Source organism: Ovis aries, chromosome 7 (assembly GCF_016772045.2).
Source record: "Ovis aries strain OAR_USU_Benz2616 breed Rambouillet chromosome 7, ARS-UI_Ramb_v3.0, whole genome shotgun sequence".
Lineage (NCBI taxonomy): Eukaryota > Metazoa > Chordata > Mammalia > Artiodactyla > Bovidae > Ovis > Ovis aries.
The window spans coordinates 6,473,711-6,717,503 of record NC_056060.1 but is presented as its reverse complement, the minus strand read 5'-3'; the positions used below and the strand labels follow the sequence as shown (position 1 = coordinate 6,717,503).

General features: G+C 41.2%; 3 protein-coding genes, 1 long non-coding RNA gene and 1 other non-coding gene across 19 annotated transcripts; 2 read left to right on the top strand and 3 right to left on the bottom strand.

The window, feature by feature from the left end:
- Positions 1-5,842: 5,842 nt before the first annotated feature.
- On the bottom strand, positions 5,843-37,355 carry LOC121819931 (uncharacterized). Its single transcript, XR_006060282.2, has 4 exons — positions 36,829-37,355; positions 36,135-36,318; positions 7,825-12,666; positions 5,843-7,435 (listed from the first exon to the last, which is right to left on the bottom strand). It is a non-coding gene; the product is annotated as an uncharacterized LOC121819931 (long non-coding RNA).
- A 239-nt stretch (positions 37,356-37,594) lies between these two features.
- On the top strand, positions 37,595-170,427 carry ANKRD31 (ankyrin repeat domain 31). The gene is made up of 27 exons (XM_060418743.1): positions 37,595-37,907; positions 51,282-51,340; positions 52,936-52,971; positions 53,154-53,263; positions 60,917-60,957; positions 64,157-64,227; positions 66,386-66,429; positions 69,308-69,934; positions 72,427-72,695; positions 75,165-75,265; positions 91,454-91,609; positions 95,516-95,658; positions 103,395-103,539; positions 107,018-107,070; positions 108,046-109,552; positions 110,070-110,231; positions 112,373-112,510; positions 121,386-121,522; positions 128,407-128,569; positions 130,932-131,047; positions 134,905-134,992; positions 141,028-141,124; positions 142,138-143,137; positions 145,907-146,047; positions 154,220-154,322; positions 168,330-168,392; positions 170,067-170,427. The coding sequence occupies exons 1-27, from the start codon at positions 37,753-37,755 to the stop codon at positions 170,210-170,212; spliced, it is 5,871 nt and encodes a 1,956-aa protein (XP_060274726.1). The 5' UTR covers positions 37,595-37,752; the 3' UTR covers positions 170,213-170,427.
- On the bottom strand, positions 67,108-67,200 carry LOC114115936 (small nucleolar RNA SNORA31). Its single transcript, XR_003590041.1, has one exon. It is a non-coding gene; the product is annotated as a small nucleolar RNA SNORA31 (small nucleolar RNA).
- LOC105615606 (collagen alpha-1(I) chain-like) lies at positions 79,894-182,039 on the bottom strand. 11 transcript variants are annotated; one of them, XM_060418754.1, is made up of 6 exons: positions 180,872-182,039; positions 177,669-177,821; positions 174,399-174,518; positions 134,898-134,925; positions 132,130-132,216; positions 99,636-100,097 (listed from the first exon to the last, which is right to left on the bottom strand). In XM_060418754.1, the coding sequence occupies exon 1, from the start codon at positions 182,022-182,024 to the stop codon at positions 180,987-180,989; it is 1,038 nt and encodes a 345-aa protein (XP_060274737.1). In that variant the 5' UTR covers positions 182,025-182,039; the 3' UTR covers positions 99,636-100,097; positions 132,130-132,216; positions 134,898-134,925; positions 174,399-174,518; positions 177,669-177,821; positions 180,872-180,986. The 11 variants fall into 11 exon arrangements, with proteins under 11 accessions (XP_060274739.1, XP_060274737.1, XP_060274738.1 ...); XM_060418755.1 differs by lacking the exon at positions 134,898-134,925; XM_060418756.1 differs by lacking the exons at positions 99,636-100,097; positions 132,130-132,216; positions 134,898-134,925 and adding an exon at positions 79,894-80,214.
- On the top strand, positions 180,364-210,151 carry GCNT4 (glucosaminyl (N-acetyl) transferase 4). 5 transcript variants are annotated; one of them, XM_042251984.2, is made up of 2 exons: positions 180,364-180,556; positions 205,853-210,151. In XM_042251984.2, the coding sequence occupies exon 2, from the start codon at positions 205,854-205,856 to the stop codon at positions 207,216-207,218; it is 1,365 nt and encodes a 454-aa protein (XP_042107918.1). In that variant the 5' UTR covers positions 180,364-180,556; position 205,853; the 3' UTR covers positions 207,219-210,151. The 5 variants fall into 5 exon arrangements, with proteins under 5 accessions (XP_042107918.1, XP_042107917.1, XP_060274727.1 ...); XM_042251983.2 differs by lacking the exon at positions 180,364-180,556 and adding an exon at positions 180,620-180,770; XM_060418744.1 differs by lacking the exon at positions 180,364-180,556 and adding an exon at positions 180,869-180,981.
- The last annotated feature ends 33,642 nt before the right edge of the window (positions 210,152-243,793 follow it).

Here is a 243,793-nt window from a genome sequence, read left to right as displayed (position 1 = left end):
GGTCTCTTCAAGAAAATTAGAGATACCAAGGGAACATTTCATGCAAAGATGGGCTCAATAAAGGACAGAAATGGTATGGACCTAATAGAAGCAGAAGATATTAAGAAGAGGTGGCAAGAATACACAGAAGAAGTATACAAAAAAGATCTTCATGACCCAGATAACCATGATGGTGTGATCACTCACCTAGAGCCAGACATCTGGAATGCAAAGTCAAGTAGGCTTTAGGAAGCATCACTACGAACAAAGATAGTGGAGGTGGTGGAATTCCAGTTGAGCTCTTTCAAATCCCGGAAGATGATGCTGTGAAAGTGCTGCACTCCATATGCCAGCAAATTTGGAAAACTCAGCAGTGGCCACAGGACTGGAAAAGGTCAGTTTTCATTCCAATCCTAATGAAGGGCAATGCCAAAGAATGTTCAAACTATTGCACAATTGCACTCATATCACATCCTAGCAAAGTAATGCTGAAAATTCTCCAAACCAGGCTTCAACAGTACATGAACTGTGAACTCCCTGATGCTCAAGCTGAATTTAGAAAAGGCAGAGGAACCAGAGATCAAATTACCAACATCTGTTGGATCATAGAAAAAGAAAGAGAGTTTCAGAATAACATCTACTGCTGCTTCACTGACTACGCCAAAGCCTTTGACTGTATGGATCATAAAAACTGTGGAAAGTTCTTCAAGAGGTGGGAATACCAGACCATCTGACCTGCCTCCTGAGATATCTGTATATAGGTCAAGAACCGACAGTTAGAATTGGACATGGAACAACGGACTGGTTCCAATTTGGGAAAGGAGTATGTCATGTCTGTATATTGTCACCCTGCTTCTTTAACTTATATGCAGAGTACATCATGCGAAATGTCAGGCTGGATAAAGCACAAGCTGGAATCAAGATTGCTGGCTGAAATATCAATAACTTCAGATACGTAGATGACACCACCCTTATGGTAGAAAGCGAAGAAGAACTAAAGAACCTCTTGTTGAAAGTGAAAGGGAGTCAAAAAATTGGCTTAAAACTCAACATTCAGAAAAGTAAGATCATGGAATCCAGTCCCATCATTTAATGGGAAATAGATTAGGGAACAATGGAAACAGTGACAGACTTTCTTTTCTTGGGCTCCAAATTCACAGTGAAATTAAACGATGCTTGCTCTTTGGAAGAAAAGCTATGACCAACCTAGACAGTATATTCAAAAGCAGAGACATTACTGTGCCAACAAAGGTCTGTCTAGTCAAAGCTATGGTTTTTCCAGTAGCCATGTATGGATGTGATAGTTGGACTATAAAGAAAGCTGAGCGCTGAAGAATTGATGCTTTTGAACTGTGGTGTTGGAGAAGACTCTTGAGAGTCCCTTGGACTGCAAGGATATCCAACCAGTCCATCCTAAAGGAAATCAGTCCTGAATATTCATTGGAGGGACTGATGCTGAAGCTGAAACTCCAATACTTTGGCCACCTGATGCGAAGAACTGATTCATTGGAAAAGACCCTGATGCTGGGAAAGATTGAAGGTGGGAGAAGGGGACGACAGAGGGTGAGATAGTTGGATGACATCACTGACTTGATGGACATGAGCCGGCTGCCTGGCGTGCTGCAGTCCATGGGGTTGCAAAGAGTCGGACACAAATGAGCGACTGAACTGAACTGAGGCCAGGGCGGGTGGCATTTATGAATAGAGCTTCAGAGAGGAGCATGCACAGGGAGGGTGCCCAGAGATCTGCAGACACGTAGGAATCCACGGAACTGGGGAAAGAACCTCTGGATACCTCTGGGCCACTTTGAGAAAATGACTCTCCTGATACAGACATCCTGGGGCGTGCGATATGGTCGTACAAGTTGTTACTGCTTGAATGCCTTTGGCCAAAGGGCTGAAATTCAGTCTATTTTCTTTTCTAGTTGTGCATGCTGGCCCTGGAGCAGGGATGAGAAAAGCCTAGAGAAAGAAGTCTTTTTCAAATTAACACAGAGATGCTATCTACTCACCAAGCAAGGAGAGTGCAGAATTGGCTCTGCTTAGATAGAGCGCCTTTTTCTTCTGAATTTCACAAAGGCAAATATAACTGGTGTTTCTATAATCCCACAAACATACCTCAGCCAGCTTGCTGTGGACAGTTTTATGGTTTCTCAGACTCATCTCAGCTGACAGTAAGTAACCTTTAGTGAGCTTCTTGTAGGGGAAATAAGGCTTGGCCCTGAGGGAGAACTAACGAAAGCTTTGTCTAGTAGGCCATGGGAGGCTGCGGATAAATGCTCCAGCCTTTTGTCTCCATGTAAACAATTCTGGGATGCTCTGTACATGTCTCGGGGGTCCTGGCAACTTCTAAGACACACTTTAATATTGGCATTTCCTTCACTTTCTTTCTTTCCTCCCCCTCACCTCCCTCTCCCTATTCCCTTTCTGCCATTTCCTGGAATTACATTTCAATAAACTAACTGCACCGGAGCCCTTTTCTCAGCCTCTGTGGAGTGGAGAGTGAGGTGGGGATTGACTGAGAAAGCAGTCGTGGAGAGCAGGGGCTGTGTTCTCATGGGCAAAACGATATGCTGTAGCATCATTCACGGTAGTGAAAGATGTCTATCACCTTCTGATTAATTAAATAAATTTGGTGCATCTGTACAATGGAATGCCATGCAACTTGAAAAAAAATGCATAGGCTATGTATGTGCTAGTAGAAAAAAAAATCCAAGATATACGTGAAAAAAGAAAATTGCAGGAAGCTCTGTATAGTCCACTATATTTTGTGTGAAAAGAACCCAACAGGCACCCGGCCCCCTTCGGCAGCACTGGAGCCCGTCGTCCGTCTCCACCGTCAGCCTCATCTTTCATCGCCTGAACACTGTCAACAGTGTGGCGCAGTCCCACTAGTTTGTTCCTTCTTCCGCTCTTCCTGATCTTCAAATAGTCGACTATTTTCACCTAAAACAGTGTTCCCACACCTCCTAGCCCCACCATCTCTTTATCATATGGCAAAGTCTAACATCCTTCAGTTCAGATCAGTTCAGTCGCTCAGTCGTGTCCAACTCTTTGCGACCCCATGAACTACAGCACGCCAGGCCTCCCTGTCCATCACCAACTCCCAGAGTCTACCTAAACTCATGTCCAGTGAGTCGGTGATGCCATCCAACCGTCTCATCCTCTGTCGTCCCCTTCTCCTCCTACCCTCAATCTTTCCCAGCATCCGGGTTTTTTCAAAGAAGTCACTTCTTTGAATCAGGTGGCCAAAGTACTGGAGTTTCAGCTTCAACATCAATCCTTCCAATGAACACCCAGGACTGATCTCCTTCAGAATGGACTGGTTGGATATCCTTGCAGTCCAAGGGACTCTCAAGAGTCTTCTCCAACACCACAGTTCAAAAGCATCAATTCTTCAGCGCTCGGCTTTCTTCACAGTCCAACTCTCACATCCATGCACGACTACTGGAAAAACCACAGCTTTGACTAGACGGACCTTTGTTGACAAAGTAACGTCTCTGCTTTTTAATATGCTGTCTAGGTTGGCCATAACTTTCCTTCCAAGGAATGTCTTTTAATTTCATGGCTGCAATCACCATCTGTAGTGATTTTGGAACCCACCAAAATAAAGGAAGCCACTGTTTCCACTGTTCCCCCATCTATTTGCCGTGAAGTGATGGGATTGGATGCTATGATCTTAGTTCTCTGAATGTTGAGCTTTAAGCCAACTTTTTCACTCTCCTCTTTCACTTTCATCAAGAGTCTCTTTAGTTCCTCTTCACTTTCTGCCATAAGGGTGGTGTCACCTGCATATCTGAGGTTATTGATATTTTTCCCGGCAATCTTGATTCCAGCTTGTGCTTCCTCCAGCCCAGTGTTTCTCATGATGTACTCTGCATAGAAGTTAAATAAGCAGGGTGACAATAGACAGGCTTGACGTACTCCTTTTCCTATTTGGAACCAGTCTGTTGTTCCATGCCCAGTTCTAACTGTTGCTTCCTGACCTGCAAACATCCTTCAGATGTCTATTTTTTTAATAGACATTTTTAAAAAATTAACCATTTTATTTGTTTACTTATTTATTTTTGACTGCATCACATGGCTCCTGGGATCTTAGTTCCCTGACCAGGGATTGAACCTGGGCCTTTGGCAATAAGAGTGTGGAGTCCTCACCACAGGGAATTCCCCAGATGTCCATTTAGATGTCCCCTCTTCTGGGTTTCCTTCCTTCCCCTGAATTAACTCCTGTATCCTTGGACCTCCTTTGTTATAGCTTTTCACACAGTAGCACAATTGCTTGTCTGATTTCCTGCTACTAAAGTCCACATTCCTTGAGGAAAGAGACCTCATCTGCTCTGTCTACCATTCACATTCCTCTTCACTCCAGAAGACTTAGTAGTTTTCCCCACAGTCTAAGATTTCCAAAACCGTGTGTTGGATGAATGAGTGAGCCAAGCATATCTCACTCTAGAATTTCCCAAAGATTTTGGTAAAGTCAGATAGGTGATACAGAGTATTGAACAGCTCATAAAGTGGTACCTCCACAGAGGCCCAGAGACAGTCTTATGGCCTTGAGACATGTCCTCTCATTCTTATGATTTCTCATTTAAGAAGCATTTCACTAGACATAAAATCCCATGGTATAGCTGACAAATGTGGTGGAAGACCCTGTGATGTCTAAGATCTCCTGATGTCAATTTGTCCTTTTACTGTCTCCTGAGGAGGAAATGGATCAACACTATCTGTTGTTCTTTAGCAAAACATGTCAAAGCCCATGTTGATTTTCACGAGTAATAATGCCCGCAAATCCCCTGCTCTAACCTGCTTTATTGAAAAGTCATACCTTGCGCTTTCTTTCTTGCTACAGAGATTAGGGAGGTTGACTCTCAGTGTCCTGAATAATGTAAAAGAGAATGGCATTTGGGTGTCACCTGGGCCCACAGTTTAGGCCCAGAGTGAAATTTTGTAAATGGGTATTTGTTGCATGGGGTTACCTGATTATGCTCACAAAATGGCATCACCACTAGCTTTGAGGCCTAGGGTCAAAAGTAAAGGAATTATGCCTTCAGTCAAACGCAAGAACAATTTAATATCTGGATATTGCTTATCACTGTACTTGGTTGGGCTAGAAGAATGAAACCCTATTACAGATGTCTGTTTTTTGGTTGTATAATTTCTGTTTCATTGTGATCAAAGGACTCGGAATATGACTTTGCCCACAGACGAGAGGCATGCTCTGTTTGGGTGGGTTCTAAAGCAGATGCCATGAGAAAGCACTGAGCAAGAGAGGATCACAGGCATGGGCACACAGATGCTCTGATTCTAATGTGACTTAGGAGACTCCCTGGCATTGGGTTTGGCAGGGGAAAGCTACTATGATACTCGTGCTCATTTGCTCAGTCATGTCCAACTGTTTGTGACCCCATGGACTGTAGCCTGCCAGGCTCCTCTGTCTCTGGCTTTATCCAGGCAAGAATACTGAAATGGGGGTACTGTTTCCTTCTTCAGAGGATCTTCCTGACCCAGGGATCGAACTCACATCTCTGGCATTCTTACATTGGCAGGCAGATTTTTACCACGGAATCACCCAAGAAGCCCTGCTATGATACTCACTGATTGCCAAGTCAGCACATCGCAGGCTGCCGGGGTCCAGCCCTGGTGGATCCAGGGTGATTCAAAGGTGGGGACGGAGTCGGCGTCTTTGGAAAAATACATATTTAATCACAGATATAGAGAGATTAGAAACGGATAGTGTAGTAGGAAGATTAGTGGAGAAAAAGAGGCTGAATAACTTGGATTACGTGGAATAGCATCCATGCTCCAGATGGGAATTCAGCCAGAAAAATGGGAGCAAGAAAGAAGCGACATGGGGGAATCGGTCTTTCCGGAAACTGATCTGATTTCTTTATTTTTGGGTTTGCTTATATACCTTTTGTTACACATAGGGATGAATACAGTGTCACGTGGGGGTCAGCAGTCCTGACCTTTATCAAAATCAGGTGCTTCACATAAATGTATAAAAAGGTACATCATCTTCTGGCCATGAGTGAGACCTGCTGACGTTTTATGATCCTTTCTTTCTGATAACCAAAAAACTTATTTCTTCCAAGGGTGTTTTTTCTTAAACCAGGCACCACCCTCCAAATAAAGTTACATTCCTATAGGGTGAGGGTGTAGTGAGTTACAATCAAGAAAGGAATTTATTTAACCCAAGGTTAACATGATTAGTCTTAAAGGTTAATACTTATTTCTCCTATATGCTTACACAGTGATTTATAACAAAGTACAGTGATCTATTATGAAAGAGAAAATCCATTAACTCAAAAAGTCTAGTATTGCTAACATCAAAAACTACTGTATTTATTAATATATTCCCAGGTGCCTAGGATATGGAGGCCTGGCGGCAATCATTGACTCAACAAGAAGAAAAAGCCCTATGCTAATTAAGACTCTCAAAATACTCCAAAACTCTCTGTGCTGTTTATGGTTGAGAGGTAGTAAACAATCATGTGGCAGGAGTATGGATAATCCTGTCACACAAGCTAGTCTGTCAGCAGAGAGGTTTGACCTGAGACACCCTTGTCCCACCCAGAGCAGGGAATTAGCAGCAATTATTGACACAACAAATGAAAAACCCTTCACCAATATAATTCCTAACCAACCCACTATACTAATAATTTCTAACTCCCCAAAAGAATTTGCCTTTAGTAAGTCTAAAACATCTCGTGCCTCTCAGATTTGGAGGCCGTAAACAATCACATGTGGCCGGACGAACCTATACAGGTGGGCTAGATAACCTTCAGAGGAGTCCGTAAGCTGAAACACTCTTGTCACGCCCAAGAATTTTTATTGCCTTGGAGCTGCACGTTTACTCCTTCTCCGAGAGAATTGGTTATGGGGGAGAGCCCCCCGTAAAGTTAGAGGTGTACGTGAGAGCATAAAACAGACTGGTTTTGGGGTTAGATGCTTGGGAACAGGGGGTTTCCTGAGGCTTGATCACGCCTTTGTGTATGCCAAGCCTCTTTCCTCATGACCTTTGCCATGGGCGGAGTTCCTCATGCTGGCTCCCAGCAGTAGGTAAGTGTTATACCTCAAGGGTGGGGATGTAGCTATCAAATCCTACAGACATTTAACGCAGTATCCATTCTGTGTGAGGCATTCTGCAGGGTGGTGTGGGGATATCAAGAAACAGTGACTTCATGTTAGTTAATTTACCATTTAGTGGGAAGACTAGGCATAGATTAGATCAAGATAAGTCCCATAATTGAAGTTATTGTTCTTTAGTCAATCAGTTGTGTCTGACTCTTTTGCAACCCCATGGACTGTAGCCTCCCAGGCCCCTCTGTCTATGGGATTTTCCAGACAAAATTCCTGTACTGGGTTGCCATTTCCTCCTCCAGGGGATCTTCCCGACCCAGGAATCAAGCTCATGTCATTGCAGGCAGATTCTTGATCGCTGAGCTCCTGGGGGACCCTGCAATAATAACAACAACCAGTGCTATAATTGAAGTCTTGTGTGTTTATTACTGAAGCCAATAGAGTGTGTTGGCTAATTCAAATGACATGGGTTCGTGTTGGCTCTACCGCCTCCCACCTGTCCGTCTTTAGACAAGTTACTTAACTTCAGATTAATATTGTTTGAAAAAGAGATGATAATAAATTGCTTCCAAATCTTAAAGGTATCTGCTCTAAATTGCCTATTGGTGCTTACAGAAGTCTCTAGATAGACGTGCACCAGACCTGTGGTTCCCAACCTTTTTGCCACCAGAGACCTATTTTGTGAAAGACAGATTTTCCATGGATGGGGAGACGGGATGTTTCAGGGGGTAATGCAAGTGACGGGGAGACTCAGAGGAAGCTCACCTCCTGCCATGCACTGGGTTCCTACTGCTCCTGGCATGGGGCAGTACTGGTCCACGGCCTGGGGGTTGGGAGCCCCTGCCCTAGACCCTTTGAGTATTATTGGTCATTGGTATTTCGGTCATAGGGCTTCAGAGCAGCTTGTACTGCAGCCTGAACTTTCTATCCACTCAGAATTGTAAGCTAAAGTTAGAAACAAAAAAAGAAAAACTAGATGAGCTTGGGAACACAAGAGTAGAGGCTACACATGCCTTGCTTTTCATGTCTGTTTCTACAAGAGATTGCATCCAGTTGAAACTAGGAAAGCTTGAGTTAGGAAGATTTATGTTTTCTACTTTCAGTGGAACTAGGGGCTTGAGAGTGAAGTCAATCTAAGTTCCAGAGAAATAAAGAAAAAAAAAGTCTGGAAATCTGTCCAGTTACTCAGTGACTAGCTCTGTATAATGACTCCAGTGTGGTGCACGTTCCCCCCAGGCATTCTGCCTTTTTTAAAGGTAGGCCATCTAGGGGCAGTAACTTGCACTTCACCTTTGAGGAAATACCTTGGCATGGTCCAGACCATCGGATGCCCAGAAGCTTTACTGAGGTGACAGGCCCCTAAATATTCATGGGGTTCAAATAGCCCTTATTCCCAGGAAGTGCTAGTGGTAAAGAACCTGCCTGCCAAAGCAGAAGACAAGAGATGCGGGCTCGATCCCTGGATCAGGAAGATCCCCTGGAGTAGGAAATGGCAACCCACTCCAGTATTCTTGCGTGGAGAATCCCATGGACAGAGGAGCCTGGCGGGCTACAGTCCATGGGGTCACAAAGAGTCAGATACGACTGAAGCGACTTAGCATAGCACAGCAGGAGGAATCTAAAAAACCTGCAAATTTCTTGCTCATTAGGCCAATAGGCGTAATTAGTAACGGACCAGTGTGATGCTTAATAGAATCGAAGACAGTCAAGATCTCTGCTAATTTTGGCAGACAGCAGGTAAATTGACATATCCCTCGGGCAAGACTGTGACAGTGGGCGGCAGGCCCTGCTGGATAAAAACAAAGGTGCGCCACTGCTAACTCGTTAAATCCAGAATCACCGGCAAGTACACCCACAGCAATAACGTTCGATCCATCAAGAGTTACATGTCGTCCTCCTTGGCCAAACCCGTGCATTCACATATTCACCAGCTTTCTGCCAATAGAAAGTAGCACAAGTTTGCCATTATTTTAGAGAGTAAGCTATTTCCTTCCGTGTCAGACTTTGTACTTATCTCCCCGAAGCAATGTGCAATCTCACCCTGGTTATGGATCTTGTGACAGGATAGAGTGCAGGGGCAAATCTCAAGGAGCATGAAAGTGAAGTGAAAGTTGCTCAGTCGTGTCCAGCTCTTGGCAACCCCATGGACTGAATTCTCCAGGCCAGAATACTGGAGTGGGCAGCCTTTCCATTCTCCAGGGGATCTTCCCAACCCAGAGGTCGAACCCAGGTCTCCCGCATTCTTTACCAGCTGAGCCACAAAGTCATCCTCTTATGGGCACCCACTTCAGGTACAATCATTACAGGGTTTTCCAGCAAGTTAAGGCTTGCCGACTCAAACCAAAAGAGTGTAAGCTCCCCACACTGAAAGCAAGGGGTGTCTCGAGAATCAAGAATCTCAGCTTCACTTAATCCAAACAGAGGGACTCATTCTAAGTTTCAGGCTCCCACTTCTTCCCAATCAATGCCCTAACTTTCATAGGAGAAATTTAATGGCCACAAAACATTGAAAACCTTAGGGCTGCCATAGAAACCCTCGGGTTCTATGATGATGACTTAAGCTGAGAGTTTGAAAGCCTGAGTTCCTTTTCTTCTGTAACTGCTACAATGTACTCAGGAAAATCTGTTCATCACCACATCCTTACAGTCATCATTATTGTGGTAACAGTACCAACCATAGTGATAATGCATGAACTGTCTGTAGTGTCATTGCACACCACGTGTGGTAGACACACTGTAAGGCAATCCCTGCCTCCCATGGGTTACACCATTGTATCATCTCTTGCCCCGTGTAAGAGTGACACCTGCTGTTTGCTTTTAACCAGCAGAATGTGCCAAAAATGAGGCGATGTTATCGCCGTGATTATGTTACATTAAACTGCTGTAGCAAACTAGAGAAAGGGATTCTCTCACTAGCTTTTGTGTGTGTGGTTTCATTTTCATTTTTTCCAAAATAATTTTTATTGGCGTACAGTTGATTTACAACGTTGTTAGCTAACTAACATTGTTAGTTTCAGGAAAGTGATTCAATTCTTCTCCATCTGATTTATCACAGGACATTGAATATAGTTCCCTGTGGTATAGAGTAGGGCCTTGTTGTTTACCTGTTATGTGTAACAGTTTGCATCTACTACTCCCAGACTCCCAATTCATCCCTACCCCCCACCCTTCTCCTTAGAAACCAATCTGCTCTCTGTGAGTCTGTTTCTGTTTTGAACGGAAGTTCCGTTGTGCCATATTTTAGATTCTACGTATAAGTGATACCATATGATATTTGTCTTTCTCTTGCTGACTTACTTCGCTTAGCGTGATAATCTCCAGGTCCATCCATGGTGCTGCGAATGGCATGATTCCATTCTTTTTATGGCTGAGTGATATTCAGTTGTATATATATACCACGTCTTTATCCATTAGTGTGTCAGTGAACATTTAGATTGTTTCCATGTCTTGGCTATTGTGGATAATGCTGCTCTGGACATAAGGGTGCATATATCTTTTTGAGTTACAGTTTGTCTGGATTTATGCCCAGAAGTGGGATTGCTAGATCATATGGCAACTCTCCTTTTAGTTTTTAAAGGAACCTTCATAATTTTTTCCACAGTGGTTGCATCAACTTCTATTTCCTACCAACAGTGTAGGAGGGTTCACTTTGTCCCAGCATTTGCTATAGACATGAAGTACTACATTTAAAGTGCAGCTTTTGAATACAAGTGTAAAGCGTGTTTGTGGTGTGACAAGATCTGTTTCTTGGGGAAGTGAAGGCAATTTTTTTTCATATTTCTGAAATGCCCTTCCATATGGAGATGGCTTTACTTGTATGATGTCCCTCATTCTCTCTGTCCTTTTTCTTTTTTTTTTTGCATTTCCCCAGAAAAGAAGAGATGACATAATAGATTGGTAGGGTTGGAAGTGTAAACTAGCCATGTTCAGCTCAGTAACACTGTCTTCCTCTTGGAAGCAAGCTACCCAGCAGAATCATAAATTCTCCCCTTTCCCTACATTCCAGGTGTTTACTGGGAAGGGAGGAAGGAGGTGGTGAGGGGCACTTGAGTATTCCCATGCTGGGTGGGTAAGTCCTTTTAATTCTTCAGTTCTATATTTGGAATTCTATGTCCTTACAGATATAAGCCATTTTTCAAATTAGCTTTATCACTAAGAAAAGTGGTATTATAGTTCTCCATCTGAGATATCCTTTTGTCTTACTCCTCAATTATTCAGAACACGACTATGGAAAACAGGAATGCCTTTAATTGGACCTTCTCAATGCCAACATTGAGTTTATCTCTTTTCAAGTCTCACAATCATTTTGTGAGGTAGTTAGAGATGCATTTAATGCTCAGTTTATAGATGAAGAAACTGAGACCCAAAGATGTAAAGCCTGTGGTCTAGTGGAATACTTTTCCCCTTAGAACCAGTGAGAGCAGGTAGTCAGGCAGGCAAGTATAGGCCTAAATAGCAGAGAACCTCACTCTGGAGACCGAGGACAGGAAGTGTCCTATTTGACAGCACAATGAGTTGTGCTACACTTTCTCTGTTCATCTCGTGTATTGCTTACTCTCCCGATTAAAACAGTGGAAAGAAGGCAACAGGAAAACACCAGGATTGAATAGATTCCTGAAGCGACTTTTGGTCCTACCAAATCAGTCCATCTTGCAGGCTTTGATGCCATGCTATACCACTCAGTATCTCTCAGGTCTGAAAACAAGGTCATGATTGGGGAAAATTAAGGGGAGGCTCGGGAATGAAGTATCAGAGCTTTATTTACCGCAAAAACAGCCTTACCAAGGGGAGCTTTCAAAATAATAGGTGGGCTGAGCTGAAGTAAACAGTGAGTTGTGCTCTCACCCGCTGCCAGATGCCATTTCCAGCAGGGACAAAGGCTCAGGCGGCCCTACATTCTTCTAAGCGTTTGCCTCTGGGTCTTCTCAGGGTCCCCTCTGGTTTCAGGTGGGAGATAATTGACCTCAAAAACTCTGTTAGCCCTTTGTGTCTCATAATCGTGTTGATCTGAGTTTGGGGCAAAGGAGTGGCTAATTGACTTTTAGCAATTTCAACTGCGTGCTTTTTTGGGTTATGACTTTCTTTTGCTTCTTGTTGTTTTTCTTTAATTAGAACAAAAAGATTCAAGCCCAGGTCTTGACATATTCTCCTCTTTTCTGAGACACTTCAGCCAAATGCATGATTTTTCCTCCCAAGACTGTGCCGTTGCTGAGGTTTCCTGCCTCCTTGCTAACCCTGTTGCCTTGTGTTGGTCAATCTGGAGGAAATAGGATGGCCTAGACCTTTGCCTCCTTCCCTTGATTGTACTGTCAGCCACAAGCACCCAGACCCCTGCGTCCGCTCCGCTGACATTTATCCTAATCATTTAAACTCCATTAGCCATATTATTATGGTTTCAGTGTGTCCGCCCTCTGATGTCCTTTTGGAACACCTACCGTCTTACTTGGGTTTCTCTTACCTTGGACGTGGGGTATCTCTTCACGGCTGCTCCAGCAAAGCGCAGCCGCTGCTCCTTACCTTGGATGAGGGGTATCTCCTCACCGCCGCCCCTCCTGACCTTGAATGTGGAATAGCTCCTCTAGGCCCTCCTGACCATTCAGGTATGACCTAAATCAAATCCATGATTATACAGTGGAAGTGAGAAATAGATTTAAGGGACTAGATCTGATAGATAGAGTGCCTGATGAATTATGGATGGAGGTTCGTGATATTGTCAAGGAGACAGGGAGCAGCACCATTGCCATGGAAAACAAATGCAAGAAAGCAAAATGGCTCTCTGAGGAGGTCTTACAAATAGATGTGAAAAGAAGACAAGTGAAAAGCAAAGGAGAAAAGGAAAGATATAAGCATCTGAATGCAGAGTTCCAAAGAATAAGCAAGGAGAGACAAGAAAACCTTCCTCAGCGATCAATGCAAAGAAATAGAAGCAAACAACAGAATGAGAAAGACTAGAGATCTCTTCAAGAAAATTAGAGATACCATGGGAACATTTCATGCAAAGATGGGCTCGATAAAGGACAGAAATGGTATGGACCTAACAGAAGCAGAAGAGATTAAGAAGAGGTGGCAGGAATACACAAAAGAAATGTAGAAAAAAGATCTTCATGACCAAGATGATCACGATGCTGTGATCACTCACCTAGAGCCAGACATCTTGGAATGTGAAGTCAAGTGGGCCTTAGAAAGAATCACTACGAACAAAGCTAGTGGAGGTGATGGAATTCCAGTTGAGCTGTTTCAAATCCTGAAAGATGATGCTGTGAAAGTGCTGCACTCAATATGCCAGCAAATTTGGAAAACTCAGCAGTGGCCACAGGACTGGAAAATGTCAGTTTTCATTCCAGTCCCAAAGAAAGGCAATGCCAAAGAATGCTTAAACTACCGCACAACTGCACTCATCTCACATGCTAGTAAAGTAATGTTCAAAATTCTCCAAGCCAGGCTTTAGCAATATGTGAACTGTGAACTTCCAGATGATCAAGCTGGTTTTAGAAAAGGCAGAGGAACCAGAGATCAAGTTGCCAACATCCGCTGGATCATGGAAAAAGCAAGAGAGTTCCAGAAAAACATATACTTCTGCTTTATTGCCTATGCCAAAGCCTTTGACTGTGTGGATCACAATAAACTGTGGAAAATTCTGAAAGAGATGGGCATACCAGACCACCTGACCTGCCTCTTGAGAAACCTACATGCAGGTCAGGAAGCAACAGTTAGAACTGAACATAGAACAATAGACTGGTTCCAAATAGGAAAAGAAGTATGTATATTGTCACCCTGCTTATTTAACTTCTATGCAGAGTACATCATGAGAAACACTGGACTGAAAGAAGCACAAGCTGGAATCACGATTGCCAGGAGAAATATCAATAACCTCAGATATGCAGATGACACCACCCTTATGGCAGAAAGTGAAGAGGAACTAAAAAGCCTCTTGATGAAAGTGAAAGAGGAGAGTGAAAAAGTTGGCTTAAAGCTCAACATTCAGAAAACAAAGATCATGGCATCTGGTCCCATCACTTCATGGGAAATAGATGGGAAACATTGGAAACAGTGTCAGACTTTATTTTGGGGGCTCCAAAATCACTGCAGATGGTGACTGCAGCCATGAAATTAAAAGACGCTTACTCCTTGGAAGAAAACTTATAACCAACCTAGATAGTATATTCAAAAGCAGAGATATTACTTTGCTGACTAAGGTCCATCTAGTCACGGCTATGGTTTTTCCTGTGGTCATGTATGGATGTGAGAGTTGGACTGTGAAGAAGGCTGAGTGCTGAAGAATTGATGCTTTTGAACTGTGGTGTTGGAGAAGACTCTTGAGAGTCCCTTGGACTGCAAGGAGATCCAACCAGTCCATTCTGAAGGAGATCAGCTCTGGGATTTCTTTGGAAGGCCTGATGCTAAAGCTGAAACTCCAGTACTTTGGCCACCTCATGTGAAGAGTTGACTCATTGGAAAAGACTCTGATGCTGGGAGAGATTGTGGGCAGGAGGAGAAGGGGACGACGGAGGATGAGATGGCTGGATGGCATCACTGACTCGATGGACGTGAGTCTGAGTGAACTCCGGGAGTTGGTGATGGACAGGGAGGCCTGGAGTGCTGCGATTTATGGGGTCGCAAAGAGTCGGACACGACTGAGCAACTGATCTAAACTGAACTGTGTACACATGGAAGGAGAGGGAAGGAAAGAATATTTTTTATCTCTTTTTGTCCCAGGATGGGATTGTTCACTGTTGTCCACATCTTTTCTTGGCCAACATATTGAAAAAGTAGTTGGCATTTCTGCATCGGTCCCATAAACCGCTATTCATCCCAGTTCTGGGGCTCTCGATTGTCATAGGTGTTGGTGGTGGTGTTTAGTCGCTCAGTCGTGTCCGACTCTTTTGCCACCTCATGGACTGTAGCCCACCAGGCTCCTCTGTCTTTGGGATTTCCAGGCAAGAATACTGGAGTGGGTTGCCATTTCCCCCTCTGAGGGATCTTCCTGACCCCAGGGATCAAACTCTAGTCTCCTGCATTGACAAGTGGGTTCTTCACTGATCCACCAGGGAAGGCCTTCTGACAGAGACCAGTAGTAAAAAGTACCCTTTCCATCATAGTATGCATACATACAAAAATGGAAACAGTACACTTTCCAAAACAGTATTTTTTCATTAGGAGACACATATTCCATCTCTACTCTTTTCAAACCTATTTTCAGCACTTGCTCCTCAGTATGGGATTTTTAACTTGAAAGGCAGCTTTGTCTGGTTGTCTTCACAAGTTTGTGCATTCCAGTCTGCTTGTGGCCTTTTAGACTTTACTCTGAAAGTGGAGGACCGTTGTACTCACCCTCTGTTGCACTGGACAAATACCCTTGTCAGTTTCAGCAGCTGTTCTGAAATGAGTGAATCGTGCTTTCCAGAGACTGTCTCCTGGCTATTTGGGGCTTTCTTGTTCTCAGGCTGTCAGACACGGCCCTGTTCCCCTCTGGTTCCCCCTGCACAGCCCCCGGTACCATAGACCTCTTGGGGCCATGCGTGGTTAAACCCATTTGTATTTTCAGGTTCATGGAGAGACTTTGGCAAATGGTTGTGTTAAAAATGTTGCCCGCAAATTTTTGGTTTTACCATCTAGTTTCTCTGTGTGTATCTGGGAATTTGAGGAGATTCAAAAATTGTACTACAGAAAACCACAAAATTCTGTAAAGCAACCATCCTTCAATTAAAAAAAAATAAGTCAATAGCTAAACTGGAAAAAAGAAAAACAGAAAACCTGTGCTATTCTCACTGCCTTGTTCAGCTTGAGTTTCTTTATAATGTTACACAATCTGTGTATGTTTAAGCAGTATATTTTGAACAGTTTTGCTTTTTCCTTTGAAAATTATGTGAATATGTATGCTTTTTCATACCTTCCTTTTGGCCAGACTATATGTTTTTGAGTCATTCATGTTGACGCTTATAACTATATTCATTCAGATTTGCTGCTGTATTTATCATATTACGTGGATATATGTCTCACTCTTTTATGACCCCATGAACTGTAGGCTGCCAGGCTCCTTCTGTCCACAGGATTTCTCTAGAATACTAGAGTAGATTGCCATTTCCTTCTCCATGGGATCTTCCCAACCCAGGGACTGAACCTGTGTTTCCTACATTGGCAGGCAGACTCTTTACCACTGAGCCACCAGGGAAGCCCATGAATATATATCACAGTTTATTAATCCATTTGCCTTAATATTTTTTCCAGATTTTGCTAATAATTAACAAGGCGTTAGTGAAGATTCTGTGCTTGTATTCTAATGCACATTTGTAAGACCTTCTAAGAAAATATATCTAGGTAAATGTGAAATGGTACTACTTTTAATTTCAGTTTGCATTTCCCTGATTTTACAAACAGAGTTGAGCATCTTATCATGTGTTCAAGTTTCCTCTTGAATGAAATGCTTGTTCATGACTTTTGAACATTTTTCTATGGGATTGTTTGATATTTTTCTTATTGATTTAGAAAAGTTTTTTTTAATATACTCTGGATACTAATAATCTCCTGGTTATATGTTCTACAAATATGTTCCTATGGTTTCTGTTTTGCGACCCCATGGACTGAAGCGCACCAGGCTTCCCTGTCCATCACCAACCCCTGGAGCTTGTTCAAACTCATGTCCATGGAGTCAGTGATGCCATCCAACCATCTCATCCTCTGTCGTCTCCTTCTCCTCCTGCCCTCAATCTTTCCCAGCATCAGGGTCTTTTCCAATGAATCAATTCTTCTTCTTGGGTGGCCAAAGTATCGGAGCTTTAGCTTCAGCATCAGTCCTTCCAATGAATATTCAGGACCGATTTCCTTTTCATTCATAGAGCTTTTAAAATACATTTTACTATCTGATAGGGCAAGGCTTCCATTTCCCCAACATTGTACTTTTTGCCTCCCCACCATACTACTTCAAGAATTCCTCACAATGCTTTTCTATTTCCCTTTCCAATAAGCCAAATTAGGGGGAAAAGTGGTCCCAGTTTGCAGGAGATTTCCTAACTCATGTGGAACTTGGCCCAGCCCCACATGTTGACATCCAGGAGTAGTTGTGTACAGGAGTGCTAACATTACCATCTAAACTTTATGGATTTTTCCTAACAGTAAAAGCATTTTCAGAAAGAATAGTTGATGATCATGGAGAAATGTCTATGAAAAGAAACAGGGACCAAATTAATCTCTAATTTGCAGCTAGAGCAGATAAGGCACAGAAAGATCAAAGAGTTTCTAAGGTAACTTTTCCCCCCTGCCTTATCAGCTACCCCCTATCACCTACCAAGGTCCTCAGCTTTTAGTGAAAGGATGATGGGAGAGGCAATGCATCAAGTCAGAGGGAAATATGGCAAAGATCTTCAGGGGACTGTGTACCTCACACAGGCTCAGGGCTAAGAGACACCGACCTTTTGGTTGACAACAGTGACGGGACTGCAGTTTTGTTAGGGTAAATGTGAATTCTGTAAACTTGCCAGTTACTGTGATTCTGCTTCAGTTTGCTCTTCTTCCTTGGCTTCCTCCCTATGCCTTCCCTCCTGCTGTCTTCTCTCTTACTCTGTGCTTTTATTCCTTGGCACTTCTGTTCCTTATACGTGCATTCTATGCAAGCTCTTCCTTTTCGCTTCTGAAGGATTTTACATTGCTCTGGTGCTCTTGCTTAGGGACCTCTCATATGGTTCTACATGGTAATGCCCATTATATAATATAGTAACAAATGTTGTTTAAATTCCAGCAGGTTAGATGAGGAAACGTCAGCTACATTTTATCTTAAATGTTTACCTACACACCCATATGTGTAAAGTTATTTAATCACAGGAGAGATTCCATTTGTCTTGAGGATTTAAGACTTTTTTTTTTTTTTTTTTTGCTAAGTCACATTTGCTATCAAAACAGTTGCTCTTTAAATTATATGGGAAACTGTCTTGTCCTGTTTTTAAATACCCACTAGATGTTGCTAAAGGGCTGTGGGAAAAGCAGTCTTCAGGTTTATCCAAAGCTTCTGAATTATTGAAGGAAATAGCTATGGGAAATAGAAAGGATAAAAGCCTAAACATAGAACCAGGAAGCATATCTTCAAAAGACAGGAAGAAAGTAAAACTAAGGGCTGAATATTTAAAGACAGTGTTGGCGTAGTTGAAACGTGTTCATTAGCATTTTGACATCTGTCAGCTAAACACAATGTTAAATCTTTAGAGATTATCCCTCCTAGGGCATGTGAAAAGAAATTTGACTGAAGTTTCTAATCTGGTTTCAAAAAACAGTACAAATGTTCTGGACATTCTAAAAATTATATTGTAAAAATTGCCATTTTCTGATTATGAAAGTTTTACACTACTATTTAAGCAATTGAGAAAATAATAGAAAACTATAGTGGAGAAAATAAATACCCAGAACTCAGAGATAATCACTCAGGGTGATAATCACTTTAGCACATTTCTTCCCTTCCGGGTTTTTTTCCTGTACTTTTTAAACTATAAAATATTGTATAGATATTGTATATGTGTACACATATGCTTTTTGTTTAATTATATATGTTGTATATGTAGACTTTACCGACTAAGGTCCGTCTAGTCAAGGCTATGGTTTTTCCTGTGGTCATGTATGGATGTGAGAGTTGGACTGTGAAGAAGGCTGAGTGCCGAAGAATTGATGCTTTTGAACTGTGGTGTTGGAGAAGACTCTTGAGAGTCCCTTGGACTGCAAGGAGATCCAATCAGTCCATCCTAAAGGAGATCAGTCCTGGGTGTTCATTGTAAGGACTGATGCTGAAGCTGAAACTCCACTACTCTGGCCACCTGAGGCAGAGAGCTGACTCATTTGAAAAGACCCTGACGCTGGGAAAGATTGAGGGAAGGAAGAGAAGGGGACGACAGAGGATGAGATGGCAGGATGGCATCACCGACTCAATGGACATGAGTTTAGGTAGACTCCGGGAGTTGGTGATGGACAGGGAGGCCTGGCGTGCTGCGATTCATGGGGTCGCAAAGAATTGGACACGACTGAGCAACTGAACTGAACTGAACTGAATATGTAGACATACATATAAACTTTTTTATTTGATGATAAAGTATTCACATATATGGTACATGATGTGTGTATACACACATACAATATACACACATACATGTGTGTATGTATTCATGTGGAAGCTATGACACATAATAACAAAATAGATACTGTGATGAAATGCGCACGTCAAGACATAGGATGTTGCCAGTTGTTTTCAGTTATGAACTCTTTCCCGTGCTGCCCATCTCCCTCTCCCAGAGAGGTGGTCATTACCCTGAATTTTTTTTGGAACTATCCCTTTATTTTGAGTTTCACCGCATATGAATGGACCCTAACATACTGTTTAGTTTTGCTTGTTTCTAAACTTTGTAAGAATGGTTTCTAAAGGTCATCCACGCTGCTAAGGTCATTCCTTGTCTCAACCATAAGATAGCCCATCTTACGGTATACCGTGATTTGTCCATTCTCCTCCTCGTGAGCATTTAGCTCTGTTCTCCTGAGAAGGGTAAGTGGGCTGGTTATATTTTGAGGCTGTTATGAGTAACGTCGTATGTGTGTCGGATGGGTGAAGATTTCTCCAGGGATAGGATTACTGGATCACAGGATGCTTGTCCCATGATTGACCTCAAATTATTTCCTGTGTATGTATTGAGACAAAGGACAAGGTTTACTTTTTTTCCATATGGTTGTCCAGTTGTGCCAGCAGCACCTTGTGTTAAAGGTTAACCTTTCTTCATTTTATGACTCGGCACCTCCACTTACTTTTATCACAACCATGATATGTTCCCTGATATCTGATGACTGCCAGAGTTAAATATTGATAAAGTATGCATGCGTAGTCGCTCAGTCGTGTCCAGTTCTTTGTGACCCCATGGACTATGGCCTGCCAGGGTCTTCTGTCCATGGAATTTTCCAGGCAAGAATACTGGAGTGGGTTGCCATTTCCTACTCCAGGGGATTTTGCTGACCCAAGAATCAAACCCAGGTCTCCTGTGTCTCCTGCATTGCAGGCTGATTCTTTACCCACTGAGCCACCAGGAAAGCCCTGATAAAGTATAATGAGACTATAAGGTAGGTGTTGGTCTCTTCTCCCATCATATATAGTATGAAAAAAAGTAAATATGTTTGCTTTAGTTTAAAATATCACACTGAGAACTTCCCTGGAAGTCCAGTGGTTGACTCCACGCTTCCAATGCAGGGAGCGCGGGTTCGATCCCCTGTTGGGGAAATGAAATCCTGCATGTTACGTGGTGCAGCCAAAAATAATAAAATAAAACAAAATATCACACTGTGGACAATGATTATGAAAGAGGTGGCTCAGCAGAGGAAAGCATTTACTGAGATGAAGAAGGGTTGAAAGAAGAACAGTTCTCCAGAGAAAGACTGGTATCTGATTCACACCCGGGGAAACTAATGAGTAGGAATCTCTTTGGCTCTGATGGTAGAGCAAAGGGGGTGATCAACGTGCACAACCAGAATCTGTTTCTCTGAGCTAGATAGGGGACATGCTCATTATATCCTGCCCAAAGGGTAGTCTAGAGGGAGAACCGTTCTCTGCAGAAAAGATGGAGATGGACTTCTGTATTCCATATCCAAGGCTGGAATAAGGGATCATTAAAACAGGGAAATACTCCCAGATCAAGATAACTGAAGTGGCGGGTCAGGTCTCCAAAAATATTACAAAGTCCCTTAGGACAGAGTTGTGCTTTACCAAGTCTCACGACTGTACTTCAGTTGTGTCTGACTCTTGGCGACTCTGCACTCTGCCAGGCTCCTCTGTCCTTGGGATTCGCTAGGCAAGAACACTAGAGTGGGTTGCCATGCCTTCCTCCAGGGGATCTTCCTGACCCAGTCATCAAACCCATGTCTTGCATTGGCAGGTGGGTTCTTTACCACTAGAGCTACCTGGAAGCCCAAGAGTTGGCCTGATACAAATCTCAGACCCAGAGAGTACAAAACTACCTTAGAAAAATATCACTAGCACTGTGCTGGCAAATGTTTAATAGCTAGCCCTATGATATGTGGGAGCAGGGTAGGTAGAGGGGAGAAGGGGATTCTGTAGAATTTACAGATTTCTGTGGTATAAATACTGCAAAACTTATTCTATACATTATTAGTTCTTCTTTCTTGGTTCTCTTCCTCTGCTCAGCAAAGCGCAAAATTTGTCCCCATAGTAAAATATAACAGAAGAATTGGGAAGTGATGAGTTTGGGGGATTTACTGCCTTTATTTTTAATATAATTTGTTCAATCATGCTCATATACTTTAATTTTTAACAGTGACTGTATTTCCCATGTTTCCTGTGTAGCTCAGTCAGGAAAGCATCTGCCGACAATGCAGGAGACCTGGGTTCAATTCCTGGGTTGGGAAGTTCCCTGGAGAAGGAAATGGCAACCCACTTATTCTTGCCTGGAGAACTCCATGGACAGAGGAGCCTGGAAGGCTACAGTTCATGGGATTGCAAGAGTCAGACATGACTTAGTGCTATGTTTCCTTTTCCTTAGAGACTATATTTAATAACTGACTTGCAAATTCCTGAAAATTTAACAATCAGATCTCACAAACTAGTTGAAGCTGGATCCAACTCACCTTTGACACCACTCTAGAAAGGACTTCCCTTCCTCCCTCCCCTATCGCTCTGTCTTCCCCATAGTCCAGTCCTGAAAGGATCAGCTTTTGAATTTAGTTAAGGGGAGGAAGAGAAACAAAAAAGAAAAAGCAATAATAGTGTAGAATAAGTTTGGGAAGTCTCAATTCTCTGAATCCTACTTGGCGGGGAAAGTGAGTTAATTCTTCAACAGTATAGACATTATAGTAGGAAAACCAAGTACGAGGTGGAAGACTAGAGGCGGACAGTAAAGAGGAAAATCAGTGAACCAGTGAAGTTGCTCAGTCGTGTCCGACTCTGCGATCCCATGGACTGTAGCCTACCAGTCTCCTCCATCCATGGAATTTTCCAGGCAAGAGTAGTGGGGTGGGTTGCCATTTCCTTCCCCAGGGAATCTTCCCGACTCTTTGTGACCCTGTGGACTACACAGTCCATGGAATTCTCCAGGACACAATACTGGAGTGGGTAGCCTTTCCCTTCTCTAAGGGATCTTTCCAACCCAGGGATTGAACCCAGGTCTCCCGCATTGCAGGTGGATTCTTTACCAGCTGAGCCACCAAGGAAGCCCAAAGAAAGAAAAGCAAAAGGTAAAATGATTGTTGAAGGAGAATGGTGACAGAAAGAAATAACGACCGCTCGCCTGGGGCTGGTTAGCTGTGGTCCCTTTGCCTGTATATAATCTTCCTCAACTGAGGCTCACCAACAGCGACTATTTCTTTCAGTATATGGCTTGTAAAATGATTAACTGGAACTCAACTTTGAACTGCCACAAAGAAATCATGTTATAAAGAGCCAGTTCTAGATGTAGGGCCTTCTGCCCCTGAGTCATGAGGTTTGGTCTTTCTACCTGGAATGTCCTTTCTTCCTTCTGTGTCTGGAAAACAGTTCAACCTCCCATCATCTCATTTAATGCTTTCCTCTACCGAACCTCTCCTTTCATAATCATTGCCCACAATGTGAAAATTTAAGCTAAAGGACACACAATCATATTTTTTTTTCACTATACGGATGATGCAAGAAGAAACCAATATTCACCTATGGTCTAATTATGCTTAATCAATATTTAACTCTGGTAATTATCGTATAGGAAAGATGTCATAACTGTAATAAAAATAAGTGGAAGTGCCAAGCCATAAAATGAAAAAAGGCTAACCTTATAACACAAGGTGCTGGAACAACAGGACATGCATATGGAAAAAAAAAAAAAAAAAAGAATCTTGTCCCCAACCTCAATACATACACAAAAAGTAATCTGAGATAAAACACAGAATGAAATGTAGGGTTAGAACCATACTGTTTCCAGAAGAAAACAAGGGAAAATATCTTTTTGACTTTGGCTTACGCCAAGATTTTTAGCATAAGACAAAAAGAGCACTGTATTGGGCTGTTTAGTATCCTCTCCCACAAACTCATATCCTTCTAGGAACCTCAGAATGTGACCTTATCAGGAAATAGGGTTGTTTTGTTGTAATTATATAACTTAAGCTGAGGTCCAGTGGAATAGGGTAGGCTCTACTCTGACTACTGTTCTTACAAGAAGAGGAGAAGAAACACAGAGAATTTCCAACCCAGGGATTGGGAGAACACCAATGGATAATGGAGTAGAGATTGTACAGGGAGAACACCAATGGATGATGGAGTAGAGATTGGAATCAAGGCAATGAATGACCAGAACTGTCAGGAAAAGCAGAAGCTAAGAGAAAGGCATGGAACAGATTCTCACCTGGAAGCTTTGGAGAGAACCTGTCCTGGCCAACACCTTGATTTTAGACTTCTGGCTTCAGAATTGTGAGATAATGAATTTCTGTTATTTTAAGCCATACTGTATGTGGTAATTTATTATGGCAGCCTTAGGAAACTAATGCAAGCATTAACCATATCAAAAAAAATGTATACACCAGACATCATCCAAATTCAAACCTCTTGCCTGATAAAAAGACATTAGTAATAAAATGAATAGGCAAGCCAAAGACACATTAAAAAATATTTATTATACATGTATCTGACAAAGGCCTCACATTCAGAATGAGTGAAGGACTCCTACAAACAAACAATTAAAATACGCATAGCCCAACTGGCAAGTGGGCAAAAAGTTTGAACAGACACTTCAAAAAAATTACAGCCAAAAAGCATACAGAAGGTGCTTAGTATCCTTAGCCATGAGGGAAATGCAAATTAAAACCACAGTGAGGACTTCCCTCGTGGTGCAGCAGGTTAAGTATTCGTCTGCCAATACAGGGGACACATGAGTTTGATCCCTGGTCTGGGAAGATCCCACATGCTGCAGAGCAACTAAGTCTGTGCACCACAGCTACTGAGCCCATTTCTGGAGCCCATGGCTGCAACTGCCAAGTCCATGAAGTAGTCCACGAGCAATCACTTCAGCCTGTGCATCAGCAGCCCGTGCTCTGCAACAAGCAAAACCATACCACGAGAAGACTGCGTATTGCAACATAGAGTAGCCACCACCTTCCATAACAGACAAAGCCTGCACAAAGCACTGAAGACCCAGCGCGGCCAAAAATAAATACATAAATACAATTGTTTTTTAAAAAGCACAATAAGATACTGTTTCATGCCCACCAGAATGGGTAATACATAGAAGACTGACAATATCAACTGTTGGTGAAGAAACGGAGCAAACGGAGCTTTCATACATGGCTGGTAGGAGTACAGAAAGGCAAATGCTTATAAACATATATTTACCATATGCCTCAGCAGTTGTACTCTAGGTATTTACCTAAGAGAAATGAAAACATACATCCACAAAAAGACTTCAATGAGAGTATGACTAGCAGTCTATTTATAATAGCCTCCAAAGTGGAAATAAATATTTGTTCACAATGAAAGGACTAAATAAATTTGGTATATTCATACAATGTAATAGTACTCAGCAAAAAAAGGAATATAAACCACATCAGTGAATCTTAAAAGCATCAAACTTACTAAAAGAAGCCAATTTTAAAAAGATACATATTATATGATTCCATTTGTATGAAAGACTACTCTGTGGTGATAGAGAAACTACTTTACATGATGGAAATCAGAAAATCTTTGTCTGGGGATAGGTATCAAGGAAAGGACAGAAGCAATGGAAATATTCTTTATCCTGTTTTAAGCAGTGATTTCCTGAGTGTAAATATATTGTCAAAATTATTGAATTGCATCATTAACTACATCAAAATTCTGGTTAACCTTTTGTGGCTAGGATTTTTGTCTTTCAAAAAAGCTGCCTTAAAACTCAACTTTCAAAAAACTAAGATCATGGCACCCGGTCCCATTACTTCATGGCAAATAGATGGGGAAACAAAACTTTATTTTCTTGGTTTCCAAAATCACTGCAGATGGTGACTGCAGCCATGAAATTAAAAGACACTTGCTCCTTGGAAGAAAAGCTATGACAAACCTAGACAGCATATCAAAAAAGCAGAGACATTACTTTGCCAACAAAGGTCCATCTAGTCAAAGCTATGGTTTTTCCAGTGATCATGTATAGGTGTGAGAGTTGGACTATAAAGAAAGTTGAGTGCTGAAGAATTGATGCTTTTGAACTGTGGTGTTGGAGAAGACTCTTGAGAGTCCCTTGACCTGCAAGGAGATCAAGCTAGTCAATCCTAGAGGAAATCAGTCCTGAATATTCAACAGAAGGACTGATGCTGAAGCTGAAGCTCCAATACTTTGGCCACCTGATGTGAAGAACTGACTCACTGGAAAAGACCCTGATGCTGGGAGGGATTGGGGGCAGGAGGAGAAGGGGACGACAGAGGATGAGATGGTTGGATGGCATCACCGGCTCGATGGACATGAATTTGAGCAAGCTCTGGGAGATGGTGATGGACAGAGAAGCCTGCTGTGCTGCAGTCCATGGGGTCAAAAATAGGCAGACACAACTGAGCAACTGAACTGAAACTTGTTTACATGACTGTTTCAATTATACACAAAAAAGACCCATTACCATGTGTAAATTTGCAATTTCATGAGTCCAAAAATCAATTAAAATCTATATTTTTATTATGTATCAACTATGTAAATTATACTTTTAGGATTTGCATTATTACCATTTTTATACCTACCACTCCCATTTTCCTCCTATAGGTTGTGTATGCTTTTTAAGAAATATATAAATTTACGATAGTTCCACCACATACTGAGCTGAACTCTAAGTTATGTAATGTCATTATATGTAAATTATCCCTTCATGAAGGAAAGATATTAAAAAAATTATACAGTTCTTCAGTAGCAAGGTCAGGCGGTGGCTTGATATAATTGATACCCTCTTATTTCCTCAGTCCCCCTCAGTTCCGTTCAGTACCTCAGCCATGTCCAACTCTTTGTGACCCCATGAACCACAGCATGCCAGGCTTCCCTGTCTATCAACAACTCCCGGAGCTTGCTCAAACTCATGTCCATCGAGTCGGTGATGCCATCCAACCATCTCATCCTCTGTCATTCCCTTCTCCTCCTGCCCTCAATCTTTCCCAGCATCAGGGTCTTTCCTAATGAGCCAGTTCTTCACATCAGGTGGCTAAAGTATTGCAGCTTCAGCTTCAGCATCAGTCATCCCGTTGAATATTCAGGACTGATTTCCTTTAGGATTGACTGGTTTGATCTCCTTGCAGGTCAAGGGACTCTCAAGAGTCTTCTCCAACACCACAGTTCAAAAGCATCAATTCTTTGGCGCTCAGCTTTCTTTATGGTCCCACTCTCAGATCTGTACATGATTACTGGAAAACCATAGCTTTGACTAGACAAACCTTTGTTGGCAAAGTAATGTCTCTACTTTTAATATGCTGTCTAAGTTTGTCTGGGTTTGTAAGCTAGGGCTGCCCAGGTAACACTAGTGGTAAAGAACCTTCCTGCAAATGCATGAGATGTAAGAGATGTGGGTTTGATACCTGGGTTGGGACAATCCCCTGGAGGAGGAAATGGCAACCCACTCCAGTATTCTTGCCTGGAAAATCCTATGGACAGAGGAGCCTGGCAGGCTGCAGTCCGTGGGATCAAAAAGAATGAGCGACTAACACTACTACTATGAGGAGGTTTGTTATAGCTTTTCTTCCAAGGAGCAAGCATCTTTTAATTTCATGGCTGCAATCACCATCTGCAGTGATTTTAGAGCCTAAGAAAATAAAGTCTGTCACTGTTTCCATTGTTCCCCCATCTATTTGCCATGAAGTGGTGGGACCAGATGCCATGATCTTCGTTTTTTGAAAGCTAAGTTTTAAGCCAGGTTTTCATTCTCCTCTTTCACTTTCATCAAAAGGCTCTTTAGTTCCTCTTTGCTTTCTGTCATAAGGATGGTGTCATCTGCATATCTGAGGTTACTGATATTTCTCCTGGCAATCTTGATTCTAGCTTGTGCTTCTTCCAGCCCAGCGTTTCTCATGATGTACTCTGCATAGAAGTTAAATAAGCAGGGTGACAATATACAGCCTTGACGTACTCCTTTTCCTATTTGGAACCAGTCTGTTGTTCCATGTCCAGTTCTAACTGTTGCTTCCTGACCTGCATACAGATTTCTCAGGAAGCAGGTAAGGTGGTCTGGTATTCCCATCTGCCAAGAGACAGCACGGGAGATCCCACCGATGGCAAAGGTCATGAGGAAGAGACCTGATGGGCAAAGGTGAGATCAGGCCTCAAGGGACCCCCATGAACCCTCTTGAGCATCTACCCCCAAACCAGAATCTGTCTGTTTTACTATATCATGCTTCTCACCAACACCTCTGATGTTAACGGGGGGCTATCCCTGACCACCTTTCTCTAAAGCTTGTGAACAATGTCCTTTGATTTAACCACATTAGACCTTGAAATAATAAATTTCTCCCATGCTATAGCCCACTTCACCTTTACCCTATAGGAATGCAACCTTATCTAGTGCTTTCGGAGGGTGGTGCCTGACTTTAGAAAAATCACCTTTGGAGAAAATGAGTTTTCTGGCTGACTAATCATTATCAGAAAGGGTCATAAGATGTTAGCAGGCCCTCTGGCCAGAAGATGATGTAAATCACCCAAGATCTTTGTATATCAGAAGGAATGCAGGGAGAACGCCTGGTCCTGATAAGGGTCAGGACTGCTGACCCTGCATGACGATGCGTCTTCCATTATTTTCAATGTACAACTCAAGGTATATAAGCTTCCCTGGAAAATAAAGTTTGGGCCTCACTTACTGAAGCTTGGTCGCCCCGTGTCTTTCTTTGTTTCTTTCTTTATCTTCTTTTCAGGCTGACTCCTTGGGGCGTAGAGGCCCTCTGAGTTCACTTTCCTGCCCGGGCTTCTAAGACCCATGCAAGAGGGAGCCCAAGTTGGGGCACCCTCTGCTATTCAAGTGGGCACCTGTGGCCTACGTGAACAGAGCAAGTCTCTTGTCTGAGACTTTATTGGCTTTCTGTGTAAACCAAGGAGTATCAGTCTCTTTCTGTCCTATATTTTCCTAACTGCTATATTCCTTCTTTATCTCTTTCTATATCTCTAAATAATGCATCTAGGTCGCTGATGCCGTCCCCCTGAGGATCCTCTGAATCCAACCAGGGCTGGACCCCGGTACCCATCTCTTGAAGAATTATCCACAGTTTGTTGTGATCCATAGTCAAAGACTTTGGTGTAGTCAATGAAGCAGAAGTAGATGTTTTTCTGGAACTCTCTCACTTTTTTGATGATCCAATGTATGTTGGCGATTTGACTTATGGTTCCTCTGTCTTTTCTAAAACCAGCTCGAACACCTGGAAGTTCTTGTTTCATGTATTCTTGAAGCGTGGCTTGGAGAATTTTGAGCATTACTTTGCTAGTGTGTGTGATGAGTGCAATTGTGCAGTAGTTTGAGCATTCTTTGGCATTGTCTTTCTTTGAGATTGGAATGAAAACTGACCTTTCTCGGTCCTCTGGAAAAGGAGTTTTCCAAATTCACTGGCATACTGAGTGCAGCACTTTCACAGCATCATGTTTTAGGATTTGAAGTAGCTCAACTGGAATTCCATCACCTCTGTAGTGATGCTTCCTAAGGCCCACTTGACTTCACACTTCAGGATGTCTGGCTCTAGGTGAGTGGTCACACCATTGTGATTATCTGGGTCATGAAACTCTTTTTTGTACAGCTCTTCTGTGTACTCTTGCCACCTCTTCTTAATATCTTCTGCTTCTGTTAGGTCCATACCATTTCTGTCCTTTATCAAGCCCATCTTTGCATGAAATGTTCCCTTGGTATCTCTAATTTTCTTGAAGAGATCTCTAGTCTTTCCCATTCTGTTGTTTTCCTCTATTTCTTTGCATTGATCACTGAGGAAGGCTTTCTTATCTCTCCTTGCTCTTCTTTTGGAACTCTGCATTCAGATGCTTATATCGTTCCTTTTCTCCTTTGCTTTTCACTTCTATTCTTTTCCCAGCTATTTGTAAGGCCTCCCCAGACAGCCATTTTGCTTTTTTGCATTTCTTTTCCACGGGGATGGTCTTGATCCCTGTCTTCTGTACAATGTCATGAACTTCTGTCCATAGTCCATCAGGCACTCTATCAGATCTAGTCCCTTAAATCTATTTCTCACTTCCACTGTATAATCATAAGGGATTTGATTTAGGTCATACATGAATGGTCTAGTGGTTTTACCTACTTTCTTCAATTTAAGTCTGAATTTGGCAATAAGGAGTTCATGATGTGAGCCACAGGCAGCTCCCAGTCTTGCTTTTGCTGACTGTATAGAGCTTCTCCATCTTTGGCTGCAAAGAATATAATCAATCTGATTTTGGTATTGACCATATGATGATTATATTATAGGGGAAAAATAATCTTAAGAATCCTTACAAAACCTTCATAATCATGTTACAGTATTGTTGCTTTTTCATGTCATCATAAATGATAAAATGTTGTAGTTCTCTTTCTGAGACAGATGATCAGTGTATCACTGTTGCCCCTAACTGGGACATTTTGCATTTTCCCTTCTAAAAAAAATGTATTATTCATGGTCCAGTACAGCTAAACAATGAATAACTATAATGGTAAAGATCACACACAATAGCAACACCTTGCAGGCATCCTGGGGCAGTGGGTCACGGAGGGTTGTTATAATTTACTACTAGGCATGTCTAACCCTCTGTTTCTCATTTTTGAAATGCTGGATGTTTTTGCAGTCATCTTTTGCTGATTTTATGGACTTCCTTCTATTTTTTTTGTCTGTTATCAGAATAACGGATTCTATTAGTTATTTTTCAGATTTTTAAAAAATGAAATATTAATTGCATCTTAGCCTACTATCTTAATGACTTCCCAGGTGGCGCTAGTGGTAAAGAGCCTGCTTGCCAATGCAGGAGATGTAAGAAATGCAGGTTCGATCCCTGGGTTGGGAAGATCTCCTGGGGAAGGAAACGGCAACTCACTCCAGTATTCTTGCCTAGAACATCCCATGGATGGAGGAGCATGGCAGGCTACAATCTGTATGGTGGCAAAGAGTCAGAAAGGATTGATTTACTTAGCATGCACACGTGCAGGCTACTATCTTAAATTTCATAGTGCTTTTAACTTTCTGAAGTATTTCCATATCTATTCTATGCATGCTATTTTAAAGTAAAGTTGAACTTCTGTATTAAATTCTGTGCTAAGAAGGACATAGCCTGTAGGAGTTGTGCTTGGCAAAGTTCTGCAGTGAATCAACTATAATGTGACTGCAGAACAAATTTAGGTACTGAACCAACATCTAATCCTGTGCAAACTAGTCTCTTTGTTTTCCCACATTTTGCAGTTTTTGAGAAAGGGTTTCACGTATCCCAATTTTTCTGATTGCATAGTATTCTCATTCAATTTTCAGTTCACAAAACAGTTCTGATTTGTGCTAAACACCATATGAATTGTTTGGGTTGATGAACAACAACATTCTTTTTTTTAATCCAAATCATTGAGAAAATGAATGTTCTTTTAGGAAAGTGTATTTTAAAATATTTACCGTGAAGTAGTCAGTGAAATACTTTATCTATCTTTATTGTGGGAGGTGGTAAATAAAGTAATAAAGTGAAATGTGGGTTTACTCTCTTAGATATTCAAGTTGTATTCTATTTATTATTAATCAAACCTTCCATAAAAGACTCAAATCTTATAGTTCTGGGATCCAAAGTAACCAGGATAGTTAGGGAGTTTGGGATGGACATGTGCACCCTGCCATATTTAAAATGGATGACTAACGTGACCTACTGTATAACTTACAGAACTCTGATCAATATTATGTGGCAGCCTGGATGGGGGAGGAGTTTTGGGGGAGAATGGATACATGTAAATATATGGTTGGGTCTCTTCACTGTTCACCTGAAACTATCACAACATTGTTAATCAGCTATACCTCAGTACAAAATAAAAGGTTAAAAAAATGAAAAGTACCCTGGATAGAATGGAGACGATATGAAGCTATAGGCAGGAAAGAATTTTCATTATAAATCACGCATATTGTGTAGCTATAAATCCTGAGACTTCTTTTTCAAAATCCATACTTCCAAGCAATTCTCGTTACATTACAGATTACATACTGCACTTCCTGCTTAGTGCCTGAGCATTGTTCCACATTGCTCTCCCCTGACTCCGCAGCTCCAGGCGCAGAAGCCTCCTGGGATGTCTCAGTCTTTGCACTTTTGTTCATTTTGTAGGTCTTAGGTCAAATGTCACCTCCTCAGAGAGGTGGTCTCTGATCACGGTGTCTAATCAGCACCCTCTTTCAGGCACAGATCACTCTCTGAGTTATCTGATTTATTCATGTACTTGTTTATCGTCTGCCTCATCCATTAAGACGAGAGCGCAGTAAAGGAAGGGCCCTAATTCCCAATCCTCCTCCAGGGCATTGATCCTCATGAACATTTGTGGCATAGCATATATGCTATTAGTCAGCTGCTGGTGGCTCAGACAGTAAAGCATCTGCCTGCAATGCAGGAGACCGGGGTTTGATCCCTGGGTCAGGAAGATCCCTTGGAGAAGGAAATGGCAACTTGCCTGGAAAATTCCATGGATGGAGGAGCCTGGTGGGCTACAGTCCATGGGGTCGCAAAGAGTCGGATATGACTGAGCGACTTCACTTTCACTTTCATATATGCTATTGGATATTCAAAACAAATTTAGGTCCTGAAATTTGAAATTATCAGTGCCTAATGGAAATCTGAGGTGGCCAAGCTGGCACTCTACTTTTAATTCACTTTAGAGGTCAAGGCGATGGCAGAGAGGTGCCCACGTCTGAGGTCAAGGGAGGCGGCCGAGACTAGCTACCCCACGTGTAAGGAGCGGTGGCTGCTCAGGTGCAGGAGGGACGAGAGGGGCTACTCCACATTCAAGGTCAGGAGGGGCGGTGAAGAGGAGATACTCCTCCTCCAAGGTAAGGAGCAGCAGCTGTGTTTTGCCGGAGCAGCCGTGAAGAGATACCCCATGACCAAGGTAAGAGAAACCCAAATAAGACAGTGGGTGTTGTGAGAGAGCATCAGAGGGCAGACACACTGAAACCATAATCACAGAAAACTAGCCAATCTGATCACACGGACCACAGCCTTGTCTAACTCAATGAAACTAAGCCATGCCCTGAGGGGCCACCCAAGATGGACAGGTCATGGTGGAGAGGTCTGACAGAATGTGGTCCACTGGAGAAGGGAATGGCAAACCACTTCAGTATTCTTGCCTTGAGAACCCCATGAACAGTATGGAAAGGCAAAATGATAGGATACTGAAAGAGGAACTCCCCAGGTTGGTAGGTGCCCAATATGCTATTGGAGATCAGTGGAGAGATAGCTCCAGGAAGAATGAAGGGATGGAGCCAAAGCAAAAACAATACCTAGTTTTGGATGTGACTGGTGATAGAAGCAAGGTCTGATGCTGTAAAGAGCAATATTGTATAGGAACCTGGAATGTTATGTCCATGAATCAAGGCAAATTGGAAGTGGTCAAACAGGAGATGGCAAGAGTGAATGTTGACATTCTAGGAATCAGCAAACTAAAATGGACAGGAATGGGTGAATTTAACTCAGATGACCATTATATCTACTACTGTGGGCAGGAATCCCATAGAAGAAATGGAGTAGCCATCGTGGTCAACAAAAGAGTCTGAAATGCAGTACTTGGGTGCAATCTCAAAAACGACAGAATGATCTCTGTTCGTTTCCAAGGCAAACAATTCAATATCATGGTGATCCAAGCCTATGCCCCAACCAGTAACACTGAAGAAGCTGAAATAGAATGGTTCTATGAAGACCTACAAGACCTTTTAGAACTAACACCCAAAAAAGATGTCCTTCTTATTATAGTGGACTGGAATGCAAAAGTAAGAAGTCAAGAAACACCTGGAGTAACAGGCAAATTTGGCCTTGGAGTATGGAATGAAGCAGGGCAAAGGCTAATAGAGTTTTGCCAAGAGAACGCACTGGTCATAGCAAACACCCTCTTCCAACAACACAAGAGAAGACTCTATACATGAACATCACCAGATGGTCAACACTGAAATCAGATTGATTATATTCTTTGCAGCCAAAGATGGAGAAGCTCTATACAGTCAGCAAAGGCAAGACTGGGAGCTGCCTGTGGCTCACATCATGAACTCCTTATTGCCAAATTCAGACTTAAAGAAAGTAGGTAAAACCACTAGACCATTCAGGTATGACCTAAATCAAATCCCTTATGATTATACAGTGGAAGTGAGAAATAGATTTAAGGGACTAGATCTGATAGACAGAGTGCCTGATGAACTATGGACAGAGGTTCATGACATTGTACAGAAGATAGGGATCAAGACCATCCCTGTGGAAAAGAAATGCAAAAAGCAAAATGGCTGTCTGGGGAGGCCTTACAAATAGCTGGGAAAAGAATAGAAGTGAAAAGCAAAGGAGAAAAGGAAAGATATAAGCATCTGAATGCAGAGTTCCAAAGAAGAGCAAGGAGAGATGAGAAAGCCTTCCTCAGTGATCAATGCGAAGAAATAGAGGAAAACAACAGAATGGGAAAGACTAGAGATCTCTTCAAGAAAATTAGAGATACCAAGGGAACATCTCATGCCAAGATGGGCTTGATAAAGGACAGAAATGGTCTGGACCTAACAGAAGCAGAAGATATTAAGAAGAGGTGGCAAGAATACACAGAAGAACTGTACAGAAAAGAGCTTCATGACCCAGATAATCACAATGGTGTGACCACTCACCTAGAGCCAGACATCCTGGAATGTGAAGTCAAGTGGGCCTTAGGAAGCATCACTTCGAACAAAGCTAGTGGAGGTGATGGAATTCCAGTTGAGCTATTTCAAATCCTAAAAGATGATGCTGTGAAAGTGCTGTACTCAATATGCCAGCAAACTTGGAAAACTCAGCAGTGGCCACAGGACTGGAAAAGGTCAGTTTTCATTCCAATCCCAAAGAAAGGCAATGCCAAAGAATGGTCAAACTACCGCACAATCGCACTCATCTCACATGCTAGTAAAGTAATGCTTAAAATTCTCCAAGCCAGGCTTCAGCAATATGCGAACCATGTACTTCCAGATGTTCAAGTTGGTTTTAGAAAAGGCAGAGGAACCAGAGATCAAATACCAACATCCGCTGGATCATTGAAAAAGCAAGAGAGTTCCAGAAAAATATCTATTTCTGCTTTATTGCCTATGCCAAAGCCTTTGACTGTGTGGATCACAGTAAACTGTGGAAAATTCTGAAAGAGATAGGAATACCAGACCACCTTACCTGCCTCGTAGGAAGCAACAGTTAGAACTGGAAATGTAACAACAGACTGGAAAAGGAGTACGTCAAGGCTGTACATTGTCACCCTGCTTATTTAACTTCTATGCAGAGTACATCATGAGGAACGCTGGACTGGAAGAAACACAAGTTGGAATCAAGATTGCTGGGAGAAACATCAATAACCTCAGATATGCAGATGACACCACCGTTATGGCAGAAAGTGAAGAGGAACTGAAAAGCCTCTTGATGAAAGTGAAAGAGGAGAGTGAAAAAGTTGGCTTAAAGCTCAACATTCAGAAAACGAAGATCATGGTATTTGGTCCCATATCTTCATGTGAAATAGATGGGGAAACAGAGGAAACAGTGTCAGACCTTATTTTCTGGGGCTCTAAAATCACTGCAGATGGTGACTGCAGCCATGAAATTAAAAAACGCTGACTCCTTGGAAGGAAAGTTATGACCAACCTAGATAGCATATTCAAAAGCAGAGATATTACTTCGCCAACAAAGGTCTATCTAGTCAAGACTATGGTTTTTCCAGTGGTCGTGTATGGATGTGAGTTGGACTGTGAAGAAAGCTGAGTGCCAAAGAATTGATGCGTTTGAACTGTGGTGTTGGAAAAGACTCTTGAGAGTCCTTTGGACTGCAAGGAGATGCAACCAGTCCATTCTAAAGGAGATCAGTCCTGGGTGTTTATTGGAAGGACTGATGCTGAGGCTGAAACTCGAATCCTTTGGCCACCTCATGCGAAGGGTTGACTCATTGGAAAAGTCTCTGATGCTGGGAGGGATTGGGGGCAGGAGGAGAAGGGGACGACAGAGGATGAGATGGCTGGATGGCATCACTGACTCAATGCACATGAGTTTGGCTGAAGTCTGGGAGTTGGTGATGAACAGGGAGGCCTGGCGTGCTGCGATTCATGGGGTCGCAAAGAGTTGAACACAACTGAGCGACTGAACTGAACTGAACTGAACAATGGAGGATGTAGGTGAAGAGGTGTTAAAAACACAAAGAAGTCTAGTTCTTTGCATATTTATTACTATTCTGCCTGGCTTATGGGGTTGAGGAGAGGAATATTCAAGTAAGTTTTTTTTTGTATATTAACTGTAGGTAATTTTGTTTTTATTGAAGTACAGTTGATGTTGATTTACAATATTGTATTTCAGGTGTACAGCAAAGTAATTCAGATCTTAGATTCCTTTCCACTATAGGTTTTTGTAAGATATTGAATATAGTTCCTTGTGCTATACAATAAATCTTTGTTGTTTTTTATATATCAGTATCTGTTAATCTCATACTCTTAACTTATCCCTCCCCACCTCCCACTTTCCCCTCTAGTAACCATAAGTTTGTTTGTATGTCTATGAGTCTGTCTCTGCTTTGTAAATAAATTAATTTGCATTATTTCCCCACATATAAGTGATATCATATATTTCTCTTTCTCTGCTTTACTTCACTTAGTATTTTTTTATGCCCTTCCATGTTGCTGCAAATGACAATATTTCATTCTTTAAGACTGAGTAATGTTCCAGTGTGTGTGTGTTTGTGCGTGTGTGTGTATGTCTTTCTTATCCATTCATCTCTCTGTGCACATCTGGGTTGCTTCCATGTCTTGGCTACTGTAAATAGTGCTGCTTTTAACATTGGGGTCAATGTATCTTTTTGAATTAGAGTTTTTGTCTTTTCCAGATATATGCCTACAAGCCTGATTACTAGCTTTAGTTTTTTAAGGAATCTCTATACTGTGTAGGCAGAGAAGGCAATGGCAACCCACGCCAGTACTCTTACCTGGAAAATCCCATGGACGAAGGAGCCTGGAGGGCTGCAGTCCATGGGGTTGCTAAGAGTCGGCCACGACTGAGCGACTTCACTTTCACTTTTCACTTTCATGCATTGGAGAAGGAAATGGCAACCCAGTCCAGTGTTCTTGCCTGGAGAATCCCAGGGACAGAGGAGCCTAGTGGGCTGCTGTCTATGGGGTCTCAGAGAGTTGGACACGACTGAAGTGACTTAGCAGCGGCAGCAGACTGCGTATGATTCCCCTTTCTCCACACTTTCTCCAGCATCAAATAAGTTTAAAAGACAACCACTGTTTTAGATAGCAGTGGCTGAAATAAGATCTAAACAGTAAAATAACGGTATGACAAAGCCACTCTATCTACTGAAAAGTGAAGTACATTGAGGAGTCAGAAAATCCTATTTCCTGACATTTACATGATAAACCTTTCAAGACCCAATATGTGCCTAGACTCCGAAGATTCCAGGGTGGGTACTAAAGGCTTGCTGTGCAGAAGCAGCCTGTCATATTGGAGTCTTCCTCTCACTTGGCAGGTGGAGCTCACTTGGCCTTGTTTTAAATGAGTTTGAAATCAAATTATAAAAATCTAGCCACTTCATTTAAAAATAATAATTGGTAATTTTTGGATGTTGCTAGGCACCCATATTTGGAGAAGGAAATGGCAACCCACTCTAGTATTCTTACCTGAAGAATTCCATGGACAGAGGAGCCTGGTGGGCTGCAGTCAGTCCACAGGGTCGCAGTCGGATACGGCTAAGCAATTATCACTGACTCACTCACTCAGGCACCCATATTATTACAAAAATTAATAAAGGGAAAAAAAAAATAAAGCATTTAGCCTGCTTTTCCTACACAAACTGTATTCCAGGGTAACCAAAGAGTTGATGAGGGGGTAAAAAAGAAATACAAGATACATCAGTTATTAATAAATCAGCTGATGATTTAAAAACTCTTGATTAATATTTTTGTTTTTGCCTACTTAAGGCGACTTTGGGGGAAAGGGGGTGTGAAAAAGGCAGCAGTTGGTGGACTCAAAAGCACTCTTCGGGGCTAAGATCACATTCTGGGACCTGACCCAGCTCTCGCTCTCTGCCGGCAGCGTTGGGCGGGCTCGGCCTGCGGTCTGTCTGCGGCAACGCTTCCTGTCTGATACCGGAGGCCGCAGCTCCAGTCCCTTGACCGCCGGGCCCCAAAGCAAAGGTGCGGAAAGCGGGTGCGGTAGCAAGCCACGCCCTAGCTCATCGAGAAACCCCGGGCCCTCTCGCGCTAGCTCGGCTCCTTCCGCCACTGCCGGGGCGAGGCGGGGCCGGAGGGGCGGGGCCGGAGGGGCGGGGCCGACGGGCGGCGCGCGGCTCCCCCTGCAGGCGGCGCGCGGCTCCCCCTGCCGGCCGCGTGAGGCTCCCCCTGCCGGCCGCGTGCGATCACAGCGCGGCGCTGGCCCGCTTCCCTCACAACGCACTCGCGGCCTAGGGCGCTGCACGCGCAGAAGAGGCCGGTCTCGCGCCAAGAATGTTCTCATTAACTCATAATTTCTCCTGGCCCTCAGAGCAATCTTTGTTTTGTGATTTTTACTTTTTTTAATTAACATTTTTGTTTTGTTTTGCGGAAATGGAGGAGTTGGAGAAGGAGCATAAGAAAGACTCCGAGTGCGACGTGGAGATGGAAGAAGGCTCCCAGGCCGCAGACTGGGACAGCGATGAAACGGTGGTAGAGGGGTCCGTGACGGAGAGCGACCCCGAGGAAGAGGCGCTGCCCTGGAGAAGGTGACCGCCCTTGGGCTGGGGCCCTGGCGGCGGGTGGCCCTCGGAGATCTGAGGGGGAGGTGTGCCCAGCCAGACTGCGTGCAGGCGGGAGTAGGGCCTGTGGGGCGCCCAGGCCTGAGCTAAGAACTTTGTAGGTAAAGACCCCAAAACCCTCCCCATACCCCCTCACCTAGGACCGAATGAGCTTTATAGTTAAGTGGCACTGGAAGAAAAGAAAAGAAAGTGAAGTCGCTCAGTCGTGTCTCTTTGCGACCCCGTGGACTGTAGCCTACCAGGTACCTTTGTCCATGGGATTCTCCAGGCAAGAGTACTGGAGTGGGTTACCATTTCCTTCTCCAGGGGATCTTCCCAACCCAGGGATCGAACCCGGATCTCCTGCTTTGGAGGCAGACGCTTTAACCTCTGAGCCACCATTATAACATTTTTAAAAAGCCTGCTTTCTTAGCCTGGGGCTTTTTTGCACAGGTACAAAAGTATTAGGTCTAAACCCTTCATGCCTTACGCTTCAAGCGACTCCTAACTCAGGTGTAAGGGGCAGTTCCTATACTTTCCAGAAACGATCGTGTGATGGGGGAACTGGTTACTGCCAAACTGGAGACGGATAGCTTTACAAGAATCAAGAGAAGATGGTAGTTCTTTCAACAAAACATAGCTAGTTCTCTGTGCTGGGCACGGGGAGAAGATAAGAGAGAAGAGGCCACTGCCTTTGAGAAACCTACAGGCCAGGAAAGCCATAAACAGATCATTTCAATATTGTGTGGCAAGTTCAGGGTTGGAGGTAGGTGCAGGCTGGTTGAGGAGCTCAGAGAGGGTTGACTTCTGTAATTTATTTATTTATGTTTGGTTCCCTTGAGTTGCTGCACATATGCTTTCTCCAGTTGCAGTCACTGGGGAGCTACTCTTTGTTGGGGTGCACGGGCTTCCTCATCGTGGTGGCTTCTCTTGTTGAGCATAGGCAGTTGGCACACTGGCACCGGCTCAGTAGTTGTGGCAGGGGGCTAGCTGGCCCTTGGCATGTGAAATCTTCTTAGACCAGGGATCAAACCCGTGTCTCCTGCATTGACAGGGGGATTCCCATCTGCTATACAGGGTTGGCTTCTGAATAGAGGCGTGAAGGTGGATAGGAGTTAAGTCAGATGGAGAGGTTTTCAGGCCAAGGGAACTGCCTGGCTAAAGGTGTCGTGGTGGGACATAGCAATGTGTTATGTGTGCTGGAACGTGCAAACAGTTAAGTATTACTGACGTGTTAAATGTTGTGATAGGTGTGGTGAAAGATGAGGTTGGAGAGAAAGGTAGGATAAGGTCATGTAAGGCTTCTTACAGCTTGTATGCGTCTGTGAGATCTTAAGTGGAGGAGTAGCATAATCAGATTTTCATTCACTCATGCATGCCCTGGATTGGGGCTTTGTAAATTCCAATGAAAAGTCTTTTATTTCTTTAAATCACTTCAGAATCCTGTTAAAAGGTGGATTCCAATTTCAGGAGTTCTATGGGGTTTGAGATTCTGCATTTCTCACAAGTGTCTGGGTTAAAGTTGGTACTGTTAGAGCATGGGTTACCTTTTGCAAAGCGCGGCTATTCAGGTTAGCTTTTAGGATCAAAGTGGTAACAGACTGGGATGATGAGAACTCGGCTAGGCAGAAACAGTGGGAACAGAGGGGAAAGGACAAATCTGAGAAATCTTTAGAAAGTAAATTTGGTAGGAAATGGTGATTGACGTGATATGGAGGATGAGAGCTGGGCAGCAGTATAGGAGGGTATTCAGATTTCTGGTTCTTTTATATATACAGACAGTAACATTTGCTCTTAATGGTATGTGGGGACCATTTTGACTAGTACATGACGTCATAATAATTACTACACTCAAGATCCAGAACAGTTCTGTTACTTAAAAAAAAACCAAATCCTCCTTTGTGCTCCCTGTCCCTTGTAGTCAAGCACCTCCTTCCCCATTTAAATCACATTTTCCATCTGTGTAATATATCATCTTTTAAAATCTGTCTGCTTCCATTCCTTCCATCTTTGGTTTTTAGCAGTTTGATTATGACATGTCTGGTAATGATTTTCTCTGTGTTCTTCCTGTTTGGGGTTCACTGAGTTTCTTGAATCTGTAAACTTATATCTTTCACCAAACTTGGGAAGTTTTCTGTCATGATTTCTTCATATATTTTTTATGTACCAGTCTTTTTCTTCTCTCTTTCTGGGATTTAAATGATGTGGATGCTAGACCTTCTGATAGTTTCCCAGATCCTTGAGGCTGTATTAACTTTCTTCATTTTTTTCTCTCAGTTTTTCAGACTATATAATTTCTATTGCTTTGTGTTCAGATTCACTTAGCCTTTCCTATGTCATATCCATTCTGTTGTTGAGACCGTCCAGTGAATTTTTAATTTCAGGTATTATGTAATCAGTTCAGTTCAGTCGCTCAGTTGTGTCTGACTCTGCGACCCCATGGACCACAGCAAGCTGGGCTTCCCTGTCTGTCACCAACTCCTGGAGCCTGCTCAAACTCATGTCGATTGAGTTGGTGATGCCATCCAACCATCTCATCCTCTGTTGACCCCTTTTCCTCCTGCCTTCAGTCTTTCTCAGCATCAGGGTCTTTTCCAATGAGTCAGTTCTTTGCATCAGGTGGCCAAAGTATTGGAACTTCAGCTTCAGCATTGGTCCTTCCAGTGAATATTTAGGATTGACTGATTGGATCTCCTTGCAGTCCAAGGGACTGTCAAGAGTCTTCCCCAACACTGCAGTTCAAAAGCATCAATTCTTTGGCACTCAGCTTTCTTTATCATCCAGCTCTCACTTTCATACATGACTACTGGGAAAACCATAGCTTTGATTAGACGGACCTTTGTCAGCAATTATATCTCCTAAAATTTCCATTGGATTCTCTTTCATAGTTTTTATTTCTATGCTGAGAACTTTATTGTCATCCATTGGATAAATGTTTACCTTTATCTCTTAGAGAATTATTTAAATAGCTGTTTTAAAATCTTTGTCTTATAATTCCAGCATCTGGACTGGACAGGCTGGGACATTCAAATCTGTTATCTTTTCTTTTTTTTAATTACAAAAGGAAATTTATTTCAAAAGCATAGGGGAACATTCACATTTGAACAAAGTGATGAACAGGTGTCTTGCAAAAGAAAAAAATCCATGGCATGAAGTTTTTCGTTCAAATTTTTTAAGCAAAAATAATCTAAGTTGTGCACTATTGCTTTAAGAAAGGGAAGGGGAACAATGAGGCGGTAAGGGAAGGAACACAGTCAACTTAATATCAAACTTTAGAAAGTGAAGTCACTGTTCTTTCAAGAATTAGTCAGATTTTCCTTTTCTTTGCAAGTTGAGTAATTCTGCATAATATTCTGTAGATTTTGAATGTTATATTTTGTACTCTTGTTCCTGTTAAAATCTGCTAGAGGGTGTTGATTTTTGTTTGTTGTAAGAGACAGTTAGTCTGATTAGATCTGACTGCCCATTCTGTTGCCTTCTGTGGGTGGTGGTTACATCAGTTCAATTTTCAAAGCCTTTATTATGCTGTTTGAGTCTGTCTGACTCATGTACCATTCAGGGGTTAATCTGGAATTTGGGAAGTAGTTAATATCATAGTTCAATTCTCTAAGCCTTTATTATGCTTTTTTGAATCTGTTCTGCATGTGGACAGCTCAGAGTTGAGCCTAAGACTTGTTCAGTCGCTAAGTCATGTCTTGACTCTTTGAAGCCCTATGGACTGTAGCATACCAGGCTCCAAACTATCTTCCAGAGTTTGCTCAACTTCATGTCCATTAAGTCAGTGATGCCATCTAGCCATCTCATCCTCTTTTGTCCCCTTCTCCTCCTTCCCTCAATCTTTCCCAGCATCAGGGTCTTTTCCAGTGAGTCGGCTCTTCGCATCAGGTAGCCAAACTGTTTGAGCTTCAGTTTCAGCATCAGTCCTTCTGATGGATATTCATAGTTGATTTCCTTTAGGACTGACTGGTTTGATCTCCTTGCAGTCTAAGGGAATCTTCTCCAGCACCACAATTCAAAAGCATTAATTCTTCAGCATTCAGCCATCTTTAGGGTCCAACTCTCACATCTGTGCATGACTATTGGAAAAATCATAGCTTTGAATATATGGACCTTTGTTGGCAAAGTGATATTTCTGCTTTTTAATATACTGTCTAGGTGTGTCATAGCTTTCCTTCCAGGAGCAAGTATCTTTTAGTTTCATGGTTGCAGTTACCATCTGCAATGATTTTAGAGCCCAAGAAAATAAAATCTGTCACTGCTTCCACTTTTCCCCTTCTATTTGCCATAAAATGATAGGCCTGGATGCCATGATCTTCATTTTCTTAATGTTGAGTTTCAAGCCAGCTTTTTCATGCTCCTTTTTCACCCTCTTCAAGAGGCTGTTTAGTCCCTCTTCGCTTTCTGCCATTAGAGTGGAATCTTTTGCCTATCTAGGGCTGTTGGTATTTCTCCTGGCCATCTTGATTCCAGCTTGTGCTTCATCCAGCCTGGCATTTCTTATGATGTACTCTGCATATAAGATAAATAAGCAGGGTGGCAATATACAGCCTTGTTGTACTCCTTTCCCAATTTTGAACCAGCCCACTGTTCCATGTAAACTTTAACTTTTGCTGCTTGATCCTCATACAGATTTCTCTTGAGAAAAGTAAGGTACGATGGTCTGGTACTCCCATCTCTTTATGGATTTTCCACAGTTTATTGAGATCCACAGAGTCAAAGCCTTAGCGTAGTCAATGAAGCAGAAGTAGATAGATATTTTTCTTGACTTCCCTTGCTTTCTCTGTGATCCAGTGAATGATGACGATTTGATCTCTGGTTCCTCTGCCTTTTCTAAACCCAGCTTGTACATGTGGAAGTTCTTGGTTCATGTATTGTTGAAGCCTGCCTTGAAGGATTTTGAGAATTATCTTGCTAGCATGTGAAATGAGCGCAGTTGTTTGGTAGTTTGAACATTCTTTGGCGTTGCCCATCTTTGGGATAGGAATGAAAACTGACCCTTTCCAGTCCTTTGGCCACTGCTGAGTTTTCCAAATTTGCTGGCATATTGAGTACAGTACTTTTAACAGCGTCATCTTTTAGGATTTTAAATAACTCAGCTGGAATTCCGTCATTCCACTAGCTTTGTTCATAATAATGCTTCCTGAGGCCTACTTGACGTCACATGCCAGAGTGTCCAGCTCTAGGTGCGTGACCACACCTTCATGATAACCCAGATCTTTAAGGCCTTTCTTTCATCGTTCTGTGTATTCTTGCCACCTCTTCTTAATCTCTGCTGCTTCTGTTAGGTTCTTACCATTTTTGTACATTATTGTGCCCATTTTTGTATGAAATGTTCCCTTGATATCTTCAATTTTCTTGAAGAGATCTCTAGTCTTTCCCATTGTATTGTTTTCCTCTATCTCTTTGCATCATTCCTTTAAGAACGCCTCAGACTTACGTAGGATCACATACAGAATTAGATGGTCCCCCTCCCTGCTCTCTTTTCTCCAGGATTTTCATGCACCCTCTCCTCCCTCTACCCCCACATGTGGGTTTATATGACCAGAAAGATGGATTTCTTTCAGTGTCAGCCTTTCATTGTAGTTTCCTGCAGCTGGGGCCATCTTCAGGGCAAAGTGTTAAAAAAAAACAAGAGAGAAGAAAATAAAAGAGATTCTTTTCATACTCTTGGGATTATGGTTCCTCTAGGAGGAGAGAAACAGGTTTTCTCTTGAGTTTTAAGTGTCCAAGCTACCATAGTTGGTGGCAGTATAGCTCTGTAGCTAAAAAGAGAAAACAGCAAAACTCAAGGATTTCCCCCACACCTTCTGGTGTTCAGGGGGCCCTTTCTCTAATTTTCTCGATAAAGCTAGGAAGGATTTCTCCTGAAGTTTTTGGTATCTGTGCCCACTGTGCAGTTCTAGGTTTAGGCTTAGGGTCAAAGCTGGAAACAAAAATAAGAGCAAAAAACTGAACCAAAAAACCCAAGCAAACCAGGAGACTCACTTACTACAAGGTTGTTATTTAGATTTTAGTTTCAGTCCCCAGTTTACCTGCTATTGTTTACTTTTCAGATTACTCAGGTAGCTTTAAAAAGTATTCTACTAGAGTTTTTAGTTGTAGTCACTGGAGAACTAGGCTATAGATGGCTCACTGTGTCATGGCTAACCAATCTTTTTTTCCCCCTCTAATTCATTTTGAAATGATTCTCTGCAGTGCCATATAAACATCATTCTTTCAGACCTCATAGCTCAGGGTTAAAAATTAGTGTTCTTTTTATTGGTATGGAAATACAGTAAAGTCTAAGCATTGCTGGAGCTGAATGCCACTGCATTTTTTCCTCCTGCATCTTCTTTGCTTACTTGTATGCAGTTTATTCTGTTTTTCACGCCCAAGCTTCCAACTTTGACCGACAAGAGAAAAATAGGTCTCAGAAGACCTGAGAAGAGGCAAAACATACAGTTTCACATAGCTAAATAATCCTTAAATGTTGCAGCGATTAACGTGCTTTTGCTAAAATCTGAGAAAGGATTTGACGACCAGTGGAATTATATAAAGCAAGGCCTGCAAAGAATGAGGGTGCCATAACTGTGTCTGAAAAGTACTCTGAGAGCCTGGACTTGGTCCTAACTTTATGAAACTGGAAAATGCATCCAGTTTCTTTTATGGCTTGGAAGGTGTTGCTACTAATCTGTAAGAATTTAAATTGCTGACTAAAAAGATTTTGTTGCTTGTTTTTTGTTTACTAAGAGGCAGGATTCATTCTCTATCTCGTCCTCTGTTCTCTGTTCTTGACAGAGGATGAGATGGTTGGAGGGGATCACTGATTCAATGGACGAGGATTTGAGCAAGCTCTGGGAGATGGTGAAGGACAGGGATGCCTGGCGTGCTGCTCCATGGGGTTGCAAAGAGTTGGACACGACTGAGTGACTGAACAACAACAAGGATTCATTTTTCTTATATGTGCCCTGAGAACCCTTTATCAATCCTTAATTTCTGTCTCACCCTCTGGTAAATATTTACTGCTCAACAACATTTAAAGAATACATCTCAAACTAATCCTGTTCAATAAATTTAAACAGAACCACTTTCTAAGCTAGTTCATTATTACGTAGATTTAGGTATATGTTCAGGTCAAATCATATTCTCTGAACATTATAAGCGCATTTAAAGGCTAATTGAATAAAATACCCTGCAAAGTGAGTGTTCATTTTGTCCTTTAAGATAGACTAGCACTGTCCTCATGAATTGTCTAGATAGGAAATACCTGTTATAAAGGATACAATTGCAGAAGGGAAAAATATAAAGCAAGATACAGTGAGACAGTGAATAACTGGACTAAAATAGCTAAAGAAAGCAACATTTTGGGTCAGGATCTATATCCAAATAATGACTCCTCCAATGATTAAAACAGAATGGTGCCGAGTACCATTCTGAAAGCTGTTTACTCTGAGAGAAGAGATGGAGCAAGATTAGCTGCGGTAGTGGGCATCAGTCCCGCATGGCCAGCAGCCACTCTTCAGCTGATGCCCGGTCAATGGCCTGCACACTCCCCTCTGGTGCCACCAGTCGAAGGACTTCATCCTCTCTCCACAGAGGATACATAGAGCAGTGGACACACACTTTTCAACAGAACAGAGGAGTACACCCTGAGGCTAAACAGGGAAGTGTATTCCCACACAAGGTGGTAAGTCCAGTACAGGCTGGGAGGACTCTGTCTTTTAGTGGGAAAGTGTTCCAGACCCAAGGCCTAGGAGGAGTGAAAGATGGTATGCGCATGACTGCCTTTCTCAACACATTCTTTGTTATCTCCTGTAGAAAGTACACATATTGCCTCCTCAGTTGAATCAGATCAGACTTCTCGATCTAATAACTGGTTTACAGGAAATACACAGGACAGAGGAACACGTGAAATGACATGCAGTCTTCAAACCCCAAATGTGGGAAACTATATGGGAAAAACAACCCAGTTTCTTCAACAAATAAATTGTAAGGGGCAGGGAAAGATATAACTTACAGATTTTAAAAGAGACTTAAGAGACATACAACCAAATGCAACGTGTGTATCTTGTTTGGATCCCGATATGAACAAAACCATTGTAAAAAGAGACAGGGAAATCTGACCGCGATCTGTTAGTTTACATTGCTGTATGACAGCTTACTCCAAAACGTATTAACTTCTTAAAGCAGTAAACATATTGTGTAGTTTCTGTGGTTCAGGAGTCGAGGAGTGGCTTAACTAATGATCAGGCTCAAGGACTCAGAAGGCTGCATTCGCCTCACGGTTTCATGAGAAGGAGCCACTAGCCGAATGGAGGTTGTGAGATTCAGCTCCTTCTCTGGCTGTTGACTTCAGTCCTTGGCTCCTCTCTGTTGACGGGGGCCTCCTGTTAGTTTCCTGCCGTGTAGGCTTCTGCAAAGGGCATCGCAACATGGCAGGCTGGCTTCCACAAGAGGGAAGCAGCAAGAGAATGAGGATAGGACGGAAGCCAGTGAGGTCACATCCCAACCTATTTGCTGTGTTTTGTTTATGAGAAGAGTTGCCGGATCCAGTCCATACTCAAGGATAAATACCATATACAAGGGTATAAATACTGAGAGCCATTAAAGAGGTTTCTTGCTATAGACTATATAGTAGTGAAGTCGCTCAGTCGTGTCCAGCTCTTTGTGACCCCATGGACTGTAGCCTACCGGGCTCGTCCATCCATGGGATTTTCCAGGCAAGAGTACTGGAGTGGGTTGCCATTTCCTTTTCCAGAGGAACTTCCTGACCCAGGGCTCGAATTCGGGTCTCCTGCAGTGTATGTAGGCAGACACTTTACCGTCTGAGCCATGACGTTTATTAATGTTAAGTAATCATTAGCTTTTTTAAGTATGTAGTTTTGGCTGTTTTTAAAGGTGTGATTATTATGGTTATGTTAAAAGAGTCCTTATCTTTTAGAGTTGAATACTGAAATATTTCCAGATGAAATGGAATAAGATGTTCAGGATTTGCTTTAAAAATAATCTAGTAAGAGACTCACACTGGGTGCAGAGGATGGCAAGGGTTATAGAAGAAGCAATAATGGCTGGGTACTGAAAATTATTGCACTCGGATGGTGAGTGTACTATTGTCTTTTATTTGTTGTTATTTGTAATTTTCCATAAAAAGGTTAAATGAGTAAAAAAAAAACCCAATCATTCCAAATCATATATTTATGCCTTAGTACATTGTTACATTCTTGGATTCTGGGAAGATTTTAAAACTTTTTTTTTTAAATTGTGGTGATATATATATATATATATATATATATATATATATAATATAGAATAGCATTTTAACCATTTTCAAGTGTATAATTCAGTGACATTAAATACATTCATGTTGTACAGCCATCACTACTAGTTATCTCTAGAATTTTTTCATCTTCTCAAATTAATACTCTATATAACTTCCCATTCTTCCCTGCCTTCAGCCCTTGGCAACCACCATTCTACTTTCTGTTTCTATGAGTCTGATTACTCTGTACGTCATGTAAGTGGAGTTATACCATTTTTGTTCTTTTATGTCTGCCTTTTTTCACTTAATATGATGTCTTTAAGGTCTGTCCATGATGTAGTATGTATTAGTATTTCCTTCCTTTTTAAGGCTGAAAAATATTCCACTGTATGTAGGTTCCACATTGTTTATCTACTCATCTGTCAGTGGACACTTGTCAATGTCCACCCTTTAGCTGTTGTGAATAGTGTTTCTGTGAACATAAGTGTACAAATTCAGATCTCTGCTTTCAGTTGCTTTGTGTACATACATAGAAATGGAATTATTAGATCAAATTGTAAATCAGATCAAATTCTAAGTAGCATACTTAGAATGTTCTTTTTGAGGATGCACCATACTGTTTTCCACAGTGGCTGTATCAGTTCACATTCCCACTAGCAATGTATAAGAGTTCCAGTTTCTCCATATACTTGCCACACTTGTTATTTTTATTTTTTGTTTGTTTATTTGTTTTTGGTTGGTGTGAAGTGGTCTCTCATTATGGTTTCCCTAATGCTTAGTACCGTTGAGCATTTTTCATGTTGCCAAGAGAAATATCAGTAACCTCAGATAGGCAGATGACACCACCCTTATGGCAGAAAGCAAAGAGGAACTAAGGAGCCTCTTGATAAAAGTGAAAGAGGAAAGTGAAAAAGCTGGCTTAAAACTCAACATTCAGAAAACGAAGATCATGGCATCCAGTCCCATCACTTCATGGCAAATAGATGGGGAAACAATGGGAACAGTGACAGACTTTCTTTTCTTGGGCTCCAAAATCACTGCAGATGGTGACTGCAGCCATGAAATTAAAAGACGCTTGCTCCTTGGAAGAAAAACTATGACAGACTTAGGCAGCATATTAAAAGCAGACACATTACTTTGCCAACAAAGTTCCGTCTAGTCAAAGTTATGGTTTTTCCAGTAGTCAAGTGTGGATGTGAGAGTTGGATCATAAAGCTGAGTGCCGAAGAATTGATACTTTTAAACTGTGTTTTTGAGAAGACTCTTGAGTCCTCTTGACTGCAAGGAGAGCAAACAAGTCAATCCTAAAGGAAATCAGTCCTGAATGCTCATTGGAAGGCCTGACGCTGAAGCTGCAGCTCCAATACTCTGGCCACCTGTTGCAAAGGGGTGAGTCATTGGAAAAGACCCTGATGCTGGGAAAGATTGAAGGCAGGAGGAGAAGGGGACAACAGAGGATGAGATGGTTGGATGGTATCGCTGACTTGATGGACATGAGTTTGAGCAAGCTCCAGGAGTTGGTGATGCACAGGGAAGCCTGGTATGCTTCAGTTCAGGGGGTTGCAAAGAGTCGTACATGACTGAGTGACTGAACTGAACTGATTTGTATATCCTCTTTGGAGAAGTGTCTATTCAAATCCTTTGCCCATTTTTTTTCATTCTTTAAAGATTTTTTAAACAGGAGAAATTCTTAGTAGCATACTTAGAATGATATATAGTAGCATACTTAGAATGCTCTGCTTAGTCGCATACTTGCCATGATATATCTTTGCTGTTTTTATCCCTCACCGGATCTGAAGCTTCTTGAGAACAAGGACTATCTTTTCTCTTTACCTTGGTGCTGCCTAGAACATAGTAAGATGTGAATCCAAAACTTAAATTTCTGTAATTTATGTTCTGAAAATATACACTTGAATTTAACCCTGGGATCTTAAATTCTCTGTGATGTAGAGAAAGGTGAATGAAAAAAACCCACCAGGACTGGTTCCTTCATATCATCTCCTCATTTCACTTCTGTTCAAAAACTATATTGATGTTTGCCCCTTACTCCAAAATATCCAAAAATAGCAGAGTATTTATTTAAAAAGAACAGAGCACATGAATAAGTCTTAATTTTCATCTTAGATAAGTTTTTTAAATTTATTTTTTAACTGAAGGATAATTGCTTTACAGAATTTTGTTGTTTTCTGTCAAACATCAACAAGAATCAGCCATAGGTACACCCATGTCCCCTCCCTCCCAAAGCTTCCTCCCGTCTCCCTTCCCATCCCACCTGTCTAGACTGTCACAGAGCCCCTGTTTGAGTTCCCTGAGTCAAACAGCAAATTCTTGTTGGCTGTCTATTTTACATATGGCAATGTAAGTTTCCATGTTACTCTCTCCATACATCTCTCTCCCTCCTCACATCCCCCATGCCCATCTGTTCTCTATGTCCGTTTCTCCATTGCTGCCCTGCAAGTAAATTCATCAGTGCCATCTTTCTAGATTCCATATATATATGCATTAGTATATGATATTTATATTTGTCTTTCTGATTTATTTCACTCTGTATAATAGCCTCATTAGAAACTGACTCAAATTCCCTCCTTTCTATGGCTGAGTAATATTCCATTGTGTATATGTACCACAGCTTCTTTATCCACTCATCTGTTGATGGGCATCGAGGTTGCTTCCATGTTCTAGCTGTTGTAAATAGTGCAGCAGTGAACAGTGGGATACATGTGTCTTTTTCAGTTTTGGTTTCCTCAGGGTATGCACCTAGGATTGGGATTGCTGGGTCATATAATGGTTTTATTCCCAGCTTTTTACGGAATCACCATACTGTCTTCCATAGTGGCTGTATCAATTTACATTCCAACTGGCAAGATGGTTCCCTTTGCTCCACACCCTCTCCAGCATTTATTGTTTGTAGAATTTTTGATGATGGCCATTCTGACTGGTGTGAAATGGTATCTCGTTGTAGTTTTGATTTACATTTCTTTAATAATGAGCAATGTTGAGCCTCTTCATGTGTTTTGTTAGTCATCTGTATGTCTTCTGTGGAGAAATGTCTGTTTAGGTCTTTTTCCCAGTTTTTGATTGGGTTTTTAGTTTTTCTGGTATTGAGTTGTATGAGCTGCTTGTATATTTTGGAAATTAATTCTTTGTCAGTTGTTTCCTTTGCTATTATTTTCTCTCATTCTGAGGGTTGTCTTTTCACCTTGTTTATAGTTTCCTTTGCTGTGCAAAAGATTTTAAGTTTCATTAGGTCCCACTTATTTATTTTTTGCTTTTATTTCCATTACTCTAGGAGGTGGGTCATATAGAATCTTGCTTTGATTTATATCATGAAGTGTTCTGCCTATATTTTCCTCTAAGAGTTTTATAGTTTCTGGTCTTACATTTAGGTCTTTAATTCATTTTGAGTTTATCTTTGTGTGGCATTAGGAGGGCTTGCATGGTGGCTCAGATGGTGAAGAATCCGTCTGCAGTGTGGAAGACCTGGGTTCGATCCGTGGGTTGGGAAGTTCCCCTGGAGGAAGAAATGGCAACCCACTGCAGTATTCTTGCCTGGAGAATTCCCATGGACAGAGGAGCCTGGCGGGCTACAGTCCAGGTGGTCGCAGAGTCGGACACGACTGAGTGACTGAGCACATGGCGTTAGGAAGTGGTCTGATTTCACTCTTTCACACGTAGCCGCCAGTTTTCCCAGCACCACTTATTGAAGAGGCTGTCTTTGCCCCAATGTATACTCCTGCCTCCTTTGTCAAAAATAAGATACCCATAGGTGCATGAGTCATCTTGGATAAGTTTTAATTTAAAGACTATACTTCTGAAAAAATGCACTGATATAGAGTATTAATAGTGGTATAACTAAGAATTTTAGCAAATTTAGTTATAATTTTATGAGTAGTTTACATTGAACTATATTAAAAGTTTATTCACTTAATCATTTTGCAATGCATGCATTTTGCATTTTGCATGCATTTTGCAATGTGTATCATCACATTGTATAACTTAAACTTATACAATATTATATGTCAGTTACATCTCAGTAAAACTGGAAAAAAAAGTTAAATGCCAGCTGAATTGTTAGTCTTTAAGAAACATCATAACATCTATACCATCTTTTTTGTTTCTGAAAGGTTGCTTTTTAATCAAGACACGTCTCTTAGATCTGAGTTCAGTCTCCATCCCAGTAAAGGTGAGAAATAATTCTTTTCACTAAGTAGTCCCTTTAATTTTCCAAGTATTATTATTCTATTAACTTCTTTTATATTTAGTCTTATTCTTTAACTTTATACAGAATAAATTTCTTACAGGCATCTGTGACAGATCTTAAGATCTGTTGTTGTAAGGATAGCAGTGGGGTTTGTAACTTCTAGAAGGTGTTTATGACTCCTAAAGAGGGCTACTGATAATGTGGAAGGAGCGCTGGGATAGCAGTTCTCCCCTCAGAGATCTCCCACGTAACCCTCGAACTTTCCTATTTGCAAAGTGAATAATACTTTTTAGTAATCAGTCTGATTCTGTCAGACTAAAATTGAGGTACAAGTATCCTTGGTATATATTTTTTAAAAAGAGCCTTTCACTTACAGATTCTCCAAACCTCCTGAGTCCACTTCTTGGTCAATATTTACACTTCCAGAAAAATCTATCACTGATTGTTGCAGTTCAGAAAGATCAGTTTTGCAGAAAGCCATTCAGATAGTGGGTCATTTCCTTTTGTGATTCTTCTTGTGAGCCACTTTTTATTGGAGAATACCTGGAAATAGGTGTAGGATGGAAGGAGAATGTCCTAACCATCGTGGAGCTCTTGCGTGTATGCACTTGTGCCTAGGTTTCCATGGGGGACTGTTTGCAGGAGCCCCTGTACACACCGAAATCCCCAAGTCCCGTAGTGGGCCCTCCACATCCGTGTACTGCACATTCACAGACTCCACCAGCTGTAAACACAGTACACGGTTTCATGTAGCGTTGGTGGAATCTGTGGATGCCAAACTCACGGATCTGGAGGGCCGAATGTATGTCCATTAAAAAACATCCTTGTTTACGTGGACCGTGTTTAAGGTAGTCCAAACCCCCTGTTACTCAAGGGTCAACTGTAGTTCACAAAGTCCTCGCTGTACATCATCTCACCTGATACCCCAATGGCAAATTACAGTTTGGTCTTGGAACAGTTTTTCCTACATGTGATTGGAAAGGATTTTGTGTAATATTGGCCTCCAAAATGTATTCTTAGGATGTATAAAATGCCACTAGGAAGAAGTTAGATTTCTGTTTTCAATATTCCAACAGTTTTTTCCCTTTGCTTCCCCTTCCCTTTTCTTCCCTTCCCTTTTCCAAATGGTGGATAGACCTTAATTATTTTGCTAATTATTAAAAGTATAACATTTTTAAAGTGTAATATTATATAATGTAGAAAGTGAAAGATCCCATCGTGTAATTTTCTCTGTTAATTTAGTGCCTAACATTTGCCAGTGTTTAGTATTTGTGTTTTTTTCTAGACATTTGTGTACCAATATAAATATGTTTTTTAATAATTAGTATTGTCCTACATATATTTTTTCTTTGTTATATTGATCTACCTCAGCCTGTTAAATTGCTGCCTTTATTCCATTATATGAATGTACCTTTACGTAATGATTTGATAATGTTTGATGTTTCTCAGTGTGTTTGCCTACCTTTCTGATTATTTCCTTAGAATAAGCAGTTAAAATTAATTTCATTTTAAAGGATGAACACATGTCAGATTTTGACATATATTGCCTCCTATAAAAGATGACTTTTTCTCTCTAGATCCAACACAGGATATATGCAATCTTTGCCAAACTGGTAAGTAAAATGTATCTGTTTATTTTAATTTGCATTTTTGAAGAGTACCAAAGTTAGGCATATTTTAATATTAACCATTTACAGTTCTGTGTATGTGTATGTGTGAGTGAATTGCCTTGGGTCATTGTTAAAGCAGAGCAATAACACTATTGCAAATGACCTGTGGTTGTATTTCATTTTAGGTGCATCTTCTCCAGAGATTCAGGTTAGATTCAGATTCAGAGAGGATCCACAGGAGCAAATGAGTATAAATCAAACGATGCTTATTCTTATTGAGGATACAGTCTTACAGGTGTGTAGCATACTGATTAAATGCATGCTTTTTAAAAATTAGTAATGCTACTTGAAATAGGGGCAAATTACTCATGATTAATTCTTTTTGCTACTGTTTTGCTTTTCTTTCTTACTCAGTTTTTTCCCATTTCTTAGCCAGTCACACTGTTTCTTACGTAAAAGTCAAATGTTTTAGGCTCTTTTTCCTTTATTTATTTCTCTTTCTGATAGAAATGTGGGATTGAGAAAGTTAAAATAGGCTAAAATAAGATATAATAATTAACAGTTTTCATCTCCACTGTATTTTAGTTCAGTTCAGTTCAGTTCAATTCAGTCGCTCTGTCGTGTCTGACTCTTTGCGATCCCATGAATTGCAGCACCCTAGGCCTCCCTGTCCATCACCGTCTCCCACAGTTTACTCAGACTCACGTCCATTGAGTCGGTGATGCCATCCAGACAGAGGTCACCTTAAATTTGTGAATAAGATACTAATCTGTGTGGTATAATTTGAGATACAGGCCACTGAAAGGCCCCTCTATTGTCGTGTGTGTGTGTGTGTGTGTGTGTGTGTGTGTGTGTGTGTGTGTGAGAAAGAGTACATGTGTGCAGGCATACACTTATATACACAAATTTTCACTTGTTTCTTTTTAATGCAGTCACCATGGGGAAAAGTAAGGGATGATTCATTTAGCACCTTGCCACAAATAAGTTAGCTAACCAAAGATAACTACAGAGTTTAAGGAATGGAAGAGAGAATACTTGTATTTTAATAGCAGAAATTGACAACAGTTTCAAAGAGTGATTGTGAAAGTCTGTGATATTGTACCTAGGAAGGTGTATAACTTGTATAACTAGTCAAAAGAAAAAAATACAACACCAAATATTTTTTTAAAAGCTGGAGATGCCTATATTTAGTTTCTAACAGTTTGCTTAAATATCAGTTTTATAACTTCTGAATTAAGAAGAAAAAAACTTTTCCCCCTTTAGCTGTAGTAACTGTGAAATGGGAAATAAAAATTAAATTTTTTCTCTTTATCTCAGAAATATTTATTATGTGAATATTGTACTTGGCTCTAGATTGTACCTCAGAATGGTAATTTTGAAAGCTTGATTACCAAACCTTTTTGGTAATCAAAGCTATTTAAAAATATAGACTCAAACTCATATTTGAGTAGAACCTAGGACTCTCCATTTTTCAAAAGCCTCCCAAGAAATTTCTAATTATAAGCTAGATTGAAACAGTTGCCTTAGAGGACTGACTATCTTTCAAAGATTCTTTCATCAGATTGTAAATCAGCTATCTGCTGGCCATGGGCTTCTTCAGATAAGAAGGTTGAATGAAGTATTTGGTATTTGTCCTTCTCTTTTTGCCTTCATTGAATTTCATTGGTAGTAAAATAGATACCTCCTCTAACTTTCCCCTGCCTCTCCCTCATTTTTTTAAACAGTAAGTTAGGCCATGTTATCAAAGTGTTAAACGTCTGTAGCAAATTTTAATTAATTTTTTTTAATTGACAGATACTGCTGCTTTCACAGTTTTTAATTTTTTTTTAATTTTATTTTTTTTAATTTTATTCTTTGAAAATAAACCTTTAGCAATTTAACTATTTGAGAGATACTGATTTTATCAAATAAATAGACCAGGAAAGGCACTGGTCTCTTTAAATAACTTCCCAAAGTTAATTTAAATAAAAAAAATAATGTATTGTTCCACAGCTTGAATATGTATTGCTTCAAAATCTGATGTTAAGTAAATTCTAAATAATTCAGTTACTAAACAGATTTCTGAACAAAATTTTTGTTAAAACTCAGATATAATAACGACATTTCAACTTCAAAACAATTTTAGAAATGATGAGAGTGGGAATGACATACACACACCACTATGTATAAAATAGATAACTAATGAGAACCTGCTGTCTAGCACAGGGAACTCTATTCAGTGATCTGTGGTGACCTAAAAGGAAAGCACATCTAAAAAAGAGGGGATACGTGTATACATATAAGTGATTCACTTTACTGTACAGCAGAGACTAACACAGCATTAAAGTTATAGTAAACATATAGTAAGGCAACTATACTCCAATAAAAATTTTTTAAAAAAGAAATAGTGGAACATTTTAAGTAAGGGCAAACTATGAAGATGATAATGAGGATCTTTGGTTTGACAAGTACCATGCTAATTTTTAAAAACGTAAGAAGTGTTTTAAAATATCTCATACTCATCATTTTTGAGTCTCGCAGTACCTTTTCTTGTTCTTTATAGGTGCTATATGGCAAGCAGTTTTTAAATTTTACATAGAAATTTTTAAATTAAATTTTATTTATTTTTTTACTTTAGAAAATTTTAAAATTTTGTTTAGAGAGCCTAGTATGTCTGGAGAGATAAATTAGAGACATTATTATCAAAATTAGAAAGTATAATAGTTAATTTTACATGTTGACTGGGCCATTGGGTACCCAAATAGTTAGTCAGACATTCTGGGAGTTTCTTTGAGGATGTTTTTGAATGAGATTAACATTTAAGTCAGTGGATTTGGGTAAATCAGATTGCCCTCAGTAATCGAATGGGCCCATTATGGATGAAGGTGGGCTTCATCCATCCAGTTGAAGGCCTGTATAGAAGAAAAAAACCAGCCCCCCTGAGCAAGAGAGAATTCTCCAGCAGAGAGCCTTTGGACTGTATCTCTGCTGTCAGCTTTCTTGGGTCTTGAGCCTGACAGTCCACATTGCAGATCTGGGCTTGCCAGTTTCCATAATTACATGAGCCAGTTAGGACACATCTCTCACTCTGTATATGCATATCCTATTAGTTCTGCCTCTCTGGAGAAGCCTGACTAATACAGTAGGCACCATTGTCCTCACTGTTAATGTAATTAGCTTTTGATCATCTGGAAGATGCTTATTTGACAGGGAATAATGATTAATCCTGTGATTATCACCGTCAGGCTGCCTCTTCCATCTTCTGCTCTCTGAAACGCTGTCTAAGAGTTCTGAATCAGGTTGAACTTCACTTTTCCTTTCCATTATGCAGTTCCCACTTTCCGCCCATATCCATATGTAAAGGTGAAATCAGTTCAAACAAACATTAGAGAGAACCTTTAAAGAGAAATGAACAACCAAAGGCTTGTTTGACAGTTGTGTAATGGAAGAAGGACCATTGTTGGTAAAGCCAGAGGGTACAGAGATTATGTGTATATTGATAGGTACTGTAAGGACTTTTAAAAAATTTTATTAAAGTGTAGTTGATTTACAATGTTGTTAATTTCTGCTGTACAACAAAATGATTCAGTTATACATATATATACATTTTCTTTTTCATATTCCTGGTTTATCACAGGATATTGAATATAGTTCCCTGTGCTATATAGTAAGACTTTGTTGTTTATTCTGTATATAGTAGGTTGCATCCTGCAGGGTCTTTTTAAGCCCCAGGAGAAGGTAGCATTCTCTCTTACTAGCTACCTCTCTTGAGGTATGAATAGCTGGACCAGTCAAATTCAAGGTGAGTGAGCAAAACTTAGGGAACTCCTTGACTCTACTGTGCTGATTATTAATGTCTCTGGTATCTTTTTCCTGACTCTAACCCATCCTGACCTTCTTTAATTCTTAGGGTCCTAGAATTGCTGTCTCTGCCCAGAGTTGCAATTGCTTAGGATTATTTTGGAAAGAAATAGGATGAAACCAGGGCCTTGGCTCCTAACTCAGCCAGAGTAAAGACAATTGTCATTCAGTGTTTAAATTACTTTGTGTTTAAGTTGTGTTTAGATACTACTCAGTGGAGTTTAGAGCTTCCCAGGTGGCGCTAGTGGTAAAGAACGTGCCTGTGCAGGAGACAGAAGAGATGCGGGTCTGATCCCTGGGTCAGGAAGATCCCCTGGAGGAGGGCATGGCAACCCGCTCCAGTATTCTTGCCTGGAGAATCCCATGGACAGAGGAGCCTGGAGGGCTGTAATCCATAGGGTCGCAAAGAGTCTGATACAACTGAAGTGACTTAGCGTGCACACATAGTGCAGTTTAAAATGACCATTCTATCATTTTATAACTCAGAAGCAATGTAAAGATGGTGCCCAAATCCCGATCAAGCCGTCTAAAAGACGATCATGCGGGTATTTTAAAATAATAAAAAAATCTGTATAGATAACCAAATTTCACTGCCTCAGTGTGAGAGAAAAGTATTTTAAGCAAATGTTATCAGTAACTCATCAAGATCTCTGAAGCACTGCAGGAATGTGTATTCCGTTCTGTGGAATGTGAGGCCAGTGTGAGGACAGACATCCCATGCCTTATGGAGCCAGGGTTGATCCAGCTGACCTGGTCGGCCAGGCTCCCATTTCTCTCCCAGTAATCCATTATTCAGGTGTAGAAGAGCTCAGATAGTAGAATATGGTTTTTTGGTTAAGGATATATAAACAGACTTCTTCCTTTTTCAAGTACTCTTAGTTAATACAAATTAAACCTTCTTTGACCTCTCATACCCAACCCCCAACAGGTTTTTTTTTTTTTTTTTTTTTTATGTCTGCACTTGAATTACCTGGAAGGGGCAGGGGGAAAATGTCACATGTATCAACAGCACAGATAGCAATTTGTACCCCTTAAGAAAGAGTGGATTGAGTGTATCCTTATATTTTGATAATCAAAAATGAACAGCTCCAGCACCCATTATATTCTGAGGCATTATCTCTTGAGGAGTATTTCTGCCTATGGAAGAGGGGAAAAATCAGCAGTCAGGAGTAAACTTCCTTCTTACTTGCTCTCTTATCTTTTGCATTTTCCTTATGTGGGTAGGAGCAAAGGAATAATTAGGCCTCAATAGGAAAATTCACTGGTCCTCTAGTAAGATAAGTGGGTGTTTTAGATACTTGAATGAATTGCTTTGTGAAGACTCAGAAATTACCTAGTGAATGTGTGTGTGTGTGTGTGTGTCTGTCTGTCTGTGTGTGCACATGTGCCTACTCAGTCTTGTCTGACTCTTTGTGATCCCATGGACTATAGCCCACCAGGCTCCTCTGTTCATGGGATTCTTTAGGCAAGAATACTGGAATGAGTTGCCATTTCCTCCTCCAGGGAATCTTCCCAAACCAGGGATCAAACCCATGTCTCCTGCATTGGTAGGTAGTTTTTTTTACCAGTGAGCCACCTAGGAAGCCAAGGTTTAATTACCCTGTTTAATTAGACCCTGTTTAATGAAACCCTGGTGCTGGGAAAGATTGACGGCAGGAGAAGGGGATGACAGAGGATGAGATGGTTAGATGTCATCACTGACTCAATGGACGTGAGTTTGAACAAGCTCTGGGATTTGGTGATGGACAGGGAAACCTGGCATGCTGCAGTCCATGGGGTCACAAAGAGTTGGACATGACTGAGTGACTGAACTGAACTGTTTAATTACTCCTTGGGACTTTCTAAGTTTACTTCTTAAAATTCCTTCTTCACTGTGGGTCTCTGAGCTTTTTGTAAAGTCTGCTTAGGAAGTATGTAAGTGTGGAACCAATGTAATAACCTTGAGCAGTGTAAAGATGCACTATCAATAAATAACAGTGAACAGTGAGTTGGAGATGGTTTCCCTGGTAGCTCAGCTGGTAAAGAATCTGCCTGCAATGCAGGAGAACCCGGTTTGATCTCCCTTTGGAGAAGGGAAAGGCCACTCACCCCAGTATTCTGGCCTGGAGAATTCCATGGACTGTATGGTCCAGGGGGTCACAAAGAGTCGGACATGACTGAGTAACTTTCACTTTGACTAACTGGAGAACATTGAAGTTCTCACATTACTTTGTGTTTTCTTGTTATTATGACTGTCAGTGATCAAAAATAGTTTGGAAGTTCAGGCTAATGGTTTTATTTTCAGAAAGCTTTATTATTGATCATAGAAACAAATGTAGAGGGCCCCCCAAAGAGAGATCTTTTTCTAAAGATTTTCTTTGATTCTAATAAGGTATTTAAGGTAAGGATTTCTTTTAAAGCGATGAAAGCCAGTGTGCTGTGAAATCTTAAAATGGAAGCATTTTATTCAGAGCATTTTAGCTTTTTTGAAAGGGACACAACAACTTCAGCTTTTGGGGCCTGACCTGAGGGTTGAGTAGAATTCATTAAGCGTTTAACACTGTGACGCAGAGACTGTATGATTTTTGGCCCTTAGGAGAAATATAGAACTCAGAACCTGACAAGAATGTCTCATCAGAACCGTTATGGATTAATGAACTAAGGAGAAAACTAGGAATTAAAAAGAAGGGACACTCCCCTTCTCTTTACCTAAGCTCCACAAATTCTTTTATAAAAAGAAATTAAGACAAAAACTAAACATAAGGGCCAAACCCCTAAAACTCTTAGAAGAAAACACAGGGAGAAAGTATCACGACATTCTCTTTGGCAGTGATTTCATGCATATGAAAGCATAAGCAACCAAATAAAAAACAGGTAAGCTAGGCTTCATGAAAATTAAAAACCTATCTGCATCAAATGGCACTGTGAACAGAGTGAAAAAGTAACTTGAAGAAAGGGAGAACATGTTGATATCTGTGAATCATAAATCTGATTAGAGATTGATGCACAGAATATATGGAAACTCATAGCAGCAACTAACTACCTGACTAAAAATATGGGCAACGGACAGAAATAGACATTTCAGTAAAGAAGATAAAGGGAATTCCCTGGTGGTCTAGTGGTTACAGCTTGGGGCTCTCATTGCTGGGCTTGCATTCTACCCTTGGTCTGGGAACTAAGGTTCCACAAGCTGTGTAGTGCAGCTTAAAAAGAGAGAGAGAGAGATGTACAAATGGCTTATAAACACATGAGAAGATATTAAATATCTTTAACCATTAGGGAAATGTACATCAAAACCATGATGAGATTCCATCTCTCATGCATTAGGATGGCTATTAGCAAAATAAAATAACAAGTATTGATGAGAATGTGGAAAAATTGGAATTCTTGCCCCTTGCTGGTGGGAAATGTAGAATGGTGCAGCAGCTGTGAAATATGGTATGGTGATTCCTCAAAAAATTAAACATGGAATTACCATATGATTTTAAAACTCCTCTTCTGGGTATATACCCAAAATAAGTGAAAGCAGGGACATGAAAATATATTTGTCCATCCACACTCATAGAAGCATTGCTCACAGTAGCCAAAACATGGAAGCAACCCAAGTGTCCATTGATAGATGAGTAGATAAATAGAATGTGGTCCATACGAACAATGGAGTATTATTTGGCCTGAGAAAGGAACAAAATACTGATACTTGCTACAACATGGATAAACCTTGAAGACTAATAATATGACTTATTATGAGCCAGTCACAAGAGGCCAGGTATCACATGATTCCTTTCATAATGAGGCACTTAGTCACATTCATAAAGACAGAAAGTAGAAGCATGGATGCCAGGGGTTGGGAGAAGGGTAAACAGAAAATTATTTAGGTATGGAGTTCCAGTTGGGGAAGATCAAAAAGTTCTTGAAATGGAGGTGATGATTATGCATCAGTGGGGATGTACGTAATGTCAAAGGACTGTACCTTTTTAAATGGTCGAAATGGTAAACCTCATGTATATTTTGCTACAGTAAAAAAGAATCTAACAAATAATGACATAAGAATTATATTAAATGTTAAGTTTTTTAGTTGTTGCATTAGCTTAGCATTCCTCAGTTGAAAATAAACATTTTTTCTTTCTAGCAACCTCAGAATGAAATGGAACAAAATGGAGCTTTGTTACAGTAAGTATAATGATTTTTGGATTATTGTAGATTTTTAAAAATCATTTTAAAATAAGTCTTTTTCTTAAGAATTTTAGGGTTCTTGTATGTTCTTGAATGATTGTCCCTGTAGCAGCATGCTGCTGCTGCTAAGTCGCTTCAGTCGTGTCTGACTCTGTGTGACCCCATAGACGGCAGCCCACCAGGCTCTTCCATCCGTGGGATTTTCCAGGCAAGCATACTGGAGTGGGGTGCCATTGCCTTCTCCACTGTAGCAGCATAAATATGTTATTTTATGAACATTCTAGATAAGTTTTATTTCATGAGCAAAATTGAATCAGGTTAAGTTGATTCTCTGACTTAAGATTATTTAAAAAGCAAATTTGTAGCATAGCATGAAGGAAGAATTTTTAGAGCTTATTAAAATTAGATTTCATAGAACTGTTATATTTAAAGAGACCTTGTCCTTTAAAATTTTCTGAAAAAACCAGGCATGGCCTGTGGACCCCCGGGAGTCCCTAAGACTTCCCAGAGAGTCTGTGAGGTCAAAACTATTTTCATAATAATGCCAGCACACCATCTGCTTATGTCACGGTACTGACATCCGCACTTACGGTGCTGAAGCAAATGGTGGGTAAAATGATGGCGCCTTAGTAGGAATCAGGGCAGGGGCACCAAATAGTGCTAGTAGTCCTTTTTTTTTTTTTCCCGGCCATGTACATGCAGTTAAAAAAGAAAGAAAGAAAGAAAGAAAAAAAGGCCAGTTTTACTTAGTGCATTTGATGAAGCAGAAATGTTAGTTTTATTAAATTTCTACCTTGAATATGTATCTTTTTATACTTCTGTTTAAAGTGTGATAGTTAAGAGCACTTGTTTGAGTTACAAGATTTGTTAAAAAAAAACCAAAAAGCATGGTTTGCTTTTTTTAACTTGAAAGAATGACAAACTGACTATTTACGCAAGTAGATGGCAGATATTTTCTTGAACTTTCTGGTAAGATTGGTGGAAATATTTATGAAGGTGACCTTTTTGAAATTTTTATGATAAAATATATCAATATAGGGAAGATCTGCATAACTTAACACACGAGTATTTTCTGAAAGACCAACGCATGATATTACAACAGCATCCACAGACAAGTGAAAGATCCGGTCAAAGTGCAAGACAGACCAATGCAAAAGTTGATTGGTTTTGCTTCAGTTTTCGCATTTCCAGTAACCTTTAAGGAAATGATTGCTTCTGGAGTCTTGGTATGTTATCTAAAAAGAATATGCACAGTTATCCTAAAAGTCTACTAAAGTACTCCTTCCTCTTCCAACTGCATGTCTGTGTGAGGCCAGACTTTGTAATATACTTCAAATAAAAAAATACATGGCAAAAGATTGAATGTGTTGTAGCAGTTCAGATGGCAGCTGTCTTCCATTAAGCCGAATATTAAAGAGATTTTTTAAAGTGTGAAACTTTCTCACTAACTTTTTTTCATTTTGGAAAATACAATAATTTTAATAAAATATTAATTTATTAGATTATTGTTTCTAAGTTAATGATTAGTTAACATTTTTTCTCCATCTTAATTTTTAACATGTAAATACAAGTAAATATAAGCCACATAAATAAAAACTCCTTGAGTTCATCACTAATTTTTAAGATTATAAAGGAGTCCAAGGGCCAAAAGTTTGAGAATCACCCTTTTACTGACTGTATCAGCAATGAAAGTTCATCTTCAGAATTGGAAAAAGACAAGACTGATACAACATCTATAATCTCACTGCCTGGAGAGAACCATTGTTAACATTTTGGAACATTTTATTTCAGGCTTTCTATATATTTTAGTTTTGTTTGTATTTTCAACCAAGTTGAGATTTGTCAAGTTGAGATTTGTCTACAGAGTTTTGTTTCCTGTTTTTCTTTCTTTCTTTCTTTGGCCTCACCATGCAGCTTGTGGAGTCTTAGTTCTCAAACCAGATATCGAGCCCCTGCCCCCTGCAGTGGAAGCCTGGATTCCTGATCACTGGGCCATCAGGGAATTCCTCTTGTTTTAAAGTTTTTAAGTAGTAGTTTCTCATAATTACTATTTCACATCTTTAATATTTTTAAAAAACATGCATTAATGACCTCATATTATTTCATTGTATAACTTATTATACTATAATTCATATAATCATTTTTCTCTTATTGGACATGTGTGTTTGCAGTCTTATCTAATATAAATAACTGTCTAATATAAATAAGTTTTTTAATAACTTAGGTGAAAGTTTGCTGTAATTTCAAAATTCTCTTTTATAATTAAAAAAAATCCTGGTGTTGATTCAGACTATGACTTTGTTTTATTTTAGATCAGCTTGTACTCATATTTTAGGAAAATATTGGCATTTTTTCTGTTTGCCTCATGGAAATTATTCTGTATGAGCAGTTTCATTTTCAAGATAGCTTATATTGATTGCTTCTATTTTTTAGGCAGGAGAGAATGTTCAATTTATTATTCTTGCTTAGGATTCCAATAGTTATGCCTGGTGCATGAAAACTGTTCTTAAAACAATTGGAACAAGCAATTTTTTTTTTTAAGGAAGATATCTTGATTGCATTTGTATAGTAAATTAGATTGAGAAAAAATTAGTTTACTGATTGCTTTTCTTCAATCAACTTTTAATTATCCCAGGGTAGATGATCAAAATTGTAGATTAAGCATGACCTTTATTTTGCTTGTAATCTCTTCCCTTCAGCATTTCCTACCCTTTTTCCCTTGCTGTGAAATACTAGTAAGGTGAATAATGTCTGAGAATTTTCTCATTACTGATTTTCACTTACATCTTAAACTCTAATGACAAACTTTAAGTGTATTTGAGGATTTAAATAGCCATGCTACATGAATTAAGACAAATTTTTCTCTCTCACCCCACCCCTGTATTTGGTAGACAGTCATCTCAAAGGTACTTTGAGATCTAAGTGTACTTTAGCTTGTTTACACTACTGAAGTTCATTCCTTAATATTCTGGCTCTCTCCAGTTTTGAAGCCATTTGAAATTTATATGTTAATAAATTGGTAGTAATTGTAAAAGGTTAACTAGAATGATGGAGCAAAGACAAAGCCTATTTGAAACTCCTTTAAATTAAAAAGAAATTTAAATTTATCTGAATGAGAAATAGTAGAGGTTTTTTCTACTTAAAATTTTGTATTTATTTATTAATTGATTGATTTTTTTTTTTTCCTGGGGTTTAGAAAAAGTCATCCAGTGTTCACGGTATCATTTCCCCAGGCTGAACTTTCACTGAACCACCGAAGTAGTCTAGGTATGCTCTTACGGGTAGAGTCATATAAAATGAATTTGTCTTTGCCTAAAAATAAAAGCCTTAGTTAGGTATGGATTTATTTACAACTAGGCTGGTCTACTGTAATTGCTGCCATACACTTTCACCTATGAAATCAGTGTTGCTGTTGACCTTGGATCATGCTGCTTGAAGCTGTTCCTGTGAGAAGCAGCTCAGGTGCAGTCAGTACTTGCTCCCCATATGTCTGCTCTTTTACTTGCAACTCTGGGGCTCAAATTTAAAACCAGTGTTTGTTTTCTCTGTTCATAGCAGGCCGTTTGCTTGATTTCAGCTGTATTAGAGGATGGCTGTCTTTCTCTTTGGAGTGTCTCCTAAGTGTGCTGTATGACAGTGTAGTAAATATTCTTAATGGTCATTGAAACCTTGTATTATAAGAAAAGGTACAAGGACAGGATAGTTGAAATTGAAAAGTTAAGTTTTATGTTTGGGAATGCATGTAAGAATTAAAGATTTTAAAATTTAAAAAATAAAAAACTAAAATTAAAAAAAAAAGAAAAGTTAAGTTTTAAAAGTTCTTCCCTCTCTTGTTTTGTTGCCACTATAACAATAGAATTACCACTTAAGCCCAGCACCAAGCTCTCAACTAGGTACCCCTAGTGCCTGGATTTTGGTCTGTAATATTATTTATTCATTATTTTAACAAATATGTATTGAGCCTGCTGAGTGCCGGGCATATGGATGCTGCTGCTCCTACTGCTGCTAAGTTGCTTCAGTCATGTCTGACTCTGTGCGACCCCATAGACGGCAGCCCACCAGACTTCCCCACCCCTGGGATTCTCCAGCAAGAACACTGGGGTGGGTTGCCATTTCCTTCTCCAATGCATGAAAGTGAAAAGTGAAAGTGAAGTCTCTCAGTTGTGCCCAACTCTTAGCGACCCCATGGACTGCATCCTACCAGACTCCTCTGTCCATGGATTTCCCAGGCAAGAGTACTGGAGTGGGGTGCCATTGCCTTCTCCGGTATGGATGCTATCGGTGTACAAATGCCAAGTAAACCAGGGATCCTAAAAGGATAGCTGATCTGGAGCTTGAAGATAGGATGGATCTGAACCATCTTACCATTGGTAGAAAACAAAAATGTTTTTAAGGGTGACTGGGGCCAGTGCTAAAAGGATAAAGAGCTAGATCAGTTGTGCTCCCACTGTCCAACCTGTGGCAAATTAGTTGAGGAGAGAAACAAACAATGATTTTGGTTTATGGAAATAAGTTTTTGAAAAAAACCATGAGTTCACGTACTCAAAAAATGTTAGCAGTATAGTCTCTCTCTCAATATATATAAAAACTATAGCAAAATGTGTAAAAAATTTTAATAACTTTAAGAAGTAAAGATTTTTAATACATATACATTTAGGACATTTCCTGATTCATTTTGGCCCTTACACAAATGTTCCTTTTATGCTCAACGACATTAATTCATTTAAATTCTATTACACGTAATGGAGAAGATGATGACACTGAGAAAGCAGATAAGATTTTTCCTCATGTAGCTGCAGATACTGAGAAGGACTCAGCCAGAGTAGAGAGGTTTTTGTTTTTTTGCTGTTTTTAGGAATTTTATTTATTTCTGTTTCTGGCTGCCCTAGGTCTTTGGAGCTGTACGTGGGCTTTTTGTGGTTGCTTGGGGGCTACTTGTTGACGTGCTTGGGCTTCTCATTGCAGTGGCTTCTCTTTTACTGAGGAAGGTGGCCTCTAGGGCTTGCAGGCTTCAGTAGCTGTGGCATACGGGCTCAGTAGTTGTGGCACGGGGACTTAGTTGCTCCACCGCACATGGGCTCTTCCCGAACCAGGGATCAAACCCGTATCTCATGCATGGGCAGGCAGTCTTTATCACTGAGCCACCAGGGAAGCCAGAGAGGTTGGTTTTTAATTTGACTAATTCCAAAAAATTATCATTTTACCTTGCTTTATGTGAAATATTTCTTAAGGAATGGAAGAATTTCACAACTTTATTGCTAACATGATACTTTTAATAAATTGGTATAACATTTATAAAATATTAGATATATCTCATGCATGTCTGAGGAAATTTCAAGTTATGTGATTAAGAAATTCTGAGTGAGACAGTATGTTTTATTGCTTTAAGGAAACTGGAATGAAAACGTATAATGTTATCTTCTAGGACCTGAGGCTGAAAATCCTGAAGTGTTAACACACCCAGAAAAGGTTTGTCTGTATAATGGAAATTAGCTATTCAGATCTTGGGTTTAGATTTTTTAAAATTATATTAATAAGTATCAAGCCCATTTAAGTTTTCCCCTAAAAGCAGAAATATGACTAGACCATTTCAATAGAATTGTGTAACAACCCATTTCAGTGTCGTTGTCTTTTTTTAAGGGGAATCATTTTCCAATATTTTTCATGAAAACTCATATAAATCCTTCTTTGGAATAAGCCAGGCTTTTACCATTCACAAGGTTTTTTGTGAATTGCAAACATTTTTATCCCCTACATTCCCCATTCAATCTGGGCTGCCTCAGACAGAAAGCATGAGAACACTTTTCTTACATCTGTAGTGAAACCCATTTCAGTATTTATTCTTGTTTCTAATTAAATAGAATTTTCTTGATCTGTGCTTCTTTTCTGGCATTCTGAGTCTTTTATTCATTATCTAGAGGAGGAGAATATAATATCAGATTAATTGCTGAGGTAATGTAGCAAAAATGCATTCTGTTGCTTTGTCTATTACCCTGAAAAGAATGTGTCTAACAACCATTTCAGTCTTTTTGTTAAAGGGGAATAGTTTTCCAATACTTTCCTTATAAACTCTTATAAATCCTTCTTTGGAATAAAGCAGGCTTTTACTGTTCACAAGGTTTTTTGTGAATTGCAAATATTTTTTCCCTCTGCATTCCCCCATTCAATCTGGGCTGCCAAAGACAGACAGAAAGCATGAGGACACTTTTCTTACATCTATTACACTCTTTCTTTTGATATTTCCTATTGGATACTGCTTTCTCATCTTCCAGTTGCTAATTGATAAACACGTACTGAGTGCTTGTTTTGGCTTTGCTTTCTGCTTGGTGCTATGGGAAATCAGAGGACAATAAGACTGGCTCCATCCATAACAGACTCCAACAGCCAAGGACCTCCCCAGGCCAACCCTATCATAGCTGTACCTTCATCTCAGGTATACCTTAGCATTCCCACCTCTATGCCTTTGTTCAAGTCAGGAGCCAGAAAGCAAGAGAAGGCATAACATTTGGAACTACATAGGTTGCATTCCAAGGGAAGTATGTCGTTTACATGTGTGATATATGGAAAATGATACTCACTTCATAGACTTACAATGAGGGCTGTGAGCAACGATAGCTAATGATGTTTGGTACTAGTTGGTACTTAAGAAATGTATGTTTCTCTTCTTTTATTCCTTCACAAATCATTAATTTCTGGCTTAAGTACCATCTCGTTGGATCTGTCTCAGACGACTTTAGTGATCTTGACCAAAGTAACTGCTCCCTCTTTATCTAGCATTCATTATTTACTATGTCAGTATTTACCTATCACTTGCCTCCTATGACATTAATATATTTGAGAAAAAGGATTTTTTGAGCAAAGAAGTTGAGAGAGCACTGTATGCCAAACTCTCCTCAGAGATTGGTAATGCGCGTTCTGAAAAGTCTTGAGGTAAAGAAACCTATTTAACCAATTTTAGGCTATCTTGAAAACTCTTCACTGCCTCCTCTTTTTTCTGCTCCAGAAAACTTATTCTTGTAGCACTAGGGCTATGGTTTACACTATTAATTTGAGTAATTTGAGTTAGTGCAGTTTTTGATGTTGTCTCTAGTTTATTTAATGTCATGTGTTAATGCCTTCAATTTTAATTTCGGAGTTAAGTTCCTTTAGGGCAGAGTTCAATTCAATATATATGTAAGTTTTATTTGATTTAGGGCCTTGAGTTTAGTAGATATAAGGACTTCAGATAGGAAGGAAAGCTTGAACATATTTAAATAATGGGTAGGGTCCAGTTCTTCAGTTCCTTCTAAATTTCTTTTATCTTTTGGAGCAACTTATAGGTTGAGTTGCTAACAAGTATATCTTCTTAAGCTCTGCATGCTATGTACAGAGAATATAAATGGTGGCAGGTGGAAAAGGAGGAGAGGGAGAATAAAATGTTCTTCACTTCTCTTACTCAAGTCAAATCAGAGTATTAGAGGACTTACAAATTACAGTGTAGTGGTGTGTCAGTGAAGGTGGACTCGATTTTTAGAAACAGGCAAAAGTCACTGAAACCCATTCTGTTATTTAAGGTTATGCAAATTAACAATCTGAAATGTTGAGAAATAGCTTAGTGCCTTTAAGCTATTGAAACTGATTTTCTTGAATGGCTTATAAATGATTTTAAAAGCACTTTCAACAGAGGTCTAATAATATTTTGATCACTGGAAATACTTTGAGAACAAATCTGTTCTCAAAATAGTTTTGTAGTTTTGTGCTTTTTGTCTAAAATAACCACAGGTCAGAACCATTGACTTATAGCAGAGCTTATAATATTTACATAGATCTGTGTTTTCATTTCTCCTTTTCTCCCCACTGACCTCCTGTCCTTTGGCCTTTTTACTTCACATTTACATATTCATACAGAGGTGGGGAACAAAAAGAAGGTGAAACTATACCAATTTTGTTCCTGGTTAATAGTTTTAATAAAATTCAATAGGGATTTTTAGCAAGGGGGAATTTTTCATCCATTAAGTGCAGTGAAGTTTTTAGGTTATCTGTTAGTTTAACTATCCATGTTATCTCTGCCTCCTCCCTTAGCCCAGATAATTTAAACTTAAATGAGTAGATAATTTGTCATCTGTAATTATGGTCCAGCCAGTTTTACCCTTGATCCACTATTAAATGTTTAACCATGGGTTCACTGTCATTAGTAATTTGGTATAAGAAAGTAATAAAGAATATGTATATTTATGGAAGGGAGGAAAGTTGATAAAGCTCTTTAGTGGAACTTAGCAACATGGTGAACTAGAAAACTGTAACATTTTCATTTTAACCACTTTTGGGTATATGTACTAATAATGTAACTTCTATTTGGAATATATAGGAACTTAGTAGAGACAGAGACTCTCCTGAAATAAGCCTTCTCTCAAATACTTCTATTAAAGAATTTGATACGTTTCCTGTAAAGGAGAAGTCATTAATAGAGCCAGAGAAGGAGCCTTGTGAGGAAGGCGCGTTGACCATGACTTCGGAAGAAAACAAAGATGAAGAAAGCTCTCTTGAAACTTTTGTGTCTGCCTTAGAAAGGATACTCACATCACCAGAAATCAGCCAGGAGGAAAGACTGCTTAGAATAATGAATGATTTTGAACCTAGAGAGCTGGTGAACCCATTGAGCAACTCTTCAGGCTCCATATCAATACCTTTGACATGTCACAGAGATTTTCTAGAAGACCCAAAGGATGATGCATTGCCAGTTGAGGTATCAACAGCCTTAGACACATTGTCAGAGGCCAAGGTGGAACCCATCTGTCACAGGAAAGAGGGAGGCATGAGGCTCAGTGCTGGAAATGAATGTTCAGGAGTGGAGCCCAGTGTGTCTCAGACTGGTGAAGACTGTACGCAGATAGCAGAGGTGGATTTTGAGACTCTTTGTTCTACTCCACCATTTGAGCGAGATTCCAAGTTAGCTGAGCTGCAGGACAAGCATCTTCCAGTGCAGCAAATAAGTGTAAGTATGAACTGGCAATTTTACCTTTTATAGTGATGAGTCTTCATTACCCATACACTTTATTTTAAATTCAAACCTTTTACCTAAACAACAACACTCAGAAGATACCTTTTGACTTTGAAGCATATAGTGATCTTTTGAAAGTTCCCAGGGTAGAGTTTTCAAGGAGTTGAAAGTTAAAATAGTCAAGTTTCTCCTCTGAAAACCTGAGAGGATATATCATTATCACATTGCTTATATAGACGAAAGAAAAAAATTCTTTCTCAGACTGTTTCCCTGTTAGCTCAGAAAATCACTATGTCTACCTGAGTGCAAAGTAGAGGTAAGATACCCCATGTTAATTTCTAGTTGGACATAAACGCAATTGGTCTTCCAGGAGAGGGAAATGTAGCTGGTCTGCCTGGCTTCAGTACAGCTTTGCTTTTCGTGGCTGAGGATACTGTCCGGTGACACAGTTTGGTTTAGAGTTCCTGGACTTTTGTGCTGGGAGACCCCCCAGTGCCTATCACTTAACCAACTTACCAACTTTTCATGTTGGCAATTTTTTCCTGATTATAATAGTAATACAACCTCATTATTTAAAAAAAAAAACCCATCAAACATTACAGTAAGAGGAAGTCTCCGACAATTCCACTTACCAGAGATAATTGTTAACCATTTACTGTATGTCTCCATTTTTTCTATGCACAGTCTCTGTAAGTTTATTTTATATAAGTAGGATTATATTATACATAATGCTTTGTAACTTATTTTTAAATTTTAGTAATACATCTTGGTTATCTTTCTACGTGAATGAACGTAGCACTACTTGTTGTTGTTGTTTAGTCACTAAGTCGTGTCAGACTCTTTGCGACCCTATGGACTGTGTAGCCCTCCAGGTTCCTCTGTCCAAGGGATTTTCCAAGCAAGAATGCTGGAGTGGATTGCCATTTCCGTCTCCAGGTAGCACTACTTAAATCTCATTATTTGTTGGGTGGTATTCCACTCTGTGGCCATCTATATATTGTGTGTATAAAATAATATATATAATTTATTTAACCAATTCACTAGGTCATTTGGATTTTTTTCTTTTTTCCTTCTGGCTCTTACCAAAATGCTCTTTTGAACATTTCTTGAAAGGTTTAAATAATGTGATGCTAAGCTCATGTTATTCACATAACATACGTATTCTGATCAAAAAATTTCAATGCAGACATTTTTTAATGATATTTTTTAAAATCCAGAAAAAGAGAAACTAATCATGGGGATAGGACATGAGGATTAAATTAACATTCCAAGATTCTCATCTAAAAAGAGGTGGTATTAGTAAAGTGTAGGAAATTATGACTGATATTGATAGAGTAAGCTTTAACTTCAGTTCAGTTCAGTTGCTCAGTCGTGTCCGACTCTTTGCAACCCCATGAATTGCAGCACGCCAGGCCTCCCTGTCCATCACCAACTCCTGGAGTTCACTCACACTCATGTCCATCGAGTCAGTGATGCCATGTAGCCATCTCATCCTCTGTCGTCGGAAATTATGACTGATATTGATAGAGTAAGCTTTAAGCTTTAACTTAGGCAGTCTTAAAAAAAAAGTCTACATAAAAGTAGAAAGGAGATTGATTTAGAACAGATCAAATTAAATCCTCTTTTACTTAGCTGTAATGAAAATATGAAAGTTGTTACCTTGTGAAGCTTCACATGCTGGATATATAAATAAGCTCAAGAAAGGTTTACATGGTATGTATAAAAACATATATCCCTGTGAAAGTTAAATCCATAATGGATTATTAAGGGGACATTAGAGCCATTCATGATATACTGGCTAACCTTTTAAATCAGTATAATGGAAGTTATATGCTAATATTATCTTGTCCCACAAATACCACTTACCATTGCTGTCAAATGGCAAAATTCTAGACTGTATAGAACATTGATCTTGCCTGGCATGATATTTCCGCTGTTTTTATGTGCTGATAATCATTTTGTACTACTCATTTCCTGTAAAATGAAAGCACGAGAGTGACCTTAGGTTTGACCTTGAGGGGTTTTTTTTTTTTAGATTTTTGTTTTTTTTTAATGTGGATCATTTTTTAAAAGTCTTTATTGAATTTGCTACAGTATTGTTTCTGTTCTATGTTTTGCTTATTTTGACCTTGAGACATGTGAAATCTTAGCTCCCCAACCAGGGATCAAACACACACCCCCTGAATTGGAAGGCAATTTTAACCACTGGACTGCCAGGGAATTCCCTACCTTTGAGTTTTAAGGATGAATATTACTTATGTGATACAAGTAATATATTTTTGTGTTAAGCTTTTAAATCTATATTGTCATTTATTATATTAATATGAAATTTTCATTCTGTTCACATGTCATGGATTTTTATATTTTCATCTTATGAAGCATTTTTGTGTAATCAAAGGACAAAATAAAACTTAATTTCTTCTAATTTTATTTTAATTTTTTGAATTGTTATAATCATTTTTATGTGTATTTACATCTTATTACAGAGTCTAGAAGACCCAAATCCATTTGAATTGCAAATTTTGGTTCATCAACATGTCACTTCTTGTGATCCAATAAATAATAAGAGAAACTCATATCTGGAAAATAACTCTGACCAGGACCCTCCACATGTGTTAAGGAGATCGTCCAGACTAAAAGTAGTCAGAGAGGTAAAGCCCACAGATGACATGAATAAGATGCCAGAGAAAATTTTACCCAAAATACTTGGCTGTGAGGATCAAACAAATAATAGCTCTTCAACTGAGAATTTCAGGTATGCTATAGACTTATGCTTGGGACATTAGAGTAAGTTTACAGTTCAGTTCAGTTCAGTTCAGTCACTCAGTCATGTCTGACTCTTTGTGACCCCATGGACTGCAGCGTGCCAGGCCTCCTTGTCCATCACCAACTCCTGGAGTTTACTCAGATTCAGTGTCCATTGAGTCAGTGATACCGTCCAATCATCTCATCCTCTTTTGTCCCCTTCTTCTCTTGTCTTCAATCTTTCCCAGCATCAGGGTGTTTTCCAATGAGTCAGCTCTTCGCATCAGGTGGCAAAAGAATTGGAGTTTCAGCTTCAACATCAGTCCTTCCAGTGAACACCCAGGACTGATCTCCTTTAGGATGGACTGGTTGGATCTCCTTGTAGTCCAAGGGACTCTCAAGAGTCTTCTCCAACACCACAGTTCAAAGCATCAGTTCTTCGGTGCTCAGCTTTCTTTATAGTCTAACTCTCACATCCATACATGACTACTGGAAAAACCACAGCTTTGACTAGATGGACCTTGTTGGCAAAGTAATGTCTCTGCTTTTTTACAGTTATGTCTAAGTAAAGAACTTTATTTTTCAGTGTTGTTACATTTATTTTGCAATTAAAAAAAACCCAGAAAACACCTTTACTTTCTCTTTTTAGGCTAAAGTAATGGGAAATTGTATTTTAGCTTAATGCTAATTTTCTTTCTTTGTTTAAAATCCATCACCACACATAGTTACAAATTTTTTGGGGGGGTGGATGAGAACTTTTAAGGTTTACTCTCTTAGCAGCTTTTCAAACATGTAATATGGTATTATTCACTATAGCCACCATGCTATACGTTACTACCTTTTGACCACCTTTACTCATTTCACTTACCCACCCTGTCTCTAACCTACAGAACCAGTCTATGCTCTGTATCCATTAGTTTGTTTTCTAAGATTCCACATATAAGTGAGGTCATACATTGTTTGTCTTTCTCTGTCTGGCTTACTTCTTTTAGCATAATGCCCTCAAGGCCCATTTGTGTTGTCACAGGTGGCAGGATTTTCTTCTTTTCTATGGTTAAACGCTTTTCCATTGTGTGTGTGTGTGTGAGACATTTTCTTTATCCATTCATCCGTTGATGGATACTTAGGTTACTTCCATGTCTTGACTGTTATAAATAAAGCTGTAGTGAAAATGGGACTGCAGATATTGTTTTGAGACAGTGATTTTGTTTCCTTTGAGTAGATACCCAGTAGTGGAGTTGCTGGATCCTATGGTAGTCCTGTTTTTAACTTTTTGAGGAATCGCTATGCTGTTTTCTATGGTGGTGGCACTAATTTACATTCCTAGCAACAGTGCGTGAAGGCTCCCTTTTCTCTGCACCCTCTCCAGCATTTATTATTTGTAGACTGTTTGATAATGACTGTTCTGACTGGTATGGGCTGATATGTTATTGTGGTTTTAATCTGCATTTCCCTGATGACTAGTGATACTGAGCACCTTTTCATGTACCATTTGGATGGTGGGCCATTTGGATGCTTTCTTTGGAAATGTCTCGTTAGCGCCTCTCACATTTTTTAATCGGATTTATTTTCTGTTTTGTTGTTACGTTGTATGAGTTATTTATATGTTCTGGATACTAGCTCCTTTTCAGATATATGATTTGCAAATATTTTCTCCCTTTGGTAGTTTTTCTTTTAATTTTTTTTCATTTTGTTGATAGTTTCATTGTCTATACAGAAACTTTTTAGTTTGATGTAGTTTCACTTGTTTATTTTTGCTTTTGGTGTGAAATCCAAAAAATCATTTCCATGACTGATGTCAAGGTACTTACTTACATTTCTTCCTAGGAGTTTTATGGTTTCATGTCTTGTGTTTAAGTCTTTACTCCATTTTGAGTTGATTTTTGTCTGTGGTTTAAGATTGTTGTCCAGTTTTTTTCTTTTACATATGACTGTCCAATTTTCCTAACACCATTTATTGTAGAGACTATCCTTTCCCCATGGTATATTCTTGGCTCCTTTGTCATAGATTAATTGACCATATATAAGTAGGTTTATTTTGGAGTTCTCTATTGTGTTTCATGGATCTATATGTCTGTTCTTATCTCAGTTTTTTAAAGTTTTTGATCAGTGCCATACTACATGGCAAGCCCTTTCTTTCTTGCAGAGAGCCTGCCTCTTTTCCCCTAGAAGTTGGAAATAGAGTAGATAGTGGCATGCCTAGGTGGGGAGTGAAGGACAAGAGACTCAAAATACACTTGTGACTGACTGTCCCTAAAGGAGAGATACGATAGATGAGAAAAAGATAAGCCTAGAAACCATAATAACTGGCATATGTGTCACTGAATTATCTGCAGCTTACTCAGGAGCAATCTCCTTGTATAAAACTGCCATCATGCCTTTGAGTTTTGAAAAGTATTAGTCAAAAATTTGGTATGATTCTCTGTGAATGTTTGTAGAGAACACGATAGTAATTTTAAAAACATGTTTGATTTTCAAGAATGCAGAATCCTGCTTTAAAGATTGAAGGTAAAGGGAAGACTGTTCCTTCATCCAGGCTCAAGAATGGAGAACAGATCAAGAAAAACAGAAAACCTGCAGGTAGGCCTGTTTTCTTTATTTCTTTAATAAGTCACTTACGGAAACAGAATTCTGGTACTAAAAAGGATTTAGAGATTATTGTGTCTCAACTTCCTCATTTTACTGATGAGGAAGTTCAGAAAGGATTTTCCCCAGCGCCGTGCAGCTCATCAGCAGTGTAACTAGGACTTGATCCTTAACCTCTACCTCCTAAGCATCCCTGGTGGCTCAGTCAGTGTCCTAACTTCTACCTCACAGGGTCATGTATTTTCTAAACTTGTACTTTTAAGACAGTAATTTCAGAACCCTTTTTGGATTCAGATGTCTGACCTCTTTGTGGTGTGGCTAGCCAACATAGGCTTTGGGAAATTAAACCCAGAAGAATAAATAGAGGAAAGAAGGCAAACGTATTATGTTTGTAGATGTTATTTCTTTGTTCCTATATGTAAAACCTCAAAGAATGAACTTAAAACTGTCAGAAATAATAAGAACCTAGAAAGACGGGTTACAAAAAATAGATGGTGAGACAGTTGGTAGAATTGAGATATGGATTGTAGATTAGAGAATAATATTTTATCAGTGTTGAATTTTCTTAATTTAATCATTATGTAAGGTAGTGTCCTTGCTTTTAGAGAATATATCCTTAAATATTAGTGAGTAAAGGAGCATGGTATATACAAATTATTATTTCTGTGTATATATATGTCTGTGTGCATGTATATATAAAGAGAGAGAGAGAATGATTTAAGTGATGGCAAAATGTTAACAATAGGTGGAGCCTTTGTTTTATTTTTACAACTGTTTTATAAATCTGAAATTATTTCCAGCTAAAAAGCTTTAAAAACATGTAACCTTTGTTTTGTAATAAAACAAAAGATGACAAATATCTTTCATATATATATTACACATTTTCAAAATATAAAAGAAGAACCCATTTACAATAGTTACAAAAGTGAGAAAATACCTACTTACGTGCTGCTGCTGCTGCTAAGTCACTTCAGTCGTGTCCAACTCTGTGCGACCCCATAGATGGCAGCCCACCAGGCTCCCCTATCCCTGGGATTCTCCAGGCAAGAACACTGGAGTGGGTTGCCATTTCCTTCTCCAATGTATGAAAGTGAAAACTGAAAGTGAAGTCGCTCAGTCATGTCCAACCCTTAGCGCCCCATGGACTGCAGCCCACCAGGCTCCTCTGTCTATGGGATTTTCCAGGCAAGAGTACTGGAGTGGGTTGTCATTGTGCCATGCCTTCATGAAGACAGTGTAAAAATTATGCTGAAGAATATAAAAAAGATGAATAAATGGAAAGAAGAACTGTATTCTTGACAATAAAGATTCAGTATTGTAAGAAACTTCTCCCTAAATTATTCTGTAAATGCATGGCAGTGCAGTCAGAAACAGATTTCGTGTATTTGTTAATTGTGTTTTTTTTGTTCTTTGTTTTTTTGCTTTATAGGACTGGAGGCTAGCTTGAGAATAATATAAAATTTCAATTGGAAAAGTAAATATAAAAACTAGCCAAGAAAATTCTGAAAAAAAAAAAAGGCAAAGGAAGAATAGAGAGGAACAAACCAGCTCTACATAATATGAAAGCAATTAGAAAAGCAGTAAAAATTAAAATAATTTGATACTGGCACAAGAATCGACAGATAAATCAATGAAGCAGAATAAAGTGTTTAGATGTAGAAGCCAGATACAATGGGAATATGGGGTCAGGTCTGTGATAAATATGGCATCTAAAATTGGTGGCAGAGAGAACTAAGCAATAAGTCATGAAAAACACAAAACTGGATCCCTATATTATTCCTTATACCAAATTTAATTCCTGTTTGGCCAAAAAGTTAAAAAAACATGCCCTAGAAGAAAAGACAAGTGAATCTTTTTCCAATCTTGGAAAAACCTTTGTGTAGAACAACTCAAACCCAGAAGCCAAGAGGGAAAAGGATGATAAAATTGACTACATTCATTAAAAAAAAATTGTATGGAAAAATATCCTAAAGAAAATCAGTCATCAAACACAGAAGAAATATTAATAACAATGACAAGGAGTTAATTATAATTGTATGCAAAAACCTCTTACAAACAGTTAACTATAAAGAACATAGGTAAGGGATATGAACAAGGAATTCACAGAAAAAAAATACATAAATACTTGAAAAGATTAGCATCTCATTCACATTTAACGAAATGCAAATTAAGAGGTGTAATTTTCACCTAAGAGAATGCCAGTAAACATTTGAGAATTCTCAGTGACAGGACTGCAGCAAAATATGGTTTTGATAATAGTGTGTGTTCAGTCTTTTTACAGGGTTGTTTACTTATCCTCATCAGAAGTTTAAATCACAATTCTTTTGGATCAGCAATTCTACTTAGAGGGATTTATTCTATGGTTATGTTTACTCAAATACGTAGGTATATTTTATAAGGATGTTCATCGCAGCATTGTTTACTATAATAGAATGACTTAGAAACAACCTAAATTGAATAGTTAACAAACTACAATATAACCAATTAAATAATACTCAGTCATTTATGAAATCAGAAGACTATAAATATGTGGATAAGGAAAAAAAGCTATTTTTTTTTTCATGTAATAAGACTCGCTCAAATTTCTTGTTGGAAACAATGCAAGCAGCAGTTTTAAAGTACTAAAAAAAAATTCTGTACCTAGAATTCTATACCTAGAACCTAGAATTCCATACCCAACATAATATCTTTCAGAAATGAAGGTGAAATAGTTTTAGACACACAAAAGCTGAAAGGACTCATCATCAGCAGACCCGTATTATAGGAAATTTTAAAGGACATTCTTCAGGCAGTAGAAAGATGACACTCAATGGAAATCTACATTTACACCTTGAAGATCGTTGGACTTGTTAACTATATGTATAAAAATTATTCCATCAAACTGTGGAGAATTCTTAAAGAGATGGGGATACCAGACCACCTTGCCTGTCTCCTGAGAAACCTGTGTGCAGCTCAAGAGGCAGTAGTTAGAACTGGAACAACAGACTCTTTCAAAATTGGGAAAGGAGTACATCAAGGCTGTATATTGTCACCCTGCTTATTTAAGTTCTGTGCAGAGTACATCATGTGGAATGAGGCACAAGCTGAAATCGAGATTGCAGGGAGAAATATCAATAACCTCATATCTGCAGATGACACCACCCTTATGGCAGAAAGCGAAGAGGTACTAAAGAGCCTCTTGATGAAAATGAAACAGGAAAGAGAAAAGGCTGGCTTAAAACTCAACATTCAGAAAACTAAGATCATGGTATCCCGGCCTATCGCTTCATGGCAAATAGATGCGAAACAATGGAAACAGTGACAGACTTTCTTTTTCTGGGCTTCAAAGTCACTGCAGATGGTGACTGCAGCCATGAGATTAAAAGACGCTTGCTCCTTGGAAGAAAAGCTGTGACCAACCTAGACAGCATATTAAAAAGCAGAGAGATTACTTTGCCAACAAAGGTCTGTCTAGTCAAGGCAATGTTTTTTCCAGTAGTCATGTATGGATGTGAGAATTGGGCTATAAAGAAAGCTGAGCACCAAATAATTGATGCTTTTAAACTGTGGTGTTTGTGAAGACTCTTGAGAGTCCCTTGGACTGCAAGGAGATCCAACCAGTCCATTCTAAAGGAAATCAGTCCTAAGTATTCATTGGAAGGACTGATGTTGAAGCTGAAACTCCAATACTTTGGCCACCTGGTGTGAAGAACTGACTCACTGGAAAAGACCGTGATGCTGGGAAGGATTGAAGGCAGGAGGACAAGGGGATGACAGAGGATGAAATGGTTGGATGGCATCACTGACTCAATGGACATGAGTTTGCTCAAGCTCTAGGAGTTGGTGATGGACAGGGAAGCCTGGTGTGCTGCAGTCTGTGGGGTTGCAAAGAGTCGGACATGACTGAGCGACTAAACTGATGGATAAAAATGCAGATTTTTTTCTTATTAATCAATTTTAAAGAATAATTGACTATTTAAACAAAAATAACAATTGATTATGAGATTTTAAATGTACATAAAAGTAAAATGCCTGGTAATAATAACATAAAAAGACTTTTAGGGGAGAAATGGAAGTATACCACTGTAAAATTTATGTAAGGAGATATCATTTGGAGGTAGACTGTGATAAGTTGATGAAGAAGGGAATGGCAACCCACTCCAGTATTCTTGCCTGGAGAATCCCATGGACAGAGGAGAGCCTGGTGGGCTGCAGTCCATGGCATCGCAGAGAATCGGACACAACTAAGTGACTTTCCCTTACTCGCTCACTCATGATAAGTTGAAGATACACTATAAACCCTGAAAAAAACATTTTAACAAATAACTAATCACAGTGAAAAGTCAACACAGATGATATAATGGATTAACAAAAATACTCATTTTTAATCCAAAAGGAGGTAGAAGAGGGAAAAGAAAATAAAGAACGGATGAGAAAAACTGAAAAAAAATAATAAGATGATACTCTCAAACCCAACCATACGTTAACAATCACACTGAATATAAATGATTAAGACACTCTCAGTTAAAAGGCAGAGTTGTTATATTGGGTAAAAAGCAAGACTAAACTATATGCTTGCTTTCAGAAACATATTTGAAATATAAATGCATAAATAGGTTAAAATGAAAAGAATAGAGGGAAAATATACTTTGCTAGCATCAGTTGTATTAGTTTCCTATGGTGATAACAATTTACAACAAAGTTTGTGACTTAACACAAATTCATTCTCTTACAGTCCTGAAGTCAGAAGTCCAAATGAGTGCTGGGAGTTAAAACCAAGGTCTCAGCAGGGCTGGTTCCTTCTCTGTGCTCAGCGAAAAATGTGTTCCTTTCCCTTCCAGCTGCTGGAGGCTATGGCATTCCTTTGCTGCTGGCTGCTGCTGCTGTTGCTGCTGGCTACATCTGTCCAATCTGTGCTTCTCTTGTCACTTTGCCTTCCCCTCTTTTAATCTTTTTGCTTTCCTCTGTGTTTAATTTTAATACAAAATTTAAAGGTTATACTCCATCTGCAGTTATTACAAAATGCTGGCTATATTCCCCATATTGTACAGCATATCCTTGTAACCTGTCATACACCCAATAGTTTGTACTTCCCACTCCCCCACTCCTATATTGCCCCTCCCTACCCCACTGATAACTAGTTTGTTCTCTGTATCTGTGAGTCTTTTTGTTATAGTCATTAGTTTTTTGTACTTTTTAGACTTCACCTAAGAAGGATACCATGCAGTATTTATCTTTCTCTTTCTGACTTATTTCACTTAGCATAATGGTCTCTAAGTCCATCCATATTCCTGCAAATGGTAAAATTTAGTTCCTTTTAATGGCTGAGTTCCCAGTGGCTCAGGGGTAAAGAATCCACCTGCAATGTAGGAGAAGTAGGTTTGATCCATCTCCTTGAGAAGGAAATGGTAACCTACTTCAGTATTCTTGCCTGGGAAGTCCCATGGACAGAGAAGCCTGGTGGGCTACACTCCATGGGATCGCAAAGAGTCTCATACAACTGAGCAACTAAACAACAATGGCTGAGTAATATTCCATTGTATATGCATACCACATGTCCTTTATCCATTCATCTGCTGATGGACACTTAGGTGGCTGCCATATCTTGGCAATTATAAATAATGCTACTATGATCATTGGGGTGCATGTATCTTTTTGAATATTGTTGTTTTTTCATGTGTATACCCGGGGTTGGAGTTACTGGGTCATGTGGTAGTTCTATTTTTATTTTTCTGAGAAGCCTCCATACTCTTTTGTGCAGTGGCCACACCAGTTTACATTCCCACCAACCCTTTCATCTTTAAAGAATTCTTGTGATTGTGTAGATACCCAGATAATCCATGGTAAGATTCTCTTCCCTAGATCCTTAGTCACATCTGCAGTCTCTTTTGCTATCTATAAGAGAACATTCTCAGGGTTTGGGGGATTAAGATATGAAGGAAGCTGTAAGCAAAACAACAGATTGGGAGGAAATATTTGCAGATGATGTGGCCAACAAGGGATTAGTCTCCAGAATTTGCAAATAGCTCATGTGGCATCATATCATCGAAACAAACCAACCAACCAAAAAGTGGGCTGAAGCGCTGAATAGACATTTCTCCAAAGGAGGCACACAGATGGCCAAGAGGCACATGAAAAGATGTTCAACATCACTAACTATTAAGAGAAATGCAAATCAAAACTACAGTGAGATATCATTTCACACCAGTCAAAATGGCTATCTTCCAAAAATCTACAAACAGTAAGTGCTAGAGGGAGTGTGGAGAGAAGGGAACCCTCCAGCACTATTGGTGGAAATGCAAATTGGTATAGCCACTATGGCAGAATGCGAAGAAGAACTAAAGAGCCTCTTGATGAAAGTGAAAGAGAAGAGTGAAAAAGTTGACTTAAAACAGAACATTCATAAAACTAAGATCATGGCATCCGGTCCCATCACTTCATGGCAAATAGATGGGGAAACAGTTGAAACAGTGACAGACTTTATTTTGGGGACCTCCAGAATCACTGCAGCCATGGAATTAAAAGATGCTCGCTCCTTGGAAGAAAAGCTCTGACTAACCTAGACAGCATATTAAAAAGCAGAGACATTACTTTGCCGATGAAGGTTCGTCTAGTCAAAGCTATGGTTTTTCCAGTGGTCATGTATGGATGTAAGAGTTGGACTATAAAGAAAGCTGAGCACCAAATAATTGATGCTTTTGAACTGTGGTGTTTGTGAAGACTCTTGAGAGTCTCTTGGACTGCAAGGAGATCCAACCAGTCCATCCTAAAGGAAATCAGTCCTAAGTATTCATTGGAAGGACTGATGTTGAAGCTGAAACTCCAATACTTTGGCCACCTGGTATGAAGAACTGACTCACTGGAAAAGACCCTGATGCTGGGAAAGATTGAAGGTGGGAGGGGAAGGGGATGACAGAGGATGAGATGGTTGGATATCATCACTGACTCAGTGGACATGAGTTTGAGCAAGCTCCAGGAGTTGGTGATGGACAGGGAAGCCTGGTGTTCTGCAGTCCATGAGGTTGCAAAGAGTTGGACATGACTGAGCGACCAAAGTGAACTGAACTATGGAGAACAGTATGGAGGTTGCTTTCAAAACTAAAAACAGAGCTACCATATGACCCTGCAATCCTACTCCTGGACACACATTGGGGGAAAAACATGGTCTGAAAGGATTCATGCACCCCAGTGTTCATTGCAGCACTGTTTACAATAGCTAAGCCATGGAAATAACTTAATACTCATTAACAAAAGAATGGATAAGGACGACATGGTACATATATACAATGGAATATTACTTAACCATTAAAACAAATGAAGTAATGCCATTTGCAGCAACATGGATAGACCTAGAAATTGTCACCCTGAGTGAAGTAAGTCAGAGAAAGAGAAATATTGTATGATATCTCATATATGGAATCTAAAAAAGAAATGATAAAAATGAACTCATTTATAAAACAGAAACAGACTCACAGACTTAGAGAACAAACTTAAAGTTACCAGGGGAAAGAGTGGGGGGATGGGGTAGTTAGGGAGTTTGGGATGGAACTGTACACATTAGTATATTTAAAATGGATAACCAACAAAGTCCTACTGTATAGCACAGGGAACTTTGCGAAACATAATATACCAACCTAAATGGGAAAAGAATTTGAAAAAGAATAGATACATGTTTATATATAAAATAAAATATTGCAACTCTCAAAAAAGAGATATGGACATCTTTGGAGGACCATTATTTATCTTACCGCACAAATTAGAAGATGACTGAAGTCACTATATACTGTTATATAGAACAGCATATATTATGAACTGTATACATTATATAATACATCATTAGTACCAGACAGAGTAGATTTTAGAACAAAGAATCTTAGCAGGGATAAAGTTATTTCATAATGATGCAGGGGTTATTTCTCTAAGTGTGTGTGTGTGTGTGTGTGTGTGTGTGTGTGTGTGTGAGTCACTCTGCTGCTGCTAAGTCGCTTCAGTCGTGTCTGACTCTGTGCGACCCTAGAGACGGCAGCCCACCAGGTTCGCCCATCCCTGGGATTCTCCAGGCAAGAATGCTGGAGTGGGTTGCCATTTCCTTCTCCAATGCATGAGAGTGAAAAGTGAAAGTGAAGTCACTCAGTCGTGTCTGACTCTGTGTGACCCCATGGACTGCAGCCTACCAGGCTCATCCATCCATGGGATTTTCCAGGCAAGAGTACTGGAGTGGGTTGCCATTCCCTTTTCCAGGGGATCTTCCTGACACAGGGATCAAACCCTGATCTCCTGCATCACAGGTAGAGTTTTTACCGTCTGAGCTACAGGGAGAACTCTTCCCCAAGTGTACGTAATAATTCTAAATAATTTTTCTCTCTTTTTCTTCCAGTTTTGTTGAGATATAATTGACATACAGCTTGGTATAAATTTAAGGTGTACAACATAATGATTTGACATTATGTATATCATGAAATGATTACCACAGTAAGTTTAGTGGACATCCATCATCTTATATAGATACAAAATTAAAGAAATAGAAAAAATTTTTTTTCTTGTGTTGAGAAGTCTTAGGATTTACTCTTAACCACTTTCACACATAATATGCAGCAGTGTTAATTATATTTATCATAGTGTACATTATATCCGTAGTACTTACTTATAACGGGGAGTTTGTACCTTTTGACTTCCTTGATGCAATTCCCCCAACCCCTTCCCCTTACTCCCAGTAACCACAAATGTGGTCTCTTTTCTAATGAGTTTGTTTATTTGCTTATTTTTGAAGTGTAATGACCTCAACTTTGCATTGGCTTCATAGTGATTCAGTGGTTCTATACTTTTTAAATTGATCATTATGGTAAGTCTAGATACCATCTTTTACCATACAAAGATATTACATATTATTGTATTCTCACACTGTACACTTATACTTGCTGCTGCTAAGTCACCTCAGTCATGTCTGACTCTGTGCGACCCCAGAGACGGCAGCCCACCAGGCTCCTCCGTCCCTGGGATTCTCCAGCAAGAACGCTGGAGCAGGTTGCCATTTCCTTCTCCCATGCATGAAAGTGAAAAGTGAAAATGAAGTCGCTCAGTCGCGTCTGACTCCCAGCGACCCCATGGACTGCAGCCCACCAGGCTCCTCCGTCCCTGGGATTTCCCAGGCAGGAGTGCTGGAGTGGGTGCTGTTGCCTTCTCCAACATACCTGGGCCTCCTCTATTTTGCAGCTGGAGTTTTGTACCTCTTAGGACCCCTTACCTGTGTCTCTCGTCCCCTCACTCCCTGCACTCTGGCAACCACCTGTTGGCTTTCTGAATCTGTGACTCTGTTTCTGTTTTGTTACGTTTGTTCATTTGTTTTGTCTTTTAGATTCCATATATAAGGGAAATTGTGCAGTGTTTGTCTTTCTCTGTCTGACTTATTTCACTTAATACCCTTTATGTCCACCCATGTTGTTGCATATGGGAAGATTTCACTCTTTCCATGGCTGAGTGATACTCCATTTTTGCCTTTTCATATTGTTCATGGGGTTCTCAAGGCAAGAATGCTGAAGTGGTTTGTCATTCCCTTCTCCAATGGACCATGTTTTGTCAGAACTCTCCCCCATGACCTTTCCATCTTGGGTGGCCCTACATGACATAGCTCATAGTTTCATTGAGGTACACAAGGCTGTGATCCATGTGATCATAAAAAGCAGAGACATCACTTTGCCGACAAAGGTCCGTATGGTCAAAGCTACGGTTTTTCCAGTAGTCATGTGTGGATATGAGAGTTGGACCATAAAGAAGACTGAGTGCTGAAGAACTGATGCTTTTGAACTGTGGTGCTAGAGAAGACTCTTGAGAGTCCCTTGGACAGCAAGGAGATCAAACCAGTCAGTCCTAAAGGAAATAAACCCTGAGTATTCATCAGAGGGACTGATGCTGAAGCTGAAGCTCCAATACTTTGGCCACTTGATGTGAAGAACCGTCTCACTGGAAAAGACCCTGAGCCTGGGAAAGATTGAGGGCAGGAGGAGAAGGAGGTGACAGAGGGTGAGATGGTTGGATGGCATCATTGACTCAATGGACATGAGTTTGAGCAAACTGTGGGAGATAGAGGACAGGGAAGCCTGGTATGTTGCAGTCCATGGGGTCGCAAAGAGTAGGACATGATTGAGCAGCGAGCAACAGCAATATTCCATCGTATACATATGTCACAGCTTTACCCATTCGTCTACTAATGGACAGTTAGGTTGCTTCTATATCTCTAAAGATGCTGCAGTGAACGTAAGGGTGCATACATCTTTTCTAGTTAGTGTTTTCACAGAGGATCTGAATAGACGTTATTCCAGAGAAGACATAGATGGCCACAGACACATGGAAAGGTGCTCCACGTCACAAATCATCAGGGAAGTGCAAGTCAAAACCGCAATGAGATATCATCTCACCCCTGTTAAAATGGCTGTTATCAAAAAGACAGTAAATGACAAGTGGTAGGGAGGTTGTTGAGAAAAGGAAACACTGCACTGTTGGGAAATTTAATTGGTACAGTCACTATGGAAAACAGTATGGAGAGTCCTCAAAAAGTTAGAGCTACAGTATCATCCAGCAATTCCACTCCTGGTTATCTATCTGAAGTAAACAATTATTCTGTTAATAACAGAGTTTCAAAATGCATGTAGTGGAAACTGATAAAAGTGCAAGAAGAAATAGACAAATCCACAATTATAGTCAGTGATTTTAATGCCAGTCTTCAGTGATCATTAACTCATTATAGTGACCCAAGTGGACAGTAAGGATAGAGGGGATTCAAACAGTGCTGTCAGACAGCTTGGTCTGTTTAACATCTGTGTAACTTTCCACTCAAGGTCAGAAGATAACACATTCTTTTCAAGTGCATGCAGAATATTTATCAAGATAGTTTATATGCTGAACCATAAAAGAAGTATCAATAAATATAAAAGGATTAATATCATAAAGTTTTTTATGATTGCAAATAGAATTAACAGAAGATGAGTAACAGAAAGATCTCTATAAAATCTTGAGATATTTGGAAAGTAAGTAGCACACTTTAAAATAACCCATGGGTCAAAGAAATTTAAAGGAAATTTGAGAATATGTTTAACTAAAATAGAGTGAAAATACAATGTAGCACACACAAAAAAGTCACTGCAGGAAGGCACTGTCTGAAAGCCAGGAAGAGGTCTCAGCAGAAACAGAATTTTGTAGCACCTTAATTGTGGACTTTCAGCCTCTAGAACTATGAGAAAATAAGTATCTGTTTAAGCCACCCAGTTTGTAGTACTCAGTTACGTTAGCCTTAGTCAACTAATACTAATAGTCAATAATAGCTAATTTCATGAAGATGTCATGAAAAGAGTGATGGGGGAATTGTAGTACTAAATGCCTATGTTAGAAATAAAGAACCCTCTCAAATCAGTGATACCAGCTTCTAACTTAAGGAACTAGGGAAAAAAAAAAAAGAGTGAATGAAATCCAGAGTAAACAGAGGAAAGGAAATAGTAAAGGAGAAAACGATGGTAAAGCAAAAATCAATGAAATTGAAAACAGAATAATAATAAGGAAAATCAATAAAACTAATCTTGGAGAAGATCAGTAAAATTGATAAACCTTTCTCAAACTGACCAGGAAAAAAAATAGAAGCACAGATTACCAACGTCAAAAGTAAGAGAGGTGACATCATGACCTAGTCTACAGATATGCAAAAGGATAATAAGGGAATATTATGAACAACTTTTTGCCAATGCATCAGATGAAATGGACAAATTCCTTGACAGACATAAGTATTATAAACCAATGGGCAACCTGAGTAATAACAAATCTACTAAGTAAATTGCATCTTTATTTCAAAACTTCCCCACCAAAAAGCAAATCAACAAACAACAACAAACCAAAAAAACTTCTAGGCAAGATGCCTCCTGTTCAGTTCAGTTCAGTCACTCAGTCATGTCTGACTCTTTGCGACCCCAAGAATCGCAGCACGCCAGGCCTCCCCGTCCATCACCATCTCCTGGAGTTCACTCAAACTCACATCCATCGAGTTGGTGATGCCATCCAGCCATCTCATCCTCTGTCGTCCCCTTTTCCTCCTGCCCCCAATCCCTCCCAGCATCAGTCTTTTCCAATGAGTCAACTCTTGGCATGAAGTGGCGAAGAACTGGAGTTTCAGCTTTAGCATCATTCCTTGCAAAGAACACCCAGGGTTGATCTCCTTTAGAATGAACTGGTTGGATCTCTTTGCAGTCCAAGGGTCTCTCAAGAGTTCTCCAAAACCACGGTTCGAAAGCATCAATTCTTTGGCGCTCAGCTTTCTTCACAGTCCCAACTCTTGTGTCCATACATGACCACTGGAAAAACCATAGCCTTGACTAGACGGACCTTTGTTGGCAAAGTAATGTCTCTGCTTTTGAATATGCTATCTAGGTTGGTCATAACTTTCCTTCCAAGGAGTAAGCATCTTTTAATTTCATGGCTGCAGTCACCATCTGTGGTGATTTTGGAGCCCAAAATGATAAAGTCTGACACTGTTTCCACTGTTTCCCCATCTATTTCCCATGAAGTGATGGGACCAGATGCTATGATCTTAGTTTTCTGAATGTTGAGCTTTAAGCCAACTTTTCTCTCCCTTCTTTCACTTTCATCAAGAGGCTTTAGTTGACTAAGGCTAACATAGTTGAGTACTACGAACTGGGTGGCTTAAACAACAGAAACTTATTTTCTTATAGTTCTAGAGGCTGAAAATCCACAATTAAGGTGCTACAATATTCTGTTTCTGCTGAAACCTCTCTTCCTGGCTTTCAGACAGTGCCTTCCTGCAGTGACTTTTTTGTGTGTGCAGAGAGCGTTAGTGTGTCTTCCATTTTTATGAAGATGCCAACCCTATTATATTAGGGCTTCAACACATGAATTTTGTGAGAATATACTTCAATCCATTATACCTTCAATAGTGAATTCTGCCAAACAACTAAGGAAGAAATAATACCAGTTCTTCACAAAATGAGTGAAGTGAAATTGCTCAGTCATGTCTGACTCTTTGCGACCCTGTGGACTGTAGCCTACCAGGCTCCTCCATCCATGGGATTCTCTAGGCAAGAACACTGGAGTGGGTTGCCATTTTCTTCTCCAGGGGGTCTTCCCGACCCAGGGTTCAAACCCGGGTCTCCCGCATTGGAGGCAGATGCTTTACCCTCTGAGCCACCAGGGAAGCCAGGAAAGAGTTCTTCACAAACTCTCCCAAAAACCTGACGATGAGGAACTGTTTCCAGCTCCTCTTATGAGGTCACCATTAAACTGATAGAAAAATCAAAGACATTGCAAGAACAGAAAACTGCAGTTCAGTATCCTTCATAAGCAGAGGTGCAAAAATCTAAACAATTTTAGCAGATCATATGCAACATATGTGCATATGTACATTGTAACCAAGTGAGATTTATCATAGGAATGTTGGGTTGACTTTACATTTGAAAATCAAACACTGTAATTTGTTATATTAATAAGCTAAAAGAAGAATCATATGATCACCTCAGTAGATGATGCAGAGAAAGATTTTGGTAATACCTAATATCCATTACTGGTTAAAAACTCAGCAAATTTATAATAGAGGGGAACTGGGTCAGCCTGATAAAGGGCATCTACAAGAAGATACAGAGCTCTCATACATAATGGTGAAAGACTTAGTGCTTTCCCCCAAGATCAGAAATGAGATAGGAAAGTCTGTTCTCACTACTTCTTCTGCTCATTGAAAGAAAACAGTCTTTAGTCACAAGTCACAGGATCGTCTGTAGAAAATCTGATGGAAACTACAATAAAAGCAACTATAAGTGAGTTTAGCAAAGTTGCAACATAAAAGATCAATATACTAATATTAATTACACTTCTTTATTCTAGCAACAAACAATTAGAAAGTTAAATTTGAAAGCCAAACAATTAGGAAGTGAGATTTATGCTGAAATTTCAAAAAATGTGAAATACAGATAAAATTTAACAAATGATGTAAAAGGTACGCTGAAATCTAGAAGATGTTACACATAGCAAAATTTGATGGAGAGAAACGGAAACATACCTTGTTCATTGAGTCAGAAAACTCGGTATGGTTAAGATTTTTTTCTGCTGAGATATATTTATGGAATCTACACAATCTTAATCAAAATCCCTGTAGGATTTTTTTTTTTTGTAGAAATTCAAAAGCTGGTTCTAAAATTCATATGGAATGCAAAGGATTTAAATAGACGACTCTGATAAAGAACAAAGTTTTGAGAGTTAACACTACCTTATTTCAAGAATTATTATTGTTATTTTGTGGCTGTGGTGATCAAAACAGCATGGTACTGTCATCAAGATAGGGAGATATTAGTAGATCAGCGGAACAGAAGGGAGTTCAGAAGCAAACCCTGAGTTTTGACAAAGGCACAGGCCTTTATAGCTGAGAACAGTTGAAAATCTGTATGCTGCAGAATATTATTGAGTGTTTTTCCCTGTATTTTAAGAGTGTTTATTTTTGTTTTGGCCAACAAGTTACTTAAAGATCAGCTTGGTCCTTTCAATACATTAAAAAAATCCTGGTTAAGTAGGGTCTAGTGTAGGCCTTACTCTGTCCCTAAGATATGACCCACTAAAGGTCTCTCTAAATGCCCCAGTTGCTCAACAAAGTCTCTCTCCCCAGATGGGCAGGACTGTAAATGTTCCCCAGCCTGCATGATCTCCGATGGTGGTTATTAATAATTTATAGTTCCTGGGTACTTCTTGCCCAGTCTCATATGACTATTTACCCGTGAATGGTTTAGTATTCGGATAATGACTCAAAGAGCCCCTTTCATAGATTTATGGTGCCTTTTCTCTACACCCTCATCTCCGGTGCCCTGCCCTGTAAATTTTTTTACCCCAGCCTCCCCAGACACTGACCTGTCTCCTCCGCCCAGCAAGAGCACCTCATAGGCTGGTGTTATCCTCGGGAAACCCCAGACAGGAAGCTGGGGTGACCTCAGGTCTCACTGCATCGTGTGCCTTCACTCAGGGAGCCATAGATCTAACTACCCGGTTTTCTAATTTCTGGATAAAGCGTCCCCCCCCACCCCGTATATTTTATTTAGTTTTCTAGTTGTTTACAACGGGACACTAAGTCGTAGCAGTTATTTAGTCCTGATTGGAAGTGAATATCTTTCACAACTTAGTTTTCATTGAAAATTTTTATTTTCTTAATTTGTTTTTAATAAATTTCATATTTATAATAGCAAGTACAACTGGCAAAGACAGATATGGAATAAAGACTATTTATTGGTCTTTACATATAGTTTATCTGGTGGGAGCAGAATGCTTTGCAGTCTGGGGTAGGGGAAGGTAGGCTCAAGTGTTCAGCAGTTGGTTTGTTTTAGTTCACAGTGGGACTGAATGGAGAGAATCACATAAAAACAAAGCAGTTGAATTGTGATCCATTGAGGAACTCTGCTGCAGTACTCAGTTACCTTTTAGGATGGAGCAGGGTATTTACATGAGAACTAGAAAAGCTGTCATCAAAGCTTTTCTGAAATTTGGGGAAACCAAATGAGTATTATCTGTAGAAGTGGACAGGATTTGGGTTATCTAAATGAAGACTTTCAGTATTTTGGGAGGCACCGTGGAGAAAAGATACTTGGTATGCAGAACCTGGAAAACTATTTCAGTTGTGTATCTCCTGGCTTAGGAAGTCAGAACTATTATACAGCTCAAGATCATGGTCCTTTATTTAATTTCATGGCAATTATTTTTAGCAAAGAAAGAAAATTTAGTAACATTCTTTTTTCTGGTTTTCCTGGAGGTGATTTTTTGTATCTTTCTGATACAGTTCTGAGATTTTCTCTTCATCGTTTTATAAGACATTTCAGTATTGTAACATTTTGTTAGGTGTAATAACATCTAAATAGTCCGTTTCATTAGAACTTCTAAGAAAATAATCAATTAGTCTTACATATGCAGCTTTCCTAGAGTTTCAATCAACATAAATGCTTACATGATCTATAGTTTACTCAAATATTTCAAACTAATGACATTCGCCTCTTTCACCTTTTTGCATGTAGATACTGTTATAGTTGGGTCAATGAATGAAATACTCCTTCATAATATGATATATTTCTATTCTAGAATGTTAACTGAAATCATTCTGTTACTGATGTTCTTCTTGATTTTCAAATAAGAATTATTCATGTTTTTGGTTTTCTTTTGTTCATGCCTTCATTTCAGAAAAAATGAAGATGAATAAAGTAACTCGTGCTAACATTAACCGGAGAAACATTTTTGGAGAGAACTTACTGTATAAAGCTGCTGTGCACAATGATACCGGTCTTGTTCATCATTATATCAAAAAAGGTGGAAATGTTAATCAGCCAAGTTATGCCGGTAGGTTGTGGTTATCACCTACAGTTATCTTGAGAGTGCTTTTTGTTTCAGCTGAATTACTGCTATGAAATTATGGCAAAGTAGGCTTAAGGCAAGCCTCAAACAGAAAGCTTCCAAGTATTTTTCATTCTTAGGTGATGCTTCACCATCCTCTCCAGGAAGTGGTAAGATAAGTGGAGAGGCATTTCCCCTTCAAAGGTTGTGCCTGCCTGGCCACGTGCAATAGCTGCCACAGGGGGACGGGGCTCCTGGGGCCAGCTTGCTGGCTTTGTGTGAGCATTGTTACTGTGAGACTCAGCTTTTAATGGAAGAGGAATGAGGTTCAGAGCTGAAAGAAGCTGGTGATACATTGAGCTTCTGGGAAAATTAATGGTAGAGGGACAGCAAAACAGTTGCCAGGGAAATGAAGAGAACAGACTGAGTTGGAGAGGGTGGAGCAGGAAGCTCAGAAAGAGCAATCTTTCTGCCAGGTTGGATTTCTGGTACAGTCTTCCTGTGGGGAGAACCTGGCACGTTCTCTTGGAGAGGAATGATTCCTCAATGGCACTTACGTACTTAAAGCACTGAGCAGCACTGGGCCAGCACCTTTTATGTGTCCTCGCTTTTACTGTTGTTTCTAGACTCTCTTGATGTATGAAACAGTGTGCAAAGTCTTTTGATACACAGAGATCAGCAGCACAATCCTCAGATAAGCAGGTGATACAAGTGCTCCCTCAGAACTTACTTTAGCAGGACCTGGGTTTATACTGTAATCAATCAGAGCTTTAAAGACTGTTATTCTAAGTCTCGTAACCAGTTCATCTATCATGGTCTTATAACCCTAAACCAGGGATCCTTACTTGCTAGCCAGAGCTCTTGCTTCTTTGATTTTGAGAAATCCATGGTTCTTTCTGTTAAGTCTCTGTGTGCTTCTTAGGTTCAGGAGTAGTTCTGCATGCCTCTAACTGGAATTTGTGGATTTCCCAAACATCAGTCTTAACAGGTTTCTGTTCATTAACCTTTTTAAAATTCTTTCCTGTGCCATTATTAGCATCCTTGGTTGCTATTCCCTACCTGTCTTTTGCTTGGCAGCATACACCTTCTCCTCACTGCCCCATGTACTTCTGTGACTTTCATGAATTCTTTACCTGTCCGTATTTTCCAGACTTTTGAACTCCCTTGTTTTCTGCTTTTTCTTCTCAGTTGGCATCTTACTCTGACCCTACTACTTCTGACTACCATATCTTACAGAATTGCAGAGGGCAGTGTTTGCAAAAGGTTGTCCATAAGCCATTTTCCTGTCACCTACAATATTTGTTTAAAATGTAACCTTTACTGAAGCACACACACAAAATCACTGAAAATCACAGTCAAAGTCTTTAGGTTAAAATCTAGAGATCGAGCTTCCCTAGATGGTTTTAAAAATATCCATTCATTTATTTGGACGCACAGGGTTTTTGTTGTGGCCCATGGGGTCTTTGATCTTCAGTGTGGCATGAGGATCTTCAGTTGCACGTGCAGCGTCTTCAGTTGCGATGTGCGGGATCTAGTTCCCTGACCAGGCTCAAACCCAGACCCCTGTGTCGGGAGTGCAGAGTCTTAGCCACTACACCACCAGGGAAGTCCCTCCCTAGGTGATTTTTATTCCCATTAAAGTTCAAGAACTACTGACAAGAGGTGTGTGGCCTCCTTATAACATATTGGTTCAATGTAGTGAGCTTTTACTATATGCCTCCTCTGCGCCAAATACTGTGGAAACAAAAAAGTAAACAATATCTACTAGAAAGGTTAAAATATATTTATTTTTTGATACAATCCAATAAAGACTTCAGTTCAGTTCAGTCGCTCAGTCGTGTCTGACTCTTTGCGACCCCATGAACTGCAGCACGCCAGGCCTCCCTGTCCATCACCAACTCCCGGAGTTCACTCAGACTCACGTCCATCGAGTCCGTGATGCCATCCAGCCATCTCATCCTCGGTCGTCCCCTTCTCCTCCTGCCCCCAGTCCCTCCCAGCATCAGAGTCTTTTCCAATGAGTCAACTCTTCACATGAGGTGGCCAAAGTACTGGAGTTTCAGCTTTAGCATCATTCCTTCCAAAGAAATCCCAGGGCTGATCTCCTTCAGAATGGACTGGTTGGATCTCCTTGCAGTCCAAGGGACTCTCAAGAGTCTTCTCCAACATCACAGTTCAAAAGCATCAATTCTTCGGTGCTCTGCCTTCTTCACAGTCCAACTCTCACATCCATACATGACCACTGGAAAACCATAGCCTTGACTAGACGGACCTTAGTCAGGAAAGTAATGTCTCTGCTTTTGAATATGCTATCTAGGTTGGTCATAACTTTTCTTCCAAGGAGTAAGCGTCTTTTAATTTCATGGCTACAATCACCATCTGCAGCGATTTTGGAGCCCAAAAAAACAAAGTCTGACACTGTTTCCACTGTTTCCCCATCTATTTCCCATGGAGTGATGGGACCGGATGCCATGATCTTCGTTTGTACACAAAATGTAATATACCCAATTATTTTTTCATAGGTAACATTTGCATTTTATAAGTCCTCATTTATATTTTGTGATATCTTTGTCTTTGATTTAAAAAAAACTATCTCAATAATTCTTTACGTATCAAAACCAATGGTGACAACCATGAAATAGCCTGAAAATAAGCTCTGAATACCCAGAATAGATCTAATAAAGCTTCTTTGCTAAAACCCTGTCAGATCAATGAATTGAGGATTATTTTACACAGATTCCTAAGCTTATGACACATTAGAACTGAAAAGAAAGATTGGCTCAGGCCAGGATGTTGATAATAGCAAGAAGTTTAAGCCAACAACAAGGTAAGAGACACATGAAAACATTAAAAGTGAGGAGCAAAATTGTTGAGGACCGTAATACGGAAGAAGGTACACTGCACATCTCTGTGGGTGTTATCAGTTGCTGCGTTAGATCATGCAGCTAGTATCATTATGATGTTGAATTTTTTTAAACAGTGGGTTCAATTGTATTGCCTTTATAGGAAACCTATCTTCTCAGAAAGCTTTGAGGAAATTTCCTCCAAGACAGTTACATTTTTAAAAAGGAAAAAAAGATTTTGCTTGAGGATCTCCCAACTTGCAGTTTGGGGAGATAATAAAAGATTTGTTATTTTGGAGTTTAATAGATATCTTTGACTTATATCATTGTGTCTGACTAACAAAAAGATTTATCTGGCTGACTGGTATCCTTGGAGCACTTTGTAGTATGTTAATTGAATTATTGTAACTAACTTTTTGCAAATTGGGAGAAAAAATTATACAGTTGACCCTTGAATAGCATGGGAGTTAGGGTCCTGACTCTCACTGTGGTCAAAAATCTGAGTATAAATTATAGTTAGCTTTCCCTATCCATGGTTTCTCCTTCAATGACCTCAGATTGTGTGATACCATAGTATTTACTGTTGGAAAGAAATCTGTGTATAAGATAGACCTGCGAAGTTCAAACCCACGTTGGTCAAGAATCAACTTTTAAACTGACTTCTGTGAGGTCCTGCTGGCTGGTTACTTTAACAAAAGTAACTTGAGCTACGAATAAGGCTTTTTTCCCTCTTCTCTGCAGAAAAGTAACCTGCAACCAGCAGTCTCTATGAGCTAATAATGACCCCCTCTCCTTACAGCCTTTTTATTTGAGGGGGGCAGGAGTGTTTTCAAATTTTTTACTATTTTCATATTTTTCCATATTAATACCAATACCAATTAAGGGTAGGAGTTTTAATAAAAAATTGAATTGAATCCGCAGATAATACAGATTGCCTCATGGTGAGATTACCTTGTTTCATAGCCAAAGTATTTTTATAGCAGCAACTTAGAGTTCTTATTTTAAGGGCAAGCATAGACATTATTAAGATGCCAAATATAACAAACACCATTACTTTTTTGTGTCATAGGTTGGACAGCACTTCATGAAGCTAGTTTAGGAGGGTTTTATCAGACAGTAAGTGAACTGTTAAAAGGTGGAGCAGATGTGAATATCAGCGGAATGTACCAGATCACTCCCCTACATGATGCTGTGATTAATGGACATTATCAGGTACTATAATTATTTCGTTTGCAGAGCAAACACTACACTCTTCAACTATTAAAAACTTCTGTGACCAACAGTAGAAAAACAGATAGGGATTCAGTTTCAGTTCATTCTGCTAATCAGTACTCAGAATTTATAAAAAAATATTACTGTGATGGATTGGTTGTGCCTAATATGGCAGACCCCGTTTTATATGTTACTTTTAATGACTACATGATGTGTATTTTGGTTGTACATAGTATTTTTTCAACTTCCTTAGGACTTTTTTGTATAGTACTTTATAGGCTCTGTGTGCATGTGCTGAGTCGCTTTAGCCGTGTCCAGCTCTTTGCGACCCGGTGGACTATAGCCCTTCAGGCTCCTTTGTCCATGGGGTTCTCCAGGCAAGAACACTGGAGTGGGTTGCCATTTCCTCCTCCAGGGGATCTTCCCCACCCAGGGATCAAACCCAGGTCTCCTTCACCACAGGCAGATTCTTTACCGCTTGAGTCATGAGGGACACCCTTACAGGCTCTAGGAGAACACTTCCTTCTTAGCAGGTTATGCAATGATAGGGTCGCAGCAGGCTCACAGCTTTTTGTAGTCTAGTGTTACTTTCAGAATCAGACTAAGACATGAGACCCTCTCAGGCTTAATGACCAACCAGTACACACCAGCACAGAGGTACCAATGGTTATAATACCAAATGCTATAATTCCATATATGTTGGTTAATAGTAACTAAAGTAATGGTATGTGAATGCTAGGTTGCTTCAGTTATGTCTTGACTCTGCAACCCTATGGACTGTAGTCCACCAGGCTCCTCTGCCCATAGGATTCTCTAGGCAAGAAAACTGGAGTGGGTTGCCATGCCCTCCTCTAGGGATTTTCCCAACCCAGGGATCAAAGCCAGGTCTCTTACGTCCCCTGCATTGGCAGCTGGGTTCTTTACCACTAGTGCCACCTGGGAAGCCCACAATTATGAAACTGTTCATTAAGACTGGCACAGTGCTTTATCATGTGTACTCTGAGCTTCCTAGACATTTTTTCTGGTCCAGGGACTGCATCGGGCTGAGGCATTTCCTGAAAATAGTTTATTGTTTATTTAAAGTGGTGGAAGTTGCTTCTGGGCTTAAAACCTCTAGAGTAGGAAAGAGGGCTAAGGAAGATCTGTTCTGTTTCTCCAGAAGAAATACCTGCCACAGGTAGAGCTGGGGAAGGCTATAGGCAAGAATCTCTTAGAAAGGATGCAGTTGAGCTCATTTCATGTGCTAGGAAGGTTATACTCAAAATCCTATAAGCTAGGCTTCAGTAGTATGTGAACTGAGAACTTCCGAGTGTATAGGCTGTGTTTTCAAAGAGGCAGAGGAACCAGAGATCAAATTGTCAACAGTTGTTGGGTCATGGGGAAAGCAAGGGAATTCCAGAAAAACATCTGCTTCATTGACTACACTGAATGAAGCCTTTGACTGTGTGGATCACAGCGAACTGGAAAATTCTTAAAGAGATGGAAATACCAGAGCACCTTACCGTCTACTGAGAAACCTGTATGCAGGTCAAGAAGCAACAGTTAAAACCAGACGTGGAACAACTGACTGGTTCAAAATTGGGAAAGGGATACATCAAGGCTGCATATTGTCACCCTGTTTATTCAACTTCTATGCAGACTACATCATGTGAAATACTGAGCTGGATAAATCACAAGCTAGATCACGATTGCTGGGAGAAATGTCAACAACTTCAGATATGCAGATGATACCACTCTAATAGCAGAAAGTGAAGAGGAACTAAAGAGCCTCTTAATGAGGGTGAAAGAGGAGAGTGAAAAAGCTGGCTTAAAACTCAACATTCAAAAAACTAAGATCATGGCATCCAGTCCCATCAGTTCATGGCAAATAGATGGGGGAAAAAGTAGAATCAGTGACAGATTTTTTTTTTCCCTTCGGCTCTGAAATCACTGTGGACTGTGACTACAACCATGAAGTTAAATGCTTGTCCTTGGAAGGAAAGCTGTGACAGACCTAGATAGCATATTAAAAAAGCAGAAAGATCCCTTTGCCGACAAAGGTCCATAGAGTCAAAGCTATGGTTTTCTCAGTAATCAAGTACCATAAAGAAGGCTGAGCTTCAAAGAATTGATGTTTTTGAATTCTGATGCTGGAGAAGACTCTTGAGAGTCCCTTGGACTGCAAGGAGATCAAACCAGTCAATCCTAAAGGAAATAAACCTGATTATTCATTGGACTGATGCTGAAGCTCCAATACTGGCACCTGATTCAAAGAGCTGACCCATCGGAAAAGACCCTGATGTTGGGAAGGAGTGAAGGCAAAAGAAGGGGGCAGCAGAGGATGAGATGATTAGATCGCATCACCAACTCAGTGGACATGAATCTGAGCAAACTTCAGAAGACAGTGGAGGACAGAGGAGCCTGGCATGCTGCAGTCCATGAGGTTGCAAAGAATTGGGCGTGACTTACTAACTAGACAACAACAACAACACTTAAATACATTCTTTCAAGTGTGGAGAAAGTAGAATTTGTGAATTTCAGATGATCAGCTCACTGTGGTTGCTTAGAAAATTCTGGGACAAATTATTAAACATACAGTGGGAGACATTTAGGCAGGCATAATGATCTTTGAGCATAAGCAGACATCGCTAAGAACACATCATGTCAGACTGACCTTGATCCTCCTTTATTAGGGTTAATTTGTGAAGGAAATGGCATGGCAAGTTGATATAAGTTATCTCAGTTTTAGCAAGCTTTTCTCCAGTGTTCTTGCCTGGGGAATCCCAGGGACAGAGGAGCCTGGTGGGCTGCCACCTATGGGGTCTCACAGAGTCGGACATGACTGACACAACTTAGCAGCAACAACAGCAGCAAGCTTTAATTTGATGGAGCATGCTTGTGATATGTGAGTATTTGAGATGTTGAATTAGAAGTTCATTGACTATGTTATTGGGATTCACAGATACTAAAAAGATATCCCCAGACATGTTGATTATCCATTCCATTTGTGTCTGGAGTGAGCTGTCTTATAAAGTTTGATTGTCTATTCTATTGCACTATAAAAAGTCATACTGCATAGTAGGCGGGACCATGGATAGTGTTTTGTCATTGTTGGGAGTATTTTTTTTTAAATTCCAGACATCATACCATTTTACCGATAAATACTTGTACCTACATCTCTAATAGATAAGGACTTTTTTCTCACACCCACATTTTTTTAATCATCTTACCTAATAAAACTTATTTGTTAATACCATTTAATAATACCCAGTCCATATTCAAGTTTTCCCAAATTATCTAAAAGTGGTTTTTATTAAAAATTTTGTTTGAATGAGGACCTGTCAGGGTCTATGTACTACATGTGTTTTTTATGTCTCTTAAGTATGTTTTGATCTATAATGTTTCTTCCCGTGTTCTCTCTCTTCTGGAGCCTGGGTAATTTGTTGGTTGGGGTTTCCGAAATTCTGGATTTGACTGATTTTTATGGTTTCTTTTCGTATTTTCTGTAAGTGGCTGTTTTAATGGAAAATCTATTTAGAGACCATAGTTTGGGTGCGAGGTGTGCTCATTGCTATTGGACGTCATTGTTTTTAGGCATTTTCCGTGAAATCATACTTTTAGAAAGAAAAATCATGAGTTCTTACTGATATTTCCATTTCAAACTTAATATTATAGATTCATAATAACTTTACTTTTTACTTGTGTCTCTTTTCCTTTTATGCTAAGCATTTGTGTCTTAATACATTAACTTATTTCTTTATTGTACATTTTATTTACAATATTACTATTAGTGATATTTCTGTTATTAACAATAGTAATAACAATGGAACTACTAATGAATTGCTTTTTGTTTGTTTATACCCATTAGGAATGTATAGTCAAAATATTGGCTTTTCAAGTCTTGAAAGAATTTTATTCTCTGTCTTATTGGCTTCTTACACAAGGGATTTATTGGAAGGAAGAGATTTGAAATAATATCCTCCAAACTGAGAAGGAACTTTGAGTCTGTAAAACAAAGCTTTATTAACAAAGCAGTTCCATACAGTGCAATCATGACGTTTATTGTGGATAACTTATATACTGGCAAGATTGGGCAGCGAGCAATCCAGAGGCATGCACAGCTGTGCTCCACACCACAGAAAGGAGTCCAGGGGGATTTAAGGGGGCCAGAGCTAAAATTAGAATCTGACCACCAAGTGAGAAGCACATCCACACTGACTGGAACGGGGGAGCTTTCCTCCTCCTGGGGTCTCATGACCATTAACCATCTGTGTCAGCAAAAGGCATTCTTTCAGCTTTCACATCTGATGAAGGCAGAGTTGGTAGTGAATTTATCTGGCTTGAGCACATTCCTTATGAGTAGGCTGAAGTGCAGTCATGCAGAAAGGAGAGGGGAAGGACTGGAGTAGAGCTGACAAGGTGGAGTCAGAGTGGTTCAGCAGCACAGAAGTCAGCTGATTCTAGAAGGAGGAAAAAAAGCACTAGAGTCAATAATGTTGTTGAAGGTGAAAAGCTACGGGCAAGCTCTCAGTAGAAGTATTTCCTTCAGGGGTCTACTGTTTGATGAACTAAACAAGTGGAGATTGTGAGGCCAACCACTTACTGAAATGGCTCTGCTTGTTCCAGTTAAGAATACGTGGTGGCCTTAAAATAGCCACAGATTCTTTAACACTCTTCTGTCCGAAAGGTGGAACCTGAGTCTTCTCCTCAGGAGTGTGGGCTGCAGTTTCAGTGAGCTGCTTCTAACAAATAGGATGTGGCAGAAGCAACACATTATATGACTTCTGAGACCTGGTTGAAAGCTATCGTGGCTTCTTCCTTGTTCTGTCCGTCACTCGTTCAACAACTGAAGGAAGCCAGATGTCATATCGAGCAGCCACTCAAGCAGCTCCATGGAGAGGTGCACTGGCAGTGCGCTGAGCCTTTTCCTGCCCACAGCCACGTGAGTGAGCCATCTTAGAAACGGGTCCTCCAGGTGCTGTTGAGCTTCGAGATGATTGTATCTCCAGCCAGCCTCTTGACTACAACCTCCTGAGAGGCCCCGAGGCAAAACTAACCACCTCCACCACTCCCAAATTCCTGACCCACAGAACTATGAGATTGTAAATATTTATTATTAAGCTACTGAGTTTTGCGGTAACTTGTCAGGTAGCAACAGATAACTAATACAGAATCAAATACAGGTTTAAAATACAGGGTTAAAAACTCCATGGAAATAAATTATTTACTGCCATTTGGTGAGAAGAGAGAGTTTTTTAAGTTAAAGAGTGTATAATATAAGTAGGCTTCAGAAGTCCTGATAGCAGGCTATAGAGGAAATTGGTGAATGTGGATAGTTGGTGTCGATAGAGTATATGGATAGAGAGTATCCACTGGACAGTGGATAAGACAGAGACTGCCAGAGTAATGTATTCCCTCCCTTAGGGTAACCATCCCGGATTTCCAGAGAAGTGAGGCTCTCTTCCCTTCCTCCTGTCTTCTTTTTCATGTTCCTTGATCCTCAGATACTCTCATACTGCATGCTTCATTATTTGACATAAAACCTCCAGAGATAAACAAACTTATGGAATTACTTTTCCTGAAAGAAAGCAATATGCTTTCCATTTGTATTGCTGAACAGTATGTGAAGATCCAGGCATATGAATTATAGATTTAATTATACCTACTATTACTTTCTTTCTTTTTTTTTTTAATTTTTAGTTTTTTATTTTTTTAAATTTTAAATCTTTAATTCTTACATGCATTCCCAAATCATGAACCCCTCTCCCTCCCTCCCCAAAAGTCATACACATCTGTGTCTCTCCCTTGCACCAGCCCCAAGCATGCTGCATCCTGCGTCAGACATAGACTGGCGATTCAATTCACATGATAGTTAAACTCCCATAATAAAGTCATTTGAAAAGCAGAATCATCAAGTTTCTGAATCTTAATTTTTAAAGGATTTAGCTTATATTATCCCTGTGTGTGATGGGGCACTTCTCTCTCATAGAATGCTTTTTCGGTAAAAGGGAATATATATATGTAAAAGGAAATATATATTAAATATATATAGATATAAATATATATATATATAATTTTTAGATGCTTAAAATTTATAGAAATTCTGACCTTTTCTCTCATTCCATACATTTACATGGAAATCTAGGCTTCTTTTAGTATAACGTTCTTGAAAGCCTGTTTCACACATCCTCCTAGACCAACATTCATTCTTTTATTAAACATACAGTCTGTGCCAGATACTGAAATAGACACTGGGAATATAAAGATGATTAAGACATATATCTGTTGCGAAAACTTGGAAGCAACTTAAATATCCATTAGTAGGGTTGTTGTTTTTCAGTTGCTTAGTCATGTCTGACTCCTTTTCACCCCATGAACTGTAGCACGCCAGGCTCCCCTGTCCTCCACCATCTCCCAGACTTTGCTCAAACTCATGTCCATTGAGAGTCAGTGATGCCATCCAACCATCTCGTCCTCTGTCATCCACTTCTCCTCCTGCATCCAGTCTTTCCCAGCATCAGGATCTTTTCCAGTGAGTCAGCTCTTCGTATCAGGTGGCCAAAGCTTTGGAGCTTCAGCTTCAGCATCAGTCCCTCCAATGAATATTGAGGACTGATTTCCTTTAGGATTTACTGGTTTGAGATCCTTGCTGTCCAAGGGACTCTCAAGAGTCTTCTAAATTGTAGCATTAATACATTCATATAGGTATATTAAAAAGTAAATTATTACTCAGCTGCTAGAAAGAATGAGGAAGTTCAATCTATCTGATTTGAAACAGTTTTCAGAGTCTGATGCAGGGTAGGGTAGGCAGGAAAGAACCTAAAGCACAGAAAAATGTATATATTATAGGCCCACTTGTGTAAGAAACAACATATATACACATTTATGATATACACATATATACCTGTTGGACTAGACCTATTGGGAAAATTCAGGGGAAACTGTAACTAGGGCTAACTTAGGAGAAATAATTAGATGACTGAAGTACAAGGGTAGAGAAGGGAAACTTAGTTTTCATTGTCTGTTTCTCTGAGCCTTCTGTATTCTGAGCCATATTTATTGATTTCCTATCCAAAAATATTAATTTTAAAAGATAATCAGAGTCCCACCCTCAAAAAACTTGAAACATAGGAGAGAGATAGGTATAAGAGCTGAGTATAATATAACATAGCATATATTGGACATAAAATATGTACATAAAAGAAGGAAGAGGTCATTTTTCTCTAGGGCATCAGTGGGTGAGGAGGTCAGGGAGCGCTTCATAGAGGAGGCTACTTGAGGAGTAGTAACAGATTAAGAGTTTACTGGTTTCTCTCTGACGCTGAGGAGGAGGAGCAGCAGCAAAGGAATACGGAGAAGACACTATCTCCTGGAACCTGTTAAAATCGCATTTACTAGTGCAGAATGTAATTCAAGTTCCCCATATGTATGCTAGCTCCATTTCATCATCAGTTAAACCACAGACATTCTGTCCACCCTCCCTCCCTCCCCGCTTTCTTCCCTCTTCCTTGCTTCCTCTCTCTTTTTTTGGTAAGAGAAGTCATATGTACAGCAACAGATTATGATTCAGTAGCAGTTACATTGAATTTTGTTGTTGGGCAATGATGTTACAGGTAAACCCAAACTCTGTGTGGTTGGTAAATTCCAAATATTTGGAAAGAAATATTTGATGTTGCTTAGAGTTGTATGCTAGCATACGTTTATAATAATAATATACTTTTTGTCTGGGCTCCTCACATAAAACAATCTTCCTCTAGGTGGCAGAGTTACTTCTTTTGAATGGAGCTGATCCTTTATTTAGAAATGACAATGGAAAGTGTGCTTTAGATGAGGCCAAAGACTCACGTATGATGCGTCTCCTTGAGAGATTTGTTCCTAAACATCAAAACCATCTTACATCAGGTAAACTTAAACTGCTATGTTACATCTGTTCATCATGTCAGCAGTTGTAGTTGAGTTGCTCAGTCGTGTGCGACTCCTTGTGACCCCATGAACTGCAGCACACCAGGCTGACCTGTCACTGTCTCCTGGAATTTGCTCAGACTCAGGTCCATTGAATCAGTGATGTCATCCAACCATGTCATCCTTAGTAGAGAGTCTTAGTAGAGAGTTACAGAAATCAAGCTTAGAATTATAGAAATTAAATTGATTTTCCTCAAAAATTTTGAGAAAACCCATCCAGTGACGTTCTGGCTTCATTTGCAAATGCACCAAATGGAAGAACTCTAAAGGAACTAAGATAATACTAAATGTGCTTTTCCCCAGGATATGCATTGCAAACAGGAAACTTTTATACAGTTCTGGGTTTTCCCCCCATAATCCATTGACTGAACAACACGAGTTATAAATTGTAACTTATGTTTGGCTGCATCTTTTTCAATGAATATGGTCAGGATTGTTTACTTTCATTCCTGAAGAATATTTCCTTAGGGCTATACTTTTGCCTTGTCATTCATCATTACACTGTTAAGTTAAACAGCAAAGGAGCAGATAAGTTAAACTTCAGTTTCAAAGAGATTATATAAGAATTGTTTATATTTTATTGAAGTATAGTTGATTTACAATGTTATGTTAGTTTCTGGTATACAATGTAGTGATTCAGTATTTTTATATGTTATACTCCATTTAAAGTTATTGCAAAGTAATGGCTATATCCCTGTGCTTATTCATTTTATACATAGTATTTTGTATCTCTCAATTCCCAAACCTTTTTTTGCCCCTCTCTCTTCCCTTTCCCCACTGGTAACTGTTACTTTGTTTTCTGTATCTGTGAGTCTGTTTCTGTTTATACATTGATTTGTTTTATTTTTTTACATTCCACATATAAGTGGTAATATAGAGTATTTTTCCTTCTCTTATTTCACCAAGAATAATACCTTCTGGGTTGTTGCAAATGGCAGAATTTCATTCTTTTTTATGGTTGAGTAGTATCCCATTGCATGAATATATACTCCATCTTCTTTATCCATTCATCTGCTATGGACAGGTAGGTTGTTTCCATAGCTTTGGTATTATATATAATGCTACTATGAACATGGGGGTGCTAGTATCTTTTTGAATTCATGTTTTCGTTTTCTTTGGATGTATATCCAGCAGTTTAATTGCTGGATCATATCATGGTTTCTTTTTTTTAATTAATTAATTTTACTTCTGGCTGCGGCGGGTCTTCATCTGCCCTCTGTGCGGGCTTTCTCTAGCTGTGGAGAGCAGGGGCTGCTCTTCCTTGCGGTGCGCGAGCTTCTCGTTGCGATGGAGTCTCCGGTTGCGGAGTGCGGGCTTTCGGTGCTCGGGCCTCAGCGGTTGCAGCACGCTGGCCCAGTAGCTGTAGCGCGTGGGCTCTCGGGCGTGTGGGCTTCACCCGTTGCGGTACACAGGCTCAGTAGTTGCAGCTCACAGTCCCCAGAGCATGGACGCAGTCGTTGCGGCCCTCGGGCTTAGCTGTTCCACGGCATGTGGAACCGTCCCAGACCAGGGATCGAACCTGTGTCCCTTGCATTGGCAGGTGGATTCTTATCCACTGCGCCACCAGGGAAGTGCAGTCATAGCTTAGCCCTGCTTTTCTTTTTAGGAGCAGTCTCCATATCTCCATACTGGTTTCCATTGTTGCTGTTGTTGTTCAGCCATTAAGTCATGTCCGACTAGTTCTTTGCGACCCCATTAGCTACAGCACGCCAGGCTTCTCTGTCCTTCACTGTTTCCCAGTTCAAACTCATGTCCACTGAGTCGGTGCACAGTGGCTGCAGTTTACATTCCCACCGACAGTGTACAAGGGATCCCTTTTCTACAAATCCTTAACAGCTTTTGTTGTTTGTAGACTTTTTGATGACAGATATTTTGACAGGTGTGAGGTAACATCTCACCACGGTTTTGATTTGTATTTCTCTGGTGATTATTAGTGTTGAACATGTTTTCATGTGCCTGTTAGCTATCTGTATATCTTCTTTGGAAAAATGTCTATTCACGTCTTCTGTCCATTTTTTTAGTTTTTTTTTTTATATTGCATTGTATGAATTGCTTATGTATTTTGGACACTAACCTCTATTGGTCATATCATTTTCAAATATTTTCTTTCATTTAGTAGGTCATCTTTTTGTCTTGTCAGTGATTTCCTTTGCTATGCAAAGCTTTTCAGTTTCATTAGGTCCCATTTGTTTATCTTTTATTTCATTTCCTTTGTTTCCTTAGGAAACAGATATAATAATGTAACAAAATAATATTAAATATTACAATGATTTATTTCAAAGAACATCCTGCCCATGTTCTCTGTTGGAAGTTTTGTGGTTTCTGTTCTTACGATTATGTCTTTAATCCATTTTGAGTTTATTTTTGTATGTGGTGTGAGAAAATGTTCTAATTTCATTCTTTTACACATAGCTGTCCAGTTTCACTGCTTATCATAGGTACCATTTATTGAAGAGACTTTCTTTTATCCATTGTATTTTCCCTCCTCTGTCACAAGTTTGTTGAAAATAACTGCACTGGTTTATTTCTGAACTTTCTAGTCTGTCCCATCAGTCTGTGTCTGGTTTTGTGCCATCACCGTAGTTTTGTGTAGTCTGAAGTCAGGGAGCATGATTCCTCCAGCTCTGTTCATCTTTCTCTAGATTGCTTTGGCAGTTCAGGGTCTTTTGTGGTCTTGCATAAATTATAGGATTACTTGTAGTTCTGTGAAAAATGCTGTGACTGTTTTGATAGGGATTGCATTAGATCTGTGGATTACTTTGGGTAGCGTGGAAATTTTGATAGTATTCTTTCAGTCCAAGAACACAGTATATCTTCTCTTTTCCATGTATCATCTTCAGTTTCCTTCACTGATGTTTATAGTTTTCAAAGTATAAGTTGGTTAAGATTATTCCTTGGTATTTTATTCTTTTTGGTGAGATTGTAAATGTAAGTAATTGTTTTTTTCTTACTTTCTCTTTCTGATAGTTCCCTATTAGTGCATAGAAAAGCAGCGGATTTCTGTATATTAATCATGTATCCTTCAACTTTAGTAAGCAGATGTATTAGGAAGTGATAATGATACAATTCATTATGAAAGACTTTTTGCCTTATAAAAGCTTGTACACTTGCATATCTGAGTATAACTGTTGGGAATATAAAAATACCGAGTTCAGTGCCCATCTTCAGCATTATGTTGTTGGGTCTGTTTTGCTTTTCCTACAGAAGTGTTTTCAGCTCTCTCAAGATAGTATTTGGTTTATAATAAATATGGAAATCATAAATTATGTAATGTTATATGTGCCAATTTTAACAAAATGTGTTTTTGTAATTTTATTTTTTCCACTTGGTTTGCTCATGGCAAGGGCCTTGTGGTTTTAGAAGCCTAGAGTCTGACCTCTGGAGGCTGTTTTCTTTGATTTTCTCTTTTTGTTTACAGCTCAGAAGAATAGCCTTGACCCTTCAGATGGAGAGGAGGCACACCAGCACAAGGTAGCTCTCTGTTCAGCAGTGAACATGTTTATGGAGCATACCTGTGGGTTATTTTATTGATCATTGGAGGGGAAAGACTGTTAAACATTCATCAGGAACAGTGACTTCGCCTTTGCTTTTTAGACACTTTGGAATAATTACATGAGACTAGAAGGTTCTGGGCTGTTAGTGTGGGAAGCAGTTGAGTAAATGTAGTGTATGTGGGCACACTAATGTATTGGTAACCATTTCTACTTCTTTCTCCTCTTTATAAAGCCATGAGGTTTATCAGCCATGTTGACTTTCCTCTGGCCTGAGCACAGTATGAGAGTCAAAGGTGCTAATCCAGCCCGTTGAACTTTACGTGGTGGGCAGTTATTTCCCATCTGATGCTTCCGTTGTGATGTGTGAGAGGAAGCCCTGTTCCTGTCTCAGTCTTGTCAGCCCACAGTAATCTTTCCGTACACGCCTACTTGGTTGCATTATCTGTCTTTTTGTTTTTAAATCCCTTCTTCCACTACCCTATGTGGAAGCATACTATGATGCTCACAGATGCCAGAGGAAGAAACTCTTAATTCTATCTCTGTAACAAATGGGAGAGGAGAGTGGTTTTAAAGCATATTTACAAAGATTCCTTATGAAGGAATTATCTGATTGTTTTAAAAGCCTATACAGATTAGCTTGATTAAAATTTTTTATTATGTTTGGTAATAAGATTGATAGTGCTAAAATACTGGCAAGTACAAAGTAAAATGTACAGGAAAAAATAACAATTAGCGCATATATGGAATTTGAATCTATTACATTTGTCTTTCTGCTTTTCGTCTATTTTTTTCTGAAATATACATCAGGTTGTATATATCCTAGCAGGCCCTGTGGTTAGATCAAATTATAAGGTTGAATGGAATAATAGTTTTCTTTTTCTCCAGTCCAGAATGAATTGAATGCAGAATTACAGCTGACAGTTAAAGCTAACTATGTATTTTGTTTCTATAGAAACCAAAATTCAGTTCTAAAAATCACAGTGGGTTTGTTTGTGATGAAAATTCCAACAGACAGAAGCCAGAACATGTAGAAGTCAATAAAGGAAGCAGAAAGAGTTTATTTATAAATACAGATATATATGAACGTTATCAAAAAGATTCCCCAAACATGAGAATTGGTAAATCCAAGCAGAAACAATCAGTTCTCAACCAGGCACACTCTATAGGATTCAGAAAGGACAATCTCCGTAGTGCTGAGGATCCCAGCACAAGTGTGTCTAAAGATAAAGGAAGAAGAAATGCACAGCATAAAAGGACTCAAGTGGATGATACAAGCCAAGAAAGCAGTCCAAGAAAGACAGTGGCTGTCTCTTCTTCTAGAAGGAGAAGCAGATCAGTTACTCGTCAGCAACAAGCTCTCCAAATCCTTGATGACCTTCCAGAAAAGTCTTGTAAACCTTTCAGCCAAGCTCTATCAGGCCTGAAAAATGGTTTGTGTAATGATGTTGAAACTTGTTCAATTCTCAGAGAGACACATACTCAAAGCCTGGATTTATCAGACAGTCAAGAAATACAATGTATGGAAGTAGAATCCACTGACCAACCTGAAGCTGTTTCTCTCTTAGGACTTTCTCTACACGAAAAAACCAAGTTACTACCTGTTACTACAGATCAGCAGCCTCATACTCTCCAAGACCAGGAGCACGTCAGCCCTTATAAATCTCATGAACACAGTAACTCAAGTCAAAAAGATGAGAGCCTCAAGTGGGAAAAAATTTCCCCATCCTTTATAAAGGAAAACTTTAATAATGATGATCATGGTGATTCCTGTGCCTCTGAGGAGACTGTAATATCTAAAAAGGTGATAAGTTCTTCAGGTGGCAAAAACCATGATAATTATAAAGAAAATAAAACAAATAGAGAAGAAATGGATTTTCAACAATTTTTACCTTCTCAAGACCATTTTCCACAGGAAAATGAGTTAAAAGCAGATAGCCTAACCATACTTCCACAACAGGAAGCTGTTCGTTTTTCTAATTCAGATGATATAATAGTTTCTGAACATGTTCCAGATTATGAGCAATGTTTATATGGAACTTCTTTTGATCACTCACATGGCAGTCCTGAACATACTCCTCTGGCTTGTATAGGAACACTCTCGACACAGGAAGCTTCAGAGTTGACCAGTCATGAGAAGCTGATCAAGAATCCTCAGGATTATAGCCCCAGCACACTAACTCCTTTAATGAATCAAACAGATAGACATATTGTGGAAAAGGTGAATAGGGAAGGAGACACTAAAAGGAATTATACTGACACAGGCCGAGAAACAAGTCCTTCAAATAGGCCTTCATCCAGAGGTGTTCCTTCTCAAGTAATGGAAACAACTGAAGTTGAAAAAAGGAGACAAGAGAGCAAAGCCATACAAAATACAGGTTTTCATTCTACTGACAATGAAGAATTGAGCAACATCTCACAACTTAGTCAAAGAGAAGAGAGGGAGATTTCTCACAAACCAGGTATTACTAGTATTGTTCAATTTGTACACATTTCCTATAGATTTAGTTATTTCATAGAAATTTCCAACTGAATTTTACTTAACCTCTGCCCAAACTGATCAGAATGAGGACGTGTGGATCACAATTTGGAGATACTATTAGTTAGTTAAGTAATGGTATTTTCTTTGAAAGAAGGTACTAAATTAATATTGACAGAAGTTAAAAAAGTATTTCTATGAGTTTTTAGCTTTCTTTTTAGTATAGCACCTACTTGATGTCAAGAAACCTAACAACATTTTCATAGCAGGAAAATGTTAGCTCCATTGATTTTAGTGATTCACTGTTGAAATTGCATCCAGGAAACTAATTTACGTTTGTTGTATGAAAACATTTTTAAAGGCTTCCATTCCTTTAAATAAAAAAGCAGTCTAGAAAGGAACAGAAACGTGGAACAATTATATGACTAGACTCTTGCTTAGTCCTATAACCAGTAAGGAGAAAGACAACACTGATACTTCAAAAAAAATTTTTTTTTCAGGTGAGGAATTTGTCAATGGAGATGAAAACGGTGTAAGAAATTGTAAAGAGAAAAAAGAAAAACCAGATTCAGAAATTCATATGCCTACTAATATCCAATCACACAAAAAAATTCAGAATTTCAGAAAAAGAAAAACTGTCTCCAAAGCTACCTGCAGCCAAGGTTTGTATTTCTGTACTATATAAGGACAAGGTTTTTGCATGACCACTTCTAGCAATCCACTCTCCTTCAAAGAATTATATACACTTTCATATTTACTGTTTTATTTTTTTAGTCATTCACTAATTTATAAGATTATTTCGGCTATATTTGTTAGGTGGTTTTACTACAATACACCACTTGAGAATCTCTTAGTCTTCCAATATACTGCCATATTTCTGTCTGCTTGTTATGTTAGAGGGGATACGATGAACAGTAGAGACAGCAAGGAGGTTGAGTCGGGGCAGCAGGTCTGGGTTGTGTCAGATCCCTGAGAACTTTCACTGAGCCCTTTTAGCATAAGGGGAATTACAGAAGCATGGCCACTAGTGTCTCTGTCAGATACATGAACTCTGTGTGTTTGACAATATGGATAAATGGCTATTCTTTGGTAATTCTTGGAGCTAGTTCTGTGGTGAACCATAGGCTGGACTACTTCAGGTCAAGTGTTAAGCCCTGCTAAGTTGATTAGTAAGAAAAAGTTGATAGAGTAAGAGGTAGGAATACTAGGCATCCTTTTGGAACTTTTCCCCATTGTCTCCCTCTCATGTAAACTAACGCGCTTCTTATACATACCTCCAAGGGAATGGCAACCTACTCCAGCATTCTTGCCTAGAGAATTCCATGGACAGAGGAGCCTGGTGGGCTACAGTCCATGGGGTCACAAAGAGTCGGGTATGACTTTGCCTGTGTGTACTGAACTGTAACTTCCTCCAATTTTAAAGGAAAACTGGAGAAGAAAATGGCAACCCACTCTAGTGTTCTTGCCTGGAGAATCCCAGGGACGGGGGAGCCTGGTGGGCTGCCGTCTATGGGGTCGCACAGAGTTGGACACGACTGACGTGACTTAGCAGCAGTAGTAGTAGTATAGTGGATTGAATAGTGGCCCCCAAAAAACCCATGTCCATGTCCTAATCCCTGGAGTCTATGATACTGTTGCATTTAAAGAGTGAATATTACCTTATTTAGAAGAAGAATCTTTGCAGATATAGTTAAGGACCTTGAAATGAGGAAATTGTATTGGATTTTCCAAATGGGACCCAAATCTAACAACAAGTATCCTTATAAAAGAACAATGGAGACAGCTTTGAGACACGCAAGGAAAGAGAAGATAATGTGAGGAGCCAGGCAAAAGAACAATGTGGCCAAAAGCTAAAGAAGCTAAGTTGGAGGAAGCAAGGAAGGATTCTTCCTTATAGCTTCCAGAGAAATTGTAGCCCTGCTGACACCTTGGTGTTGGATTTCTGGTCTCTAGAACCACAAGAAACTAATATGTTTCTCTCGTAGCACTTAATCAGATTTTCATGTAGTTTTTTACATGTCTCTCATTCCCCAAGGCTGCAGGCCACTCAAAAGAAGAGATAGTGTCATCTGTTTTCTTTATATAATGTTAGCATAGTTTAGGGAAAAATTTTATTGTTTTTAGTATTTCTAACTTGTGATGTAAGGAAAAGAAATAAAAATATTTAGATAATAATATTGTTCTGAATTTTCTGTGAAAGAAAAATGAAATGCTCAATAGGCCATAGTTTGGTTCTTGACATCTTTTGTCATCAGAGACACACTCGTTGAGATATGAGAATAAATGTAGAAAGCGGATTATGAACTACCGAGTGAAATGAGCATAGAAATGAAGCAAGTCTTATTTGTCTCAGTCAAGCTTAGGACAGAGTGAACAACAGTTAGAATGCGTTAACGTGCTCAGATGCTCTACCGTTTCTTCACGAATTGTGTTTTAAAATAGCAACAGCAATTATAATATTAATTGAGGTATGTTTCTGTGTGGGACTTCCCTGGTGGCTCAGATGGTAAAGAATCTGCGTGCAATGCAGGAGACCTGGATTCGATGCCTCGCTTGGGAAGATCCCCTGGAGAAGGGATTGGCGCCCCACTCCAGTATTCTGGCCTGGAGAATTCCATGGATAGAGGAGCCTGGCAGGCTACAGTCCATGGGTTGCAAACAGCTGGACATGACGGACGACTTTCACTTTGTGTGTAGCGCATGCTTTTTAGGGTGTTTTTAGGAGGTTGCTTTGTATTTTCTAAGATCCTTCATAATAATCAGCACTTGGCAGAAAACTCAGTTTTGCTTGGCAAATTTACAGAAAGGAAGACATCTGGGATCGATGAGAGGAATGCCACAGGGGAAAGCCAGCTTCATTTGGCTGCCAGAAGAGGACATTTGTCTCTGGTGAAAGCTCTAATAGAATCTGGAGCAGACGTGAATCTAAAAGATAATGCAGGTTTGGATTTTTAAATTGTAAATGTCTTTATAATTTGAACTCACTGATATATATATTTCACCCACCCTCCCCCATTTTGATCCTGACTGTTATATAGAAGCTCACTTTGAAAATTCTTTTTATAATATTTTATGGTTTATCTTAGTTCCCACCAATTGCAAAAATAACCATGGAAACAGCTTTTAATATATCTTTGGGAGCATTCACTTATTTTCATTCATTTTTCAATAAAGAAGCTTTATTAAGGCATTTTCCTTGGAGGCTTTAAAATCGTTGCTTAACGTTATAGGGAATGCCAAATTTTCCTCTTTCCCTGTCCCTTCTTTTCTTATTTCTTGATAATATGCCTTTTTTTCTTCCAGGTCATGTTTTTATCTTAAAGCTCCATTTTTAAATTGATCTTCTAACATTTTTCTCAAGCACACACACACAAAAAACTTGTGTAAGAAATTCCAGAGGGAAAAAACTCAGATTGATTGTTCACATGTCTTTCTAAAGAGAAATGTGACAATACAAGATATAAATAGGAAGGTCAGATGATCTTCAGTTCAGTTCAGTCACTCAGTCGTGTCCAACTCTTTGCGACCCCATGAATCGCAGCACGCCAGGCCTCCCTATCCATCACCAACTCTCAGAGTTCACTCAGATTCACATCCATCGAGTCAGTGATGCCATCCAGCCATCTTATCCTCGGTCGTCCCCTTCTCCTCGTGCCCCCAATCCCTCCCAGCATCAGGGTCTTTTCCAATGAGTCAACTCTTCGCATGAGGTGGCCAAAGTACTGGAGCTTCAGCTTTAGCATCATTCCTTCCAAAGAAATCCCAGGGTTGATCTCCTTCAGAATGGACTGGTTGGATCTCCTTGCAGTCCAAGGGACTCTCAAGAGTCTTCTCCAACATCACAGTTCAAAAGCATCAGTTCTTCAGTGCTCAGCCTTCTTCACAGTCCAGCTCTCACATCCATACATGACCACAGGAAGAACCATAGCCTTGACTAGATGGACCTTAGTCGGCAAAGTAATGTCTCTGCTTTTGAATATGCTATCTAGGTTGGTCATAACTTTCCTTCCAAGGAGTAAGCGTCTTTTAATTTCATGGCTGCAATCACCATCTGCAGCGATTTTGGAGCCCCCCCAAAATAAAGTCTGACACTGTTTCCACTGTTTCCCCATCTATTTCCCATGAAGTGATGGGACTGGATGCCATGATCTTCGTTTTCTGAATGTGAGCTTTAGGCCAACTTTTTCGCTCTCCTTTTCACTTTCATCAAGAGGCTTTTAGTTCCTCTTCACTTTCTGCCATAAGGGTGATGTCATCCGCATATCTGAGGTCATTGATATTTCTCCTGGCAATCTTGATTCCAGCTTGTGTTTCATCCACTCCAGCGTTTCTCATGATGTACTCTGCATAGAAGTTAAATAAGCAGGGCGACAATATACAGCCTTGACGTACTCCTTTTCCTATTTGGAACTAGTCTGTTGTTCCATGTCCAGTTCTAACTGTTGCTTCCTGACCTGCATACAGATTTCTCAAGAGGCAGGTCAGGTGGTCTGGTATTCCCATCTCTCTCTGAATTTTCCACAGTTTATTGTGATCCACACAGTCAAAGGCTTTGGCGTAGTCAATAAAGCAGAAATAGATGTTTTTCTGGAACTTTCTTGCTTTTTCCATGATCCAGCGGATGTTGGCAATTTGATCTCTGGTTCCTCTGCCTTTTCTAAAACCAGCTTGAACATCTGGAAGTTCACTTTGCTAGTATGTGAGATGAGTGCAATTGTGCAGTAGTTTGACCATTCTTTGGCATTGTCTTTCTTTGGGATTGAAATGAAAACAGACCTTTTCCGATACTGTGGCCACTGCTGAGTTGTCTAAATTTGCTGGCACATTGAGTGCAGCACTTTCACAGCATCATCTTTCAGGATCTGAAATAGCTCAACTGGAATTTCATCACCTTCACTAGCTTTGTTCATAGTGATGCTTCCTAAGGCCCACTTGACTTCACATTCCAGGATGTCTGGCTCTAGGTGAGTGATCACACCATCGTAGTTATCTGGGTCATTAAGATCTTTTTTGTGTAGTTCTTCTGTGTATTCTTGCCACCTCTTCTTAGTATCTTCTTCTTCTGTTAGGTCCATACCATTTCTGTCCTTTATCGCGCCATTTTTGCATGAAATGTTCCCGTGACTTTACTCTAATTTAATATCTGACTTGAAACAATTTGGCATGATTGGTGCTTACTTGGTCCCATGATAGCTTGTGTTCTGTTAGTCATTTGTCACGTGTATCAATAAGTATTTTGATGAGATTAATTTGTTTTAAAAAATGAAGATTATGTTTTTATTGAGATATACTTGATTTATAATATATTAGTTTCGAGTATACAACATAGTGATTCAAAATTGATAGACTATATTCCACTTAGTTATTATAAAATATTGCCTGTATTCCCTGTACTGTACAGTATATCGTTGAGCTTATTTATTTTATATATAGTAGTTTATACCTTTTAATTCCTTACCCTATCTTGCCCCTCTCTTCATCCCTTTGACCGCTGGTAACCACTAGTTAATTGTCTGTATCCAGGAATCTGGTTTTGTTTTGTTGTGTGTACTTGTTTCTTTTATTTTTTAGATTCTACGTATAAGTGATAACAGAGTATTTATCTTTCTCTGTCTGACTTATTTCACTAAGCATGATACCCTCCAGGTTCATCCATGTTTTTGCAGAAGGCAAAATTTCATTCTTTTTATGGCCAAGTAGTACTCATTCGGAGAAGGCCATGGCACCCCACTCCAGTACTCTTGCCTGGAAAATCCCATGGATGGAGGAGCCTGGTGGGCTGCAGTCCATGGGGTCGCTAAGAGTCGGACACGACTGAGCGACTTCACTTTCACTTTTCACTTTCATGCACTGGAGAAGGAAATGGCAACCCACTCCAGTGTTCTTGCCTGGAGAATCCCAGGGACGGGGGAGCCTGGTGGGCTGCCGTCTATGGGGTTGCACAGAGTCAGACACGATTGAAGTGACTTAGCAGCAGCAGCAGCAGCAGCAGTACTCATTTGCTTATTGTAAATAATGTTGCTGTGAACATGGGGGTGCGTGTATCTTTTTGAATTAGTGTTTTTGTTTTCTTCAGATATATACCCAACAGTAGAACTGCTGAATCATGTGGAGTTCTTTTTTTTAAGAAAATTCCATACTGTTTTTCTGCAGTGGCTGCACCAATTTGCACGCCCACCAACAGAGTGTAAGGGCTCTCTTTCTTACGTATCCTCACCAACATTTGTTATTTGTTGGTATTCTTTTTGTGAACACTATTTGTGTTCTTTTTGATGATAGTCATTCTGACCTAAGTGGGATAATATCTCATTGTGGCTTTGACTTGCATTGTTCTGATGATTATGAGTGTTGAGCATCTTTTCATGTGCCTGTTGTCCATCTGTATATCTTCTTTGGAAAAACATCTGTGCAGGTCTTTTGCCCACTTTTTGATTGGCCTGTTTGTTTTTTGATGTTGAGTTGTATAAGCTGTTTATCTATTTTGGATATTAACCCCTTACCAGTCATATCATTTGCAGATATTTTCTGCCATTCAGTAGATTTTCTTTTCTTTTTGTTAATGATTTCCTTTGCTGTGAAAAAGCTTTTAAGTTCAACTAGATTCCATTTTTTAATTTTTTAATTTTGTTTCCTTTGTCTTAGGAGACAGATCCAAAACAGTGTTGCTATAATTTACTTAAAAAGCATTTGTCTATGTTTTCTTCTATGACTTTTATGGTTTCCAGTCATACATTGGGTTCTTTGGTTCATTTTGAGTTTATGTTTATATATAGTGTGAGAACTATTCTGATTTCATTTTTTTAAACATATAACTGTTCAGTTTTTCCCGGTACCACTATTGAAGAAACCGTCTTCTCTCCATTGTTTATTCTTGCCTCCTTTGTCATAGATTAACTGACATAAGTGTATGGATTTATTTCTGGGCTGTCTGTTCGGTTTCATTGATCTGTGTGTCTCTTTTTCTGCCCATATGAGACTGTTTCGATTACTGTAGCTTTGTAGTCTAATCTGAAGTCAAGGAATGTGACTCCTCCAGTCTGTTCTTTTTTCTCAAGTTTATTTTGCCTAGTTAAGATCTTCTGTGCTATCATACAAGTTTCAAAATTACTCTATCTCTGTGAAAAATTCCATTGGTATTTTGATAGGACTTACATTGAATCTTAGATCACCATGGATAGTATAGTCATTTTAACTATTAATTTTCTAATACAGTATATCTTATATTTTCAACTGTTTGTATCATCTTCAGTTTTTTCATCACTATTTTATAATTTCCTGAGTATAGGTTTTTTACCTCATTAGGTAGGTTTATTCCAAGGTATTTATTCTTTTTGTTGCAGTTGAAGATGAGAAAGTTCCTTAATTTTGCTTTCTGATCATTTGCTGTTAGTGTGTAGAAATGCAACAGATTTCTGTATATTAATCTTGTATCCTGCGGCTTAACTGAGTTTATTGACAAGCCCTAGTAGTTTTTCGGTGGTATCTTTAGGGTCTTTCTAGTGTAGTATCGTGTCATCTGCAGAGTGCCAGCGTTACTTCTTCCTTTGTAGTTTGGATTCCTTTATTTCTTTTTCTTCTCTCACTGCTGTGGCTAGACCTTCTAATAATAGGTTGAATAAACGTGAGAGTGGGCATCCTTGTCTTGTTCCTAATCTTAGAGGAAATGCTTTTAGCTTTTCACTGTTGAGTAGGATGTTAGCTGTAGTTTGTCATATATGGCCTTTATTATTTTGTTAAGATACGTTCCCCCTATGCCCACTTTTTGGAGAGTTGATCATAAATGGGTGTTGAATTTTATCACAAGCTTTTTCTGCATCTGTGTGGTCATACGATTTTTATTCTTCATTTTGTTAATGTGGTATGTCACATTAATTGATCTGCAGACATTGAAAACTCCTTGCATTCCTAGGATAATCCCACTTGATCATGGTGTATGATACTTTTAATGTATTGTTGGATTCGATTTGCTAAAATTTTTGCAAATTTTAGTTTTGCACCTATGTTCATCAGTGACATTGACCTGTAATTTTCCTTTGTGTGTGTGATATCTTTTTCTGATTTTGGTGTCAAGGAGATGCTGAGCATGTACAGTGAATTTGGAAGTGTTTCTTCCTCTGCAGTTTTTGGGAATAATTTGAGAAGGACAGGTATTAATTCTTCCCTAAATGTTTGGTAGAATTCATCTGTGAAGCCATATGGACTTTGTTGGGAGTTTTAATTACTGATTCAATTTAATTACTGGTAATTGATCTGTTTATATTTTGTATTTCTTCCTGGTTAGGTCTTAGGAGATTGCATATTTTTAGGAATTTTTCCTTTTCTTGTAGGTTGTTCTTTTTATTGGCATGTAGTTGTTTGTAGTAATCTGTTATGATCCTTTGCACTTCTGTGCTGTTAATTGTAACATTTTTATTTATATTTTATTTTATTTTATTTGGGCCTTTTCTTTTTTCTTTGGTATATCTGGCCACAGTGTATTCAATTTTGTCTTTTCAAAGAATCAGCTCTTAGTTTCACTGATTTTTTTTTTTCTGTTTATTTGGCCTCTGTTTAATTTATCTTTGCTCTGAACTTTATGATTTCTTTCCTTCTCCTTTCACATTTTTTGTTGTTCTTTCTCCTGTTCCTTTAGGGATAAGTTTAGGTTTATTTGAGACTTTTCTTCTGTAGAGGTTTAGAACTTGCTCTTGCTGTATCCCATAGATTTTGGATCATTATGTCCTCATTTTCATTTGTCTCTACGTGTTTGTTGTTTTTTCTTTGATTTCTTCAGTGATCCATTGATTGTTGAGTAGTATATTGTTTAGCTGCCATATGTTTGTGTTTTTTCAGTTTTATTTCTGTAGTTGATCTCTAGTCTCATAGTGATTTCAATATGAATGAAAAGATACTCAATATGGTTTCAGTGTTCTTATATTTACCGATACTTGTTTAGTTGCCTAGCATGTGACCTCTCCTGGAGAATGTTCCATGTGCACTTGAAAAGAATGTGTATTCTGCTGCTTTGGGATGGAATGTTCTATATATATCAGTTTAAGCCCATCTAATATAATGTGTCATTTATGAGTTTTTCCTTATTGGTTTTCTTTCTGGATGATCTATCCATTGATGAAAGTGGGGTGTCAGAATCCCCTACTAGTATTGTGTTACTGTCGATTTTTCCCTTTATGTCTGTTAATATTTGCTTTATATATTTAGGTGATCCTGTATTGGATACAGATATATGTTAAATTGTTATACCTTCTTGGATTGATTCCTTGGTCATTATGTGATGTGCTTATTTGTTTCTTATAACAATTTTTGTTTTAAAGTATTTTATCTGATACAGATATTGCTACTCCAGGTTGCTTTTTGCTTCCATTTGTGTGGAATACCTTTTCCTATTCCCTACCTTTCAATCTGTGTGTGTCTTTAGATCTGAAGTGAGTCTCTTGTAGGCAGTATATATATATATATGGGTTTTGTTCTTGTATCCATTCAGTCACTCTTTGTCTTTTGATTGGAGCATTTAGTCCATTTACTTTTAAAGTAATTGTTGATATATGTGATCTTCTTTCCATTGTGTTCATGGTTTGGGAGTTATTTTTGTAATTCTCTTTTTATTCATGTTTTTCTTTTGTTTTCTTGTTATTTTATGATTATCTTTAATGTTATATTTAGTTTCCATTTTCTTTTTTGCATATCTATTGTAGATTTTTCACTTATACACACATTCATGGTAACCATGAGTGAAAAATCTGTAAACTTAAAATCTTTAAACTTCCGATTAATTTTGTACCCAGTTGACTTACTATCTTTACTGTATATTTGCCTTTACCAATTAACTTTTTCTTTTCATAATAATATTCATGTTTCTAGTTGTGGCCTTTTCTTTTTTGCTTAGAGGAGTCCCTTTCACATTTCTCATAAAGCTGGTTTGGTGGTGCTGAGTTCTTTTAGCTCTTCCTTGTCTATACAGCTTTTGATATCTTCATCATATTTGATAAAAACCTTGCTGGGTACAATATTTTTGGTTGTACATTTTTCCCTTTCATCACTTTAAATATATGGTACCACTGCTTTCTGACCTGCAGAGTTCTGTTGTAAAGTTAGCCAGGAGTCTTATGGAAGTTCCCTAGTATGTTATTTGTTGCTTTTCTCTTGCTGCTTTTTATATTCTCTGTCTTTAAATTTTTGCTTTTAAATCACAATGTGTCTTAATGTGGTCCTCTTTAAGTTGATCCTGTTTGGGACTGTCTTGATCTTGTTTCCTGGGCCTGGATGTCTCTTTCTTTTCCCAGGCTAGGGGACCTTTCAGCTATTATGTTTTCAAATATGTTTTCAGTCCCTTTCTTTCTTTTCTTCATCTGGGACTCCTATAATGAAAATATTGGCACACTTGATACTGTTCCGGAGAGCTCTTAAACTGTCCCTACTTTTTGAATTCCACTCCTGTGTCATCCAGCTTGCTGATACATTCTTATATATCATTTAGTGTACTGTTAATTCCTGTTAGTCTGTCATTTCAGTTATTGTGTTCTTTGTCTCTGGTTGGTTGGTCTTTGTTTTCTAACTTTTTGTTAAAAACTTCTAATTTCTCTGTTTATCCATTCTTCTCCCAAGTTCTTTGTCTGTCCTTATAGTCATTACCTTGAACTCTTTCTTAGATAGTTTTCCTATCTCCACTTCACTTAGTTCTTCTCCTGGGGCTTTATCTTGTTTCTTTCTTTTAAACTCTGTTGCCTCATTTTGCCTAACTAACTAGTTTATTTCTGTGTATCTGATAGGTTTGCTATGTTTCCCAGCCTTGGAGAAGTAGCCTCTTATAGGAAATGTCTTATGCTTCCAGGAGCTCACTTCCCTCTGATTACCAGCGCTGTATGTTCTAGGTGTCCCCACTCTGTGGGCTACACGCGTCCTTCTTTTGTGTCAGTCTGACTGCTATGGGTGGTCTGGTAGGCTTGGCTTGTCCCCAGTTGGGTTGGTTGCCCTGCTTTGTGTGGAGGCTGCTGGCCTGGTTGGTGGAGCTATGTCACAAGGCAGTTGGCTGTTGAACCCCAGGAGACCCCAGGACTAGTGCTTGTTTACTGATGGGCAGAGACTGGATATAGGAGATCCCAGGGCTGTTTCCTGCCTTCCAGTGGATGAAGCTAGTTCTTGGGACTACTGCCAGCCCACTGGTGAGCAGAGCCAGGTCTTGGGGACTGGAGGCAGGGCCCACAGGTTCTAGAGCTCGTGTTGGACTGCTGATGAGTGGGACCAGTTCTTGATACAGGTGGCTGTGGGGTTCAGTGGACCTAAAGTTTATGTTGGCCTACTGCTGAGCAGAACTTGGGCCCAGCTGGTCCTAGGGCTGGTGCTGGCCTGCTTGTTGGTAGACTGCCTTCTGTCACAGCAGGCTGTGGAGCTGTAGTCCAGGGGCTGGTGTCCACCTGCTAGTGGCTGAGTCTATTCCCAAGGCTAGAGCAGGCTTGCTGATGGACAAGGCTTAGGCCCAGGGATTTCTGGGGCTGGTCCCCACCCATTGGTGGGTAGAACTGGGCTCCAGGGTCTCTGGCTGCAGGGCCCTGGGTGTCCTGGGTCTACTGTGTGTGCACTGTGGGAAGAGCTGGGTCCTGGGCCTTCTGGTGGACAGGGCCATGTTCAAGGGCAGCTGTGGGCTCAGAGAATGTTAAAATAGCCTGTTTTCAATATTATTTCCTGTCCAGTACTTAGTATATACATTTGAATCACTATATATATTCATTCCATTAGTGCAAATGAACTTAATAATGAGGATACTACTTGAGTATTGATTTGTAAGTAGCTTCTTTGTTTTCTCTTTTTTCCTTTTTTAGGTTGGACACCACTTCATAAGGCAGCTAGTAACGAATGGAGTGATGTAGAGTTGTTAAAAGCTACTGCTAATGTTAATTGTGAAAATGTAGATGGAATTCTACCCTTACATGATGCTGTTGCAAATAACCATTTAAAGGTATAGTGCATCATATTAGGTTCCTATTTATTTTTCTTTAAAAAGTGAATGAAGACAGTGAAGGTATTTTAAATTGCTAATTAAGGTGATTCCTTAAGACAAAGAATTTTTAAAACTTCTTAGAGGCACGAGTGTATATGATATTACATATAGTTTAGAAAAGCAATATATTTCCTAATGAATCCTGTTTCCATTGTCTCTTCATTGTGTAATTCATGTAAATCAGAATAAAATGAAATGGCTAAGAGTAAACACAGCCTATCAATATAATACATTATAATTTCAATTGTCTTAAATGATTTGCTTTGTACATAAAAGAGTATATATAGTGATGATATATTTGATAACCAGACAATTTTAAACTCAGAAATTTCTTAGTGAGTTTGAAGTTTCAAAGAAATGAGTAAAAGCTTAAGTTGCTTGTTTCTTTGGGGGTTGTTGTATTTTTTTTTCTCATTTTTTTAATAAACTACTGTGGTGAAAATAACAGGGGAAAATTACTAGGTTAATTATTAGAGTAACACTAAATTTCAAATCTAGATGTTAAAATTCTTCAGATTTTTAAACTTATCTTTTTTTTTGACAAACCTTAGGAGAAAATTTGTCTGTAGATAGTATAGATTTCAGGAATAATTTTTCGCTTTGAAAAGTCGTTAAGGAAATTACCAGCAACAACAACAGTATAAAACCAAGATTCATGTAAAAAAATATTTTGGATCTCTCGCTAATACCACTTTATCTGTCTCTAGGTATTTTTTAATAGTCTGGTAGTTGTTATTTAATTTTGTGAAAATGTATCTCTACTGTTTTCAGCCTGAACATAGTCATGTGAAAGAAAAATATTGAATTTGTGACTTGCAGAAATAAAAGGTATAAACTAATAATAAAAGAATAGTACCAGATGGGTAGGCTAATGTCCAGGGAGGCTTCTTTTGATCAAAGAAGCTCTTTGATCTTAAAGATGTTTAAATTAAAAAGGAACTGACAAAACCTTGAGGTTATGTGATCGTGCTGTAGAAGAAAACAAACAGGAAGAGTCACTGAAGTGATGAACCTGCTGGTTATTTGCACAGGAAAAAGGTCATTTAAAGTGAAAGCACTTAAATAAGGGCAAAAAATTCATAGTAGGAAAATTAGGATTTTAGACTATCCTGAAAAATGCAATATAGAATATTGCATATATGCAATATAGAATATAAGGACCCCACCCCCAACATCACCCCTATACCTGGAAATTTGTTAGAAGGTGTTACTGAGCTCCAAGTATGGTATTCATGGGTAAGATTTATTCCAGCAATATAGTAAGGATACATGGTTGGATTATCAGAGGGAAAGGTGGAGTCTGGAGATAGCCGTGCGCAGGCTCTACTACGTACTCTTCTTCACGAGAGGCCACGTACGGTTTGCTTTTCCCTCAGCAGTGAAAGTATAGTGACATAAGTACAAAGCTTTTGTCCGGGAAAGCTGATTAGAAACTTAATGCTCATGATTTATATTGAGGGCTGGTCATGTGGGCACCCTCTACCTAGCACTTACCAAGATTCCAGACTCCCAGAAGCAGACACCACATTGTGTGTGCCGACAGTTTAAGCACGGAGAGTCACAGCAATTAGGGAAAGGTTTATATCAGCGCTGGACACTGACTGCCAGCCCGGTTCTCACATGGCAGCTGCAGGCCAACCACATAAGCGGCCTCTCTAGAGAGCAGTCTTAGGCCCGCTGTGTTAACTCCTCCAAGTAGTATTGTATTTAGTTTCTAACTGAAATATATACTGATTGATTTCTGGTACAGCAGAGACACAATAAAGTATGTTTTCTTGGCCTAGCTTTTCTGGCAAAAGATTATGACAGCACATAGGACATCCTTTATCTCACGGTTGACTTTTTGCCTCATGGTCTCAGGGAAATTCATTTTTTCAAAAATTTTGAAAGGTGCCACAGTTTTGGCCCTAGGTCCTGTATTAATACACTTATATTAAAATCCTGATTTTTCTCTTTTTATGTTTATTGCTATCAGCTTGTCACTCCTTCTAGGCCCTTTCAGAGGGTAAAGACAGAGAAATATGTGAGTATACTAATACATGTACGCTCATTTCTATATCTATGAATTAGTCTATCTGTATATATTAAAATAAACATAAATTAAAACTGTCTTCTCAGACTGTAATCCAGCTTCACAGAGTTCACTCTAGCTTTTATCCATCTTGTTTCTTTATAACTTCTTTTTCTGACAATGATAAACCTGGTTATTTTTATCCACAGTTTATTTACTTATTTGTCCAACTCTCATATAAATGTAAAGAATTTTCAGAATTGTTAATCCATATCACTGTGTAAAACACATTTCTCTTCTAGAGCAAGGGCTGGCAAACAGCTTCCAGGGCAGTTCTGGCCCTTTGCCTGTTTTGGAGTGGCTGATAGCTGAAAGTAGTTTTTAGTAGTCTTAAATGACTAGGTGGGGGAAGACAGAATATTTCATGAAAATTTCATGGAATTCACATTTTCGTGCACATGGATGAAGCTTTTCTGGAACACAGTCACGCTCATTTGTTTGCGTGTTGTCTGTGACTGCTTTTGTGCTCTCTCAGTAGAGCTGAGTAGTTGTGACAGGGAAACCACGGCATACACACACAAAATCATTACTATCTGGCTCTTTCCAGAAAGCTTGGTGATTTATAAGTAAGAATATAGTGATCATGTAGTTCTTCTTGGCTTTAGCTCTACAGTATCTAGCTGAAAACACCATATTCCAAAGGAATTTAGATAAGCTAATTTAAAGACAAGTCTTGTATTTTTAATACTGCTAGTTCATTATAATCTACATTAAATCTTCAAAAGAGTCAACATCACACTTTAAATTTTTATATAATAAATTTAACTCTTTCTAATTGTAGCTCAGTTGGTAGAGAATCTGCCTGCAACGCAGGAGACCCAGGTTCAATTCCTGGGTTGGGAAGATCCCCTGGAGAAGGAAATGGCAACCCACTCCAGCATTCTTGCCTGGAGAATCCTATGGACAGAGAAGCCTGGCAGGCTACAGTCCATGGGGTTGCAAGAATCAGACATAACTTAGCGACTAAACCACCACCACCACCATATTAAAATCCTGATTTTTCTTTTTTTTAGGTTAACAGTTTTACCTTTTAGTTTATCCCTTATCAGTTTTGCTTCACAGGTGCTTTAAGCATTTCTACGTTATTTTAATATATGACTTCAGGAAATCCTGGGCTTCCCTGATAGCTCAGTTGGTAAGGAATCCGCCTGCAATGCAGGAGACCCTGATTCGATTCCTGGGTCAGGAAGATCCCCTGGAGAAGGTATAGGCCCCCCACTCCAGTATTCTTGGGCTTCCCTTGTGGCTTAGCTGGTAAAGAATCCACTTGCAATGCAGGAGACCTGGTTTCGATCCCTGGGTTGGGAAGATCCCCTGGAGAAGGGAACAGCTACCCACTCTGGTATTCTGGCCGGGAGAATTCCATGGACTATATAGTCTGTGGGGTCACAAAGAATTGGGCATGACTGAGTAACTTTCACTTTCTTTTCAGGCAATCCTACATCTTTACATTTTGACTTTGTTATAAATTTGTAGCATATTTTCCTGGCCAGTATTTCTGGCCAGTATTCTGGCCTGGATAATTCCATGGACAGAGGAGCCAGCAGGCTACATTCCATGGGGTTGCAAAGATTCGGACATGACTGAGTGACTTTCTCTTCATAAGTGAGAATTTTCCTATTTTGAAGACTCTAGCTTCTCTCATAGCAATTTGGTAACTTCAAGGGGTAGAGAAGATGATTACTCAGACGTTGAGGGTCTTCTGTAAAGATAATTGTCAAGAACTGAAAATTAACCACAGGAAACAGCAGAAAGGAACTTGGTTTAGCAGACAAGACACAGAACTGGAGAACTTGAAGTCTAGGCCTAGTTCTGCTGCTTGAAAAAGATAAAGATAACTTTACCCTTGAAATAAGGAGTTTGATCTAGAGCTGCACTGTCTATACTATAGCCACTAACCACATAATGACTATTTAAATTTAAATTACCTAAAATCAATTAAATTTAAAAATTCAGTTCTTCAGTTGCATTAGCCACATTTGAAGTACTCAGTAGCTACATGTGGTAAGTGGCTTCCGTATTAGACAATGCAGATTCGAACATTTCCATCATCACAGAGACCTCTGTTGGACAGCTCTGGTCTAGAGCAAGGATTGGTAAATATTTCCTGCAAAGGGCTAGATAATCAGTAGTTTAAGTTTTCTGGGCCACACGGACTCTATTGCAACCACTCACCTGCTATTCTGTTATAAAAGCAACCTTAGACAGTTTGTAAATGAGCGGGTTTTGACTGTGCGCCACTAAAACGTCATTTACAAAATCAGGCAGCAGACAGGATTTGGCCCATGGACCATAGTGTGCCATTATTGCTTGTTCTAGAGAATCACTGATGTTCTTGATACCTAGGTGGTGATACAGGTAAAGTTTGCTTTTGGATTAACCTTCCATGTCTCTATTGCCTTCACTTTAAAGAGAAATATTCTATTTGAAATGGAGGTAGTGTTTTTAATGATATTTTAATTACTTTGACACTTATATTGGCTAGCATCTTTCCTTATATCTTCATTAACTTTCCCTCCATGCAACAGTTTGTCATTTGTTCTTTTTATTTCTGATTCACTTTCTCCCTTTTGTCCCTATTTTTTTTTTTTTTTTGAGGTAGGATATTGATAGGTAATCTAGAAAGATAAGTTAGGGAGCAAGATATATAAATATATGGTATTGTAGACCTGTGTGTGTGCTAAGTCATTTCAGTCGTGTCCAACTCTTTGTGACCCTATGGACTGTAGCCTGTCCTGCTCCTCTGTCCATGGGGTTCTCCAGACAAGAATACTGGAGTGGGTTGCCATTTCCTTCTCCAGGGGATCTTCCCGTCCCAGGTCTCCTACATTGCAGGCAAATTCTTTACCACTTGTGCCACCTGGGAAGCCCAATTGTAGAACTAATAAGTATCAATTCTATAATATCCTGTGATTTTCTCTCTTGCATGACTATAGACAAAGTTGAGTTCATCATCTTATTTTCTTTTTCAACTTGCATATTAAAAAAAAAAAATCTTAGTTTCTGTTGTAAACTATCTTCCAAGGTGGTTTTGTATTCTACCTTATAAACTGTGGAGTATTAAAAGATAAGGAAAAGGAGAATGAGAGGAAAAGATTTGTTTTTTAAAGCTAAAATATGGATGGGAATGGACACTCACTTTTGTGCAAGATAGGGTAACAGGGATGAGATATCCCTTCCCACCTTAAAAGCTAGAAAAGTGAGCAAAATATGTAAAATAAACAGTTTTGAGATATCAGACAACGTGCAGGAGAGAACAGAAGCAAACGGGATGAGCCTTGTGGATTGCCCCACCTTCTGGGCAGAGGAGTTTCCAGGCAGTCGTGTAGGGAGGAGGAAAGCAAATAGCCTTATGATCTCAGAGAGCTGAGAAGAAAGAATTTGGAGTTTCAAAGGCTCCAACAGCTGAAATTCTGAGAGCAAGATACCAGACAGAATGTATCTGCGTAGAGAGACCTCTCCAGCGATGTAAAGGGGGAGCTTCCTCAGTTCTTTGGCGGATCTACAAATGTGTGTAAGGAAAGCACGTAAATGCTGCACGGAGGACTGGCAGAACCATTGCTGGGGCTTACACACAGCTGATTAGGCGACTGTTTTCCCTTAAGCCCCACCATGTGCCAAATACTTTAGACATGGGTTCACATTTAAGCCTCATGGGTGAGAAGAATGAGATTCAAATGGTAAGTAACTTGCCCGAGGACATAGCTAGTAAGTAGCAGGAGTGAGTTTTGTATGCTTGACCTTAAAACAAATACATTTTCCTTCATGCTGGGCTAATTCTCACTGTCATAATTTCTGCTGGTACATTTGCTTCTAAATTTTTATGCTTCTCCATACCTGAACACAAGTGGAAAGAGAAAAGCTACTAGAACATAGCATATCTTTAACAAAATACTGACCATCTTTTCCTGATCAAAAGGTTTTTCAGTGATTTGAGTTGCTTGTATTATGCAGATGGAATCATTGACTGTTTTTTACTATCTTGACTTTTACTATCAATATAAGTGACAGTCTTTAACTTTGATGAGTCACAAATTTAATTCTAATACCCAAGTTTGAGTTATTCAGGAAAGCATTATTTATATCAGAAACTTTTGCCCCCAGAATGTCACAACATTTATCTTTGACCTCAGTTTTCTCCTCTGTGAAGATGGGGTTGGGGTAGATTATTTCTGTTTCTTTTTATCTTGTTAAGATTCTGTGAATACAGGTCATCTATTTAGGAAACATATTTGCATAGAGAGTATTAGAATGGACATTAGGTTCCCAAGCTAACTTATTAAAACTCCTAAACAAGTAACATATCTGAAGTATTATAGTTCAAGTAGAACTTTATTCAGCTTTGTCTAATGGTGGTTTATAATACAGTGTATAGTATAGTATAGTATAATACAATATAATATAATCCTGAAATGATCTTTCCTCCCTTCTGTGCCCCATCTTCCAGCAGCTTAGGGGAGGGCAAAAGACTGTGTAACAGAGAGAGAGTAAATCCTTTTGCACATCAGTCTATCTAAGTCTGCTCTTAGGCAATGAAAGCAGCATATCTGGTACTTTCATATCACTGTATTTGATTCTCCTGTGAAGACAGATCAGGCCAAACAGTGAATCAGTTTAAAATTGTCATATCAAATTTAATCGAAATTTTCTTGGTCAGAGTTTGAGTAATTTTTTGATAACTTTTAATATTTGATAGTGTTATCCTATAATGAAAGCAGAAATGATTGATTTTAGGTGTCTGTAGAGATAACTTTGGAAAAATACCTTCTAGGCAGCTGAGATGCAACTACAACATGGAGCAAACCCTAATCAAAAGGATGAAAAGCAGAAGACTGCTTTGGATGAAGCAGATGATGAAAATATGAAAGAGCTGCTGAAATCTTATGGTGCCGTTGAGACTGACAGTAGAGATGAGAGTGATGCTGTAGTCACTGGTATGAATAGCAGTGTTTTTTGCTATTTTATACAGGTGTATAACTCTGCTTAGAAAAACAAAGTCTTCAGATTTGTGTAAATTGTTTCATAACTAGGGATAACTTTTTGTCTGTTTATTAAACTCTTGAAAAGCATAATTTATTTTTAGAAACAGCATTTTAAAACTTGGTTTAATTTATAGATTATATGGTTCTATTGTATTAGAATTATATGTTGAAACAAAACACGTTCATTAAACAAACATTCATCTCTCCTAACACTGGATCTGAGATAGAACTGTTACTAAAACTATGCAAATTGGTTCACTTTATAGTGGGGCTGGAAAAGAATGACATTATACTAAAGTCTTTGCGACTAAGATTCCATTACTTCAAAATTTACAATGATTCATGCAGAAGTTGGACTCATGCCAACTTTTCAAGACTGATATTCTAATGCTAGAATATGAATTTGTTAAGCAAATATACTATACTTATATATGTGTGTGAGTATATGTGTAATATATATTAAAGTGGAAAGAATATTTCAAGGATATATATAGTCAGGGAAATTTTTATGAACCATTTTTAGCAGTACTTTGCACTTAACTAATATAATGAGTTGTCTATAAGAAATAAGCATTTAGTCCTGCCATTCGTAGCAACGTAGGTGAACCTAGAGAATGTCACGTTAAATGAAGTAAGCATAGAAAGATACAGAAAGGCAAACTCTTTGTGGTGTCACTTATATGTGGAACCTTAAAAAGTCAAGCTGAAAGAACCAGATAGATGGTTGAGTGGTAGTTGCCAAGGGCTTGGGGGAGGAAGTGGTGGAGGAGATGGAGAAATGTTGATCAAACTTTCGCTTAGAAGATGAATTGGTTCCGAGGGTCTTCTAATGTATAAGACAATGATTACAGTTGTTAATAATAAATTATATACTTGCAGTTTGCCAAGAAAGTAACTTTCAAATGTTCTCACCAACACACACACATACAAACACACAAGGTAACAATGTGAGGTGACGGGTGTGTTTGTGTTTTTTTAAAGAAGCATTTAGTGAGCACTGACTTAGAAAACGTACATTTGTTGAGCACATGCTATACAGATCAGCCCCTGGAGGAGCTTCCGGGCTTTGGAGAGATAAACCGGAAAACAGGCAGTTAAGAACAATTTCGGAAGTGTTGAGGAGAGGGACTTGATCTTCCTTTTCCTTCATGTGTGAGCCTTGACTCATGGAAGAAGAAAGCCAGGAGCTTATCTGTGTTGTCTATGAGGGAGATTATTGGGAAGAGAACCCCTGTGACGTGCCTTTCCATTGGCCTGCCACTCCCCTTACCAACTGATAGGATTGGTGAGAGGCAAGGACAGTCATTGTGTCCTGTTTTACTGGTGTGTGAGATCACATGTAGGTCACAGTCAGGAGACTGACGCACAGATCCTCATTTCTTCGTCTGCTCCCATCTGCTAAGCCCATAAGGTGTGAGGCTTTTCTTACAGCCCCAGGCATGACTTTCTCTCTCTTCACAGCCATGTTTGGAGCTATTGCGCACTCTGTTATAAAGTCCTAGATCTCGATCATTGGAGAAGGCAGTGGCACCCCACTCCAGCACTCTTGCCTGGAGAATCCCAGGGACGGGGGAGCCTGGTGGGCTGCAGTCCATGGGGTCACAAGGAGGCGGACACGACTGAGCGACTTTACTTTCACTTTTCACTTGCATGCATTGGAGAAGGAAATGGCACCCCACTCCAGTGTTCTTGCCTGGAGAATCCCAGGGACGGGGGAGCCTGGTGGACTGCCATCTCTGGGGTCGCACAGAGTTAGACACGACTGAAGCAACTCAGCAGCAGCAGCAGATCTATTCCCACTCTTCTGTTGTTCCTTGTATATACCTTTCCTTTCAGGTAACCCGATAGAATGAGGGACATAGGGTAACCGTATGTGGAGAAAGGGAATCCAGGATGGGAGAAGGTTCAGAGAGAATCTTATAGAGACGGTGAATTACGGTCGTAGTAGAGCTTGGACCGGAAGTCAGATCTGGTTTCAGTACTAGCTGTGCAACACATCAGGCAACTTCTTGAATGCCTCTAAGCTTCATGTTCCTCTTCTGTAAAATAGATGTGATTAACTACCTACCCCTCAGGGCTCGTATGAAGATTAAATAAGATGATTCACGGAAAGAGTTGGATATCCAGCATGTGATTCAGTAGATTTGCTAAAATCAGTCAATTGATAATAAATAATGAGGTGCTAATCAACATTAAGATATCATGGTAATTATAGACTTAATTTATCCTTCCTATTCTTGTCACCATTACAATTGATAAAAATAGGCAAATTTTTGCACATTCTTAATATATTTTCTGATTCTATGTTTTAAAGTAAAAACTCCTGACGTCCGGGCAAGAAGACGTAAACAGTGCATTTGTGATGATTCCAAAACTGTTGATAGACCTTCTATCTCACACCAAGACAAAACAGAAGAAAACCTTTCCATGGTGAGTGAAGTTGAAATGCTTTTGTTCTTTAGCCTAGAAAATGCCATTCTTTGTGCCAGCTAGCCATTGGCTAGTGGCAGCATTCTTTCCATTTTTAAGGACATGCAGGTTAAAAAAAAAATTTTTTTTTTTTTTGTCATAAGATAATAATACAGCATAATTGACCAGAATGAATGTTTTGCCAAAAGTTTTACTTCTGTTTTAGGTTTGAAGGACTCGTCAGCCAAAGAAACCACTCATTACACACATAGACAGTTTCAGTCTTTTATAGAAGATTATTTGACTTAATTTCAATATACAAGCATTAAAAGAAAAGAAATAGAAGCAATAGTATAGTATAGTGAAGTCGATCAGTCCTGTCCGACTTTTTGTGACCCCATGGACCGTAGCCTGTAGGCTACGGTCCATGGGATTCTCCAGGCAAGAATACTGGAGTGGGTTACCATTTCCTTCTCCAGGGGATCTTCCCGACCCAGGTCTCCCGCATTGGAGGCAGACGCTTTAACCTCTGAGCCACCAGGGAAAGAGAGAGAGAACAGCATGTGTCTGCATCACAGATTGGGCCAGCCTACATCCAGCCTTGAACAGCACTGGGAAGTCCCTCATTAACAGCAATTTGGAGTCGCAATCGGGACAGGTTCTGGGCAGTGCATCTGCCCTGTGGGCGACTTCAGATCCTAGTTTCAGGGATTCCTGCTTATAATCCAGGCCACAAACTAACGTGAACATCAGTGTGCATGCAGAAATGCAGCACTGGTTTTACTTTATACCTTCTTCCAGTGCTGTTTCACCTTAGATCCTAGGGTTGACGAGACCTCCAGGGGCCCAAGAATTCCAAAACCCACTCCCTTTCTTATGTAAAGTGACTCCTGACTTGCTGTGCTTGAGGGCAGGCACCGAATTCAGAATCTAGGCAGTGCCCAGACAGGTGGTCAGAGATGCCTGCTGTCCTGTTTCTGAATCCAGAATAAGACTTCTATTTTAATTTCCCTAACAAGGAACCAAGAAACTGCCTGCACTGAACAGAGAATTAGAGTTTAGCTGCTATCCTTTACTCCTGGATTGGATTCTTTGGCGCTTACCTATCCCACAAACAGTGTTCTAGTGTGTCTGCATTCATCCAACTTCCAAAAAGTATCTCGGATACGTAGGAAGAAAGACCTTGGAACCTAGACGGAGAAGAGGAAAGCAGCCTGGTTTAACCAACCCGGACCCTGTGTGGTTTATAGTGGTAGTTTGCTCTATGTGAAATCACTTATGTGAAGGTATGTTTTTAAAGAAAATAACTTAGTTGCCCATATATTAATTTATGAGATGGATATTCTGATATCCATCTAGTTTGATTAAAACTAGTTTGATTAAAACACATAGCATCCTAGACACTAACTTCTTAAGCAAAGTAGACCCCTCAAAGAAATATTTTGAATAAGACTGTATGTGTGGATTAGACTTCCCTTACATACTTTTTGTTAGTGTAGAGAGGAAAATACTATTCATTAAACATAAACTATGATTGATCAACTATTTTATACCTAAAATATTTTAAATGCTGTTTAAAATGAATTGTGTTTGCCTCAACATTTCAAAAATATTTTACATTGTTCCTGGTATCTCTTGTAATGAATGAAAAGTTAATTGTCTTTCTAATATATCTTTCAGGCTTACAATTTTAAAGATTTTTTTTTGTTCATATTCTGCTGTTTCACTAGGTTATGTCTAAATGTAGGTGTGTTTTTAATTAATTTTACTCTAAAAGGACTAGACATGTTCGTTTAGTCTGAAGACAGATTTCTCCTTGTATGCTGGAAACTGTGAGCCCTTAGATTGTTGACTATTACCCCTCTCCCATTGGCAGTATTCTCCTTTTATGAAACTCGTATTTTTTGAGATGGTTGTTAGACCAGTCTCCCTGTATCTTTTTTGTATTTTCCATCTCTTTAATTCTCTACACTATATTCTGGGTGATAGATACCCTTTGACCTCTGATTTTCTACCGAAAGGCTGAGTGGGTGACAAGTAGAGTTTTTCCTAATCCTTATTTAAGCTAAAGGACACCCACTCATGGTCACTAGTTTTATGTCGGGCTCCATTCTAACTCCAACTCAATGGACATGAGTTTTAGTAAACTCTGGGAGTTGGTGATAGACAGGGAGGCCTGGCATGCTGCAATCCATGGGGTCGCAAAGAGTCAGATACAACTGAACCAAACTGACTGATTCTAACCCCTTCCTTATGTAGCCCTGAGGCCTTATCTCCTGTTCCTTTGTAGGTATTAAAAACCCAGACCCTGATTCCTAATAACCTATGTTTGCTCCACATCCCTCATGGGCTGCTACCAGCTTCATTTCCTTTATTTTTCCAATTTTAGCTGGGTGTGGGTGGTTAAAATTTATTGTATTTTGTCTAGTGTATTTTTCCAGGTGTTTGGAGTAGACAGAGGTCCTTTTGTATCAGCTCAGCTCACTGTATTGACCATTAGTATCTTTAAGGTATATTATCATGTAAAGATTAAAACATTATGGAAAAATCATCCTAACCCTATGGTTATTAACTGTATGAGTATTTGTTTCAGGAATAATGTGTATCACTTTAGATGCCAAGCCTCAGGGAAATAAAATGAAGATATAAAAGTTGAATGAAAACCAACTTTAAGAAAAAACTTAAAATATGCAGACTTTAAAGTCATTAAAGGTTTATCCTTTGTAAATGTAAATTTGTTTTTGAGTGCTGAAAATTTCAAACCAAATTGAGGATGGGGGGTGACTTTATGGCCAGATGCAAAGGAAATGAGATGGTTTTAGTTTGATGCTACCTTCTAACACCTTTAGATCACAGCATCTAGGTAGCCTCCTTCTCTCCCTCCATATAGAGTACAAAAGTGATTATCATAATGATAATAGCTGGCATTCACAGAGTGTTTATGCCATGGTGAGCTCTCCTCTAAGTGCTTTATGTTAATCGATTTAGCCTCCATAATAATGAAAGTAGTTTCTGTTAATATCATTACCTTCCTCATTACAGCTAAGGAAGCTGAAGTAGGAAAGGGTAGGTAACAATCCAAAATTACATTTCTATTACATAGCAGTGGCCGAATTAAAATCCAGGTAATCTGACTCCAGAGCCTCTGCTCTCAACCAGTATGTTTTAATATACAAATTTATGAAAGATGTGTCAGAAGCAAAAATGATCCTAAGACGTTATGGAAAAACCCAAACGAATTTGTTGGCCAAACCAATAAGTTGAAGGCATTTCAGTATTAATATTCGTCTATTTTAATTCCTCTAACGATGAACCAAGAAACTATCTGCATTGAATTGTTTAATATTAATATTAAACTATTAATATTAATAGTTTAATTAATACAATTAATTAATACTGACAAGTATATAAAGAGGTTGTTTTAAATCCTCTTTGTGGGTTTTTGAGAGTGTTTTGTAGTTCTAAGACTGTATGTGAAATCTTAATAGTGTACAATGGTAATCATAAAGCCTTAAAGTGAACTTCTTGCATATAGGTAATCTTTCAATATTATTTGCTGAGTTCTTTTTTTTCCTCCTACACCTATAAAAGGAGTCATTGAGAAATTGTGATTGGTTGCCACTCAACATTCTGTTTTCCAGGAGCAGATCTGCTACATAAATCAAGATGTATTTAAGTTTAGTTTTTTCCCAAATACATATATATATATATATATATGTAGTTAAGTTTAAATGAGGCCTGAATACATGTGGAACATAAAGGGAGATCACATTTTCTGTGGTGCTTTATGTAGCACTTTTACTATGCATTTGTCAGTTGCCTGTTAGAGAAAAACATCTACCTTCTTGTAATGAAGTTTTTAATATTTTACCTGATAGCATCAGACCATCAGCGCCATTCTACAAGACATAGAAGAAAAACAAGAAAATTTATTAGAGTTTGAGATAAGAACCCCTGAAGATGCAGGTAAATATGCACTCATGTTTAAGTCTGACTATTTCAGTCATCCAAGGCATTGCTGCCTCATTTTCTTTTGGGGATGGGGTGGGTATAGTATGATTCCATTTTTAAAAAGTTCAAGAACAGGCAAAACTAAACTTTTGATAGAATTCAAAATAGGAGTGCTGTGAGGTTGAAGGTGTCCTCCCCACAAAAAATGTCCACATTATAAGCCCTGATGAATGATAAAGATGTGGTCCGTACATACAGTAGAATATTACTCAGCCATCGAAAAGAACGAAGTAATGTCATTTGCAGCAACGTGGGTGGACCTAGAGATTGTCATACTGAGGGAAGTAAGTCAGAGAAAGGTAAGGATCATATGATATCACTTATATGTGGAATCTAAGTAAATGGTACAAATGAGCTTATTTACAAGACAGAAATAGAGTCATAGATGTAGACAGTAAACGTATAGTTACCAAGGGAGAAGGGGTGTAGGAGGGACAGATCGGGAGATTAGGATTGACACACACATGCTGCTATTTAGAAAACAGACAACTGATAAGGACCTGCTGCAGAGTACAGGGAACTCTACTCAGTGCTCTAGAATGACCTCTCTGGGAAAATAATCTAACAAAAGTGGGTATTTGTAGATGTGTAACTGATTCACTTTGCTGTAAAACAGAAACTAATGCGACACTGTAAATAAACTATACTCTAATAAAAATTAATTTAAAAGTCAAAATAGTACCTCATCAGTCTTTTTTGTAGCAGGATATAACTGTTAATTAGTCTGTTAGCTTAATTTCATGTTGTGGTGGTGGTGATTTAGACACTGAGTTGTGTCTGACTCTTGCGGCCCCATGGAGGCCAGGCTCCTCTGTCCTCTGTCCATGAGATTCTCCAGGCAAGGATACTGGAGTGGGTTGCCATTTCCTTCTCCAGGGAATCTTCCCGACCCAGGAATCAAACCCAGGTCGCCTGCATTGCAGGCAGGTTCTTTACCCACTTAGCTATGAGGGAAGCCCTAATTCATGTTGTATACCTTTTAAAAAAATTACTTCTTTTTAAACTATACCCATTCTACTTTTCATCCTGGCCTAACACATGATACAGGTGGTATTTTGAGGAAAATAATCCAAATGAGTTTATATCCCCAAACAGTATGTATAGTTCATATATTTTATTTAGTATTTATAGTATCTTATACATCTAAGATGAATTTTACAAGAATATACTTTTTTCATTATAAAAGGTATATAGATACACTTCAAAAACAATAATGAGGAAAAACATGCTAAAAATCACCTGCTGCTCTACTGTAATATTTTGGTGTTTAGTTTTCCTTTTTTTCTAAGAGAATGCTTATGCAATTATACCTCAATAAAATTGTGAAAAAGTGTAGATGGGATCATGTGAGATGTGCCGTGTTTTCTTTTTGTCACGGTCATCATTCTTAGTGGTTACATCGCATCCTGTTCAATAAATGTCCCATGATTTACTTAATTTTTCCTTTTTTGTTGAGCATGTATATTTTTCCATTTTTTTTGCTATTATACCACCATACATAGTTTTTTCTGGATTTAGGATTATCCTCTTAGGAAAAATTAACATAATTGAAATTATTGGGTCAAAATATATAAACATTGTAAAATCTATTGGTTCATATTGATAAGTTGATTTCCTATAGTGTTACATAATAATTTGTACTTCCACCAACACACATTTGTGTTTGCTTTTACACTGCTAATAGCGTCAGTATTTTCATTTAAAATAATTTTACTGAAAAAATTTTTACTATTTTAGTAAAAAATATGTATATTACTTTCACTTATTGCTTATTAATGGTACTTTTCCACTAATTTTATCTTCTTTTTCATAAATTGACTATTCCTGTTTGTTAGGAAATTGAAGCCATTTCGTATAATCAAGTTATTGACCCCTTTTCTCCCATAACTGCTGCAAATACTTTTTTTGTCCCTTAACGGTGTTTTTATTTATAACATATTAGTGTGTGTTAAATACAGAGATTCTCAAATTCTGTATAGTAGAATGTATCAGCCTCTTTGCTGTTGCTTTTAATGCTTCTAAGATTAGAAACTCCTTTCCCCTCCCCACTCCCAGGCTTTGTAACTTAATTTTATTCTGTTGTGATCATGTTATCACTGGGATTATTCTAATCATGATCCTTTTTTTGAGTCTCTTTGCCCGTTTAGGGAAGGAGAGGTAACGCAGTAGAACACTAGAGTTCTTGGCTCGTGATCAGTTCCTGACTGCTGTTGGTTGGTGACATTGTACAGGACACAGAGATCAAGACCATCCCCATGGAAAAGAAATGCGGAAAAGCAAAATGTCTGTCTGGGGAGATCTTACAAATAGCTGTGAAAAGAAGAGAAGCAAAAAGCAACAGAGAAAAGGAAAGATATAAGCATCTGAATGCAGAGTTCCAAAGAAGAGCAAGAAGAGATAAGAAAGCCTTCTTCAGCAATCAATGCAAAGAAATAGAGGAAAACAACAGAATGGGAAAGACTAGAGATCTCTTCAAGAAAATTAGAGATACCAAGGGAACATTTCATGCAAAGATGGGCTCGATAAAGGACAGAAATGGTATGGACCTAATAGAAGCAGAAGATATTAAGAAGAGGTGGCAAGAATACAAAAAAGAACTGTACAAAAAAGATCTTCACGACCTGGATAATCACAATGGTGTGATCACTCACCTAGAGCCAGACATCCTGGAATGTGAAGTCAAGTGGACCTTAGAAAGCATCACTACGAACAAAGCTAGTGGAGGTGACGGAATTCCAGTTGAGCTATTTCAAATCCTGAAAGATGATGCTGTGAAAGTGCTGCACTCAATGTGCCAGCAAATTTGGAAAACTCAGCAGTGGCCACAGAACTGGAAAAGGTCAGGTTTTACTCCAGTCCCAAAGAAAGGCCATGCCAAAGAATGCTCGAACTGCCACACAGTTGCACTCATCTCACACGCTAGTAAAGTAATGCTCAAAATTCTCCAAGCTAGACTTCATTAATATGTGAACTGTGAACTTCCTGATGTTCAAGCTGGTTTTAGAAAAGGCAGAGGAACCAGAGATCAAATTGCCAACATCCGCTGGATCATGGAAAAAGCAAGAGAGTTCCAGAAAAACATCTATTTCTGCTTTATTGATTATGCCAAAGCCTTTGACTGTGTGGATCACAATAAACTGGAAAATTCAGAGAGAGATGGGAATACCAGACCACTTGACCTGCCTCTTGAGAAATCTGTATGCAGGTCAGGAAGCAACAGTTAGAACTGGACGTGGAACAACAGACTGGTTCCAAATAGGAAAAGGAGTACGTCAAGGCTGTATGTTGTCACCCTGCTTATTTAACTTATATGCAGAGTACATCATGAGAAACGCTGGGCTGGAAGAAGCACAAGGTGGAATCACGATTCCCGGGAGGAATATCCATAACCTCAGATATGCAGATGACACCACCCTTATGCCAGAAAGTGAAGAGGAACTAAAAAGCTTCTTGATGAAAGTAAAAGAGGAGAGTGAAAAAGTTGGCTTAAAGCTCAACATTCAGAAAACGAAGATCATGGCATCTGGTCCCACCACTTTATGGGAAATAGATGGGAAACAGTGGAAACAGTGTCAGACTGTATATTTGGGGGCTCCAAAATCACTGCAGATGGTGACTGCAGCCATGAAATTAAAAGACGCTTACTCCTTGGAAGAAAAGTTATGACCAACCTAGATAGCATATTCAAAAGCAGAGACATTACTTTGCCAACAAAGGTCCGTTTAGTCAAGGGTATGGTTTTCCTGTGGTCATGTATGGATGTGAGAGTTGGACTGTGAAGAAAGCTGAGCGCCCAAGAATTGATGCTTTTGAACTGTGGTGTTGGAGAAGACTCTTGAGAGTCCCTTGGACTGCAAGGAGATCCAAACATTCCTGTATGCGAGACAGCAAAAGAGACACAGATGTAAACAGTCTTTTGGACTCTGTGGGAGAGGGCGAGTGTGGGATGATTTGAGAGAATGGCATTGAAACATGTATATTATCATATGTGAAACGAATCGCCAGTCTAGGTTCGATGCAGGATACAGGATGCTTGGGGCTGGTGCCCTGGGATGACCCAGAGGGATGGTATGGGGAGGGAGGTAGGATGGGGGTTCAGGATTGGGAACGCAAGTACACCCATGGCGGATTCATGGTGATGTATGGCAAAACCAATACAATATTGTAAAGTAATTAGCCTCCAATTAAAATAAATAAATTTAAATAAAAAAAAAACAAACAAAAAAAAATTAAGGAGATCAGCCTTGGATGCTCTTTGGAAGGAATGATGCTAAAGCTGAAACTCTAGTACTTCGCCACACCTCATGGGAAGAGTTGACTCATTGGAAAAGACCCTGATGCTGGGAGGGATTGGGGGCAGGAGAAGGGGACGACAGAGGATGAGATGGCTGGATGGCATCACCGACTCGATGGACGTGATTTTGAGTGAACTCCGGGAGTTGGTGATGGACAGGGAGGCCTGGGGTGCTGCGATTCATGGGGTCGCAAAGAGTCAGACACGACTGAGCGACTGAACTGAACTGAACTGATGGCTTTCTTGGTAGCTCAGCTGGTAAAGAATCCACCTGCAATGCAGGACACCCTGGTTTGATTCCTGGGTTGGGAAGTTCCTCTGAAGAAGGGATAGGCTACCCACTCCAGTATTCTTGGGCTTCCCTGGTGACTCAGCTGGTAAAGAATCCACCTGCAGTGGGGGAGACCTGGGTTCGATCCCTGAGTTGGGAAGATCCCCTGGGGAAGGGAACAGCTATCCACTTCAGTATTCTGGCCTAGAGAATTCCATGAACAGAGGAGCCTGGTAGGCTACAGTCCATGGGGTCACAAAGAGTCAGATATGACTGAGCGACCTTCACTTCACTTCATAAGTGACTTTATATATCATATAACCCTAAATGTTAAGTGTAAAGAACAAGAGGAGAGGGCAATGGCACCCCACTCTAATACTCTTGCCTCGAAAATCCCATGGATGGAGGAGCCTGGTAGGCTGCAGTTCATGGGGTTGCGAAGAGTCGGACATGACTGAGCGACTTCACTTTCACTTTTCACTTTCATGCATTGGAGAGGGAAATGGCAACCCACTCCAGCGTTCTTGCCTGGAGAATCCCAGGGACGGGGGAGCCTGGTGGGCTGCCGTCCATGGGGTCACGACTGAAGCGACTTAGCAGCAAAGAACAAGAACTGATAGCATGATTCTTATTTTTAAGTACATATAATAAATAGTTATATATAGTATAAATATGTAGGCTATATATAAAGTAAACATGTTTTAAACACACACACACTTACCGAAGTATTAAAATCAGTCTCTTTCATGGAGTGAAATATTGAGAAGGAGTGGGTGAGTGGGAATACCCTGACTTCTCTCCCCTGTTGTGTTCAAGTCGTGTCCAGCTCTTTGCAGCCCCATGGACTGCAGTGCGCCAGGCTTCCCTGACTCACGCAACCTCCCTGAGTTTGCTCAGGTTCATTTCCATTGAATTGATGATGCCATCCAAGCGTCTTATCCTCTATCACCCTCTTCTCCTCCTGCCTTTGATCTTTCTGAGCATTCTTCTCTGTAAACATTCATATTATTTCAAAATTTCCTTTACACTGACAGTGTTTTCCCTTTGTATTTTAAAAAGTAAATAATTGTAACAGACAAAATTATCTAACTATTTATCTTCTTTTAGTACCCTAATGTCACAGTTAAGGCAGCGACCAGAGAGGTCAATGACTTGTCCAGGATCACCAAGCTTAGTCAGTGGGATAACAGGGTTAGAACTCAGGCTTGCCTGCTCCTTCTTTGGTGTGGTCTCACACACCTCAGGATACTTCTCTAGAGTGACATAAGTCCATTAGCTTTGATATCTGGACCATTGATATGGTGGAAGAGGGTAGGAAAATAATGGCTTTTTAAATTTAACAATAAGGCTAAGTCCTTTGTGACCAAATTTAACATTTGCTATCTCTCAGTTAACCGACTTTTTATTTTATTACCTTGCTTCTAGAACAATACGCTGGTAAGATGTTAGAGATAAAGGAAGTTATGGACAACGTGCTTGCTAAACAGAAGGCAGAAAGGGATGATCTAGCTAAAAAATACAGGTGAGTTAAAAAAAGGTAAGAATGCTTTGGAGTTTTCAGAATTCATCTATTTTTAATCTATAATAGGTCTAGAATTTCTTTTTTAACTTTATTTATTTTTGACTATGCTGGGTCTTCATTTCTGCACACCGGCTCTCTCTAGCTGCAGCAAGCAGGGGCTACTCTCTAGTTGCAACGCATGGGCTCTAGTTGCAATGGCAGAGCACGTTTCTTGTTGCGGAGCACAGACGCTAGAGCATGGGCTTCAGTAGCTGCGGTGCACGATTTAGTTGCCCCGTGGCATGTAGAATCTTCCCAGGCCAGGGATCAAATCTGTGACCCTGCACTGGCCGGCAGACTCTAAATCCCTGGACCACCAGGGAAATCCTGGCCTCAAATTTCTTGTGATTACAGATGTTTTGTGGAACTGGAAAAGGACTTTATGAGGTCATCTAATCTATTATGTCCATGAGGAATTATATTTACTTCCTAAGTCCATGAGGAATTATATTTACTTCCTAAGTCACTGCTAAGTCGCTTCAGTCGTGTCCGACTCTGTGCGACCCCATAGACGGCAGCCTACCAGGTTCCTCTGTCCCTGGGATTCTCCAGGCAAGAACACTGGAGTGGGTTGCCATGTCCTTCTCCAACGCATGAAAGTGAAGAGTGAAAGTGAAGTCGCTCAGTTGTGTCCGACTCTTACTGACCCCATGGACTGCAGCCTACCAGGCTCCTCTACCCGTGGGATTTTCCAGGCAAGAGTACTGGAGTGGGTCGCCATTGCCTTCTCCGGGATAAGCACACTGTCGCGTCCTAAAAGCACACTGTCAGCTCCTAAAAAAGGCATACTTATTTGCCTCATGTAGCGCAACAGTTTGCTCTTGAAGAATACACAGGGCAAAGATAGACTCTTGTGTACTTTGAGCTGATTAAATTTAAATTGACACAGAGTATCTATAAAATCTAAATGACTGCTTAAAAAAAAATGTTTCCCACTGTTTTTGTATTTTTCCCTTTTCTGTTTCTTTCTACAGGGTGTCCATAGAGTCATTTAAGCATGGAGTCCTGAGGGAGCAATTGGCTAACTTGGCGGCAAGGCAGAAGAGCCTCCTACTCGTAGCAAAAAAACAGAAAAAAATAAGCCAGAAATTTCACACCTATAAGAATGCTACATCTTTGTCTGGTCTTAGTTTTAGGAAGCTGCCATCAAGCTCAGAAACCTCTAATGAAAAGGACAGGCAAGAGTGTATCAGTATGGAAAATTCCATGCAGCCCCAGTCAGGTTCACTTTCTCCTGTCAGCCTTGTGTGCAAAGGCACGCAGGAAACACAGCTGTCTCAGGAAGTCTGGCACGACAACCAAAGAACGCACACTTGTCTAAATTCAAAGACAGTGAGAAGGGAAGAATTTTCTGGAAGTGAATTGAATTCTAAGCAAAATACCAATGACTGTACCTTAGATAGATTATCAAATTCCAGACATTCAGATGGCACTAATCAGATTAAATTACAATCCCAATCTGTTACTTTTATTGCTGAAGCAGAGTATTCACCAAAAGAGAATGATCTTACAGGTAGTACAGCCGAGGGGCACGTGTCCTTTAGTCCTTCAGCAGTAACTGGCACATTAAAGATTTCAGCAACCACGAGTGTGTCTGCCCACCATGATGCCCATCCATCAAGTGTTATTTGTGATCAGGGTCCTTCTGATTGTGATCCAAAAGAAGGAAACAGGAAAACAGCTCCCCACCGAGCACCCGGGGGAACATCAGAATCCCTGGCACAGCAAGGGGTTGATGTCTTTGGCAGTGACATGGGGCAACCGCTGAAACCTTACTTGAAAAAATCAGCTCTCACTGTTCCTCATGCAAATGATACTCAGAGCTCCTCCTCCTCTGGGTCTGGCTACCAACATACTGTGAAAAAACCTTCAAACTACAACACAACTGCCAAAAAGAAATGTTTGCAGATAAAGGATCTGATATTGCTAGGAAGACTTAATCCAGGAAATAACATTCTGGAATTCAAAACACAGGTATCCTATTGTTTTTTTTTCTCTCTAAAATTATGTAAAATTTATAAATAAGTGACCAAAATGCTGCTGTCACATAGTGTCAGTGTATAGCTCCTATTAGAGGGGAAGGGTTTGGTTGGGCTGTTTAAATGGAGAAGCCTGACCATTATATTCTTAGCAAGTGAAAGTGAAAGTCATTCAGTCGTGTCCAACTCTTTGCGACCCCACGGACTATACAGTCCACAGAGTTCTCCAGGCCAGAATACTGGAGTGGGCTGCCTTTCCCTTCTCCAGGGTGTCTTCCCAACCCAGGGATCAAACCCAGGTCTCCTATATCGCAGGTGGATTCTTCACCAGCTGAGCTTAGAGGAAAGCCCAAGAATACTGCAGTGGGTAGACTATTCCTTCTCCAGCGGATCTTGCCAACCCAGGAATCAAACTGGGGTCTCCTGCATTGCAGGAAGATTCTTCACCAGCTGAGCTACCAGGGTAGCCTAAAATTGCCCTATTCCTTTTAGTCACGAGCACCTTTGGGCTCTCAGACCAGAATTAGTTATACTCAGCAGGAAGGGTTTTGTGTGTGCTAAGTCGCTCAGTTGTGTCCAGCTCTGCAACCCCGTGAACTGTAGCATGCCAGGCTCCTCTGTCCTCCACTGTCTCCTGGAGTTTGCGTAGATTCATGTCCATTGAGTTGGTGATGCTTCTAACCATCTCATCCTCCGCCATTTCCTTCTCCTTTTGCCTTCAGTCTTTCCCAGCATCAGGGTCTTTTCCAGTAAGTTGACTCTTCACATCAGGTGGCCAAAATATTGGAGCTTCAGCTTCGCATCAGTCCTTCCGATGAATATTTAGGGTTGATTTCCTTTAGGATTGACTGGTTTGATCTCCTTGTAGTCCAAAGAATTCTCAAGTCTTCAGCACCATGATTCAAAACCGTCAGTTCTTTGGCGCTCAGCCTTCCTTATGGTCCAACTCTCACATCCATACACGACTAGAAAAACCACAGGTTTGAGTACACAGATCTTTGTCAGCAAAGTGATGTCTTTGCTTTTTAATACGTTGTCTAGGTTTGTCATAGCTTTCCTTGTAAGGAGCAAGCGTCTTTTACTTGGATGGCTGCAGTCATTGTCCACAGTGATTTTGGAGTCCAAGAAAATAAAATCTGTCACTGCGTCCACTTTTTCCCCTTCTGTTTGCCATGAAGTGATGGGGCTGGATGCCATGATCTTAGTTTTGAGTGTTGAGTTTTAAGCCAGCTTTTTCACTCTGCTCTTTTACCCTCATCAAGAGGCCCTTTAGTTCCTCTTCGCTTTCTGCATAAGGGTGGTGTCATCTGCACATCTGAGGTAGTTGACATTTCTCTCAGCAGTCTTGATTTCAGCTTGTGCTTCATCCACCCCAGCATTTCACATGATGTGCTCTACATATAAGTTAAATAAGCAGGGTGACAGTATACAGCCTTCTACTTCTTTCCATGTTTGAACCAGTTAGTTGTTCAGTGTAAGGTTCTAACTGTTGCTTCTTGACCTGCATACAGGTTTCTCAGGAGACAAGTAAGATGGTCTGGTATTCCATCTCTTTAAGAATTTTCCACAGTTTGTTGTAATCCCCACAGTCAAAGGCTTTAGCATAATCAATGACGCAGAAGTAGATGTTTTTCTGGAATTCCCTTGCTTTCTCTGTGATCCAGAACTTGAAAGTGAAAGTCGCTGCTCAGTCGCGTCAAACTCTTTGTGACCCATGGACTATACAGTTCATGGAGTTCTCCAGGCCAGAATACTGGAGTGGGTAGCCTATCCCTTCTCCAGTGGATCTTCCCAACCCAGGAATCGAACCGGGATCTCCTGAATTGCAGGTGGATTCTTTACCAGCTGAGCTACCAGGAAAGCCCCCAGAAAATGTTGGCCATTGATCTCTTTGTTCCTCTGCCTTTTCTAAACCCAGCTTGTACATCTGAAGTTCTTGGTTTATGTTCTGCTGAATCTTAACTTGAATGATTTTGCGCATAGCCTTACTAGCTTGTGAAATGAGAGTGATTGTATGATAGTTTGAACATTCTTAGGCCCTGCCCTTCTTTGGGATTGGAATGAAAACTGATTTTTTCCAGTCCTTTTGGGTCTTCCTTTTACAGTTTGTTAGGCAGGATTGGAGCAGTGTTCAGTCTAAGGCTAATTATATCCCACTGCAAAGGCAAGACTTCTGTGTATCTACCAATGCCCCATCAGTTTGTTTTTCTAATCTTACTATTGGGAACAGGTGTTGTTTCTGCCTTTTGAGAATGCTATTACATCTAATTCTTTCAGATGGTTCTTTTCCCAGGCTTGGCTAATTTCCTCTTACACATGGCCAATCACAACTCAGCAGAATACTTAAAGAGGACCCTCTGAAGCTCTGTAGAGTTCTCTCTCTGTGTATTTCTTCTTCAGTACTCTGTCCTGCAAACTCTAGCCATCATGCCTCCCTGGAGCCTACTCTGTCTACTCAATTGAGAGAATCCACAGGTTTTGTCTGGATTTCCTATCCCTGTACGAAGACCTGGAAGCTCTCTCAGGGCAGTGAGCTGGGACAGTTGTAGGGCTCACCTCAGTAGTTCCTCAGTTCTCAGTAAAACTAATCATTTCCCCCTGATGTCTGGTATCTTGGAAACCATTGTTTCATATATTTAGTTTGTCTTTTTTTTGCTTGTGTCAGATATTAACATAATTCTGGTCCCCATTTACTTTATCATGGACAGAAGCAGAAGTTCAGGTATTTTCTCAATCCTAATTTTTGTTTTATTTTCCACTTCAGGAGGCTACCCACAAAGCCAGTGTTTTATTAAGTGGCAAAATTAAGGTAGAAAATGGTCAGATTTATCAAAACCCAGTCACCTGGCTCAAGGATCTTCTAGGAGGTGACAGTTACGTGACCTGGAATTATGCTTGGAGTAAGGTGGGTCATTCCTAAATTAATCTTTAACTTCATATTCGGTTGGAGATAACATCATATTTTTTTGCTGATAAAACTGTTTCCTTTATTAAAAAGGATGCTGAAAGTTCTCCAGACTAGTTCTGTGCCCGTGTGTCCCTGCTGCAGCACACCACGAGCTCTCCCACAGTCCGCATTTGCCAGAACGCCGCGCAGCAGGGCTGCACAGCTGACCGAGCCTCTCCTTCCTCGTGCCTTACCTGTCTCAGAAAACTGAATGCCCCGATCTTCCTCTCTCGTTCCTGCCACCCCACCCCCACAGTGATATCAGGTCCTTGTGATTCCTCGTGGAAGATGCGGGACCACTGATGTATGGAATTCAGTTAATAATATGTTACTAGTTCTGATAGGATAAAGCAGAATCTTCCCCCAAAGGTGAAAGGCATGATGAAGGAGCCTGAGATTCGCATGTTTGAACATAGTCTTACCCACGAACTGCTAGCCTCCCAGAAGGAAACATTTCTGAATTTTTATTCAGACTTCCCAGACTTACTAGTCTCCTCCTTCAGCTCTGTCTTCTGATTTATAAGCCCAGTTTAACGACCTATATGAAGAGTATGATGACTAACACCCTTGAAGTCCGATGATCAGCCACCTCCAGATGTCCATGGCACCATTTCAGGGAACAGTGTTGCAATGTTTTACCCAGGAAAGTGTGAATCATCAGACAGTCACCATTACTGTTTTAAAGAGCTGCAAATACCTTCAGCCTCCACTAGCCATTATAGGAAGCCTTAGTGCACCAGGAGTAGAAGGCGCTTTCCTCTCCCCGTTTTTGTCCAGCTTGGCGCTGCACACCCTCTTTGCTGGCTTCTGTCTCAGTTTTTGTCCCTAAACTATGAACTCTGGTCTCCCGGACCTCTGCTGCAGGTGTTTCCACAACAGTTTTCAGTTCCTTCACTTACATGAGCACATTTAAAATTTTCTCTACTTTATAGTCTCTCTGTCTTCCTCTTTTCCTGTAATTTTTTTTTCTTTTGACCACTCGAGTCACCTGCTTTCAATTCAGCCTGCTTCAGTGGCTTTCCTTGGTTTCATCAATTGTATTTGCGTGTTGGTAATTAACATTCTACCCATGGAAATCCCTTTTTATTGCAAAGCTTCTTAGAGTTATGATGGATGATACTGTCTTGCTGAAACTGAATCTGGGCTCACGGAGCGAGCGTGGTGCTAGTTGCTGTAGCGAGGTTCTTTGGAGTCTGACATGCCTGTGCCTAGTGATGACTCAGTCTTCCCACTCTCTCTCTCTGTTGGAGTTACCGCATTTTCTGGTTTTGCACATCTGGGTGTGATATCATTTGGCCCTCACTCTGTACGTATATGCCTCGTTTACATATCACATTGCCTCTGGTCTTCCCTCATTAGCCATGTAAATTAGAGTCATACTGTTTCACATCTACGTGATGGTGAAGCCAAATACAAATGTGGGCACTAAAATTAGGGCAATTCTTGGATATGAGACATTCATACAGATTATCGAAGCAAGCTTAGATCTTTAAAATTATCCTAGAAATAGAAATAGTTTCAAAAATTACGAGAGGGCACTCATGTACTTCTCATAAATAACACAGGCTGAGAAACTGTGTTTGTTTACAATTTTTTTTAAAGCCTCCTTCAAAATTTACCACAGTAACCTTTACCTCTTCTTGTCTTGGGGTAACTCCTGAATTCACAGTCACTTCTTGATGAGGACAGGTTTCTACTGTCTTGGTAAATGGGGACATTTTCACTGACTAGGTGGTGTGGGGATGTAGAGCCAGGTTGTCAGGCGAGAAACGCCAGAAAACTAGGTCTCGACCTACGTCTACATTCACGTCAACAGAATGACAGAGTCATGAGCCCCAGAACTGACTCAGGCCTACCCAGGCAGCTGAGCTGATGCACGGCCTCGCCTGGGGAGTCCTCCTGCTCACCCCGCCAGGGAGCACACGCTCCTCTCGCTGCTGCAGTCTCCTGGAGTGACCTAGTGCCGATTCCGTCTGAGGCCTGTTCCTTGTTATCTCTGTCCATTAAATCACTCCTGCCTTTTAACTCAATGTATTTTCTTAAAAGCTGTGTTCTTTGAATGTGTGAATTATCCCTAGTGATATGTCTGGGGCTTACAGGGGACTCAGGACCCCTAAGTCTACCCACCACTAACTGATTAAAAATATACTTTAAATTTTGAGATAGAGGTGAAAACATACTGAGCCTACACGTTGATAAGGGCATAGCGTGTGTTGGATATCATCAGGACGATAATGTGAACGAACCCAGTCTTTCTTCTTTTTACATGCTTGCAGATAAACATTGATATTTTTGAGGCATAGTCAGTTGCAGCGGCACAACATAGCGGTTCACCGTGTTTATGTTATACTTAATGCAGATTTATTGTGGAATATTCGCTGTGTTCCCTGCGCTGCAGAATGTATCCCCAGAGCTTATTTATCTCATATGTGGTCACCTGTACCTCTTAGTCTCCTGCCCCTCTCTTGCCCCTCTGGTCTTCCCTCTCCACGCTGGTTGCCACTAGTCTGTTCTCTTTATCTATGTCTGTTTCTATTTTGTTATATTCATTTATTTTATTTTTTGATTCCCCATGTAATAACAGAATATTTGTCTTTTTCTGTGTTTTTTATTTCACATACCATAAACCCTCCAGGTCCATCCATGTTGTTGCAAATGGCAAGATTTCATACATTTTTATGGCTGAGTAGTATTCCATTGTACATTTACACCACATCTTCTCTATCTGTTCATTTGTTGATGGACACTTAAAGTGAAAGTGAACATTGCTCAGTCGTGTCCGACTCTTTATGACCCCATGGACTATACAGTCCATGGAATTCTCGAGGCCAGAATACTGGAGTGGGTAACCTTTCCTTTCTCCAGGGGATCTTCCCAACCCAGGGATCGAACCCAGGTCTCCTGCATTGCAGGCAGATTCTTTACCAGCTGAGCCACAAAGGAAGCCCAAGAATACTGGAGTGGGTAGCCTATCCCTTCTCCAGCAGATCTTCCCGTCCCAGGAATCGAACTGGGGTCTCCTGCACTGCAGGCGGACTCTTCACCAGCTGAGCCACCAGGGAATCCCTGATGAACACTTAGGTCGTTTCTATGCCTTGGCAGCTGTGAACAGTGTTTCTTTGATCACTGAAGTGCACGTTCACCTTTTTTGAATTAGTGTTTTTGTTTTTGGATGTATACCCAGGAGCAGAATTGCTGGATCATATGGTAGTTTTAAGTTTTTGAGAAACCTCCATACTGTTTTCCATTGTGGTTACACCAGTTTTTGTTCCCACCAACAGTGTAGAAAAGTTCCCCTTTCTCCACAGCCTTGGCAACATTTGTTATTTGTGTTCTTTTTGATGATGGCCATTCTGACATCATCAGGTGTGAGGTAATACCTCAGTGTGGCTTTGATTTGCATTTTTCTTATGATTAGCAGTGTGGAACATCTTTTCATGTGACTGTTGGCCATCTGTATGTCTCTTTTTTGGGAAATTTTCTATTCAGGTCTTCTGCCCATTTTTTGACCAGGCTGTTTTTTGATACTGAGTTGTATGAGCTATTTATACATTTTGTATATTAACCCCTTATGGGTCGTATCATTTGCAAGTATTTTCTCCCCTTCAGTGTTTTCATTTTGTCAGTGGTTTCCTTTGCTGTATAAAAGCTTTTAAGTTTAATTAGGTCCTGTTTATTTTTTATTTTGTTTCCTTTGCCTTAGGAAACAGATCCAAAACAATATTGCTCTAATTTATGTCAGAGAGTGTTCTGCCTGTGTTTTCTTCTGGGAATTTTGATTTCCAGTCTTACATTAGGTTTTTAATTCATTTAGAGTGTACTTTTTGTATATGGTGTGAGAAATGCTCTAATTTCATTTTTTTTACATGTTGCTGTCCAGTTTTCCCAGCACCTCTTAGTAAAGAGACTGTCTTTTCTTCATTGTATATTCTTGGCTCCTTTGTCAGAGATTAACTGACTGTAAGTGCATGGGTTTACTGCTGGGCTCTGTATTCTGTTCTGTTGACGTGTGTGTCTGTTTCTGTGCCTGTTCAAGACTGTTTTGATTACAGCAGCTTTGTAGTACAATCTGAAGTCAGAGAGTATGATTCCTTGAGCTCTATTCTTCTTTCTCAGTTCAGTTCAGTTCAGTCGCTCAGTTGTGTCTGACTCTTTGCGACCCCATGAATCGCAGCACGCCAGGCCTCCCTGTCCATCACCAACTCCCGGAGTTCACTCAGACTCAGGCCATCGAGTCCGTGATGCCATCCAACCATCTCATCCTCGGTCGTCCCTTCTCCTCCTGCCCCAATCCCTCCCAGCATCAGAGTCTTTTCTCAAGATTGCTGTAACTATTCAGGGTTTTTTGTGTTTCCATACACATTTTAAAACTATTTATTCTAGTTCCATGCCATTGGTATCTTGATAGGGATTGCAGTGAATCTGTAGATTGCCTTGGCTAGTGTTGTATTTTACCAATATTAATTATCCCAGCCCGAGAACACAGTATATCTCTCTATTTATTTGTGTCGTTTTCAGTTTCTTTTCAATCAGTGTCTTACAGTTTTCCATGTACAGGACTTTTGCCTCCTTAGGTAGATTTATTCCTAGGTATTTTATTCTTTCTGATGCAGTGGTAAACAGGATTATTTCCTTAGCTCTCTCTGATAGTTCATTGTTAACATACAAAAATACAACAGGTTTCTGTATATTAATTTTGTATCCAGCAACTTTTCTGAATTCACTGATGAGCTCTGGTAGTTTTCTGGTGGTGTTTTTAGTGTTTTCTATATATAGTATCATGTCTTCTGTGAACAGTGGCAGTTTTACTTATATCTCTACAATTGGGATGCCCTTTATTTCTTTTTCTTGCCTGATTATTGTGGCTAGAAATTCCAATACTACGTGAATAAAAGTGGCAAGAGTGGTCATCCTTGTCTTGTTTGTGATCTTAGAGGAAATGCTTTCAGCTTTTCACCATGACTATGATGTTAATTATGGGTTTGTCATAAATGGCCTTTGTTATGTTGAGGCATATTCTCTCTTTGCCCCCTTTCTGGAGTATTTTTTTAAAATCATAAATGGATATTGAATTTTGTCAAAATCTTTGTCTCATCTATTGAGATGACTGTATGATTTTTATTCTTCAGTTTGTTAATGTGGTGTATCACAGTGATCAGTTTGCAGACACTGAAATATCCTTGCAACTCCAGGATAAATCCCACTTGATCATGATTTGCGATCCTCTTAATATGTTGCTGGATCCTGTTTGCTAATGTTTTGTTTAGGATCTGTGTGTCTGTGTTCATCACAGATACTGGCCTGTAATTTATGGGACTTTTTTTGTGATATCCTGTCTGGTTTTGGTATCAGGGTGATGCTGGCCTTCTAGAATGAGTTCAAAAGTGTTCCTTCCTCTGCAGTTTTTTGGAATAGTTGGAGAAGGATAGGGGCTCACTCTTCTCTAAATGTTTGGTAAGATTCACCTGCAAAGCTCTCTGGTTCTGTACTTCTGTTTGTTGGGAGTTTGTTTGTTTGTTGTTTTAACATTTACATATTTGGCTGCACCAGGGCTTAGTTATGACTCGCAGGATCTTTGCCCTTTAGCTGCTGCCTGTGGGGTCTTTAGTTGTGGCCTGTGAATTCTTAGTTGTGGCATGTAGGATCTAGTGTCCAGGCTAGTTGATATTAACATGGGCCTCCTGCATTGGGAGCATGGACCCTTACCCACTGGACCACCAGGGAAATCCTTGTTGGGAGTTTCGTGGGGTTTTTAAATGTTTGTTTACTTATTTGCCCACGTCGGGTCTTAATTGTGGCACGCAGTGCCTTACTCGTGGCACGTGGACTCCAGTTCCCCGGCCCGGGATCACGCCCAAGCCCGCTGCATTGGGAGCATGGAGTCCCAGCCACTGGACAACCGGTAAAGTCCCCCTGCTGGGAATTCTTAAATTACTGATTCTGTCTCATCACTGGTAATTGGCCTATTCAGATTTTGTATTTATTTCCAGTTCAGTTTGGGGAGACTGTACATTTGTAAGAACTTGTCCATTTCTTCTAGGTTGTACATTTTCTTGGCATGTAGTTGTCTGTAGTAGTCTCTTAAGATCCTTGGTATTTCTGTGGTGTTGGTGACAACTTCTCTTTCATTTCTAATTTGATTGACTTGGGCCCTCTCCCTGTTTTTCTTTGTGAGTCTGACTAAAGGTTTATCAATTTTGTGTATCTTTTCAAAGAACCAGGTTTTAGTTTTGTTGATCTTTTCTGTTTTTTTTTTTTTTGTCTCTATTTCTTTGTTCTCTGGTTCCTTTAGGTGTAAGGTAGGTTGTTTGAGTTTTTTCTTTTTCCTGAGGTAAGCTTGTATCACTATAAACTTGCCTCTTAGAAATGCTTTTTCTGTATCCCATAGATTTCGGATCACTGTGACTTTATTTTCTCTTGTCTCTAGGTGTTTTTTATTCCTCTTTCATTTCTTCAGTGAACTGTTGGTTGGTTAGTAGCATGTTGTTTAGCTTCCAGTTGTCTGTGTGTTTTGCACTTGTTCTTTTTCTTCTTTTTAGCAGCTGATTTCTAGTCACTTAATATTGTGGTTAGAAAAGATGCTTGATATGATTTCACGTGCACTTTAAAGGTACATTCTTCTTTTTTTGGATAAATGGTCAAAATCCATTGTTTTCACCTGTTTATTATTTGGAGCAATGACAGAAGGCATTTAGTGGCCTCAGCGCATCTTCTTCCATTGCAGGTAAGGAGGGTTTAACATGCTGAGTAGGCCAGATCTGTTCCATTAACACGTGAGGCTCTGTTTGGTCATAGGATTGAGCTCTAAGTCTGCCTAACCATTCCATGCTCCTTAGGCCGCCCTTGCTCCCTTCAGTAACAAGCACATTTTGAGCACCGAGGGTGTGCTCGACAGTATGCCAAAGGGATATTTCTCATAAGTACTATCCCTTTTACTCCCCACAACTTAAAAATCTGGAGGTACTCAAAGAATTTAAGAATCCTGATTAAGATCTGGGACTTCAGAGCTTTTTCCCTATATTGTCAGGCACTATGTGAAGTGCTAGAAAATAAAACTTAGTATGATACAGATCCTTAGTGAAAACAGACACATTAATACATAATTTCATTTAAGTGGGTTTAGTGCTTGACAGAAATATAAGCACAGAGGTTATGGGGTCCTGTAGGAAGGTCATTACTTGAGCATCTCTGGGTGAGCATCCTGGAGGAAGGGGTTATCAAGCCAAGGCTTGCTGGGTTAACCATAGTGAACCTAGCTTCTGGGATTATGTTATCAGACTGCTTTCGATCCCTGGGTCGGGAAGATACCCTGGAGAAGGAAATGGCAATCGACTCCAGTACTATTGCCTGGAAAATCCCATGGACAGAGGAGCCTGGTAGGTAACAGCCCATGGGGTCGCAAAGAGTCGGACACGACTGAGCGACTTTACCTTACCTTACTTGCTTTAGAACTCAGTCTGGAGAAAGCAAAGACTCTTGGGCTCAAACAGTTCTGGCAGGTATTTGCCAGTCTGCCTCAGTCTAGCCCATTTTTATGTATGTATTTCTAAGCTCTGAACTTTGGGGCTGATAAACAATAGCTAAGTTTACAAGCAAACCAAGGGTGGAGGTGGGGGGGAGAGGAAACGTTGATGTTTAGACCTGACATGCTGTTAATCTAATCAGTTGCCTGTCTGCTTTCTTGAAAAGTACCATTTTACTTTTATGGCTTAATTTTATTAATGCAACACTACTTTTTTTATGTTGCAAAGTAGCAGGTACTGAATTAATATTTGTTGAGTAAATGAATGTATGAGAGAATTAATGATATACATCAGAGATCAACAGTTTTCTCCATAAAGAGACAGATAAGAAACATTTCAGGCTTTGTGAGCATAGATCTCTGTCAAAACTACTTGATCCTTTTGTAGCATAAAAACAGCCATAGATGTTAAGTAAATGAATGGTATCAGTGTGTTCTAATAAAACTTTAGTCACAGAAAAGAGGGCAGCCCACATTTGGCTGTGAGTTTGCCAATACACAGTATACAACAGTGAGTACTCTACTGGAGTTACAATTTGCAAGAGATAGGTGCATTTTCTTCTTGTGATTTTGTATGATTTTGAAATTCTGTGTTTACTTATGTGCAGATAACATACCAGGGAAAAGAACTTTTAAAGTATGTTTCTGAGGAACTACCCATGCCTCCAGACCCAAACTTGGTACCTCAACAACATCAACCTCATCTTCCAGGTATGTGCAGACCAAAACCTATTTCTTAGTTGTGGAAAATGACACCCTAATCCACTGAGAAGGCATTTCACTTGTCTTTTTTTTTTTTTCATTCAGGTTAAATTCACCTACTGTTCAGATAACCATTTTAAAGTGAATAGTTCAGTGGCATTCAGTACGTTCATAATGTTGTACAATCACCACCTCTGTTCCAAAAGAGTTCCATCACCTCAAAAAGAAACCCATACCCATTCAGCAGTGACTTCCCGTTCTCCACTCCCTCCTATCTGTGGGAACTCCCGGTCTGCTTCCTGTCTGGTGGATCTGCCTATTCTGAATGTGTTACATAAATGGAATCCTAGTATCTGTGACCTTTTGTGTCTGACATCTTCCACTTAGCACAGTGCTCTCAAGGATTGTCTGCACTGTAACATCTGTCAGCACTTCATCCCTTTTCATGGCTTCCATTATATATATAATGGAATTTGTTTATTTATTTGTTTATTCATTCTTTGATTGACATTTGGGGTTCCACTTTCTGGCTATTGGACAGTGCTACTATTAACAGGTGTATACATATATTTGTATGTACCTGTTTTCAGTTCTTTTGGATATATACCAAGGAGTGAATTGCTATATTACTAATATATATTATTTATTTACTTTTTTTGAGGAATAGCCATATGTTTTCCACAACAACTGAATCATTTTACATTCCTACCAGCTGTGTACAAGGGTTCCAGTTTTCCTACATTCCCACCAAAAATTATTTTCTGCTTGTTCACAGCACTCCATTTAAACTCCATTTAACTTAATTTCTAAAAGAATAACCCTTTCCTCACAGCTCCTTTCTCTGTGAATCTATGATGTACTTATTTTAGGTAGATTTCTTTTTGTTGGAATAAATTTATTTCACCTGTATGTAAACAAGGTATTTAATAGTCATGGCATTTTAAAAAATGCATATTAAATCAGATAAGTTTGACTACATCCCAGATATAAAAAAGTGCAGGGAAAGAAATGGACATATCAGCAATAAGATTTGTTTTTAAATCTGTACGTTATCCACGAGGCCCAAACAATAGCAGCGAATGCTTGAATGTCCATAAAGTAGTGCCATCTGAAAGAAACCTATAATAGATCAGTTAAAACCCATCTCACAGTAGCAGCAGTTCATTTTAACAATAGTATGGCAGAGAATACATATGAAAAATTCATCACAAGACAGCCAAGGCTTCAATAATGCGACTTCATGTAAAAACTCAACCTGCAAATAAAAATTGGTAAGGTAGATTTTTTTAAGTGTCATAAAAGGGAAATGGCTTCCCAAGTAGCGCTAATGGTAAAAGACTTGCCTGCCACCGCAGGAGATGTAAGAATCACCGGTTCCATCCCTGGGTTGGGAAGATCCTCTGGAGGAGGAAATGGTAACCTACTCAAATATTCTTGCCTGGGAAATCCCATGGACAGAGAAGCCTGGTGGGCTATGGTCCATAGGGTCGCAAAGAGTCGGACATGGCTGAAGCAACTTAGCACACAAGGGAGAATGATATTTTTCCTTTCTTTTCAGGCATGATTTGATTAGTTTCCCATACTTTCTAAAAATAAATACTAGATACTAGAATAAAGCTTTATTAATGGAGACTGATACACTTCATTTGATGGAATAAACCTTCAGAAAACTGAGGAGAATGCAGTCTTCAGTCAGCAGTCGATTGCAGAGTTGTTGGAAAGGCCAGCACACATTTATGAAAAGTGGACGTAACTAATGCTGTTACCCTCCTCTACTGCAGCCTTCCCTCATTTTCCCCCAGTGTCCCTGTCTTAGACCAGCTGGGGACAATATATGAGGAAAAGAGGTACAAAACAGAAATGGTAATTCTGTAATAACCAGTCAAAAATCAAACAGGATTACTGTCACCAGGCCCCTAACCAGGGCTTCCCAGGGTCACTCGCTCCCTTACGACAAATCCAATAATTCAGCACGTTCCTAACTTTACACAGAGCCCTTTGTCTCAAAAACTGGCTTCAGAATAAGATGCATTTCCCCCAGTTTTCTAAGGATAGCCTCAAAAATGTTTCTCATCATTTTGGGGAGCTCGTAAAATAAACCAGTTGTGAAGAAGTTAAAGGGTTTAAGGAACTGGAAGGAGTTGTGATTCATGGCCTTTGGTTCCTAACCCTGACTGCAGTTCTACCTAATCCTGGAGATGAGCCCAGGACTCAGAGTTTTTAGAAGTGATTCTTAGGCAGCCAGCCTGACTGCTGACTCTGAATGACTAGTAGTATCTGATTTCTTATGCAGGTAATAATTTGAAAATTCTTTATATTCAGGCCTTCACTTTGATTCCAAAGCATCCCCACCCCAGGGCTTGCATACTCACATTCTCTGTCCCTTCCCCTCTCCCTTTTTCTGTCTCTCTCTGTCTCTCTCTGTCTCTCTCTGTCTCTCTCTCTCTCTCTCTCTCTCTCACACACACACACACACACGACACATACTTCTTGAAGGAAGATAAGCAAACCTTTCTCCTAGTTTTATCCTTGAGAGTCAAAGCGGAAATACAGGTCCTTCCTCATACTAGCAAGGTGGTCTGCTCCTCAGAGTCTCTAGCTCCAGGCGTGTATCCCCAGCCACACATCTCCTTTCTCAGAGGGCTCATAGATCACCTGCTAAGTGAGCATGAAACTTGAAAAACAGATTCTGCTTCTGTTGCTGGCAGTATAAACCGTTTCCTGTTACTAATTTCTCTCCAGAAATCCTGAATTCTCTTTCCTTTAGAAATTTCAGCTGTTAGCACTGATTTGAGAACTGTGGAGGCACCAGTATGCCAACTAGCATCTTGCTACCTTGATCTGGACCTAGGAATCTATAAAACAGGTCTGTAGGCTGCCGTTGAAATTTTATTTAAACATTCCTTGATTTAGGATTCTTTTGTACCTGGTTTTGTGGTACCTAAAAGAAATCAAAAGACCTGGCAAGTCAGAAAAATGTAAAGTCTCTAATGTTATTACAAGCAAGGTTGCTGTCTTATTTCTCCAGAGATATACAGATGACCAACAGGAAAACGAAAATATACTCATCATTGCTTATTGTTAGAGAAATGCAAATCAAAACTACAGTGAGGTACCACTTCATTGTTAGAGGTGGTCATCATTAACAGGTTTACAAATAAATGCTGGGGAGAGTGTGGAGAAAAGGGAACCCTCCTACACTGTTGGTGGAAATGTAAATTGGTACAGCCACTGTGGAAAACAGCGTGGAGGTTCCTTTAAAAATCAAAAGCAGAGTTGTCATATGACCCAGCAATCCTACTCCTAGGCATGTTGCTGCTGCCGCCAAGTCGCTTCAGTCCTGTCCGACTCTGTGCAGCCCTGTAGACAGCAGCCCACCAGGCTCCCCCCTCCCTGGGATACTCCAGGCAAGAACACTGGAGTGGGTACTCCTAGGCATACATCTGGACAAAACTATAATTCAAAAAGATACAGGCACCCCTGTGTTCATAGCAGCACTATTTACAATAGCCCAGACATGGAAGCAACCTAAATGTCTCCTGACAGCTGAATGGATAAAGAAGATGTAGTAGGGGCTTCCCTGGTGGCCCAGTGGTTAAAAATCCATCCTGCAATGCGTGGGATGTGGATTTGATCCCTGGTAGGGGAACTAAGATCCCACATGGCGCAGGGCACCTAAGCCCTCATGCCGCAACTAAGACCTGATGCGGTTAAATAAATACATTTTTTTAAATAAAGAAGGAATGGTATATATGCACAATGAAATACTACTCAGCCATAAAAAAGAATGAAATAATGCCATTTGCCGCAACGTGAATGGACCTAGAGATTATCATGCTAACTGAAGTAAGTTAAACAGAGAAAGACACATACCACATGATACCACTTGTATGTAGGATCTAAAATATGACACAAGTGAACTTATTTATGAAACAGAAACAGATTAACAGACATAGGAAACAAGCTTACGATTACCAAAGGGGGAAGAGGTTTGGGGGGAGGGACAAACGAGGAGTTTGGGATCAGCAGATACAAACTGCTAAACGTAAAATAGATCAACAGCAAGGTCCTAGTGTATAGCGCAGAGAACTACATTCAGTATCTTTCAGTAAACCACAATGAAAACCATACAATGTGTAACTGAATCACTTTGCTGTACATTAGAAACTAATACATTATAAATCAACTATACTTAAAAAAAAAGAAGTGATGGCCCTTCACATTTTCTCATCCAGAAATTTAAGAGAACTATTTCTCTTTACCCCTCATCCAGTTTACTTCTGTTAATACATATTTTGGATTCACGGTATCAAGAAAATCCTGAGTCTTGAAGATAAGAGATAATATGACTTTGTTCAATAAGTCAGAGATAATGGAAGAACTTTTTATTTTTTTGAGTTCTACACAAAAACTAGTTAACTTGGCAACACGAGGCAACATATTGATAGACTACAGGGTGTTAAAATGTGGTATATTAACACATTTTAGGGTATACGTTAAGTCTAATAAAAGATTTTAAACATACCAAAGATAACCTTTAAAAATGAAATTCTGTTGATGAAATATTGATTGAATCCCTGAAGTATTTATCTCTAAAGTCCTTTTAAGCTTTAAAATGGAGTGAGTCTGTGGTGCATTTTCCCTTAAAATTTCACAGCTTCCTCCCAAGCCTCTCTCTCCACTGTGTACTTGGCTATAGGTCCCTTTTGTGTTATTGAGGGACTCTGCATTGATATTTCAGTATATATTGGAGTAGGAAAAAAGGAACATTCCCTAAACTTCTACATCATTTGTGAACACTGTGTATAAACATATTTATATACTTTTCATAAAGTTCTCTGAAAAAGCATTATGTTAATATAGATCACATTTCATCATTTACCTGGAAAGTCAATTTTATATGTTTATGTCCCCTCTCACCATAGTACCAAGACACTCAGAACACCTGAAGCTCAGTGTATTTATCTAAGCAAAACAAAAAGGTGTCTCCTGAGGCCTTCTCTTTTCCCAAGCTATCATGTAATGCACACTGATTATATAATTTATAATTTTCTTTCATGAGGATCTAACATTACTAGTTCATTTGGAAATAGAACACAATTTTTCTGTTCTAAAAAGTAGACATTTTTGTTTTGAAAAGTCTTTGACATGTGTGCAAGCTGTTGTAAATACATGACTTTAAAGAAAGAGTTTTATTCATTTTAGTGCTGTTATTGTGCTTCATTTCTCTGTGAAAGAATATGTAATAGACAAACATTCACAGGTGCTTCTGTTTGATGTGGTTAAAGTTAAACACCCAAGGAAGACGGGTGTCTGACAACAGAGCAGTGGGTGTTTCTTTCAGCTCCTACTTAAACTCTTTTGATTCTTCTTCACTATTTTAACAGGTCATTTTTTTTTTTTTCACCCTGGTAGTTTACATCTACTGATAGAGGAAGAAAGAGAAGAAAACAAATGATCTGTTGAGCACTTGCCATGCGCCATCCCGCTGCTGGATTATGTTACATACATTAGGGTAGATAGGAGCTTCTTTTCAGGATGTGAACTCCAAAGTTCATATCTGTATGACAGATACACAGAAAACCCGAACACCTTACATGTACAATCAAGCCCTTTAAACCCGGTTCAGCTTAAGGAACTGCCTGTTAGTTTCAGTTTTCCCCTGAACAATGAAGGCCTAAATAGTTTTAAACTTCTAAATATTATGATCAAGTCTGTTTCTTGATTCCAGTCCAGTTTTCACAGATGGCTTTTGATTTTATCAGTGTAGTGAAAGTCGCTCAGTCGTGTCCAACTCTTTGCGACCCCATGAACTATACAGCCCATGGAATTCTCCAGGCCAGAATACTGGAGTGGGTAGCTGGGCCCTTTTCCAGGAGGTTGTCCTAACCCAGGTTTCCTGCATTGCAGGCGGATTCTTTACCAGCTGAGCCACCAGGAAAGCCCTTCAGTGTAAATATATGCCAAATTATTAATTTAGTTTTAGATATCCAATCATATAATACTCTATCACCATATGTATCCTTTCACTTCACTTCAGTTGCTCTCCATGTCCGACTCTTTGTGACCCCATGAATTGCAGCACACCAGGCCTCCCTGTCCATCACCAATTCCCAGAGTTCACTCAAACTCCCGTCCGTTGAGTCGGTGATGCCATCCAGCCATCTCATCCTCTGTTGTCCCCTTCTCCTCCTGCCCTCAATCCTTCCCAGCATCAGAGTCTTTTCCAATGAGTCAACTCTTTGTATAAGGTGGCCAAAGTACTTGAGTTTCAGCTTTAGCATCATTCCTTCCAAAGAACACCCAGGACTGATCTCCTTTAGAATGGACTGGTTGGATCTCCTTGCAGTCCAAGGGACTCTCAAGAGTCTTCTCCAACATCACAGCTCAAAAGCATCAATTCTTTGGCACTCAGCTTTCTTCACAGTCCAACTCTCACATCCATGCATGACTACTGGAAAAACCATAGCCTTGACTAGACGGACCTTTGTTGGCAAAGTAATGTCTCTGCTTTTGAATTAGGATCCTTCATTTATCAGAAGGCGTTGAACTTTGCATTTAAATAGCCATTGTAGAATTTTTCCCCATCATAACTAGAGCAGATGTATTTTTACAGTCTATTAAAATTATTCTTAATCATTTCCCTTTGATTGGAATTATATTTCTGATTCAGAATGAGAATGTATACATAAGTATATTCATTTTCATTTTTAACTAGAGTAAGTGATGTTTCATCCCATAATCTTAATGAAGTGTAGAATGCTTCATTTGTAAGCACAAGTTCTCGAAGTCTCAGTTCAATAATTTTAAAGTTAGAAGTGAACTTTTAATACATCAACTGGTCTTGTACCTGTTTTACAGGTAATGAAGCTTGAGAGCAAGAGAAGTAAAATGGGTTAGGGGTGTGTCTGAAGTGAACTATCAGTTAAAATAATGAATCTGATTATTTTTTGGTTTTGACATATCAAGAGAACTAAAAAAAAAAAAACCAGGAAAAAGAACAGTAAAAGTTAAAATTATTTTTAAACTAACTAGTTTATCATTTTTGAAGTGCCAGTTTCGGCAACTAGGTAACATGAATAGTTGCATGAGCCCATTCCTTTGCCTACTAGTGAATCTAGAATTCAGTCTGAGCAGACTTGTGCAGAGTAGCTAACATGGAGTGATACTACTTGAAGGAGGTTTATTTCTCCCTACCCTGTCCATGGGCAGAATGTCTCCTTAGCTGTGCCTTTCCTGTTGGAGATTAGGGTCAAGATGAGCCAAAGACCCAATTAAATGGCTTTCTTCCTGACTGTACTGGGTGGCTAAATGTGCTACTGTTCAGAAATTTCATTTGCTGGTCTCAGAGGGCACTGACTTTGTCTAGGGAATCTACCTCAAGTAAAAGTGAAAATTAAAGGGAGAAGGGCTGCTACCTACCAGTGGGGTGATTCGGTAGTTTTCACAGTGCTGATGGAATAAATTTTTTGTCACAAGGCTACAAATAGATGTCCTTGGTTATCATTGCAAAGAAGACAATTTCTTGACCAAATAACGAATTAAGTTTCTCAAGGTTCTGATTTCTCCTTTCCTCACTCACAAGAATTCTTTCAGTGATAGAACTTATAAGATCCTCGTATTCCTCTTAGTTTCTTGGAGGCTTCAGGACCAGGAGGTGTCGGGCCCCTTAAGCAGAACAGAACTTCTGAGCACTAGTCCACACATTAATCCTCCGCACAATGAAGCCTGGGAAGATGAATAGTAGATCCCGCCAGACGGCTTAGGCTGCACGTGTGGGTTTGCTGCTGGTGTTACAGCATCCTGCCTGTGAGTTCACGTCACCGCAGATCACAGCAGCCACGGCACAGGAACAATTGCTACTGGACCCAGAGTAGACTCATTCCCTATAAAGTATATTATGTTTAAGCATTTCACATGCAGTATCTGAATCTTGCTGCTTCATTCCCTCTCAGCTACCACCTCCAACGTGATTGCCCGGGTTAGAGTGGAAGCAAAACTCCAGTGTCCGGGAGCTTCCAGTTTGGAAGCAGGTCTTTTAAGTACGCCCTTCGTGCTTTATGTGTTCCCATCCTTCCAAACTGGCCCAGAGCTTGATGGGACTAGTAAGGCTTGCAGTAAGAGTATAGACTCCACGGGTGAGGCCAGACTTGTTTTCTTTTCTATCTAAGTGCCTGTATTTTGTGCAACCTATTAAGTACCTACTAAGTAACAATGAATGTATTGCATACTATAAATGAGTTATTAAATTTTAAAAATCTCAATCCCAGTTTCCCAGCTACTTGGATTCTTTCCTTTTCTTGTCGCAAATGGTTGTGCAAAGAGTACAGTATTGAAAATTGATGGAAAAATGTGCGCTATACTGTCAACACAGAACCAACTACAGAAGGCGGTAATATACCTTGGGTTGTTATGGTTAGTTGCCAGGGTAGGCGGGGAGGTGGAACAGGGAGAGGGTTTCAGGAAAACCATGCCTACAGGCCTAATTCAAAGTATAGATAACAGTAAACAAATACAGAAAGAATGAAGGGATGGACCCAAAGCAAAAACAATACCCAGTTGTGGATGTGACTGGTGATAGAAGCAAGATCCGATGCTGTAAAGAGCAATATTGCATAGGAACCTGGAATGTCAGGTCCATGACTCAAGGCAAATTGGAAGTGGTCAAACAAGAGATGGCAAGGGTGAACATCGACATTCTAGGAATCAGCGAACTAAAATGGATTGGAATGGGTGAATTTAACTCAGATGACCATTATATCTACTACTGTAGGCAGGAATCCCTCAGAAGAAATGGAGTAGCCATCATGGTCAACAAAAGAGTCCAAAATGCAGTACTTGGATGCAGTCTCAAAAACGACAGAATGATCTCTGTTCGTCTCCAAGGCAAAGCATTCAATATCACAGTTATCCAAGTTTATGCCCCAACCAGTAATGCTGAAGAAGCTGAAGTTGAACGGTTTTATGAAGACCTACAAGACATTTTAGTACTAACACCCAAAAAAGATGTCCTTTGCATTCTAGGGAACTGGAATGCAAAAGTAGGAAGTCAAGAAACACCTGGAGTAACAGGCAAATTTGGCCTTGGAATGCAGAATGAAGCAGGGCAAAGACTAATAGAGTTTTGCCAAGAAAATGCACTGGTCATAGCAAACACCCTCTTCCAACAACACAAGAGAAGACTGTACACACGGACATCACCAGATGGTCAACACCAAAATCAGATTGATTATATTCTTTGCAGCCAAAGGTGGAGAAGCTCTATACAGTCAACAAAAACAAGACCAGGAGCTGACTGTGGCTCAGATCATGAACTCCTTATTGCCAAATTCAGACTTAAATTGAAGAAAGTAGGGAAAACCACTAGACCATTCAGGTATGACCTAAATCAAATCCCTTATGAATACACAGTGGAAGTGAGAAATAGATTTAAGGGCCTAGATCTGATAGATAGAGTGCCTGATGAACTATGGACTGAGCTTCATGACATTGTACAGGACACAGGGATCAAGACCGTCCCCATGGAAAAGAAATGCAAAACAAGCAAAATGGCTGTCTGGGGAGGCCTTACAAATAGCTGTGAAAAGAAGAGAGGCAAAAGCAAAGGAGAAAAGGAAAGATATAAGCATCTGAATGCAGAGTTCCAAAGAATAGCAAGAAGAGATAAGAAAGCCTTCTTCGGCGATCAGTGCAAAGAAATAGAGGAAAAGAACAGATTGGGAAAGACTAGAGATCTCTTCAAGAAAATTAGGTACCAAGGGAACATTTCATGCCAAGATGGGCTCGATAAAGGACAGAAATGGTCTGGACCTAACAGAAGCAGAAGATATTAAGAAGAGGTGGCAAGAATACACAGAAGAACTGTACAAAAAGATCTTCATGACCCAGATAGTCATGATGATGTGATCACTAATCTAGAACCAGACATCTTGGAATGTGAAGTCAAGTAGGCCTTAGAAAGCATCACTACGAACAAAGCTAGTGGAGGTGATGGAATTCCAGTTGAGCTGTTTCAAATCCTGAAAGATGATGCTGTGAAAGTGCTGCACTCAATATGCCAGCAAATTTGGAAAACTCAGCAGTGGCCACAGGACTGGAAAAGATCAGTTTTCATTCCAATTCCAAAGAAAGGCAATGCCAAAGAATGTTCAAACTACCACACAATTGCACTCGTCTCACATGCTAGGAAAGTAATGCTCAAAATTCTCCAAGCCAGGCTTCAGGAATACGTGAACCGTGAACTCCCTGATGTTCAAGCTGGTTTTTGAAAAGGCAGAGGAACCAGAGATCAAATTGCCAACATCTGCTGGATCATGGAAAAAGCAAGAAAGTTCCAGAAAAACATCTATTTCTGCTTTATTGACTATGCCAGAGCCTTTGACTGTGTGGATCACAATAAACTGTGGAAAATTCAGAGAGAGATGGGAATACCAGACCACTTGACCTGCCTCTTGAGAAATATGTATGCAGGTCAGGAAGCAACAGTTAGAACTGGACATGGAACAACAGACTGGTTCCAAATAGGAAAAGGAGTACGTCAAGGCTGTATATTGTCGCCCTGCTTATTTAACTTATATGCAGAGTACATCATGAGAAACGCTGGAGTGGATGAAACACAAGCTGGAATCAAGATTGCCAGGAGAAATATCAATAACCTCAGATATGCAGATGACATCACCCTCATGGCAGAAAGTGAAGAGGAACTAAAAAGCCTCTTGATGAAAGTGAAAAGGAGAGCGAAAAAGTTGGCCTAAAGCTCACATTCAGAAAATGAAGATCATGGCATCTGGTCCCATCACTTCATGGGAAATTGATGGGGAAACAGTGTCAGACTTTATTTTTTTGGGCTCCAAAATCACTGCAGATGGTGACTGCAGCCATGAAATTAAAAGACGCTTACTCCTTGGAAGAAAAGTTATGACCAACCCAGATAGCATATTCAAAAGCAGACATTACTTTGCCGACTAAGGTCCGTCTAGTCAAGGCTATGGTTTTTCCTGTGGTCATGTATGGATGTGAGAGTTGGACTGTGAAGAAGGCTGAGTGCTGAAGAATTGATGCTTTTGAACTGTGATGTTGGAGAAGACTCTTGAGAGTCCCTTGGACTGCAAGGAGATCCAACCAGTCCATTCTGAAGCAGATCAACCCTGGGATTTCTTTGGAAGGAATGATGCTAAAGCTGAAACTCCAGTACTTTGGCCACCTCATGCAGAGTTGACTCATTGGAAAAGACTCTGATGCTGGGAGGTATTGGGGGCAGGAGGAGAAGGGGACGACAGAGGATGAGATGGCTGGATGGCATCACGGACTCGATGGACATGAGTCTGAGTGAACTCCGGGAGATGGTGATGGACAGGGAGGCCTGGTGTGCTACGATTCATGAGGTTGCAAAGAGTTGGACACAACTGAGTGACTGAACTGAACTGAAAACATAAGAGCTCAGCTCTAAAAGCCCTGAAGCCAGGAGGCTTGCAGAGTAAGCCCAGACGCAGACCCACTGAGGAGACTCGTAATTCTGTCTGTAGCTGTGTCCTCAGCTGCTGTTAATAACAGATTATTATTATATCTCAGAAGACTGATAATACATCTCATGATATATTTTTACTCATTTTATGCACATATACTCTACTAGATATATATTTAATTTTTTATGAAAAGAAAAAGTGAAAAGTTATTAGAACATTATATACTGGCATTGAGGCTTTCAGATATGCTTTCATATGTGGCATGGAGAAAAGGTTTGTTCAGCTTCAAAAAAGGAAGGAAAGTTAGTGAAGCTGTTTGTCTTTAACTTTGCTGAATGTGACTTGTCTAGAAGGATTCAAATGTTTTTGAAGCTTGTACTGTTACGTACTAGGATAATGTAGCAATTGTATAGTTACTTAACACAATTCAAACCAGGATCGTACATTTGAAATTAATCTGCTGCATTCTTACATTTCCTTATGTGTGGCTTACTCTGTTTAGCTCAGTTTTCTGTATATATGTGTGTGTTTTGTTTGTTTGCTTGTTTGTTTTGTTGCTCGCCTGGTCCCAACGTATCGAGAAGTAGATAACAACAAAGAAACTTGGAAGCGTTAGAAGTTGTGGTCAGCCAAAGTTCCGGCTCCTGGCAGCACTGGCTGGAACGAAATGGGTGGGAGTGAGTGGTGGACGGAGCTCAGAGATCCCCGGTGCAGAAGAGGAGGCAGGGGAGAAGGGAGAGGCAGCAGAGGGCGAGAGGCAAAGGAGATGAGGGCAGGGGTTTTGCAGAGTGACCTCTGATTTTTCCAGTCTGGTTATTGTGGAAAAGAGGCTGTACTGTGAGAAACGAGGAGATGTCCTTAATACTGCATTCTGTGGTGTGATAGTGTGTTCCCAGGACTTCTGTCCATGGGTTTACCAAGGAAGTGGCACCGCCCGTTACCACGGAGCCCCTTGCAGTTTTCCTAAAGTCCTGTGATTACAGGAAATTCAGAAGCAATTCTAGTTACTAACAGTATGCTAACAGTGAGAAGTGGATCTGGGAGTGGGATTTTGGCTGCCATGACCTCTGTCCCTTTGAAAGAGAAGCCATGTGAACAGCTACTAGCTAGACTATCAACCAAATAACCCTTGTGGATACTGTCACAGCTAACCTGTTGAGAAAGTGGTACATCAAAACCAGCACACACAGCTAACCTGTTGAGAAAGTGGTACATCAAAACCAGCACATCCTACTGACTTTACTGATAATGTCAGCACTGCTTAAAACAAACAAACAAAAAACAACAACAAGAAGAGGAGATGGACCTAAAATGGTCCCTTTCTCTCAATTTATTACAGCCCATGAGGGAGAGAGAAACCCAAATCATCTCTAAGCAAAGCTCGTTTAGAGTGCAAAGCAATGTTGAATAACACTTTACAGTTTTATAGAAAGCTTCCACATTTCTTACTTCCTCATTTGACAAAGGTGATGAATGATGGGAATGGTAAAGCAAAAGGAAAAGAATGTTTAACACTCAGTTCAGTTCAGTCGCTCAGTCGTGTCCGACTCTTTGCGACCCCATGAATCGCAGCACGCCAGGCCTCCCTCTCCATCACCAACTCCGGGAGTTCACTCAGACTCACGCCCATCGAGTCGGTGATGGCCTCCAGCCATCTCATCCTGTGTCATCCCCTTCTCCTCCTGCCCGCAATCCCTCCCAGCATCAGAGTGCTTAGCAGTAGCATTACTTGGTTGAAAGCCCACTTGTAGGGCTTAATAGATTAACAGACGCCCATCTGAACACTCTCTCTCTCAAACACTTCAGGTGTGTCATCTCCGCTCCCCAGATTTGGGCCCCTCTGTTTCGAGTATGTCAGCTGGGAAAATGGGCAGGTCACTCCCCTTGAAGCTACTGCTGCTTATCACCCTGCAGGTCTGTTGGTGACCTTTGCTGTGTGAGCACTGTGCTGATCCTTTCTGGTTACGCCCATTACAGATAAGATAAAGCTCAGCAGGTGCTCCCAGCCATCTTTCACAAGTGCCCCTGTTTGGGTCTGTGACTTTCAAGGCAAGGCCCACTCAGTGGACAGAGGAAATAGGTCTTTTGTGTATACAAGCCCATCCTTGCTCTTATGAAACTAAGATAATATTAGCAAAATGAACCTAAGTACATATTTAAACTTATTTCCATGAGTTTTTCTTGAAAGAATGCTCTCCACTTCCAGCTTTGGTGGGATACCTTGCCTCAGATAGACAGCTTTGTCTACAACAAAGCTGCTAATAAAGGAATTATTTTGTTTACGTATGGACCATGTGTAAAAAGGTTTGAATTCTTTGAGTCATGTGTAACAGATTAAAACCCAAGTCAGACTGCCTTAAAACCCCCTGAAAAGAGATTTTGTTGGTTCGTGTACCAGGAATAGGTTTTCATAAGCCCGGGTTCAGACAGCAGACTGTCTGTGGGTTTACCAAGGAAGTGACACCACCTGTTTCTCACTTTCTCACCACTAGTGTTTCTCACTCTCCATTTCTTAGCTCCCTTGTAACAGCCTCTCCTCTCCTCATTCCAGAGCTCCATGCTTTCAGATCCAAGTCCAGAGGGGAAGAACCTGGAGGTGACTCTCTTCTAGAAGGTGAAGCAAAGATCTCATTGCATGTAACCTACTCTGAATGGGTCATGTTCTTACCATGAATCAATACCTGTTCACTAATTGGGTTACATCTAGACCAATCAGATTGATGTTGGAAAGCAGAGACATTGAATAATGTCCCCTGAACGGAGAAGAAACTTGAAGACCAAAACACTAAGCAGGCAACTCCTTAAAGTACAGTTGTGAAGTGTTTATTGTGGGTAACTTATGTACAGGTAGGAGGGATCAGGAGATGATCCGGAAGCGTTCACAGCGGTACTGCATGCCTCTGCAGAGGGTAAGGAGGACTTGAAGGGACCAAAGCTAAGAACAGAACCTGACTACTAGGGAGAAGCCTGGTTGGGCCGCGCTGATGGAACTCCCCGCCCTTCCCTGGGGGTCTCCTGACCATTTACCATACCTCAGCAAAAGGCATTCTTCCAGCTTTCACATCAGTTGAAAGCAAGGGTAAGGTAAGATGTTAGGGAGTTTATCTGGCTTGGGCACATTCCTTGAGTGAGTGAGTGGTAGTTGCTCAGTGCTGACTCTCTGCACCCCCCTGAAGCCTGCCAGGCTCTTCTGCCCATGGAATTCTCCAGGCAAGAATACTGGAGTGGGTTGGTGGGCACATTCCTCAGGAGCAGACTAAAGTGTGGTCATGCAGAAAGGGGAGGGGATGGGCTGCACACCTAAGATGGAGCTGACAAGAGGCAGGCAGTGTGGCTCAGCCATACAGTTGAGAGCAATTTCACCAGAAGCACCTGGGCCAAGTGTGACAGGAAAGGATCGTCCTCCAGGGGCAAATTAGTGTGGGATCACCACTAGAAAGATAAATGAGTCCTAGTTATTAGAAACCCCAGATATCTATGCAGATGGGTAACTGTGTAAACATTTGTACTGCTTAGAATTATGAGCAGAGCTCTCGGACTTACAGCGTGTCTATCTGAAACTGCCTGGCCGAGGTCACACAGATGCATATTGGTGCTGTCCCTGGAATAAGATTCAATTAGCTGAGTGACTTACAGGTCATATAGCCAGTCTCCAAGAAAGGACTCTCTGAGACTGGCAGGGAGCTTAAAGAAGCCAGTTTTAGAATCATTGATTCAGACGGGCAGAGCCGAAAGGGACCCTGTGGATCATCTCCTCTCACCTCTCAGAGGAGATGGAAGTCTAGAGAAGCCATATAACTTGTTTGAGGTCACAACCAAGTTTGTGTGACCTAGAAAACTGATCACCCATCTTCCAGCCTAACAATGTCTTCAGTAATAAATATGACAATAACAGCAGCTAGTATTATTGAGTGTTTGCTGTGTATTAGGCAGTAGCCACACATTTCACATGCGATGTCTCATTTAATCTTCACAACTACTTTACCCTCAGTTTATTGGAAATGGAGGCACAGAGGGACTTTGTTTAACTACCTTCAGAACCGTCAGTTATCCTTTTTTTGCCTTGGTACTTTAGACTGCAAACAGGCTTCTTTCTTCCCAGATGGGTCAGTGCTGATTTACAGCTTTCTCTTGGGTATAGAAAATGGAGTGAGTGAAGAATGACCTGGCAAGAAAACCCGTTATGTGTGCTAATACACTTGACCAGGGTCTAAGGTTTGTAATAAGTAAATTTAAATCTTATTTTTTCAGAAGGCAGTTTCTAATTTGTTGACACTTCTTTAAACAGGAACTTCCAAAGAATCAATGCAAAGCATCCCACATTATCTTCAAATAAAAGAAATACTGTTAAGCAGCGATCAAGAATTCCTCCCATGCCATATAATGGATGAGCATTGGAAGTTCTATGCGGAATGTGAGGAGCTAACATTCTAAAGCCTTGCTTTTAAATAACTTATTTGGTATTTGTTCATGTTATTAGTCAGTGTTCATATTTCATCTTGTTTGGACTGGTGAACCTATTTAACACACACTTTATGAGCTGCTGCTTAAGATGTGTAAGTATAATGTCTATATAAGAAAACATGTAACTCTTCAGCTATTATAGTAAGATTAATACTTTTTGCAATTAAAGACATTTTTGACAGAAACAATATTGACTCTCTGGCTTTCTTTTTACTATCACAGACTTTTAATCTTTAAATCAACACCTCACTTTTGCATAAATAACAGTTGTTCTTTATGGGAAGTAAGGATACAACTAGGAGTGATAATTGGTCTTAAAAAATCCCTGGTAAAGTGAATCTACTTCAGAAAAGAACTTAAACCTTACTACCCACCCCCCATTTACTTCGGAATTTATATTGGAATCAAAATGTAGAATTATGAAAGAGGTTTATCATAAGTTTCATAAAATTTAGTGTCGATGGAATTATAGCTGTGCCGTCTTACAATAAACAATGAATCAAGGGTTGATTTGGGGGCTGATTATTTTAAGGAGGGTGTATATTTTACCTGTAAAGTTTGCTACATTGCCATGATGTTATTTTTAAAGGATTATATTCAAGAGTTTTATAAGTTTTCATAAGCTTTTTAAAAAACAAGTGTCCTAACAGCTGTCTTTGATAGCCATCTTATTCTTATCTGTAATTACCCCAGATTCCCAAATATGCTTTTTAACTCTGTGGCCTAATTCTATCCTTTCTCATTTTTTGGGTAGCGATGTCAAACTGCAATAAAGATTACTCTAGGGACAGGGGAGCCTGGGGGCTGCCGTCTGTGGGGTCGCACGGAGTTGGACACGACTGCGGCGAGTTAGCAGCAGCAGCAGCAGCAGCAGCAGCAGCAGCAAGTGCTAGGATTTGGTGGGGATGCAGGGGAGCCATAATGTGTTGCTTCCTGATATTTTCTTATTTTAAATGTACAGCATCTTAAATATCTTTAGAACACACAGTGACCTGGTCAGCAGTTGCCTGTGGAGAGAATTATGGGATTGGAGAGCTACAGGGAAAGAAGGACTTCTAACTACATGCACCCTTTGGCAACTCTGAAATTGGTACTGTGTTGATTCTTTCTATTCAGATAAAAATTTGAAATATCTGAAAAGAAAGCAGCTGAAAAGTTTTACCTATTAATAAAAGTGTAAAGATAGATCATTTTACTTTTCCTTCCTTTGAGAGTCAATTGAAAATGTTCAGGATAAAGTGACCCTAACATGTTGTAATGTGTGAGACCTGACAAGAATTATTCCATTATCATTTTCTTAGACTACCCTATTTTTCTAATTTTTGAATAGCCTACCTTATTTGGTGATGTGATTGGCTTTCATTCCTTAAGGAGATATTTAAAACATGGGCCATCTGGGAATATATGTACTTACATGGGAAATTGTATATATAAGTAACTAAAAAAAAATGCAGATTGTTAGACAGTATTTAGTATAACTCCTGATTATGTTAAATAAAAATTATATGCCTTGAGTGCATGTGTAATATGTAAAGCCATATATTTATATTTATCTGTATTTTATATATGGTATATATACTTTATAAGCTGTGAAATGTGTATTTGTATGCATAAGTATGTGTGTGGTGTTGGAAATGTCCAGTAAAAGGTCTGGAATGTTACAAATAAAACTGGAGTGCCTATCCCTGAGGGAACTGGACTGGGGAAGGTAGAAAGATGTTTTGCAGCTTATATTCAACATTTTAAAAATAAAAAAGCCAAAAAATAAAATTTAAAAAGCCAAATATTTCTGTTGTAATTTAAAAATAGTTTTAAAAAAATAACTTAAAAGCAGGTCTTTTGTTTATTAGTGATTACAGTTTATAAAAGTCATATGTTCTCAGTTTAGTTCAGTCGCTCAGTCGTGTCCGACTCTCTAAGAGCCCATGGACTGCAGCACAGCAGGCTTCCTTGTCCGTCACCAACTAACTCCTGGAGCTTACTCAAACTCATGTCCATCGAGTTGGTGATGCCATCCAACCATTTCATCCTCTGTCATCCCCTTCTCCTCCTGCCTTCAATCTTTCCCAGCATTAGGGTGTTTTCCAATGAGTCAGCTCTTCGCATCAGGTGGCCAAAGTATTGGAGTTTCAACTTCAGCATCAGTCCTTCCAATGAACACCCAGGACTGATCTCCTTCAGAATGGACTGGTTGGATCTCCTTGCAGTCCACGGGACTCTCAAGAGGCTTCTCCAACACCACAGTTCAAAAGCATCAATTCTTCCAATCTTGCAATTCCGAGTTTTCATTTTAGTAATCAAATTCTTAAACTTAATTTTCTAGGCCCATTTAACATTAAATATACCAACTGGTAACTGACGTAACACCTGGTAGAGGCATATGAGTATTGCCCAAACCAAACACAAGGGTCTACTTCAAGCCAGACTCGGGTCCAGAGAGCTACCTTACCCCAGATCTTCCCTCTGAGATGACTGGGCAATTTGGAGTGATGGCAAGACATTTTGTCTATTCTGGGTTCTAAATGAAAGGCTTTTAGACCCTAAAAAGTTAGTTTAACTTCTAGACCTTGAACTATTATAAGAGACCTCCAAGAATATCCAATTATACAATCCCTGATATTTATATCCTTTCAATAAAATTAACTTCCTGAACACTTCCAGGATACTTCATACCCAACAAGGAAGCCGTTCAGACAGGTACTCCTAAGTATTAAGAGAGCTGGAACCCCAATCACCCGAATTGGACTCAGAATCCTGTTATGACAAAATAACACTTTCTGTTAAGACTTGAATTACAGATTAGCTTCCACTGGCCTGATAGCTGGCAGTGTCCAAGTATACATCTTGTCCTTTTCTCTTACACTTCTCTTTCATTCAGTCCCTTCAAGTTCCCTTCCTGAGTTCAGTCCTTTATCAGGACTAGACTACGTGCAACCTCATCCCATTTCTCTCACCCCAGTTCTTTGCCTTATAAAAACCTGCAGCACACTGTGCCAAATTCTTCCTAAAGGTCTATTTTTACTTCCTTGCTGCTGCTGCAGGAGTAAACCTCAGCCCAAGGTTTGAGGCTCCTACTCTCTGGTCCTGACATAACTTTCCAGCTTAATCTCCCAATCATCTGTAACCTTTGACTCACTCTTAAACTCCTGTTTCATCCCTTTTATGGGCTGAAATTGTGTCCTCTCAAAATTCATATGTTGAATTCCTAGCTTTCAGTCGCTCAGAATGTGACTGTATTTGGAGATAGGATTGTTAAAAGAGATGTTTAAAATAAGGCAGTTGAAGTAGGTCCTCATACAGTCTGACTGGTGTCCTTTATGAAAAATTTTTGGCTGTACTAATGGATCCCGGGGTGCATGTGAACAGGTAAAAGACCCTATAAGGACAGAGCTAAAAGGCAGCCATCTGTAAACAAAGGAGAGAGGCCTCTGAATGAAATCAACCCCGCTGACCCTTCGATCTTAGACTTCTCCCCTCCAGAGAAATAATCTTCTGTTGTTTAGGCCGTCCGGTTTGGCAGCCCTGGCAAACTAACACAATCCCTAACTCTACCCAATATTTTGTTTACTATCAAGAATGTTCCCTCTCTCATCTGTCCATTTATGTTTTCCTTATTCTTTGAGCCCTCTCCTTATACATATCCTCCTGGGTTGCTTTCTCAGGCCAAGCACTGAATATTTGCTGCTTGGTATTAGTGTTCTTTTCATGGCTTATTTCCCTCAAGTAGCTGGAAAAACTTGTCTTCAAGTAGCTGGAAAACTTGTCGAGGTCAGCTTTATAGTTTTATACTTCATGTTTCCAATAAAATATCTCAGACACACTAGATACTCAAGAAATAAAGAGTATATTCAAGTCATAACAGAAAACCATATTCAAAATGGAAAATTTATTCTTTCATATAACAAGTCCAGAGGTAGGAATCTGGGGGTTGGTTAGCTCTTTAACTCAACAGTGTTATGACTGTTTCCATCTTTCTTCCAGCTCCCTTCAGGGTGCCAAGATGACTCTGCTGTTTCAGGCAGATGTAGATGCAGAAACAGCATCATTAGAAGAAGAAAGAAACATTCCCTCCAACACACGTCATTTGGGAAGAAACCTTCCTTGAACGCCACCACCACCACCCCAGGAAAGTTTATTTCATTAGGCAAAATTTTACCTTCTGCTGTTCCTACATCAGTCACTAGGCAGGGAAGCCGGCCACTCTTGATTGGCTGAGAAAAGTTTAAGTACATGCCCACGTGCAGAAGAGTAGTCAGGCGTACACACTCCGACTCAGCTAGTAAAAAAAAAAGGCATGTGAGTAAGGCTGGGGTGGGGTAAGAGCTAGTATTTATTGCACCTAACATATACCAAGTCATTGTTATAAGCACTTCCAATGTATTATCTCATTTAATCTTAACCACACCCTATGAGGTAGAACTATTGTCCCCATTTTACAGATGAGGAAATCAAGGTATAGGATGAAGTAAACTGGCCCAAAGTCACACTTGTACCACCAAGTGGTAGAGCTGGGATTCAAACCTGGTAATCTGGTTTCAGAACTCACGCTGTTAGGTATCATATGTTTCTTCTCTCTAAATCAAAGCTATCTGCCTAAAAAATAGACATTATGATTAAAAGTGTTGACATCTTTCTGAGTGACGGTGGCCCTACTGACTCCTGCCACCTACACATTCTGAGGAGTCAGTGTTGACTCACTTTGGTGAATGACAGGCAGGGCAGACAGATGCTCGCTGGTGGAAAATGGAATGCAAAATTCCTGCTGGAAGAGCTTCAGTACAAATCCGTTGATCCCTGCTCTTGGGCTTTCTCTTTTTCAATCTAGGAGCCCCAGGCATAAAGAAAGTAAAGTTGATTCATCTGAGATACTGCCCAAACTCAGTTTTCATGGAAAACTACCCTGTTAATTGACTGCATGTGCCCGTAAGACTTGGATTTGAAGTCTCATTGGGTTCTCAAAGACTGTGAGGGATAATAGCGCATAACCGCCACATGTGTTTTCTTTGGACGCTCTCATTTTCTATTTATTCTCATTTCATTTTTGTTGAAGCCTGCTTTGCAAAAGGAAACCAGGGATACATCTCTCTCAAACACATAAAAGCCAAGAAATGTGGAAAGTTTCTGCTTAAATGTTAATTGTAATGTTTTCATGTCCTGAATTCTTTTACCAGTTAAATAAGAAGAATGGAATTTGAAGCCATGCCAGATCAAGGATGAGATAGATAAGCATCGCTGACTCAATGGATATGAATTCGCGCAAACTCCAGGAGACAGTGAAGGACGGGGAAACCTGGTGTGCTGCAGTCCATGGGGTTGCAAAGAGTTGGGCACGACTTGGTGACTGAACAATAGATCAAGCTGCCTGTATCTTAAAGTCCCTCATATAGGCCGCATGCTGCTGCTGCTGAGAAGTCGCTTCAGTCGTGTCCGACTCTGTGCGACCCAATGGACGGCAGCCCACCAGGCTCCCCTGTCCCTGGGATTCTCCAGGCAAGAACACTGGAGTGGGTTGCCATCTCCTTCTCCAATGCATGAAAGTGAAAAAGTGAAAGTGAAGTCGCTCAGTCGTGTCTGACTCTTCGCGACCCCATGGACTGCAGCCCACCAGGCTCCTCTGTCCATGGGATTCTCCAGGCAAGAGTACTGGAGTGGGGTGCCATTGCCTTCTCCGATAGGCTGCATAGTTAACTTCTAAATTCGTTGGCCATATTTGTAAGTTCATATTCTTTCATTTAGGCTTCTTTAAAGTAGGAACAGTAGGTGCAAACATTTGAAGCTGTAATGTAAGTAGTGGTACTTCTAAAGGTAAAAGCAGTTAACATTTCTGTTTTCAGCTGTTCACAACACACCTTAAAGTTCGATGATGTCTGGCCTTGTGGCTGAGATGCGAAGTTGGTTCATGTCCTTCAAAGCTGGAGGCAAGGAAATGGTGAGGCAAGTTACCCAGCTAGTGGGTGAGCCTTGCCAATCTCCTAGCATCTTCAGTTCAGCACAGCTTTTTTGGTTCTGTTCATTATTGCCTACTCATTAACTGTCGTGAAATGATTAGACAAAACAGAGACTATGTCTCTGTGTACAAATGTCCCCCAAAGAAATACTGGTGATGGAAATGAAGAGGTTTAAAACAATGTTGGTTTGCAATATCCTGTGATAACCTATAATGGAAAAGAATCTGAAAAAGACCATATATGTGTGTATAACTGAATCACTTTGCTGCACACATGAAACCAATACATTATAAATCAACTGTACTTCAATTTTTTTGAAAAGGGGGAAAAAAAGAAAATGGTGATTTTGACCCAAATAAAAAACCAGGATTAAAAAAAAAAGGAGTGAACAGTTAAATTTGGAAGAGCTTAGCTCTGTGCCTCAAATGACTTTCTGTATAGTAATGTGAGCCCTAGAGCCCTGTCTCTGTAGTGGTGGGTCTCCTTTTCCTTTAGAAGCCAAGCCAAATGACATGAGTCCCTCAGTCGGCATACAGGGAAAAGTCTACTGCCTCCGCACCCTATTTCTCTATTTTCCCAAGAGCAAACTCTTCCCTTGTAGCGCTTTTCTGTGAAACTCCATCAGCCGGCCAGCTGGCTCGGGGCCTGGACAGTGCTCTCAGCCACTACCCCCACCACCCACACATCCCTCTGTCCCACTCGCCTCACCCCTCCTGGTCCTTTCTCCAAAGCAGGACATGGCTTTAAAAAGGGGAGCTGGGAGGGCCTCGTCGTAAGAAGTTGTATCTAAACATGAGAAACTGCTTACAAATTTCATTTAGTCTCACTTATATCATGTACACTTTATATGTCTCATGTCTCCTAAATTGAATGGGATTTTCTCCAAGGTCAAGGGCTGCTGTATTTTTGTATTCTTCCATAGCAACCAGTGCAGCATTTTGCACAAGCAAGAGTTCAGTGAATCACATTAGTCTCCAAAGCATTTCATCCTTAAATATACCTTTAAACACTCAGCCAGCAGAGAATCTGGCAAGCTACGTGCTTGCTAAGTAAAGGAAAATCCAGGGAAACACGGTAAGTATCAGATAGCCAACCCAAGGCTAGACTTCCTGCTTGCTTCCCGTTGGTAGCCTGTGACAAATTCTTATTAGAAAGCCTCCAAAACATGCCAAGATCTGGTCATCTGTGCTTGACTCCACGCTGGTGAGCCCAGACCTAGAGCTTGAATTATCAGTTTCTGCTGACCTGTGGTGTAATTGTCTTTTGTATTCAACTTCCCCTCAACTTTTTATCAGTGTCTCTGCATGCCTTCAAGTTCCATTCAGCCCCTATTTCCTTAAGATAACCAGCTAAGTTAGTTCTGCAGAAAGACACTGGATCCTATGATGTCTCTGAAGGCCTAATAAGACTTTTAAAATACATTAGAAATTCCTCATAAGGTTTCGTGAAAGTAATTCAGATGGCTGGGAAGGGCTTACCGCAATTCCAATTTGGGATTTACATGACTTTTAGAAGACATTTCCATTTCATGCAGGATTACTGTCTTCTTCAAATGGTTTCCTTGGGCCAAGAACAACACAATCAGGACTGGAAGGGTAACCCAGGAGGCACATTATTTTGTGGCGCAATTCCTAAACGAAGAATAGCAAGACCAATGTGTTTCCCACTAGTTCTACAACTGATTTGATGATTTACCTGGACACGTTAGTATTTCTTTGAGCCCCAGAATCCTTGGTTGTATAACAACACTCAGGATTGCCATAAAGACCAAATAACATGAATGAATTAGGGACCATTTCACAGCATGCTCACTGCTGCAGTATTAACAGCATAGTATTATCATAGAGTAATTCACTGAGTTCTTCCACTCTGTATGGCACTTATCTACATCCTTTTCAGCCTCCCATTTCTACAGCAAAACCTCAGAAGTAAGATTCTTTCAGGCACACCTTCCCCTTTGGAGCTGTGCTTTCGACAAGCCCTCGTTACTAGCTTCGCCTTTCCTACTTTTCCTTCAAGGACCTGCTCGGAACTCCCTGTACTCTGAGTGAAGTCCTTTAGTGGCACCCTCAGTGAATTCCCGTGGCATGGCTGCCCTTTGGTCCCAGGCAGCTGATTCTAAGCATCTCCTGTCTTGTTGGTGATGCATGTTCTGCGTACAGGACATGTGGAGTTACTACCTCTGTAACTGCAGTGTCTTTTCTTTGAGGGCAAGGTCTGTGATTTATGCATGCCTCTTTGTATTCTTAGCTCAAACAATGTGTTTTCATTAACAGTGACTTTTGGGTGTTGTACTAGGTTGACAAGTGTTCCCTCAAAGTTCATGTCTTTGCATATGTAATCAAGTTATGAATAGGTCATACTGGACTTCATTGTTGTTGTTTTATCTCTAAGTCATGTCTAACTCCTTTGCAACCCCATGGACTGTAGCCCACCACTGTAGCTCCTCTCTGTCCATGGGATTTCCTGGGCAAGAATACTGGAGTGGGTTACCATTTCCTCCTCCAGGGGATCTTTCTTGACCCAAGATCAAACCCGAGTCTCCTGCATTGGCAGGCAGATTCTTTACCACTGAGCCACCAGGGAAGCCCCTACTGAACTTAAGATCCTTCAAAGAGAGCACAGTCTGGCCAATGCCTTGATGTCACACTTCTAGGCTCTAAATTGTGAAAGAATAAATTTATACTGTCTGAAGTCACCCAGTCTGTAGAGACTTGTTATGGCAGTCCTGGGAAACTAATACCCTAGGAGTGCTAAGCACACTGTAGGGTGTAGTGGGGGCCTTAGGGGGCCACCATGCAGCCTAGGGGCTTCCCTGGTGGCTCAGCAGTAAGGAATCCACCTGCCAACACAGGAGAGGCAGATTTGATTCCTGAGTTGGGAAGATCCCCTGGAGAAGGAAATGGCAACCCACTCTAGTATTCTTGCCAGGCAAATCCCATGGACAGAGGAGCTTGGTGGGCTACAGTCCATGGGGTCACAAGAATTGGACATGCCTGAATGACTAAGCATAAACCCATACATGTGCAGCTGAGAGGCATCCTTTCTGAAGACCTGGGATGCTGATCAGAGCAAGGCTTTAAGGGAAGAGGGTAACTGAAGAGGACAGGGAATGAACTGAATATAGTCTGGGTAGAAAAGAAAGAAAGGGTATACAAGCATTACGGTAAAGGTACTTTTTAATAGGTATTGATTTAATTGTTTTGGCTGTGTTGGGTCTTAGTGGCAGTGCTCGGGATCTTCAGCTCTCGGGCTCAGTTGTCCCACAGCATGTGGGATCTTTAGTTCCTGAGCCCGGGATCTAATGGGTGTCCTCCGTACTGGAAGGCAGATTCTTAACTGCTGGGCCACCAGGGAAGTTCATACAGGTATTTTTTAAGGTCTTATCATAGAAACAGTTTACTTCGTGACAAAAGGTTGATCCTGGAGTTGGAAACAGGGCTGCAAGTAAGTGAATGGACAACTACTTTATGATACGATATATCCACATTTTTAAACTGACCAATTTGGGAGAAACTATATGTGTTTGGATTTCATAGCAGCCCTTGCTTAGATAACTGGGGCCTATGGTGGGAGCCGGGCTGATGGTGGCTGGTGGACCCCTGAGCCCTGGAAGTCACAGTTTCCTAAGCTGTTATCTCATGGACACTGGGGCAGACCACGCTGGTCTGAGTTCCGGTTCTGCCATTTACTGGCAAGTTATCTCCCCTCACTTGCCTCCCTCTCCTCTGGAAAATCAGAATAGAAAAAATAGCATCTCCCTCATAAAGCTGTGAGGGTTGAAAGATTAATCTGCCCAAATGGCTTAGAACAGTCCTCACAGCAGGTAGCAGAAGGCTTAGTTGTTCTTATCATTATCATGAGCGAGACCAGAAGGGTGAAAAATGTGACCTTTAATGATTCTTCCAGAAACAGGGGGCCCCACTGGAGAGATTAATGCAAAGTTGGCCATTTGCTTGAAAATAAGTCTGCAAAGTATTAATTTATGAAAATACTTCTTTTTCCAAACACTGGGGATTTTTTTTTTTTTTTTTTAAGGCAGGCTGGTCTCAGAGTCTCTACTACTGTGGGCAGATTTCAGAGCCTAGGAGTAAAGGATATGGGGTCCTATGCAGCTCCCTCTTTTAGGATTCCTGGGTCATAAGGCCTAACCGGTTTTACCTGGTCCGATCTGGCTCCTCACCAACACACCTGGCATACAGCAGGCGCTCAGTCTACGTGGGTTAACTGAAGACGGAAGGAAGAAACCGGGTGGGACTGACTTCCCTGGTGCATCCCCGGTCAGTAAGGCAGGCCCCCAGGAGCCTCGCTGGCCACCAAGGACTGGAGCGCAGCGAGATAAGTCTGGAAGGTGGGGAATTAGAAGGTACGGAAGGTAGGGCATCCACTTCTCAGAGTTGGTCTATTCACAAGAACCCGCCACCAAGGCTGAGGCGGAGATATTGCCCAGTTGGTTAAGTAGGCGTGTTTCCGGCAATAGGGTGAACAGAAATGGGACCGGATACCATGCTGGCACGGCCCGCCACCCTCACCCCCGCTTGAGGGTAAAGAGGAAGCCTTAGTGTCTATCTGACCTGCAGGTACAGACGGGAAAACAACTTTGTAGTCTATTTATGGGGCATAAAACTCCACCTTCCCACGCCGCTCCTAGATATTTCTCCAGGCTGCCTGGGACACTGACCTGTGGGTCTTAACCAGCGAGAGCGAGGCGATTCCTGCAGGACCTCGCAAAGGAAAAAGCAAGGAGTCGCAGATGTGTTTGCTCCGTCACCGCCCTCTGATCATCTCTGGGCAAGTCACTTGGCTCTCCAGACCTCCGCTTTCGTGCTGTTGAACGCGGGGAGGGAACCGAAGCTGGCGGACGCTCCGAGCGCCGGCGGAGAGCGCAGCGCACCGCGCACCTGGGAACTTAGTCCGGGGCGCGGCGCCGGGGCCCCGGAGCGCGGGGCCGGAGCTCCCTCTGCGGGAGCGCGGCGGCGACGCTCCTCCTTTCCCTCCACGTCACGGGGGCCGCTCAGCGCGCTCCCAGCCCCCGGCCGGGGTTGAGCGACTCCCCAGCCGGGCGCGCCGAGGAGGTGGCGGCGCAGGACGAGGAGGAGGCGAGAGCCCGGAGCCAGCGGCCGCCGCCGCCGCCGAGGGGCCGGGAGCCCGAAGCGCAGCTCGCGGCCGGGCCGGAGCGACTCGTCCATCCGCGGGGACTCCGCGCCCGGGGCGCCCCCGCTCCCTTTTCGTAAGTCCACTCGGCCACGCAGGCCGGCGGACTGCTCGGGGCCGGCGCGCGGGGCCCCCGGCGCAGCCGCGGATGCCCGGGACCCCTTGCTCACGACTTTCACTTCCCCGCCGGGGAGAACCTGGGCGCCGCGTCCCTCGCTCGGCGGGGGAGGGAGAGGTAGCACGGAAGGGGTCGGCCCGGGGCAGCCGCCGCGCGAGCCCAGCGGAGCCCTGGCCCGGCTGCGCGCGCTCGTTGACTCGGGCCCCTGCGGCGGCCGGACGCTGGAAAGTTCTCCGAGGCCGGCCGGCTGCGGGGCGGTCAGCGCGCGGGTGCCTGAGGCTGCCCTGCAGAGACGCGGCCGTGGGGCCCGCATCCCGGGCTCCCGGGGCCGGGCAGGGCCGGTCTGGGAGGCCGGGAGCAGCCGGGCGCACCGGTACCTGGGTTTCGTCCCGGGCTCTCCCCGAGCGGTGAGGACGCGGCTCCCCGACGCGCCCCTTCCCGGGCTGGGGGTCCTGCGGTCTCGCTCCTCCCGGCCCCCGAGAGCCGCCCAGGTGAGGGGCGAGGGGCGGGTCCGCGAGGGACCTGCGGAGCCGGGGGTCGGACGCGCGCCGCGCCGCGCCATCGCCAGCCCCTCCGCAGCCTGGAGCCGCGGCGCCGAGCCGCGCTGCCCGGGGGCGGCGGAGGCGCGGGGCGGGCGCAGGGCGGGCGCGGGGCGCGGCGCGGGAATGGGCTGCTGGCGCGGCTTCTCCTTTAGCACCAGGGGGGAGTGCGCGTCTTCCAGTAGGTCGCGGATTAGAAGCTGCGGAGCGGTCCTCCCCGCCGCGCCTGCTGCTGGGACGAGCTTCTGCGCTTTTTACGGTCAAGTTTTCGTACCGCAGAGCTGGCCCGGATCGTCCCCTTGTGAGGTGGCGGCACCTCCTCCATCGAGCTGGGAGCCTCCGAGGATCTGAGCCCAGAGATCTGGACTCTCGAGTCAGTTAAGCATCTTCACGTAGGCTAACAGTGCGAGCGGATGGATACTGTATGTGCATTTCAGGACTGAGCTGTCCTGCCTTGGTGAGGTTTTCCTTGTGGTTGTAGTGGGAACCGTGTTTTCCTCTCGCTGGAAAAAGGGAGAGGTGACGTTCGCCCTTAGGCGCTTGTCGTTCCCTCTTCTCAGAAGTCCTTTAAACTGAAAAGAGGCAAACCAGATTAAGGGAGTTGGGAATGACATTCAGTGGTATTAAATGTTCATGTGGTTTGGTAGATAGAAGTCACCTCTTCTGGTTTTACAGAAGCATGCCTTTAGTGAACCACCTATCAGTTTAAGACAATCTAGACCCTAGCCGTCAGCTTTAACAGGTTTTGTTGATGGCGTCTTGAGGAAGTAAAATCTTTAGAAGTCAGGAGGTTACTGCAGGGAGCAGTTCCTCTGTTGCACTTTCTAAGAATCAATTCTCTGTGAGAAATGATCGACTAAGCTGCTGTTGAATCGTATCATGCTTGTATTGCAGAGAAACAGTATCCAAAGAATCAGGTTGTGTGGCCCTGAGCGAAAGGAGGATTTCCTTTGGGGGCGGGAAGTGGGGACAACTGTTAATTTGTCTCCTTTGAGAGGCACATTGACTGAATGCCACAAGGTCTGCCCAGAGGGAGGTAAGAGGGAATGGCGCATTTGGGGCAGTAAGTCAAGGTGGGCGCTTGGCATCACACCAAGTTCCCTCAGGATAGGTGGGCAGTCAGTAGTTATGGAACTGACTTTGCATGAGCTCACGTGGGCGGGCGGGGGCAGGTGGGGCTGTAGTGGCGTCCAGTTCCGGGTCCTCTGAGAAGAACGACAGAAGGCAGGGAAGCCACTGTTCACCATCTACTGAAACAGTGTTTTGAAGCCCACGTGACCGTGAAGTTTAAGTTTTACTTTGTAGGTCATGGGAATTTAATGGTAAGGAGAAATGCAGATGGAAACCCTGAAAGAGAGCTGCACTGTAGCTCAGAGCGGCCCCTGGAATGTGACTGCTCAGTATGGTTTGGTGCCCTGGGCCTCATCGTAGCCCCACATACTGGAAGTAAAACTGTGATGGCTAAAACTATGATTATGAAGTAAAACTGTGATTTCCTTTTTTGGTTTAGATGCAGGAAAAAGGCGATAAGATAGTAAGGTTGTGTGATGTGAGGTTGAAAAGCCAATCCATCCAAATTCAGTGAGGCCTTACTGTGTGCCAGGCCCATATTGGGGTGCAGTGGGGCAGATGTAGCTCACTGATCTGGGGGAGGCAGGAAGCCTTCTTGGGGAGATTTAAGGTGGACCTGATGGATGAGTGGGATTCCCAGGTGGCTCAGTGGTAAGAACCCACCTGCCAAGGCAGGCAGTGCAGGAGACCTGGGTTCAATCCGTGGGTTGGGAAGATCCTCTGAAGGAGGAAATGGTAACCCACTCCAGTATTCTTGCCTAGAAAATGCCATGGGCAGAGCCTGGCAGGCCACAGTCCCTGGGGTCGCAAAGAGTTGGATACAATTGAGTGACTAAGCACACAATCACTGTGATCTGATGGATGAGTAGAAGCCACAAAACTAAGCAGAAGCCACATAACTAAGCTGCAATAGGTTAAAACCAGTCTGATTATGCTGCCATTCTACTATCACACTCATAAAGCATAAACCATCACCATCTACTGAGATGGTGTTCTGAAGCCCACATGACCGTGACATTTGAAGTTTTACTTTGTAGATCGTGGAAATTTAATGATGAGGAGGAGTATGGATGGAAACCATGAAAGAGAGCTGCACTGTAGCTCAGAGCGGCCCCTGGCATGTGACTGCTGAGCATCCCTGGCTCTGACCCTTCCGCTGCCTACCTTATGACCTTGCACACATTTCCTTACCTTTCTGCCCTGGTGTCCTGGGCTCTGAAATGGCCCCACGTCGGAGGGGTGTGTGTGTTCTGTCGCTGCTCAGGGGCTGTGGGGAGGACTGCCTGTGTGCATGAGGTGTGCACAAGGTAGGCATGTGTGCACTGTGTGTGCACAACACTTGTGTGTGCCTCATCTTTGTTCAGTGTGTGCCTGTGTGCGTTATACCTGGTGCATAATGAGTGCTCGGTAAGCCTTAGAGCGGGTGGTTTTATGATGATGATCTCATTCCCATCATTTCCAGACGTGGAATCGGAGACTCAGAATTTTGAGATCCTGTCCAAGTCCAGAGAGCCCAACAGCGGTGGACGTTAAGGCCAGGATCCCATTTGCCTGACTCACAGGCAGGGTCACTTCCCCCTTAGCATGTCAACAAGTGTCACGTACTGAATGCTCCATGAAATTCATAAAAGGATCTGGTCACTGCTTGTCAGAACGCAAGAAAACAATGTCAAGGCGTACAAACTTTTCCCAAGCAAATTAGAGATACATGTTTTGTATTAATTTGCATTGCTTTGCATGCCATTTTATATGCATTTTCACATGCTGGTTATTTACCAAGTGGGATCTACAGGCTGAAGCTTCACATATATAAGATCAAATTATATTACTCAGGAGTTGAATGCAGCTGCTTCAAAACCTAGTGGGCCCCCAGGCATGGTGTGCTCAGTGTGGATTTTAAGGGAAAGGATTGGGTCAATATTTACTATTTTAGAAGATATGGGAAACCAGATACCATTTGGTAAAAGCAGGTCACATCTTAATATGTAATGAAGCTTGATTTGCTGAACACAATAGAAAATTAAGGAAAAGTAGAAGGCCAGAGGGAAACTGCCTATTATATAAAAATGCCAGAAATGGAAGCAGAAGTCTGCTTTGTGAAGCTGAACTAATAAGAAACACTAAGGGTCAGAAAGCAAAGGTGGAACTTCTGCGAAACAATGAGGTTTTAAAAGGAGCATATTCTTAAATATAAATGTGTGGCATTTCAAAACCAGTAAATTCTCCCTAATTTGGACTTAGCAGAAAACAGGCCATTACGTCTTAGTAAAATCTTAGAAATATATATATTGTGAAAACAATGATGTTGTTCCTTAGAGCACTGGTTCTCAAAGTGTAATCTGTGGACAAGCTGTACCAGCGTCACCTGGGAACTTGTTAGAAATGAAGGTTCTTCAGCCATCAGACCGGCTGAATCAGAACCTCTGCCAATGGGGCCCAGTAAACCTATGATTTAATATTTGGAGCCAGCTTTCAGGCCTCTTTGTTTTTTCCCTTCTTTGGTCTTAGCCTTCCGTTTCCCTCCTGTGGTCGCTAGCTCACTGTATTGCTTACTTTTCCATCAGTGTCCTGGTAGAGGGTGGTACTCAGACACAGACCCATTCATTCCTCTGTCCCACAGTCTACGCTGATGCAAAATGGTAAGATCCCTTTAGGCTCTAACGTTCCACAGCTTGTGGTTTTCATGTTGCCCAGGATTGTACTGGTTTGGTTTCTGGTTTGGTTTTTCTGCCTTTTAAAAATCTTTTGGCAGTCTTGTACCAAACAAACTGTGATTCCTCCTGAATATACAGTCAGCCAGAACCCTGAACCATTCTCTCCAGATGCTCCTGTGAAATCACGTTTCTCCATCTGGTACGATGCAGTTAATTTCATGGACCTGACTGTTAGCCTTTGTATTTATCTCTGTTCAGTTTCATCTTACTAGACCCAAGTCTGCCCAGATCTGTGTGGGTCCTTCTGTCCTTTTTCACGTGAACCTTTGAGCCCTCTGCTGATCTCTCTGCTGGTGTCCTGGCCCGAGGTAGTAACAACAGGAGCATCTTGGTTAGCAGCCTTTGTCACAGTTAATGAGGCTTAAAAACTTGGCATCTTCGTGGACCCTGGGGGGGCCTAAAATCAGAAGAATGCTTGTCATCAGCCCCATTGGTGTTTGCATTTAAATTACTGCTGGCGTGGTTTCTCTACGTGAGGCATGTTTGCCAGATCCTTCCTGAGTGCCCTCCCCCCCCTACACAGTTCAGTCTCCCTAGTACATTGGGCTGGAGCAGTTGGTCTCTGACAATTGCTTTTCCCTCCCTGTTATGTTTATATCATCAGCGAATTGGTTTTTTGTGTAGGTGACCCAAGGTAAGTTTCAGCTTGTTAATGGTCAGATTAAGGTGAATTCAGAAATTTTCAACTAATGGGAAGCAAAAAAATGTGCCTTGTCACTTCTCTCTGCTTCAGGACCCTAGCCATCCAGGCTCTAGAATTCAGATATTTTGTGGTCAAGTCTGTATTTTGCTGGGAGATTAGGGTTATTTAATTTCTTTTTAATGTGAAATTTTACTCATATATGATTCTTAAAGGAGTACACTTAAATAATATAATCATACACACACAAAAAGTTTTAAAAGTCAGAAAGCAAAGCAGAACAATTTTATGGCGAGAATGCTTTTGAGCCATGGTTGCTAGAGCGTGAAAGCATGCCTGGACTCCTGCACTCCCACATTCATGGTCCTTCGTGATCATTCCTGATCTTTATCCAGTCCCGGTGGCTCGGATGGTAAGGAATCCACCTGCAATGCAGGAGACTCGGGTTCCATCCCTGGTTGGAGAAGATCCCCTGGAGAAGGAAATGGCAACCCACTCCAGTATTCTTGCCTGGGAAATCCCATGGATAGAGGAGCCTGGCAGGCTTGAATCCATGGGGTTGCGAAGACTTGGATACCACTAAGCGACTAGCACTTTATGCAGTCCTACTCCAGCCCTCTCCCACCTCCATCATGCTGCTTTGAAAGACCAGCTTTAAACCAAACTGCAAAAAATCCCAATAAAATCCAAGCCTACTTTCCTCCTCCAGGATGCTACCAAACCTTTTTTGATGTGACATTCGAGATTAGCATGGCAAGAAAAAAAAAAAAAAGTGCTGGGTGATAAGGGAACTATTTGTAATCTCTAGGAAATCTCCATGATGTCCTGTCCATCTGCCTCTTTGATTGCTTTTCCTTCTTCCTGCCCCCCTTGTTGTTTTTCCAGTGTAGTTCAGGGGAAAATAGATGAGGTTGTCACTTTGAAGGAAGGCTTCCTGGCTGCGCTCAGACTCAGGTCTATCAGCCGGTCTGCTCTTGGATAAAGGTTCTGCAGAACCTTGGAAACCCTGTTTTTCACTCCTGTTTCTGTAGACCTTGGTATTGCTCCTACCAGGACAGCCTATGGCATAACTCGTTCAGATGGCAGCAGAGGGCAAGCCCAGGATCAGCAAGAACAAGGCATAGCACAGCCCCTGTGTTCCCTTTCTCTTCCTCCTTCTCTGCATCACTGCAGCGTGGCTGGAATATTTGCACTGTGGCATCCTTGCCCCACGCCCCCCACGTATCTTCTGAGGGCAGCAAGGAGGGCTTTCTCTGCCAGCCATCGTCTTCCCCAGGTTCTCCCTTCCTTCGGCCCTTCCAGCCACAGCCTGCCCTACTCTCAGGCAGAAGCAGAGAGATGTCAAAGCTGATGGGTTGGGAGAGAGAGGCGGAGTGACACACGAGGTAGGCACAAAATAAGTCGCGAAGGCTGGATCGTGGAAAAATACTGCCAGAGTGATGTGGAGATTGTGGGGCTGGAGGAAGGGATGTGAAACCAGGGGGGATGCGAAGGAAGAGCAAAAATGTGAAAGCCACTCAGTCATGTCCGACTCTGTGACCCCGTGGACTGTATGTAGCCCACCAGGTTCCTCTGTCCATGGAATTCTCCAGGCAAGAATACTAGAGTGGGTAGCCATTCATTTCTCCTGGGGATCTTCCCAACCCAGGGCTCAAACCTGGGTCTGCCGCACCGCAGGCAGATTCTTTACTGTCTGAGCCTCCAGGGAAGCCCTGACGTAAGATGAACCCCACAGCAAAAGAATCTCTAAAGAAAAGAGACTTTTCTAAATGCTAGCTAGTGACTTACCTTTCCTGGGAGTTTATCTCTAAACAACAAAATTTCAATGTAACAAAGCCACTGGGATTCCTCAAATGGTGTTGCCAAGTCTCCCAGAACCTCATGGCTCTTTCTCTGTGTATTTATTCTGCCAGACAGCATAGTCTCTAGTTGCATCTCTCCAGGCTCTAACACCGTGCCTGCCTGGGAGTGAGTGCTGGATGGATGGGCAGCCAGTGAAGCGGGGTAGAAATAGGATATATAAAAATAAAGGCGTGTAAAATGTGGACGCAAGTGAAAGCAAAGCCGTGAACTAGTATCTGTTCACTCATGTCCACAGCAGCAGCATTCACGGTTACCCAAAGGTAGAAGCAATGCAAGCGTCCATAAACAGACACTTTCCACAAATGGAGAAACAAAATGTGGTTTTGTACATCCAAGGAAATACTGTGCAGCCTTAAAAGGAAGGAAATTTTCACATGCTCTGTAACGTGAGTGAACCTTGGAGGCTTGGTGTTAAGTGAGATAAACCAGCTATGAAGTGATGTATTGCATGATTCCTCTAAAACAAGGTCCTTAGAGGAGTCAAATTCATAGGAAGATGAGCTAGAATGGCGGCTGCCAGGGGCCATGGAGAGGGGAGTGTTTAGTGTTTGATGGACACAGAGTTTCACTTGGGGAAGATGGTAAGTTTTGCAGATGAGTGATGGTGATGGTTGTACAACAGTGTGAATGTGCTTAGTGCCACTGAACCATAGCAAACGAAGCAACTGACAAACAACTAATCTCAAAAATACACAAGCAGCTCATGCAGCTCAATACCAGAAAAATAAACGACCCAATCAAAAAATGGGCCAAAGAACTAAACAAACATTTCTCCCAGAAGACATACAGATAGCTAACAAACACATGAAAAGATGCTCAACATCACTCATTATCAGAGAAATGCAAATCAAAACCACAATGAGGTACCATCTCACACCGGTCAGAATGGCTGCTGCCAAAAAGTCTACAAACAATTAATGCTGGAGAGGGTGTGGAGAAAAGGGAACCCTCTTATCCTGTTGGCGGGAATGCAGGCTAGGACAGCCACTATGGAGAACAGTGTGGAGATTCCTTAAAAAACTGGAAATAGAACTGCCATATGACCAGCAATTCCACTGCTGGGCATACACACCAAGGAAACCAGAATTGAAAGAGACACGTGCACCCCAATGTTCATCGCAGCACTGTTTATAATAGCCAGGACATGGAAGCAACCTAGATGTCCATCAGCAGATGAATGGATAAGAAAGCTGTGGTTCATATACACAATGGAGTATTACTCAGCCATTAAAAAGAATTCATTTGAATCAGTTCTGATGAGGTGGATGAAACTGGAGCCTATTATACAGAGTGAAGTAAGCCAGAAAGAAAAACACTTATACAGTATATTAACGCATGTATGTGAAATTTAGAAAGATGGTAATGACAATCTTATATGCGAGTCAGCAAAAGAGACACAGATGTATAGAACAGATTTTTTGGATCCTGTGGGAGAAGGTGAGGGTGGGATGATTTAAGAGAATAGCACTGAAACATGTATATTATCATATGTGAAATAGATCACCAGTCCAGGTTCAATGCATGGAACAGGGTGCTCAGGGCTGGTGCACTGGGACAGCTCTGAGGGATCGGATGGGGAGGGAGGTGGGAGGGGGGTTCAGGATGGGGAACACATGTCCACCCATGGCAGATTCATGTCAGTGTATGGCAGAAACCACCACAATATTGTAAAGTAATTAGCCTCCAATTAAAATTAATTTTAAAAAAAAGAAACGTGGATAGAGAACAGACTTATGGACATGGGGAGACAGGAGGAGAGGGTGAGATGTATGGAGAGAGTAACATGGAAACTGACATTACCATATGTAAAATAGACAGCCCTCAGGAATGTGCTGTATGGCTCAGGAAGCTCAGACAGGGGCTCTGCATCAACCTAGAGGGGTGGGGTGGGGAGGGAGGTGGGAAGGAGGGTTCAGGAGGGAGGGAACATATGTATACCTATGGCTGATTCATGTTGAGGTTTGACAGAAAACAGCAAAATTCTGTAAAACAATTATCCTTCAACTTAAAAAAATTTTTTTTTAAGAAAAAAAAAAATGGTTGAAATTTTAACCATGAATCCATCCGTGTCCATCTACCTCTCCAGCCAGCCAGCCAGCCACCCATCTTTCCATCCATCTATCCAGCCACTTACCCACCCATGACCTCGCCAACATTTATGGGACAGCTTTGCTAGGATAGGCTAAGGAACAAGACTTTTTAACACTACTGATTTTTTTTAATGGCTTTCTCAAATGGTACCCATTGGCTTTTCCTGCCAAAATATACCCAGTGCATGAGTTGAGTTAGTCATCACTGTATTCATGGGAGTGAGCGCCCCTGACCCTGTTTCGCAGATGAGGAGGCAAAGTTCTAACGAGATTAGTGACCTCTTGTCAGTGCAGTTTAGGACTTCAATTCAGAAACCTTGGCTTTAAATTCCAAACCTTAATGCTATACACAGATAAAGCAGGAGGGTGAGATGGAGGCAGCTGAGGGTATGGCAGGGAGGAGAGAAAGGGGAGCATGCAAGAGGAGGAGGGAAGAACGGGAAGAACCGCTGGACACTTCACCCTCCATGGTGCTGAAACTGTTTCTTGACATACAACAAGTTTGTTGCAAAACATGCTCTCACAAAGGCAGCCAACCTGCAAGGTGACCTTCAGAGATCCAAGAGGGGGTATGCTGTAAGCTGAAGAGAGCTTACCTGAGGCCTGGTGAGCAGACTGCTCAGTTCATGCCAATATCAGAGTTAAATTGATAACTCCGATAGTTTGCTTTTCTTCAGAGGTTTATCTAAAGCCACCATTTGCCTCTAAATCCAAACAGATGAGAATTTCAGCCTCATGTGAGACACATTTGTGCTTGCCTGTATATAGGATTCTACTATTGTTCAAGTGGACACGTTAACCTGGTTTCAATTTAAGCTTGATTTGTGTGTGTGTGAAGCATTACCATTTTCATATGTTCTTTCAAAGTTGCACCTTTGCAAATTTGCTTACACATATAAAGGCTTATTTTTCTAACATAATAAAACTGTAGAGTGGGTGGTTGCTGCTGGTTGCATGGTTTGAGGATTTGGGGGCCAGAGTTGTTAGTGTACTCTTGGCCTGTTCATGGTCCCAAGGTGGTTGCTACTGTACGAACCATCATGTCAGAATTCCAAGCGGAAAAGTGGATGAACGGGGACGGAAAGCCACACTGGCATGCCATCTGCCCTGAATCAGGTTCATCTAAGAGCTTTCGCAGACACCCCACACTGTATTTCATTGACTGCTCCTCTACAGTGGAGGCTGGGGAAAAGTCTTTTAGAGGGGTGTGGTTCTGCTGTCAACAGTATAGAGATTCTCTTATAAAGGGAGGGTGGATGTTGGGAGGCAATTGCCATCTTTACCAGAGCCATACCTGTTAATACAGTCCTTCCCTACCAGATCTGTTTCTGAAGTTCATCCCACTGAACTCTGTCTATTCTGGCCACACTGTTTCGGTGATTGTAACATTATAATCCACTTGGAGACCGGAAGAGTCTGATTTCTACTTTTGCATTCTATTGAGTTGGCATATAAGTCTGCTGAGATACTTAGTTTTTAACTAAATAATCTTTAAAATTTTTATTATATTAGTCCAAAATAAAACCTCCATGTTGAGACCTGTTATCTTAATTAAAACCATTACTAAAGAATATAACCAAAAAGAAACATTCACAGATATAAAGAACAGACTATGGGTTACCAGTGGAGAGAGGGAAGGGGGAGGGGCCAGATTTGGATAGAGGATTAAGAGGTACAAGCTACTATGTATAAAATAAATAGGCTACATGAGTATATTGTACAACACAGGGAATATAGCCAATATTTTATAATAAGTATAAATAGACTATAACCTTTGAAAATTGTGAATCACTGTTTTGTACACCTGAAACTTAACATTATAAACCAACGACACCTCAGTAAAAATAAAAATAGTAATAAGAACCATTGCTCCAGTGCCTCCTTTAGGAGATACCAGCTGGAGAATTTTCTGAAGTCGTTTCTAGATTTGACTTTGGGTAAGACATTTTACACAAAACTTCTGCTTTTGAAGTTACTGTTTTGGCAGAATTTTCCTGAGCCCTGCCGATTTTCTTTGTTCCATCCCTTTAAGTTCCTGGGTCTTAACTTTCTTGTGTCTCTGTGCACACGAGTTCTCAGGACAATACAGATCTTGACTCGGTCGTGGCAGCCTGACAGTGTTGCCAGCCTAGAATCTTTTAGTGAAAGTGCAGAAGCATATTGAAAGCATATTGAATCTCCGGCTCGGCTCCCCACCACAGAAGACAAACAAAGGAGCCTTTCTGATGATTTTAAAACTGTGTGTGTCTAATCCGTTCAAGAAGAGTGTGGCCTGGCCTTAAGCCATTTCTGCTGTCCATAGCCTTGACTCACATCTGTGGGCCCCTGTGCTGTCTCTGGGATGTAGTGATTTATGAGCATTGGAGATTCTACTTTAAATGCACATGTGGAAATCAGAGTTATTGTACCTCTTCAGTAGCTGCGTAACCTTTGAGAAATTAATTTTGGCCAGTGTGAAATAGAGAGTTAGCCATATAGAAGTTTCTGGAGTGGGATGGACCCCAGGTACACGCTGGACAGAGAAAGTTCTTTTTTCTTTCTAGCACACTAAACATGCATTTGTTTGTTCATTTGTTTGTTTAAAGGAGTTAAATGTTTTCCAGTTAAGGTTTTCCTCTTTATAGAAAAAGAAGCCAAAATAAAGCCACATTTTTAAATTAGAACATAAAGCATAAACTATGTATTGGTTTGTACTGGGCCAGCTAAGTATGGAAGGCAGAGATGAGAAGAACTAGAGAAAGGAATGTAACTTTGCTGTTTATAAACTTGGGAGGTAAAGATTAAGTACAGCAATAAACATCTTGTTTGTAACCTTTTATATCTACAGAGAAGGAAATATTTGATTTAAGCTGTTGCCATCAGAGCTAAAATATGAGAGCATAGGTATTTTTGAACGAACCCTCAACCCGGTCCCCAGCCCCAATCTTTTTTTTTTTTCTTTCTTTCTTCCTATGGAAAAACCCAATGTTTTGCAACATAATGAGGGGCACAAATGGTTACAAAATGAAAACTTCACCCAGTAGGATCATTTCTGGTCCTTTCAACTTCCTACTGCTGCTGCTAAGTTGCTTCAATAGTGTCCAACTCCATGGGACCCCATAGATGGCAGCCTGCCGTCCCTGGGATTCTCTAGGCAAGAACACTGGAGTGGGTTGCCATTTCCTTCTCCAGCGCTTGAAAGTGAAAAGTGAAAGTGAAGTTGCTAAGTCGTGTCCAACTCTTAGCGACCCCATGGACTGCAGCAAAGACTTCTTAAGTCATATAGCTTTGCCCAGCAGGATACACAAGCAGCTTTTGAGGTTTGCCCTGTGGAGCAGATGAAACAAAGCCCAGAATCCTTGGCTGTCTCCTAATTGGTGTGACTATAAAAAGCTGGCTGAGTTGGGCACTTTTTTGCTCCATTGCTGCAAGCCCAGATTTCTGATGACCTTGAGGGTCGGACGTGAGGTAAATACATCCTGATTTGGGTTGCTCGTTTCCCATGTGACCTTAAATGACCCTATAAATCTCTCCCAAGCTTCAGAGGAGCCAGCCAAGTTGCTATTTGGAAGAATTGTAATGTAAAGAGGTATTTGATAGACTGAGATTCCCATCCAGCATTTTTATTCAGACTTCTGTTCTCACATCTTGTGGGTTAAGTAAACCTTTGTTTAGGAAAAGTTGTGAGCATAGTCCTTGTACTTGTCAACAGAAGCCTGCTGCCTGTAGAGGAAACTCTCAGTTGTGACATGTTTCCCAGGGACCATAATCAGATCCCCTTTGGATAAAGGGCATCTCGTTGCCCCAGTGAGACGGTTTCAACTGAATGGACAATCTGAGCAACTGAGCCAGGGGAGGCCCTGTTCAAGGGTGTGTTTTGTGTACTCAAATTGCTGCAGCTCTCTCAGGACTGCTTTGTTAGTGGTTCCTGGAGATGGCTTTGCTTGCCAGGGATCCTAGAGGGAGTCACTGCAACTTTGTACTATCTAGCGAATCGCCCTAAAGATAATGAACTCGGGGAAATTTTATAGCCACTGCAATGCAGGGAGTTACAGGAACAGTTCAGCTGGTTGTAACCACACGGAAGTAGTTCTATTGGCTCTCCTTGGGTGTCTTTTAAAGGAATTCTTTGGCTCTTGATCTTTCAAAAGATATAGAGCAGATGTAGGGAAAAAATTCTAAATTTTAAAATTTTAAATTTAACTAGAGTAAATTTTTCTGCCTTTGAAAATCCAAGATAGGTGTATGTCTTCAAGAACAATATGCGGCAGGCATTAACAAAAAAACAATGTTTTCAGGAAGTGAAAAACAAATAATAATTGAATGTCAGAATGAAGAGAATAATGAATGTACTCTTTTAGAAATATAATGAATGTGCTATTTTATAAAACTGGGAAAGAGTCAATATGTTGGTTTCCCGAGAAATCATCCATCTTGTAAAGGTCCTAGTACCTGACTTCTGCATACCACAGTTCTCTTTGCATAGTTACTTCACATGCATGGTGGTATAAGACATTCATAATAGCACTGTTGGGTGTTATCCTGCTCAACACTTGGGAAATAAAAACTTACCCAAGATTAGCTGAGGGCTTTCCCAGGTGGCACTGCCTGCCGATGCAGGAGACGCAAGAGATGCAGGTTCGATCCCTGGGTCGGGAAGAGCCCTTGGAGAAGGAAATGGCAACCCACTCCAGGATTCTTGCCTGGGAAATTCCATGGACGGAAGAACCTGGTGGACTACAATCCATGGGCTCGCAAAGAGTCAGACACACCTGAGCACGCGTGCGTGTGCAGATAAGATTAAATGGCTTAACCAGGGTCACTTGGGGCATTTTGGTGGCAGAGCCCAGATGGAACATGAGTCTTCTGACTTTGTCCTGCTGAGCAGCACTCTGGGCCAGATAGGTGTGTACTTGGGGCAGGCGGTAGAGTATAAATAAGGCTTGTCCCAGAGACAGACATAAATAAGTTAACTGCTGCTGTGATGAGGGTGGGATTCTCTGGTGGCTCAGAGGGCAAAGAGTCTGCCTCCAATGCTGGATGAGTGTTGAGAAGCAAACAGGAGTACGCCATTCAGGAAAGAGATTCGAGAAGGGTGATTAGAAAGGACCAGAGGGAAGAATATTTCTCTTACAACCTGAGGGATATGGAAGGGCCGGTCAGGCCAGGATTCAGGAAAAATGATCGCAGCGTGAGAATAGCAAGTGCAGAGGTCCTGAGGCAGGAAAGTGCAGAGGTCCCGAGGTGGTGTCTAGGAACTTGTAGAAAGGCTGGAATTGCTTAGAGCTTAATGAGTGATTAAAAAAAAAAAAGACTGAAGTTAGTTGGAGAGGAAGGCACGGGCAGGAGCTGGCTAGGCCTTCTGGCCATGGAAAGGACTTCTGATTTTAGTTCTGTGTGCAGTGAAACCCAAATGAAGGTGGTGTAGGTGTTGGGAGTGGGGCCAGGCCAGGTGTGTGATCTGACTGATGGTTTCCAAAGATCCCTTTGTCTACAGTACAGAGAGTGGGTTAGAGGGAAACAAGGCGGGTGAGTAAGGAGGTTACTTCATATACAAGCAAAAGGTGGTGCTGGCCTGGATTAGGGTGGCTCCTGCCTCGTGGAAACGGATGCGTGGATTCCCCGACCTTTTAGTTGTAGAACCAACAGGGTTCTTCTACTGCCGGGAGACTGCATGGCGGGCTTGCTTTACAGTTACTAGTGTAGGCTCTGAAATCAGCCACCGTTGAAAATCCTGGCTCTTCCACATCCTAGCTCTTTATCCTCTGAAACTCAGTTCCCGATTCTGAAACATGGAGACGTTAGTACCTCCCCCACAGGTTTATTGGCTGAAATTCCCAAGAGTGTAAATGGTACTGGCGCTCAGCATGGACCGTGAGACAGATGGGCCTGTGTGCGCCGACGCTGGCAGAACAGCCTCAGCTAAGGGGGCAGGGGAGCCAGATGGACCCAGTGCCTTCTGAGGGACCTGGCGGGGGGTTGGGGGGCAGCAGACGGCCCCCTCTGCCCAGTCCCTTGAAGAGAAGCAGCTGGAAATACAAAGGCGCATGTGGTGGGGGAAGGTGAGGAGTGAGACAGCATCTATTGATAACTAGGCCTCTGCTTCCTCACTTAGAGGAGGAGGAGTTTGGACGCAGATCGCCACTGAGGTCCCTGGCAACTTTAGCTTTTGCTTCTAAGCTTCTTCAGGAATTATGGGATAATTAAATCAGCTTTTGTGGGAAAGGCCCCACAAAATGTTTCAATGTTTCTTCCTGTAGAAAAGTATGCTGACCTCAGTTAGAAATCCTTTGTTTTCTAACAGTTCACAGACCCAGTTTAGAATAGGACTCAGTTCAGTTCAGTCGCTCAGTCGTGTTTGACTCTCTGCGACCCCATGAATCACAGCACGCCGGCCTCCCTGTCCATCACCAACTCCCGGAGTTCACTCAGACTGGCGGATCCATCAAGTCAGTGATGCCATCCAGCCATCTCATCCTCTGTCGTCCCCTTCTCCTCCTGCCCCCAATCCGTCCCAGCATCAGAGTCTTTTCCAGTGAGTCAGCTCTTCACATGAGGTGGCCAAAGTACTGGAGTTTCAGCTTCAGCATCATTCCCTCCAAAGAAATCCCAGGGCTGATCTCCTTCAGAATGGACTGGTTGGATCTCCTTGCAGTCCAAGGGACTCTCAAGAGTCTTCTCCAACAACACAGTTCAAAAGCATCAATTCTTCAGCGCTCAGCTTTCTTCACAGTCCAACTCTCACATACATGACCACAGGAAAAACTATAGCCTTGACTAGACGGACCTTTGTCGGCAAAGTAATGTCTCTGCCTTTCAATATGCTACCTAGGTTGGTCATAACTTTTCTTCCAAGGAGTAAGTGTCTTTTAATTTCATGGCTGCAGTCACCATCTGCAGTGATTTTGGAGCCCAAAAAATAGAGTCTGATACTGTTCCACTGTTTCCCCATCTATTTGCCATGAAGTGATGGGACCAAATGCCATCATCTTAGTTTTCTGAATATTGAGCTTTATGCCAACTTTTTCACTCTCCTCTTTCACTTTCATCAAGAGGCTCCTTAGTTCTTCTTCACTTTCTGCTGTAAGGGTGGTGTCATCTGCATATCTGAGGTTATTGATATTTCTCCCAGCAATCTTGATTCCAGCTTGTGTTTATTCCAGTCCAGTGTTTCTCATGATGTACTCTGCATATAAGTTAAATAAGCATGGTGACAGTATACAGCCTTGACGTACTCATTTTCCTGTTGGGAACCAGTCTGTTGTTCCATGTCCAGTTCTAACTATTGCTTCCTTACCTGCATATAGGTTTCTCAAGAGGCAGATCAGGTTGTCTGGTATGCCCATCTCTTTCAGAATTTTCCACAGTTTATTGTGATCCACACAGTCAAAGGCTTTGGCATAGTCAATAAAGCAGAAGTAGATGTTTTTCTGGAACTCTCTTGCTTTTTCCATGATCCAGCAGATATTGGCAATTTGATCTCTGGTTCCTCTGCCTTTTCTAAAACCAGCTTGAACATCAGGAAGTTTACGGTTCATGTATTGCTGAAGCCTGGCTTGGAGAATTTTGAGCATTACTTTCCTAGCGTGTGAGATGAGTGCAATTGTGCAGTAGTTTGAGCATTCTTTGGCATTGCCTTTCTTCGGGATTGGAATGAAAACTGACCTTTTCCACTCCTGTGGCCACTGCTGAATTTTCCAAATTTGTTGGCATATCGAGTGCAGCACTTTTCACAGCATCATCTTTCAGGATTTGAAAGAGCTCAACTGGAATTCCATCACCTCCACTAGCTTTGTTCATAGTGATGCTTTCTAAGGCCCACTTGGCTTCACATTCCAGGATGTCTGGCTCTAGATTAGTGATCACACCATCATGATTATCTGGGTCATGAAGATCTTTTTTGTACAGTTCTTCTTTGTATTCTTGCCATCTCTTCTTAATATCTTCTGCTTCTGTTAGGTCCATACCATTTCTGTCCTTTATTGAGCCCATTTTCACATGAAATGTTCCCTTGGTATCTCTAATTTTCTCGAAGAGATCTCTAGTCTTTCCCATTCTGTTGTTTTCCTCTATTTCTTTGCATTGATTGCTGAGGAAGGCTTTCTTATCTCTCCTTACTCTTCTTTGGAACTCTGCATTCAGATGCTTATATCTTTCCTTTTCTCCTTTGCGTTTTGCTTCTCTTTACCTGCTCACAGCCTGGTAATTACTTGCCTTTTGCAATCATCCTTTTGACTACAAGGAGATTAAACCAGTCAATCCTAAAGGAAATCAGTCCTGAATATTTATTGGAAGGACTGAAGCTGAAACTCCAATACTTTGGCCCCTGACGCGAAGAACTGACTCATTGGAAAACACCCTGATGCTGGGAAAGATTGAAGGCAGGAGGAGAAGGGGATGACAGAGGATGAGCTGGTTGGATGGCATCAGTGACTGATTGGACGTGAGTTTGAGCAAGCTCCGGGAGTTGGTTACGGACAGGTAAGCCTGCTGTGCTGCAGTCCATGGGATCACAAAGAGTCAGGCATGACTGAGCGACTGAACTGAACTGACTGCGATCGTCCTTCTAGAACAATGATGTAAGGTCATCAGAGCAAAAAACTGGCCTTCCTGCTCCTTTGCTGATTTCAGGTGCTCTGGGGGCTCTGAAGAAATGCATCTAGGCTGTGCCATCCCTCCTCTCATGGTCTTACTCCATAACTTTCCTTGGGTTTGATGATGAGTATGTCATCAAGGGGAGAATGAGTGGCTTTGTTGAAATCAAGGCTCTGCGGTAGGACAGGATTTCTTTTTTAGTGAGCTCATCTTTATATTAGTGTTTTAAAGTAATTCCTCTCTGTAAGAAAGAAACAAAATTCTGATATTTTTGTATCAATAGACTCTTCAAATCTTATTTTTTACACTGACATATAGTGATTCAAACTTTAAAAATTTATAGGAGGCCTTCCCAAGTGGCGCTAGTGGTAAAGAATCCGCCTGCCAGTGCAGGAGATGCAGGAGATAAAGGTTTGATCCCTGGGTCAGGAAGATGCCCTGGAGTAGGAAATGGCAACTTGCTCTGGTATGCTTGCCTGGAGAATCCCATGGTCAGAGGAGCCTTGTGGGCTACAGTCCATGGGGTCACAAAGAGTCAGACACGACTGAGTGACTGAGCACACACACACACACACACACACACACACACACACACACACACACACAGGGTATATTCACTATGTAGACAGAAATTGCACCCAGAAATTTTTCTAAAATAATTAGGGATTCTCAGAGAACCCACTTTTTAGCACTGGTCACTGCAAGAACAAGTGAATCAGTGAATAGTCAGTGACAGGACACAAGAGTAGCTGATGGCAGAATTTCGTAGGGTGAGCTCACTTTCTTCTTTCTTAGATTCCATTGACGGAACGATGGACTAATCTCTTCATCAGCATGTGGACTGACTCCAGCCCCTGGCTGCAGGAACAGAACTTGTTCATCAGCCAGCATTCCTCCAGGCGAATTCTCCATTTAAACAAGCCCTTAAACTACTGAGTGGAAGGTCTCTGGACCTCAAACATGGTTCGATGTTCACTTCTGCTCCAACTTTAAGACAGTTAGATAAGACATAGTAATGAGAAATTTTAACTGAGGAGTAAAACTGTTGTGAAAATATTTTTTATTTATATTCCCAAAACCAGCATTGCCTATAGGGCTTGTCCCTGCAGCAAAACTGCCTTGCGTTCAAGTTCCAGCTGAAGCACTTTCTGGCTCTTTATGTCGTTGTTCAGTTGCTCAGTCGTGTCTGACTCTTTGCGACCCCGTGGACCACAGCACGCCAGGCCTCTCTGTCCATCACCTACTCCCTGAGTTCACCCAAACTCATGTCCGTTGAGTCGGTGATGCCATCCAACCATCTCATCCTCTGCCACCTGCTTCTCCTCCCGCCTTCAATCTTTCCCAGCATCAGGGTCTTTACCAATGAGTGGCTCTTCACATCAGGTGGCCAAAGTATTGGAGCTTCAGCTTCAGCATCAGTCCTTCCAAAGAATATTCAGCACTGATTTCCTTTAGGATGGACTGGTTGGATCTCCTTGCAGTCCAAGGGACTCTCAAGAGTCTTCCCCAACACCACAGTTCAAAATCATCACTTCTTCAGTACTAGCTCTTTATAACCTTGGGCAATCTCTTAATCTCCATGTGCCTCCGTTTCCTGTCGTGTTAGAGGGATACAGGTAGCATCTACCTGGTTGATCCGTGGAGGAAACTGCTGCTACATGTGGAGTACCTAGAATCATGTAACAGCTCTTTCCTGAGTGGTTCTACATTAATAATCATAGAATTGCTAAATTAATAAAGAGCATTACATGAAAGCATTCAGGCATTGACTCTAAAATATTGAATTGATGTCAACACTTTGGGGTAAAATGGGAGACAGATTGAAAAGTAGCCCAGTAAGCCCTGGGTCTGGGCAGGATCTTTAAAGAAGTCAGTAAGTAGTGGTAGAAACAGGAGGAGGAAGGAGGCTGGGGGGCCGAGGAGGAGATGATGAGGCCGAGGGGGAAGCCACACCAGCGTTACCCAGGGAGCCAGGGTCTGGACTGTGCCCAAGCTCCGTGCATTACCTCGTTTGGCCTTCAGATCCCTTTAGGTACTTACTGTTAGTTACATCCTTCTCCTGTTGGGGCAGAGGGGTGGCGGGTAAGGGGCTCGCCCAGGGACCCACCCGGGGCCTCCCACCAGCTGAAGCCTGGCTGTGCGGCCAGGACCACGTGTGACCGCCTCTTCTCCCGCTCAGCCTGGAGCAGGAAGGTAACTCTCAGCCGCTCTGTTCTGCCTTCTGCCTTCCCACCTCCTCCTGTGGCCAGAAAAGTGCAGATCCTTTCCTTCACATTGTCTGCCTATAATTACCTAGTGGATTCTTTTCTTTAAAAAAAAAAAAAACAATCGGTATACATCCTCTGTAATACTGGGGAAAAAACCAAGATTCAGTCTTCCCAGACAAGCTGGGCACTGGGAAAGAAAAGACCTGGGACGTGTTCCGAGGGCGTCTGTGGGCACTCCTTTAACCCAGGCTCCCGAACCCTCCCAGCGCAGGGAGCGGGGAGCCTTTCCAGTCCCCGGTTTGAGACTCAAGAGGGTCTCAAGAGGGTCGCTTTTCCAGTCTTAAAGCTACTGCCACTCTGAGGACTCCAGCCTGGGTCTGGAGGCCCTGAGCCCTCCCATCTGCTTTCTCTCCCCGGCCTCCCGCCCTGTGCGCTCCTGGGAAGGTGTGCGGGTGTGCAGGGAGGGAGCAGGCAGGGGAGGGAGGTGCGGGGCTCCTGGGAAGGTGTGCGGGTGTGCAGGGAGGGAGCAGGCAGGGGAGGGAGGTGCGGGGCGGAGGCCAGCTCGCCTGCAACATGGACGGTGGGCCCCGCATTCTCGGTGCCCAAGCTAGACCGCATTCGCCGTTTTCCTTCCCTGGTTATTCCCCGTTGCCCTTCCTGCCCCTGTGAGGAGACAGGCACTGTGGTGACAGCCCCGGGTTTTAAATTGCCGATGAAGGAGAGGTCGCTGAAGAGCTGCTAATGGCTGTGGCCATTTAACCCTGAAGGCAGTTACACCCACTTAGCTGGGGTGTGCTTTGGTGTGCCTGCTGTTTCCTTTAAGACTGTGAACGATGCCTGGGAGGGCAGGGGGAGAGAAGATGGTTTGGGAAGAATGCTTTATTCCTCGTCCCTGTTGGGGTTTTATTGAATTATCCAGATAGAACTCATCTGATGAGTCAACCTTTGTTGCCATTTCCTTCTGCGTCATCACGAGGCGCTTGCACCCATGTAGTGATAACTCCCCAGCACGTCAGCTTCCTCTCCTGCCTGGCTGGGTAGGAAGGAAATACCCCTTCTCCCAGGAGCGGGGAATTATTTGTAATGTAATTATAAGGCTACTTCAAGGAAGAGACACACCTGCCTGCTCTCTGCCCATGAGCCATTCAGAGGGAAAGAGCAGATGGGGTGCTTGTCGAGGGGGCATGGCTGTGCTGGTTCCCAGGACAGTCTGAGCTGGGCCAGGAATCCGTGGCTGCCCAGGGGAGGGTCGCAGGGTGCCTGGGGCAGGAGAGGTGGCAGCCTACTGAGAGAAGTCCTATGGGAGGGTTCTGGGCCCTGGGTCTGAGCTTTGCCAACCAGGGAGGAGAGTTAATTCTAAAGGAAGACAGGGAGGGAATCGGGCCGGCCCAGAAGCTTGCTTTCTGACTCCTCACATGCCAGGCATTTTTAAGAAGGAGAACTTACCTGTCTCCAGGGTAGCCTTTAACATCAGGGAAGCCAGCAGCCTTCCAGTTCTGTCCTGTCCTAAGTCCTCGTGAAGCATCTTAACCTGCTCACTATGGCCAAAAATGCTTTTGAAAGCACTCCCTTTCCCAAGTTAGAAGGAACAAGGGGTGGAGGTACAAGCCTTTGGATCAGAAAGAGCTTTTATCAAATCCTGAAAGGGGCTTTCAGCCTCTTCCCAGCTCTGGGGAGAGTCAGCAGGTTATCCCCCCGGGCGCTGAAGCCTTTGCTTTTAATAAGTGTGAGGGTGAATATGATGGTCAGCAAAGATGTTGTCTGGGCCTGGTAACTGGGAAGGAGAAGAAAGGATGCATTTGAGGGGTATTTGTGAGATGACCATATGGGTGTACAGGAAATGGAAGAGTCAAGTGGCTCTTGCGTTTCAAGCTTGAGTCATTGAGTGGATAAATTGAGATGGAAAACACAGGAGAGGTGAAGATGTCATGTTCACTTATGGATTCATTGAAGTGGAGTGCCCAAGGGCTGTCTAAGTGGGGATGTCTATCAAGCAACTGGATGTTCATGTCAGAAGCTTAGGCAAGAGGTGGAGGGTGAAGATAAAGATGCTGGCAGTGTATACATGGAAGGTGAAATCCTGAAAGCAAGGGATAGTGTTCATGAGAAGAGCAGTAAGCTGAGAATAGGACCCTGGGGAAACCAGAGGAGAGTCTGAGGTGTGGCAGGAGAACACAGACTCTGCAGGGCACTTCACTGTTGATAAATAAGGTGTCATTCTTTAAACGGAATAATTCAGGTGAAGGTGGATCCGAGTATGTCATTCCTGCAGGAGCTTTTTCAATTAATCTATATAAAATAAATCTACAAAAGTAAATCAGGTTCAAATGTCTTGCTATTTCTAAGGAAATTGGGTTCAATGATTATGTCCTTGTTTAAGATTTATTGAGATGTATAAGGAAATTCTATGTGGGCTCCTCAGACCTCCCCAGTTCTCAGTATTTGAACCTGCTGGGAGCATTGCTAGGAGCTTGGCCAGCCTTGCTGTCCTCAAGCCTCGGGGTAATACTTTGTGGATTTGCCTATTTCCTGCTGCTCCCCAAATAAGTACATGTAATGCCCGTCCACTCGGTAGCCCATTTTTATCTGATAAAGTAATATAATCATTTTTTAAACATGTTCGTCTATTTGGCTGCAGTAATATAATCATTTTTAACATTCAAATAGTCCAAAAGGCTATCTGATGAAAAATAAATCCCCTCTCCCCCAGGCCCCAGATTCTTAGTCCTTATGAAAATGTTGGTGTTCAGCTGCCTGTTTTTGTCAATAAAGTTTTATTGGCACACAGGTATTTGCACACAGTCACATCCAGTCAATTTACCCACTATCTGTGGCTGCTTTCCCACTACAGTGGCAGAGTTGAGCAGCTGTGACAGAGAAAGAAAAAGCTTACTGACGTGTGCTCTTTGTGTGTAGGCTGCTGGGTATATATAGTCTTTTTTTGGACACAAATGTGAGCTCATTCCACACTGTTTTCTGCACGGTCCTGTTTCTATTTCACAGTCTGTGGTGTGGGCTGTCCCACAGAGGCATGTGCACATTCTTCTCGGGTTGGGTGTAATTAATCACTGCTCTGTAGGACGTCTTAGTGGTTTTCAGGTTTTAGCCTGACCTGCAGGGAACCTTCACACACACATGAACTCTTCTGGATAAGTGCATAAAGCTGACAGATTCAGCCACACTGGCCCCCTACCACATACCCTCAATGAGTCAGATTCTTTTCCTTTTAAGGGCTAAATTGCTAATCCCTGTGAGGAAAAGGGAGCTAACAAAATAAGGGAAATGTGCAAGTTTACCACATTTGTGCAATCTGAATAAAATTTTACAATGTCTAATATTTACTGTAGCCTCCTTTAGGGTCTGCCCAATGCTCTTATTTCTGAAGGCAACTGTCTTAGTCTACACAGGCAGCTATAATAAGATATCACAGACTGAGTGGCTTATAAACAACAGAAATATATTGCTCACAGTTCTAGTGGCTGGGATGTCCAGGATCAAGACTCCAGCAGATTCCATGCCTGATGAACACTTGCTTCTTAGCTCACAGATAGCAGTCTTGCCACGGTTTCCCTCACTTGATGGAAGGGGCAAGGGAGCTAGCCGGCAGGTCTTTTTTTATAAGAGCACCTATCCTATGTATTTGGAATTCACCCTCAAGACCTAAAAACTTCCCCCAAAGCCCCACCTCCTGATCAACTTAAATTGGCGATCAGGTTTCAACTTTAATTTGGGGGGAGGATGCAGACATTCAGTTTATAGCAGTGGAGTTGAGTGCGCTTTCACCATTTGACTTCAGATCTAGGTCTAATCAGAATCTGAAGGTAAAAATCAAGATGGGTATTCCTTTTAGCCTCAGTTGGGTCGTTTACATTTTCAGTGACCTCCTTGTTGTTGTTATCCAGTCACTCAGTTGTGTCCAACTCTTTGCGACCCTGTGAACTGTGTGCAGCACTCCAGGCTTCCCTGGTCTTCACCATCTCCCAGAGTTTGCTCAAACTTACCTCCCTTAGGTCGGTGATGCCATCCAACCATCTCATCCTGTGTCACCCCCTTCTCCTCCTGCCTTCAATCTTGCCCAGCATCAGGGTCTTTTCCAACGAGTCAGCTCTCTGCATCAGGTGGCTAAAGTTTTGGAGCTTCAGCTTCAGCATCAGTCCTTCCAACGAATATTCAGGGCTGATCTCCTTTAGGATGGACTGGTTGGATCTCCTTGCTGTCCAAGGGATTCTCAAGAGTCTTCTCCAGCACCACAGCTCAAAAGCATCAATTCTTTGGTGCTCAGATTTCTTTATGGTCAAACTCTCACATCTGTATATGACTGCTGGAAAATCCAGTCTTCTAGACCTCTGTGCAAACCACAGCAACCCTTCTGCAAATATGCTAAGCATAAAATCAGACAATTAAGATACTTAGTACTTATATTTAAGGAGTTAGCATTATTTTTCATTCTAATATTTGGTAACCAATATCTCTCAAAATTAGATATCTAACAGAGAATGCGACAAAATACAACCCTTGAACATATTTCCATTTCCTTATTTCTGGATTCTTTAAAGGGCAAGAACCCTTATTTAAATCATTTCTGGGCCCAGCATTCTGCCTAGTGTGTGGTAGGCACCTAGTGGATGTTGGTTGAACTGAGCTAATTTTCTCTTCCTATTTCAACTGAATTGTTCGTTTGTTCTCTTACAGAATGAAGACATTCAAATGTTGTTTTAAATATCACCTACAACAGAAAGTTTTCATCCTGTTTCTAACCCTATGGCTATTCTCCTTGTTGAAGCTCCTAAATGTTAAACGATTCCTCTTCCCTGAACGGGGCATTTACTTGGTCGAGTACTCTCTGAGTACCTCGCCTTTTGTAAGGAACAGATACACCCATGTCAAGAATGAAATCGGATATGAGGTTAACTGTTCGGGTGTCTATGAACAGGAGCCTTTGGAAATTGGCAAGAGTCTGGAAATAAGAAGAAGAACCATCATCGACTTGGATGATGACGATGTTGTGGCAATCACCAGTGATTGTGAGATTTATCAGGCGCTACGAAGCTACGATGAAAAGCTTGTTTCAGAGGAGGAGAAAAGCTTCCCAATAGCCTATTCTTTGGTTGTTCACAAAGATGCAATTATGGTTGAAAGGCTAATCCTTGCTATATACAACCAGCACAATATTTATTGCATCCATTATGACCAAAAATCATCGGATACCTTCAAAGTTGCCATGAACAATTTAGCTAAGTGCTTCTCCAATATTTTCATTGCTTCCAAATTAGAGACTGTGCAGTACGCACACATTTCCAGACTCCAGGCTGATTTAAATTGCTTGTCAGACCTCCTCAAGTCTTCAGTTCAGTGGAAATATGTTATCAACCTGTGTGGGCAGGATTTTCCTTTGAAGTCAAACTTCGAATTAGTGTCCGAGTTGAAGAAACTCAATGGATCAAATATGTTAGAGACAGTGAAACCCCCTAGCACTAAGACGGAAAGATTCACTTTTCACCATGAACTCAAACAGGTACCTTATGAATATGTGAAACTACCGATGAGGACGAACATTTCCAAGGAGGCCCCCCCTCATAACATCGAGATATTTGTTGGCAGTGCTTATTTTGTGTTAAGTCGAGCATTCATTAAATATATTTTCAACAACTCCTTTGTTAAAGACTTTTTCGCCTGGTCTAAAGATACATACTCACCTGATGAGCACTTTTGGGCTACCTTAATTCGGGTACCAGGAATCCCTGGGGAGATTTCTAAGACAGCCCAGGATGTGTCTGACCTGCAGAGTAAGACCCGCCTGGTCAAATGGAATTATCTAGAAGGCCTTTTCTATCCCAGTTGTACTGGCTCTCACCTCCGAAGTGTGTGTATCTATGGAGCAGCGGAACTAAGGTGGCTTATGAAGTACGGACATTGGTTTGCTAATAAATTTGATTCTAAGGTGGACCCCGTCTTGATTAAATGCTTGGCAGAAAAGCTTGAGGAACAGCAGAGAAAGTGGATCACACTGTCTTCAGCAAAGTTATTTCTGGTTAAACCTTCCATAACCACCTCGTGATAAAATTGTAATGGATAAAAGGTGAAGATGGGATTGCATGCTATACCATGGCCAGTACCGTTGGAAAGGTGTCTGCAATTCCATGAGCAAGGGAAAGTGACCTGGCCTTTGGTGACAGCTAGTCTGCAATTGGCTGGGTGTTTTTATGTGTTTTCACTTGTAACCTCACTGAGCTAAGTGGGAGATTTTCAACAGTCAGTAATCTGATCTGTATTGAGTTTCTGCTGTATACCAGGCACTTTTTAAAAAAACATACAGGAATTAAATCCAAGTTGTCATGAGCACAGTTACCCCAGTCACACAGCAATCTTTATATCTTAGGTTCTCCGCATAACAATCGGGTGCCATTGAAGAGTAGTGGAGTGATCACATAACCGTGCTCACCACCAGTTTCAGAGCAGTGTTTAAGCACAGTGACCACACTCCACTTGCCGGTTCATTCAGCTCCTTAGACTCTCCTCAACCATTAGAATATTAGAAAGACTGTACTACCTCAGAAGAACTCAAAGAATTGGTCAATTTCCTACTTGCCAAAGCGTAACTTACCTTGTGGAACCTTGTTTGTTGAGTGCAGGGCCCGGGACTTTGACGGCCTGCGTTTCTACTGTGTGAGTGTCAGGAGGGTGGTGGGGTGCCTGGAGGAGGGCGGGTGCTGCTGAGGGGCAATGAAGGGATCTGTATGACTTTTCCATCACATTTCGCAACGGTGTCCTGAATGGCCTCCTATTTTAATTCAGCTGTTTCTTTAAAACATATTTTCTGGTTAAAATTAAAAACTGCTCAACAGCTCAGTGTCACTCTCCAGAGCATCGAACCTAAGCCTTTCGGTTCACAGATCATCAGTATATGTAAGTTGCTGTTGTTGTTTTTTTACAGCGCAATAGGTATAATTTTGTTTCGTGAAACTGTCAAGCTAAGAATCACTGAATTTTCTTCAAAAGATGGTATGAAATAAGACAGCTTTCTAAATTAACTATTAGTCATTTAAAACATGTTCTTCTTCGACAACTAACAAGCAGAGTTCAAACGTAAAATGATCAAAGCTCTAAGTTTATTGCAGTGTTCTCAGCTTTGATCCAAGAGAGAAAAAGCTAGTTTTCCTAAGGACATAGCAAGGAAATTCACTAATAATATTTTGTGAAAACTACACCTTAGAAAACTACCAAAATGAGTCAAAATATACATGTATTTTCCTGTGATTACCGTGCTGGAGGTGAAATGAGACAGGAGTGAGGGTCCTCAGAAGAGGTTATAATATTTTTATGTCTACTGGGAAATCGTGAAACTCATGTCAGAATTTCTTGGTGATCTTATGTTTCAATGTCAGCCTCAGTAACTACATAAAGATATGGTAATCCAGGCTAGTCTGAGACAGTTGGGAGGACTGAAGTATTTAAATGTGTTTTTGAATGTCTGTGTTCTACATGGGAGATGCCTTATGCTTGTTTTGAAGTTTATGATACAGTCTGCCAAGTGGCACCGCTTCCGTCTCCCTTTCCTTTTCTTATGAACTTATCCTTATCCTCTCTTTTTTTCTGCCTCCTTCAAATTACCAGTTTGTCCGTGTGTGTGACTGTGACAAGCTTGTTGCTTTCATCTCCAGGAGCCTCAGTTTTCTTCGTCTATAAAGGGAACACGTGGGTGTGCCCTGCTGCCTCGCAGATTTCTGTATGAGGGTATCAAATGCAGTCATGTATGAAGTGGCTTGAAGATGGGGACAAATTACTGAAATACCAGCAAGCAGTCTTACTGTGAGGGAAACGGAGATCCCAACCCCATTGTGATACTTAACCATTCACCTTTTCTGAAAAACCTTCCAAATATACAAAGAAGGCACAATCTTCAAGGCAACTTCTGTAACTGAGTCCAGTTATGAAGAAACCCCTGTCCCGATACCTGGGGTCCTTTTTAAGCCAGTAGGATTAGGAATTTGGCCCAGTGGCTTAAATCAGGAGTAGGGGTAGAAATACCACCCAGGCTTAAAAACACAAAGCTCAGCTGAATATTTTTTATGCCTTTGGTCATCAGCGTAATGTAAATGATGAGAGATAAATACCGACCTTCTGGTCCAATGTCTTGTCTCCTGGTGAGAAATGATCCTAGCCTTTGTTTAGTGGGAAATTTTCCAGATGTTAGTGACTTTAATGCCATTTTCAAGTGAAGCGTGGCACCATGAAGAGGTGACAGTGCCTTGTCCCCATGGACACACTTCTCAGGATTCAGTTCCTGACAGTTTGCCTGTCATTTTGGGGAGCTCATCAGATCATTCTCTCTTGCCTTGGGAATCCCACAGATTCCTGCATGCCTTCAAACCTCCTTCAAACCTGATTCTCCCCTAAAATGTTTTAGTATGGTTCTTTCTAGTCTGGAGAATGTTTTGGCAATCTGTGTTTTATAATAATTCTTTGCATAGTATTTATTGACACTAGATTCTATGTTATTTGACGATGAGACCATTGCCTTGGAGTTTGTAAATTAGATAATAGTGAAAGAGCCACCCAAGTATGTCTACATTATGTGAATAATCTACTGTAATTTAAAGACCAGTGTTGCTGCTATTTTAAATGTGTGGGTCATTTTAATTGAAATATGTGTAATGTTTAAATTTAGGGAATTAAATTTGAAGATTTTTCTTGCCTTCCAGAATGTGAATATTATGCATAAGTATATATATTTTTGACATATTGTAAAGAAAACAAAATGACAATCTTTTCATGAGAATGTAAAGTGAATGATGATGATGGAATGAGGTTTGATTTTTGTTAACATTTTTATCAACATGTCTCAAAATCTCCAACTTTTTTTCCCATGTTTCTTGAAAGATGTGTTCCCATTATATGAGTTTTAAATAGATTGGGGTTGCATTTTTGTATTATGCTGTTACTAGATGTTAATCTCTAGTACTGTCAAATAAAATGTGCCTCTAAAACCAAGACCTTGGAATCTCTGATGTTTCATTTTTCTGGTTGTACTGGTTCCCCACATTCTTTCAGCTGATGACACTTGCCCAGTATTCAAAGAGGAAGTTAATTTCACCTCAGAGTCAAAATTAAAAAATCAGTGTGTGTATTATACGCAGGATATAGGTGTACAAACTTGAATTTAATTTGGCAAAGTCTCAAAGGATGTTCTAGAATTTCTCTTAATTTTCCTTCAGGTTAGTTTCTCCTCTCAGGTTAACTATATAGAGAAGTATTCTTGCTTGCTTGATTACTTTATGGAAGTTTGTTCTTAATAGAGTAGGTTGAGCTCTTTCTCTTTCATTCCTCAGTCCCTGGAAAAGCAACACTTCCTCTTTACACCAGGATGCCTGCCCTGGCTGTGAGCCCCGTGGGTATGAGGAGGCTGCACCAGGATCCTCAGACTCGATGGGTGGGTGATTCTGGATGAGTTTCTCTCTGTCCTGGGTAACACCATCTTTGCAGCTCTACTAAACTGAGGGGTATTTGGCATCACTGTCGCCCCCACCTCCACCCCTGCTCTGAAGATCCTCCTGGCCAGTTAGTTTTCTTGTAGCACCCTTCTAAAGCAGCAACAGTCACCATCCTCCCTAACTAACAAGGAGTATGCATGTCACACTCATAATTCACAATCCATCTTGAGGAATAAGGCTATTTTAGGAAAACTCAATATAAAAAATGAACATCTCCTTTAACCTAAGGTTAATTCTAGGTCTTACCAAGCTGGACAACTTTGCAAATCCAGAGTAATCCCATGGAAGAATCTGGACTGCTTTAGGTAGTGGCAGTGGTAGGGTGGGTATACAGCATGGCATTGACAACCCATTAGGCTTGATTTCCAGATTCTGTTCAGTTCAGTCACTCAGTCGTGTCTGACTCTGCAACCCCATGGACTGCAGCACACCAGGCCTCTCTGTCCATCACCAGCTCCCTGAGTTTACTCAACCTCATGTCCATTGAGTCAATGATGCCACCTAGCCATCTCATCCTCTGTCACCCCCTTCTTCTCCTGCCTTCAATCTTTCCCAGCATCAGGGTCTTTCCCAAGGAGTCAGTTCTTCGCATCAGGTGGCCAAAGTATTGGAGTTTCATCTTCAGCATCAGTCCTTCCAATGAATATTCAGAACTGATTTCCTTTAGGATGGACTGGTTGCATCTCCTTGCAGTCCAAGGGACTCTCAAGAGTCTCCTCCAACACCACAGCTCAAAAGCATCAATTCGTTGGTGCTCAGCTTTCTTTATAGTCCAACTCTCACATCCATACATGACCACTGGAAAAACCTTCGTTGGTAAAGTAATGTTTCTGCTTTTTAATATGCTGTCTAGGTTGGTCATAACTCTTCTTCCAAGGAGCAAGTGTCTTTTAATTTCATGGCTGCAGTTACCATCTGCAGTGATTCTGGAGCCTCCAAAAATGAAGTCTCTCACCATTTTCACTCTTTCCCCACTATTTGCCATGAAGTGATGGGACTGCATGCCATGATCTTAGTTTTCTGAATGTTAAGGTTTAAGTCAACTTTTTCACTCTCCTCTTTCACTTTCAAGAGGCTCTTTAGTTCTTCTTTACTTCCTGCCATAAGGGTGGTGTCATCTGCATATCTGAGCTTATTGATATTTCTCCCGGGAATCTTGATTCCTGCTTGTGCTTCATCCAGCCTGGCATTTTGCATGATGAACTCTGCATATAAGTTAAATAAGCAGGGTGACAATATACAGCCTTGACGTACTCCTTTCCCGATTTGGAACCAGTCTGTTGTTCTATGTCTGGTTCTAACTGTTGCTTCTTGACCTACATACAGATTTCTCAGGAGGCAGGTCAGATGGTCTGGTATTCCCATCTCTTAAGAATTTTCCAGTTTGAAAAAAAAAAAAAAAAAAAAAAGAATTTTCCAGTTTGTTGTGATTCACACAGTCAAAGGCTTCGGCGTAGTCAATAAAGCAGAAGTAGATGTTTTCTGGAACTCTCTTGCTTTTTCAGTGATCCAATGGATGTTGGCAATTTGATCTCTGCCTTTTCTGGTTCCTCTGCCTTTTCTAAATCCACCTTGAACATCTGGAAGTTCATGGTCCACGTACTGCTGAAGCCTAGCTTGGAGAATTTTGAGCATTACATTGCTAGCGTGTGCAGTGAGATGAGTGCAGTTGTGTGGTATTTTGAGCATTCTTTGGCATCGCCTTTCTTTGGGATTGGAATGAAAACTGACCTTTTCCAGTCCTGTGGCCACTGCTGAGTTTTCCAAATTTGCTGGCATATTGGCTGCAGCACTTTGACAGCATCATCTTTTAGGATTTGAAATAACTCAACTGGAATTCCATCACCTCTACTAGCTGTGTTCATAGTGATGCTTCCTAAGGCCCATTTGACTTCACATTCCAGGATGTCTGGCTCTAGGTGAGTGATCAGAGCATAGTGATTATCTGGGTCATGAAGATCTTTTTTGTACAGCTCTTCTGTGTACTCTTGCCACCTCTTCTTAATATCTTTTTCTTCTGTTAAGTCCATATCATTGCTGTCCTTTATCATGCCCATCTTTGCAGGAAAAGTTCCCTTAGTATCTCTAATTTTCTTGAAGAGATCTCTAGTCTTTCCCGTACTATTGTTTTCCTCTATTTCTTTGCACTGCTCACTGAGGAAGGCTTTCTTACCTCTCCTTGCTATTCTTTGGAACTCTGCATTCAAATGGGTATATCTTTATTTTTCTCCCTTGTCTTTCACTTCTCTTCATAGGTATTTGAAAAGAAGCTATTTGGTTCCCAGATTAGCAATTCCATATTTTAACAATCCCATTTGGTGCCTATAAATCTATATCTAAACTAGGACAACTGGCTTCTAGTTTCATGAAACTGATTATGAGGAAAGCTTGGCAAGAGAAAGTAGATGATTGCAAATTTATTCCTACTACTGGGAAAAAATTCCTATGATGATGCATAGTAAACAGCTTGAGCTTTGTCTCACAGACAGATGATCAGTGTGTCAGCCCACAAGGACGCATAAAAGCCCCAGAAAGACTATTCACCTGCCCTTGAGTATGGCATTCATGTAGGGACCTTCCTGGGAGCAGCTTGGACCAAGTCATGCAGAGGACAAATAGCCAGGAAAGAATCTGAGAAAAAAAGCATGCTCAATGACGTGGGTAAATTTATTTCACCTGTTTTGTTGTTAATGTTGCTGTTTTCTACAGAGCAGTAAAGGAAAGTTAAACAGAAATCATTTGTGTTCATAATTCTAACATCCTGACAAAACCATTAGAGTTATCTTGAATGCCCTTCTAATCTTATCCATTTCCATATACATCCTCTATCTCTTCCCACTCCCAATATACTTTCAATCACTTCCCGTATTGCTTGCTGCCTAATCTTTATGGCTACCTAATGGTCATACCATAATTCCCTCAGTCCTTCCTTGATTGTAGGACATTTGGATTGTAAACTGCTTTTTCCCTTCTGTCATAAATAACAGTGTTATAAACAGGTTTATACATAAATCTTCTCCTTTCCTTGAGTCGCTTCCTTATTTCTGAGAGAGAAGTGACAATCCTGAAGATGATGGATTTTTAAAAATTCATTGTTTTTTAATGTATGTTGCAAAACTCCCTCTCAAGAGACTGTATAAGACATCCAGTTGGTATATATCAACTACAGCCTCAACCTATTTGAAATAAATTGTATTTATTTATTCCAAAAAAGGCTAGTCTGATTCTCAAAGGTAAGCAAAGACTTTGGCCTAAAGCAAGGACACAACCAGTCTTCTAACAAATCAAAGACGGCATTTGCTGTGTGGTTAGTGAAAGCCCATTCAGAATAGTATTATTCTCAAGGTTTGCATTTTGATGACTGACTCCATTAGCAAGGATCTAAAGGCTGCTGATTCCTTCTTGTATCCATTCTCCCTGGCTTCTGTGACTTAATTCTGGGCAACTATTAATTCCCAGCCTTTTGTTAACCAGAATTTCAGAAACAGAGACCTGACTGAGGTAAGGAGACAGTTACTGGGGAGTTGTTAGGACTGCAGGCAGGGAGACACAGACAGATTCAAGAAGCAAGTGCTTATGTCGCCCTGGACTGCAAATGGGGGAGGATTATCAAGGCAAAACCCTACAAGGTTAAATAAATTGTCATGAATTAGGATTGAAGCTGGCAAGAAGGTGAGTGTTTGTTAAGCAAGGTTTAGTTAGGGTCTGAAATGATTACGTAGTTGCAAAGACGGAGGGAACTTTGTAGCTACAAGTTTGCAGCTTGCAGCTGCTGGCAGATACTGATTTTAAAATGGTTGGCTGTGTGCTGAGTTTGATATAATTCAGAGATGATTCAAATTCTCAGTGGTTTAGGAAAGTGTCTGAAATTATATCCACAGTGGCCACCCTGCTCCACTTTAGTTGCCTGAACCATAGTTAACTCTTTTTTTTTGGTCTTTCAGTTCAGTTCAGTTCCGTTCAGTCGCTCAGTCGTGTCCGACACTTTGCGACCCCATGAATCGCAGCACGCCAGGCCTCCCTGTCCATCACCAACTCCCGGAGTTCACTCAAACTGACGTCCATCGAGTCCGTGATGCCATCCAGCCATCTCATCCTCTGTCGTCCCCTTCTTCTCCTGCCCCCAATCCGTCCCAGCATCAGAGTCTTTTCCAATGAGTCAACTCTTCGCATGAGGTGGCCAAAGTACTGGAGTTTCAGCTTTAGCATCATTCCTTCCAAAGAACACCCAGGACTGATCTCTTTTAGAATGGACTGTTTGGATCTCCTTGCAGTCCAAGGGACTCCCAAGAGTCTTCTCCAACACCACAGTTCGAAAGCATCAGTTCTTCGGCACTCAGCTTTCTTTACAGTCCAACTCTTACATCCATACATGACCAATGGAAAACCATAGCCTTGACTAGATGGACCTTTGTTGGCAAAATAATGTCTCTGCTTTTGAATATGCTATCTAGGTTGGTCATAACTTTCCTTCCAAGGAGTAAGTGTCTTTTAATTTCATGGCAGCAAATGATCTTAAATATCAATAACCTCAGATAAGCAGATGACACCACACTTGTGGCAGAAAGTGAAGAAGAATTAAAGAGCCTCTTGATGAAATTGAAAGAGGAGAGTGAAAAAGTTGGCTTAAAACTCAACATTCAGAAAACTAAGATCCTGGCATCTGGTCCCATCACTTCATGTCAAATAGATGGGCAAACAGTGGAAACAGTGGCTGACTTTATTTTTCTGGGCTCCAAGATTGCTGCAAATGGTGACTGCAGCCATGAAATTAAAAGATGCTTACTCCTTGGAAGGAAAGTTATGACCAACCTAGACAGCATATTTAAAAGTAGAAACATTACTTTGCCAACAAAGGTCCATCTAGTCAAGGCTATGGTTTTTCCAGTGGTCTTGTATGGATGTGAGAGTTGGACTATAAAGAAAGCCGAGCACTGAAGAATTGATACTTTTGAACTATAGTGTTGGAGAAGACTCTTGAGAGTCCCTTGGACTGCAAGGAGATCCAACCAGTCCAACCTAAAGGAGATCAGTCCTGGTTGTTCATTGGAAGGACTGATGTTCAAGCTGAAACTTTAATACTTTGGCTACCTGATGTGAAGAGCTGACTCATTTGAGAAGACCGTGATGCTGGGGAAGATCGAGGGCAGGAAAAGAAGGGGACGACAGAGGATGAGATGGTTAGATGGCATCACCGTCTCGATTGACATGGGTTTGGGTAGACTCCGGGAGTTTGGTGATGGACAGGGAGGCCTGGTGTGTTGTGGTTCATGGGGTCACTAAGAGTTGGACAAGACTGAGCAACTGACCTGAACTGAACTGAAATATATAGTCACTTTCGATCAGTGGTGGCAAAGGAGAAAAAGCAGAGACTTCTGCCCCATTGTATGGGGCATCTGAGAATGCAATTGAAAGGTGGCTGACTTAGCTTGCTTTCCTCCCACCTCCCTTACTTTTTCTTATTGTCTGGAATGTGTTTGTAATAGCTGGAATTTTAGCAGCCATTTTAAAACCAGGAGTATATAAGTTATAAGCAAAGACAATGAAAATATGACACTTGAATCAGCCAATACTACCTACCTTCAGTATTTTTTTATGGGAGGAAAAAAAGTATATTTAAACTATTGTTATTTTAGTTCTCTATTACTAACCGCAGAACAACATGAGCCCTAACGTATACAGTGTTTTTCTAAGACAATGCTTTTCAAACTTTGCCCTAGAAGGCTTGTTAAAACACAGATCTCTCCTCCTTCCCTGAACTTTTCATTAAATGGGGTGGATGTGGGAAGAGAATTTGCACCTCTAATAAATTCCCAGGTGAGGCTGTTCTGGACCACACTTTGAGAACTACTATTAGGGTATCTTTCCCCCAAATTACTTCTTCAATGTTGTAAACATTAGGCCAAATACATCTAGAAAACACCAGTAAACATACATGGCAATAAAAGTACATACCTTCAGATCCTAAAACACTGTGGTCAAAAGTCCAGAAATCTTTCATATGCTTTGCTTTATGTGCTTTCTTTACGCCATTGAAGAAATAGCTATCTGTTATTTTCTGAATAATGACTACGGTTGATTTACATGTCCATATCTACATGTCCTCCTAAAGTTACTTTCAACCACATTGCTACCTTATTTGGAACTATTTTATAAAATGTATAAAAATAAATGAATTTAACCTGAAGTTGGGGTGGTAAAGTCTCCAGCTGAGACTGATGTGTTAATCCTGTTAAACAAAGGTATTTGCTGGTGAGGCAGACTCTACCCAGAAGGAATTTTTCAGGAACATTCGTGACAGTCCTGAAAAATTATTGAAAGAGTGAAACAGCCCTATCATTCTAACTCTTCACTAGTTCAAGCCATCACAGGAATGCCAGTGCAAAACAGATACAGAGTCACGTGCCATCTCATAAATGCCTTCAAGTTTTACTTCAAGGCTGAGTGGATACTGGAAAAAAAAAAAAAAGGCAGAGGGGAGGGACCAAGAAAACTCAGCAAAATGTATGTGCCTAATAATAGGAAATTGCTTCCTATTTTTAGAGTCTTTTTCACTGCTTTGTTTTAAATTCCAACAAGGAATAGATAAGTTTCACCATTGCTTAATTTAGTCTTGCTGCTGCTGCTGCTGCTAAGTCGCTTCAGTCATGTCCGACTCTGTGCGACGCCATAAAGGACAAACCACCAGGCTCCCCTGTCCCTGGGATTCTCCAGGCAAGAACACTGGAGTGGGTTGCCATTTCCTTCTCCAATGCATGAAAGTGAAAAGTGAAAGTGAAGTCACTCAGTCGTGTCCGACTAGTAGCGACCCCATGGACTACAGCCTGCCAGGCTCCTCCATCCATGGGATTTTCCAGGCAAGAGTACTGGAGTGGGGTTCCATTGCCTTCTCCGAATTTAGTCTTAACGGCTACTAATTTTTTTTTTCAAGATTATTATTAATCCAGTTTTACAGGTAGTTTTTCTCACTGTTGTTGAGAAGAGCACTGTGCAGGAAAAACGGACTCCAAGGCAGGAAGAGGTGAAAGGGATCCTAAGGGTGATGCTGAATGGACACCCCAGGATGAGAAATACGTAATAAATCTGAGTGTATTTGTGGTGGCTTAGTCAATAAGTCGTGTCCGACTGTTGCGACCCCATGGACTGTAGCCTGCCAGGCTCCCTTCTCCATGGGATTCTCCAAGCAAGACTACTGGAGTGGGTTGCCATTTCCTTCTCCAGGGGATCTTCCCATCCCAGGGATCAAACCTGAGTCTCCTGCATTGCAGGCAGATTCTTTACCGACTGAGCTATAAGGGGAGCATTTATTTAGAGGCAAATTAGATCATCAGAGAACTGAGGACTGAGTGAAAGTCTATGAGAAAAAGTTATTATTTAAGGAGAACAAAGAGTAGTACAGTTATGGCCTAACTAGGTACTGTTTTCATATTTAAACGTTGATCTAATCAACAGGATGCTGATATAATTTATTGGGAACCTGGGGAGATTAAAAGGATTGAACCCATGGGGGTGGGGAGTGTAGGTGTATGTGAGAGATATCAAAATCATCTCTCAAGGTGGTAATCAATGACAATGCCTAAGACTGAAACATCAAGTGTAGGAGTATAAGGATGTTATTCAGATATGTGAAAGTAAAGCCAAAGAGCCAGTCGAGAGAGCTGAAACTAGTTTCCTCTGAAGACGGGAAATGGAGGAAGAGGTGGAAACTGCTAATTTTTTTGTTTTCAACAAGGCTTGCAAGCAGCTCCATAAACCTTAAAATAAAAACGGGGTGGGGGGAACAGACACTGGAAAGGAAAAAGACGTGATCTGTGATCAAAGGCTGACTGTAATCCAACAGCTAGTGCAAATAACAAGAAACCTCGTGAGTGCAGCTGTTTCTGTCGGCTCAGCCCTTGTCCCTCCCCTCATCCCTCCCAAGTCTTCGGAAAACTACCGTCCTCGCTACAGAGGTGGTCAGGTGACCCAGGGTAGTAGGCCAATTATAGATCCTCACAGCCACAGTGATTGGCCTAAGAAGTGGGCACATGACTTAAACTAAGCCAATCAGCTCTGATACGGAGTTATGTGCCATCAAATTCCTGCCCACGGGTGAGAACCTCTGGTTCTTCTCTGATTACAAAACCAAGGATATGCTTGTAAGGGCAGTCCTCTACCTCACTATCTGGACAAGTTCCTTCCAGCCAACAGAATTAATGTACCAAAGCAAACAGAGAAGAAATAGAGAAAGACAAAGAGGGTCCTCAAAGTATTCAAGGGAGTAAATCCAATCTTCCTGCAGACCAGCTCTATGCTGCCCACTGGTCAGTTAAATCCCTCCTTTTGCTTAAGCAAGATTGACTTGGGTTTCTTTCCATTGTAGTCATAGGTACACAGTCAAAAAGCATCGAACAAAACTTTAAAATAACATTATTACAGGAAGTTGCAAACAAACACAGAAGTAGAAAGAGGAGCATAATTTCCACTTTCCATCACCCAGCTTCACAACTGTTAATATTTTTACTATCTTGTTTCATCTATCTCTCTATCCTTTCTGTTCCTTAGAAATATGTTAAAAGAAAATCCCAGACGTTTGACTCAGCCCCTACAATCTACCTGTGCTTTATGCTCTGGTCCTGGTGAAAAGTAAGGTGCCAGACAAAGGCCAGTTTTGTTCATATTTAAACTTTATGGTTAAATATTGGCAATATTATATGGCTTGATCTAATACCTCAAAATGAATCAAAAGTGAAGGTGTTAGTTGCTCAGTCCTGTCCAACTCTTTGGGACCCCATGGACTGTAACTGGCCAGGCTCTTCTGTCTGTGGGATTTCCCAGGCAAGGATACTGGAACGTGTAGCCATTCCCTTCTCCAGGGTATCTTCCCAACCCAGGGACTGAACCCTGGTCTCCTGCATTGTAGGTGGATTCTTTACCATCTGAGCCACCAGGGAAGCCCTATGTGAATCTAATCCCACCTCTAAGGACTTTTTTTTTTTTTTGATATATGCTATTATCACACCTAACACAATTAAGATTAATTCCTTAAGATCTAACACCAAGTCCATTTTCACATATTCCCACTTGTATCAAATATGTCTCCATATCCACTATTTGTTCAAACAGAATCTGAATAAGGTCTCCACAGTGATTTGGTTAAAATATCATTTTAAGTGTTCTCACTTTCATTTAGCACTCTTGAAGGAATCTAGAAAGGTGATATGAGTTGGTGGGCAATCCTCAGACAGAAGTCAGAAGAATCAGGTGCCAGCTTCTTGTTTATGTTGTTTACTACACCCACATACTACATTGAATAATATGCCGTATATGTGTGTTGCGTGTGGGTATGCACCCCTGCCAGGCAGGGCGCTCTTTGCTTCACATCCATTCTGCGTTTACCCTCATGAAGGGGTTACCAGTATTGTCCGTGTTTTGTGAACAAGGAAGCACCCCCAAGGAGGTCGGCTGACTCACCCAACATCATCAGGTAGTAAGTGGCAGAGTTGAGGGTGGAATCAAGCCATGTGGCTCCAAAGTCCAACCTCTTAGCCCTTCCCCATCTGTGCCTAGTATTCCCCAGTCCCTCTGAGCAATAAAGTGCCAAACACACGCCTGTTGTTATTTCACAAAGTGCTGAGATCTTGTAGGGAAGAAGGGCATGAGAGCTTATGGAGGCAGGCAGGGTTGCAGGGCTGCATCCATGTGGCCCAGGGGAGTCAGGATTTGGGATGATCTGTCGCACTTCTTTTTAGTCAACCACCCCCAGGCATTCCTGACTGAGTCCACCAGCCTCGCTGCCACGCTCCTCACCACCCCACCCCCACCAAACTGGACGACCTCTAGTCTTCCTTCCCTCACCTCCTCACCCCAGTGGTCATTCCTTTTTAACTCTTGATTTATTTTCTTTTTTGCTCAGTCTCTTTAGCCTCCTTCCAACCCCAGCCTCCAAGCTAACCCCAGCTCTTCAACTAGAACATATTCAATAACAGTGAGTTGCCTGGTGGGCCCAGAAGTTAGTGAACCCAGCATTGCACCTCCCTCAGCTGGAAGATCTAATTCTGTCCGTTTCAAATATATTAGCCTTGGGGAATTACAGCAGGCACACCATTTATCCCAGCTGCTTTGGGCTTCTCCAGTGCTCTGATGCGGTCAGTAGGATGCCCAGTTCACATGGCACTTCCCAGGGAGCTGGCTGCTTCATGAGGACAACTAGAAGTGGAAGTATAGGAGGATTACCTCATCATTTCTTCTCAAACTTTGATATGCATGCAAATCCCACCAGGATCTTGTTAAAATGCAAATTCTGATTCAGTAGCTTTAGGGTGGGGCCTCCCAGCTGGCTCTGTGGTAAAAATTCCACCTGCCAGCTCAGGAGATGCAGGAGACGTGGGTTCAGTCCCTGGGTTGGGAAGATCCCTTGGAGGAGGGCATGGCAACTCACTCCAGTGTTCTTCCCTGGAGAATCCCATGGACGGAGGAGCCTGTGAGCTGCAGTCCCTGGGGTTGCTGGGAGTTGGACAGGCCACTGAGCACCCGCGCACACCCGTCTAGGGCAGCTCCCGAGATGCTGCGTCTCTAACAAGCTAACAGGTGATACCCGCACCGCTGGTCTGTGGACCACTCGTCGAGGAACAAGAATCCAGAGCACTGAGTCTCAGCACCAACTGCGTGTTAGAGCCACCTAAAGGGAAAGCGTTAGTCACCCAGTTGTGTCCTATCTTTGCAAAACCGTGGACTACTTGTGCATGGAATTCTCCAGACAAGAACACTGGAGTGGGCTGCAGTTCCCTTCCCCAGGGGATCTTCCCAACCCAGGGATCGAACCTAACTCCGCTAACCTCCTAGAAACACGTTAGAGCCACCTGCTGCTGCTAAGTCGCTTCAGTCGTGTCTGACTCTGTGCCACCCCATAGACAGCAGCCCATCAGGCTCCCCCATCCCTGGGGTTCTCCAGGCAAGAACACTGGAGTGGGTGGCCATTCCCATCTCCAGGGGATCTTCCCAACCCAGGGATCGAACCTAACTCCCCTAACCTCCTAGAAGCACCTTAAAGCCACCTAATGTGCTTCTAATTAGGGAGGACCTAGGTGCAGGGAGTTATACAAGCTCCCCAGCTGATTCTAATGAACAGTCAGAGTTGAAAAACACTGCTTTGGAGACTGAAGCAGCAGCAGATATTGGGTGGTCAGTTGGATGAATCCCTGGCCAGACAGAAGAAGTGTGATGGTTACAGGATGGTGGGGCTCCTGGCTTTCAAGCCTCTTCATTGCCTGTGCTTTTTGCCTCTCCTCGATGTCACTCTCTCTTCATTTCTCCTTACTAATCAATCCACTTCTCAAATCCTCATCTCAAAAAGAGAAAAGGTGACTGAAAATCAACACCTCTTCCTAGATCCCTCAGAAAACTGAGGTCACAAGGCAACCATCACCCTGAAAATTGGAGGGATGAGAAAATACACAGTCTACCAGAAGCGTGAGTCCACAGCTGGAGCCAGTGAGAACATTGCAAACGTAAGTGACAAATTGTTGGAGGCTCAGAGTGGGCTAATTTGAGAGTTGAAAATTCCAAAGGCAATGGGGAGGGGAGGGATGGGGGTGCTTATAGGTGAGGATGTCTATTCTTTTGTTTATTTCCTGAAGCATCATCAGATCCTCAAGAAGAAGAATAGAGAAACATCCCCTCATACTTCCAACAAGTAGAGGGGAAATGACAGTGTGGCTTCAAGAAAATAAATCTTTCTGAAAAAGATGCAGGAATTAGGAAACAACCTTAAAATCAAGCAGGCAGGGTTGTTACTGTACTTTGCCACACCTGCCTTGTGAGGAGGGCTGGGAAATACATGACCACACTCACTTTGCAAGGGAGGCTAGGAAATAGAATCCTTCTTCTGGGGAGCATGTGCTCAGCTAAAGGAGAGTTCTGTTACTATGAAAGAAGCGGAGATAAGATGTGAATGGGCAGCAACTATCGGTCCGTGGCATCGTTGTGAAGCAGGAGGGAAATGGGCAGGACACCACGTTTTAAAGAACGACAGGCTGGTTACATGGGTAACCACCGATGGGTTGTTACATGCTTAATGCTGGGGATTCCCTCTCCCCAAGGAGCTCATAGTCTAGGGGGAAATGCGTGTGTGCATACAACTGAAACTGTACAGCCCGGAGTGGAACTCGAGCCACTGTCTGAATCGAGATGGCACATCTGGCCTCGGGACTTAATGAAGTTCAAGTTCTTTATGTCTCCTCATAGAAAGAGTTTGGTGAGAAGCAAAGTGATAAGTAAGAAGTGGATTTATTTAGAGAGGTACACATTCTACAGATAGAACACAGTCTATCTCAATAGGCAAGAAGGGCCTTGAGAGACACACAGTCTATGGACAGAGTCTGGGTCAGCTCAGAAGGCACAGGCCCTTAAATATAGGGTGGCTAGTTTTTATGGGCTGGGTAATTTCAAAGTCTAATGAGGAAATTTCCAGGAACTGAGCCACTGCCCGATTTGGGGCTTTTAATGCTCACAGCCTCAGAATTGTCATGACCATATGGGTGTGCCATTTAGCATGCTAATGCATTAAATGAGTGTACAATGAGGCTTAGGGTCTACTGGAAGTCAGATCTTCCACCATCTTGGACCTAGTCAGTTCTAACCAGCCTTAGTCATTCTTTTAAACATTGTGTCCTGCCCACTTCCCTCCTGTTTCACGATGCCAGGGACCGATAGTTGCTGCCTGTTCACATCTTATCTCTGCTTCTTGCATAGTAACAGAACTCTCCTTTAGCTGAGTACCTGCTCCCCAGAAGAAAGATTCTATTTCCTAGCCTCCCTTGCAAAGTGAGTGTGGTCATGTATTTCCCAGCCCTCCTCAGAAGGCAGGTGTGGTCATATGACAAAGTATTGGCCAATGGGATGTACATCAGGCAGGTGTCCAAGCCCTCAGCCCCGTAACTGTGAATGACCTCATTGGGAAAAGGGTTTTTGCAAACATAATGAAGTTATAGATTTGGCCGTGAGCTTTCCCTGGATATGAGGGACAACAGCTCTACATCTTCCCTTTTCTGTTGTATGTGGCTGGGAAGTGTATGAATTAATCTACCAGGAAAGGCTTTCTCTCAGGGAGTCGGTTGCACCACACTTTTTTTTTAATCCTTTTTTGATCCTTAATGTTCCGTCACGGCCACTGGTGCCGCTATATCTCCCCAGGGTCCTCTGTCTGTGGGATTCCCCAGGCAAGAATACTGGAGTGGGTTGCCATTTCCTCCTCCAGAGGATCTTCCCAACCCAGGGATCAAACCGGCACCTCTTGCATCTCCTGCCTTGGCAGCCAGATTCTTCACCACTGCGCCACCTGGTCACACTGGTAGGTATGTCATTTAATATGCTAATATAGTAAAATCAAGGTATAATGAGACTTAGGTCTGTTGGAGGTCAGATTCATTGCCATCTTGGTCCCAGCTGGTTCCATCTGGTTTTTTGTCTGTAGCTTCTTTTCTTATCTATGGACACTTTAACTTAAAGATTTAGGTGAACCCCTGCCAAAGGTAGGGGATGGAGAGCTGTGAGCAAAGACCTGGAGCATCTCTGGTAACAACAGCAGCCAGCATTTGCATAAACTAAGAAACAGACTTCTAACTTCCTGAAGCCTTTGTGATAGTTTGGGTTTCTGCCTCCTAGCAGGACATTTTACTAACAAATGTATCAACTAACCACAAATCTGCTTCTTTTTGGACGTCTCATAAGTATTCACAATGCAAAATAAGTTATAGGCAAGTTCCGTTTCACTTCGAATGAAATATAAACTCTTTTAGAGGGGTCAGAAAGGCCCTGTGTGATCTGACCCCTATCAGCTTGTCTAGTCTCATCTAATACCACTGTCCTGTGGCAGGACACATGGAATATTGCAGGCTTACGCTGTTTGTAACACAAATACCTTGTGAGGACGTGCATGAGCTACGTGTCCGGTGGGCACATGGCGGCAGACCCTACCCTTACAGCCAGCTTTTTATCTATTTGGCTTATAAGCTCATTTATTTTCCAACTCAGAGCCTTGCCCCATGCTGTCTCTTCAGTCTAAGGCAGGGCTGCCCAATAGGACTCCTCCAGGGATAGAGATATTCTTAATCTGTGTTGTCCAACATGGTAGACACTAGCTGTATGTAACCATTGAGTATTTGCAATGTGGCTGGTATGGCTGAGAAACTAAGATTAGATTAATTTATATTTAGATTAAATTGGATTAATTGATATTTAGACAATCACACGTGACTAGCAGCTAGCTGCCCGGATGGACAGTACAGATCCCAACTACTCTGGGGTACACAGCTTCTTACACCTTCAGGTGGTTTTAGAAAGTAGTCAGAAATTCTCTGACATGTCTCTAACTGAGAGATGGGTCTATATCCCCTCTCTTTGAATCTAGTTGGGCTTGTGCCTAGTGACAGAAGTGATTAGGGGTGGGCAGCACACCCACAGCCAAAGTGGCTCAGATGGTAAAGAATGTTCCTGCAGTGCAGGAGACCCAAGAGATGTGGGTTTGATCCCTGGGTCAGGAAGATCCCCTGGAGAAAGAAACAGCTACCCACTCCAGCATTCTTGTCTGGAAAATACTATGGACAGAGGAGCCTGTCAGGCTACAGTCCAGGGGGTTGCATAGAGTTGGACATGATTGAGCCACTAACACTACACACTACAACCAAAGTGGTCCTGGTTTCCTGGCCGGGGATCAAACTCACACGCCCTGCGTCAGGAGCTCGGAGTCTTAACCATCGTGCTACCCGAAGTCCCAGAAGTGATTCCAACAGGACTTTCGAGGCTGGGAAAGAAGAATCCTTGCAGTTTCTGCCCTGGTCTCTTCAAGGTTGTAGGCCTGGGACACTTGCTCTCAGGAAGCTCCATCACAGAAAGTAGTCACCACCCTATGAGGAGCCACAGCCGTGCGAAGAGGCCACGTGCAGCTGCTCCATCCTTCGGGGCATCCCGCCCAGGCACCTATATTAGTTTCCTGTGGCCACCATGATTAATTACTGCCCACTTGGAGGCTTAAAACAACAGAAATCCATTTCCTTCCAGTTCTGAATCCTGCCAGAAGTCGGAAATCAAGATGTCAGCGGGTGTCATGGCATTAACAGGCGCTGCTGCCTTCTGCGTCTTTAAGAGGGCATCTATTCCATTCCTCTGTCCTAGTTTCTAATGGTATCTGGCAATCCCTGACGTTCCCTGACTTGTCGACACATCACCCCAACCTCTGTCCCACCTTCGTATTCCTTCCCCCTGTGCTCCTCCTCTCAATTCTCTCCTTTCTCATATAAGGACACCAGTTATTGGCTTCAGGGCTCACCCTAAACCCAGGATGCAAGCATCTCAAGAGCCTTAACTGTGATCGTGTCTACAAAGACCCTTTTCCCAAATAAGGTAAAAGTTCACAGGTAAGGGGGACTAGGACTTGGCCCACCTCTTTGGAGCCACTGTTCAGCCCCAGCCATGTGTGTGAGGTGGCCTGGAGATGATTCCTGCCCACCAGGTGTTTGAGCTACTCTCAGACACTCACATTTCCCTGGCTCAGACCCTAAACATCATGGGGCAGAAATAAGTCATGATCACCATGTCTTGTTTGAAATCCTGACCTATAAAACTTTTGAGTATAATAACATGGCATTCTATGTCATAGTTTGGGATGGGTTATCAGAGAGTATCCCATGGACGGAGGAGTGTAGTATGCTACAGTCCATGGGGTCGCAAAGAGTCGGACACGACTGAGCAACTACACTTCACTTCATCAGGGAGTGATAGATAACTAGAAATTCCTATTCACTTTTTTAAGCCCCAGATCAAATAACATTTCTTCAAAGAGTCCTCCTTGGACGCCACCTCCAAGTCTAAGTTACATTCCCCTCTTTTCCTTTCTGGCACATATCACAGTTTATAGTTGCATATGTACTTAGGCATTTTTCGTTTTTAAATGTCTTGCCCGCTAGACCTGAGTTGCATGAAGCCAGAGACCACACGTCCTCTGTGTGTGCCCGGCACACAGTAAGTGCCCCATCAATGTTTGCCAAATGAATGAAATTTGGAGCTTTCTGTGACTGAACCTACAACTGACGTTTCTCTGTCATATGAACTCAGGCAGCTCTACAAAGACATTGTTTATTTGGCCTTTTTGCTTTCAGCAGATTGAGTAAGCCAGAATGCAGCATATGGGAAGCAAAATGTGCATTTCCAAGGTTTAGACAATGACAAGGTTCTTGCCCTTTCGGTTCTTGGCATTTGAATAATTGCTGTGGTTTTTAATTGTGGTGAAAACAAATGAACAAAATGAACAAAAGCCAGAGCTGGTCAGACAGCCAGGCTGTGAGAGACATCTTTAATTTTTTAAGAAGCATCTTAAAGTTCACAAAATGAACCTTTAAATTGTCCTAATATGAGTGTGAATCTCATGATACATTCTTCCATGAAATGAAAGCTTAATGACAAATGACAAAGAACAGGCTCTTGCTGGCATCTTTGTCATCATCGGTCTTGTTCTAGAAAGTCCCTGGCTACAAAAGCTGCTGTTACTTGTCTTGGAAGAGAAACAAAATAGGACTTGGAACAGGGCAAAAAATAGGAAAAACAAAACATGCTAAATGATACCAAGAATGGTCAGATAAAACTTGTAACCAGCTGTACGAATGTGCATAGAGATAGAGTCTAAAATCAGAGCGGAGGCAGGAGGAATCTTCAGAACTGAGTACAAGCAGTCAGGGCTCATCTTTGTTCCTGTCACACAGGTGCTGGTGACTGGAAGGATTCCTGACTCTCCAGAGGTGCGTCCAGCTTTCCCACTGCAGGAATTTAAACATGATCTTATTATGCTGTCACGACCCTATGTGATTGTGTTCTGAGTTTCCTTAGATTCTTTCTGAAAATTTTTGTCCTTATTGTATTTCTGGCTGCTCTGGGTCTTTGTCACTATGGACGGGCTTTCTCCAGTTGTGGTGAGCGGGCTTCTCGTTGCGGGGCTTCTCATGTGGGCTTCGGCAGCTGTGGCTCACAGGCTTAGTTGCTCTGCGGCTTGTGGGTCTTCCTGGACCAGGGATCAAATCCATGTCCCTTGCATCGGCAGGTGGGTTCTTAATCACTGGACCACCAGGGAAGCCCTTCTGAGATTCTCTGTCTGTTTGGCATCCATTCATCACAGCACCAAACTAAAGCTCAAAGTTGTTTACACTTTGCTGTGATCCAGAGCCCACACTGAACCACTTCTTAGTCTAATACTCACACACCGAGCCATATTTCCATGGCCCTAAATCACCCCAGGGCCCGTGACCAAACAGGTAGGGACCACCTCTATAGCCAAAGCCCAGCTACATTATTCAGACTAGCCTCTCCTCCGCTGTTTCTTCTGCTGGGTCCTGCCCTTTCTGTGGAAGCCCCATCCAAGGCTCTGGCGGGGAGGCTCTCCCCTCACTCCCCTCTGCCCCCACCTCATTCTTCCCTGAGTGGTCTTGCGTGGTGTGGCATGCCCCATCCCCCCAGCACGTCAGGCAATGAAATCTTCTGTCAGTGGCTTCACTGTTTCCACGTCATCGCTTGGTCACCTTCATGAACTGAAATCCCATGAGTACAGCTGAGACCGATCAGCTCTTGGGGACTTTGCAGTCACTGTTTCCTCTGCCAGGAGCCCTCATCCCCTTGTATCCACACGGTTCCTCTGTCACTGCAGTGAAGTCTCTGCTCTGACATCACCATATCCTAGCAAGGCCCCCCTGCGCACCCATCTACCTAGCCTGCCGACCCCTCCCAACTCTAGATGCCTGTCCTTTTGTTGAGCTTTATTTCTCTTAGTAGCTCTCACATCTGACTCAGATGTGTTTATTCTGTGTGTTCCCTCACTCTGCACTGCCTAGAACCACACTCCCACTACAGGAAGGCACAGCAACATTTCCACCACTTAGAACAATGCCTGGCACACAGTGGGTATAAAATGTTTCCTAAAGGATGAACTTTTTATCTTTTCCAGAGCACCTGGCCTGGTAACGAGTACATGAATGGCCAAAATCCCCTTCAAGTTTATAACTCTTGTTGGACCTGGTGATCTGCTGAGAAGCCAGATCTCTGGATCAATAAGACGTGAATTTCTAAAAGGGAGTATAAGTGGTTCAGAATCATATCAATGGGTAATCCCAGGATAAAATCCCAGACAAGCAGATTTGTGGAATCAAACCTGGGGATTAAGACAAGTAAGCAATTACTTTGCCAGAATTATCCAGCCCTCTGCCTTTGTTCTGAAAATGTGCCTGGCCTTGGGTTTGGGGCTCTGTGACTCTGAGAAGGTGAGGGAAATCCTTTCCTTTATCATATAGGAATAGCATCATGCCCTCACAGGAGGCCAAAGCAGGGTCTAGGAAGCATCTTAGCAAGAGTTGACCCGACATCCCTTAGTGTGTGCTGGGTGCTTTCCTTACAGATGGAGCCTGGATCACTGCAAAAGCAGCTCACCAGCTGTACAACCCAGCTCAACCCTAGTTCACACCTGATATAGGCAGCCTTTTCTCCCAATGAGTGCAAACACATCTCAGAGGGCACTTTAATGATATATCTCAAAAAGATTTTTATGCCATATCACAGGGGGCTTCTCACATGGTGCAGGAAGATCCCCTGGAGTAGGAAATGGCAACCCACTCCAGTATTCTTGCCAGAATTATTCTACGGACAGAGGGGCTTGGTGGGCTACAGTCCATGAGGTCACAAAGAGACGCTACTCAGTGACTGGGCATGCACGCCATATCACAGGTTGCTTATAATGATGTATCTCAGAAAGATGTTTATGCCATGTAGATTAAGAAAAAATGTCTAACAAAAATGGTGATGAAAACTACAGAGGCTTAAAAGGGAGGGAAGGGAGAAGAAAAAGGAGGAGAAGAGGAACGTGGAAGAAGGAGGGGAGGGAGTGAGGGTAAGAGGAAGCAAGGAACTTCCCCTCTGAAAGACAGAACCCACGTTCCTCTGTCCCATCACCTCTGTGGAAAAAATCTCCCAAGTAATTTTGAGGCAGGCTGATTTGGAGGCTGCTCCACCATTGACCTTATGATGATTCCTTAATCTAACCCAGATGCTGTCATTTAGAACTAAAATTAGGTCACCGTTTCTCTGTTTTTGCTGTTTAGTCGCAAAGTCGTGGCCGCCTCTTTGGTGACCCCATGGACAGTAGCCAGCCTGACTCCTCTGTCGCTTGGGATTTCTCAGGCAAGGATACTGGATTGGGTTGCCATTTCCTTCTCCGAAGTTTAAAGACACTCTGGGATTATTGGAATGAAGACAGTTAGAGAAAGGAGGAGTCAGAGAATAGGAATCTGTGAGTCTCTCAGCCTGTCAGGGGACAGAGCTCCGGCAGGCAGGCCAGCTGGCATCTGCATGGATTCAGGTAAAGTTCTGTTGGGCCGTGGGCACCGCCACGCCATTTACATACCATCTGTGGCTGCTCTGTAACCCTCAAGTTGACTGGTTGCAGCGGAGATGGTCTGCAAAGCTGAAAACTTTGAATACGTGACCCTTTATAGAAAAGTTTGCTGAACTTCAGTAGCTATTAAAGGAGCAGCTTCCCTTCAGCATTGTTTGGGGGCTTCCTGCAGTCTCTGTTTGAGATCCCCATCTCCTAGACCCTGGAGAAACTAGCTAACCATACATAAACTGTCTTCTGTAGCTCCAGCTTGCTATTACCCTGAGTGTAGAGCCCTGTGTGGCCCTGTTCTGCTCTCCTTTGGACCTAAAAGTAACAGAGTTCTGCCTTTCCGCTGTCTGAGGGTCATTGTGTTGTGTCATGCCATCAAAAGAATCTTTAAACTTATAAAACAACCCGTCTATAGGCTGTAAGAAACCTGCTTACAATATAAAAACAAATAGGTTAAAAGTAAATAACAAAGGTAAGCCATACAATTACTAACCATGAGAAAGCTGGAGTGGCTGTATTGGATCATATTCAAATAAAATAATGTCCTTCGAACAAAGAATATTATCACAGACAAAAAGATATTTCAGAGTGATAAAGGGAACAATTTGTCAAGCAAACATAACAATTCCAAGTGTGTAGGCCCACAATAACATAGCTTCCAAACACATGAAACGAAAACTTTTGGAACTTCAAGGAGCAGACAAAGTTAAAATTATTGTTGAAGAGTTTAATACTTCGTTCTCAATAATGAACAGATGAAGTAGAAAATGAAACAGCATATAGACAGTTTTGTAATACTCTCAACTGATTTGACCTCGTTGACATTTATGGAGCATTCCACCCAACAGTAGGGTACACATTCTTTTCAAATGAACATAGACCCCAAAACAATGAATTTCACCTTTTTTTCAAGTGCTCATGGAACCTTCTCCAGGATAGATCACATCCTGGGCCATAAATCTAAACTTGATAAATTCAAAAAAATCTAAATCATTCCAAGCATCTTTTCTGACCATAATGCATTAAGATTAGATCTCAATTACAGGAGAAAAACTATTAAAAATTCCAACATATGGAGGTTGACCAACACACTTCTGAATAACCAACAAATCACAGAAGAAATCAAAAAAGAAATCAAAATATGCATAGAAACTAATGAAAATGAAAACACAACAACCCAAAACCTGTGGGACACTATAAAAGCAGTGCTAAGAGGAAAGTTCATAGCAATACAGGCATATCTCAAGAAACAAGAAAAAAGTCAAATAAATAACATAACTCTACAACTAAAGCAACTAGAAAAGGAAGAATTGGAGAACCCCAGAGTTAGTAGCAGGAAAGAAATCTTAAAAATTAGGGCAGAAATAAATGCAAAAGAAACAAAAGAGACCATAGCAAAAATCAACAAAGCCAAAAGCTGGTTCTTTGAAAGGATAAATAAAATTGACAAACCATTAGCCAGACTCATCAAGAAGCAAAGAGAGAAAAATCAAATCAATAAAATTAGAAATGAAAATGGAGAGATCACAACAGACAACACAGAAATACAAAGGATCATAAGAGACTTCTATCAGCAGTTGTATGCCAATAAAATGGACAACGTGGAAGAAATGGACAAATTCTTAGAAAAGTACAATTTTCCAAAACTGAACCAGGAAGAAATAGAAAATCTTAACAGACCCATCACAAGCACGGAAATTGAAACTGTAATCAGAAATCTTCCAGCAAACAAAAGCCCAGGTCCAGACGGCTTCATAGCTGAATTCTACCAAAAATTTCGAGAAGAGCTAACACCTATCCTACTCAAACTCTTCCAGAAGATTGCAGAGGAAGGTAAACTTCCAAACTCATTCTATGAGGCCACCATCCCTAATACCAAAACCTGACAAAGATGTCACACAAAAAAGAAAACTACAGGCCAATATCACTGATGAACATAGATGCAAAAGTCCTCAACAAAATTCTAGCAATCAGAATCCAACAACACATTAAAAAGATCATACACCATGACCAAGTGGGCTTTATCCCAGGGATGCAAGGATTCTTCAATATCCGCAAATCAATCAATGTAATTCACCACATTAACAAATTGAAAAATAAAGGCCATATGATTATCTCAATAGATGCAGAGAAGGCCTTTGACAAAATTCAACATCCATTTATGATAAAAACTCTCCAGAAAGCAGGAATAGAAGGAACATACCTCAACATAATAAAAGCTATCTATGACAAACCCACAGCAAACATTATCCTCAATGGTGAAAAATTGAAAGCATTTCCCCTAAAGTCAGGAACAAGACAAGGGTGCCCACTCTCACCGCTACTATTCAACATAGTCCTGGAAGTTTTGGCCACAGCAATCAGAGCAGAAAAAGAAATAAAAGGAATCCAAATTAGAAAAGAAGAAGTAAAACTTTCACTGTTTGCAGATGACATGATCCTCTACATAGAAAACCCTAAAGACTCCACCAGAAAATTACTAGAGCTAATCAATGAATATAGTAAAGTAGCAGGATATAAAATCAACACACAGAAATCCCTTGCATTCCTATACACTAATAGTGAGAAAGTAGAAAAAGAAATTAAGGAAATGAAAAGAATAAAATACTTAGGAATATATCTACCTAAAGAAACTAAAGACCTATATATAGAAAACTATAAAACACTGATGAAAGAAATCAAAGAGGACACTAATAGATGGAGAAATATACCATGTTCATGGATTGGAAGAATCAATATAGTGAAAATGAGTATACTACCCAAAGCAATTTACAAATTCAATGCAATCCCTATCAAACTACCAGCCATATTTTTCACAGAGCTAGAACAAATAATTTCAAGATTTGTATGGAAATACAAAAAACCTCGAATTGCCAAAGCAATCTTGAGAAATAAGAATGGAACTGGAGGAATCAACTTGCCTGACTTCAGGCTCTACTACAAAGCCGCAGTCATCAAAACAGTATGGTACTGGCACAAAGACAGACATATAGAGCAATGGAACAAAATAGAAAGCCCAGAGATAAATCCACACACATATGGACACCTTATCTTTGACAAAGGAGGCAAGAATATACAATGGAGTAAAGACAATCTCTTTAACAAGTGGTGCTGGGAAAACTGGTTAACCACTTGTAAAAGAATGAAACTAGATCACTTTCTAACACCGCACACAAAAATAAATTCAAGATGGATTAAAGATCTAAATGTAAGACCAGAAACTATACAACTCCTAGAGGAGAACATAGGCAAAACACTCTCTGACATAAATCACAGCAGGATCCTCTATGATCCGCCTCTCAGAATTCTGGAAATAAAAGCAAAAATAAACAAATGGGATCTAATTAAAATTAAAAGCTTCTGCACAACAAAGGAAAATATAAGCAAGGTGAAAAGACAGCCTTCTGAATGGGAGAAAATAATAGCAAACGAAGCAACTGACAAACAACTAATCTCAAAAATATACAAGCAATTTATGCAGCTCAATTCCAGAAAAATAAACGACCCAATCAAAAAATGGGCCAAAGAACTAAATAGACATTTCTCCAAAGAAGACATACGGATGGCTAACAAACACATGAAAAGAAGCTCAACATCACTCATTATTAGAGAAATGCAAATCAAAACCACAATGAGGTACCACTTCACACCAGTCAGAATGGCAGCGATCCAAAAATCTGCAAGCAATAAATGCTGGAGAGGGTATGGAGAAAAGGGAACCCTCCTACACTGTTGGTGGGAATGCAAACTAGTACAGCCACTATGGAGAACAGTGTGGAGACTCCTTAAAAAATTGCAAATAGAACTACCTTATGACCCAGCAATCCCACTGCTGGGCATACACACCGAGGAAACCAGAATTGAAAGAGACACATGTACCCCAATGTTCATCGCAGCACTGTTTATAATAGCCAGGACATGGAAACAACCTAGATGTCCATCAGCAGATGAATGGATAAGAAAACGGTGGTACATATACACAATGGAGTATTACTCAGCCGTTAAAAAGAATTCATTTGAATCAGTTCTGATGAGATGGATGAAACTGGAGCCGATTATACAGAGTGAAGTAAGCCAGAAAGAAAAACACCAATACAGTATACTAACACATATATATGGAATTTAGAAAGATGGCAATGATGACCCTGTATGCAAGACAGCAAAAAAGACACAGATGTGTATAATGGACTTTTGGACTCAGAGGGAGAGGGAGAGGGTGGGATGATTTGGGAGAATGGCATTGAAACATGTGTACTCTCATGTAAGAATCGAATCACCAGTCTATGTCTGACGCAGGATACAGCATGCTTGGGGCTGGTGCATGGGGATGACCCAGAGAGATGTTATGGGGAGGGAGGTGGGAGGGGGGTTCATGTTTGGGAACGCATGTAAGAATTAAAGATTTTAAAATTAAAAAAAAATAAATTTATTAAAAAAAATGAACATAGAATATTCAAGAAGTACATATTCTGGGCATTAAAACAAGTCTCGCTGAATTTAAAAGGATCAAGATGACGCAAAGCATAGTCTCTGCTCAGTAGAATTAAACTTAAAATCAGTAACAGAAAGATATGTGACCACAAAACCCAAATACTTGGAAATCAGGCAGCATATTTCTAAATAAGATGTCAAAGAAGAACTCACAAGAGAACCTGGAAATATTTTGAACAGAATGAAAATGAAAGCCCGTACATCAGCACTTGTGGGACGCACACGTTGTAGCAGTACGTCAAGGGGCATTTGGAGTATTTTCTGAGGAAAAAAGAAAGGCCTAAAATCAGTGCTCTATTTTTCTACCTTAAGAAACTGAAAAAAGAAGGGCAAGTTAAACCCAAAATAAGCAGAAGAAAGGAAATAAGTTGAGAAATCAGTGAAATAAACAGGAAATGGGCAAAGAACAGAGAAAATCAGAACTAAAAGTTGGTTCTTTGAAAAGATCAGGAATGAAGCACTTATAAGAAGATATTGACTGGTAGGTTCATTGGCGTTTCTCAGTCTTGGCTATGCTTTAAAATCACCCAGGGAGAACTTAAAATAAGCCCCAATCCTGGGCTGCACTTCTGACCCATCCCATTAGATCTCTGGGAACCTAGATATCAGTATGGATTAGAGTTTCCAAGTGATTCCAGTGTGCAGCCCAGTTTGAGAGCCACTGCTGAGAGATCAAGCAAGGCCTTACCCTACCATACATTTGTCATTTTCCATCATGGGCTGGTCAGAATCTCTGGTAGAAAATCCTCTAATCTCTTACACAGATTTTGTGTGTCTGGCTGCTGGTATTCTAAGAGCAAAGCAGGAGAAGGGGGCTGGCATTGTCCCTTTTCATCTGTAGGCCTTCACCCAATTTCAGTACGGTGTCTCAGCCCTACTTGGGGCCCTTTAAATATGTCCTCTCGAATTTGGTTTTGCCATAGAGTCAGTCTTGAGTTTCCTGCCAAACTGCAAAGAGACAGAAATGATTTTTCCAATTTCGGCACCCCTGCTTTTAGATTCCTAAGGCTTTTCAGGGTTCTGAGTAAATGAACTGGCTTCCCCCACTGGGGGCTTTGGTTTCTTTTTTCTTTGGTCTGATAAGTCAGTTAACATACTCTGGCTCCTCCAAACTTTTATCCTTTCATTTATCTTGTCTCAGCTCCATTTCCATTCTCCTGAAATTTGTGATTTATGACTTGTTTTCTTCCTTTACTATCACTTTGTGGGATTTCAGAAGACAGTGGAGATAAAACCATGTGTTGAATCTTTTTTAAAATTCAAGGTTGCATAATTACAGCAATCTCGTCCAATCAACAACCTTCATGGAAAATGTAGGATGTGAGCTATTTGGCCTCTGAGATTTAGGGGTACTAGCATGGAGTAGGATGATGGTTCTCCTGGTCAGAGTTCACAGCGAGTAATTTTTCTTATGTCTCTATATCACCGGAAATTGAATCACAGAACTCTAAGTCCTGTACACTCAGAACTGATTGCAAAGATGATCATATATTGCTGGTAACAGTTAAATCTCTCATGTATTTTGTTCTTGCAGAAAGTCATAAGGAAACCATTCTAATAGGTTGTATTGACCAGAATGAAAATAGGATATTTAAGTTTATTCTTTTCTCATTAGGAACTCATAACAATCATGTCTTTTCCTGGGTATCAGAGAACGTGTCTGTACCCCTCTACTCTCTGGAGTTTTTAACCTTAAGCCTGGACAGAGGGGCAGAAGCTTCTGGTTATTGCTTCTGCTAACAGAGCAGTGGGCTGAGCACCCAAATGGGGGGCCACCACCTGGGTCTGGCCTGGGCTCTGTCACTCTCCAGCCTGATGACCCGAGCTACCTTTCCATTCCTCTAGGCTTCTGGGTTTTGTAAAAAAGAGGCTTGGAACAGAGAGCTTTCCTGGATATTTCTAGCTCCACGATCACTAAATCTATACCAAGGCTATCCCCAGAGGGTAGAAATATAATTTGAGAAATGACCCTGAAAGGATGGTGGTGGGTTAGTCACTAAGTCGTGTCTGACTCTTGTGACCCCATAGACACAGACAGTAGCCTACCAGGTCGATGGGATTTCCCAGGCAAGAATACAGGAGTGGGTTGCCTTTTCCTTCTCCAGGGGATCTTCTCTGACCCAGGGATCAAACCTGGGCCTCCTGCATTTCAGGTGAATTCTTTACCAACTAAGCCACCAGGGATGCCCAGATGGGCCACCCTCTATATCAGCCACCTGGTTCACTGGTTGCGTCCTAAGGATGGTGATCACTTTTGATGTTTCAAGGCTTATGTAGAGTTGGTGTAAATGTTGGCCCCCTCTTCACAGGTAGCCAAGGGCTGGAAAGTGTGCCCTAGTGCCCTGATGCCAGCTGCTGATCCCTGGCAATGATGGCCTGTGGGTGGGTTTATTTAAACCCTCAAACAAAACATAATGACTGTATTTGGACTTGGGGTTATTTTGAGGTTCTGGGAACTCCTTCCTCTGACAGTGAAGGCAAATTCTGGAGCTAGAGGAAGTACAGAGCCGCCTAGGCTGATCATGTGAAGCTTGCATAGACGAATTGCAATCTGCTGGGTTCAAATGGTTGCAACACACTGAGAAAGCGGTATTTGAAATAGGCCATTTGTAGGTGTGTTATTTTGAACTGTGTCTCAAAAAAATATGGTAAGGTCTTGACTCCCAGTTCTTCTGTATGTGATCTTATAGGGAAATAGGGTCTCTGCAGATGCAATTAGTGAAGAGTAGGTCATTACTGGAGTAAGGTGGGCCCTTAATCCAATATGACTGATGTCCTTATAAGAAAACAGTGAAAAAATAGGAGAACACTACATGGAAACAGGCAGAGGCTGGATGTATGAAGTTGGAAACCGCGTTAGAAAAACCAGTACACAGGGGTTGTATGCCTGTGCAGACAGCCAGGTGCAAATTGCCCTTGGCCATCACGGGCTCTCTTTTAATGAAAAAGGCATCAAAGAAATGCTTTAGCCTTTTTTTTTTTCTTTTTTAAATTTTAAAATCTTTAATTCTTACATGCGTTCCCAAACATGAACCCCCCTCCCACCTCCCTCCCCACAACATCTCTCTGGGTCATCCCCATGCACCAGCCCCAAGCATGCTGCACCCTGCGTCAGACATAGACTGGTGATTCAATTCTTACATGATAGTATACATGTTAGAATTCCCATTCTCCCAAATCATCCCAACCTCTCCCTCTCCCTCTGAGTCCAAAAAGTCCGTTATACACATCTGTGTCTTTTTTCCTGTCTTGCATACAGGGTCGTCATTGCCATCTTCCTTATACTAACACATATATATGGAATTTAGGAAGATGGCAATGCTTTAGCCTTTTGAATGTAATTGACTTTTCATCAGTATTTAAATCCTCAGGACAGGCCAGTCAGTGAAATGGAACATTTCATACTTTTATAGGTGAATCCCTGCCATCAATTCATCTATGTTTAAAATATTAAACTTTGCTTCTTGGGCCTTGTTGACAATCTGTTGACAAAGTTATTTAGTTATTTACCATGTGTCAAGAAGTATGCTAAGTACTATGGGTACGGAGATCAAAGGGGAACACTATGGACCCTGGTTCTTCCCTCACAGAGTTCACACTCTTGTGAGAAACACAGGGGTGAAATGCAATATTTATTATGAATAAAAAACTAAAAGAGTGTGAGCATGGAAAGAAAAACCACAGACAAGTTCAGAGTGCCGTGTCAGCATGTAATGGGAAATCTGACTGGTGATGGTATGCTGGTAAATGTTAACACTTGCTCTCTAAAAAACCACGCAGGGTTTGTAGCCTTTGGCTAAATACTCCCACCATGATGGATTTCAAGCCTATCCCTGTCACCAGGGAAAAGGTGGGACGGGATGCACAATAGCAGACCATTACATTCTATTTCTATGTAGAGAATGCCTCAAGAAGGTAATAGTAAATGTGATGTGAGATTAGGATGTCAAGAGTTCCAAGTGTTTATTGTATGGACTTGTGTTTGCTGCTGCTGCTAAGTCACTTCAGTCATGTCTGACTCTGTGCGACCCCATAGACGGTAGCCCACCAGGCTCCCCCGTCCCTGGGATTCTCCAGGCAAGAACACTGGAGTGGGTTGCCATTTCCTTCTCCAATGCATGAAAGTGAAAAGTGAAAGTGAAGTCGCTAAATCATGTCCGACTCTTCACGTCCCCATGGACTGCAGCCGACCAGGCTCCTCCGCCCATGGGATTTTCCAGGCAAGAGCGCTGGAGTGAAGTGCCATTGCCTTCTCCGAATTGTGTTTACATAATTCAATTTTTAATCGTGGCTGTTTAATATCCAGCTTGCAAAAGTCCATCTCTCACAAGTGGGAACACGTTTGGAGCCAGGGGTTAAGGAAGGCTTTCCTGGGGAGGTGACACTGACCTTGGAAGATGAACTGGAATTAGCGAAATGAGCCATACAGAAGGGGTGAGGACACCCTCCCCAGGCAGGAGCCTTAGCAGGTAAGCGAGTCCTAGGACTAAAGAGGGCCTGGCATACTTGAGAAACGACAGCAAAGACAGTGAGGGAAAATGTGGAAAAGTGAGATGAAAGAGAAAGACAGGGACCTAATTATGCAGAACCTTGTGGCCCATGGAGAGGATTTTGGACTTTATCCTGAACGCACTGGGAAACTATTGAAGGTTTGAGCAGGAAAGTGACAATCAGATTTAAGTATTTAAAATATTATTATTCTCTGAAAATGAAAGTCGCTCAGTCGTGTCCAACTGTTTGTGACCCCATGGACTGTAGTCTGTGGACTTCTCCAGGCCAGAATACTGGAGTGGGTAGCCTTTCCCTTCTCCAGGGGATCTTCCCAATCTAGTGATTGAACCCAGGTCTCCCGCACTGCAGGAGGATTCTTTACCAGCTGAGCCATGTATGAGGTAAAGGATTTAAAAGTGGGCGAAAGACAAGAAAAGCACAAGCAACAAAAGAAAAGCATAAATGAATTGGTCTTTATAAAAATTAACAACTTTTGTAGATCAAAGGAGGCTGCCCAGAGAGTAAAAAGACAACCCACAGAATGGAGAAAATACTCAACAGTCATCCTAGTGGTGAAGAATCTGCCTGCAATACAGGAGATGGGGGTTCCATTCCTGGGTGGATAAGATCCCTTGGAGGAAGAAATGGCAACACACTCCTGTATTCTTGCCTGGAGAATCCATGGATGGAGGAGTCTGGTGGACTATAGTCCATGGGCAAACAAAAGAGTCAGACAGGACTTGGTGACTAAGCAGCAACATAGACCTGATAAGTGCCTCTGATCTAGAATATATAAAGGACTCTCAGCTCAACAACAAGAAACCAAACAGGCCAAGGAAAAATGGGAAATAACTTGAATAGACATTTCCCCAAAGAAGACATACCAGTGGCCACAAGACATGACGAGATGCGGAGTGCCATTCATCACTGGGGAAATATAAATCGAAGCTGAAGTGAGATACCACTTCACAATTCTTAGGATGGCTATACTTAAAACAAAATAGAAAAGAACATGTGTGATGAAGATGTGGAGTAATTGGAACCCTTCAATTTCTGGTGGGAATGTAAAATTGTTGCAGCCACTATCAAAAAATTTTGGCAGTACCCCAGTAAGCTTAAACATAGATTACCATATGACCAAGCAAATCCACTCAGCAATGCATATCCTCCCCCCAGATTGAAAACAGATGTTATAACACACACTTGTACTAAGTGTTCATAGCAATACTATTCACGAGAGTCAAATGGAGAAACAATCCAAACGTCCCTCAACGAATGAATGGTTAAACAGAATGCAGCATATGCAGATGCTTGAATTTATTTGGCTGTGAAAGGGAGCACAGTACTGATGTGTGCTGCAATACAGATGGGCCTTGAAAACATCACGCTGAATGAGGGAAGCCAGATGCAAAAAGCCACATACTGTATGATTTCATTTATATGAAATATCCAGAATAGACAAATTCATAGGCAGTTGACTAGTGCTTGCCAGGAGCCAAAGGTAGGGGAGAATAAGAATTGTTGCTTAATGAGACTGGGGTTTCTTTAGGGGTGAGGGTGATGAAAACATGTTTTCATCATGAAACATAGGAAGGCACTTGGAAACCCTTAAAAATGTAGAACAAGTAATGATGATGCTTGCACAGCTTTATGAATGTGTTAAATGCCGCCAAGCTTATACTTTGGTTTAAAGACTAAATTTTATATTGATGTGCACTTTACCACCATGAGAAACAAATGGGAAGCAAGACCCCTGTTAGAAAATGTTTGGTTAGAAGATTCCCCGGGGGTCCAGGGTTAGGACTCAGGGGTTCCGCTGCTGCGGGGCTGGGTTTGATCTCTGGTTGGGGGACTAAGACCCAACAAAAAAAAGGGAAATTTTGATTGGTAGAATTAGGGGGACTTGGGCGTGAGGGGAGTGGGTCAACACAATGTCCTGGTTTTTGATCAGTCTTAACTGCAGGAGTGGTGATGCCATTTAGCAAAATAGGAAATCTCGAAGGGTGAAATGGAGAGATCCTGAATTCCCTTTGGGGCATGTTGAGACTGAAATGCCAGAGAGAATCTTAGCAGAATTTCGGGAAGGCAGCTGGGCCCTGGGATGCCTTCCTTCGGCTAGTCCCCTGCATCTCCAGCTGTCTGTTGCGCCTCCAGGCTTCCTGTCCGTGTGTTAGAAAAGAAGGCGTGGAGCAGCGGGTGCTGGAAGATAGGGGAGAAAGCGTTCCCCGAAACTCCCGGCTCGTCTCGCGTTGATCAGATGAGGGGCACATGGGCACCCTTGCTGCAAGGGGATGTAGAGAGTAATTGTGCTGGGCACATTGCCATGCCTTAACGAAACCGTAATTCTGTTTTTGAGGAAGAAACTGGAATGGATATCAAGTGGGCAAATATCAGAGTCCACCATGCGGTGTAACTAACGTCATGAGCAATTCCAGCAGGAGTTGGACAGGAAGGCTGGGAAATAATACTGGCTGGAGATTCAGTATCCTCTGAACTTGTCGTTGAGGCTCAGTGATTGCCATTTCTTTCATCTTTCCTCAGAGCTCATTTATATTTTTCAAAGCTTATTCTAGTAACTTTTCCGCGAGTCACTGTGACTTTCCAGCATCTCCTATGAGCCCAGATTTGAAGTCACCCTTCTGGTAAAGGAAGAAGCGTGAGTAGAAAGCAGCCTCCCTCCCAGCACGTGGAGCCAGGAAGGTTTCTCAGGCTCCCGTGGTTTGGAGAAAACATTCATGCTCCCCTCATACCTCAGTTAGAATTTTCATTGCTTGGCCTTTGCTCAAAGAGGGGAACATTTAACGAATGAAACTTTCTGCTCTTCATGAGTAAGCCTAATCTAAAACAAATTTAAAGTTACAAAAAAAAAAACCCAAAAAAACAAAAAAACTCCATGCCATTTAAAAAATGTCAACCCACACAGCAGGACTGCATTGTTGCATTCACTTTTAACATGTGAATACCCTTGGAAACCTCAGGACTGAAATGTCTGATAGTATTCCAGCTGTGCGAACTCAGAGGGGCAGTGAAGGGAAGCAGATACTGGCTCCTGGAAGTGAGCCTACGCTTGAGAATTACTGTTGGGGTGAGTGATGTCATTTTCCTTTACTTGCTTCAAGAGCCCAGCGAGTTTCATGTTTGCTGAGACTCTCAGAGAAAATATCACCTTTCTTTCCTGTACCACAAGGCTCTGTTGCCTCATTTATAAAACATTCCTTTAGGTAATTCCACTTGTAAGCATGAAATTCCACTCTGTGTTATTTCTTTTTTCTCTTTGCTGTTTTAAGGAAATAAAATTGAGAATGGAAAAAATTAAAATGGCAGACTGTGGTATGGCATCCTGGAAATAGCTCTGCTTTGGGAATGAGAACACTGTGGTTCTTGTCATAGATCTCCTGAAAGATCTGGGCAACGTCCACTTTTCTGGGTTTCTATTTCCCTCATTTGGGGAAAAAAAAATGGGGGTGGGAGGTTTGTTGGGAAGCGTTTAATGGCTAATCCCCAAGTCTCTTCAAGCTTTAATATGCTGTGATTTTTATTATGTAAGCCAAGATGTTGGGTAGATATAGTATTAAATTTTGCTTCCAGCTGCAAATATGGGAAACTTAACTTATTTTGGATTATTTAGATTTTTTTCATAATCAATGATTTGGAAATAAGCAGCCATTGGTTAAATGGCTTAACAACATCAGGGATAGCATCTTTTTCCAGCCAGTTTTCTAGAGGTATAATTGACATGGAGGAGACTCAGCATAATTTAAATATACGATAAATTCTGACATTTGTATATATCCATGAAACCATCACTGTTCTCACAATAGTACACATGACTGTCACCCCCCAAAGTTTCCTCCTTTCTTTGTTTCATCCCTTCTTCCTGTCCCCCCGCTTCTGTTCTGTTCTATTCAGTCCCTCAGTCACGTCCAACTCTTTACGACTCCATAGACTGCAGCACTCCAGGCTTCCCTGTCCATCACCAAATCCCGGAGCACGCTCAACCTCATGTCCATCAAGTCGGTGATGCCATCCAACCATCTCATCCTCTGTTGTCCCCTTCTCTTCCCCCAGCATCAGGGCCTTTTCCAGTGAGTCAACTCTTTGTATCAGATGGCCAAAATATTGGAGCTTCAGCTTCAGCATCAGTCCTTCCAATGAATTATCAGGGTTGATTTCCTTTACGATGGACTGGTTTGATCTCCTTGCTATCCAGGGGACTGTCAAAAGTCTTCTCCAACACCACAGTTCAAAAGCATCAATTCTGCTGCACTCAGCTCTCACATCTGTACATGACTACTAGAAAAACAGTAGCTTTGAGTAGATGGACCTTTGTTGGCAAAGTAATGTCTCTGCTTTTTGATATGCTGTCTAGGTTTGTTATCACTTTTCTTCCAAGGAGCGAATATCTTCCAAGGAGCGAATGTCTTTCAATTTCATGGCTGCAGTCACCATCTGCAGTGATTTTGGAGCCCCCCAAAATAGAGTCTCTCACTCTTTCCATTGTTTCTTCATCTATTTTCCATGAAGTGATGGGACCAGATGCGATGATCTTAGTTTTCTGAATGTTGAGTTTTAAGCCAGCCTTTTCACTCTCTTCTTTCACCTTCATCAAGAGGCTCTTTAATTCTTCTTTGCTTTCTGCCATGAGGGTGATGTCATCTGCATATCTGAGGTTATTGATATTTCTGCCAGCAATCTTGATTCCAGCTTGTGCTTCATTCAGTCTGGCATTTCGCATGATGTACTTTGCATATAAGTTAAGTA

Excerpts from the sequence above, each read along its gene's own strand:
- GCNT4 (XM_060418744.1), top strand. The coding sequence starts at position 180,944 with ATGTGTTTGCTCCGTCACCGCCCTCTGATCATCTCTGG. Across the intron at positions 180,982-205,852 it reads CGCCCTCTGATCATCTCTGG|AATGAAGACATTCAAATGTT; the intron begins GCAAGTCACTTG and ends GTTCTCTTACAG.
- LOC105615606 (XM_060418756.1), bottom strand. The coding sequence starts at position 182,024 with ATGGCGCGGCGCGGCGCGCGTCCGACCCCCGGCTCCGCAGGTCCCTCG.
- ANKRD31 (XM_060418743.1), top strand. The coding sequence starts at position 37,753 with ATGGAGGAGTTGGAGAAGGAGCATAAGAAAGACTCCGAGTGCGACGTG. Across the intron at positions 95,659-103,394 it reads TGATTAATGGACATTATCAG|GTGGCAGAGTTACTTCTTTT; the intron begins GTACTATAATTA and ends ATCTTCCTCTAG. Across the intron at positions 128,570-130,931 it reads GAGTGATGCTGTAGTCACTG|TAAAAACTCCTGACGTCCGG; the intron begins GTATGAATAGCA and ends TATGTTTTAAAG.